Here is a 215,516-nt window from a genome sequence, read left to right as displayed (position 1 = left end):
ATTTTGTTGTTTTGCTTTCCTTCTGATTAAAGAGGACAACCTCAGGGCCTTCTTTTAAGGAAAGCTGCCCGGCCAGGGGTCCACCACCATTTTTCGGGGGAAAATGTCAGTATAGGGTGGGGGAGATTGAATCTGAAAGACCTGGGTTCGCATCTTGACTCTGCTGTGTGCCAGCTTTGTGAGATGGACCAAGTCACTTAATCTCTCTGGAAACTCATCTTTAAAGCCAGAACAAAATTAGCACCTCACAGGATTCTTGTGTGGATTAAATGAGGTAACGCATGTGAAAAGTGCTCTATACACTGTAAAACACTAAAAGAAATTCATAGAGTTTAGTGAAACCTAAGCTTCCCTCTTCCACCTGTTATGTCTTCTATAAATATATTAGAATAGAAAAACGGTCAACGCACAACATTCATCTTCCATGATATAAGAAACTTTCACTAACTGAATCCTTTTGAAAAATATCCTGATTTATGCTAGTGCCTGAAAAAAAAATTGACACCAACGTCTAGGTCATATGACCATGTATATAATGAAATTTGAGGCAAACTGTTAGATCTCTTACTTAAAGGTATGCAGTGAGTTAGAACTGGCTATTTAATTAACACTGGTTTCCATAACACAGAATTTAATTCCCAGAAGTGCTGAAGGTCTATTATTTTCATTCTCTTAATGGGAAAGATTCTTATTTCCTGTTTTATCTTCACAAACAGGGGCCGCTTCTAAGAAGGAATTGAAGAGTAGCCTACTGAGACAGTGTTTACATGGACTGTATCTAAAGATTTTATTTATTTATTTTTGCCCCCAAAGCCCCAGTAGATAGTTGTATGTCATAGCTGCACATCCTTCTAGTTGCTGTACGTGGGACGCGGCCCCAGCATGGCGGGAGAAGCGGTGCGTCGGTGCACGCCCAGGATCCGAACCCGGGCCGCCAGCAGCGGAGGGCGCGCACTCAACCGCTAAGCCACGGGGCCGGCCCTGGACTGTATCTAAATAGAGCATTTGCTTTGCAAATATATGTTTCATATCATAGCATCAAAGGCTGTTATAGCTGGAGGGATCCAGTGAGGGCATCTAGTGCTTTTTCCCTTCAAGCTTACATCCACCGTGTGCAAGATGGAATTCTGTTTTCTTCCTCCCTTTCTCTATCTCTTGCTTTCTCCTGTTTTCAAAGAAGCTTCCATTAGCACAGGAGTTTCTTCTGCCATCTTCAAAACTTCTTGCTGTGTATATTGCCTTAATGTTCAGAAAACTAAATTTTCTGACAACCTGTTTGCCGCTATTAAGGTTTTTGAGCAACTTGATGGATAGAGTTGCATTTTCTAAGATGGGAAAGATATGGGAATAATAGATTTAGAGGGAAATTGAGATTTTGGTTTTGGACATATTAGTTTGAGATACTGTCTTATGAGGATGTTATAAGGCCATTAGACACATGGCTTTGGAATTTAGGAGAGAGGTCAGGGATAGACCTATAAACCTGGGAATCTTGACTCTATCAATGGTTTAAAGCCAAGTTTGTGAATAGAGCAATTTATGCTACAAAAACAGAGCCTGATTTTGTAGTAGTTGTATCTCTATTCAATAGTGAGTATTGGATGAATTTATTTCTGTGTAACATTTTGAGGCAATTAGAGGGCATACCTGGTATGAGTAGGCCTCTCTCGACATGAAATGCCTGTCTGCTGCCCAGAGTGCTCCTTCACGGTAGGTCTAACCCTCCACCCTCCATGAGTTAAGGATCCATGCATTAGTACTTTCTTTCCTCTTTTCCCACCTCAAAACTGTGATATGTTAGCATATTGTTCAGCACATTTCACTCACCACTTCCATCCACTTGGAGTAGGGTATATTTCCCCTGTGACACTGACTTTGGGCTTGGCCATACGTCTGCTTTGGCCAATGGCATATGAGTGGCTTGATGTGCAGGGAGGCTTCAAATGTGCTTGCACAAGTTTGGAGTGATTCCTTTTATTTTAACATAATGATTCAACATTTGTATATACTGTGAAATGATCACCACAATAAGTCTAGTTAACATCCATCACCATAGATGCAGAATTTTTTTCTTGTGACGAGAACTTTTAAGATCTACTCTCTTAGTGACTTTCAAATATGCAATAAATATTATTAATTATAGTCACCATGCAGTACATTACATCCTCATGACTTATTTATTTTATAACTGGAAGTTTGTACCTTTTGACTCCCTTCACCTACTTGCCCACCCCTCACCCCCCCACCCCTGGCAACCACCAGTCTTTTTTCTCTATATCTATGAGCTGGGTTTTTTTCAGATTCCACATATAAGTGAGATCATACAGTATTTGTCTTTCTCTAACTTATTTCACTTAGCATAATGCCCTCAAGATCTATCCATGTTGTTGCAAATGTCAAGATTTCATTGTTTTTTTATGGCTAAATAATATTCCAGTGTGTGTGTGTGTATCACATTTTCTTTATACATTCATCCATCAGTGGACCCTTAGGTTGTTTCCATATCTTAGCTATTGTAAATAATGCTACAATGAACATGGGGGTGCATATATCTTTTTGATTTATTTTTTACATTTTCTTCGGATAAATACCCAGAAGTGGAATTGCTGGATCATATGGTAGATTTATTTTTAATTTTTTGAGGACCCTCCATACAGTTTTCCATAGTGGCTGTACCAATTTACATTCCCACCAACAGTACACAAGGGTTCCTTTTTCTCCACATCCTCGCTAATACTTATCTCTTGTCTTTTTGGTAACAGCCATTCTGACAGGTGTGAGGTGGTACCTCATTGTGTCTTTAATTTGCATTTCCCTGATGATTAGTGATGTTGAGCATCTTTTCATGTACCTGTTGGCCATCTGTATTTCTTCTTTGGAAAAATGTCTATTCAGATTCTCTGCCCATTTTTTAATCAGATTGTTTGACTTTTTGCTATTGAGTTGTATGAGTTCTTTATATATTTTGAATATTAACCCCTTATCAGATATATGATTTGCAAACATTTTATCCCATTCAGTAGGTTGCCTTTTCATTTTGTTGATGGTTTCCTTTGCTGTGCAGAAGATTTTTAGTTTAATATAGTTTTATTTGTTTATTTTTGCTTTTGTTGCCTTTGCTTTTGTTGCCAAATCGAAAAAATCATTGTCAAGACTGATGTCAAGAAGCTTATTGCCTATGTTTTCTTCTAGAAGTTTTATGATTTCAGGTCTCACATTCAAGTCTTTAATCCATTTTGAGTTAATTTCTGTGTATGGTGTAAGATTGTGGTCCAGTTTTATTCTTTTACGTGTGGCTGTCCAGTTTTCCCAAAACCATTTGTTGAAGAGACTGTTCTTTCCCCACTGTATATTCTTGGATACTTTGTGGTAAATTAATTGACCATATATTCATGAATTTATTTCTGGGCACTCTGTTCTCTTCCGTTGATCTATATGTCTGTTTTTATGCCAATCTCATACTGTTTTGATTACTATAGCTTTGTAATATAGTTTGAAATCAGGGATCATGATAACTCCAGATTCATTCTTCTTTCTTAAGATTTCTTTGGCTATTTGGGGTCTTTTGTGGTTCCATACAAATTTTAGGATTGTTTGTTGTACAGTCATGTGCCACATAGTGAAGTTTCAGTCAACAATGGACCACATGCACAAAGGTGGTCCCATGACATTAGTACCATATAGCCTAGGTGTGTAGTAGGCTATACCATCTAGGTTTGTGTAAGTACACTCTATGTGTACTTCACACAATGATGAAATCGCCTAATGACACATTTCTCAGAGTGTATCCTGGTCATTAAGCAATGCATGACTGTATTTCTGTGAAAAATGCCATTAGAATTTTGATAGGGATTGCATTAAATCTGTAGATTGTTTTGGGTAGTATGGACATTTTAAAAATATTAATTCTTGTAATCTATGAGCACGGAATATCTTTCCATTTATTTGTGTCTTCAATTTCTTTCATCAATGTCTTATAGTTTTCAGTGTACAGGTCTTTCACCTCCTTGGTTAAATTTATTCCTAGGTATTTTATTCTTTATGATGCAATTATAAATGGGCTTGCTTTCTTAATTTCTCTTTCTGATAGTTTGTTATTAGTGTATAGAAACATGACAGATTTCTGTATATTGATTTCGTATCCTGCAAGTTTACTGAATTCTACCATTTATTACTTCTAGCAGTTTTTTGGAGTAGTCTTTAGGGTTTTCTATATATAATATCATGTCTTCTGCAAATAGTGATAGTTTTACTGCTTCCTTTCCAATTCAGGTGACTTTTATTTATTTTTCTTGCCTAATTGCTCTGGCTAGGACTTATAATACTACATTGAATAAAGGTGGCAAAAGTGGGCATCCTTGTCGTGTTACTCATCTTAGAGGAAAAGCTTTCGGCTTTTCACCATCGAGTATGATGTTAGCTGTGGGCTTATCATATATAGCCTTTATTATGTTGATGTGCATTCCCTCTATACCCACTTTCTTGAGAGTTTTTATCATAAATATCCACTTGAATCTTGTCAAATGCTTTTTCTGCCTCTATTGAGATGATCATGTGATTTTAATTCTTTATTTTGTTAATTCTGTATTTTGTGACATATCACATTGATTGATTTTCAGATATTGAACCATCCTTGCATCCCTGGAATAAATCTCACTTGATCATGGTGCATGATCCTTTTAATGTATTGTTGAATTCAATTTGCTAATATTTCATTGATGATTTTTGCATCTATGTTCATCAGGGATATTGGCCTGTAATTTTCTTTTCTTCTGGTGTCCTTGTCTGGTTTTGATATCAGGGTAATGCTGGCCTCATAAATAAGTTTGAAAGTGTTCCCTCCTCCTCTATTTTTTTTGGAAGAGTTTGAGAAAGACTAGTATTCATTTTTCTTTGAATGCTTGGTAGAATTCACCAGTGAAGCCATATGGTCCTGGACTTTTATTTGTTGGGTGGTTTTGATTACTGATTTAATCTCCTTACTAATAATTGATCTGTTCAGTTTTTCTATTTCTTCATGATTCCGTCTTAGAAGGTTGTATGTTTATAGGAATTTATCTATTTCTTCTAGATTGCCCAATTTTTTGGCATATAATTGTTCATGGTAGTCTCTTATGATTTTTAGTATTTTTGTGGCATCTATTGTAACATCTCCTCTTTCATTTCTGATGTTATTTATTTGAGTCCTCTCTCTTTTTTTCTAGGTGAGTCTAGCTAAAGGTTTGTCAATTTTGTTTATCTTTTCAAAGAACCAGCTCTTGATTTCATTGATCTTTTCTGTTGTCTTTTTAGTCTCTATTTCATTTATTTCTGCTCTGATCTTTGTTATTTCCTTCCTTATACTAACTTTGGGCTTCATTTGTTCTTCTTTTTCTAGTTCCTTGAAATGTAAAGTTAGGTTGTTTATTTGAGATTTTACTTATTTCTTGAGGTAGGCATTTATTGTTATGAACTTCCCTCTTAGAACTGCTTTTGTTGCATCCCATAAGTTTTGGTGTTGTATTTTCATTTGTCTCATGTTTTTCTTTATTTCTCTTTTGATTTCTTTGTTGACTCATTGGTTCTTCAGTAGCATGTTGTTTAATATCCATATATTTTTGAATTTTTCAGTTTTCTTCTTGTAACTGATTTCTAGCTTCATACAATTGTGGCTGGACAAGATACTTGATATGATTTCAATCTTAACTTTGTTAAAACTTGTTTTGTGACATATGATTTATCCTGGAGAATGTTCCACGTCCACTTGAGAAGAATGTATATTCTGTTGCTTTTGATGGAATGTTCTGTATAGATTTGCTAAGTCTATCTGCTCTAATGTGTCATTTAAGGTCGATGTTTCCTTATTGATTTTTTTCTCTGAATGACCCTCCCATTGATGTAAGTGGGGGCTATTAAAGTCCCCTACTATTATTGTATTGCTGTCTATTGCTCCCTTTAGGTCTGTTAATATTTGCTTTATAAATTTAGGTACTCCTATGTTGGGTGCATAAATATTTACAAATGTTATATCCTCTCATTTGTTTGACCCCTCTATCATTATGTAATGCCCTTCTTTGTCTCTTACTACAGTCTCTGTTTTAAAGTCAATTTTGTCTAAGTATAGCTATCCTACCTTTCTTTTGGTTTCCATTTGAATGGAGTATCTTTTCTCATTCCATCATTTTCAGTCTATGTGTGTCCTTACATCTGAAGTGAGTCTCTTATAGGCAGCATATAGGTGGGTTTTGTTTTTTTATCCATTCAGCCACTCTGTGCCTTTTGATTAAAGAATTTAATCCATATTCCTTTAAAGTAATTATTGATAGCTATTTACTTATTGCCATTTTGTTAATTGTTTTCTGGCTGTTTTGTATTTCCTCTGTTCCTTGCTTCTTCTCTTGCTCTCTTCCTTTGTGGTTTGATGACTTTCTTTAGTGGTATGCTTAGATTCCTTACTCATTATCTTTTATGTAAGATTTTGTTCTGTGGTAACCATGAGGCTTATGTATAACACCTTATATTTGTAATAGTGTAGTTTAAGTTGATAACAATTTAAATTCAAATGCATTCTAAAGCTCTACATTTTTACTCCCCTTCCCATGTTTTATGTTTTTAATGTCACATTTTACATCTTTTTATTTTGTGTATTCCTTAACTAATTATTGTAGTTTCAGTTATTTTTACTACTTTTGTCTTTAACCTTCATACTAGTTTTATAAATGATTAATCCACTACCTTTACTATATATTTACCTTTATCAGTGAGATTTATACTTTCATACATTTTCTTGTTACTAATTAATACCCTTTTTTTCACCTTAAAGAAGTCCCTTTAACATTTCTTGTAAGGCTAGTTTAGTGGTTAGGGGCTTATTTAGCGTTACTTGTCTAGAAAACTCTGTATCTCTCCTTCAATTCTGAATGATAATTTTGCTGGGTAGAGTATGCTTGGTTGGAAGTTTTTCTTTCTTTCAGCTCTTTGAATATATCATGCCACTCCCTTCTGGGCTTCAAAATTTCTGATGAAAAATCTGCTGATAGTCATATGGGGGATTCCTATTACATAACAAGTTGTTTTTCTCTTGCTGCTTTTAAGCAAGTGTGAGTGATTCTTATGCTTAGTTGACCTACCATGAGAAGAGAATCCCTCTCTCAGAAATGGACAGACCCAACAGACAGAAAATCAGTAAGGACATAACAGAACTCAACAACACCATCAATCAACTGGATATAATTGACATCTATAGACTGCTTCATCCAACCACAGCAGAACACACATTCTTCTCAAGCTCACATGGAACATTCACCAAGATAGACCACATTTTGGTCCATAAAACATACCTTAAAACATTTGAAAGAATATAAATCATACAATTTCTGTACTTTGACCACAATGAAATTAGATTAGAAATCAACAACAGACAGAAAACTTGAAAATCCCCAAATATGTGAAAATTAAACAACACACTTCTAAAACACATGGATCAAAGAAGAAATCTCAAGAGATATTTAAAAATATTTTTGAACTAAATGAAAATAAAAACATGACATCAAAATTTGTGGGAAGCAGCAAAAGCAGTACTTAGGGGGAAAATATAGCATTGAATGCATATAGTAGAAAAGAAGAAAGATTTAAAACCAGTAATCTAAGTTTCCATCTTAAGAAACTAGAAAAATATCAGTAAATTGAATCCAAAGTAAGCAGAAGAAAAACAAATAAAAATTAGAGCAGAAATCAATGATACTGAAAACAGGAAATAAATAGAGAAAATAAACAAAACTAATAGGTGGTTTTTTAAAAAGATCAATAAAATTGATGAGCCTCCAGCCAGGCTAAGAAAAAAGGGAGGACACAAATTACTAATATCAGAAATAAAAGAGGGGACAGCACTTCCATTTAAGATCCTATGGAAATGAAAAAGATAATAAAGGAATACTATGAACAACTCTATGCCCACAAATTCAATAACCTAGATGAAATGGACCAATTCCTTGAAAGACACAATCTGCCGAAACTCACACAAGAAGAAATAGACAATCTTAATATGCCTATACCTATCAAAGAAATTGAATCAATAAATAATAACCTTCCAAAACAGAATGAGTACCAGATGGGTTCTCTAGTGAATTCTACCAAAAATTTAAGAAAGAAATGATACCAATTCTCTACAATCTCTTTCAGAGGATAGAGGCAGAGGGAATACTTCCTAACTCATTCTATGAGGTCAACATTACTCTAATGTCAAAACCAGATAAAGATATTACAAGTAAAGGAAACTACAGACCAATATCTCTCATGAACATAAATGCAAAAATTCTCAACCAAATATTAGCAAATTGAATCCAACAATGTATAAAAATAATTATACACCATGACCAAGTAGGATTTATCCCAGGTACACAAGGCTGGTTCAACATTCAAAAACCAATTAATGTAATCCATCACAACATCCTTAAAAAAAAGAAAAATCATATGATCATATCAATAGAAGTGGAAAAAGCATTTACAAAATCCAACACCCATTCATGTTAAAAAATACTCAGTAAACTACAAATAGTGGGGAACTTTCTCAATTTGATAAAGGCTACCTACAAAAACCATACAGCTAACATCACATTTAATGGTGAGAAACTCGAAGCTTTGACACTAAGATCAGGTACAAGGCAAGGATGTCCCCTCTACTCCTTTTCAACATTGCACTGGAAGTCCTTGCTAATGCAGTAACACAAGAAAAGGAAATAAAAGGTGTACAGATTGGGAAAGAAGACATAAAACTGTCTTTGTTTGCAGATGACATGATTGTCTATGTAGAAAATACAAAAAAATCAACAACAAAAAAAACCTCCTGGAACTAGTAAGTAATTATAGCAAGGTTGCAGGACACAAGGTTAATATACAAAAATCAATTGCTTTCCTATATACCAGCAATGAACAAGTGCAATTTGAAATTAAAAATGCAATACCGTTTACATTAGCATCCCTCAAAAATGAAATATTTGGTATAAATCTAACAAAATAGGGACAAATATCTATATGAGGAAAACTATAAAACTCAGATGAATAAAATAAAAGAAGAATCAAGTAAATGGAGATATATTCCATGTTCGCAAATAGAAAGACAATATTTTCAAGACGTCAGTTCTTTCTAACTTGATCTATAGATTCAATCTAATTGCAATAAAACCCCCAGCAAGTTGTGTTATGGATATTGACAAACTGATTCTAAAGTTTATATGGTGAGGCAAAAGACCCAGAACAGCCAACACAATATTGAAAGAGAAGAACAAAGTTGGAGGACTGACACTGCTCAACTTCAAGACTTGCTATAAAGCTACAGTAATCAAAACAGTGTGGCATTGGTGGAAGTACAGACAAATAGATCAATGGAACAGAATAGAGAGGCCAGAAATATATTTATTTATAGAAATAAATATAGTCAACTGATCTTTGACAAAGGACCAAAGGCAAGACAATGGAGCAAAGGTAGTCTCTTCAACAAATGGTGTAGGAACAACTGGACATCCATATGCCAAAAAATGAATCTAGACATGGACCTCACACTCTTCACAAAAATTAACTCAAAATAGATCATAGATCTAAATGCAAAATGCAAAAATATAAAACTCCTAGAAGACAACACCTAGGAGAAAACCTAGGTGACCTTGGGTATGATAATGACTTTTTTAGATATAACACCAAAAGAATGATCTATAAAAGAAATAATTGATAATCTGGATTCATTAAAATCAAAGGCTTCTTTGTGAAAGGCAATATCAGAGAATCAGAAGACACGCCACAGACTGGGAGAAAATATTTCCAAAAGACACATTTGATAAAGGATTGTTATCCAAAATATACAAAGAACTCTTAAAACTCAATACGAAAACAAACAAATCAATTAAAAAATGGGCTGAAGATCTTCACCGACACCTCACCCAAGAAGATATACAGTGGCAAATAGGTATATGAAAAGATGCTCCACATCATATCTCATCAAGGAAATGCAAATTAAAACAACAAGATACCACTACACACCTATTAGAATGCCCAAAATCTGGAACACTGATAATATCAAATGTTGGTGAGGATGTGGAGCAATGGGAACTCGCATTCATTGCAAAATGGTATAGCTGCTCTGCAACGTAGTTTGGCAGTTTCTTACAAAGCTACACATAGTCTTACCATAAGATCCAGCAATTGCACTCTTTGGTATTTCCCCAAAGAAGTTGAAAACTTATGTCCACACGAAAACCTGCACATGGATGTTTATAGCACCTTTATTCATAATTGTAAAAGCTTGGAAGCAACCAAGATGTCCTTCAGTAGGTGAATAGATAAATAAACTGTGTTACATCCAGACAGTGGAAGATTATTCAACACTAAAAACAAATATCAAGCTATCAAGCTATGAAAAAACATGGAGGAAACTTAAATGCATATTACTAAGTGAAAGAAGCAAATATGAAAAGGCTACATACTGTATGATTCCAACTATATGACATTCCAGAAAAGGCAAAACTATGGAGGCAGTAAAAAGATCAGTAGTTGCCAGGGGTTGGGGGAGGGGGAGGAATGAATAGGTGAAGCACAGAAGATTGTCGGGGCAGTGAAAATACTCTGTATGTTACTATCATGATGGATACATGTCATACATTTGTCCAAACCCATAGAATGTACAACATCAAGAGTGAACCCTAAGGTAAACTATGGACATTGAGTGATGTATCAATGTAGGTTCATCAATTGTAACAAAGGTACCACCCTAGTTAGTGATGTTGATAATGGCGGAGGCTATGCATGTGTGGAGGCAGGGGACATATGGAAAATCTCTGTACCTTCCTTTCAATTTTGCTGTGAACCTAAAACTGCTCTAAAAATTGTCTTTTTTATAAAAAAAAATGGAGGGAAAAAAATGTAAGGAAAGAGATTAGATTGAGATGGCAGATGAAGTACATACTCCCTCTCCCACCCCAATTCCTGAAAATGGAAGATCAAGAATATTGAGGAATTCTTGAGGATAGAAAGGAGATGGATTTTACTTATGGAAAGAAAACTAAGCAAATAAAACTGCAATTTAAAACATACACAGGAGAAAGTGTCATCAAGAGTAGGAGCCATTTACCCCTACGTAGCTCCAGAGAAACCCCATGCTAAAATGAAAACATAAAGGGGGCGGTACTGGCAATGCTCACTAATACAAACAGCCAGGCCAGAGGAAGGCAGGCAGTTGTGGTATGTGCCCCTAGGATTAAATCCTAGAATGCTTGCTAACCAAGGGATTAACCTGCCTGCGAAGAGCTATATCTGTTCGAGATGGTGAGGGGAGCAGAACTACGATGAGATAACTCTGGGCCGCCTCGACCCAGTAGAGTTGAAGAAGAAAAAGGAATGATGCAGGTGATTCTAGCACACGTTGATTATTCCCTGAAGGGGAAGTCTTGACACAGGAGACCCACCCTCCAAGTGGGCCAGGGAGGGACCCCACACACAGAAGGCAATCTGTCCACACATCCCACTTACCTATAATTCTCCTCAATCAAGAGTCAGGATACTGACGAAAACATAAATTAGCAATGATGAATACTAAGAAATAGACTACAAGATTCACCAAACATTTAAGCAAAACCAACACTATGAAAGAAGCTATTAAACCCCAAAGTCAGAAGTACTACCATCTTTGGAAAAAGAGTAAATTGAATGAACATAAAGCTTTAAAATAAGATATGATTAATATTTTCAGAGGATTGTATAAAACAAGAACAGGTTACTCAGTCACTGGATCCAGCCTTCAGCTCTGGGACTCAACTCTAAATATCAACTCTCATGACTGGGTCTAGGTCCTTGAAACAGAAGATGACTGCATCCAAATATCATGAAAGTTTTGTGTCACTGATGTCAGCATGTAGATGCTTTGGTGTACAGGGAAGATTTGCATGGCAGAAGTGCTTAGGTAAGAGAAAAAATAAACTTGTCAAATCCTTCTTCTCAGTTACCATGAATGCAATCAATTCTTGTATTACAAAATATCTTTTTCCCAGGAGTGGCAAGCATCCATTTGTGTTCCAATTCATGGTTCTGAAGGTACTCACAAATTAGTGTGATATTCATAACAGTTGCACTTGGTGACTGAAGAACATTTTCAGTGTTAAGCAATTCTTAATATTCAAAGGTGTATGCGTAGTGGTCTAGATTTAACATGAATGAAATGAGGTACCAAGTTGTTACACTGGCAACGAGATAAACTTTGTATGTTAAACGTGCAAATAGCTATATTTTTAATAAAAATATTTAATAAATATTTAAATTTTCATAAAATTAGATAAAAATTCAACTATATTTTAATAATGATGATTTATTGTTTCATAGCCATTGATTATCATTTGTTTTGCCTTTTAAATTTTAATAGATAAGTTTGAATATTTTAGAATAATCATACTGTGAATGCATGTAAAAACAATTTTAATTTTTCAATTCTTTACATTGACTTCAATTTACATTTTTATGAATATTTAAATTTTGTGTACTTTGAATACAGTTACATTTGCTTTTTAATTCTTTTAGATCTGTATACAAATTATGTGAAAATATTTAGCAACATAATTTTGCTGAAATGAAGTCAGAAAAAATGCATTTTGTAGAATAAATATATACTTTTGTATAAATTATTTAGTTAAATATCGCTGACCCATTGCTATGATATGACCGTGTCCCCCCCAAATTGATATGTTGAAATCCTAACCCCTAAGGTGAGCCCTTAGGTGAAATTCTAACCCCTAAGGAGGTGGGGCCTTTGGGAGGTGATTCGGTTCTGAGGGTGGAACCCTCATGAATGGGATTAGTTGGTGCCCTTATAAAAGAGATCCCACGGACCTCCCTAGCCTCTTCTACCATGTGGGAATACAAGGAGAAGTCTATGACCTGGAAGGGAACCCTCATCTGACCATACTGGCACCCTGATCTTGGACCTCCAGCCTCCACAACTGTGAGAAAAAATTTCTATAGTTTATAAGCTACCCAGTCTGTGGTATTTTGTTATAGCAGCCCGTACAGACTAAGACACCCATCGGTATAACTCCCGGTATATGTAATAATTTAATTCAGCCATCTTTGACATTTTGGCAACTTGTAGTCATATAAAAATCATACTTTTAAACATATTTTTGAATGTTGCCATTATGAAGGTATATTTGTCAAGGTAAAGGATAGAACATATTTTATTTTTAGCTTGATTCATAACTTTTAAATACCAGGCATATGGAACATGGGCTCCCATTTGCTCCAAATTACTAGAAACAGGCCTAGATAGGCTGGGATGATTTCAAACATATTTGTAATCCTTGTAAATGAAATTAGGTTACAATCACCCATTTAAAAACAGATTCTCAGATAAGATTTTTAAAATGTCACTATATGCTGTGCATAATAGGTAAAACCAAAATAAAGTGACAGAAAAAAGGGTTGAAAATAAAAGACTGAAAAAAGATATACCAAGGAAATGCTACAAAAAAAGAAAGTAGCAGGGCTGGCCCGATGGCGTAGTGGTTAAGTTCTCACGCTCCACTTCAGCGACCCGGGGTTTGCAGGTTTGGATCCCAGTCGTGGACCTACTCACCGCTCATCAAGCCATGCTGTAGTGACATCCACATACAAAAGGGAGGAAGACTGCCACAGATGTTAGCTCAGCGACGATCCTTCTCAAGCAAAAAGAGGATTGGCAATGGATGTTAGCTCTGGGCCAATCTTCCTCAGAAAAAAAAAGAAAGAAAGTAGATGAGATAATACCAGGTAATATAATAAAATTCAAAGTCAGAAATATTAAATGAGTAAATAGGGACTTTATATTGATGGAATATATAATTCTATACCACTAACAAGATAGCGGTAAGCTATTATAACTGTTAGAAATATGAAAAGAGAAATAGACATATAATTATAGTGGCATATTTTAATACACCTCTCAGTAACCAACAAATAACAACAACAACAACAACAAACATGTATGGGTTTTGAGTGAATAACAAGACAAGCTTAGCTGTATAGATGGATGGATGGATATGAATAGATAGATACATAGATATATAAATAGATACATAGATTCATAAATAGATACATAAATTCATATATCGTAGATTGATTAATTTACACAGCAGAGACTATAACTATTACAAACATCCATGGGTGAATTTGACATCTTAAGTTGATGGGGAAAGAATGGAATATTCAAAAGTGGTATTGAGATAATTAAAGGAGGTAGGAGCAGGTTTCCATTTAAATAGGGACATTTGGGTAGAACTAGGTGAGCAATGTCTTGGAGGAAAAGGGGTGGTTGGGAGAAAATGTTCCAGGCAGTGGGACCCCAAGGACCAGCCGATACAAAGGCTCTACAGTGGGGAAGTGCTTAGTTTGAAGAACAGTAAGTCCCTGCGATGGTTCCAGACCTTTGTACACAAGGGTCTCTCTGATTGAAATGCCTCCTTTCCCCTTCATATTTGGGAAATGTCCACTCATTTTTTAACATGAGCTCAAAGTTCACTTCCTCAGTGAAGGCCCCTGGTTCCCCGAGGAAGAGTGTGTTACTCTGTGTGACACTGTGCTCACAGCACTTGGCCCATAGCTTGCTGTTAGTATATATTACATTGTGGCTTTTGGTTCTCATGTCTGATCCTCCCCCCAGACTATCCACAAATCAAAGGCAAGGACTGGGTTTCATTTAGCTCTGCTTCTCAATATATCAGGCTTGGTACCTAAGACACTCTGTAAGCATTTGTGGATCAAATGAGAGATATTCTGTATTAACCAATGCAATTCCTCTTTCACCACGTGTTTCCTGTTTGCCTTGTGCAGTTACAAGTTATTCTGTACTAATAATCCAGAAATTTTCAACCCCCTGTCCTACATAGAGTTGAGGGGACCAAACGTACAGATGTGAAATAAACGGCCAGGGTTAAGTACAAGCATATCGTACTGCCTACAAATACAAAAGGTGTTAGGACAAAATGAGCGTGGTCTCCTGTAACGGAGGGCTTCTGGAAGAATATTGGTGGGCTAAGTCTGGCAGAATGTACGAGCTTGGCTGCTCAGCAGGGAGAAGGGCATTAAGGTGACAGCAGAGGTAAGAACTAGTATAGATGTGAGAATGAGTGGGTGGGTGCATGGGCCATGTGGGGGTCTGACTGAAGGAGCAGGAAGGAATCAGCATGGTCAGAAGGCTGGAGTCCGATGATGCAGACCCCAGAAGGTGAGACTGAGTAATCGAATACCTGTTCGTTGTTTGTTCTGGAGGAATGGAGCAACGTGATGAAAGCAGCACTTGTGAAGGCTTCATCTGGCAGCATAGGGCAGGATGGATGGGAGGGAAAGAGTCTGGAACTTAGACTACACAGAATCCATTATACAAGGCCTAAGATAGTGAGGGGCTTGGAAGCAACTTGAGGCCAGAACTGTGTCTGGATCATCATAGTGGCCCCATACTGGTGGTAGGGATGAATAGATGTCTATTGAATACGTGAATGATGTGAATGAAAGGGTCAGAATTTAAAGGAAAAGATTTGAGAGCTGTTTTCAATTAAGGAACAGTAGGCTCTAGTGATAGAGAGGCCCACTGTCCCCTCTGCACCAGACCCCCAATCCCATATCCTATGTTTTAGCCATATTAAGTCATTTACAGTTAATAAGAGACCTGCTCTGCCCCAACTCTGGACATTTGTGTCGCTCTGCCTAGAAGGTTCTTCCCTGCCGTAGGATATAGGTTAGACAGCATAACCTTTTGTCAACATCTGACTTGGAGTTTCCACTCTGCCCTGTAAGTAATGTGCGTCTTAGACAATTTAAACCCCTTAAATCTGTCTTTTATAACTGTGCAGTCTAATATGGTAGCTGTTAGCCACATGTGGCTATTGACCACTTGAAATGTGACTAGTCCAAACTAAGATGTGTTTTAAGTTAAAAGATACACTGGATTTAGAAGACTTAGTATGGAAAAAAAGGAAAATATCTTAATATTTTAGGTGCATTACAGGATGAAATGATATTTTAAATATATTGGGTTAAAGGAAATACATTATTACAATTAATTTCACCTGTTTCTATTTTACTTTTTTAAATGTATCCACTAGAAAATTTAAAATTACATATGTGGCTCGCCTTGTATTTCTATTGGATGATGCAGCTCTACAAAATGGGAATAGTAGGCTGCCTACCTCAATGGGTTGTTATAAAGAGTATGTGAGGGACCGGCCCCGTGGCATAAGTGGTTAAGTGCGCGCGCTCCCGCTGCGGTGGCCCGGGGTTTGCCAGTTCAGATCCCGGGCGTGCACCGACGCACCGCTTGTTAAGCCATGCTGTGACAGCATCCCATATAAAGTAGAGGAGGATGGGCACGGATGTTAGCCCAGGGCCAGTCTTCCTCAGCAAAAAAGAGGATTGGCATCGGATGTTAGCTCAGGGCTGGTCGTCTTCATAAAAAAAAAAAAAAAAAAGTAAATGAGATCGTAATTATAAAAAATTTAGCCCAGTGCCTGACAAAGAGCAAATACTCAGAAAAAGGAAAATAGCCTAGTTATTACTGCAGTATTTCATTGACTCGAACATCTCCATTTTTGTTTCGCATTTTCACATGTTGGACACTAGGGCGCATCCTACAGTTGATGGTGTCTAACAGTCGTGTTGCCCAGATCCTAGTCACAACTGGTTATCATACTGCCTGTGTGTGCATACACATCAAAAGCACTAGCATCCAAACTTGCAGAGTGAGTGTCAGTGGCCTAGAAGAAAATCTAGGAGATCGAAGGGGGCACTCTTTTTTTTAACAGGTTTTTTTTGTGTGTGTGTGCGGAAGATCAGCCCTGAGCTAAGATCCGTGCCAATCCTCCTCTTTTTGCTGAGGAAGACTGGCTCTGAGCTAACATCTATTGCCAATCTTCCTCCTTTTTATCACGAAGGGGGCACTCTTAACCTCTCAGAATCAAAGTGTTAAGGGAAGGGCTGGAGGAGAGGAGAGGGGAACCCTGATGTATTTAGCAACATTCTCGCAATAGGAATGCTGTACCTAATTGCAAAGTTGGCCGAATTGCTCAGCATCAATGGCTTTTAGCTCTTTTGTGGATTCTAAAAGACAAGACAAGAGGAGGGGTGGAGAGGAGAAGACTTGCTTAATGGCATAGATGATAAGATTGGTGGAAAAACATAGACATTGGTGATTGAATCCTAGGACTAGAACTCCAAATGTAAAGAAGTTTTAGGAATACCTTAATCAATTTCTGCTTTTATTTTCCTTCTTATGTATGTATAAGTGTCACACGATTAAAAATAACTCATGCCTAAATATGTCTAAAAAAGGTCTTAATAAATTTAAGAATCCTAGGTAATAAAAAAGCATTGTGTTATAGTTTAATTGGCAGTGCTACTTCCTTTCTTACTGGTATATAAAATAATGGTGCAAATTATAATTACTGCATCTTAGATTTGATGAAACATAGTATTATTCTCTTTAAAGAACTTCTCTTCCTTTAAGTCCAAGATCAAGTGACTTCTAAAATATAGTAATATTAATAACTAGCATTTATCTACTCTTTTTCCTATAACACTTATCTAACATACTATATACAGACTTCATTTTGTTATGTTTATTGTCTCCCTGCTAGAATGCATGTTCCATGAGGGCAGGAATGTTCATCTACATACATTGTTCTCTGATGTCTCCCAAGCCCCTGAAACAGTGCCTGGCACATAGTAAGTTCTCAATAAATATCTGTTGAATGACTGAAATCTTTTTACGTGCTAGGCACTGTTCTAAGTGCTTCGCATGGATTATTTCATTTAACTTTCACAAGAAATCTGAAGTAGATATTACTCTCATCCACATTCTCAGTTGAGGAAACCAATGCATACAAAGGTTCAGTAACCTGCCAAGGTCACAGAGCTTGACCCTGGGGGAGGTGGGATTCCAGCCCAGTCTGGTTTCAGAACCTATGCTCTGCTGTCTCTAATGCTGCCTGTTTCTCTTCTTGATTTCTCTGGCAAATGCCTACTCTGAGCTCCCACTGCACTTGGTGCATGCCTCTGTCATGCTCTTACCAGCCTTTATTAGAGGATGATATGGCCTGCATCCCCCACTAGACTGAGCCTCTCAAGGGCTGAGTCCTATCCCTATTTGTCTTCATATCCTGAAGGCCTAGCACAGGGCCTGGCTCTGAGGTGCATAACGTCTGTGAAGTAAACTGGCTATGTAACTACAGAGCACGAAGCACGAAAGAGGATTCAAGGGTTCCTAACTGGCAGACAAAGGACTTGCAGAACCAATGACAAGGAACAGCTTAGAAAGAGAAGCTGTTCTGAACAGAGAATGCTATGAGTCCAGTTTTGAACTTATTGGAGTGATGGAAGGACAGACAAGTGGAGATGTCCATTAGGGAGTTGCAAAGAGAAAACTGGCACAAAGGTTCTTTTAGGACTAAAACACAGACTTGCAAGTCTTTCAGATGGAAGTGATAACCGAAGCTATGAAAGTGAATCACCTCACCAAGGAAAATGGAATGCAGAGAAAAGGAAAAAAAAAGAAAAGGACAGCATCTTGGAGCATACGTATGTGTAAATAGGAGGAAAAAGACAGGAGCCAGTGCAGAGCTCGAAAAGAAGTTCAGAAAGATCTCTGCAGCAACACTGAAGTCACAGGAATCTTTCTCCTGTTTGTGTCCCTGAGTAGGTGTCTATGAGAACTGCTTTGTAAAACAGTACAGATTATAAATAAAAGTCTGTGGGCAGCAACAGAAAAACAACACATATGTTTTCAGTGCTAGTGGGTCTGTCTGGCCCTGCCCACCAGTGGTTTTGGGATCAACTTAGTTCAGACTAGAGAACACCCACATGAAATTTTCTCTGGATGGCAACAGCCAGCACAACACGTCTTCCACCTCTTCACACTGACTTCTCTTCGCCTCCTCTCTCCTCCAAACATAGGCTGGGAGATTACACTCCCTTTGTGTCAAAACAGCACATCTGAAATCATCTTATGTCACCTACATTCTTTTATTTGTCCATAGTCTTCATATTTTATAAGGTGAATTTGGCTTTTGAAATTCTTACCCTGCATTAATTTTTTTCTTTTTTCTTTTTTTTTGCCTTAGCAACATCTCAAAATTTCTCTTTTCTAATTATTTTTGCTGTTGGCTAAACCAGTGTTTCTACACACCTCCTTGGGGGTAAGGGTGGGGGACCATTATTGCAGTTCATTGAACCTCTTTGGTAATACTTTGTGCCTTAGGCCTACCACTGATAGTTGTTTAAAAATTGGGACATATATCATTCATACAGAAGAGTGAATAAGACATACTTGTACAGTTTATTTAAAGAATAAGTATAAAACAAACACCCAGGTCCAGAAATAGAACATTGTCAGCACCTCAGAGGCCCCCTATGTACCCCCTGGTCACTTCCCATTTCTTTTCTTATTGGTTTTACTACTTAATGTATGTATCCTAAAGTGTAGTTGAATTTTGCCGGTTTTTGAACATTATTTAAGTGGAAACACGTGGTGTCTGTTCTTTGGTTGACTTGCTTCTTTCACTCAATATTGAGATTCATCATGTTATTATAAATGGCTGGCTGTAGTTTGCTCTTTTTCATTGCTGCGTCATATTTCACAGATTGACTATACCATAATTTATTCATTCTGTTCATCTAAGTTTGGGTCATATGCTGTTTTTAGCTATTACAAAGATGCACATGTACAAGAGATTCTGTAGAATAGAACTGTTGAGTCATAGTGAATGTGTATCTTCAACTTTAGCAGATAATGCCACACTGTTTTCAAAGTGATTGTATCAATTTATGCTACATAGTCTATGAGGATTCTCTTTGCTTCATCCTTGTTAAAATTTGTTAATGTCAGACTTTTTAATTATTCTTTGGTCTGGTGGGTGTCTAATAGTATTGCATTGTGATTTTCATGTTCATGTCTGTGGTTACTAATACGGAAGTGCACATTTTCTTACACTGGTCATTTGTATTTCCTCTTTGGTGCTATGCCTATTTAAGCCTTTTGCCTATTTTTAAATTAGGTTGTCTATTGATTTGTAGTTGTTCTTTATATATTCTGGGTACTAATTCTTTGTTATATGTCTTGCAAACTTCTCCCACATTGCAGTTTTGTCTTTTCCACTCCCTTTATAGTGTTGTTTGGTAAATAAAAGTCTTTAATTTTAATGTAGTTGAATTTATTGATCTTTTCCTTTATGGCTAAAAAAAATTCTTCTTGACCCTAACATCATAAAAACATTCCTCCATACAGGTCCATGTAATTTATCTGAAATCTTGGAGCCAGATATGTTTTGAAATACAGACTTTTTCGGATATTGGAAAGTACTATGGAACATACAACATATATTCTGTAATACTCTCAACAAGAATTTAGACAGCACCTATAATCAAACATATTGGTATTTTTTCAGCAAAACATACATAGTCACCTAAGTGCTATATAAATAACTATAAAGAGCCTCATTTTTCATTTTTCATCATCATTTTTCATCAAATGAGTTCCAAAGAGTCCAGTGTTTCAGAGGTTTGGGGATGTTCTAATTAGCACAAAAGTTATGGCAGCCTTATACAATAAAAACAGAATTATTTCAAAGTTTGGAGAAACTTACTGGTGGAGCCACGGACCTGGAATTTGTATGTGAAGACTCCTGACTACTGACTCAAATTATTTAATGGTTTAGGACTATTCATATTTTCTACTTTTGTGTGAAGACTCTTTACTACTGATTCAAATTACGTAATGGTTTAGGATTATTCATATTTTCTACTCTTGAGTCAGCCAGTTGTGTTTTTCTTGAAATTTGTACATTCATCTAAATTTTATTTGCATTGTTTATAAGGTGTTCTAACTTTGATGTCTAAAGTATAATTTACTGATATTGGTTGTGTACATTTCTCCTTTTATTGCTCAATACTATCATATATTTGTCAGTTTTATTAGTCTTTTCCAAAAAAATCAACTTTTGGATTTTTTTGAATCTCTTATATGCAGTGGTGTGCTAGCAAATAGGCTCTGAACATAACAAAATACTAGCTTATTTGCTGATTTCCATAGTGTGAATACTCCTATCATGGGCAATTTCAAGCTACCAATTTGATGTTATTGACCATGGAGCTGGAAAGAGGTGTGCACAGTTGGCTCTCCTGAACCAGTACAGGTTGTCTCTGGCACACCACTACTTTTGTTTCCCATTTCATTCATTTCTGCTCTTAACATTATTTCTCTCTTTCTACTGTCTTTAATTTTGCTCTCCTTTTTCTAACTTCTGGAAAAGGAATGTTTAGCTAAAGACTTTTCAGCCTCTTTTCTAATATACTTAAGGCTATCAATTTCCTTCTAAGTATTGCTTTAGCTTCATTCCACAGGTGTTGCTATTGTATTTTATTCAGCTCAAAATATTTTCTCATTACCATCATGACTCTTTGACTATGAGTTATATGGTCTTGTTTTTATAGTTCTTTATTGATTTCTAGCTTAATTGCATTTTGCTAAAAAACGTGCTGAGTGATTTCAATCTTTAAAATTTGTTGAGAGTTGCTTTACAGCTAAGGATGTGGTCGATTTTGGTAACGAGTCACGTTTGCTTTCAAAAAATGTACATTCTGGGGCCAGCCCGGTGTCGTAGTGGTTAAGTTCGCCCGCTCTGCTTTGGCGGCCCAGAGTTTGTGGGTTTGGATCCTACACACCACTCATCAAGCGATGCTGCCGTGGTGTCCCACATATACAGTAGAGGAAGATTGGCACTGATGTTAGCTCAGGGCCAATCTTCCTTACCAAAAAAACAAAAAACAAAGTACATTCTGATTTTGGTTGTGTTGTTCTGTGTACATTCATTAGATCAAGTTTGTAAATCATGTTATTCAAATTTTCTATATCCTTACTGATTTTTCTTTTGTTCGTCTTGACAATCACTGAGAAAGGCTTGTTCAAATCATCCAACATGACCATGTATTTTTTTCTTTGTAATTCTGTCAGGTTACACTTTATATATTTTATATATATTTATCATTAAATACATATAAACAAATTTAAAAAGTATTTCTTTTTTTGACTCTGAAGTCATCCAAGACTCTTTCCTTTCATCCTTTTTATATCTCATCAGTCATATTTAAAAGATATTATCTTTATATAAACTGCCCTTGATAGACAGTGTAAAAGAAATGAGTGGCTCTGGTAAAACTAAAGCAATGCACTATTACAGTCCAGTTAATATTACAGAAATACTTCCCATATTGTAGAACATAAGTTTGGTGGTAGTTAGCTTTACATAGCCACCCTGAAAATCTGCATACGTTGAATTTGGAAAGGATCAAACACCAGCACTGAGTGCAGAGCTGTAAACTTCTTATGAGTTTTATAAGCACTTAGAACTTCAATAGGACTAAATGATGGAGCAGATGGAATCCGTTAAGAGAACCCGATGCCAGACAACTGACAACTTTATCCACAAACGTGCTCTTTTAAATATTCTGAGAGATATTAACTCATTTATGTAATAAAAATAGCATCCTTTCGAAATATCTGGAGCAGCTATTTTCATCCTTTTTAAAATACCTTGGCATTTGGGGAGTAAAAAAGCCACAAGTGAGATTAAGACAATAATACAAATATTTATTTTCCCCACTCTCCTGACCAATTTGTACTACCTTCTGCAAATTTCAGTTCCAAGTCCACGGATCCCAGCTGTAAACTCTTTATCAGGCTCATATTTTAATTCCGCCAACTATCACCTCTCAGCCGACTGGAACTCTGCTTTCATATTCTCTTTCATTAGATGTCTCCAAATACGGACTAAAAGCACCTTTTCCACCCACAGAAGAATCTCAACTAGACTGGGGGCTCGCTGCCCTGGGTTCTCAGCTCGGTCCCTCACTTGCCATGTCCTGGGGTGTCACCCGCCTCTTTCTGGGGCCGTTTCGTTTTTTTTTTCTTTTAATCTAAGAAGCGAAGAAGTTAAGCCTTCACGGCTCTCTAACGCTTCGTCCAGCTCTCATTCCTCAGGTGCAAACTTCCACACACAGCCTCCTTGTCGGGCAAGGCTCGCACATTAAGCCTTCCGGGCGGCGCTGGGCGAGACACATGTAGGAATTTGGATTCTCGAAAGGGACACAGTTCGCCAAAGTTGTGAAAAACACGGGGAGACAGGCGTCAGAACGCTAGCAATGTCAAGGCTGCCCTGATCTCACTCACTCCTCACCTCCACAGACCCAGGCACCACCTCCTTCTCCAAGCAGGTCCGGAAGTTACCTCGACCAGTGAGAGCGCGAAACAGGAAGTCCCGCCCTCCTTGAACAGTCAACGGTAGCCTGTAAGGATCATTACGACTCCGGTGAATTCGCCGGGTGAGTTGCTTTCTTCGGGTAGAACTCAACACCTGGAGTTCCACGCCGCTTGAACGCAAGCCGGCGAGGCGACCTGGGGGCGCCAGGACTCTCGCTGCGCCCTCCTCCCCTAGCTGTTGGTCTGCGTGACCTTTTCCTGTCATTGGCGCCCAAGGGAGCCCGGTTCTGGGCGCGCAGCGAGGTCGGCTTGCTGGTGGGTCCTGGCGGGGCCCGTGTGGAGCGTGGAACCGGGAGGTCACAGACTCTCCGCAAACCTGGTTCCTCTTCTACAAAACGGGGAGCACTTCTCGTCCTGCTTGGTAGTTTTGCTCCCGTGCGTTTATTTGTACAGCAGTTTGGTTCGAACAGCAACCTTGTAAAATGGCACTGCTGCCGCCGTTTTACCGATGGGGAAACAGGCTCTAGAGAATAAGTGAGCTACCCTGAGGGACAGACGGTGTGGGAAAGCCGCAATTCTGACGCGGGCTTCCTGAGACTAAGCTGCCGCCCCAGAGGCGGATCAGATTACATAGTGTGGGATGAGCTTCAAATGCGAGTGCTCACACGGTATCGTTAATTTAGAACTGATTAGTTTCAGTTGCATTACTAACATTAAAAAGGGGGTTGAAGGGAAAGTATTTTTTCCTTGGTTTACTTTCTCTAAAGTTACAAGTTCTTTGTTAACGTCAAATGTTATTTTGGCCAACAGCTTGAGCCCACTAGGAATGGCAGCCCCATCTATGAAGGAAAGGCAGGCTTGCTGGGGAGCCCGGGATGAGTACTGGAAGTGTTTAGATGAGAACACAGAGGACGCTTCTAAATGCAAAAAGTTACGAAGCTCATTTGAATCAAGTTGTCCCCAACAGTGGGTAAGTCACACTTGGACGTGTTTCTATTTACTGTTAAAATACATAGAGCTTACAGTGTGAGTAGGAAGCTGTGAAATGAAGACCTGTCTAAGGCATGTCAAATTAACAGTTTCTGTGAGCAGCACAGGAAACCTTGCCTAGTAATCCAGGCTTGTTTTATGTACTTTTATCAGGCAGACCTTTGGAAAATGACACCTGACACTTTAAAAGATCATCAAAAATCAAACCAAACGTATGAACAATAACCAAAAAGTTCCAGCTTACTAAATTGGTAGACTTCTCTGGGATCTTCTGAAAGGATAGATTTAACCTTGGGTAAGAGTTGGCAAATTCATTGGCCTAGAGCTACTTACAGAAATAAAGCATTCCCAGTTGCCTACCCAAAATCATATAGTCATATACCCAAAATATAAAGAAAGGAGTTTAGAAAGTAGAGGAAAGAAAATGTTCATATGGTGGATTCTGCCACCAGCTGCCCCAAATGCCCCCGACAGTTCATGCTCTGTTGCCTGTCCTTAGTATGGGAGGGGATTGGAAAAGGGAGCTCACATCATTGAGCTTAGTAAGCGGTCCTGTGTAAGTGCCTGACACTCCTTCATCAGTACCCTTTAAGATGGGGGGTGGTGCTCTCAATTTCCAGAAGAGGCAACTGAAGCTAAGTATTAGAATAACTTGCTTAGTACTGGTAAGTGGCAGAACCGTAATTCTAAGTTCAGGCCCAGCTGGCAGATGGGAGATTTCAACCTGGATTTTTCTTTGCTTTTTCAGTGTATCATGCTGCTCCAAAGTATAACAAGTAGTTTGAGAACAGATCATTTTAGAGATGAAGTGGATTTAGGGTCTTCATCCTCTCACTCCTCAAATTTTAGATGAGCCTGAAACTTGAAGGAGATCACAAGAAGGGTGTGATTGAGGGTGGGGGTCATATTGAAGGAGTGAGCTGGGAATAAATGCAGTGAATAGAATGAACTCTTCATCTGTAAAACCAGCATGACGCAACCCATCTCATGGGATTACTATGAAGATCAAATGTCTAACGACATATAAACTGAAAACTGATAAATGTGGGGCTTTAAGATTGGATTAGATAATGATTTAGGCAAAAAATGTTATACATCCCTAGTTTTCCCATTAGATAGATGCATTGAGAGTAACTCCTGGTTTAAGAAGTAGATGGAAAAATGTGGGAGTTTGGGCTGACATCAGACCTGATTCCCTTAAGGCCTTGATACCACTGCTGCCTCTGCTGTCCCCTTCTCACCCTCTGCTCTCTGGGCCTGTGGTCACCGAGAGCAAAGTGGGGCTGAGAACAGGGAACGACTTGGGACTCGGGGTCGTTGTGGGGGATGGGGGGTGAAGAGTGATGAAGATAAGAGCCAGACCTTTGAGGTAAGTCAGGACCAGAGTGTTGGTGAGTTCCACCCCCACATTTTCCCAGGAGAACCTTGGCACTATGAGACCTGTCTTTTGACAGCCTAGCCATGATTTTCTACTCAGGCTGCACATCAAAATCACATGGAGAGTATTTTAAAAATAGCTATGTCCTAGATCTCACCTCAGATCTACTGAATTTCTGGAAATAGAACCCAAGCTTCTTGTAAAAGGGCTTTGGCTCTACAGGATATTCTGGGGGATAACCACAGTTGGGAATCACTGTCTTAGCACCTTTGGTAAGTCACACTTCAGTCCTATTTTTTGCTCTCTCTCTCCCAAAACTGGCTGCTGTTTCTCCAACCTAGTGGCTGATAGACCCTCCTACTCCCCTACTTTCAGGACTTCTGTTCTCTACATCGTAAAGGGTTTTTTACAGCCAGCAAGTTGCTTCTTTATCGTATTCATACAGAGGCTGAACACCATGCCATGAGGCCTGCCCTCTTTCCAGGTCACTGCATCCTAATCACAGCTAACATTTATTGAGTACATGCTCTAAGCACTTCAGATATGTCACCTATCCCATTTATTCCTCACAATAAAACTCCAGTTTTACAGACAAGGATGCAGGCACATTGAAATGAAGTCACCTGTGAGTGCAGAGCCTGGATTTGAGCTCAGGAGTCAGTTCAGACCCCATGCTCTTCCCTGCTCCACATACTTCTTCCTGTGTGTGTCATGCAAGAAAAGGATCCATGAAAATAGCTTGCACACATTTCATGTTCTAGAAGCTTAGTCATAATTCAAGTCTATTTAAATACAAAAGCCCTATCTCCTTGAGTCCCTTTACAGTTCACTCCCCTAGTTTTCCTCCTTCATCTCAGTAGCCACTGCTTTTTTGGAATGCTTTCCTGTGTGTCTGTTAAATGCCAGTGTTCTATAGAGTTCCCTTCTATGCTACTCACTCTCCCAAGGCAATCTTGTCTACAGCCATGGCTTGAAGTATCACTTATGTATTGATGCCCAAATCTGCATCTCCAGCCTGGCCCTTTCTCCAGCTCTAGAAGCACCTGTTGAGATTTCCTGTTCAATGTTTACAGGGACCAACTTGGACCTCTGCATATGCAAGACTGAACTCTTCCCCATCCTGTACTCAACAGGCCTCTTCTCCATGCTCCCAACCTCAGTGAGAGACACCAACATCAACACAGTCCCAGAGACCAGGGCATTAACCTTCACTGTGGGAATTATTGAAGGAGTATTGTCAGGAGGGAAGCAGGATAACACATACAACAGCCTTGCAGTGGGGACCCGTCCAGTGTGTTTAAGGAACAGCATGGAGAGAATAGCAGAAGTTAGGGTCAGAGACGTGATGGGTGGCCAGGGATGGTGGCTTTTACTCAGAGGGGTACAGGAAGCCATTGGAGAGCTTTGAGTTCAAGAGTAAGGAGACAAATAAGGATAGGAGAGGGATGACAGTCAGTTAAAAGGTGGTGGGATCAATGGGTTGTTGGCATCAGTGTCCTACAGGGAAGGTGAAGACGTGGTGGTTGGAGAATGGGATCCTTAGAATTGGGATTATGGAAGGGCTGTATTTGTTGGTAAGAACAAGGTCTAGGCTTTCATCCTGGCAGTAAGATAGGTTGGAGGAGAAGATCATTGAAGAGGTCAAGGAACTGAGAGGCCAAGGTATGGGAGGGTCAGCCACATGGATACTAAAATCACCCAAGAGTTACGGTACTGTTGGAGAAAATGAGAGCAACCTGCAGTTATAGATGACTCCAACAAAGAAGGGAAGTGGGTAGTATAGCAAATTATTCTAATTGACTTCTGCAGCATTTGGCAATGATAGCTACTTTCCCAGGTAGAACTTTTCTTCTGCAGTACTATTCTTTCTAAATCTGTAATTGAGTTGTTTCTCAGCCTGCTCCCTCAGTCCTTTGCTCCCTTTTCACCTGTGCTCTCTACTCAAGTATTACCTCTTTGAAGTCTTACCCAAAAGCCATAGACTAAAAAGTTAAAGATTTTTGCAGAGATGTGTGTGAGAAGGTGGGGAGGCAGAGGGGAGGGAGAAGAATGTAAGTATCATTTGAATGCATTCTGTGTGAGATGTTTTGTTCATTAATTTCCATTCAGTCTTGTGAGATACTGTTGTATCTGTTTTACAAAATAGGAACTAAGGCTCACAAAGGTGAAATAATTTGTTTGAGATCAGCTAACCAGTAAAGTAGTAGAGAGGGGATTTGAATGTAGGTCTCTGTGATCCCACAGTTTGTGTTCTTTTACTTAGCTGAAGTCACAGCCAAAGAACTGAAGTCACAGCCAAAGAATAAAGATAAAAATGAAACCATCAAATGGAGATTTACAATGAATACTTCTATCATAAAACATTAAAAACACAAATTTGTTACATAATAAATATGCCATACAGCTAATATGCTGGCTGTCACAAAAATGAATTACTCTTCTCTACCACTGTGCTTATCTTTTATAGTACTCATCAGTCTAACTTGTATAACGGTCCTATTTAAAGTCTCCTATCGGTTCATAACTTAGGAAGACGCCGGGATCAGGTCTATCATTCTAGCAGCATCCGGGAGAGTCTTCCACAAATAGAGCAACCAGATATCTAAGATATTTGATCCCAATATCGATTTCAGATAATTGTCTTTTCTTATAACCTTTGAAATGTTTCAGAAATTCCAGTATTCCAGAAATTCCAGTGTGAAATTCCATTCACACTACTATCTTGAATCTCATTTAATGGTTTAGAGGACACTAGCATTTTCTGTACACAATGATTCTCAATAAATGCTTGATTCATTAGCCTTTTAGACATTCAGTAGACTTGTAGAGAGAGTGCCACGTGTTGAGGGTCTTCTTCTGTTAATTAAATGAGGAGGTGAAGGCTGGGGAGGGGAGCTTTTCAGGCAGAGAGCATGGTATATGCAGAGGCATGGACGCAAGATACACATGAAATAAGCACATTCAGGAAATGGAGCAGCTCTGTATAGCTAGCATTTCAGAGACTGGTGATAAATTCAGAGAGGACAGACAGATGGGCAGAGATTAACCCATGAATGGCCTTGTTTTTTATTGAGGAGTTTAGATGTTGACCTTGAAGTTAATAGTGATACCTTGAAAGATCTTTAAACAAGCAAGTGACATGATCAGATTTGGGTTTCAAAAAGATGATACTTGGCTGCAGTGTGACAAATGGATTAAGGAGGGTAGAGAAACCAGTTAAAGAGCTATTACAACAATCCAAATGAGAAATGAGGGCCTGTACTGTAGCGATGAAGAGTGGGAAGGAGATCTAAGTGTTTAGGTGGATAGTGATGCATTCACTGAAATGGGTACTAGAGGAGGAGAAACAAGTTTGGAGAAGAGCTAAGTTCTGGACAAGTTGGGGCTGAAATGTCAAGAGGACCTCTAAATGGAATTGTCCATTAGGCAGTTGGAGACGTGACAGGAGATGCAAAGATCTATTAATTTGCCACAAAAATGTTAAAGACATTGTCTATTTCTTCATCTGATAGCCTTTATACATAACACCCATCCCAGCTCAGTCAGCCTGTCATGACCAGGGGTAAGTCTGTAGTCTTACAGTCAGATTTACTAATGTGCTATAACTAGGGAGACCACACACCAGAGAGGAACTCTGGGCATCTCACCAACCAAAGGAAAGGAGTTATCGGAGGATTTGGCGGAAGAGTGGAGTTAAGGTAAAATTTAAGTGAAGTGGTGCCTTGATAGGCTGAGCAAAGCAGGGCTGCATATAAACAGGTCATCATCATCTCTGGACTGAGAAGTGGACCCAGGGTCCTATTCTCTACAAAGATAAATGCTCAATGTCATGTTCAGAAATCCCTCATTTGAAGTCCTACACCTGGTGGGAAATCAAGGCTGCTTCTCTGTGTCAAAGTGCCATAGATCCTCCAGGCAAAAGGGGGGTGTTTCATTCTTACTGATATGACTTCAAAGAGCAAATTTCTGATAGTCTTTGATTTTAGAGAACAAGGTTTCTTGGTGAGTAAGCAAGCAATAGTCATTCAGAGGGGTCTGTTAGGAAACTCCATGACTGTAGTCTGTCCCTGGGAGAAATGTTAACTTTGCAGCTGGCCTTATCTGTGTCTCACTCCAGCTTGAGACAGGGCAGGGCAGATTGTTACATTCTCCGTCTAAGCTAATTTTCACTTACTCAGGCTCCACTGAATAATTTAGGAATTAAATCCTAAGAAAAGCTTTTAACAAGAGAACTAGTGTTTTCTGACAACGAACATGTGTGGTATTCTGCCTTTGCGTTGTCTGCACAGCATCTCAGATAACACACATTGTCACAGTTTTGTGTTGACCTTGATTTTCTGCTGTGATGTTAACTGTTTCAGGATTTGGAGCTTTAAGATACTTCAAATTCCCTATGGTAAGAGGAGGACATAAATAGAAATAATAAAACGAAGTCTTTAATTTACTGAAGTTTAACCATCAATTTACTTATTCATAGTTCAAAAATGTAATTTCTAACTATGTGTCTGTCTCCTTAAATGTATGTTTCTGGATGAGATAAACTTGATAAAAATATCATGGCTGATTAATTACAAAATTTAATGAACTTTCAGTTGATAAGAAAGACTTGTAAAATGAATCACTTAAATCATGAAGTCTTATGACCTGGGAGCTCTAGAACTCTCTGAATTTGCATGGCAAGTTTCACATGTCTAATAAGCTCATGTATATTTCTTGAGGAGACGATTCATGGGTTACTCAAATTCTCAACAGGATCTGTTGAGTATTAGGACTTACTGGAGTACACCCTCTTTAGAGATTCTTATACATTAAATGCACTGATTCAAAGTGGTTCTAGAATATAAATCACTTATGCCACTTATACAACTTATATTGAATAATTTGTTACATTTAAGTCTCTGCTTTTGTTTATATAAGCTGCATAACTTATGCAGCCCTTATTTCAAACCTTTTTTTCTCAACAGATAAAATATTTTGATAAAAGAAGAGACTACTTAAAATTCAAAGAAAAATTTGAAGCAGGAGAATTCCAGCCTTCAAAAACAACTGCAGAGTCCTAAGGTGTTCCTGAACTTTTCAGAAAGGTTGAAACTGTTCTTTCTGGACATTCAAAAATGCTCCATTGACTATGGAACAATAGTAGTTTGAATCATAGTAAACATCAATACTTATTCCATATATACAACTCTCAATAATTAAAATGATCAAGTAACAGAAGATTCCATCAAACTATGAAGAATTGAAATAAAATGGTATGAAATATGCTTAGTTTTAATTTCATAAGAATTCTATATTTTAAGAAAATAATTAAAGCCTATTATAAAAACATATGTACTTTTTTTTTTTGGGTGGAGGATGGGTAGTAGGCAAATATTATCCATCTAGATACTGAAAACAGTATTGTCATTGTGTGTCCTGGGAGTTAGCTTTTTTTTTTTTTTTTAAAGATTTTTATTTATTTATGTTCCCCCCCAAAGCCCCAGTAGATAGTTGTATGTCATAGCTGCACATCCTTCTAGTTGCTGTATGTGGGACGCAGCCTCAGCATGGCCAGAGAAGCGGTGCAGCGGTGCACGCCCGGGATCCGAACCCAGGCCGCCAGCAGCGGAGCGCGCGCACTCAACCGCTAAGCCACGGGGCCGGCCCCGGGAGTTAGCATTTTTATACAGGCACAAAAAAATGAGGATTGGCAGAAGCGTGAACTTAAAATATATAGGTAAAATAATCAAGACCATCTACAAAAAATCTACAGCTAATATCAGACTTAATAATGAGACAATGAATGCTTTTTTCCTAAAATCAGTAACAAGGTAAAGATGTCCTCTCTCATTTCTCCTATTCAACATTGTACTGGATTCCTAGCTACTTCACTAAGACAAAAAAGAAATAAAAAGCATACAGATTGGGAAGGAAGAAACAAAACTAGCTCTAGTCACAGATGATATTATTATTCTCTATAGAAAATCCCAAAAAATTGACCAAAAAAACTCCTAGAACCAATAAGTGAATCTTAGGTGGCAGGAAACAAGGTCAATATACAAAAAAAAAATCATATTCCTGTATACCAGCAATGAATAATTGGAATTTAAAATAAAAAATATACCATTTACAATAGCACTAAAAAAAAAAATAAAAGGAATACTTAGGTATAAATCTAACAATATGTGCAGTTACCTATATGCTGAGAACTACAAAACACTTGAAATTAGAGAAGATCTAATTAATTGGAGAGAGATGCTGTATTCATGGATTGGACAACTCAATATTGTTAAGCTATTGTTAAATTCTCCCCAGCTTGTTCTATGGGTTCAACATAACCCTAATCAAAATCCCAACAAGCTTTTTGTAGATACTGACAAGCTGATTCTGAAATCTGTAGGGAAAGGCAAAGGACCTAAAATAGCCAAAACAATTCTGAAAAGAACAAAGTTGGATGATTCATATTACGTGATTTCAAGGCTTACTATAAAGCTACAGTAATCAAAACAGTATGGTATTGGCAAAAGGATGGACACACAGTTCAGTGGAACAGAATAGAGTCCAGAAATATACCCATACATATAGAGTCAACTGCGTTTAGACAAAGGTGCAAAGGCAATTCAATGGAGAAAGAATAATCTTTTCAACAAATGGTGCTGCAAAAATTGTGCGTTCACCACATGAAATGAACATTGACATATATGTCACACCTTATTAAAAACAAACTCAAAATGGATCATAGACCTAAATGTAAAATATAAAACGTCTAGAAGAAAATGAAGAATTCTGCATGATTTTGGGTTTGGAAATGAATTTTTAGATAACATCAAAAGCACAATCCATAAAAGGAAAAAAAAACGCTAAGTTTGGACGTTATCAAAATTAATTTTTGCTCTGTGAAAGCTACTATTAAGAGACTGAAAAGATAAATTATAGATTGGGAGACAATATTTGCAAATCACATATCTCATAAAGAACTTGTATCCAGAATATTACAACTCTTAAAAAAATAAATCACCCAAGTTTAAAAAATGGGCAAATTATGTGAATAGATATTTTCACATATCTACTCATAGTGTTATGAATAATAACTAATATTATAAAAAGATGCTCCATATTAGAATAATGCAAATTAAAACCATGATGATCTATCACTACATATCTATTAGAAGGGCTTAAAAAAAGTTGACAGTACCAAGTGCTAATGAGGATGCTGAGCAACAGAAACTCATATTCACTGCTGGTGGGAATGCAAAACAGTAAAACCCCTTTGGAAAACACTTTGGAGTTTCTTTATAAATATATACTTACCTTACGACCCAACAATCCCACTCCTAGGTATTTCACCAAATGAACTGAAAACAAAACCTGTATATGAATGTTTATAGCAGCTTCATTCATAATGGCCAAAACCTAGAAAAAACCCAGATGCCTACAAGAGAGAAATGCATAAACTGTGGTCTGTGTATACGATGGAATAATACTCAGCAAAAAGAAAAAATGAATCTCTGAGTCACACAACATGGATGAACCTTACATGCATTTTGCTACGTGAAAGAAGCCAGGCCCAAAAGGCTATATATTATATACTTCCATTTATATGATTCTGGAAAAGGCAAAATTAGTATAGAGAACAGATCAGTGGTTGCCAGTGGTTGGGAATGGGGAAGGGGTTGACTGAAGGAGTTACACAAAGGAATTTTTAGGCGTTGAAACTGTTTGCTATGGTACTGCAGGGGTGGATCCATGAAAATGCACTTGTCAAAACCCATAGAACTGTACCCTGTGAAGAGTGACTTTGACTGGAAACACATTAAATTAAGATCAGCCAGGATTTTGGAGGGATTCCAGTTTGGAATGCAGATTGTGATAAATGAGTATAAAGATATTATAAATATATGACATAAACTCACTTTTCAATGGGGTTGGTAAGAAAGGGGCTAACCTAAATAACTGAAAAATGCTGTTCTGACTGGATACTCTAAGGCTAAACACAAAAAAAATTGCTGAATTTCACAGGGGTATGGTATAGCAATTTTGAAATCACAATAATGAGAACCAGGTTTATGTCAGAAAAAGCAGGTAAAAATAAGCAAGAAGTGAATATTAGAATGAATCCTATGGTGTTGGACTGGTGTCAGAGATACTGTTAAGAATTCATGTTTACGTTAACATCTAGACATTGTATTTATATACATATGGGTTGGAAGACCCCTAGATTCCCTGGCTCCAACCACTGAGGGCCTACAGTGATCCCCCAGTAGCAAGAAGCACATCCAGCACCCAGACCTTGGCTTCTGATACTATTCTCAGTAAGTGGAACCAATGCTCCTTGGAGAATGTCTGACTCTAGAACTGGGGTACAGAAAATGAAAGAGCCTGGAGCATTGTGTAGTGCCAGAAAGTAAGGAAGTGCTAAAAAAAAAAAAAAAAAAAGAATGGGAGCATGTCAAAAGGACACAAGAGCCAACCATCCACACTGATATAAACAGATAACTGAATAAGGGACAAGTCTTCCTTACAGAAGAATTCCAAGTAATAAATGTAGAAGAAACGAGAGAAATATAGAATATCACCATTAGAACGATACAGTAATTGCTCCGGTCAGTATCCATTAATGAATGCTAAAATTAGTGGGCAAAACGTTCAGGAGAAACAGTATATTGGCATAGCCTCCAAGTATCTCTTCCAAAATATTTCTTAATTACTGTGGTAGTTTTAACAGTTGTCCCCAAATTCTTTGACACTCCTCCCTCCAAGAAGTCAAGCTTATTTTCCCACCCTTGAGTGTAGGCTGGGCTTAGTGACTTGCTCCTGTCACACAGACTGTGGAAAGTGAAAAATAGCAACTTTACAGAGAAGAACATGGCAAATGCTGCCTTCAACAAATGACAGAGGTAGTAAGTCATGCTGAGATGTGATGACAAGGGCACTTCACTGCAGTATCCTTCCTTAAATCCCATGACCTCAGTCTGATCAGTGGAAAACACCAGACAAACCACAACTATGAGACATTTATAGAACGCCTGACCAGTACTCTTCAAAACTGTCAAGGTCAGAAAAGACAAGGAAGGACTGAGAATCTGTCAGGGATTGGAGGAGACTAAGGAGACCAACAACTAAATGCAATGTAGTGTCCTGGACTGGCTCCTAGAACAGAGAAGATATTAGGAAAATGGGAAATCTGAATATAGATTGGATTTATAGTCTGTAGGTCAGTGAACAGCACCATTATCAATGTTGGTTTCTTAGTTTTGATAAATGTCCATGGTTATGTAAGATCCTATTAGAGGCATCTGGGTGAAGGGCACATGGAAACTATGTACTATCTTTGCAACTCTTCTGCAAAACAAAAGTTATTTTAATAAAGCTATAGAAGAAAAAAATGCAGGTAAAGGACTGTGAAATTTAAACATTATTAAAAAGGACTCAGACATAACTGAAGTTCATTGCTGGACTTAAATGGTTACCATTAAATAATGAAGTAGCCCAGTATCAAACAAACAAACAAAAACTCAGAAGAACAGAAACAGCAAATCAACCCTTGTGGGTTCCATTTTCACATCTGGTAATGATGTGCAAGAGTAATTCACCTCCTTTGGTCCATGTTGACATTTATCAGAATATAGACTATTTCTAATCACTATCTGAACTCTGAGCAAAGGTAGTATATGAAAAATTTCCTAAAAACTTCACATGAATGATTATGGCCTAGTTCATGGCTTTAAAAATAAATTATAACTATTGCCTCAGCATTATGAACTTTATAGGGAAACTGGCTCAGCATCTTGCCAACCATGTTTCCTCTTCGGGAATAAGTAGATACAAAGCATAAAAAGAGGCTAATGGCTCCTCTTCATGCAGAATCGTTGCTTCCACCCCACGTAGTTCCTTATGACTTAGGGGTGTGGTATTCATAGATAATAGCTGCCTTCATTCTGCCTAACTCCAATCATAGTCCACATTTCTGACAATATTAATTTTTAGGAAAGAAATTATCTTTTTTAAATACATTGTTTTATTTCCACAATTGCTTAATATATTTTATTAAAAGGGCAATATAATTTAGCTAAAAGTATTTATTAAAGGGGACAACACATAGAAATATACTTAAGGCACATGAAAAATTTTGGCATTAAATTGCGAGAAAAAAGAAATACAAATTATCCCAGTAAATTTCAGAATCCATTTCATTAGTCCAAATAGTTTTTAAAAAATGTTTCAATAGCACTGATAATTCATCTCAGATAAGGCTCAAACGTCCTGACTCGGTGTCCCCGTGCTTAAGTAGCTGCTGTCTGGTATATTCCCAAATCAGCAGAGCCCCACTCACGTGGACATTGAGTGAGCGGATGATACCCTGTTGAGGAATTTCCACGCAAACATCCAATTGCTGGATCAGATTTGCTGGAATTCCTTCACGTTCATTTCTGATGAAGAAAAATGGGAGAAGAAACATTAGTTTTCTTGTAACAATTTTTTTCTCTGAACGTTACTGAAAGACAAAGAATAACAAAATGAAATAAGTTGCTGGTACCAGGAAAATTATAAGAACGTAACAAAAAGATTTATGGGTCAATTCTGTGTTCACCTGACTATCCCAAACAGGTGAAATAAAACTAAAACTAGGAGGGCTTTCCATAAACATTACAAGTCAGAAGTCGAGTGCGGATGTAATATCAGGGGTCTAGATAAACTGTAAAATTTCTGAAACATTTTCTAGACTGAGACTCAAGAGAATTTTCTTACCCCAACAAGAGTAGAGATTTCTCAGGAAAGCAGTATTGGGTTAGGTCTAAACTTTTGGCAGTTTGTTCCACACCAATGATGGTATAACCTTCTGCTTTTTTCTGTTGGAGATAATCGACTAGCTGAGGTGGTTTGACCTTAATATGAGTTTAAAAAGAGCAGAATATTAAATCATTCATTTATAGCCCTGTTTGGAGTAAAATGAGAGTTTTAAAAAAACTTTTATGAAACTAAACTTGTTAAAAGTCTTTTTAAAAGCAAAAGGACACAATTATATGCTATAAAAAAGAACTCCCCCAACATCGTATAAATTTATAAAAAGTATTCCTAAATCAAGAGAGAGTTGCAATAGGACACATTTTACTGAAAAGAATTCTACATTATTGATGATTTCTAAAAAGACAACAATGTGCAAGATAAAAGGAACGGGAGAACAGAAGTGGGCTGTATTTTACTTTAAGTATTATTTTAAACTATTAAAGGCTGGACTACTATAAATTCCTGTGAAGGACTGATATAGGAAATAGAGTACTACAAAGGATTTCAGCAAATATAAACTTTAACAATAAATGACTTTCCACCCACCTCCACCAGTGGCAGCCACTGTTCTGCTGAAACGCTGAGGTGTTGAAACTGTTTGTCTTGGACACACTGAAGACTGCCAACAATGAGCACCGAGGCCCCAAATACCTCACAGGTCCGGCACAGTCCTACACAGAACAAGCTGCAATTACTGTTTCCAGCAGAATGCTAAGCTCTTTATGTCCCATACTTTCCTCGGAAGCTCCCCAAGGGGTTACATGTGGAAAAGACAGCCAAAAATGGTATTGGATTGATTAAACATTTTCAGGATCAAAAGATTTTAAGCAAGTCCCTAGAAAACTGCACTATTACCTCCTAAATTGGTTGGTTTATCAATAAGTGAAGCCACTACAATCAGTCTACTAATTGACTTTCCAAGTTTGGCAGCACGATCTTGAAACACTAGCTCCAGGTCTAAATCTGGAACATTATTTTTCCATGGAATGATCTTCTTTTGAACATCAGTCCACTCTGACTGGTTGTCTGCTTCACCTGAGTTAGAACCTGGGAAGGAAAAAGAAAATATTACCACATATATAAATCTTTCTCTATTTATTTAATACACACATATATATTTTTAAGAGTTTAAAATGATAGTTTAGAATGATATTCATTAAAGAACTTTACTTTGATTCAGACATAATTGCCATTTTCAATAGTAATTTTAAATTTTCAAATTCAACTCTTGTAACCAATATACCACAACATTTCATGAAAATATAAGATGCATATTTTTTCACATCCAAAATTGGGAAGCATCTTAGAATCCATAGGGTATCATAGTTTGGTAGCATTTTTTCTTAAAGATACATAAAATAATGGTGTATCTTACAAATAATAGAGTATGATTGGAATTATCTGTTGAAACATTATATTCCTGAAAACAATATAAATAGTCTTTATCTTAAATTATTTTATAAGTACTTGGGAGAACTTTTCTAAAATGAAGGCTATTCTCTGAAGCAATTATCTTTTAAGTAACCTGATGGGTACAGAGAATGTTATTGACCTGTCTAACTGCAGTGTTTGATCTCTAGTACAGGCCTGAGACTCTCCTTCCAGGCTCTTCCTCAGCTGTGTCCCACTCCAAACTGCTGACTGAACAATCAAGGAGCACTGAGCTTAGTGGGGATGGAAGAGACATGCAAATAACTCTAATGCAGCACTGTAGTGAGGGTATGCTCCCACAGAAAGGAGTTATTAATTGTCTGGAGGAGGGAGGAGCAAAGAGTAAGACCCAGGAAGGCTCAAGGGAAGGGAAGTAACAGTTTGCAAAGGGAGAGTATGGGAAGGGCAGTGCAGACTGTAGACACAGCACGTGTACACGCACAGAACGTGGAAGGAAATGGCTCGGGCAGCAGCAGGACTTTGGTGTCGCTCACAGCATGCAATGGATGGAGGGAGATGGCTCAGACCAGATCATAAGGGCTTTGTATATAATGATAAAGAATTTATTCTACAAATGGGAGCCATTAAAGGGTTTCAAGAAGGGGGATAACAGTACTGGTTTTGTGTTTTAGAAAAATCCCTCCTAAAAGCGACATGGGGATAAGCTGGGGCTGGAAAAGCATTAAGAGGCTTTCATACTAGCCCAGGCAAAGACAAAGACAGTCTAAATTAAGTCAGTGCAAGAGGGGCTAAAGAGGAGGCAAAGCCAGATTTGGGAGGCAGAATCACCAAGATCTGGTATTGGATGGATGTGTGAAGAGAGAAAACAGAAGAAGAACGACTTCTGTGATGACTTAGTGACACCACTAATAGAAACGTACATAGAAGAGGCTAGTTTGGGCAGAAAGGTAAATTCGATTTGGATATGTTATGTTGAGTTTAAAGAGCTTATGGAATATCTGGGTGCGAATGTACAGGAGGCTCAGGAAAGAGGCTAGGCAGAGATAAAGATGTGCAAGTTAGAGTTATATAGGTGGTTGTCTCAAGTTGTGGAAATTAATAAAAACGTTCAGGGAGAGCTTGCAGAACAGAAAACCAGGCCAATGAAAACATTCAGGGGATACTAACATTTAAGTCTCAGCATAAAAACCCTATTGCAATATCCCTCTCTTTACCAAAAATAAACAAAACTAAACAGACCTCTTTAAGTGTGGTCCCCATCCAAGTAACACCTCATTTCTCTGCTCCACTCTATGGCAGAGCTCAAATCAGTTGTCTACATGTCTGTCCCTCTTTCCTCTCCTCCCAGTCTCTGTTCAGCTCACCCCAGTCAGGCTGACCCCACCACACTGACGAAATGGCTCTGTCACCATCTTTTGCCCCCAAATCTTCACTTTTGCTATTCTCTGTTTTGGGAAGGCTCTTCCCCCAGGTCATTGCTTGACTTGCTCTCACTTCATTTAGCTCTTTGCTCAATGTCAATTCCTTAGAAAGGTCTTTTTAACCCTCCATCACTCTCTTTACCCTGCTTTATTTTTTTTCATAGTACTTTTTACTACCTGACATTATGTTACATATTTGTTTAAGGCTGTCTCTCCTGTAGAAATGTAAGCTCCATGAGGACAGGGACTTTGTCTTATGTCTAGTGCATAGGAAGCAGTCATTAAATCTTTTGTTGAATGAATAAGTCAATTTAAGGTGATATGTCTTAAAATGCATTAGTGAACCATCTAGAGTGTTTGGTAAAAAATGTCCTTTCTCAGAACTCTCCTCCAGACATACTGAACTAAAAATCTAAGGATTGAACCCGAGAATCTGCACTTTTAAAAAGCTGTCCAAGGGATCCTTGAAAACATTAAAATTTTGGAGAACTACAAATATAATGAACAAGTAGGGGACCTCATAAAGGAGAGTGAGGAGTCAGACTGAGGAGGAAAATCAGGACAGCAAGTAACTAGCAAATAAACGCTACATGAAGGTCAGGTATGATGGGAGAAGAGCGTCTATTTAGGTTTTGTAAAGAAGGAGACAGAAAATTTCTGATTTTCTAAAAGAAGTCTCAATGGTAGTTATGGGTTAGGGAGAGTCAGAACGAGGACAAAATGTGAGTGACAGAAATGATGAGAATGTAGACTACTACTACACAACTATTAAGATTAGTTGTGATTTCTGAAACGGGTGAGGGACTTGATCCTTGTTTTTTTTTAGGGCAGCTAAGGGAAGGGAAGAAGGAGGAGGAGGTGAGCAATAGAGGGAGATGTGGCTCCTATCAAAAGCTGAAGGGAATGAGCAGGTGTTAAAGGAAGGTTGAAGACACTGGAGAAAGACGAGTAACAGAGGACGTGATGTCCAGCCAGACCAAGGGACCAGAATCAAGAGCTCTGCTTTATTTCTAATGGGACAAGGGATTTCAAAATTTAGCCCTGTTTAAAATCTATATTTTTACAGAAATATATCATAGAAGAGCAAAGAATATTAACAATAATATTTCAAAGAAAAGAGAAGCCACTAGCTTTATATAATAAAGTACATCAGGCTCTTTGGCTTTTTATAGCCAAGCTAACTTTCAACTGAAAGTACTAGTCAAAGTCATACCACATTTTTTCACTGTCTTTTCTCTAAGCGCAGGAGCAGAGTTCACCACATCATTAAAAATCAACTACCTGTTCTAAGGAATCAATAAGTCTAACCAAGTCAACAAAGGGGAAAACATAAAACAATTCTTTTTACCTATGTCCTGCTGAGCCCAGTCACCTGGTTTTAGTTCACAAAGTTGAGTTGGAGAAAGGTACCACTGAAATCCGGCATCTAAAGGAATGTCGGTGAAGCTGGTAAATTTACCAATGGCAATCCACTCATCTTCAACAAGGCCTGAAAGGCGTGGAAGGATGTAAAATATGGTCTGAAAAGAAAATTGTAAAATTTAAAATTTTTCCCTTAAAATAACAAAGAAATACATAACATGTTTAAAGTACAACTTATTATTACTAATGTAGTCTCCCAAACTATCATATCTGATCAAATTACATCTAATCTATTTCTCATCTTCTCTAAGAAATCAGGGGATTAATTTAGGAAATCCTTGAGAGCTGGTAGATCTTCTACTCTGGTATTCCTAACTGTATGTAATAAACCTCCGTGCTCTTAACAAAAGCAACAAGTATTTTGAAATTAATCAGTATTAATGTTGGACAACATCTGGATAAATGCTATTTATTGATAACCACTACCTCCATAAGCGATCAAGTTCAAGCTCTTTTGATGCCCAATCTTTACTCTCACTACCATTAGACAAATTTAGAATCGAAATTTTGCCTTGACTGTATCTTAGTTCTGCGATGTTAGACAAGCCATTTAGCTTTTCTTGGTTTCAACTTCCTCATGCGTAAAATGTGGATAAAATCAGGTTAAAACAGCACATGAAAGTGTTTTGTAAACTGGACAGTGTGACATAACTGTAAACTGTAATTATCTGGTCATTACATCAACAATCCTCCTCTCCTTTTCTTAGCTATTAAAAGAAAACTGGAAACCAGAAAATCATCAAACGTGAAAAGGCACATAAGAAGCAGAAGCACAAGTAACAGGCAATTTAAAAATGAAATAATAAATGTATAACAATGTGCAAGTCTTCATAAAAGTTTTTAGAATGAATATAGTTTTCTTCATGCTAGCAATTTAAACTGGCATAATGATTGCAACTAAATGTTTATTAAGTAGGTACTAAGTACAGCTCCAAATGCATAAAGAGACAGGGTTCTTGTGAGCCATTATTTTACTTACACAGATAGTTATGACATATCATTAATGGCAAATAAGATATATGAAATACATGAGAGTGAGGCAGTCAAAGGCAGGACGAGAGAAAGAGGGAAGCAAGGGACTTACTCCTGCTGGAGACTGAATAGAAAAGGCTGATTAACACTAGAGAGTTATTAAAAGGGTCCTTCAGAAAGATGTCAGACAAAGCATTCTGGGCACTAAAGAACACAGAACAGAGCATGTTAAAATCCTAAATAATTTTTGCAATGAAGCAACAGAAAGTATACATTAATGTTCTATGATGAATATCTCACAATATGTAGATCTATATTTTTTTAAAAGGTTAGCTTATTAGTAATCAAGAAACCAAAAAAAAATTGCTTATGCACAGTAGCTAAATTTACTGATACTTCCAAGTTCCCTAGAGGAAAAGTCCTAGGTCAAAGGTTTTAAATTCAAAGGCAAAACATGATAATTATAGTTGAAAAAGGGAGAAAGTAATACAATTTATACAAATTTTAATAATTTATATATTAAGTTAATTAACTTACATGCTAATCGTAATAAACATGTTTAAGGTTCTTAAAATTATATACACACATTATGTTACAATCTATGAGCTAGTGTATCATTTGCTATACAATTTTAGTCACCCAGGACCTAACAAATGCAATTAACGAAAGAGATCTTTTTGTTTTTTCATTAACAATGGGCTTCATTACGACAAAATCTCACCTGCACAAATGTTCTCACTCATTTCCTTTTACTGTCAGAACAGATTTCTGTTTAGAGTTAAATACTCCCCCTTCCAGTGTTTACAAGCAGACACTGCCTGAGAAACAGAAAGTGAAAATGACTAGCCAATTTTCACTGCCTAAGAGGGAAACGCAAGCAAGTCATCTGCATAATGGGACAACATTAAACACAGAACTTTACAAGTTAAGGTGAAGTTTGCAAGCAAGGGGGAAAAATTAACCTAATCATAACCCTTCCACAACTATGGCAGAAAGGAAGCATCAGGATGAAAGATACAGTAGAGAATTTACAAATGATGTTCTCTGCTCACCTCCAGACAATAATCCTTTAGTGGGTGAAATGTTGCAAAAAAGAAATGCTCTTGGATGCGTTGCCAATTCTTCTTGGCATTCCTAAGGATTAAAGATATGGTATGAGGTACAGACAAGTGAAACAACTCTGGTAAGGGGGAAAAAATCAATTAGATATCTTAAAGAGGTACTGCAGAATTTAGAATGAATAGAAATTTTGTGAATTTTATCCTAAGATTTATATACCCTCATCTCCAAGATCAACATACTTTAAACACTGGCTCTAAATTTGACTTTTTGAAATGAAAGTCAAAGACAGACACAGAAATTAAATAACTCTCTCAAAGTCATACAACAAACAACAATTTAACAAGAATGAAACCTAGGTCTCTGCACTCAGTACGGGATCAATCTAGTCAAGTGTGCAGAGGCCTGAGCTCCATCAAACGTGATGGGAAGCAGAGATGGTCATCAACTGACAATGACAGGAAAACCTCACAGGAACAGCCTGCCAGGTGTACAATTTAAATACTTGGGGAAAAAAGAATTCTAAAAGAGGACTACATAAGAAATCTGGGTTGGAATCCTTAAGTCTCTGGCAGTAAATGCCTTTTTTTTCTAGGAGAGAAAACCATTACGTTAGTCCCATTTTCTACTCTCAAGATTCACAACACATAGCCAAACTATACCAACTTTCATAAACCAAACAAATTTAATATGAGCAGGCTTTAAGTTCTTAACATCTGTCAAGTTTTAAAAGACAAAAGAGGTAGGGATAAAAATTATACAACATGACCAGCAGGTTTCAGTTTAAACTCATGAGGCACAACCCAAAAAGCTAAGTAGCAATTTCAAGACATTTTCTTGGCAAGATTATTCTCCTGCTATGGCCAATCTATCTTCTTCACACCCCAAGCCTCTCACCCTTCTTCTCACCTCTCACCATCAGCAGATGGCTGTGCCTCACATATCACTGGGGTGAGAAACAGAAGACCTTAGATGAGAGATCTTCGATCTCCTGCCACCTCCTTACATCCCTGTCCTCTTTCCCTTCGCTTCCAAGGATCTCTCTTTCAAAGACAATACCCCACTACGTGCTCCAGATCCCATTCCCTTGGACTTGGCTCTACCTTCCCCTCTTCTAAATCTTTCCCTCTTCTCTCTTCTAGCCTTTCCTTCAGCCTATTCAAATGGGCTTTATGTTTAATCTTAAAAAACAAAACAAAAACCTTATTAAAGTGTCACCAGTAGGGGACTCAGCCACACAATGGAACAGAAGGTAGTTGTTAAAAGATCACCCATTTAGGGGATAACACCTTTGGTGCAGAAGAGGGGAAGGGAGAGAGGGAAGGAGACTGTCTTGTTTTTATTTGATACCTTTCTGCACTGTTCAGTTTCCTAACCACAAATTCCTATTTAAAAACAATTAATGTTACCAAAAATACAGTAAAAGCCCTCCTTTGACAGCACATCCACCACTAACTATCCTTCCTACTACACTTTAGAGAATTAGCTGTACAACTTGGCTGTGTTTTACTTTCCTCATCACCCGTTTTTTAAAAATTAAAGACATGAAGTATTTCAAATATTCAACTAAAGAAAATAACATAACAGGCACCAATGGACCTATCACCTGGATTTAACAAACATTAATATATCGTCCCATCCACTCTTCAACCCATTTTAATTTGGTTTCCACCCCATCAATTATGCTACTGAAATTACTCTTGCTAAATCCAGTGGGTGCTTTTAGGCTCTTACTTTACCTTACCTCAAACCTGTGCATTTCTCTATCCCTCTACTAATCTCATACAAATCTAACTCACAATCTTCCTCCCATTCTCTCTTACCAGCCTCTGATCTGCTCTTCACACTTTTAAAAATGCAAAAGCAAACTGGATGATGTCATTCTGGAGTTTAAACTCTGCTCTGGCTTCCCAATTCAGGAAACAAAAACCCACCTCCACCTGGTCTCCACGTCTTACCCACTGCTCTGCCCCTTCCCTCATTCACTGCTCCTCTGTCGGACTAGCTTTTTTCAAGTGCTCTGAGCATATCAGCACATTTCTGCCTCTGGGCTTTTCCAAACACTGTCTCTTTTGCCCAGAAATCATTTTCCTCCATTCTTCATTTGCCTAATTCCTATTCATTTTTTAGATTGTACCTTAGATATTATGTTACTTAGAAAAGCCTTCCCTAAACCACTCAGACGAAGTAATCTGTATTTTCTCATCACCATCTTTACTCTTCCATTAGAGTACTTACCATGATTTAAATGTTTTTATTTGTATGAGTATTTATTTGATGTCCCTCTGCACCTGACTGTGAGTTCCATGAAGATGGAAACTTCCTCTCTCTGGCCTGCAGCTGGTCCGCCAGCGCTAGCCCTGCCTGCCACAAAGCCAACTCTAAGTAGCTGTGCATTCAAAGTGTAAAGACGGCTTACCGCCCAGGGTTCCTTATTTATTATTATTTTTTTTGGTGAGGAAGATTGCCAATCTTCCTCTTTTTGCTCGAGGAAGATTAGCCCTGAGCTAACATCTGTGCCAGCCTTCCTTTATTTTGTATGTGGGACACTGCCACAGCACGGCTTAATGAGTGACGTAGGTCCGTGTGCGGGATCCAAACCTGTGAACCCCAGGCCACCGAAGTGGAGCGGGCCGAACTTAATCACTGCGCCACCGGGCCAGCCCCCAGGGTTCCTTATTTTTGTTGGTTATATCTCCTACCTGCTGCTAGGATTTTAAAAAGAATAAGTTATTTCTTAAATGGGTGTTTTATTGCTTAATAAAAAATATGAGCTGAGCCAGTTGTTTTCAGAAATCAAAATACAGCTACCAAGAAACTTGAATAGGATCAACAACCAACTAAAACATCTCAACACTAAACAATAAATCATGATTTTATCATAAAGAAAATTGTAAACTGACAAACAAATGCCTATCTGCCTTTAAAAATTAGGTCAATTTCCTCGGACTTCCTTCCACTAAGGAAAGGCTAAAGTCCATGGATTCACTGTAACCTATGTCCCCAGTTACTTATCTCTGTGAAACACAAGTAGCACGCTGTACAGAGGCAGGAGTGTGTTCTTATTAAAATATTAATATGATTTCATTAACTTGTATATTAACAAATGATTAGGAACAACTTCTGCAGTTTGAGTTTGGCTTACTACATGATAATACAAATGCTATCCTGAAAAATAATAATGTCCATATCTGCTCATGTAAATACACTCAGCCAAGTAGCCACCAAATAGGAGAAATGATAAATATGTGGATACCCACACACCAAGAAATGAGACTTTCAAGTTCACTTGAAAAAGATCAAGAATTCTAGTTGCCAGGATACACCTGGAAAGCTAGGAATTCTAGGCAACGCTGTGGTGAATTACTAATTTTAGTGAACAGTCTGTTAGCACCAGTATTTGAGGCAGTCTTCCAGCACACTGCACTGTGTACCACACACCAGAGGTGTCCACCCCTTCCTTTGCTCCCTTGTCCCTCATCTATAACCCATCCTATCTCCCCACCTAACTCTCATCTCCTTCTATTCTCTCTTCCCTTTTCTATCTCATGTAACTATATTTTAGTATTTACATTTGCTGAATTAAATATCTTTCTCCCGAGCCCCCAAAACCTCCTTTACCCACTTAATCACACAAGTGCCTCTTTCTAACAAATGTATCAAAAGTTATGGTAGACAGCAGGGTTATAAGGTAGTTTTTGGCCATGGAAGTACCTCAGCCCTGGTGCCACGTGAACCTTCGTAACAACTTATAAACAGTCTTATTTGTACCATGTGCTAACTTGATGGTCAAGGCAAAGAGCCCTATGTGTTACTGGTTTTCCAAACACTACTTCATATGCCTAATATGCTGCTTCCAACCTTTATCTGTTTGTTTATATAAATTAGTGAGTGCTTTTGAGCTTCTAAAGAAAAACTTTTCATGTTGATTGATATTGCCTGGGTCTCTAAAATTTATAAAAATCCCAGCATTCTTGGACGGTGATAATCAATGATAATAATGAAAAAGTAAAACAACACCGCTACCACCTTAGAGACGAGGAAATAAGTTCAGAGACCAGGAGGTGCTTAGGATACTTCTGCTGCTTTTGTGGGTGACTTTCAACCACAGGTGGGTGTGGGAGAAAGGGGGTCTCACAAATCTGGGCCATGCCCCCCTCCCCCACTCCACCCAGAGCAGCAGCGTTTTATGTTTGATACTGAGCTTCTGTATAGGATTTTGTTTGGGGAATAGAGAAGTTCTCTCAGAAAAGACAGAGAAAAAAGCTTCCAGCTTTAACTAGTACAACTGAGAGGTTAAGACCATGTCTTTAAAGTCAGATCATGCTGCTTCTCAGCAGTTCTTTGACAACAAGCGTGATGGCATTGGCTATGTTGAAGACAAACAGCTAAAGGTATGTAAAAGATTATAAAACAAAGGCTCAAGGAGAAAAAAGCAATGAAAGGTCAAGATGGAGCTGACAACAATGAGAAGTGCATTAAACTGTACATCAAACAGTGAACTGCTTGAACTGCCTTATCCGGGCTCTGTGGGCTCCAGCATGATGGAATATGAGATGCTAAAAAGACTGGGGCATCCTGGATGTCTTCTCTGTGAGCTCTACTGGAAGTAGAGTGAAGGGTACAAGGTGTACTTACCCTGCTCCGTGCATGTTCTCCACTTGATTAAGACTGGATTCAATAACAGAAGTCAGAGCACCAAATTCTTCAACATGCATCGTTTTACACATGCCCCAGATTTTCTTAAGAGCAAGTAATGCATACAGTCGAATACTAAAATTGTGATTGAAGCACCACTGTAGTACAATAATAAGGGCTTGCTTCAGAATTAGTTTCTGAAAAGAAATGGGAAAAATTCTTCAAATGTAAACATGGACCAATTTACCCTTGATTGTATAAGTAAAACCAAGGTATACAAATGATAAAAATGCTACATAGTAAATCTTATTTCACTGGTTTTGCATTAGCCGGGCTTCTCATTCTTCCTTCTCAGATAAATTAGATGCACTGGCGTTAGCAATTTCCTCAAGAAAGAAAATATCCTCCCAGCTCTTTGGTTTCATTTCTAATGCTGCAGTCCATTTTTTCCCATGCTCCAGTACCTAGGTTAACTTGGACACAGTGCTTTCATGCTCTCCATTATATAACCACAATGTTTTGAAAACAGCCTCCATCACTTATTACCTTACCTTGGGCTGAAAAAGTTAGAAACATTCTTTAAGAGCCCCACTTTTGGGGAACTTGAAAGTGCTTCTGAAGAAAAGTATCTCATAAAGTGCTGTTTTCCTCGTCTTTGATTCTGAACTACTGTTTTCCCTAATGGTGATTTGGGACCCACACAGCACTGAGTGGTGGCAGGAAAATTAAAAAGTGGGAAGAAAAGTAATAAAATAGTTCAAACTTCCCTGTAGTCTTCTCCTGTGAACTCACAGACTGTTCCCTCTTCACAGCCTGGAGATTTCATGCAATGAGAGTCCCTGATTTCTAAAACCACACAGTCCAACAGCTATTTTGAAAGGCAAAGGAAGTGACATACATTAACATGGAAACCAGATGGACTCAAACTTTTAATAAACTATCAGGAGCTACCTGGATGCTCCTACCAAATGGGTCATCTGTATATAAATGTTCACTGGGCTGCACCAGCCAAGAGTCTTACAGTTAGTTTCTCCTGACTGATTAAAAACAACCGTATTCACAGAAGAGTTTACCAATACAATAGCATGGTTAACAGCCCACTTCAATTTCCCAAAGTTTCTCGACGAAGGACAAAATACTGATATAAATAACCCTCTTTATTTCATTCCTTTATTCACCATGTCATCAACATTTATCAAAGGTCACTGTATTCAAGTGTTCAAGGTCATAGTGTTCAAGGACACTATTGGGAGATATATAAATATATATACACACACACATAACTATAACATACATACTACGATCCTATGTGATAAACAACTTTAACAAATATTGTCTGGAACTGGGGCAGGGTAAAGTGGAGTGTCTACTCAGATAGGGCCCATCTAAAAAGTTGACATGGGGAAGAACAATTTTTAAGAAGGACAAAGAAGGCTGAGGGACATACTAGATGCATACCTAAGAAAACCAGTAAATGAAGTATAGAGAAGAGAAAATATATTTACTTGGCTAGAAGGAAGACCAAAGAAAAATGTCAGGGGTAGAACAGAAAAATGGCAACTTCTGAATGATAAATGATTAAGTATTTAGTTCTAATCTAGAAGTTGAAAACCAAGGCAGGTTAACCAAGGCAACCAAAATATCATTAGAAGGTAATTTAAAAGTTAAAAAAGAGGGGCCAGTCCAGTGGTGTAGTGGTTAAGCTTGGCGCGCTCTGCTTCAGTGGCCCAGGGTTTACAGGTTTGGATCCTGGGCTTGGACTTATACCATTTGTCAAGCCATGCCGTGGCAGCGACCCACATACAAAAAAGAGGATGATTGGCACAGATGTTAGCTCAGGGCCAATCTTCCTCACCAAAATAAATAAATAAATAAATAAATAGAAATTTAAAAAGAGAAAAAAGGGAATGTGACTAATTACTAATATTATATAATCCTTTACAATTTTATGAAACACATGTGATAATATCTAAACATATATTATACTACTTATACAATTATGTACCACAGTGCTATGCACAGCATTTTATGTACATTGTTTTTAATATGCAAACTTAACAAGGTAGGTTTTATCATCCCTGATTCACATATTAGATAACTAACATGAAGATGTAAACATGAATAGTGTTAGTGAAAGGCTAGTCATCCCAAACATGACCTGCCCAAAAAAGGACTCTTGATTTCTCCCCACAACCTATGTGGGGCCTCACTTCCCATGTGCCCCGTCCCTTATTCTGTGCCAATCACTCTGACTTCCTTTGACCCGACAAGGCCATTCTCACCTAGGGCCTGCACTGCTGCTCCCTGGGGCTGGAAGGTCCCCCGGACCCTCGAGTGGCTTCCTCACCCACTTCTTTCAGGTACTTGTTCAAAACCACTTCCTTGGAAAAGTCTCCCCTGAACCCACTTTCTGAAATAGCAGTCCTGCCCCCGGCACCCAATCTGTAGCCCCTTATTCTGTTTTCCTTTTCTTCAAAGCCTGTATCAACAATGTTAATTTCTCTTTCTCCCCTACCAGAATGAAGGCAGAGACTTTGTTTTGTTCACTGCAGAATCCATAGGGCCTAGAATAACATACAAAGACACATAAGATGCACAGGATAAATATTAGAGTGAGGGGGAAGAAGGGAGGGAGGCAAAAAATCGAAATGACTTCTTCCAAAGTACCTCATCTGACAGGTGGCCAACTAAATTCACTACACATCCCATCTCCGTGGTCTTTGGTTATTATCCGAACATAAACTCCACTGGTTCTCTCTGTTCTCTTTTACCCTTCTCCCAAAAGAATATATGCTTCCTCTCCTCTGGCCCGAGATCACACTGCTCTCCCCTCCCTTCTAACCTTTCCACTGTACCTTTCAGAGCTCTCATCCCATGACAAGTTCTTTAATATCTCTGTAACCTTTCTTTCCCATCCTCCTATAAGAGGGTCTGCACCCTTTCCAATCTTCAATGTGACTTCTAGACCATTACTTCTCCACCATCATGTAAAAAACCACGACCTGCCATTCTAATGCCCATGCCATTTTATGACATTGTCATAAAACCTGTAACGTTTTTTTTCTAAAATCTTAAAATCAAGTATTCCAATTTCTGACCCAAAGTATTTATCTACAGTCTATCTCCTGGTGACCCCACCTCTTTCTCTCATGTACTCCTCATGTATCACTGCAGTGGAATTCATCAAAGTCACAACCTCCTTGTTGCTAAACACTATGGATTAACCCTTTATCTTTCTTGACCTCACCAGGGTACTCGACTCTCTCGGCCTTTCTCTCCTTGAAAAGGTCTCTTCCTGTGACATCAGAACACCACATAAGGTTGTCCTCCCAGCCCTCTTGCTGTTCCTTCTCGATCTGTTCCTCTCCTATCCTTTAACTGCTGGTGTTCCCCTGGGTTCTGTCCCTGGCTTCCTTATTTTCTTAGGCTGCACTCTGTGGGTGACCTCATCCATTTCCATGGCTTCCGTCCATTCAAGGTTCCCAAACTTGTGGGCCACAGGTACTTTTCTTCTTTTAACTGAAATTGTTATTGGGATAACTGTAGACTCACATGCAGCTGTGAGAAAAAAGACAGGGATCCCTGTGCCCCTTGTACACTTTGTCCAATTTCCCTAATGGTAACATTTGGCAAATTATAGCACAATATCCCAACCAGGACGTTGACACTGTTCAATCCACTGATATAATCCCTATTTCCCCACTTTTACTCATTTGTGTATTTGTGTGTGGAGGGGATGTTTGTATTAAGTCCTATACAATTTTATCACATATGTAGGTTCGTCAGGACACCACCACAGTCAGGACATGGAACAGTAACAACACCCAAGGTCCTTTTATAACCACACACACCTCCTTCCCACGCTCCTCTCCCCCATAGCCACTTTTTGTATGACTGGCACAGTGTTTTGAAAAATATTTGAATTTTAATCTGTCAGAGTTTAGCTGCAGAAACACAACCTGGCTAGTTAGGCAGAAATGGATCTTTATTGCAGAATCATTGGAAACACTAAAGGAACAGGCTCTCAGCTCTCAGTTGAGCTGTCAGGAGCTACACCACTGAACCAGGCCCCCACCCTTCTCCTTCTATGATCAAGAAATCTCAACCAGGAAGCTGCAGCTGGTGCCGCCAGATCCCACACCATGCTGTGCCTACCATAATTCACACAAGCAAAGCAATGAGCTGCACCCTGCTTCTGAGTGTTCACAAAGCTAAGACACTAGGACCTCAGCCAACAAATAGGACCTCAGCCTCAGAAAAAACAAATACCTCCATGACTCGGCTTGTCAGCAGAGGCTCACTTCTGCCTTCCAAGTCCTGTGCAAATGCATATTACCTGAAGCCCTAGCTGCAAGAATGTTTTAAAAATAGAAGTTTTAGTTTTCCGGGCTCTGCAGCCCCAGGCTCACCAGAGAGGGTGTGATGAAAGCTGAACCACGGCTCCGGTATATCTTCAGCAGTACCAGAGCTCCCTGTCATTTGCAGTCCCTCCATGCCCTCCTAGGTACACTAACTGGCAGCACTCATTGATGCCACGTGCCTGGCCCTTTAAGACATCCGAGTTGTGATCCCTAAAATGAGGACAACACCCAAGTTGTACTTCCTATCAGGCATCCTTCTTGAGCTCCAGACCCCCATATCCAACTGCTCCCTCACAAGTCCATGTGGACATCACACAGGTAACAAATTCAAAATTCTATCCTTATTCATCACCATATCCCCCAGTCTGTTCCTCCTCCTATGTTCTCCAATTCATCAAAGGCACCCCAACCCTGGTGGCCCAAGTCACCTCCCCGTTTTGCATCTGTCCCATCTAATCCATCACCAAGTTCTGGTGTTCTCTCTACCACATACCTGTCATATCTCTCTGCTTGCCATCTCCCTCCCACCACCGCAGGGCAGTTCACCGTGAAAGCACTCGCAGATCACCACTACAGCTTCCTAACTGGTCTGCCCATTTCCAGTTTTGCCCCCACACGACCAGTTCTACACACTGCATTCACAATACGCAGATCTGATCATGTCATGTTTCTGCTTAAAACTCTGCAGCATTGTCCCAATGCCCTTTGGATAAAGTCCAAATTCCTCATACACAGAGCATACACTTACTATGTCACATGCCATGGTTGAGCTGTTGAAAGTGGAGTTTTAAAAATATTAATTCACTTGACCAAGTTTATAAACCAAGTAGGAGGTAAAGCTAAGATTTGAACCCAGGTCTGTCTGGCTCTAAGGCTCATTCTCCCAAGCACTGTGCTAACCTCCTTGACGTGCTTTACAAAAGCCCTTCATGAGCTAGACCCCACTCACTCTCCAGCCTCACACTCTATTCTCCACCTCTAACCAAACTAACGTCTTCCACATCCTTGACTGTGCCAAGTATCCTTCCACCTAGCCTGCTAACTCTTCCCTGTTCTGTAGGTCTTTGTACTGAACTGGAAGGCTTCCCTGTGGACCCAACACTGAGAGGTCTCTGCTAGGTGCTCCCACAGCATTCTTTACTTCCCCCACTAGAGCACACATGTTGGTCTGCACCACCCTCTGGAAAGATCTGTCTTGCTTTCCCCCTGTATCTCCACAGTTTAGCCTAGTGCTTAGTAACAGTAAGCACTAAAAAATATTTGGAATGAATGAATGAATGAAATGGAAACCTTGATCCCAAACTCTGACAGGCATAAAGAAGGACCAAAGATGATTCAGAGAGGGCAGAAACTAGCATTCCTTGAGTACATGGCACTTGCATGTTATTTAATCTTTACAATAATCTTTTGAAGTAGGCAGTCTTTTTGTTTTTTTTGTGAGGAAGACCAGCTCCGAGCCAACATCCATTGCCAATCCTTTTCCCCTTTTCTCCCCCAAAGCCCCAGCAGACAGCTGCATGCCACAGTTGCACATCCTTCCAGCTGCTGTACGTGGGATGCGGCCTCAGCATGACCGGAGAAGTGGTGCGTCGGTGCGCGCCCGGGATCCGAACCCAGGCCGCCAGTAGGAGAGCGCGTGCACCCAACGGCTAAGCCATGGGGCTGGCCCTGAAGTAGGCAGTCTTATGTCCACTTCATGTAACAGGAAAACTGAAGGAATAAAGTCCAGTGTCCTGCCCTGGGCTACAGGGCCCAGCCTTCTCCTTCAAATTTCTCACCACTCTTCTACAACCTTAACCCTCAGTCCACGCTCTCTTTAGATTTCCTTAGTTTTTGCTAACGCCCTTTTCCTGTTCGGGGATCCTATCCAGGATGCCACATTACATTTAGGTGTTGGTCCCCTCAGCCTCCTCTGGGCTGGGGCAGTTTCTCAAACTTTGTTTTTAATGACCTGGACAGTTTTGAAGAGCAGTGGTCAGGTATTTTGTAAAATGTCCCTCGAGTGGGATTTGGGTGATGTTTTTCTCATGATTTGACTGGGCTTATGGTGTTTTGGGAGGGGCAGAGGTAAAGAGTTATTTTCATCACATAATGTCAAGGGTACATACTATCAATATGTCTTATCACTGTCACAGCTTTCTCCATGGTAACATTACTCTTTTCCCCCTTTCCACAGTCTCCTGTTTGGAAGGATGTCACTAGCGCAGCCTGCACTTAAGGAGTGGGGGTTATGCTCCCCTGCTTGAGGGTGAAGTGTCTACACAAATCATCTGGAATTCTGCACAGGAGATTTGTCATCTCTCCCATTTACTTATTTATTCAATCATTTATTTATATCAGTATGGACTCATGGATATTTATTTTATACTTTGGGTTGTAATTCAGTATTACTTTATTTTGTGGCTCAAATTGTTTCAGCTTTAGCTGCTGGGAGCTCTTTCAGTCATCTCCTGTGTCCCTTTGCATACCCATCGCACATCAGTATGTGTGTGTGTGTGTGTGTGTGGGTTGGTGGGTAGGTGGGTGGGTGTGTGTGTGTGTGTGTAAAGCATTTTCTTACTTTCTGATACTACAAGATGCTCCACACTTACCTTGTATATTTTCTGCTCCAGTTCTAAAATCATCCATTTCTCCAAAGAGCCCTGGCTCCTTGTATTAGAGAATATTAGAGATCTGGGAGCTAGGTATATATTACTTGTAAGTGAGAAAAACCCCACTATAATTCTCAGTAGGGAATACAATTCTTCTGAGAATCCTACACTCAAACCTGTTGGTATTGCCTGTAATCGTCTGCCTGGCCAAGGCTGGGATACACCACCTTTTAGTTCTTAAACAACGCTTCTACTTACATCAGTGTAAAAACTTCTGCTGCTGAATAATAGGAAAGCTACCTCACTGTATTTGCTGACAAGGTTTGCATACACTGAACAAGCTGACAGCATAATACATGACTATGAGCACAGTTAAGAAAGGGTTTTTCTCTCTTTTCTTTTAATTTCCATGGAACATTTAGTGCTCTCACCTCTGTCCTGTTTGACAATAGTTTTGAATCTGATCTATTCAACACATCTCATATACAGGTTAAGTAACAAAGTACAGTAATCCTCACTTAATCCAGGGTTTCACTTTCCGCAATTCAAAAATATTAAATGGAAAATTCCAGAAATAAACCATTCATAAGTTTTAAATTGCACGCCATTCTGAGTAGTTTGATAAAATCTTGCTCCGTCCCGCCCAGGACATAAATCATTCCTTTGTCCAGCAGATCCACACTATATATGCCACCCGCCCATTAGTCACTTAATAGCCGTCTCAGTGATCAGATTGACTGTGGTGGTATTGCAGTGCCTGTGTTCAAGTAACCCGTATTTTACTTAATAATGGCCCCAAAGCGTAAGAATAGTGATACTGGCAATTCAGATATGCCAAAGAGAAACCGTCAAGTGATTCCTTTAAGTGAAAAGGTGCAAGTTCTCAGCTTAATAAGAAAAGAAAAAAAATCGTATGCTGAGGTTGCTAAGATTTACGGTAACTTTTATTATAGTATATTGTTATAATTGTTCTATTTTATTATTAGTTATTGTTGTTAATCTCTTACTGTGCCTAATTTATAAATGAAACTTTATCATGGGTATGTATAGGAAAAAACATAGTATGTACATAGGGTTTGGTACTATCCCCAGTTTCAGGAATCCACTGGGGGACTTGGAATGTATCCCCTAAGGGGAGATAAGGAGGGACTACTGTAACACACTCTGATGAAAAATGAGAAGTCTTAAATGACTGTTTCCAAGAAGGCTTTGAACAAAAACTCATTTATCAAGTAACAATGGACTTGACAAATTGGAAATGAAGAGATTAACAAAGTAAACTAGTTTGGTCTTTACTTAGGTATCTCAATTTAGATTTTTTTTTTTTAGCAGATGTTGAAATTGTGATTATTCTATTCCACTAATCAGCATTCCTTTCTTTGGATGTTTTGAAAATAAAAAATAAACCTAAATTGTATAATATACAGCAAGTACAATAAGGGATTAATGGAAAAATAACATGTTATTTATACCAGATCTAACATGGACTTCTAAGATGAATGCATTTTCAGAACTTGTCTAAACTGTTGAGCCATTTCATCCACCCTGCAATAGTAGAGTTTCTGGTCTATCTTACCTTTCTCAATAGATTGTAAGCAAATCTCTTTGCTGTACATGTTTAAAATAGAAAGATCTAACATTTGATTTGTCTGATGTTAGAGCTTTCTTGATCTCACCAGAAGGCGTTAACACAAGTTTTCACATAACTTTAACTAACACACTGCCTTCTGGCTAACAGACACTGAAAGACATCATCAATTTTAATATATTATGATTTTAGAGGTTAAAATGTGGTGGGGAGAAAGGTCTAAGGATTGATGAAATAGGTTAACTAATAAATTTGATTGTTATCACTATTTAAAGACAAGAACACTCTGAAAAATTCTAGGAATGCTTTTTTCCTCCTATATTTTTATTTCACTCTCAACACTGAACAACACTTCTTATTTCATATATTAGGTGTTCTCCTAGAGTTTACAACATATCAGTACTTTCTTCTCTGTAGATTCAATAACACAGAATCTTGCTCTACATCCTACTGGCAGGTTTTCCTAAAATTCTTCACAGTTGCCATAGTGATTAACCAGAATTAGCTAAGATGTCTACTTATCTGTGTGGTAAACCACCACTGAAATTGCTCTAAACCCAAGAAAAAACTGGCCTTCACACTCCAGATGATGACAGTCATTTCATATCAACCTTCAATTACCCACAGTTTTTAAAACCCCAACTATAAGTTCCTTTACACAAGCATTTGTTTAATAATTACGTCAGTCGAGGAACAGTTAAATGCAATTAGGGAAGCCCTATTTTAAAAAATCTTATATAAATACTTGTATAAAATTAAGAATCATATCATTAAAAATTGCCCATTGATTAGTGTACAGATTTAGTATGTACTCAGGCATACCCCAGTGTGTATGTGTGCAAGTGGGTAATACCCTACTGTGTATTTGTGTCTGAGTATATGTGCACATTAGGGAGTAGTTGAAGGGAAGGGGAGAAATTGCAAAAAACACAAGGAATACTCTACATTTAAAAAAATTAGTATAAATATATTAAATTCTATTTTGATAGTCAAGTTTAAACTCTTCTTACAGACGATTTAAACTCACCTTTTCTGGAATATTTTGAGTAATAATGTCCAAATGTGACAAAACTGATAAAAATGTACAAATGCTTGTTTTCAAGTTTTCTTCACCCTGAAAAAAGATCAGATAAACAAAATAGTCACTCAAGGCTTATTGTGAGCCTGTGTGCATGCAGGTACAGTGCTGGACACTGGGGACCAGGATGTGGGGCAGTCTCTTCCCCAGTGCAGCCACAGCCTGGGTGGGGATATGGGACTAAAAGCAAAGAAAGGGAAGTTAACTTCCTAGAGCCAAATGTCAGCACGCACTACAATCAGCAGACACTACAAGGCACTAATTTACCTGTGAAGTAAGTGGTGGAGCCAAGGGCACACTCACTCCAGAAGAGGCGAGGCCTTTAGGATGAGGAGGCCAGGAGAAGAGAAGGGGAAGGCACAGGGGAGCAGGTATGAGAGAGAAAAGGGGAAGAATGAATAAGATGAACAAAGACACAGAGGCAAAGGCAGCGAGACTGAAGAGACCAGTGTGGCAGGGGAGTGGCTGAGACAAGGCTCAAAAATTCAACGGGATCTCGTAGATGACTTTAAAAAGCCATGATAAATAGCTACATAAGAGTGTTAAACTGAAATTTAGAAACCTTCCCAATAACAGCAATTTGGAATAACACGTTATTTTTGTGATAATAAACTGACGGACACCAGAGAGATTGGAAAGACTACAGACACTACAGTTCAGTAACTGCTCCAAAAGGCAAATCAGATGATTATTCCTTCCTATATCTAGTAGTTACTGAATGTCTCCTCTGTGACAGGTACTGTGCCAGAAACAGGGGAAACAAAAATAGATAAGGTCCCTGCTTCATGGAGCTTAGAGTCTAGTGGGGAGCAAAGACATAAATCAGACAATAAATTAAAATTCCAATTATAAAAGTACTATTTATATGCTACAAAAACCCATAAGGGAATAGAAACTACTCAAGGAGGTAACTTCCTTTAAGAAATGACACAAATGACATATGAACTGGAATCTGGAGGAAGAGAAGCAGTTATGTAGATAAAGAGGAGAAAGCAGACCATTTCAGGTAGAGGGCACGGCCTGTGCAATGGCCTGGGAGCAAAAGGACCTGTGATGAGTATGAAAGATAAGAAAAGGTCAGGTGGTACACAGTCACGTCAGCAGTCCCCAGTGAACTGTGTGTCCTGGGATCCATGCCCTAATGCAGGCCCCTCCCACATCGGGAGGCTTGGTCGTGCCATCTGCTTTGGCCAGTGGGTAAGAGATGCTGGGTAAGCACATGCACATCGACACGTGTCCTCCTGGAATGCTCAGTCTTGGAACTCTGAGCCACCACAGAAAGATGTCCGGCTACCCTGCTGGAGACATGCATAGAGGGTGACGCTCGGCCACCATAGCTGTTCCCACTGCTGCAGGTGAGGTGACAAACATGTGAGTGAAGAAGCCATTTGGAGGTCCCAGCCCCAGTGGACCCACATAGAGCAGAACTGCCCAGCCAGGCCCAGTCAACCAAGAATCATGAAAAATACTAAAACGTTGTTTACACCACTGGGTTCTGGAGTGTTCTAGCAATAGAACACTGAGACAATCAGTATGACTAAAGTGTAGAAGTGGGAGCGTGGTATACAAGGGACTGGAGAAGGAGGAAGGCATAAGATCACATAAGACCCGCAGGCCATTTTGAAGACTCTTGGTCTTTATTCGGAGAACAGTGTTTTACCTAAATGGATAACCTGATCAAATTTTCATTTTGAAAGACCTGCTCTGGTTTCAGTGTGGGGAACAGATTGAAATGGAGGTAAGAGTGGATGTAGGTGGCCCAGTGAGGGAAGCACTGCAATGGATGACAGTAGCTTGGACCAAGATATAATGGTAGGGATGAAAGACAGATAACTGAGAAATATTAAAGAGGTAAGATCAACAGGATCTGGTCATGAATCAGATATGAAACATGAAAAGTGTCAAGGTTTCTGGTGTGTGCAACTCTATAGATAGATGGTGGTGCTGTTCACAATCGTAGGAAGAAGACTGGGGAAAAAATAAGGCACTTGACGTTAGACATCCAAGTTTTAGATGACTTATCAATACTCAAGGAGAATATCTAGAGCAGGGGTCAGCAAACTCTTTCTGTAAAGGACCAAACAATAAAGAAAAATATGGCGTTGCGGGCCATATAGTCTCTGTTGCACCTGCAACTCTTTTATTTCAGTGCAAACATAGCGATAGACAGACAATATGCAGATGAATGGGCATGGCTGTGTTCCAATAAAACTTTGCCAGGATGAATTTGGCTGTAGTTTATTTAGCACTTAGGGGAAGATGTCTAGAATAGAAATATAAATTAGTGAGTTATTCACATCAGATAATAAGTGAATCCATGAGTTAGAAAAAATTGACTATAAAACAAAGGGAAATTAATGAAAGAAGAAGGCCTAGGCTTGAGAAGCAATAACATTTAATAGCTAGAGAGGTAGAGAGGGAAAAGCCTGGAAAGGACAAGAGGGAACAGAGGGGCAGGAAGACCAGGAAAGTGTGTCACTGAACCAAGAACAAAGAAGTCGTCAGCAGCGTGGATGGGGCTGGGAGAAGTAAGAGGAGGCTGACAACTGACTCTGGAATTAGTATCTTCTGAGAAGTGACTGAGCCGGAAGAGTGGATTGAAGGGTAGGTGGGGATGTGGAAAAAAATGGAACAAGGAACACGGATACCTCTTTCAGGAAGTCTGACTATTACGTGGTAGCAAGATAGGGTGATTATAGGAGGGGGATGAGAAGTTCAGTGTAAATATCCATAAACGGTGGATGAGACTTGAGCATATTTAAAAGCCAATGGAAACCATTTGGTTAGGAAGGAGAGACTGAGTACAGAAGAAAGATTGATAGCAAAGGGTTCCTAAGAAGGCAGAAAGGAGGAGCCAAAGAACACGCAGAAGAATTATCTTGAACAGAAGGTTCAGGTCCTTTACGGTAAAAGGAGGGAAGAAGTCTCAAAGGGATAGGGACATAGGCAGATTTGTATGACTGCTGGTGAGAAGATAAAGGTATTCCTATGTGATGACTTTTGTTTTCCCTAAAAAATAAAAGTTAAGGTCATCTGCTTCCAATAAAGGAGAAAAAAGGTGTAATGGATATTTGCCCTTTTTTGGGTATCTATCCTGAATCCCCTCCCAAGTTTAGGGAATTCTCCCACTTTATAGGTCTTGTGGGAAGCTGAAAATGTCCAATATTCATCTTTCCTTCCTCCTTGCAGCTAAAGAAAAGGCACCCGACCTGGACCCAGAGACACCTACTCTGAATGCTGAATTGAGAACTCGTATCCTACAGAGGTAGAGCCCACCTCCCTGCAGGTGGCAGAGGCAGCGGGTGGACAGTTGGCTATGGCCGCAGCACTGCTGTGATGGCACCACATGTCCAGTGGGGTAAAGCAATGTCCCCCGTGGGCTATGCCTGTGGCTGCAGTTCTGGAAGCTGTTGAGCCCTCCTTATTCCTGCCTCCTTTCCAAGCCTGATTCTGCAGCTTCCTGAGCATTCTTTAAGCTACCTGACTCCCTCCTCTCCACCGCCTGTTTTAAGTCCCTTTTTGATTCAATTAGCAAAAGTTGTTTTATTTGCTTAAAATAAAAAACCTTGACTGGTGTCCATAAGAAAAGATTTGAGAGAATATACCAGGTCTGAAAGCTCTTTATGAAAAGTGAGAGACTGAGCTAAGTAGAAAAACTTAACAGAACTGCTGGCATGACTGGGGATACATGAGAGTCAGGAAGTCTCAGAAGACACCAGAGCCAACCTGCCTTTTGTGAGAATCTCTGAGGCAGTCCTTACCCACTAGAGAGCAGGCAAAACAAACTAGGTTAATAAAGCAACAGATCCGAGAAGCAATCCAAGGAAAAATGACGGAATATTTTTCTTAATTACATGGATGTGAAGAGGAGAAGGAAGAGACAGAAGAGGAACCTTGGAATAGTGAAAAAGAATGTGGCTTTTGAAATTAAACAGACATTTGAATTACAGGTTTGTCATTTCTTAGTGGTGTGATGAATTCCCTAATCTCTCTGAACTTCAGTTTCTTCAGAAGTAAAATTTAAAAACTCCAAGCTATCTTTTAGGATTATCGTCAGAATGATGTTGCCACTGCCTATTGTGACACCAGGTTTCCAGCTAGGAGACTGGAGAATGAAGGACAACAGAAAGGGAAGTCAATTTTAGGGGAAAGACACTATCATCGATTTGGTTCCATATGGAATGAAGTTTGAAGTGATCATGTGAGCATGCCTAGTAGATGGCTGGAGATGCAGTGAACCAGCAGAGACGAGGTTTACAGAGCCAAGGGAGCACAGCAAGAGAAGCAGAAGGGCTAAACAATGATTCTTAAGATAAAACCAAACGTAAGGGTTGGGAGAAAGAAAGGAAAACATGAAAGAAATAGAGAAGTAATCACATTAACAGGAAGGGAACTATAAAGTACACAGCAGTGCACAATCAGCTGTGGAGAAAGCAACTGCCAACGTGAAAGGAAGGAAGATGAAGAACCAGAAAAGAAAAACGGCTGTCTGTAGCCACGTATGAAGTCCTCAATGTATGATTTCTGAAAATCACAGTGGTTTAAGTGGAGCAAGAGAAGAAGGCAAAGATCACTCATTCTCAAAGTTTAATAGTAAAGAAAGGAGACACTAGGACGATGGCCGGGCAGAGGAAAAGTCAATAGAGTAAGAGTGAAGAATTCAGAGTAAAGTCCCAAAAGGAAATACAAATAAGAACATCCAGATAGATGTGAAAAAGAGAACAGCAATTTCTTCCCCTGAAATAGAAAGGAAAAACAGAAAAAACAGATACTTTGAGGAAGGTGTCTCCATTTTCACACAAAGTAGAAGGCAAGGTCATTTATTAAGAAAGAGCAGGGAGAATCTGGGAATCAACAGAACTGATGTTTAGAAACAATTCCTTATTTGTCAGGAGGCCTGCAACTGTAAACTCTATCACTAATCTTAGTATCAATGCCTTAAAAATGATTTTCAAGATGTATAAAACATTGAGGATGGGCAGTTAGAGGTATGGACGAGGGTACAGCTCAAAGAACAGAAATGAATTGATATTTGTTTTCAGCTGGGTAATAAGGGGTACCTTCTAGTCTCTCTACTTTGGTTATGTTTGAAATTTTCCCACTAAAACATTCTTTACAATGTGAGGAATGCATTTAATTCCTCATCCTTCTGATTTCTAAGATCAAACAAAGACATTACTTGGTAAATAAGAAAATAGAAGGCACCTATTTCCCTTACTTCTTAATAACAAAAGCCTTTTCCATCTTTTTTTGTTGGAATAGAAGAGCTCTCAAATAAAAACTATGATGTATTCAAGATAAATGCCAGAGATTTCTGTCTCCTAAATTAATTTGAATCTTGCAAAACGCAACTTAGGATGTGAATACACTGGAGACAGGGCAATCGACACTCAAAAAACAACTATTAAAGTGCAACAAATCTCCCAGCATAGCCAAAATCTCTTCTTAATTTAACAAAATATAAAAAAAAAATCTTCTTTACTTACATAAGAAAAACAATCCCAGAACTTCGGAAGAAATTGAGGGAATTTATGAAGAATCAATATAATAATCCATTCTATAAAATATTTTATGGATGCTTGATTATTGATGAAACCAGCCTGGAAAATCTTGTCAATAATTCTATTCAAGAAATTCTGAGAAAAATAAAGTTCACAAATTAAACTGTTATGTTATGGTTATTAATTTTTTTAAATTTATTTTTATTGAGATATAATTAACATATAACATTGTATAAATTTAAGGTGTACAACATGTTGATTTGATACATTTACATATCACAATATGATGACCACCGCAGCATTAGCCTCTATCTAGCATGTCACATAGTTATCATTTCTGTTTTTTGTGGGAACAATTAATATCTAGTCTCTTAGCAACTTTGAAAATTGTAATTAATTTTAATTTAAAAAAGTCACCATTAAAAAAACCAGCTTAAGGTTTTATTGGAATTATTGAATCAAAACTCTCCAAGCAATGACCCTAAAACCTGTTGATTGAAATATAATGATGAGGTACTTTTACCGAGTACTGTACATTTTACTTGCACATCAATTCTATGAGGAAGGTTATTAGTCTCTGCATTTTTACAGGGAAAGGAAAAGATTTAGAAAAGTTAAATAACTTTCTCAAAGCCACATATCTAGTAAGTGGCAGAATTCAGATTCAAATCAAGATCTGCCAGGACTCCATGGGCTTAAACTTGGACCGAGGATGACAGATGCCAGTCAGCAGAGGCAAACAAAACCAGGAGAGCAGGCCTGGGGCCTCTCGCGTTCTCTTCTTGGACTGCTCATCCTCTGTCTGTAGAGCCTCCTCAGTTCTTCTCACCAAGACCCTGAACTCCAAAATCATCCTCCCTCGCCCTACCCTTCTCTTCAAAATTGTACTTCTGTCTGGGTAACTGAGCATATCTAAGCAGCAGTTAAAAACAACATCTCCTCATATAAGCATATAAAAAAATAATATTTATTATGTATATTTCTTTATTTTAAAGAAGATCTATCTTAAGAGAATTTCTAATTGGTAGAAGAGGGGCAGAAAAGCTCATTTTAAGCCCCCAAGAGAGTGTTGTAAAGTGGAGCATGAACTTAGGTTGGACTTGGTTTTGAATTCCATCTCCACCTTCTCCAGCTGTGTTACCTTACAGGCAGGTCAGCCACTCTGAACTGCAGTGCCCCTATGTAAAATGGGAATATTTATGGCCTGCCTTCAAAGACTGTTATCAAGGTTAAATTAAACCGTAAGATATAACAAGTTGACATTCTTAGCAGTGACTGTTCCATAACAGATATGCTAGTTTTCTTCTTCCTCACAGGCCCTGCCTACTCTGACACTCCCCTCACGCCCTCCAATATTATCCCTCTCTCCGGGGGGCCTTTGATCCTAAAAAAAAATTCATCTTTATGCTTAATGAAATATAATATATCCAATATTTTAAAAATCAAATACTATTAAAAGGCCTGTGATGAAAATCAGCAGCCCCCACCACACATCCACCACCACTACTCCCCAGAAGGAACTCTTTTAGCTATTTCCTCTTCCATTTCTTCACACAGTTTGTTTGGATAACTTATATACTTAGAGTTACTGAAATATTTATCTCTCACAGATATAAGGCTTCATAAAATGGTATTTAAAAAGAGTTTTGATATGTTTTAAAAATTATCTCGAACATTTAAAAGAAGGTGAGGAGGACAGTAGGAATTTTGCATTCAAAAATGCTTTTAAAAAATCCATGAGATATGCCATCACTTTCTCATAATGATGACCCATTTTCTTAACAGGAATATTAAGCAAAGATGATTACAGAAATCAGATGGAAAGTCCACTCACCTGCTCCTTGTCTCTTCAGGGAAGAGAAAAGGTAACTTTGGATAAAGAGACTCTGTTGTAACAGAGAGATCTTCGCCTTTGCTTAGCTGGTTTATATGGCCATGTTATTCATGAAATTAAGGGTAAGAAAATCAACCCTGGGAAATGACAATCCCATCCTAAATGATGCAATTTGCATGGTTTCTAGAGTACATAGATAATCCAAAACCATAACACTCCAAAACAGCTGTAGAAAATTAGGAGTTAACCTATTTACATTTTCTAATCAAATGGCGTATAAAACTTGAACCAGTTAAAATATTACATTAGTATATAGATGGAAAAACTATTCAATAAGGCCATGTAAACCAGCTTCCAATTTATTTCTACAATACCTAATTGCCTTAATATTCTTTCTGTTAAAAAAAATTTCTGAACTAACTTCAATTTTAAGAACTGAAGTATAAATTTTGAGCAGATTACTTTCTCAATTTTAAAATAGCACATGACAGTTTCTACTAAATAGCTTATTCATATGAAAACATTATGCTTAAAGGTACAAATATAATATATATCATACCTGATCAAATCTGGGGAAAAGTACAAGCAGAGTCTGCCATATTCGGTTTTTCACTCTGTGTTGTTGAGAATTCACATAGTATCGAGTTCTAGACTTGGACACCAATTCATCCTGCAGAGTGGGGGGATCAATATTAAATTACCTACTGAATTTTTCATTAATGAAAACAAAATCAATGACAATTTCAAATATAAAAGTTTTAAACTGGGCACAGGAGCCTATTATCCTCCAAAAGGCAGAAAGGAGGATACAAAAGACACTTTCTTATTATGATACTTTTTTTAGTTTCCTTTCAAAACAATGAGTTCAGTTGCTTTTGTTTAACTTATTCACTTTTAAAATTAGAAAAGGAACCATAAAACTGTATGCAGTACAAAACGTATTTGGAAATACACTTCTATTTCTTTGTGGCCAATTAAGGGGGAGATAGGGAGTCACAGGGGTGAGAAGAGACTGAGGTATGTGACATATACATAATGCACTAACATAGGCACTTCTCATTTCATGCCCCTTTGTCTTGTGTAAGTTTGGAATAATGGTATCTTCGATTTGATATAAACACCTAAGACAGGAGCACCACAGTAAACGGACAGTGCAATGCCATCACTAGACACAGGAAAATGGGAGCGCCAAGCCTTTCTACATTAGCAGAGCTCTACAATGGTCGTGCTGTCTAAATTCAGCCAATTGCCAGGATGACTTCTGTTACGTAACTACTAGGGCTTCAGCTGCTAAGTTAAGATCGCACTAAAGAGTGTATTAACATGTTCAGATGTCTTAAAGATGAAAACGTTATCCACCATCTCCAAAACCATTTTTTCATCTAAGTAGACCATCCTCATCTACTTTGTAAATTCTGTGATCTTGCTTCTTCCAAATCCCTTTCTATGTGTTTGAATGTGTATAAAATTTTATGACAATAGCTAAGTTAATATAGATTTTAATGACGCCTAACAATGATTAATATCTCATAACCTCCTCTATTATCATTATTTCTTTTGGGAAATTTTCTTTTGATATAGGCGTTTTAGGTTTCATGTAGTGCTCAGCCTCAATGCAGCTAAAAACGGAACCATCACTAAGGTAGATCACACATGTGTTCACACATGCTTCAGGAGAAGCACCTTCACTCCAATAAACGTGCCATCAGGGCCTCACGTGAGTCACTGTCCTCACTTGGAAGTGCTAAAATGCCCTTTTCAGCTCAAAATTTCCTGTCCTTTTACTTATTAAACTCAATGTACTCTTTATTCAGAAAGATCTTTCTTTCTCTGCTAGTCTATCAACCTCTCTAGTTTCATGTACCTCCTGACCCAACCTGGACCCCAAGAATAATCTCTACAGTAGTATCTTCAAGAACTCATTCATTTCTTTTCACTCAAACCCATTTGCAAATTCCCTACTTCTGAATCAACCCAGTGGTCTTAAATTCTCTGATCCTGCTTTCAAGTTGCCAGGCACTGCTGAAGAAAAGAAAAATCACCTGCCCCAACTGACTTCATTAAAAATATATATTATAGCTTCAGCTGGGCCCCCACTGCTGCTAGACCAGTGGTTCTCAAACAGTGTTACAGAGCCACCTTGAGGGCTCGTTAAAACACAGGTTGCTGGGCCCCACCCCAGAGTTTCTGATTCAGTAGACTGGGGATGGGACTAGGAATTTGCATTTCTAACAAGTTCCCTGGTGATGCTGATGCTGCTGCTGGGTGAGAGACGACACTTTAAGAATTAGTGTGATGGATAATCATTTTGCTTTTTTCAAGTTTCTTCCTATTCCTATTTCCACAAGAATTAAAAATCTTTACTAGTTTCCTCAAGGCTTTAACCCAATCCATTTTCTTACTTCGACCATATGATCTTTCGTCCTATTTCAACAATCTTCCTGATTCAACTTTCTCTACCTTCAACCTTCTCTCTTCCATGTATCAGAGGAAGAAAGGTCCTTATATTCCTTTAAGAGATTTATCAAACCTATATTTAAAAAGTACAATTCCTGCCTTTATTTGCAGATTTGCTCAACCTTCAATCTACTGTAAACTGGCCCTACCCCAACATGCTTCTGAAAACACTCAGAAATTCCCAACAGCTTTTTCTCTGTTGGCTCCCTAGCTGCTCTCCTTGGACACCCTTGATAAGTCTCTCTGCCAATGGCCACCTGAAAGGCAGCTTAGGGTGGAAAAGAATAGGCTCTGAGTTTGAATTCATGTTCTGAGATTCAAATTTATAATCGTGAACAAATTAATAGAGGTCTGGATGACAATTTTCTATAGACAAGATCATTCAATGAAACAAATTAAGGCAACTAGCAACACCAGACATTTCTTCCCTACCCTTATCCAATTCTGGTTTTTTTCCTACTTCCCTGACCTCTCTATTTCATGACCTTTTTCTGGTTCTTTTTCCTACCAATATACTTCAAACACTGGTGCTTCCTAAATTCCCATTCTTGGCCGCCTCCTATGGTCTTGTCCACATTCATGGTTTCAACCATCACTGGGTATGGTGGCTTCTGTTTCTTTCCTAAATACCATATTCCTAACTGCCTATTACTGGTAATTTCACATGGAAGCCCAAAAGCAACTCAAATTTAATATATCCAAAACTAAATTATGCTCTCAAATTTTCTCTTTCACGTGGCCAAAATTGGGGCAATTTGAGCATTAACAATAATAACTACACTGGATTGAAACACGTCAATTATACTTAAACTAAAAAATGAAAAACAAAAAAATTCACTGACCACCTTTTGAAGACACTCGGAAGCCAATGAATTATTTTGAAAACTGATAAATAATAGGAAAAAAGCTAGCATTCGTCCTGCCTTTCCTATACGAAATATACCTCAGGATATCCAAATATTTTATATTTGGATATAGAAGTATTTCAGCTAATAAATGAAAAAGGAATAATAGGATTAGGGTATCACCATTTTGCAACACCTAAAAAATTAATCCAGCTAGAAAATCATCAATTATTAACATCACAAAAGGAGAGACAACCAAACATTACAGACCTCCTGATGGATGTACACTCTTCCCTCACCCTCCCCAACCCCATCCCCCCGCCAAAAATCAAGCCTAAATCTGATCAAGGCTCTAGATCTAAATATCATCTTACAGAAAATAAGGGGTCAGAAGAACACATTCAAGGACACCATGAAAATTCGAACAGCAAAATCCAGACTGTGGAAGTCTCTATAAGATAAAAACAATCTGCTTTCTTCAAAAATACATTTCAAGTTAAAAAAACAAAAAAAACAGGTGGGGAATCTATAGATTAAGAGCCATTAGAGACATCTCAACAACTGCAGTATATGGACTTTATTTGGGTCATATTTCAAACAAAGAAACAGTGAAAAAAATGTAAAACAATCAGGTAAATTTAAACGTTGATTGTATATTTGGTAATACTAAGGAATCATGGATTTAGGTGTGAAATGGTATTGTAGTTATGGCTAAAAAAAAAAAAGAATTCTTATCTTTTTGAAATACATACTGAAATAGTTACAGATGAAATCGATGTCTAGGATTTGCTTCAAAATAATGTGTGTTGGGGGGAATGTCAGGGATAGATAACAAGCCTGTCCATAAGTTGATAACTGTGGAGACTGGGCCATGAATTGATAACTCTTTTTTTTGTGTGTGTGAGGAAGATCAGCCCTGAGCTAACATCCAATGCCAATCCTCTTTTTTTTTTGCTGAGGAAGATCGGCCCTGGGCTAACATCCGTGCCCGTCTTCCTCTACTTTATATGGGACGCCGGCACAGCGTGGCTTGACAAACGGTGTGTTGGTGTGCGCCCGGGATCTGAACCTGCGAATCCCGGGCTGCCGAAACAGAGCGCGCGCACTTAACCACTGCGCCACCAGGTCGGCTCCTGAACTGATAACTTTTTTAAAAAGCTACTTTTATAAAATGTTTGAAACTTTTCAATAAAAAGTAAACAAAACAACTACCTGCATTTACCTCAACAAAGCCTAAAGAATTGGAAGAATGAAAAGAAGAAAGCAAAGGCCAGATGCTCAGGTAGTTGCTCACCTACTATGTGACCAGGTCACCACCAACCCTAAGCCAAGCAGTGGTGGCACCACACATTCATACTATTGCTTTCCAAAGCAGAACTTCCACAGTGCCAAGCAATCCTTTAATATCTCCCCAATCAGGAACCTCTTCATTTCCTCCAAGTTCATTGTACATTCAGCCATGCATTCAAAACTGAGTATCTAACGTAGGTACTGATGACATAGCAGGGAATAACTCCTACCCTCTGTAGTTTCTGCACTTTAGTGGGAAAGACCAACTTGTAAACATTACCATATATTAATTCTAACTGAGGTAACTGCTCTAACTTTAACCTTCACTTCATTTTTCAAACTCCAACCGCATTTCTGCCTCTTTAGAAATGACCCTGCTTCCTGGCTCAGAAAAAAATACAGTGTCTCAGGCAAGAACTCCTTCAGGCATGCCCTTCCTTTATACAAACTTACCACCACCCTCCCTTCTTCTTTTCTCCATATCAGAAGATGAGGCGTCATTCCTAACGTTAACTTACCCACTCTGCTCTGGATACAATCCTTTTCCACTTTCTCTAGGATTATTCTTTTATTTTTCTTTATTTTCAAATTCCCTTTTTTAATTTATTACTTGCCCTGCTCAAATTTTCCTCATCTTCAAAAAACAAATCCTTGGCCTAAGCAAGTTTCTAATATAGAACTTTTCTGTCTTTGCTTTTTCATTTCTTAAATAAAGCTTATCCTTCTATTAGACATTAGAGCCAATCTAGCCTATTCAAGGATTTTTTTAAAAATATAATTCAAGTATCATAAAAATCACCATTTTAAACTGTCCAATTCAGTGTGTTTTGGTATATTCACAGAGTTGTGCAATCATCACCATTATGTAATTCCAGAACATTTTCATAATCCCAAAAAGAAATCCTGTGCCCATTAGCAATCGCTTTCCAATCTCTCCTATCCTCAACCCCTGGCAACCACTAATCTATTTCTGTCTCTATAGATTTGCCTATTCTGGACATTTCATATAAATGGAATCACACAATATGTGGTCCTTTATGATTGGCTTCTTTCACTTAGCATGTTTTCAAGGTTCAGCAATACTTGTTATTTTCAGTTTGTTTATTTGTTTTTAATAGCTATTCTCATGGACGTGAGGTGGCTATTCAAGGATTTTGCCTATGTGACTACTGCTGGCCTCTCCACTGTTATCATTTTCTCCTCTCTATTGGATCACTTCCTTCAACATACAACAAGCTCTGATTATCTCCTATCTTTAAAAAGCTTCTAGCCCATGCCCCCTCCAGGCACCATCCATGTACTCCTTCTCTTTCAGAGCAAACTCCTCAATAGTGCTTATACTCCCTGTCTCCACTTGCTCAATAACTATTTTCTCCTCAACTCCTTCTATGTAGGTTCTAATTCTCACCATTCCACTAAAAGGTCTTTTGTAGAGGTGAGTAATGACAGCCTTCTTGCTGAATCTAAGGGCCAATGGGCAGCCTCCTTTTCCTCCATACCTGCAGGCAGCACTTTCCTCATTTGGCCTCTGGACACCATCCTCTCCTGGTATTCTCCCCTCTTACTGACAATTTACCCAGAGTTCAGCCCAATGTCACCTTTGGAGAGGCCCTCTCTGACCTTCTATCTAAATAGCTACCACTCCTCCTTATTCTGCTTTACTTTTCTTCAAAACACCCTTATATTTATACATCAATATACATGATAATACATATTTGTGTTCTATCTGGAGTATCCTGCTACTTTAAATTCTACTCATCCTTCAGGAAACCAGTAAAACACTATTTCCTCTGACATATCTCCCCTGACTCCAACAGTGCAAAGGATGGAGTTTTTGCATAAAAAATACTTCCTAGGTTTTACATAACTAAAGCTGATCTGCTACCTTCAGAAAACAAACGTATGGTGAACACTGCTATTTCAATACAGGTGACTTGGTCTGTGGTCATCGGTTACATCCCAGGGTCCAAACCAGAGGGTGGAAAGCAGACCAAGCACTCCATCTATCTCAGCTTCAAATTCAGAAGTGAGCATTATGTTTGACTTTACCCCTTTCTATCTTCTCCCCATATTTGTTAATCCATTCTGCAGTCAGTGTGATGTTCATTTACAAATGATTTTGCAGACTCAAAAAAATCAATTCTTCACATTATGCCACTTTCTAAATTTTGAGCTTTTTATTCCATTTCTTACATAAAACAATATATGGATATATCACTCTAAACATAACTGGTTTTGACTGGTACTGGAAAATACAGAGTGAAGTTTAGATAGTACAGGGAAAGTACTATTGTTCCCTAAAACCAAATTTGAGTTGGACAGTTACTAACCAAGATTTAACTAAAAATATGGAACATAAAACCTCATGTTTTTTTCTTGATAAAAAATATTTAGAAATACATATTCTGTCAACATAAAGAGCATATGTTGGATTTTGACTTGTTAATATACAAAAACAAAGATACTTTAAAGTAAAATAAAACATATTTACTTTATCTAATAACTTGATTGCAAGATCTTCCATAAACAGCTTATGAGACATATTCGAGCCGTCTAATAAACACAGGAATTTGACAGCACAAATTCTCACATAATGGTCCTCTCTTTTAGTACTAAAAAATATAAAATGATAGACTATGTTAATACATTTTCAAAATAGAAAAATATGTCAAAATTAGTTTCAAAATATAACAAATATCAAAACTTTCCAAATTTTTCTAAAATTAAGTATGTTCATACCTAAGGACAATGCTTTTTAATTCAGGATAGACAGAAGATAACAAATGAATATATCAAAAGGCGAGCCTGTACAGAAAGTCTGAACCAGCACAAATTCACCCAGACTTCTGTGATGTGTGTTGAAAAACAATGCACACACTACTGAGGCTAGGTTAATACTATCATATCTGTGGACAAAACAGCTCATAGCTCATGAAACTATTCCCGAAAGAGGGCCATAGACCTCTCTGTTTACTCAGGGGCAAGAACACGCATCAAACATCTCAGCGCCTCATCTTTGCCACATTCTATAAGAGCACGCTTTCTAAGTGACGGGCAAACTCAGGAAGCACCATGTGCTCTAAGCATTCCAGCATTTTCAGTACCCAAATGTGGAAAGATAAATTAAGTGAAATTGTTACTAAATATTTCCAAAGTTCATTATAACTGTTATAATGTGAATAAAAGTCATTTTAATTTAACAAGACATTTGTCTAGCAGAAATTATTTTAGAACCATCAACTAAAAAATTTCACTTTTATTGCTACACTAAACCAGCCAAGAAAACAAAAAGATCAATGAAAATAATTAACAATGAAAAATGTATATACTTAATGAAGAGTGGCAGATGATTTAAAACACAGCTATGACTCTCAGAATAATAAACACTGTGTGATAACTACACAATTATCATTTGTTGTCCTAAACTCTAAAATCAAAGTGAACAACACAATACTATTTAGTATCTTCTTTATAAACACACACACCCACATTTTTAAAAACTATGTGAAAAAATAAAACTTTAAAAAAAACTATTTGACATGCTTCAAAAAAAACTAATTCAGTGGTTAGATAAAAACAGTCTTATCCCAGATATCAAAACTTTAGGGCCTGTTCCAAGAGTGATTATATTTTTGTGTGTGGCATATTGACTTGTTAAATGGTGAATTTTAGTCAAAAAGAGAATAAAATGTGTGTGCTGATAATCACCCCTTCACCGAAAAAAAGAAGAGGGATAGGGATTTTATGTTCCCTATGGTCATTTCCTTATTTATGCTGCACTCTGCACTAAAATTTTTTTTAAAGTTTATCAAATTTTAGTAAATAGGGACAGACCTGAAGAAAATATATTAGCAAGGGAATATAATTTCTAACATACTTTTGAAGACTCATTCAACATCTTATAATAGGTTAGATATCACTAGTAAACATTTACTAAATTTAACTAATACAGAATGACTCCCATATGATGTTACATTTTGAATATTTGAATTATGTCAAGACATGGAAAATCCACCATACTTACTTCTCAATAACAACGTTTGCCGCACAATCATGTCCAAGATTTTCTATGAAGGTCTGTACATCCTGAATAAGTCTTTCCATAAAAACATGTGACAAAAAACAACAGATTTTAGACAGAAAAAAAATTAAAGCCCCAAATTTAAAGTTAACTAATACTTTATATTCTTCCAATTGAAAGCCTCAAAACAAAGACATAATTCTACCTGACAGGTACTTAATACTGTAATTTATGACAGGTTGAAATAATGGCATCTTTTACCTTTGATCACGCCTAAACACAGTTCCAAATATACAAGCCTCAAGGACAAGTTCACTATAATTTTTAGCACTTGATAAAGATTCTTGGGACACATTTGAAGCAGAAACTATCCAAGATCGGCAGCAATAACTTATCAGCATATTGAAGACTCCAGTTTTTATAGCTGACATTTCAATGATCTTGTACATAATCTGAAATGAAATACAATGGTCATTTAATCTTTGACCAATTTAATTAAAAAAAATTAATGTTGTTAAAAACTGTTACTTGAATGGCTTCAAATGATAGTTTCAACATAACCATGAATAGAGTCTAAAAAATTAAAAATTCTTTATTGTTAGAATTTTGCATGATGATCAATAATCACAGAATGCTAATTTTTCATTTCTTAATAATAAAAATAAATACAATTTTACTGCTGGTGATATTCACCCAGAACTCTCCAAGAGAAACAACTGCCCAAAGTAATGGAATGAAAGGGAAGAAAGCACCTCGCCCTTTACATTTTCACTTTCCTTCCACCAGTGGCCTCCCTTTCCCTGAGGCAGCAAAGACCACTGTCTCTAAGCCTGTGCTGTGGGCAGAAAAGGACTGAGAGGCAGTGCAGGACAGCAGGGTAATAAAGGATTATACGTCCACTTCCCCCTCTGGATACGGAGGCACACATGAATTCCTAGGCATGATGTCATTCCATCATGTCATGTTCCCTACTGTGCATCAGTGGTTGTAAACACAATGCCTCCAGACACCAGAGAGACCTTGGGATAGGTTATATTCAGGGAAATATTTCCCACACAAGAAAAGCAACAGTATAAGTGCAAGGACAAATGACCCCTGATGTTTGCCTGCAGTATCCAGGAAAAATCGAGGAATGGTTGTGGAGGGGAGAAGGGGACAGGGCATGCCCTATCTAGACGGGCCAGGTGACTGTTGTCCTGTAGGAATGACGAGTGTTGCCAGATCATCCAGTTTCCCAAGATTACAAGAGAAGGGGAAATACAGATTTTCATGCAAATTTCCCAATTCTTAAAAGCTGGCAACTAATTCAAAATTTTAAACACTATATGAACCAAATCAAATATGTATGTGAGGCAGATGTGGTTCATGGACTACGGTTTTGCACCTACTCTTTTTTTTTTTTGTGAGGAAGATCAGCCCTGAGCTAACATCCATGCTAATCCTTCTCTTTTTGCTGAGGAAGACCGGCTCTGAGCTAACATCTATTGCCAATCCTCCTCCTTTTTCTCCCCAAAGCCCCAGTAGATAGTTGTATGTCATAGTTGCACATCCTTCTAGTTGCTGTATGTGGGACGCGGCCTCAGCATGGCCGGAGAAGCGGTGCGTCGGTGCGCGCCCGGGATCCGAACCCGGGCCGCCAGTAGCGGAGCGTGTGCACTTAACCGCTAAGCCACGGGGCTGGCCCTGCACCTACTCTTTTACACCTAACAGATTTTCTTGTTCTTAATTGAAGAAGGTTCAAAATACTTATTGACTGAATGAATAAATAACAAATCTAATACATAGTTACAAATAGAAATCTCTTCTTTCTCGTGTTACAGGTCACACAAATTAAAAAGAAAACAAAAAGTTATCCCATTTTATCTAAAGGAGTCAAATTCATAGAAACAGAAAGTAGAATGGTGGTTACCTGGGGCTGGGAGAGGGAGAAAAGGGGAGTTGTTTCGTGGGTATAGAGTTTCAGTTCCACAAGATAAAAAAAAGTTCTGGAGATCTGTTACAACAATGTGAATATACTTAACACCACTGAGCTGTATACTCAAAAATGGTTAAGATAGTAAATTTTATGTTATGTGTGTTTTACCTCAATTAAAAAAAAGTTACCTCTTTTATTTTGAAATATGCCTGGCCCTTGATTTTTGCAGCAATGGTAAGAACTTTGGTATCAAAAACGAACTGAACAAAAGCTTTCAAATTAGACCAGAATATCAACTGAGTGTTGCTTAAAGAAGATATAACTTTCCAAGCCATGTCAAAAGACTCTATGCAGAGTGATTCAGAGGAGGTCAGAAGCTGGTAGAAAAAAAAAGAAAGAAACAGGTAATTATTTAATTTCAGAAACTGATTTACATTCCTGTATTCTTCAATTCATGTCTCACCATATCTTACCTTGGGAACCAAAATTTTCATGCAATGGAACACGGGTAAAACTTGATCAGAAGGAAGAACTGCGAGGGCGTCTAGTGCAGACTGCAAAGTTCTTATTGGCATTTGAACAGCAGGGAGAATGGGTTCCCGTACTTCACCCTCTGAGGCTGGTATAAGGGTATGATACTTTTTCAACAGGAAAGAGAGGCAGACCCACTGATCGTGAATATATTGTGCAACTATTTTCCCCCATCCTTGGGAAGATGATGGTTCTTCAAAAAAACTGCAACAGAAAATAAAGTCACTATCCCATCCTTCCTTAAGTCTGTCTCAATCTCTTTTATATGTAGTACACTATCCTTCTGAAGAGAGAAAGTAAATTCATCATTAAATATCCTGCCTACCAAAAAAACAAGGAAACCACATAAACCTCAATTTTCTAACTACCCTGAAAGTAAATATTTTCACTCACTCTAAATGATTCGCTGAAAAGTAAATGCAGAAAAGTTAATGGGTTTCCAGTAAGAGAAACGAATAATGTGATAATACATTATCATCCTGAATGATAAGTAATCTTTCCAAAACCCTATAAGTAATGTTGAGCAATCACTAATTATCTCAGTTGTTCCAGTCTCTGAAACAAAAGCGGATTTTTAAACATTAGCAATAAAGATGCCTTTCATGCACATGCTGCACTCTGAGGGGTGAACACACCTGCTTTGCTCTTCTGTGTGGGGCTTCTGTAGCGTCTGATTGAGCTGAAGAGAGGAAAGGAACCTCTCCATGGGTCCAGCATCCAGAGAGTCCAGCTGTAGTTCTGGCTTCTGGTCAATGGCCTCACAGACCATGGCCAAGGCAGCCATACTAACGACTCTCTGAATCTGTCTACCAAGTGTCGGCTCCTAAGGAGAAAATGGAACAATCTATTATTTAACATAAGCAAGTCTTAACCAGTAAGGACCTGAGTGGCCAGTGTATGGAAATCTCATGGCTCCTTTCCCTCTTCCTGTCTGCTACTGAACATAAGAGGGAATCAAAGGAAATCCAATACATGTCATTCAGTTTCACTACTTTTGTACAGATTGGTGGCGAACAAATTTAAAGTGGAAATAAAAATTCAGCAATTCAGACTAAGACATTTGATCTCTTTATTTGGCAGGTGGGTTCCTAGAAGTAGTACATGACAGACTAGATATGTACAGAACCCAAAACTGCATGTGAATTAGTACTTCTCAACCTTTTTCCTACTTGAATATACATTTGGATACAACACTCCTATGGGTGAGTCCTATGTTAACTGTTTGGCTGAAGTATATTAAAAAGAAAAAAAAGGTTCCAGGCATATATATAAATAACTTCTTCAATCAGCTGTATGCTGCTTTTGGAAAGGTGACACAGCAGCATAGCAGTTAAGAGCTGGACTCATGAACCACATCACATGGCCTAGGTCTGAATCCTGGCTGTGCACTCCACAGTCTGACTGTGGACATAGTGAACTTTAGTTTTCTCATCTATAAAACAGGGAAAGAAATAAAATCTACTTCACAGGGTTATTGTGAACATTAAATAAACGGGTTATTTCATGTAAAGCACTTGGAACTCTACACGTAGGAGCCCAAAGGAAGGAAACTAAGACAGCCTGGCTTCATACTTAGAGAAAATAAACAATCTCTAACCAAGAAGCCAGGAGCGCAGGCGAGAACCTAGACATAAAAAATAGCTGCAGGGAGAGACCAAAGCAGTTCTCTCTACTGCTGCCAACCAGTAAACTCTCCACCAGGAAGGAACCTTCTACTTATTCCATACCTTCCTTCACCTCCCAAAATAAGTCAAATATCTCTACAGATAAATTTTACACAGCAGCACTGCCAACATATGAAATAAAATGTAGTGTTACTTTTGAGCCAGTACAATCCCTGTTAACCTTAATGTAATTCAGCAAATTATTAAAGAAAGCAAGCAAATCTTTAAGAATTACTGTGGCATGGTTCATGATTTTGTCTACATTCAAAACTCACAATGTCCTTTCATAACACCAACATACTAATATGCACTGGACATGATGCTAGAACATTAATCAGTCCTTTTATCGTTTTCTTTTAGGACAGTTCTTGAAAACTACTTAAAAATTAGATTATTAAAGCAGTCAAGTAGTTTGTTTTAATTAACAGCCTGGCCTAGACTATGATTCAGCTCAGATTTATTATAGCTAACATTTATTGAGGACCTTCTATGGGCCAGGGACTGTTCTAAAGTTTTAAGATGTATGAGCTTACTTTCATTCTCACATCAATCCTATAGCCCTCATTTTGCAGGTGCAATAAATGAGGCACAGAGAGGTTAAGTGATTTTTCCAAGGTCACATGGCTAGTAAGGATTAAGCCAGGATTCACAGCCAGGAAGTCTAACTCCAAAGCCTGTGTTCTTAACCACTACACTTTATTGCATCATGTTTAAAAAACACCTCCAGGTGCTACAATCTAGTGGAGAAGGCATGAATTACTCCAAAACCAAGTAAGATGAAAATAAACACTGTAATGGAGGCACAAAGAGCAATAGGAAAACAAAGGAAAGCATGAGACACTGATCCAAGAAGGTCTCTAAGAGAAAATGTGGTTTGAGCTGGGCCATGAAGGACAGACCAGATACTGACAAGCGCATATAGGAGGGGAGGGCATTCTTAGCGGAAGGATCAGACAGAATGAAAGCCTAGATGAGGAAGGATGTGACATGTGCTCATGATCTGTGAAACTCTACGTGACAGCCTCGAGTGACTGCAGCATCGGGAGCATTGTGGGAAGGAAGAGAAAAAGCAGTGGACGACCAGGCTAGAAAATGAGATAGAAATGATGAAACTGGACACATTAAAGTGTCCCTTTCTAGTACAAGGGCAAAAGGGCTAGTCCACCATCTGTAGCTAAACAATGTGAAGATTGAAGTCAGCACACCTTTGTTATATATCTAATATTATGATAGGGGCATGATGAGGAGTGACGTCAGCATCATGGCGGAGTGAGCTTTCCCGTGAATTCTTCCCCCACAAAATACAACAAAAGTAACAGCCACAGACCAACAACGGAATCCCAGACAGTGAAAAGCTGGAGCGGAGGGATCCACACTGCCGCACATCTGAGAGCGGAACGTGCTGGGCCCCCGGAGGAAGTGGGGAGAGGTAAGGAGAACTCCGCTCCCTCCCCATCAGATCAGCGATCCGGTCCGCGCGGCTCCCAGAGAGGGGGGAGGGGCGGCCCTCGGCGGGAAACTGTAGCTCTTCGGGCTCTCTCAGCCAGTGGGAAACTCCCGCACAGAGGGCTCAGAGGAGCCACAGGGCTACCATCAACATCTGAGCAACCCAGAGAGCGGATAAAGAGGGGCAAACGAGAAGCCTCCCACGTCAGGGACCCAGAGGGCAAAAGAGAGAGCTCCCCCCTCCCCGCAACCCGGAGTCTGCAGCTCGACCAGATCTAGCGGTCCGAGGCAGACCTGAATAAACTGGACTGGACCCGTGGATCGCAGTGGGGAAAAGAAACAAAACAAAACAAAACAAAACTGCGGATCGCAGCAGAAAAACTGGGGCAGAGCGCAGGGGGCTTAGACTACACAGCCCTTTACCACCAGACAGTGGCGGCAGGTGGAAATTGCAACCAGAGACTTCCAGGATGAGGAAAATCAAAACCAACACAGGAACCACAATGCAAAAATATATGAAATCACCAGACCAGAAACAAAATGACAAGCACCCAGAAATCAACCCCGAAGACACAGAAATCCATAAACTAAATGACAGAGATTTCAAAATAGCTATCATAAAAACACTCAATGAAATACGAGACAACACAGACAAACAATTAAATGAGATTAGGAGTTTCTTCACAAAAGAGATTGAAATCATAAAGAAAAACCTATCAGGGCTGATGGAGATGAAGAACACAATGGAGGAGATAAAGGAGAATCTGGAATCTTTAAAGAACAGAGCTGACAATATGGAGGAAAGAATTAGTACTTTAGAGGATAGGAATACAGATATACTCCAGATGGAAGAAGAGAGAGAACTAAGACTAAAAAGAAATGAAGAAAGACTCCGAGAAATATCGGACTCTATTAGAAAATGTAACATAAGAATTATAGGTATTCCTGAGGGAGAGGAGAGGGAAAGAGGAACAGAGAGCCTATTCAAGGAAATAATAGCTGAAAATTTCCCAAATCTGGGGAAGGAGCAGGAAATACCAGTAAGCGAAGCCAACAGGACTCCTTATATATTAACAGACAAAGGCCTTCACCACGACACCTAGTGGTAAGGCTAGCCAGGGTCAACGACAAAGAAACAATATTAAGGGCAGCTAGACAAAAACAAAAAATAACGTACAAAGGAACTCCCATCAGGCTCTCAGCGGATTTCTCAACAGAAACTTTTCAGGCTAGAAGAGACTGGAATGATATATTCAAAATACTAAAAGACAAAAACTTTCAGCCAAGAATACTCTATCCAGCAAAAATATCCTTCAAATATGATGGAGAAATAGTAACTCTCCCAGATAAACAAAAGCTAAGGGAGTTCATGGCCACGAGACCGCCACTACAAGAAATACTCAAGAAGGCCCTCAGGCCTGAAAACAAGAAGAGAAAGGGAACACAAAGCTTGGAGTAAGGAGAAAAGTAGGTAGACAAAATCAGAGAAATAGTAGATCTTTACCGGAATAGGTTAGCAACCACTTAAATACTAAACTCAAAGATCAAAGGAAGAAATTCACCAAAAATAAATTTAACCTCATCACTGTAAACACACAGCCACAACACAAGATAGAATAAGGTATAACAAGAGCAACTTAGAAGGGGAAGAGGAAAGTGACTGAATTGACTTAGTATAAGGAAATAGGAGGCTATCAGATAATGGACTATCTCATACAGAAGATTTTTCGCCCAAACCTCAAGGTAACCACTAAACAAATAATCAAATTAAAACCACATATGATAAACAAAGAGAAAACTAGAAGAATCATAAGACAGAACAACCAAACTGAATTGGCAGTCCAAAACAAATGGGACAAGAAACAAAGGAAATGCAAAAGAACCAGAAAATAAGTGACAAAACAGCAACATTCAACCCTCATATTTCAATAATTACCCTAAATGTAAATGGATTGAACTCTCCAATCAAAAGATACAGAGTGGCAGGATGGATTAAAAAGCAAGACCCAACAATATGCTGCCTCCAGGAAACACATCTTAGCACTAAAGACAAGCACAGGCTCAGAGTGAAAGGATGGAAGACAATACTCCAAGCTAATGGCAAACAAAAGAAAGCAGGTGTGGCCATACTCATATCACACAAAGTAGACTTCAAGATAAAACAGGTTAAGAAAGACAAAGAAGGGAAATATATAATGATAAAAGGGACACTCCATCAAGAAGACATATCACTTATAAATATATATGCACCCAACATAGGAGCACCAATGTACATAAAACAACTATTAACAAACCTAAAAGGAGAAATCAACAACAACACAATAATAGTAGGGGATCTTAACACCCCACTTACAGCAATGGATAGATCATCCAGACAAAAAGTTAATAAAGAAATATTAGACTTAAATGAAAAACTGGACGAGATGGACCTAGTAGACATATACAGAGCACTCCACCCAAAAACAGCTGACTACACATTCTTCTCAAGCACGCATGGAACATTCTCTAGGATAGACCATATGTTGGGAAACAAAGCAAGCCTCAATAAATTTAATATTATGATAGGAATCCCAATCTTCATCAGATATTATGAACAAAGAATACTATCTTAAAACTTAAATTTCAGCAGATGCTTTTTATGAAATCAAAATATTGTATAATAATCAAATATGTATTCCATGTATGCCTTACTCAGCATAACTACAAACCTTACATCAAAGAGGATTACCTGGCCACTGTCCATCTCTTGGAGATGCCGAATGGATGCATTTTTCAAAGGAGAAATAACCCTCCAAATGCGGTTACCTCTTTTCCACCCAACCTTCACATGGATATTTATAAGCTCAGTTAATACCATCAGGTATAAATGACAGCGATCCAGATCTGAAATCTAAGACAAACAATAAAACATTTAGGCAGGGTCCATGATTTTCACAGAACTACGAGAGTTCAGACAGGAAATAAATTAAGTTTATTTAGAAGTACTAAAACAAGACATTGATGCGGGAAAAAATCATTTCCTCCAAGAAGCCTTCCATGATCTCCCCATGCAGAGCTAAGCACTCCCTTCTCTGTGCTGACACAGTGACTCTGCCCTCAGCACAATTATACCACAAACCACAATTTACGCATCTGACTCCCCACCTTAACAATGAGACCCTGGAAGGCAGAAACTATGTTCTACCAATTCTTGCATCCCAGGGCTAATAATATATCATAAATAATAACAATAACAATTACCACTTCCTTTGTTTCAGGCAGTTTACAATACTCCATTCTTACAAGGAAGATTATGTTCCACTTTCCTAAGACTAAGTTTCAGAGAGGTTAAACAACTTACCCAGCATCTCAGAGCTAGTAAGTGGGAGGGACTGAATTAAACGCAGGTCTTTTTGACTGGGTTCAGTCCCGTTCTACCACTCACCAGCTCTGTGACCTATAGCAAGTGACCTAACCTCTTTAGGCCTCAGATTCCTTATCCATAAAACGGGGAGGGTAATATCTATCTATCACAGAGTCTGTGAAAGAATTAAGTGAGAGAAAGCACGCTAAATGGACTAGCACTGAGTGGTGGCCTTAATTATTATTACTATACCAATTACTACACCTCGGAGGCCTTCAATGGTACACAGGAAGCACACACTTCATTAATTTAATCAGCTTTCACTGAGCAGCCACTATATCCAGGCACTCTGCCAAGCGCTAGGATACAATGCAGACAGAAGGTAACGACTGCAGGACCTGGTGCTAGACTGACCGTATGGGGTGAGAGTGAGGGACAAAGGTGCCAGGGAGGATTCCTAAGTTTGGGGTTTGAGAAACTGGTTAGATGGTGGTACATTCACTGAGAAGGGACCCTGGAGGGGAATCCGGAGAACCTCCTGTAGGAATGATAAGGGGTTCAGTTTTGAATAGCATAAGTGTGAGAAATTCAACTCAAGTTGTAAATAGCAGTTGGCTAAATGGGGGTTAAGCTCAGAAGAGCAATCTGAGGTGGAGACAGATGTGAGGGTCCCTGGCATAAGTGAAGCTGGGGTTGCAGATGAGATCACCAAGACAGAGGAAAGAGGGGGCCAGGGCCAAGCTTTAGAAAGCTCCAAGTTTCAAGGCTACATAGTAGAGAATGGACATTCAAAGGAAAATTAATGGGGGTAATGGCCAGAGAGATGGGGGAAAACCAGGAGAGGATGATGTCACAGAAGCTTAGGAGGGCTAGTGTTTCAAGGGGAAAGTGGTCAACAGTGCTCAATGGAGTAGAGTCAAGAGAAATGTGGTTTGAAAAGTGTCCATTAGGTTTATGACACAGGAGTCACTGACAGCTTCACAGAGCCATTTCTGCGTCATGATAGAGGTAGAATGAAGTAGAGCAATCTGTTTACGTAATAACTTACAAAGAGAAGGAAATAGGGTGCTAGAGGGAACATGGAATTGAGAGAGAGTTCTTTTAAGAGGAGGGACTCTTAAAGCTGTTTCATAGCTCAGGAAAACAATCCAGGAGAAAAGAAGAGGTTGAAAATACAAGAAGGAGAGAGGATAATCAATAGTGTCAAGTCCCTGAGAAAAGGGAAGCAGATGAAATCCAGCTGCCTTACTCCATTGGAGCAGAGGAAGGCAAGGAGGACGGATTCAGGTGTGGGGGGCGTAGAGACATCTGACAGACAGAAATTGAGGTGATTCTGTCTGGTGGCTACTGTTTCCTCTGTGAAGCAAAGGTGAGGCAGCTGTGTGCTGGAGCCAGCCCGCACTGCAAGGATGACCATTCATCTCTCTCTGATTCAGCAGCTTGAAATCAGCCATGGAAATTGATAAATACTACAAATCAGGGCTTTTTCCCCTGAGAGCTGGTTGTTAAACACTGACCATCACACCGCCGAGGTGAGGGAAAGTGGGGGAAGAGATTTTTATTAAACTCTAAGCTACCAAACAAATGTACTTAATTGGGAATTCTAATACCTAATTTATTAAAGAGTGAATTTTTCCCAGTAATTGTAAACTATCATAAACTGAGTTTACTTTTTTATTTTGTTAGGAATATTAGCCCTGAGCTAACATCCATTGCCAATCCTGTCTTTTTGCTGAGAAAGACTGGCCCTGGGCTAATATCCGTGCTCATCTTCCTCTACTTTATATGGGACACGGCCACAGCATGGTTTGATAAGCAGTGCGTCGGTCTGCGTCCGGGATCCAAACCTGTGAACCCTGGGCCTCTGAAGTGGAGCATGAGAATTTAACCATTACGCCACCAGGTTGGCCCCCTGAATTTACTTTTTAAAATCTCTGCATCTAAAAGATAAAATCACATTAACTTTTCCCTTTTTAAAGTTATTTTTAGTTTCAAATTCCAAACAAACAAAAATATTTATGTCATAAAATGGGTACAAGGAGGTTCATTATATATCTTTTGTGTGTGTCTGAAAATTTCCATAATAAAAAGGTAAAATAATACTCATGATAATAAAGTGATGTTGGAGCAAATCAAACAAAAAAAGTTACTTCTTTATTAAATGCCTTCTTGGAAATTTAGGTGTAGCAAAACTACTATTAACAACTTCTTAATAAGAAGAAAGCTAAAGATAAACCCTCCCCTTTTTTCTTCTTATATTTTTATAGAGTTTTTTATTTATATTTTTGCCTTCCTATCATAACATCTCAGGTCTTTCCGTATAAAATTTGTCTTTTTACATTTTTACACCTGCTTACCAGCTATCAAACAAAACAAACTTAATTAGGTATTGTTACGATCAGTATATGTTCTCATTTTATTGATAATCTAATGATTCTAATTGCTTCCACATTTTCCCTAGAGATTTCAACCAAAAAAAAATTAAGACTAATAGGCATTTTTGTAAGAATTGGTATTTTTAAAATATTCTTGAAGAAAGGAGGAAAAAAACTTCATTAATTTTTTTCGAATGTCCTAGTAAGAACAAATATGTGGAGAGTAGAGACAGAGAAGATAGCTACATTCACAGAGCATCCTCTTTACCTCAGACGTATTGTTCCCAACTCTAATTGCATTTCAGAATCACTTACAGAGCTTTAAAAATACACATGTACTGATACCCGGTCCCATCCCAAACCTGCCAAATCTCTGGATTCCGGGACCAAATATGCATTGAATATGCTAAGCACTTCAAATACATTATACTGTTTGAAACTCTCTAAGCCCTGGGAAGCAGATGTATTTTCTCCATTTTGCAGATGAGGAAACTGAAGCTGAGAAGCTACATAACCTTCTCAAGGTCACAGGCATTACACAGATAGAACTGGAACTAGGAGACTCCAAATCTTAAATTGTTTCTGCTTCCTAAGGTCGCTTCTCAAGAAACTATCACATTAAAGTAATTTTCTTTTCAATTTAATACTGTGCCTGCCAGTCAGTAATCACTCAAATATTAACAAAAAGAATGAAAAGTTACTCCAATGAGTACTTACACTGCTTAGTTCATTCATAGTAAGTCTTCTGAGAATAAATTCAGAAATGCTCTCTGTAGTAGACATGACAAAGTTCTGAAGAAGAGTAAATACCTCATCTGTATGGGAAAAAAAGAGTGCAACTAAAATAAAAGAAATAAGTTATTTGGTACAAAATACACCAGATATTCTAGTAAAAGTACAACTATGTTAATCATACGGGTGAATCACCAAAAATGAATTCCAATAAGACAATATTCATCAATACACGGAGAAAGCTATCAAACCTGGACGGAATTTTTGAAGCAGCTACTTGAAGACTCCAAAAGGTAAAAAGTAGCAGACGGATTCAGGAAGAAGTCACATTGAACAGCAGTGGGTTTACTCTGGTCTTCCTACAGACTGGAACCAGAGGCAGGAGCAGTCAAAAAAGCGGGCAGCAGAATGGGCCCCAACTTTCTGGTCAAAGAAGGAAAAAGGGAAACCCCAGGGAAGCAGCCAGTGAGTCCATACGAGATTCCACAGAGGGAGGCGCTCAGGAAAAAGGGCCCCAGAAAGTGGTTTATGAACTCCTGGGCTCCCCCGAGCTACTACACCTGGATCTGATACCACTCAGTAGACCACAGACTAACGGAGCAACAACTGCCCAGGCCCCAGACTGGCACTAATAGATAGAACACAGGGGCAGAGGTCAAGAGAGCACTGCAAAGTATTTGAAACAAAACTGACAGTGGAAGCAATACCCAGAAAAGCTGGTCTGAGTTGAAGCCTGAACCTAATCAGGCTGACTGACTGCTCAACAAAATAACAACATTCTCCACAGGATTTAAACAAGATCCAGAGTCTCATAATATAATATTCAAAATATCTAGGGTACAATCCAAAATAACTGGGCCATAAAGCATCAGGAAATTCCTAGGAAAAGACAATCTACAAACGACAATACTGAGATGATGTTGATGTTAGAATAATGTGACAAAGACTTTACAGCAGCTACTATAAAAATGCTTCAACAATCAAGCAAGAACACTCTTGAAACAAATAAAAAAATAGAAAGTCTCAGCAAAGAAAGAGAAGATATACACAAAAGTCAAACAGAAATTTTATAACTGAAAAGGATAAGAATTGAAATAAAAAAACCCTCACTGGATGGGATCAATAACAGAAAGGAGATGCAAGAGAAAAGAGTCAGTGAACTTGAAAACAGATCAATAAAATATGCAATCTGAACAAGAGAGGGAAAAAAGTGATTAAAAAAATAAACAGAGCCTCAGAGACCTGTGGGATAATAATAAAGATCTAATATTCATATCATTAGAGTCCCATAAGGAGAAAGGCTGGTGCTGAAAAAAATATTTGAATAAAAAAATGGCGGAAACTTTCCAAATTTGGTAAGGAGTATAAACCTACAGATTCAAGAAGTTCAGGGAACCCAAAAGCGAATAAGCCCAAAGAAATTCATGCCCAGAAACAGTATAACCAAACTGCTGAAAACTAACACAAAGAAACAATCCTGAAGGCAGAGAAAAACAATATATTACCTAGGGGAAGAGGAATTTTAATTATTTCAGAGTTCTAATGAGAAACCATGGAGGCCAGAAGCAAATGGAACATTTTTAAATTGCTGAAAGAAAAGATCTATCAAACCATCCAGCAAAAATATTCTTCAGAAGGTGAAATAAAGACATTCTCAGATGAAGGAAAACTAAGAGAATTCATTGCCAACAAGCCTGTTCCAAAAGAAATGCTAAAAGAATTTTTTTCAAGCAAAAGGGATAGGATGCCATAAGGAAATATGGGAACATCAAGAATGAAAAAAGCAAAAGAAACTGTAAATGGCTGAGTAAATATAATAGGCTATTCTTTTGCTGAGTTCTTTAAAATTTGTGTGATGGCTGAAAGCAAAAATTCTGACATTGTCTGGTAGGATTTTCAACAAATGCAGATATAAGACAACTATAACAGATGGAGGAGGAGGGTAAAGGGACCTACAAGGTGGTAAAGTTTCTACATTCACTTCAAGTGGTAAAATATTAATTCTAAATAAACTGTGAAAAGTTAAGTATGCATATTATAATCCCTAGAGAAATCATAAAAAAATCTTTTGGATATCTTTGGACAAAAAAATCTTTGGACATCTAGTAAAAAATGCAATAGATAAATTAACATGGAATAAGAAATAATGTTCAAACTGCCCAAAAGAAGCCAAAAAAGGGGAAAGAGAGAGATGAAAAACAGAAGGAATAAATAAAATACAAAAAATAAAATGACAGACCTAAATCCAAACATATGTTAAGTAGTTACATTAAATGAAAATGGTCTAACCAATTAAAAGACAGAGACTGTTAGAATGGATAAAAAATCAAGAACCAACTATATGCTGTCTATAAGAAATTAACTTCAAATATAATGATCTACATAGAATAAAAGGCCAGAAAAAAATACACTATGCAAATTATAATCAAAAGAAAGTATGAGTGCTTATACTACTATCAGAGAAACTAGACTTCAGAGTAAAGAAAATAAGCAGGAATAAAAAGGGACAATACATAATGATAAAAGAGTCAACTCACAAAAAAAACCTCACAATCCTAAATGCAAATGCACCTAACAAGAGAACTTCAAAATACATGAAGCAAAACTGACAGAACTAAAAGGAGAGAAAGACAAATTCAAAATTATAGTTGATGTCAACATTCCTCTCTCAGCAATAGAAAGAGTAAACAGAAAATCAGCAAGGATATAAAACTGAAAAACACTATGAAACTCTTAGATATAAATGACATTTATAGAACACTCAACAATAGTAGAATACACATTCTTTCAAATTTATATGGAACACTCACCAAGACAGACCATATCTTAGATCATAAACCAAACCTTAACAAATTTTAAAAACTGAAATTGTACAAACTATACTCTCTGACCGTAATGGGATTAAATTAAAAAGCAATAACAGAAAGATAACTGGAAAATCTCCAGATACATTTCTAAATAATTCATGAGTCAAAGAGAAAGTAAGTCTCAAGAAAAGTTAGAAAATATTTTGAACAGAAAATACAACATACCAAAAAGTGTGGGATGCAGTTAAGGCAAAACTTAAGAGGAAAATTTATAGCATTAGATGTCATTTTAAAAAAGAAGATCTAAAATCAATAATCTAGGCTTCCATTATTAAAAAAGGCAAAATAAACCAAAGCAAGCAGAAAAATGCAAACGAGAAACAGAAATAATGAAATTGAACACAGAAAAATCAATAGAGAAAATCAATGAAACCAAAAGCTGGTTCTTTCAAAAGGTCAATAAAATTGATAAACCACTTAGAGAGACAGAGAGAAGGAGGACACAAATTACCACCATCAGGAATAGAAAAGGATATTACTACAGACCCCAGACCCTGCAGGCATTAAAAGGATAAGGGAATACTATGAACAACTCTAGAAATATACCTGTCCCCATTCACAAATGACATGATTGTCTACAAAGGAAATTCCAAGGAATCTATTTAAAAAACTCCAACTAATAAATGCTTCAGCAAGGTCACAGGATACAAGGTCAACACACAAAAATCAATCATTTTTCTGTATACTAGTAATGTACAAGTGAAAACCAAAAATTTAAAAAATGTATCAATTTACAATAGTTTCCCCTCAAAAGAAATACTTAGGTATAAATCTAACAAAACCTGTACAAGATATATATGCTGAAAACCGTAAAACTCGGATGAAAGAAATCAAAAACAACCTAAATAAGTCAAGAGACATACTATATTCATGGATTAAAAGTCAATATAATAAAGAAGGCAATTGTCCACAAATTGATCTGTAGATTTAATGCAATTCCAATCAAAATTCTAGCAGGATTTTTTTTGTAAATACAGACAAGCTGATTATAAAGTTTATAACGAAAGGCAAAGGAACTAGAATAGCTAGAAATATTTTTGACAAAGAAGAAGAAATTTGAGAGAATCACACTATCTATTTTAAGACTTATTGTAAATCTACAGTAACCAAAACAGTGTGGTATTGGCAAAGAATAAACATATAGATCAATAGAACAGAATAGTCCAGAAACAGATTCTCACAAATATAGCCAATTAATTATTTTTAAACCACTGTATTGAAACATGGTTTGCATAACATACACCCATTAAAAGTGTATAATTCAACGGTATCTAGTACAGTCACAGAAATGTGAAACCATCACTATAGTCAATTTTAGAACATTTTCATCCCCACAAAGAGAAACTTCATATCCTTTAGCCAGCAATCCCATAACCCCCATCCCCTCCCAGGACTAAGCAACCACTGATCTACTTTCTGTCTCTATAGATTTACCTATTCTAGACATTTCATATAAATGGAATCACATAATATGTGGTTTTCTGTGACTGGTTTCTTTCCCTTAACATAATGTTTTCAAAGTTCATCCATGTTGTAGCATATATTAGTACTTCATTCCTTTTTACGGTGGAATATAGATGTACCACATATTGTTTATCCATTCATCCAACCATCTACTTTGGATTGTTTCCACCATGGTCAATTAATTTTTGACAAAAAGTACAAAACAACTCAACAGAGAAAGGACAGTCCTGTCAACAAATGGCGCTGGAGCAACTGGGTATCCATGGGCAAAAAAATGAACCTCAACCTAAACCTTACACCTTAAAAAATCAACTCAAAATGTATCATAGATCTAAAAATAAAAACCGATAAAATATTTATAGGAAAAAGAGAAAATCCGATGTGACCTGGGGTTAAGGCAAATATTTCTGAAACATGATATCTAATGCACAATCCATAAAACAAAACAAAAAAATAAAATGCACTTCATCAAAATTGAAACTTGTGCTCTACAAAACACACTGCTAAGGGAATGAAAAGACAAGCTGGAAGAGAGGGAGAAAATATTCATAAATCACATATCCAACAAAGGACGTGTATCCAGAATATATAATAAACTCTCATTATATACATTTCATACAAGAGTATGAAAACAACCCAATTCAAAAATAGGCAAAAGATCTGAACAAGTGTCTGTCACAAAATGCTGTATCTATCACTCTTAGAAATGTTCACTTTTTAAAAGATTACCTACTGCATTAAAAATTACGGCATTAACTTTAAATTTTTGTGTTACCTATTATAAACGAGAGTATTATATGGCCTCTGAAGTATCTCATGAGTCACTTGCCAGGTCAAGAAGCCACCAGCAAATGACTGGAAAGTAAAGCTTTTTACTAAAAAAGTAAGAACCATAACCAGTGAATATGGTAACAACTGAATACTCTGGTAAGAACAGAATACTCCTCTCTTCTATATTCTCTGCCTTTTCTTTCTCCTATATATACTAAACTCCTTAAATCTCAAACTTATATTAATAGCATAAAGAAAATTTACTTTCCTCAGATACATTCAAACCCATTAGATTAAAATAAATTTAATTTACCCGATTACAAGGGAAAGCTTAGAGCGTGAAGAACAGAGAACAAAGTGATGTGAAAAGAAGTAGCTGCTGTTAATGTTTCCAATATTATCATCACCACCATGGTGGTTCCTATGAATTACCACAATACAGAAGAACCTCTCTTTCACTCTCAAGTCAAACCCTCAGTCACTGCCATATCTCTAAATTAACACCCCACCACAGCAACATATAAACTGCATGCAAAGATGCAACCAGGATGGTGTTTATAGTTTTGTTTCCTACTCTGTGCCTCATATAATTGACAGTGGTCAACTGAATCCCAAAAGAAGTGGTCCCAGAATTGGTCAAAAAGCTATCTCAGTCAAAATCATGAGATACCACATCATAGCCATTAGGATGGTCATTATGAAAAAAAAAAACAAAAGCAAGTGTTGGTGAGGATATGGAGAAATTGGAACCCTTGTGCGTTGCTGATTGGAATGTAAAATGGTGCAGCCACTATGAAAAACAGAATGGCAGTTCCTCAAAAACTAAACATAGAATTAGCATACGATCTAGCAATTCCACTTCTGGGTATATACCCCAAAAAAGTGAAACCAGGGACTTGAACAGATGTTTGTACACCAATGTTCACAGTAGCATTATTTGCATAGCCAAAAGGTGGAAACAACCCACATTTCCATCAACAGATGAATAAACAAAATATAGCATATACGTACACTGGAGTATCATTCAGACTTAAAAATAAATGAAATTCTGACACATGCTACAACATGGATGAACCTTGAAGACATTATGCTAAGTGAAATAAGCCCAACACAAAAGCACAAATACTGTATGATTCCACTTATATGAGGTACCTAGAGGAGTCAAATTCATAGAGACAGAAAGTAGAACAGTGGTTACCAGGGGCTGGCAAGGGGGCAAGAATGGGGAGTTATTGTCTACTAGGTACAGAGATTCAGTTTGTCATGATGAAAAAGTTCTGGAGATGGATGGTGGTGATGGCTGTACAACAGTGTGAACGTACTTCATGTCACTGAACTGTACACTTAAAAATAGTTAAAGTGAGGGCCGGCCCCGTGGTGCAGTGGTTAAGTACGTGCGTTCCGCTGCTGACGGCCTGGGTTCGGATCCCGGGCGTGAACTGGCACACCGCTTGTCAGGCCATGCTGTGGCAGCGACCCATATAAAGTGGAGGAAGATGGGCACGGATGTTAGCCCAGGGCCAGTCTTCCTCAGCAAAAAAAGAGGAGGATTGGCAGATGTTAGCACAGGGTTGATCTTCCTCATTAAAAAAAAAAAAAGGTTAAAGTGTAAATTTTATGTTATATATATATTTTACCACAATTTAAAAAAATAAAAGCTATCTCAGGAAGAAAAGTACAAATAGACACAAGAGATTAATCAAGGCCAGAAAACAGAAGCACAAGGAAAAAAGTGAGACTCCGCAAAAAGCATCAAATACACTATCGAGACAAATTCAGCAAGCAGTTAGGACAGAAGTGTGTTTGTTTAAGGCCAGTTACTTTGGCCCGTATAATCCAATGTAACTAAAGGGAGAGTTATAACTAAAAATCTATTTCCTCAAATATAAAAATAAACATTTTATAGTTATTCTGAATTTTAAAAAAATAACCACTGGAACATCATTTTACAAAAATTCTTCATTTATGTACATATGGGTGCATGATCCATGAATCTGATCTCATTAGATATAGTCTGAGATGGCGTTATATAACACAGACTGCGTTCTATTTACACAGCCACACTGATGTTTTCACTTTAAATTCACGATCACTCGCTGAGTGCATCCCTAGTGCTTCCCAGCAAGCCTACAACATTTCCCTAGTCCATTTACTAACCTCTTTCCCAAATATTCACACTTCCTCAAACTTCCAACACTTCCTTCTCCATCCTCACTGTTTCCTCTTTCACTAAGAAAACAGAATAAATCAGAAGAGAATTTCTACAACGTCCTACATCCACCTGCCGAACTGCACCTGCCTTCCTATCAGTGCTCCCGTCTAAGACCAGCCTCTCCGCCTGTGCCCTGCATCCCGTGCACTTCCACTGCCTCTTGGACACCAACAAGCAAATGTCGCCCTCCTCGCAACTTCAAAATTTCCCTCTACTGAATCATTTCAATCAGCACATAAACATTACTTTCTCCCTCTGAAGAAAATAAAACTTCTCTTATCCGACCAGCAACTGCCCCATTTCTGTGTTCCACTATACACAAAACCCCTTGAAAGAGCTCTCTATACTCAGTATCCGTTCCTCTCCATGAGCTGTCCCTTCCCCACCACCTCAAAATTGCTTCTGTCAAGGTCACCACTGATTTCCATGTTACTAAAACCAATGGTCAATTCTCGGTCCTTATTTTAGTTGTTCAGCAGCATTCGATGCAGTTATCACTCCTTCCTCCTGGAATCACTTTCTTCACTGGCTTCCAGGATATCACATTCTCCTGGCTTTTCTCTTCTCTTGCTGTAGTAAATTCCTCCCACATATCCTTTGCTGGTTCCTCTTCATCTCCCCAACCTCTAGACATTGGTGTTCCCATGGACTTGGACCTCTTCTTCATCTACACTTGCTCTTTTGATGTTCTCATCCCGTCTCATGGCTTTCAAGACCACCTATATGCTAATGACACCCGTTTCTCTCTCTAACTATACTTCTCCTTGAACTCCAGACTCATAAGGTCAATGCCAACTCAACACCTCCCCTAGGATAGCTAAAAGGTATCTCACACTTAAACTATCCAAAACAGAACGTGTCATCTTTACTCCAAAACCTTCTCTAACTCCAGTCTTTCTAACCTCAGTCAAAAGCAACTCCATCTGTCCAACTTCTCCAAGAATCAAGTAACATTTGAGTTCTGCTTTTTCTTACAGCACACATCCAACCTACCAGCAAATCCCGTTGGAAGAACCATCAAAACACATCCATATAAAGAAGATGTGGTACATATACACAATGGAATACTACTCAGCCATAAGAAACGATGAAATCCAGCCATTTGTGACAACATGGATGGACATTGAGGGTATTATGCAAAGTGAAATAAGTCAGAGGGAGAAGGTCAAATACCATACACTCATTAAGTGCTAGATAATAACAACAGCAAACAAACACATAAAGACAGAGATTGGATTGGTGGTTACCAGAGGGGAAGGGGGGAAGGGAGGAGGGCGAAAGGGATAATTAGGCACATGTGTGTGGTGATGGGTTGTAATTAGTATTTGGGTGGTGAACGTGATGTAATCTATGCAGAAATAGAAGTATAATGCTGTACATCTGAAATTTATGCAATGTTATAAACCAATGTTACTGCAATAAACAAAAAATTAAAAAAAAAAATACATCCATAATCTTAACACACTCACTGCACCCATGGCTATGCCTGGGACAAGCTTAGTGCTTGTCTTCCGCCTCTTGCCCCCGCTGCTCTGTAGTTTACTCTTGACACTACAGCCAGAGTGAGCTTGTTAAAACTTACATCAGATCTCATCACTCCTCAGCTCAGAACCCTCTAAGAAAAGCCATACCCTTAAAATGGCCCACAACGTCCTACACAACAGTTGCCACTCCCCCTTGACCTCTCAAAATTCATCTCCTATTACTCTTCACCTCAGTGTCTCCTCAAACAGCCAGCTCTCACCCTGGGGCCTCTTCACTTGCCAGTCCCTCTTCCTGAAAGACCTCTCCTACACATGTGCATGGCTCCTCCCTCGACTCTAAAGTCTCTGCTTAATCATTACCTTCACAGTTAGGCCTTCCCAGCCAACCTAACTAAATCTGTAACCCTCGACCTCTATCCCCCAGCACGCCCTGTCCTACTTGCTCTGTCTTGTTTTTCACCTATCAAACTTCCATACATTTTATATACTTATTGCTTACTATCTCTCTTTCCACCCCACTCTAGTGCCCCACAACAAAGTCTCAACAAGGGCAAGGATATTTGTCTCTTTTTTCATGGCTATACCCTAGTGCTCAAAACAGTGCTCGGCATATAGTAGATAATCAATACACATTTGCTGAATGAATGAATGCCCCAACACCAAATCAAAGGTGTTCCCCAGTCTCCCTCCATTAGACTTAAACATCTTCAAAACTTGACTATCAGCACAGTAACTGCTACAGGTTAAACGGAGCAAGGTGGGATAAAAGCATCTAACCATACACTCTCCACACTGATTTCCTTCATCTCACTTCTTTTCTCCCCATGTGTCATTCCAAGCTTTGATAGGGTTTTTTTTTAAAAAAAAAAAAAAGGAAAATGAAAAAATGGAGGGCAAAGAGGGAAACCACAGTAGTTTGTACTCTCTCAAAAAGAAAAGAATGACAGAATGTTGAAGCTAGGTGATAGGTACATGGGGATTTATTATGGTATCTCTATTTTTTTTGTATATTTAAAGATTTCCATAGTAAAACATTGAAAATTAAATTTAAAAAATTTTAAAACACAGTAAGTCAAAGTTGCCCCAAACAACAGCATACTGCAAGACCTCAATCTCACCCATTGATAATAAGTATACCTAGATATTTCTGACTTTACCATTATTTGTTCACTGACCTTGGTACTGGTAATTAATTCCTAGACTATTTACTCATTTATAAAATGGAAATAACTATTTTCCTCTTCCCTAATCAAAGAAATCCTTTCAGAATTAAGATCTGTTTACAGTTAACTAAACTTGATATGGTTTACCAGTTATATTGGAATTCAACTACTATCCAAATTAAACAGGTATTTCTTTGGCTCTCAATTGGTTATATAAAAAGAGATGCATGAGGAGCAATGGGAACTCTTACACTCTGCAGGTAAGAACATAAAATGTGTACACAACTACTTGGAAAAACAATTTTCATCCTCTTATAAAGCTGAAGATGCACAGACCCTAAGAACCAGTACATACCCTGGAGAGACTCACACACAGGCCCAGAAGACATGGAGACAGTGTTCACGGCAGCACTGTACGTAATAGTAATCAATTAAATACAATCCAATGTCCAGCAACAGGAAAATGCATAAACTGTGGTGTCATCAAACAATGGAAAATTATACAATAGGCAAAATAGTGAGGTATAAGAAAGGACATGGATGAATCCTAGAAACATGTTAAATAAAGTTACAGAAGACTTCTTACAGTAAAGTAACATTTCTATAAAGCTCAAAAGCAAGAAAACTAGACAATATATTGTTGAGGAATATCTATACCTATATATGTGGTAAAACCATTTTTTAAAGTGCATGAAAGTGATAAAGATAAAAGTCAAAATAAGGAGGCAAAAGGAGAGGACTGAGGAGTAACAGGTAAACGTGTTTTTAGGTTGGGTGGTGAGTTCACGGGTGTTTAATTATTTTGCATCATAACTTATATAACCACCACACACTCTATGCTTGTATCAAATATCACGACAACTTTCCAAAAGGCATCCATGACCCAGTCCTGCACTTGAAAGCACTGAGCCTAGTAAAAACAGTCAAGACATGTCCAATGAACCCGAATTTATGCCCTTAAGGAGTCGAAAATGTTATAAATTTACTATTATGTGTATAGCATTTGGTTCTGCTACCATTATCAAAAATATCAGAACTTGGAAACTAGCTTCAATATGTCATAAGCATATACTAAAATCTAACTTTATTGATATTATCCTCAGGTTTAACCTAATACCCGTGCTTCTCTAGACCTTTTAAATAGCATATTCCTAAAATTCCAAATGAAATGGGTCAGAAAGGATTGGGAATCAAGGCTTACCCATCAATATTCTCATCTCTAATGTCCATGGGTTTTCAACTAATATTTTCCATATATCTTAGTTCAAGGAGAGAAGACAGTGCTCAATGCTTCTATCTACTACCACTCTACTTCCTGTGTAAGTATTTTCTACTTAAAAGGTGCTCAGAGATGAACATGTTTAAACACAAGTAATTATAAAACTACTGCCATTCTCATGCTTTAGCTTATTTTCTGCAACATCTAGCACACTGGCAATTAGAAATGAATCCTGCTTAAACATACAAGAAATAGTGATAATTTCTGATGGTCTGGAAATCAATGATCAAACATAAATTTAAAAAAAAAGCAAATGAAATCACCCTCTAAAATCAATAGTAACCAAGAATGTAAACACGAGGATGTCAGCTCCCTGAGGGCAGACACTCACTGCTGCTCCTTCACTGCTGTATCTCCGGCACCACCAGGAGACCCTCAGTAAACATCTGCTGAATGCATGAGGTAATCTTTTTGTTTTAAAAGGTCAGGCATCTCCTCTCATTCTAAATACCAACGACAGACCAAGCAAGACACCAACAGAAACTAGTTTCCTCACCATCTTGGGTACTGGAACCTTTCAACAAGCAAGTGTGCAACAACTTCACCAGCAACTGGAGGCATCTGTCAGTTTTCAGCAAGGGCATGTAGGCATTTGTACCAAACTTCATAAGGGCATCCAGAAGAGGATCTAAGAATATCCTTAATACATTCTGTGTTCTCCGCTTTTCACTAGATATTAAAAGACATGCCCAAATCAAGCATTTCAAAAGCATGAAGAAATTATTTTCCATCTATAATTTGCAGCGTTGGTTAGCTCATGGATTCAATTAGAATTACTTATGGATGATCCAAACACCTAGGCCCCATGAGGACTGCTCTTTCACTCCAGTCTCCCCGCTGACCTTTCTGTCTGTGCCTTCTCAGTGAGTGCAGTGATTCACCAGAGAAGAAAGCACAGGGAAGAACATACTGCACCAACTCTAGGCACAAGTATGAAGGAAATCCTATCTCTAATTGATTTCCAAATTAAAATGTTGAGACCCTGCTTCAATCACTCAAAAAAAAAAACAAAAAACAAAAATAAAAACAGATGCTAGTCAAGGAAACAAAGCACGTTAAAAAAAAATACAAAGAATTAAGGATTTATGAACAACTATTATAATCAACTTTAGTACTAAAACTTTGTCTAGAAAGGAGACTTGATGTTAATCAAATTAACTGCATATCGTGTAAATACACTACCTAATGAAGCTGCTTTTGCAACAATTATAATCTGGTGAGAACTGATCTCCTCACATTCTCAAACTATAAATGAGACTGTTTTATCTTTATTATCTTCTTTTTAACTACACATTTTACAAAGAGGTCAAATCCAGTAAATTACCTAATCTTATGGGAGGATCTTACAACCCATTCTTCTAATATTCTTATATAAAACCAGTGATTATTGTATACAGTTTTTTTGACCTTCTCTAACAGTTTAACTTACTAACTAAAAGGACTAATAAGCCCCTATTCATATTAATATTTCTTTAGTATATTGCCAACGTTCTAGTTCCTTTATTTAATACATGTAATCAATTCTATACTAATCAGAGAAGAATCTGAATAGGCACCATATATCTGATTAGCCTTTTTTTTTAAGCTTTCTTTTCAAGTTTAGAAACACTTACCTATATTGAATCTTCATTCCTTCCACATCTACAGCCAGCAAGACCATCATAGCAACAAGCCTGGCTTCAAACCAATCAGGCATAAAGCAGTTTTCTCCTGCTTAAATAACAATAGTTAAGGTTTACAAAGCATTAACAAAATCCTTCAAAGATAATATTTCAAAAACAAAACAGCTAAGTGATTATACCTTATCAATATTAAGTTATTAGAGAAATACAGCTGAGATGAAATACAACAGAACACCCTACATGGCTCCTTGTTATACACAATTAAATATGAATTAAAAACACATCTTTGCATGCCTACTACATGCCATTCACTGACTTAGGTGCTGCAGACACAATAGTTCTTGTGCTCATGGAATTTACAGGGCAGTAGAGGAGAAAAGCATTCATCAAAGAATATACAAAGAAATGTAAAATGATAACTGAAGTCAGGGCTTTAAATGGTGCTAGCAGAGTGTACACAGGATAGGCCCTCGTCTGGAGAGTAAGAGAAAGTCACCCTGAAGAAACGACAGTTGGGCTGAGTATGAAGGCTGAGAAAGAAGGAGATGGGTGAAGGGAGACAAGACCTTTCCAGACAGAAGGAAGAGCACCTCAAAGGTGCTCTGGCAGGAGAGAGCGTGCCATATTCCAGGATACGGAAGGATGCCCGTGTGGCTGGGGTACATAAGCGGGAGGGAGTACCAAACACGGGGTTACAGAAACAGGTAGGGGAGAGACCGTGGACTCTATAGGCCATGTAAAGGATTTCTGCCTTTATCCGAAAAGCAAGAGGAAGCCACTGAAGGTTAAAACAAATATATACAAGGAAGAGGAAAAATCTGTAGATCAAAATTTGTATTTTAAAAAGATTTCTCTAGGTACAATATGGAAAAGAGATTGTGAGGGAAGCAAGAGTAGATGCAAGGTGACCAGGTAAGAGGCAATTCTAGTATTTCAGCTGAGAGAAGAGAGTTCCCTAAAATGTAACCGGAAGGTGGATGGAATGGATACAGACACAAAGGCTTTGGGGTCTCAAAGACCTGTATTTGAATCCCAGTCCTACGGCTTGTTAGCTGAGGGACCTTGGGACAGTGGTTACCCTCTCAGAGAGTTTAGGTCATTTTCTATGAAATCAAACTAATAAAACCTATGACTTTACTTAGGTTTATTATAAAAATTAAATAATATATACAAATTTCCTAGAACAAGTTTGAAAGAGAGAACTTGGTTAACAGATAAAATTAATATTTTCCTATCTCTGAAAGCCAGTTAAATTAAAATAAATCATGGATAAAAGATTTCTTTTTTATTCATGGTATATTACTATAGTAAGATTACACTTTTCACCTCAACTCCCAAGAAAAATTTAGGTAAGAGATCTAATTTTCCAGCCCAATGGTTCAAATACTTAAAACATTTTTTTAAACATTCTAATATATTTTGGAGGTAATTTAATATATTTTGATACAAATTTATTGGAATAGTACAGAAGACAGACAATACTAAAAACATATACTTGCATGTAGGACAACTCAGTTTAAAAATACAACAAAAGAATAAACTTTATTATATGTTATTTTTAAAAATGCTATCAGTGCCATTAGGTTGCCATCAATAAAAAATCTGCTTGTATTTTTAAAAAAATCTAAAGATTGGTGCTATCTAGAAAAATTTAGTAGGTTCAATTTACAAGTGTTATAGAGGCAAATTATTGAAACTTTTTCTCTGAACCATTTTTACTCACACTAATACTTTATATCCCACATTTACATTAAAAATTCATTCATAAATGAAAACTGAAATGAAATCAAGTGCCAACACCCTATGCAGTTCCCTGTATTTTCACTAGCAATCATATAATCAGATACCTTTTGACCTCATGGGAGGTGGGGGGTTGGGGATGGTGGAGGTGCTTTGTAAGAATGAAATATCACAGTGGCACTTAAGCATCTTCTCCACTTAAATAGCACGTGAGCTGGAAGCCTCTGCGTGTAAATACTACACATTTTGGTATGGATAGCACACATGTTGGGGGTCTTCAAAGTGGTTAACCAGATAGTTCTCACTTGCCTCCAGCAAAATACCAATAGCAGAGTTCTAGAAACACAAATCCTTTTTGAAATCCTAAGCAATTTTTCACCTTGGATACTGAAAGGGAAGGTTAAAAATCAGAAATTTAGTAGACTTTTAATGATTTCTGATTTCAACGAGTGCCGCAGTTCCAGGCCAACAACAATAAAGTGCCTCATCCTCCAGGGGAGGACACGCTCTTGCAGGCTGCTTCCTAAGTACTTGACCACCACACCAAGTAAATCCATGCTACAGAGCAGTGGGTCTCAAACTGCACATGTGTTAGAATCACCTGGAGGGCTTGTTAAAACACAGAGGGTGAGCCCCACACCAAGAGTTTCTGATTCAATAGGTTTGGGATAGAGCTTGAGAATTTGCATTTCTCAAAAGTTTCCAAGTGACACTGATGTTGCTGGTTTGGAAACCATACTCTGAATCACTGGCAGAGAATTCCTTATTTACTCTCCCTTTTCTCTCTCTGAAGCTAGAAAAGTGGAGGCAACAATGGTTTTAAAGAAACAAAAGAATTACTGGCTAACATTAATCATCTTAATGCAATTTAACACTCAGTCAAATCTTGCTACCACAAATTTTAAAAACTGAATCTAATTCTAGAAAATGCAAACTAGTCTATAGTGTCAGAAAGCATATCAGGGCTTGCCTGAGGATGGAGGAGGGACCGGTAGAAGTGGCAGACAGGGATTTCGAAGAGGCACAAAAACACTTTTGCGGGTGATGTATATGTTCATTTTCTTGTTATGCTGATGGTTTCATGAGCGTATACATAGGTCAAAAGCCATCACTCTGTACAGTTTAAATATGTGCAGTTTAACGAATGTCATTATACCTCAATAAAGCTGTTTTTAAAATCTGTTGTACAGCTGCAATATACTACTTTGGGATCATTCCATATCTTCAGATTTCTTGGTTACACTTTAAGTAGGCACATCATTTAACCACAAAATATTTATACAAAACATCCTTTCTGATGTACTGCCTGATTTAAGTATAAATTTCTCTAAATATATTTTACTCTGTGGTTGATCTTAGCACGTCCAAGCTCTGACAAGCCTTTCTGCTGTTCCCAAACTATGTTTCACTTTCTCTATTTCAGAAAGCCTGCTCTGAAAGCTCTTCAACATTTTTGTTTGTTGATGATGTTGGTTTTGTGTATTTGTTGTTGCTTTGTTTTGTTGTTTTATATACCATATATATATAATATGGTGTATATATATATATGATATGCTGTGTGTATACACACACTCACACACACCCCTACCTCATATCCATCCTGGGCTCCATGCCATAGATAAATAGACAGACAGACAGATGGATGCCTACCTACTTTTAGCTTCTTGGATGCAAGGTCATCCAAGCCTTGTGGGATACTCTTTCCCACTTTTCACCTTAATTTCTATTCCCTCATCAGGTGTTGCCCCATCTGGTGTCCTCCCCCTACCCCCACAGGCCCACCTGTTCTGGATAAGTACTGCTCACACAAGGTCCCCACTCCAGTGCTTACGTCTTTCAAGGCATTGTGCCAGGATTATCTGCCTACTCATCAACTCCCTTGCTACATTATGCTCTCTCTAAGGGCAGGGGGTACATCTTTTATCTCTGTAACTCCAATACCTGGCACTTAGAAAATATTTGATAATGTTTGCTGAATAAATAGTGTAAAACCTATCTGTTCTATGTCAAAACCCAAAGAAAAAGCCACTTTAGATGCAGAATCTGACTGAAAACAGTGTTTTGGCTGATGAGTCATTATATAAAAACAAATTTGAATATTATATGTATTTTATGCCCAAAAACTCAAGTTAAATGTTTGCTTTGGAATTTATTAACTTGTTCTGAAAACTGCCCAGTAATTGATAACTAAACTAAAATTTTATAAAGGCACTTAGCCAAGGGCATTAAAAGTCAAACAAAAATCTTAAGTGTACACACACAAATGTCTCCTTTGCTCTTGAAATCAGTTTTTTAAAAACTTAAAATAGCATATTATATTAAATCGTATATTTTAAGTACTAGAAATGTTAAGGGAGAAACTCTTAAAAATCTTCTTTCAACCAATTTTGAGTATTTAATCAGATGTCATGCTGTTATATACTTTGAATTAGGAGACTAGTTCTATAGATATTTTAGGGAGTTTAATCTATGTTTACTCTAGTAGGGACTAAATTTTATTTACTTTTATAGGGCTAACAAAAGAATCTTCCAAGTAACAGCACATAAAATTTACTAGACAAAAGAGAGAATAAAACACAAAAGAGAAACATTCTAAGAAGGAAGAACAGATAAACTCAAGTATTCCGGAAGGATAATTATCTGTTCATTTAAGACCTATTCCATGATCAGACTAGAGAAATCAGTAGATGGAAATGACTTGGTCTGAGACAAAGCCAGGAAATTTAAGACACGTTAAATTCAAAGATGCAATTTACCCAAATTATCGCTAATGACTTTAATGAAAGAGGAAGCATTAGAAATGTAAAAAGAATCCTAATTAATGAATCTGCTAATAGTTCTTCCCTCACACAGTCTTACACATTTCCCCAAAGAAGTTGCAAAATTGATCTTTACTAAGTATCTGGTAAAAAGAAAAAACTAACAAAACTATCCTTTCAAATATAATTTTTCTCTAAAATTCCTTTTCATAATCAGTTCACACTAAATGTAATGCTTTCAAAACAAACACAAGATAAACACATTTATCTGCAAATATTTCCACTACAGAGGCTTCAAAAACACATCTGCAATATCTAGCTCACAAAGATTCAGTAATTGTAGGATAAGCTAATTAATTTATGTGTGTCTAATTCCTACTCTGGCAACTTATGAGTTTCTTAAAACATATAAAATAGTTTAAAATCTCAAGTCCTAGCACAGATAAAGTAAAAGTTAGGAAAGAGTATTTTTACACTGTTATTCACATTTTTCACATTCACAGTAAATAGGCATATATTTGGTTAAGCCTATATCTTGATCTGAAAAACTAGTTAAAAGTTCTTTGAAAATATTTTGGTTATATCAATCCATACGTATGATTTCAGACTTACTTTCCCAAGCAGGTGACTTAATATACTCTTGAACTAGGTTCTTGACATAAGCATTTAAAGAGGATGTCTCATGAAGTCCAATGGAGCTACAAGTTGAGGGTTGCCTAAAACAGCTTTCATTAACATGCAACCAATCACAGAGCTGGAAAAGAAAATAGTCATTACTTTATTTTAAAAACCTAACTGAACAAAGGGTTTCCAATTTCCCTAACCCAATATTCTTTCTTCCACAATAACTGAATTTAAATGATTGAACACAACAAAGTAATAAAACATTTATTGTCATGACTGAGTTCCACAGATAGTGCAGACGGGAAAAAGTACATGTACATAGACATATACGTATGTATGTGTGCATATGTACGGATGTATATATACATATGTCTGTGTGTATGTGTTTTCTAATCTCCCTCAAAGAATTTGTAAACTTCATTTACAGGCAAGAATTTTTAAAGTATCTAATTTTTAAAGTACCTAAAATGCATATTTTGATAAAGTATTCTAAAGACCATCTCTATAAAAAATAACACATCATGCAAAACAAATTATAATCTTAAATTAAAATTCATTCCATCTTCATATATTAAAACAAGGATATATTTATTTTTGAGAGGATGTAGAATTTGAAATATAAATTATAATTAAAGTTCCTATCCTCCTCACAAGTTTATTTCCTATCATATAGGCATTTTAAAATATATTAATTTAAAAGAGAAATACCGTCCTCATCCTTCTTCATTACGTCTTTTAGAAGATTTACAAAACTAAAAGTCACAGACTTTCACAGAATTAATCTTTGATCACATATAATTGTAAATTTTGTTTTGAAACCTAATTATGTTCTCAATTTTCTTTTTATAATATATCTCTTAATGTGCAAATACATAAATTTAATTATGAAGTAAATAATTATGAAATGAGTCTTTCTAAAAAGTAAGAATTTTTTAAAAAATATTTTTTGCATCTATTAAGGTCATCCAAAATTACATATAAGGAGACAAAATAATAATACATCACTTGACCAAAGACAAAATTGATGAATGGATGAATGAATGAATGAGTCAAGACTAAAACTGACCTCTCATAGGTACCAATGAAGGAGCAGTTCAGTAACACTAAAGGAAGTTGTTTTGTGTAGGTCTTTATCAAGTCAGATAATCTTAAAATACACAATTTGTCTAACAGTGAGGTTGGCCAGCATTTATCTTTCAACAGTACATACTTTTTCTTTAGATTCCTCTCAAACTGGCCAGACTAAATTTCTTAATTATTGCTATAAAATATGTGACGTTTCCTAATCTTGTATTTCCATAAGCACAATCCTATTATACCAAATTATTGACAAGTAAACTCCAGTTCATATTTGATTTTTTCCCTCTATCAAATCTGTCACAAAATTCAGAATATTTTCCCTTCAAAGACTTTTCATGTCAGACTTATGATTTAAAATGGCATCTAACTAGCAGTCTCTGGTAGACAGGTTCCCTCAATTTCCCATTAAAATTCAAGTCTCAAAAGTCTATTTGGACACTGTCAAGAGAATGAAAAGACAAGCCACACACTGGGAGAAAATATTTGCAAAAGACATCTAATAAAGGACTCGTATTCCAACAAAGAGTCTTAAAACTTAGCAGTAAGAAAACAAACAACTCAACTTAAAAATGGACAAAAGATCTTTAAGACACCTCACCCAAGAAGATATACAGATGGCAAATATGCACATGAAAAGATGCTCCACATCATATGTCATCAAGGAAATGCAAATTAAAACAACAATGAGATACCACTACACACCTATTAGAATGGCCAAAATCTGGAACACTGACAACACCAAATTCTGGAGAAGATGTGGAGCAACACAAACTCCATTCATTGCTAGTGGGAGTGCAAAATGGTACAACCACTTTGGAAGACAATTTGGCAGTTTTTTGAAAAACTAAACATACTCTTACCATGCAACCCAGCAACTGTGCTCCTTGGTATTTAATCAAATGAGCTGAAGAGTTATGTCCACATAAAAACCTGTACGTGAATGTTTATAGCAGCTTTATTTATAATTGTCAGAACTTAAAAGCAACCAAGATGTCCTTCAGTAGGTGAACGGATAAACAATGGTACATCCAGACAGTGGAATATTACTCAGTGATAAAAAGAAATGAGCTATCAAGCCATGAAAGACATGGAGAAACCTTAAATGCATATTACAACGTGAAAGAAGCCAATCTGAAAAGGCTACATACTGTATGATGCCAACTATATGACATTTTGGAAGAGGCAAAACTATGGAGGCAGTGAAAATATCAGTGGTTGCCAGGAGTTTGGGAGGAGCAAGAGAAGAGATGAATAGGTGGAACACAGGAGATTTATATACATATAGTGAAACTATTATATATAGTGAAACTATTCTGTATAATATTGTAATGGTGGATATATGTCATTATACATTTGTCAAAGCCCAGAGAACGTACAACACAAAGAGTGGACCCTAATGTAAACTATGGACATCGGTTAATAATAATACATCAATATTGGCTCATCAATTGTAACCAATGTACCACCCTTAATGAAAGATGTTAATAACAGAGGCAACTGTGGGGAGAAGAGGGGACTGGTGAGGGGTATATGGGAACTCTGTAGTTTCTGTTCAATTTTTCTATAAACCTAAAATTGCTCTAAAACATGAAGTCTATTAATTTAAAAAATTATTTAGGTTGAACTGTATGAAATTGCATTTCTATAGGTTAAAAATGACTGAATATTAACAATTTTATATGATTCAAAATAATACAAAAGAGATTTACACAATAAAGAGAACACTACTGCATAGCAAAAGTTACAGAATATAGCCAAATCTATAGTAAGATACATATACATATATATAAGTGCTTTTATTATTAAACAAACAAAAAGAATTAAAATTCTGGTTCAGCTCTAAACCACCAGACCATAAGCATCCTAAGGACAGTGGCCATGTTTATTTTGATGACTATTTTGCTGCCAACACTTAGCACAGAGTCTGGTGTATGGAAGGTGTGCAATAAATAATTTTCAATACATGAATTTAAGACATTAAGAGATAAGCGGGCCAGCCCTGTGGCTTAGCGGTTAAGTGCTTGTGCTCCGCTACTGGTGGCCCGGGGTTCGGATCCCGGGCGCACACCGACACACCGCTTGTCCAGCCATGCTGAGGCCGCGTCCCACATACAGCAACTAGAAGGATGTGCAACTATGACATACAACTATCTACTGGGGCTTTGGGGAAAAAAAAAAGAGGATTGGCAATAGATGTTAGCTCAGAGCCGGTCTTCCTCAGCAAAAAGAGGAGGATTAGCATGGATGTTAGCTCAGGGATGATCTTCCTCACAAACAAAACAAAACAAAAAAGAGATAAGCAAAACAGACTAAAAGAAAGTAAAATAAAAAAGATGAAAACAGATATTAATGAATTAGAGAACTGAAAAATAAAGAAAAATTCTTTATTCTTAACAAATAAAGAAATCTAAGGGCTGGCTCCTTAAAAACAAGTAAACAATAAAACAAACATACATCTGGCTCAGTAAACCAAGGGGAAAAGAGAAGAGTAGGAGTACATAGTTAGACTTAATATGGGCTAAGCATAGTCTGAAACATTTTTACATGCATGTTCTCATTTAAACCTCACAGCTCATACCATATACTCAAATAAATTCCAGATGGATTAACCACAATTTACAAACTATATATATCAATGCAATGAATAGACCTTATTTGGATACTTGAACAAAACTGAATATTTGAACAAATAAAATGCAAAAAACAAACAGGAAAACACTTACTGGACTTCTGGAGAAATTTAAACACAGGGTATTTGAAATCAAGAAATTATTGTTAACATTTTTAGGTGTGATAAGGTCGTATTTTTTAAGCTCTTTAAAGTCCTTATCTTTTAGCAGTACACATTTATAGATGAAATAAGATTTGAAACAAAAGTCCAACAAAATGAATTGATTAAACAAATTCTAAAATATTTAATCAATGGAATTTTTAAATATCACATATTGGAGAATTATTTAGCAACATGCTAAAATGCTCAGATGTATGTGAAAATGAAAAATAAAATTCAAAACAGTATGATCTTTATTTTGTTTAGAAATATCATATGTATTAATGTATCATTTTAAATATACACATTAGTGAGAAAGCAAGAGTGAGAATACATATATTCAAAAAATTAAGAATTAAACCAAAAAGTACAGATTTGACGGCAGACATTACAGGTGATTTTCATTTTCTTTATATGGGTCTGTATTTTTCAGATTCCACATAATCAGATGCCTTATGATCAAGAAAATAAAATGAAATTCTAATTTTTAAAGGCCCCAATTTGCCCCTTCTTCATTCCTTCTGCCTTTACTCTACTTTAAGCCCTCATTATTTTATGCCTGAATTATTTTAACACAGTCCAAGCTGATTTCTCTCTATGCATACATAGCCAGAATCGCCTTCTAAAAGAAATAATCACATCCCTAGCCACAGTGATCTCTTAGGCACTGGAGAAATACAAAATAAAAGAAAAATGATTCCCGTCTTCAAAAAATATATAACCTATAGAGGATACAGATTAGAATTCAACCAAGTATATAATGGATAAGAGTGAAAATCAGTAGAATGAATTGAGTCACATGGTTTGAAACAAAACCCAAAGGAGGAGAAGTGGACCACTGAAGAGCCCCATGGAGAAGGGCGGCATCGTTAGACCATAATTGGAGTTTAAGGCTCTGACACGGCGGGTGAGGCTGAGGCAGCAAGGTCAGAGACAGTTATCAACAAGAAAGAAGTCATCACAATGGAGGAGCACTAGTGGAGGGTCTCTACTAGAGCAATGGCTGGAGAAAAGGCATTTAGGATTTTATGATGAATCAGATGCATAAAGTCAGGAAGAATTATGAATTACTGAAACATCAAGCATGGGCAACTGGGTAGATGAAAGGGCCATTAACCGACAGAAAAAAGACAAAGAGGAGGATTGTGTTCCTGTTTTTGAGTCTAACGTCATCATTATTCCTAATACATCTCATCCAGAATCAAGATCTACCCACTAGCACTATCTTCTCTTCTAAATAGGTCTGTCTCTATTCCACACGTTTTCCTGTCTCCCCTTTCTCCATAAGAATCTTAGCAGCATCATTAGTTAGGTCCACTCAAAGCAAATATACAATTTTAAAAAATCTCTGTGAAGGGCCAGCCCAGTGGTTAAGTTCACACACTCCGCTTCAGCGGCCCGGGATTCATAGGTTAGGATCCTGGGCATGGACCTACACACTGCTCATGCTCAACAAGCCATGTGGCATCCCACACACAAAATAGAGGAAGATTGGCACAGATGTTAGCTCAGGGCCCATCTTCCTCACCAAAAAAAAAATATATATATATATACACTAAAAAGTCTCTGTTGATAGATAATAAAGCAATCATTATATTTTACATAAATGGCTGGTAATGAATTCAATTAGAAAACAATTTTTTATAAAGTTTTCAAAGACTTTATTCTTAAATTATTTTAATTCTCACCTCAGTCCACAATGAAGTTCCTCGTCCTAAGGACTCCTCTTGTCTCAGAGACATGAGAAAAGTTGAGATGTCAGAAAGTGACACTTTCTCCTAGGGGCAAGGGGGCAGGGCAGTTTCAAAAAATTATTCATTTTAAAAATTTTAACTGAATAAAATAAAATCACTGCAAAATCAATCTAGTATATTATTTAAAGTAGCATATTAAAAAAAAGTTACTTTTTAAAAAGAAAATATTATTCAACTTTTAAAATGAAGCTATAGATTACAAACAGCCAACATATTGTATAAAATGATGATGATTTTATAAATCTGTTTTCCTTAAAATCAGGGTTACTATCTTAGAGACAAGCTGGTCACAATCTAAAAGCAAGAATAAAAACATTCTATAAGCAATTACTTATTACTTAAATCAGAAGTGATTCTTTCTTTCAAGGCCACAAAAATGACCCCTGCCTTAAGAAAACCATCTGAATCTTTTCATCCCCTTAAGTTGTACATCCTCAATTAAGTTATCTTGCTCTAGGCCAGGGGCTGGCTAAAGCACTCATAGCTTGTTGTGTAAATAAAGTTTTATTAGAACACAGCCATGCCCATTTATTTATAAACTGTCTATGGCTGCTTTTGAGTAGTTGTGACAGAGACTATATGACTTGAAAAGCCTAAAGTATATAGTAATCCGGCACCTCACGGAAAAAGTTTGCTGACCCGTTCTCAGCAATAGTATTATTGGGGCTCTGGAAAAAACACAGAATAAAGATAGTGTATATTTCTTGAAAGTCAATCTACTGGAGACATGTGGAAAAAGTAAAGGAAACCAGGTGAAAGCTCCTGAGAGTCCTCTCCCAGTGGAGTCACCCAGGAGGTACTCAGTTCCCCCAGCAGCACGTAAAGTGGTGTGTACCAGGGGAAGCTCATTAGACACTTAGTGCCCAGGATTTTTTTTTTACTGGGAGCTGGTCACATAGACACATAGACACCTACCAAAACTCTGGACTCCCAGAAGGAAAGCAGGTGTTCAGTATAAACCACCCTGTCTGTATAAACACCTCAGGCACAGTGAGCCACTCTCATTACTTAGGACAGTGGGAACCCTCCCAAAATCCAAGTTCCTGGATGACAGCCAAGCACCTACCTTATAAGCAGGGCTTTCTAATGACAGCATCACAAACCTGCTATGTTAACTCTTTTTTGTACACCCACTCACAAAGACAGACTTGTAACTTGAACTACCTCCAGTAAAAAAGATAAACTTACCACATCTACCAAATTCATAGCTGTCTGAAGAAGGTAGCACTGAGCCGCCCCTCTCAATAGAATCTGGTGTGTGATCATAGTACACTGAAGAACGTCCCTGACATCGAAAAACGAAAAATGCATTTCCATGTTCCCAAAGACAATGCTGATAATTTATAATTATTGACAAGCTGATTTATATCTACAATTTTTAATGCAGAAAGTCACTGTGACTAGAATTTCTAAGCTATTCTTTTCCATTAAGGCCTCTAGTAGAGCTCAATTTTAATATGAAACAAATCTCTTTTAAAAATAACAAGACTATAAATGAAGATACTTTTAAAGTAACAATTTTACATTTTTGGAAATACTCTATAATCAATATTACTGTTTGATATTTTATCTCTAGTTTTCTACATATCAATGTAATAAAAAAAACTTACCAGACTATTTTAAAGTGGTCAAAATCCAATAGTGTGTATTATGACACATTTAAATTACTAATTCATAAAAGAAAATAAGTTCAATATATGAATAATACATTTTTTAAAATTTACTTTTTTTATATAAAATTAAGAGCTCAAAAATCCCAATGCTACTATTAATAAAAATCACTCACTTATACATTAAAGCAGAGGGGAAAACAAAATTTACTGATGGAAAGTTACAGCAAATAACCACATGTGAACATACAGAGAGTAAATTACCTGAGAGCAAGAAGCCCTTCTATTCCCAGGGCTTTACATCTTGGGACATTTGCCAAAGCCTTAGACAGAAATAAAATGGGAACAGCACACCAATGTCTACTTGTCATCTTCTGAATAAACTTTAATAGGAAACTACCTAAAAGTAAACGTTTTAAAATATCATTGTTGCCAATAAGCACATGAAAAGATGCTCAACATCATTAGTCATTAGGTAGTGAAATGCAAAAAAATCAAAATCATCATGAGACAGAACTTCACACCCACTAAGATGGCTGTAATCAAAAGGACAGACAATAAGAAGTGTTGGCAAGGATGTGAAGAAACTGGAACCCTCATACATTGATGGCAGGAATGTAAGTGGTGTGGCTAGCGTGGAAAACAGTTTGGTAGCTCCTCTAAAAGTTAAACAGAGAGTTACCATATGACCAAACAATTCCACTCCTGGGTATGTACTCAAGAAAACTGAAAGCGTATGTTCACACAAAAACTTGTACACGAATATTCATAGCAGCGTTATTCGTAATGGTCAAAAGTGGAAATAATCCAAATGTCTACAACTGATGAATGGATAAATAAAATGTGTTATACAGTAAATATTATTCAGCCACAAAATGGACTGAAATAGCGATACATGCCACAACATGAATGAATCTTAAAAACATTATGCTAAGTGAAAAAAGCCAGACACAAAATAAAAGGCCACATAGTATAAGATTTCATTTATATTAAATGTCTAGAATAAGCAAATCTATATACACAGAAAGCAGATTAGTGGCTGACAGGAGCTAGTGAAAAGGGAAAACGAGAAGTGATTGCTAATAGGCATGGAGTTTCTTTTTGGGAGTGAGGAAAATATTCTGGAATTAGATAGTGGTGATGATTGTACAACTTTATGAACATACTAAAAACCACTGAATTGAACACTTTAAAAGGGTGAATTTTATAGTATGTGAATTATATCTCAACAAAGCTGTTGAAAAAAATCAATGGTATTTCAACTTCATTTCTATTTAGTAAGATAAGTATTCTACTATACTGTAGAGATTCTGATAACCATGAAGGATATTAAAAACAAAAAAGTTAAGGCAAAAGATAAATTTTTTTACTGTTAGAAGCCATTCTTCTGTTGCAGATGTTAAAGAAAAACAGGATAAGAAATACTGATGGTAACTGGCCTCTGGTATCTGCAGAAATTAACATTAGATCTTTCTTATAGGCTATTTCTTACCTATCCTGGATGTAATCACTGTAATTTACTTTTCTATCTTGAGATACCAAAGGATGGTCTCTGTTCTGCCTTCTCTGCTAATGTGTGATTTCTTAAGGACCCTCAAGTCATGCAGTTAGTGAAAATGTCTGTTTCCTCAGATCATAACTGTAGAATGACTTTTTTTTTTTTTTTTAATTTTTATTTATTTATTTATTTTTTCCCCCAAAGCCCCAGTAGATAGTTGTATGTCATAGCTGCACATCCTTCTAGTTGCTGTATGTGGGACGCGGCCCCAGCATGGCCGGAGAAGCGGTGCGTCGGTGGCACGCCCGGGATCCGAACCCCAGACGCCAGCAGCGGAGCACAAGCACTTAACCACTAAGCCACGGGGTCGGCCCTGTAGAATGACTTTTAAGAAATCCTTGCAAGCTCTTGAAAGGGTATTACATGTATTTATATCTTCCAAAGCACCTAGCACAAAACTAGATATACTAAAAATATTCATTGTAAATAGTTGACTGAAGAAACCACTAAATAAAAACTGTGAGTAAACATTTTACTTGATGTCTCTTCTGTTGGACTAATTAAGTTTCCATCATTCTTCTAACACCTCACTCATGACACAAGGAAGATGGCATCAGCCAGGCTTCCATTTCACATTCATTCAGCACATTTACAAGTGTTCACTAGGTGCCTGGTCCCAGGCCACAAACACCAGGCACTCACCTCTAGGGGGCGCTGTCCACTATCACCTCACTCACACTGTGCCAGGCCAACCCTCTGGGATGGGCCAACATGGTCGGCAAATTAATCCCCTTCCAAATTCCAGCAAACTGAAGAATGGCTCTGACAGTTATCTCCTCCATTAACTAATTTTTTAAAGTAATCAAAACAATCAATTTTCTACAAATCTAAAGTCACAATATACAGACCATCTTTTTCCTTTCTTTCCTGACTTTTGAATAAATATTGCCATTGGTCATCATTTCACCCTATTTGCAGATTAAACACAAAAGAAAAAAATATATATTTTATACCCAGGGTCACTTTATAAGTCACAAAGCCAGGAGTGAAAAAAGGACTTAGAAAGTAGAGTAATTCCTTCTGCTGCTCAGCAAACCAAACAACACTGGTTTTGTGCTTTGCTTACCAACTTAAGACAAAAAAAATAAAAACCCAATCTGAAGAAGTAGGATATTTCTAGGACACAAGGTCTTACATAAAGCAAGTGTATTTTTCTTTTTTATCTTTCTAAGTCAATATCTATAAAGGTACAACTTTGCCACAATGGATATTCTGTTTATAACTTTTTCCTAACCCGGGTTTTCTTCTTTTTTACCTATTTTTACTAATTTTTGAAAGTGAATAGAGACAATTAGAAAAGACGGCAAACTGCAACACACATTCTAAAATTGCTTCCATGCTACTCATGCCAATACTGGTAATGTGTCATGTACAAAGGCAAAAGTGTGTACTCAAATACAATGGACACTTGTAGAATTCTGATAAAATCTGCATATCCTGGAAAAAAGAAACTATTTTGATAATACTGATTATAACAATCATAGGATGGTGCTTATAACCAATATACTAAAAATAAAAAAAAAATTTAAGCAAATAAAATTTTTAAATAAACTCTTTACTGACACATACTCTTTATTTCCTCTGGAAGAAGAGAAATATACGTGACTAAAAACTTCTGTAATTTCAATCCCAATGGAGAACCACTTCCTATCGGCTGGCCTGGGGACCTACAGACAAAGAGGGGGAAAAATAAATGTTTAAAATCTACTTACAAATAAGTATACTGAAACTAAATGGACTATGGCCCAAAAGTCTTTCAACAACAAAACAATAAGACCATCATGTTTTTCTGAACCTGCATTTTCTTTTTCAGTAATATTTTGAGGATGCTTCCGATTACAAAAACATCAGGATCTTCTAAAAAAAGGACATGAGTGAGTAACATACTGTACTAAGTAGGCACAGATTTCCTTTTTATGATACTTTCCCTGACACACATATATGAATCTTGCTAAACAGTATCATTAAAAAAGTCTAAAAATGATCATTTTAAATTATATTTAATTGTTTCCAACATATACTCCAATGGTTTTAAATCTTTAGGTATTAAATAAAAGAAATAACATTCATAGGAAGACATATATTTGTAATAAACTACTTTTACAAGATCATTTAATTGTTAACATCTACTAAAGTCACTTTTTTTCCTGCTATATGCTTCTGGCAGGAACACTATCTGTTAATTGAACACATTAGAGTGCTAGAGAACTGAAGGCATTTCATAATAAATGTGTTTGTCAACTCTTTTAGAAAGCACCAAGTTGGTTTTACTGCTCTCCAGCTGTCTAATTGCTTCAGAAAACTATTCAGTAGTAATGAGTTATTTGAAAAAGTAATTGGCAAATCAAGCACTGCTATGCTTTCGATATTAAATAGAACTAAATATTAATAAAACTTAGCACAGACTAATTTAAAAATTTTAAAGAAATTGGTGGTGGGAGGTTTTTTCCTGCTTAGAGATATACCAAACAGAAGACTTACAAGCATAAATTTAGTTAATCAATATTAGAAAGATAACAATTTCAAAAGCAGGGGAAATTTTTGACGATATAATTCAAGAGTACAGATAATGCTCAAAAACAATTAGGCTAAGGCCCAATACTGACAAACTCTTCTCACTGTCAACCTTTTCAAAAGTTAAAGGCAGCAAGTAAGTAACATGTTATGGAGAATGGCTGCTCTGTCAGATATGGAAAGTGGAAAAGTTAGAATGAACCCTGTGGGCCTGGACTGGAGCTGGATGTACTGGTGTGAACTCACAGTTTTAATTGGATGGATAGATGGATGGACACTGAAACAGATACAGATGGGTAAGTCCGCTCATCAGATAGAGCTAAGAAACAGATGTACACACACAGGGAAGGAGACAACAATTAAGCAAATGTGGTAAAACATTAACATCTGGGGAATGTGGGCGAAAGGTAAGTAGGAATTCTTTGTATTATTCTCACAACTTTTCTGTAAGTCAAAATTAACAGTTAAAAGAAAAAGGAAAACAAAGTTGCAAGTGTTGGTTAGCCAAAGTCACTAAAGTTTCCAACAGAGCAGAAATCAGGAGTAAGGGGAAGAAAGTAAACTATACAAGATATATTCTCCAAAGCCCAAGAATGGAAGGGTTCAAGGGAGGAAGGAAAACAAGAAAAGAAAGGAAGAAGGAACACTTGATACAACTAATAGAAGAAAGGCAAGAAGAATCCAAACATAAAAGGGACTACGTGATAAGAAGTTAAATGTCTATTAGGCAGCATATATTATGTACCAAATGCATTAAACAACCTGGTCATATTTCATAAACATGTTAAATCTATACACCAAATACATATTACTGCACTGCTGCTAAATAACATCACATTTGTTTACCTGCTATATAGAGAGCTCTCTGAAAGTGCATCCATTAATGGTCCAATAATAAACTAAAAGAAAAAAGTATTTGATGTTAAGTTGTAAATGTAGTTTTGAAAAGTCAGCTTGCCCTAACTGCACATCTTACACAGGGCTGCAGAAGAGCTATTATAAGCAAAGCCCATCTCTTAACACCGTAGCTTAGTTTAGGATAGTCTTGGAGGGTGCCTTAATTCCAGCAGAATGACAAAATAAGCAGAGAATCTTCCCACCTGATAAAAACTTGTGGAATACTAAGAGAGTTCATGTTGGGTCAAGAAGGAAGAAAGGAACCCGAAGGAGGAGCACATAGTGAAAAATAAAGGTAGTAACAAAGGAAAAACAAAACTACACTCAAGAGAAAATTTAAGTCCCTATGCCTGGAAGATAAAGGGGGTAAAATTCTATCTTCAAAAATATTACTAGGGGCCGGCCTGGTGGCACTGTGGTTAAGTCCGTGTGTTCCGCTTAGGCAGCCTGGGGTTCGCAGGTTCGGATCCCAGGTGCAGACCTACAGACCACTCATCAAGCCATGCTGTGGCGGCGTCCCACACACAAAATAGAGGAAGACTGGCACAGATGTTAGCTCAGGGACAATCTTCTTCACCAAAATAAATACATACATTACTAGATATTGGTCAAAAAAACAAGCTCACAGGAAGTGCAGGAAGGATAGGAGAATGTAGAAAAACGATGCATATCAAAACATATAGCATGTAGTCAGACAATTAGGGAAGTTTACTTAGACTACCTCTAACTAAGAGGTAAATTACTACACCTAAGTGATCATGTAATTCATATGGCACTACAATATAAAACTTAAAATCACTGCTATAATTCTCAGTCTCTTTGCTTTGTGTGATTTCTGATGAATGGAAGTACAGATGATAATAAATATAGCTCAAAAGGCAATCTGTGCTTAATATAGTAAATGACAATAATTCATTGACTCAAACCAGGGGAGGAGCATCACTAAACAAATAGCAATAGTTCAGGGATTCACAGCTGTGGACATAGCATCACTAACAAGCTTCTACACCAGTTTCCATACTCTTGACTTACATTATTTAGAATACTGATACCAAAGAACTACTTTTTCATAATGGTAATGATGTAGGAAGCTTGTTGACTATATTATAGTAAGCTTTTCCAAATATGATGGCTAGGTTTAGAGAAATAGAATCTGAGGCAAATCTATAAAATGTTACATGCCATTATGATGGAGTCTCAGTATATTTTTTTTGAAGATCACATATGATACAACAAATGCCTTTACCTCTCATCTTTTGACAAAGGGAGTGAGGGAAAGGAAAGTCTGTCCTTACCTCAGAAAGTTCCAGTGAAAATGGAAGAACCTTTGCTTCATACAGCTCCAAAAAATGGATAACACCTTCTTTGGTGAGGATTTTATTTTCACTTTCAAACATTCTTTTATAAATACATATATGCCAGGATGGGTGAAAGAGCCAATGTCCTATGGAAATAAACATGTAATGTTGACATTTGGTTCTCACATTATGTTCCTCCACATAGACTATATCGTCATAAATAAACACACATACAGACAGACACATTAACTTCATTATAACATTACAAAAGTGAGTTTGTGGGTTTTTTTTGTGTGTGTGTGTGTGTGTGTGTGTGTGTGTGAGGAAGATTTGCCCTAAGCTAACATCCGTTGCCAATCTTCCTCTTTTTGCTGAAGGAGATTAGCCTTGAGCTAACATCTGTGCCCATCTTCCTCCATTCTGTATATGGGATGCTGCCACAGGGCGGCGTAATGAGCGGTGCGTGGGTCTGTGCCTGATGGAACCAGCCAACCCCCAGATGCCACAGAAGCGGAGCTCGAGAACTTAACCACCACGCCACCAGGCCGGTCCCGGAAAAGTGAGTTTGTTTTTAATCACACCCAAGGGTATTTAATAACTGAACAACCAAAATAACTTCGGTATTCAGTATTCCATATTCAGAGAGTTTCACTTAGAAAGACTGCAAGCAAATGTTATAGCTGCTACAGTGTACAAAAATTAAATACTATCCCATGCATGTAGATTGGAACTTTAAATTTGGGGTGATTTCAACCAATTCTTTCTTCATCCTACTTCAATTCATTTTTCATACAGACATCTGAAACTGTCCCCCCTCTGCTTAAAACCCTTGAATGGCTTCTCATACCTCTTAGAATAAAATCCAAACAAGGTATGCGCTGACTCTGACAACTGCTCCAATCTCACCCACCCTCCCACGCCCACCACGCTGCGCCACATTGGTCCTCTGGTCTTCCACCCCACTGAGCGTTCCCACCTCAGGGTGTCTGCACACGGTGCTGACTCCTCAACCCTGAGCTTCAACGTCATTCCTGAGGCACGCCTTCCCTGACTATCCTCTCTAAGGTACGGCCCCACTCACTGTCGACTCCATTTCAGCCCCTTCTTTGTTGCCTTCATAGAATTTGTAATCAGAACTATTTTTTCATGGAAAACAGACAAAAGTCAAGTGAAAAATAGTACACCTGTCTCACCACTTCATCCCCAGCGCTTAGAAATATTGGACACTATGCATCTATTAAGTAAAAATATAAATGAGTGAAAAAACAATAAATGAAATAAATATGTACCTTAGAGATTAAAATCTTTTGAAATATCCTTTAATTCTATTAGAAAAAAATATATTCAGCATTGTTAATTCATGGCATTCTATAAATAAATTGGTCCATTATTTGTAATTTACACCAAGATGCTTGCTCAGTTCTTTGGCAATAGTAATTTCTCAAAATCTGTCACTGCTATTTGATTTGGTTTGTCAAGAGCTGTGGGCAAAATGTGGTAATCACAGAATCATTTTAATAGTAAATGCATAAGTGAAGTCACAATAGGATTCAATTAAATTCTAGCCCCAGGTGGGACTATAGATTCTTATGGTGTTTGAAAAATCCCAAGTGTATCAGAAAACTATAGCAATCAGCTGAATAAAGCTCAATTCCTAACAGATCAGACTATTAAAGTTGTAATTATCTAGAGTAAGCACTAAAACCCATTTACCTAGGTTAATTCTCATGTGTAAACACAACAACATAGCATTTTATCATTCATATGAATTACAAAACACTGCTAGCCTGTGTTTAGCTGTTTTATTGATCTAAACTTAATTTCATAAAATAACTTTAGGAAGCTCCAGCTTCATTTTATTTCTCTTAAAAAGCTCTCATATGCTCTGCTTAAGGGCTGAAAAACTATATTTAAAATTATATCTTGGAATTTTCTCTTCCAAGATACAGAACAATAACCGAAACCAAAAAAAAGTAACTCTAACAAACAGTGAAACAGATGTATTAAGAGAATAAAAGTGGAAAGCAGTTAAAATATATATTCAAACCAAGCTGCTATTATTAAAAATGTAGAATGTACCATTATTAAAACATTACCAAAGAGTGCTTATCTTTTAAGGATCTATACTGAAATAATTACAGATGAAATGATATGCTGTCTAGGCACGTGCTTCTAAATCTTTTGGTGGGAAGGCAGGAGGAGAGGGTGCATATGATATAAGAAACAGGCTGGCCACGAGCTGATCACTGTGGAAGTCGAGTGATGGGGTTTGTCATACATACTCTTCTCCTTCTGTCAATGTTTGGAATGTTCCATAAAGAAAAGTTTAGAAAATTAACCCTACCTCTAAACTATAGAACACTCTGTAGCCATTTAAAATTATGTTCTCAAAGATGTTTTAAGGCTATAGGTAAATGCATTTGGATATACCGCTAAGTGAGAAAAAACACTATGAACAATAAATCCGGAAGTTATGGATCTGGAATGTTAGCAGCTGTTCTCTTGCTGGCAGCAGATTCATATTTTCTTCTTTATACTTTTATGGTTTTTCCAAATTTTCTACAATGAACAAGAGTTAGTTATAAATCAAGGGGATAAAACTATAAATGTTATATCAAAATAAAAGTAACCATTACCATTTTCCTCTGACACTGCATATTCAAACAGACTGTTTAGCTTTGGTAAAACTGGCTTTATAACATGTATCTGAAAACAAAAGCAAAAACCATATGAAATTAAAATTCACCTTTAAAAACTTAAAGGAACTTTCATCTATTTATATAACAGTGGCCTTTCTGTTCCCCACTCATATAGAAAACATGCAGAAGGTGCCTGATTCTTTCAGTTTTTAAATCATATAAATTCAGGTATCATATAAATTCAGGTATGTAAGACTGAGTGTGGCAAAGCTAATGAATATAACCTAGACTACAGTCATAGTAATGTTACATTTATATAGTAAATATAATAAATTATGTCATATAATTCTCAACCATCCTGGGAAATAGGTAGGGCTAATAATACTAATATATTACAAAGAGGAAAAAATACTGAAATATTTTCTCTAGTTACTCAAGTTGTGCAAGGCCACACATTTAGAAGTAGAGCCAGTTCAGAGTTCAACGTTCTTCATACTACTTAGACTATGTTGCAGACACCTCTGCTACAGAGTCTAATTTATATATCCTTCAAAATTTAGGCAAATCACCGTTTCTAAATAAATACTGGGAGTCTTATGGATCTATTGATTAAGGAAAATCATTAAAGTTTATTTGAATTTAGAAATGCTTTTTCTTTATTCCTCATCCTTGCATCATATATATTTAGCACATATGACTAGCTCTTTATTTCAGTCTACAAACAATGCTTGGTGCACATTTGGATTGACACCTCACAATGACTCCACAGACAGCCTGCTTCTCAGTGGTCTGCAGCTTACAGACTGGGACCTCCTTCACCAGGGGTTCTCCAAGCACGGTCCCAGAACAGCAGCTTAGGCATCACCTGGGAATTCGTAAAATATCTGAATTCTCAGGTCCCACCCCAGACCTACTGAAGAAGGAACTCTGGGGACCAGACCCAGAAATTTCTCTTTTAACAAGCCATCTGGGCAATTCTAATGAACGTTCAAGTTTGAGAACTACTGAACAAGATTAGGTAATCTTAAGAGATTCCTCTCAATTTAAAAATTCCATGATTCTACAAAAACAAATTCCAAGTCAACTGAAAATGATTTTTCAAGTTTCCATTCTCAGGACCAGGTTTGCACAGATATAAAAACTAAAAGGAGAAAAGAAAACCTACAAAATTAAAGGGCAATTATTTACTTAATAATAATTTACCTCAGAATTGCTTTAAGTAAAATTCTCCTAAAAGTGTGTATTTCTTTGGAGATTATTCATAACATGGAGAAACTAAAAACTTAACACTTTAGAAGTGAATGGGGAAGGGAAATCAAATAAGACTAAATTCTTTGAATGATAATTTAAGTCAAGTGAAGGTATTCTTTAATTTCCTGAGTTTATATTCAATTTTATTTTTTTATTTTTTATTTTTATTTATTTTTTTTTTGGTGAGGAAGATCAGCCCTGAGCTAACATCCATGTTAATGCTCCTCTTTTTTGCTGAGGAAGACCAGCTCTGAGCTAACATCTATTGCCAATCCTCCTCCTCTTTTTTTTTTCCCCCCAAAGCCCCAGTAGATAGTTGCATGTCATAGCTGCACATCCTTCTAGTTGCTGTATGTGGGACGCGGCCTCAGCATGGCCGGAGAAGCAGTGTGTCGGTGTGCGCCCAGGATCCGAACCCGGGCCGCCAGTAGTGGAACGCACGCACTTAACTACTAAGCCATGGGGCCGGCCCAACATTCAATTTTAAACTGCATTTATGCCAGAACACAAAGTACACCTGTGTTCCATTATGCTATATCCAAGTTGGTCTTGTTGCACTGCTTTCACAGAACGTTTAGAAAAAAACTGCATCTATGTAGGATTTGTTAAAATATGAAAACACTCACCTGATTTCCTTCTAGAGTTTCCATAATTAAAATATAATTTTCCCAGAACTTTAGAAGCTCATCTTTTCTCTTCTCTGACCACCAAAACAGACTTGGGCCTGATACGGTTTAAAAAAGAAAATTAGTTCTTCCTTTTGCAAATTTCATAAGTTTCTTAACAATAGTAGTTCTTAAAATTACACCGCTATTACCAAATGTTGTAATCTCTAATAATGGAGGGTGCCCCTGCATCAAAGCCTAGACAGGAGGCTTGGGCTAACAAAAATCTCAAAAGGGGATTTTTTTCTAAAAAATTAAGATTATTGTTTTGGAGTTCTGGGTAAAAATGACCAATTTGACAAATAGACTCTACTTTCTCTCCCTAAGAACCTCACTCTATCAATAAAGGATTTTTTAAAAGGCAAAACCCCAGAAGAATGGTGAAAACAGGGGAGCAGACAACAGCAATGAAATTTAGAATCTGAAAATCAGATGAAAACGAAGCAGACTCAAGAAAAGTGAATATTATTACTTGGCACAGGGAAAGCCAAGAAAAAATTTGATTTACACTGCAAAATCCCCCCAAACCTAAGGAATCGGCAGCAAAAGTTACTTCTGTAAGTGGAGGTGAAAAGTGAGGCTAAAAAGAATTTGTTCAGTGTGTTTAAGAAACAGTCAGATCCCCAGATGCCCTTTCCTGTGCTCCGAACAGGAAAGACTGGAACTTATTCTCTGGAGAAGGTAAAATAGTGGGTTTCTGGATTGAGACCCACTGAACCCAGCTGAGGTCAGGGGTGAGTGCCATATGAAAACGGGGATTAAGTGAACACGTATGCACCCTGGGTGCTGAGAGCCCCTTCTACCTGCCCCCACCACTATCTTGGCCCCTCAGGTCCCAGAATGCTAACCAGGCCTTCACTATCCAGCAGAAGACTGGAAGATCTCCATGGAATCTGGCCAGCCCAAAAGGCAAGACCTGAAAATACTTACATCAGAGATTACCAATAAATGGCTTGGCCAGATCACCTTACAGTGAAGTTCACAGTCAACAAGCACCATTCATGCGCTCAGAGCTTTAAACCTGATTTTTGGTTCCATATCCTTAAATATAAACAGGTATCTAATTGATCACCAGACACGTGGGAAAACCTCTACATCAAAGATCAAGACAACAACAACAACAAGAGGAAATTTGGAGAAAACACAACTAGACAGGAAGAAAGTTTTTTCTTTTTTAGAATATCTTAAAGGGAGATAAGAAAAGATAATGCAGTTATAACAAGATACTATTAAAAAGGAGACATTCCAAGAACAAAAAAGATCTCATGAGAATAAAAATTTGATAGCAAAAACAAGAAACTCAAAGAAAGGACTGGAAATAAAGTTGAGGAAATCACTCAGGAAGTAGAGCAAAAAGACAAAATCATAGAAAATAGGAGACAAAAGATGCTTTGATGACCAGTCTAGGAGGTTCAATATCCAAAAAGAGAACAGAAGGCAAAAAGGAAGGGAGGAAATCAAAGTAATTCAAGAAAAGTTCCTAGAACCGAAGAACATGATATCCAGATTGAATAGGTCCACCAAGTGCCCAGCACAAGGATGAAAACAGACCCGTGCCAAAACTGTGAACTTCCAGAATGCTCAGGACACAGACCCTACAAATTTGCACGGAGAAGAAACAGATCACATATAAATAAACATGATTTAGAATGGTTTCAGACTTCTCAACAGCAACAATGGAAGCTCTAGCTTTTAAGACAACAGTTCGATGCCTTCAAAATTTTGAACGGAAGTGTTTTCCAAGCTAGAATTCTACCCCCAGTCAAACCATCCATCAAATGTGAGGGCAAAATAAAGGCATTTAGACCTGCTTGGTCTCAGCTTCCTCTGGGGGTGTAGAAAGCCACAAGAGAACATTACTGCCATACTAACAAAGAGAAAAAGCTGGATAATCTACAAAATCCTAAACTTTTTAGAGCTAAGGTCACAATGCAACTGGGTGATCTGAATTCCAAGGGCAGAAAGCCTCTCTAAGAATAGAGGGGAAACACAAACTGTTCCAGCTCTGACAAAGCACAGAAGGAAGAAGTGGTCACCAAAAAAGCAGTTAAAAAAAACAATGAAATTTTGACAAGTTTTTAAAGGCCAAGTGCGGGTTTGCTTGACAGCTTAGAAACCCAGGGAACCCCAAAGGAGTCCACACCCACTCACCAGCTTTTCTCCTCAGGCCTCCCCCAGGTGCTCTCAAGAAAGACTGTGGGCAGGGCAGAGATCACCTAGGTTTGAGGGCCCGCCTAGGTTTGAGAGGGCAGCAGAACTAACTGGAGAAGCCCATGCCCGCCCTACAAGAGGACAGAGTGCTGATCAACTGCCAAGCCTGCCTACACCCTGGACCCTTCTCTGACAGGTGGCCAAAGCTGTCTGCCCCCAACTGGAGGAAACCCTCCCACACCCCCACCCTTGTCCCTGCCTTGATACCAGCAAGAGTTGGCTGCCTCTTGGGGATGGATAGAAAACCTGCTCCCCTCCATCCTGCACTGACGTGAGGAAACCCTCTCATGCCCAGTGTCCTGCACTGATAGAAAGCAGGTCTGCAGCTACTGGCGGAGGGCAGGAAACTAGCACCCAAGACCTACCACAGATACGAGTAGAATGCAGCCACCACAGGAGAGGGCAAGAAAATTCTAATCCTTCACTGAGTAGGAAGCAGAGGTTATGTACCACAGAAGAGAGAGAAGAGATGGCAAAAAAGCTTGAACCCTGAGGTTTAGGCACACAGGGCCCAAAGAGGAAGGTGGAGTAGAAGAAATGAAAAATGCCCCCTCCTCCCTCCACCCCTATCTCAAGCCTCGCACCAAGTAACAAACATCAGCAGTCTACCCCTGAGGGAAGGACAAAGGCATGGAGGAAGAACCTCATCTGGGGCACTGGCATCAAGGGCTTGAGAAAAATTGTAACACTGAGAAAAACCTTTAGGTACGCCAGGCTTCACACTAAACATAAGGTAGCAATGATCCACAACTACAGCAACAACAAAATCCAAATCCAGCTCAACTACAGAGTGACTCAACCCCCAACACTAATAGCCTAACAGAAGAGGAATGCCTATCTCCAGGCACAAATATTTACTTTAGACTCTACTGAAAAAAATGACCACATTGTCAAGAGGAAAAACAGAAGACAAAAACAAACAGAGATGGTCCAGGTATAGACTTGTGCATAACTGTGATTAATATGTTAAAGGATCTAGTGCAAAAGGTAGACAATATGCATGAACAGATGGGGATTTTCAGGAGATGGAAACTTAAAGTCAGATGGAAATGATAGAAATAAAATATATCAGACATAAAGGATCCTTTGATGGAATCATCAGACATGCAAGGTCTTAAAAAATTTTATCTCAGGAAACTCTTGGAAAATGCACTATACCAAAACAAGTCAGTAACGAAAAAAGAGGAAGATAGAAACACTAGGAAACAACAGCTCCAACACAAGACTCAGGTGAAGGGAACTCCCAGGGTGATGGTGAAGGCAGATAGATCTAAGAATGCTAGTTGTGCACCAGGCTGAGCTCGTAAAAGGGCTCTAGGAGAGACTTCTTCAGGAAAATTTATAAAATACCTGATGATCTGACTCTGTACAGTAAATATTTAGGCAACTAGCTAAGAATTTGAGGCTGAATCAGGGATAAGTATACAGAGAACCAAACATTTTAAAATGACATAATTCTAGGAAAAACTTGCAGGAAGGAAAAAATAATCATAGTTTACTACATAGATCACCTGTGAACAGTATTCTCAGTCTTAATTTTGTAAATGCTGAACTCACCTTTAACCAAAATTATAATCATGACAAAGGATTTTGCATAATAACTAGATTATTTCAAGATAGAGGGGTAAATGCCAAAATAATCAGCTAAAAGTAAAAGTGTTTGTTCTCTGAAATGGAGGAAATCGGGGAGGGGAGGACTATCGCTTATCTTTAAAACTCTGCAGAATGACTGACTCTTTAAAATAAATGAGTTTAACTTTGATAATTTTTTAAACGTTTTCCAGGGATAACTCTCATTGGATGATTATCCATTTGTGGACTGTTAAAATATTTACTATCTAATGTTTTAAAGTTATATGAAAATCTATAATCTACTCACAACTTCAGCCAAACAAAACTCCTTTACCAGTAATGAATAGGCAGATAGGGTTGAAAAAGTAAAAATTTTCTATCTATTAATTTTGAATCAGTCCATTTTGGACTTGGATAGCTCAAAAATGAATTTAAGATGACTGAAGTGTACTTTCACCAATCAATAGTAACACACCAACTTGAATGAAGGCCTTCCTATTTCATCTATTCTTGTTCTGTAGTAGGAAGCACAGGCTCAAAATGTAAAAAAAAAAAAAAAAAAAAAAAAAAAATTTAAAATCTGACTCTATTAAATCAATGGCAAAAGCACTCTCAAAAGTTTAACTTAAGGACTATGTGTTTACCAAATATTAGTAAATCCTGCTCCTAAGAGAACTACCAAGAGAAATTTCAAAAGAATGTGATGGCTTCTATGACAGAATTCTAACACTCAAGACTCAATTCATTGGTCAGTACAGGTAAGTAATTTTTTCTTCTAATTTGAGAGAAGCTAATCCTTCTTTTCTATTAGAATAGACCTACCACGATAAAGTGAAAATTTGGTCTGTAAAGTCCTGCGTGGGCTCAGTATATTCCTAAATTATTCCACGCACGCAGTATTTCATCCTGCTCTGGGTCAAAAAAGTTAGGAAATGCAGACTGTTCTCAGCTATAGTGATTTGTGTCACTTCGAAGAACACCCTTGAGATGAGGTTCCCAAGGTTTTCAGGCTCTATAGGACCATGGGAATAACCAAATTCTGTATGGATCGCGGAGACGACCCCGAGGAGCTGGTTTTCAGAACGAGGAGGCCTCCCTCCCAGAAAGCCAAAGTAGGGTGGGCCGGGGGACAAAGCAGCAAGTACCGTTTCTTTCCTGCGGGGCGCAGGTGCAGTCGGCCCCCAGCTCCGCCGACACCTCCACCGCCCTCTGCAGCAGGTAGCGCGCTCGCTTGCGCGTCAGAGCATCCTCGGCGCGGGCCAGCCCCGCCTGCACCGTCCTCCAGAACTGCCAGCAACGCCGCGCGTCCGGGCCCGCCTCGCGCGCGCGGGGGGCGCAGTCGGCGCCGGGCTCCGGCAGCAGCTTCTCGGCCAGGGCGCTCAGCACCAGCAGTCTCCGCCCAACGCGGCCCGGCCCCGAGGGCGTCCCGGGCTCCACCAGCCTGCCCCACACGGCCCGCAGCGCCGCCCCCCCGGACTGGCCCAGCGCCGGCAGCAGCCGCCCGGCCACCAGCGCCGCCGCGTCCTCGGCGGGCCCGGCCTCGTCCCCGTCCAGCGCCACAGCGAGGGCGGCCTGCGCCACCCGCTCCAGCAGCGGCCCGTCCTCACACGGCCGCAGGCAGGGCCCGACGGCCGCCAGCACCTCCACGGCCGCCTCGGCGCCCGACGCCGGCCACACGGCGAGCAGGTCGCCCAGCGCCTCCTCCGCCAGGGCGGCAGCCAGCTGCGGGCCCCCAGCGAGGCGGGCGCAACAGCGCAGGGCCGCGCCCGCCGCCCTCAGCACGCGCCGGCGGTGGCGGGCCGGCGGGCGGGGGTCCGAGCCGCCCGCGGGGCACCCGCGCAGGCCCCGCAGCAGCGGCACCAGGTACCCGGCGGCGACCTCGCGCGCCGCCTCCCGGAGCGCGCTCGCGCCCCCGCCGCGCGCCCCCTCGTCCTCGAGTCGCTGCAGAAGAAAGCGCAGCGTCTCCACGCGCTCCGCGGACGCCTCGCCGCGGCACAGCGTCCCAAGCAGGACCCGGGGGTCCCGGCTCTGCGAGAGCAACGCTTCCGCGAGCACCCACTCCATTTGCCGCGCGCGCCGCCGACACCAAGCGCCCGCAGGAAGGCGCCGGCGTGCGCGAGTGCGTGCGCGTGCGCGGCCGGCCCGGGCGCGCGCCTGCAGGGATGAGGGTTTTCCACCGGCCCTAATCCGGCTCTGTGCGCTTTGGCCACGTTCCACCAGCTCTGCCAGGAATCTGATCCGCCTCGCCCCTGTCCCTTACTATTTTTCAAAAGAAAAGAGGCCCTCACTAAATGTTAATGTAGTACCTACATCAACTCCATCTATTCCTAATTGGAGATCGGTCTGCCCCGGGGCCCTAAATCAGTCAGGAGTGCCTGTGAGCGTGGGCCAGAGGTACACGTAGAAGGTGACTTCACAATCACCTAGAAGCTTATTTTCGAAAAAGCGCAGGCTGGCACCACTCTCAAAGAGACTGACACAACGGGTCTGAAGTGGGTTCCGGACATCTGCATAGAAAATAAATAAGGAAAACACAAGAGAGTTAGGGATGAAAACAAAATGCCCACACCAGCGCTTGCAGACAAATGCCCAAGCTGATTCTAGCATGCGGATCTTTCTACATGATGCTTGTGCTCCCACATGCAATCTCAAAAATAGTCTGTGTCTGTATATTCTGTTTCTGTATTTAGCACCTACTGCTGAATACAGAAACAGAAAACCTCAGGTTAGCATACACCATACTGGGCTGGTTCCGGGCTCAATCCCAGGCAAACTGAATCAGTGACATGAGTTTCTTTTGCCTCGTTATAACCATAAAGATCTCTCCCTTAGTGAATGGAGAAGACACAATCCCACCCTCAAAGAGCATGACGTGTAATGAACATAATAGATAAGGTGTAATTTAAAATTATTTAAATTTAAGGTTATTTTTATATAATCTAAAATTAATTTTTATATTTTTGGGTTTATATGATTTAAAGTTATCTGATATCATATATGCAAGATTTTTTTCTGTATTTCGGTCATTTTTCCATTGACAGAATGCATAAATAATTCTATTGTAAGTCCATTTAGAATGTGTCAGTAAATATCAGTTGCCTTCGACATATAATGTGCCATTAAATATCAATTTTTCTCAACATATATTCTTCATGTATCTATCAGACAAAAATGGGCAGAAGTCTTGAGCAGACACTTAACAAATGGAAGTATGCAAACGTAAGCATCTGAAAAGGTTCAATGTCATTAGTCATTAGAGAAATGCAAATTAAACCTTCAAAGACACACTGCTTCACATTCATTAGAATGGCTAAAATTACAAAGACTGAAAAAACCAAATGACAAGGCCCAAGGATGTGGAAAAATTGGAACTCCCATACCTTACTAGTGGCTGTGTAAATGGTACAATCACTTTGGAAAACTGTTTCTCATAATGTTAAACTATACCTACTTTATGATTTGACAGTTCCACACCTAGATATTTGCCTAAAATAAATGAAAATTTATTCAAACAAAAATGCTTGGACAGGAATGTTTTTGTCAACATTGGGCATTATAATCAAAAGCTCATAACAACCCAAATGCCCATCAGTAGAAGAATGGATAAACCAATTGTGATCTATTGTGATCTAACTAATTGTAATCTATGCAACGATGTGCGTAAATCTCAGCAACACTATGTTGAACAAAAGAAGCCAGAGACACAAAGTTTACATACTGCATCATTCCATTTATATGAAATTCAAGAACAGACAAAAGTAATGTGTTGTATAAAAATAGGAACAGTAGTTGCCTATAGGGAGTGAAGATTGACTAAAAGAGGGCACAAGGGAACTTTCTGAGGTGAGGAAAATATTTGATCTTGATTAGGGTGATGGTTACACAGGTTTCACATTTGTCACAACTCCTTGAATTGAACCCTTAAGATCTATACATTTCACTGTGTGTAGGCTTTACCTCAATTTTAAAAAGACTTATTAAGAAAATAATAATGAGTTGGCCTGTATATTTATTCCCTGTTCCCTACAGAATAAAGACTAATGGTAGAGCAGGCACTGAAGGCTTCCTAGGATCTGGTGAAAGCCAACCAGCCTTGTAACCTAATTCCCCTACTCTGCCCTGCGTTTTAGCACCATGGAACTCTTCTCTTTTCCCACAACATTTGCACTAGTTATTTTCTCTGCCTGAATATTTCCCATAACTACCACTTTCCTGACTCACTAAAGTGGGCAGTGGTCTCCTAATTGCAAAACTGCCCTTTTTCGTCCTTATCCTATTTGACTCTGATGAGAGTTTCCTCTTCATGAAACACTATCTTCCTCTGTTTTCATCATATAGCTTCTTCCCGTTTTTTCTTTTCCCTACTTCCCCAGCTGTTTCTTCTTATCTCTTTGGAGAAAGACTCTTCTTCCTCTTCCTGACCTGTTCATATTGATGTTTCCAGACTTGTCTCTTCAGACCTCTGTTCTTCTCACTTTATAAATTTCCCCTGAATAACTTCATTAAAACTATAGATTCGACTACAATTTACACAGTAATGATGAAAAAAATCCCCAGCCCAGATCTCTCTCCAGCTCCAAACCCATCCATCCAACTGCCTACCAGATGTCTCCATTTGAGTATCACTCAGGGCATCATTCTCAATCTCCACTTTTACAAGTTTAACTTCATTATCCTCCTTCCCTGTCCTTTTTCCCTGTTGTCACTCCCCACCCATGTACTTCTTCCCAGGTATTTCCTATTTAGGAGAATGGCTGTCAATCACTCAGTTGCCCAAGTCAAAAAAGCTAGGAGCAAATAGACTTCCTACCCTCTTCTTTGATTCCCACATACAATCACTCCTCAAATCTATCCATGAAACTTTCTAAATCTCTTGGTGTCCCCTTCTCTCTTTCTCCCACTAATACCTTAGTTTTAGACTTTTCTCATTTCTTACTAAGGCAGCAGCAGTAACCTCCTGCCTGATTCGGTCTCCATTCCAATACACACTCCATATTGCTACCAGGATGGTCTTCCTAAAATTAATCTATCGGCTACCCACAGCCCTCAGAATAGTGTTTGAATTTCTTAGCATGACATCCAAGGTGTCTCGTGAGGTGACTGTGTCCACTTCTCCAGCCCCATCCTCCTCATACCCCGTAGACCCCTGGATTTTGAAGTCCCTAAGACATGCCATGTGTTCTCGCTTTGTTTTTTCAAAAGCCCTTCCATCTTCTTGCAAGCCCTTACCTCTACTCCACCTCACTAGTTCTTTTCCTTTCAAGACACAGTTCAAATGTCATCTTTCCAGAAAGCCGTTTCTTAATACCTCACTCCCACCACCACTAACACTCACCCTCCCTAAGTTAGGTGACCCTCTTCCAAATTCCCAAACCATCCCAGCATATCACTAACACAGCATTTGTCATACTGTGTTATAACTACAGGTTCACTTCTCTACCCACTCCCTCCTCCCGTGAGCAATTTGAGGGCTGGGCACCGGTGTGGAGCTCTGTCTTTTATCACACTAATCCCAGTACCTGCACCACTAGCTATATCACGCTCAAGAAATGCTTATTAGGGGCGCAGGCGGTTGTGTGCGCGCTCCGCTGCGGCGGCCCGGGGTTCGCTGGTTCGGATCCCGGGCGCGCGCCAACGCACCGCTTGGCAAGCCAAGCTGTGACAGCGTCCCATATAAAGTGGAGGAAGATGGGCACGAATGTTAGCCCGGGGCCAGTCTTCCTCAGCAAAAGAAAAAAAAGAGGAGGATTGGCAGATGTTAGCTCAGGGCTGATCTTCCTCATAAAAAAAAAAAAAAGAAAGAAAGAAATGCTTATTAGGGGCCGACCCTGGGGTGTTGCGATTAAGTGTGCACGCTCCACTGCTGGCAGCCTGGGTTCAGATCCTGGGCGCGCACCGAGGCACCACTTGTCAGGCCATGCTGTGGCAGCATCCCATATAAAGTAGAGGAAGATAGGCACAGATGTTATCCCGGAGCCAGTCTTCCTCAGCAAAAAGAGGAGGATTGGCATGGATGTTAGCTCAGGGCTGATCTTCCTCACAAAAAAAAAAAAAAAAAGGAAATGCTTATTGAGTGACTAGCCATCTCCAACTCCTCAGTGAAGACCCAAATTACAGGGTATCTCTGAGAAGCCATTCCCAAAGCCCCTAATCGTACTTCTGTATTCTCCAGACTTTGAATTTTAGTAGTAATAATGGCTAACATTACTTATCATACTTACTATAAACAAAACATGGTAATATCTGTATATATATTATTGGATTTAATCTTCAAAACAACTCCATATAAATGAAGTGCTATTATTTTTTTCATTTTATGGATGAGGAGATGGAGAGTAGGAGAAGTTAAGTAACTTGCCCCAGTGTCACACAATAGAAGAGCAGCAGAGCTGACTCAAAGCTGTGCACTCTGCTACACTACCTCCAAAACGGCAAGAGTTTATTTTATATCCTACACGCCAAACATAATGCCAGAAACATGATAGCTACTCAATAAGTACATGAAACTGAATGAATAAGAATTCAGTATTTTATGTGATAGTATTACAAATTGATCAGTCAGAAAATTTCCAGTGACATAATTACTCTTGAAACATGAGCATTTGAAAGCTGAAGTCCTTGTCGCTTATCTCGACATGTAACAACATGCTTCTTTGATAGACAGAGTAGACCCAGTGTGAGAACAACCAGCTACCCCTCCTCATCCTCGTGAAGACAAATGGTTACATTGGAAGTGATATATGAATAGAATTTAGGATAGTTTGCTTCCTCTACTCCTTGCAATTTTCCTGCTTCATCCATAAATGAATTAGGATTTATGACTAGCTGTTATTTTAACATCAATAGCAGGTATCAGGGGGCCGGCCCGGTGGCATAGTGGTTAAGTTCGCTCGCTCTGCTTCGGCGGCCCAGGGTTCGCAGGTTCAGATCCGGGGCGCGGACCTATGCACTGCTTATCAAGCCATGCTGTGGCAGCGTCCCATATAAAGTGGAGGAAGATGGGCACGAATGTTAGCCCAGGGCCAGTCTTCCTCAGCAAAAAGAGGAGGATTGGCAACAGACGTTAGCCCAAGGCTAATCTTCCACACACACACGCACGCATGCACGCACGCATGCACACACACACAAAAACAGGTGCCAGGATGGACGAGTGTTAGAATCTTCCCTACTCCTGTTTAGCTACTTAACTATAGCTTATGTATTCATGTATTCAACACTCTGTCTTGCCTTCCTTATACCCAAAGCCTGCCACGTGCTGTTTCCTTGGGTGACAGATATGTCTGGTTCTGAGAAAGAAAGTCTGCCCATGCTTTGTCCTGTGGATGTGAGTGTCCAGCAGTGGCCTCTGAGGAGCCTTTTCCTGAGCTGTGCTCCCTCCTCCACCTCTGGCTCACAGCTGAACGACCATCGTGCTTGAGCTCTCATGACACTGGTTCCAACATCCAAATAATTCGAATTTATGGGCGTTAGTTGTCTGTACCATATATTTAAAATCTTTCCATGAGATCTCTAAAGATGGATATCCTCGATTCCTTTCTAACCTAAAATAGTGCATCTATAAATATGATTGCATGGCAGCACCTCTGAATTTTAATCCTGATTTTTCTTACTTCCCCAACTTGAAATGGTTACTGTTTCCCTCTTAGTAAGGGTAATGGAGAGAGGAGCAGGAGAGAATGAGAAAGAGGAAGTCTAAGTTAGGGAAAGTGATCCAGGTAAATGTTCTCTCAAATGTCTCCTTCCTATGGGAGTGTTTGCAGGAACTCACTGTTTGCTGTTCTTGAGCCACCCTGCAGGTGCTTAAGTTGGTATTTCACGATGCTGCCAGGGAAGCAGTGGGCAGGAGGAACACCACAACACTTTAGGAGTGCTAAAGACCTAATGGATACTCACAGAAAATAATGAATGGTGGACATGCTGCCCTGAGATAGGGACGCAGGGCTCAAAAGCCACTGAAAAAGTTCTTCTTAAATGCGTGCACCTTATATGCACTCATGCTCGGGAATGAATGGACAGTTGCATAACCAAAAACTCTAACCTGTTTAGAAGCTGACATTTCTCTGGACAGAAGATGGTGCTATTGTCAATGCAGTACGCTTTTTCCATCCTTTCAACTTAATGTTCACAGTTGCAAAGTGGAAGACGTATATGGAAAGAAAATAGCAATTACATAGCAAGATTTCACCCGGAGTCTTGGAGTCTTCGGCTGTTTACCTCTGAGGATCTAAGAATGGGAGGGAGCTGCTTGATAGGCTCTATCTGAGATTTCTACCATGTGATGTCTCCCACGAAAGCCCTCCCAATCTCCATGGAGAAAATTGCTGTGGTCGTATCAGTAATAGGTTTATGTGAAAGGTGACATCTAGAAAACTCAAATTCCCTGTGGGGATCTGTGGCGGGCACCATTAGTTATTAACCCAATATCTCCTTGCTCACAAAACCCTGATTTTGTTCAGGAGAGCAATATGTGAAGCCCTGGGGCAATGGCTCATGCTTAGGCAGCCAACAGGACAATCCTGGTTTCTACTTTCTCAACCTCCCTGAAAGTTTGAAATTGCAGGCTGCCTATGTGTTCCAGTGCTAGACAAAGAGACTTAAACAGAAGTCTGCCGGGGATATATCTGGGAAACTTTGCTTTCTGATAAAAGGAGAGAGACTGTTCCTTCTCTAGTCCTACAGCCCTACCTGAACACAGTGTGCTCTCAGGACCTGCAGCAGCCTTCTCGAACCCATGACAGAACAAGCACGAGATGACAAAGTCTGCATTAAATGTGACAGGGAAGAAAACGTAGAAAGAATCTCTGTTCCTTGGAGCTGCTCAATCAATGCTAGCAAGTATCTATTTCTGGACTTACTGTTATATAAGAAAAATAATCCCCTCTTTGCTTAAGCTTCTCTTGTTGAGTTTCCTGTACTTGCCGTCACATATTCCTACCTAATACAGACAGAACTCCTGCCTAGTTGCATATTATTTAGTGTCATTAGCTCAATTAGTTCTGAAGATATCACTCTTTCCAGGCTGAGGAGCCTCTTGATGACCAATTGCCACCATCATTTTTACCCTGAAACCCAGATGCACTGTTGCCAAGCCCCGCTGCTCATGGCTGGCCCAGCACAAGAGGAGGAGACCACGCAATTGATCCTCAGCCTCCGTTTCTCCTTCCCCTTTTCCTCAACTCATACTCAAGTGGCCCATCAAGGTGACATGTGTTAGGGACTGCCATTAGCATCTGATGAATATGTACATTTTAGCTCTGCCTTTCTAGGAAGTGAGATCTTCACTTGTGTTGGCCTAACCTAGTGGTCCTCAACTTAGTACCAAGTCGAATCACCAGCAATCTTTACTCCCTGGGAGCAGCATGTTCATACAGAATGCATAAGCCTCACTCCAGACCAATTAAACCAGAAACTTCCGAGCGCAGGGCACAAGCATCTGTATTTTTTTAAAAGCTCCACAAGTAGGTGAAGAACTGCTGGCCTTACTCATGCATTCCCCGTCCTCATGGTAGATATTCACGGTAAATTAGGGGAGGAAGGGAGGAAAAATAAACTTAAATATTTAGGGACAAGCTATCCTTTCGCTACTCAGTAAATCACCCTATTATAGGTAGATACCATGTCGCCTCTCCTCTAGGGGACTGCTTTACTCCTTTGAAGATGCATAGAAAGCAGAGGGTACAGAGAGATTCACTGGCCTAAGTAAGAGGAGGGATGGAGGTGTGATAGCGCTCACGGTGGTCCCTAGGAGGGACATGCTCATTCTCAGTGCACGGTTTGCGTGTCTCTCCTGAGATCCCAATGAAATTGCTATGAAAGCCACCAAATTTTCCATCAGTTTATCTTTTAAACACAATCTAAGAGCTTTTGAAAAGGAAAAAAAAATCCCCCACTAGCTCCTTTCCTATATTTTTGGTTTTTCTGTAAACAAAAATGGTCCTGTGTAAGTGTGCTTCACTGTTCCGGTGAGTGGGCCCGGTTTCTCTGGCTTCGAGTCAGATCCCTGAGAGTTTGGCAGGCAGAGAGTGCAGGATCAAGCCTGCTCATCCAGTCTGTTTCTGAGGCAAAATCAGAATTCTCAGGCTTTCCGTCGCTGTCAGAGTCTCTCACTCTGCTGCTTCTGGCCCAGGGAGGAGATGGCAGTATATTCAGTCACACGAGGATTCCTGTTAAAGGATGAGTTGTGATTCCCTAGCAGGCAGCCCATCACTGCAGGGAGAAGTTGAAGCGGAGAGAGTTCTTGCCAGTGTGAGAGCGCTGGAGGGGACTTTAACGGCTGCATATGCAATGAAGAAGGAGGTGAAATCCATTACTGGCTGTCTTTATTTTGCTAGCCCACTGACAAGCAATTGAACTGCTTCGTTTAGCCAGACTTGGACGTAGGCAAATCAAACTCTCACCAAGAATAGCAGCTACCCAAGTAGCTTTTCCTGGAATACTGGGAATTTCCTATCCCCACTAGGTAAGTAGGCGTCCTTCGAGAGGGTTTGGCTTATGGATTTAAATTTTTGTACCTGGGCTCAGAGCCAGAGGGCATTAAGTAGATTTGCTGATTCCTCATTGGTGGGGTGTGACAAGGTTCCTAAGGTGAGCTATTGAGACAGTTTTCAAGGTTTTGTGTAGAAATATTGTGTGGTTTATTTTTTCCTGCTCAGTTAGGACAGAAGTGGTTTATACCCCACAAAGCAAATGCCACTGGTGTCGCTCACCTCTGTAAGGAAGTTCTCAGGCTTGGTCCTAGTTCTTGTGCAGTGTAGCAACTACATTTTTTTCCTCACTTAAATGTGTTCTCTACTGAGTTCTTTTTCTTTGTAAATGTGTACACACAAGATGTGTTGGTTAATTTTATGTGCCAGCTTGGAAGGTGTTTTTTGGTCAATTTTAATATTATGTTGGCGAACTTTGTGTAAAGCAGATTGTCCTCCATAATGCAGGTGGGCCTCATCCAATCAGTTGACAACCTGAATAGAACAAATAACCTGGCCTCCCTCAGTGAGAGGAAACAGTGTCGCAGATGGCCTTCAGACTTCGTCTGCGCTGTCAGCTGTCTTGGGTCTCCAGCCTGCTGGCCCACACTGCAGACTTGGACTTGCCAGCCTCCATAATCGCATGAACCAATTCCTTATAATAAATCTCTCTCTCTACACACACACACACAGACACACACACACACACACACACACACACACACAGACACACACACATCTTATTGGTGCTGTTTCTCTGAGGAACCCTGACTAATACACAAGAGTTCCCAAACACTTAAGTACTTCTGAAAACATTGTTTACTAAATGCAATGTTAAAGTAAACAGGAAAATACATATTTGCTGAATCTTTCAAGAAGTTCATTTTAAAGATTATTGTATTTTTAGGTTGGTAATCTCATATCTTTCTGATGACAGTAATTTTCTTTTTTAAGTTCAGTATTGCTCTCATTGGCTAATAAATACTTCAGTATTTCTGCGTCTATAGGAAATAGGTGTTATTTAACTATTTAACTTTTCTCAACCAAGTACTCAATCAATCAAGATGGATTTACTCAGCATCCATCTGCTATATTCTCCCTATAGAGTTTATAAAAATCCGTATGACAGGGCAGATTTATCTCCCTCTCTCTGTGCCAGCACCTACCCGGGCTAAGATAAAAGAAGTGTGCATTTGTGATGTCAGCACAGGTGGAAGGAGACAGAGAGCCATTTAGCACGAGAACATGCAGGAGATATGCTAGCAGGAGGTTGATATTTTCAGCGTGAAAGGTTGAACTGTTTTTTAGATACTCTACCCAGAGATCCGACTTTGGGCAAGACCTCTTCCTGCTCCCTTTTCCATCCTCAAAATTGAAGATCACCCCACCCCTTCACACACACACACACACACACACACATACACACAGCATTCTACGCCTTATCCAGCAGCAGATGGTGAGAACAGAAAATGACTGAACATTCTATCCTCAGGAGGCCTGATTCAAGAGGAAGAAGACTTTGGAGCAGGTGGAATGGGTGGTGGAGGGGGAGAGGTGGGAGCCAAAGTGTTAAAAAGGACAAAGAAACAGTGGAAAAATGACAACAGTGAATTGTTGCAAAATGTACCCTCCCCCCACCTACGCCCAGTTCTTCTTGTAAGGGGGAGCAAAGTGCAGGGGTCGCCCGTAGAGGAGGTAAAAGATACAGTCCTTGATCTCGTTGGTGTTCCATCTGAAAATCTAGGTATCAGTAAACTAACATTAAATCTAGTATTTGGGCAATTTCTTTCTATATCTAAGGCTGACATTACGGAAAATATTAACCTCTGTGTGAATGAGCAGGGCCGTGAGGTTAGCACCTGACCACAGTTCTCTGTCAATATTGATTCCCATTGCTTAGGCACTATGGCAGAGATTGTTATTGCTTGCAACTTTGCCCTTTTTTATGTTAGGGACAATTGACGGCTATACACACAATGAATTTACTTTGCCTGGGTCTTAGCACTTGCTGTGCTCCTGCAGATGGGACTGGCAGAGAGAGCCCAGATCAGTGAGGACAACAGGAAATCAGGCTTGTTCATCCAGCAGATATTTGAGTGTCTGCGATGTGCCAGGCACTGTGTCGGGGCAGCCAGTGGTGCTTACAGTCCAAATAATTTTATGAATAATTAATAACTGTTATGATAACTACTATGCAGGAGAAGCAAAGAACACTCTGAGAGCTTACAATCAGAGGCCCCAACCTGGTCTGGGTGGTAGGACTGGCTTCCAGGATAAACGGTGTGTCAGCTGATATCTAAAGAATGAGAGGAATTAACCAGACAAGAGCTTTGTGAAAAGCTTACCCCAGGGGAAACTAGGTGGGATCCCTGGGACAGGAGGAAGCAGGAAGAAGCCTAGTGTGGAAGGGCAAAAGAATGAGGGGGTGGGGCAGGCCAGGCAGACAAGGCCAAGTTAAGAATTTCAGACTTGATTCTAGGTGGGAAGCCACTATAGGGTTTTTTTAGGGGGAGGAGAGAATGTTGAATGATGTGATTTGCATGTTTTAAAAGCATAACCGTTATGTTGAAAGAGTGGGACTGCAGAGGCACAGCAGAAATCATTCACAAGCTCCTTAATTCAACAGTTAACATTCAAAGACTATTTCTTTTTTTTTAATTGTGATAAAATACACATAACACAAAATTTACCATCTTAACTATTTCTCAGTGTACAGTTCAGTGGCATTAAATACATTCACATTGTTGTGCAACCATCTTGCAAAACTGAAACCCTGTACCCATTAAACAATAACTCCCCCTTCCTCTCTACCCCAGCCCCTAGAAACCACCAATATACTTTCTGTCTCTATGAATTTGACTATCCTAGGTACCCCATATAAGTGGAATCATACAGTGTTTGTCCTTTTGTGACTGGCTTATTTAATTTAGCACAGTGTTCTCAAGGTTCATCCATGTTGTAGCATTTGTCAGAATTTCCTTCCTTTTTAAGGCTGAATAACAGTCCACTGTAGGGACACGCCACAGTTTGTATATCCATTCATTGATTGATGGATACTTGGGTTGCTTCTACCCGTTGGTTACTATGAATAGTGCTGCTATGAACACGGATGTACAAATATGTCTTTGAGTCCCTGCTTTCAATTCTTTTGAGTATATACCCTCAAAGGCTATTTCTTGAACCCCCTTTACAGGAATGACACTACACTAAACACTATGGGGGTTTAGAAAAATGAATATGATACTGTCTGTGCCATCCCAGTGTAGGCAGGAAAATGCCTCCTCTCTCTCTGCAGCTTTTGGAGGAGTAGATGAATAAGAGGTCGCTGATAGAGTTAGAAAGACAGGACTGGTTAAGGAGCTTGGGTTAATTCAATAAAAGGTAGAGAACCATTGAAAGATTTTTTTTTTTTTTTCCGCTTGCTTGCTTGGTTAATTGGTTGTTTGATTTGTTGAAAGTCAAATTAAATTAAAAATAGGCAGAACGACCTGAACTGAATTGGGCTACAGTAAAAGGATTTTGGAGTCCATAAGTAGAATGAATTGGAGTGGGCAAAACTGGAGACAGAGGGCCCAGATTGGAGGCTATGGCGATAGCCCAGGTCAGAACAAAATCAGGGTCTTAACTGGTGTGATATCAGCGGGGATGGAAAGAAAGGCATCTTTTTTTAGAGGTAGTGTTCATCGTGGCCAAAGCCTATTGGTTATTGGTCGGTTTCAGGATGGTCTGGTTTCCGCCCACATCGTGCCTCTACCTTGGGAACCATCAGCCTCTGTCAGAGGTAGAAAGTCTCTTCCTCCAGGGTCTCCTTCGATTAAGGAACATCTCCGTCCACTCTGGCCCCTGATGAAGGGCAGCCGTGGTGAGCGCTGCGGCACACACCAACACTCAGGGCTGTTTGAAGGACAGACTCTCTGAGCAGGAACTCCCACCGGGCAACTCAAGAAGCCTCTGGGGGCAGCTCAGTCCCTTTAGCTATTTTTAGTATGCCTTTTAGATTTAGAAACAGCAGCATTCTGTAAAAACTCATTTTTTCTGCTTCCCTCAGGCAGAAAATTTCAATCCCAAACCTTCACACTAAATGACACAGCGTTTGCGAATTTAGCTTACTTTCTTCCTTCATTGTTACCTCGACATTCATACCTCTAAGTATGCTAAAAGCTCCAAATCTTACAGTCCCAACTCAAGCAGCAGACAAATTGCAATTAATGGGGTCCCTAACTATATTAAGACCAGGATGTCAAGGTGGGGGGGAGGGAGTGCAATAATCACACAGTAATTGAGAAATACAAACCTCAATGTCCCTTCCTCCAAAGTGGTACTCTAAGAGTGAACGTGAACATCCTCTAAGTGTCCTCAGGTTCTGCATTTATCTTAAAACATTCATTTCTTTAAAAGCATTCTTTGAGAATATGAGAAATCTAGTTCAAAAAAACTCTACCTTAACATCTTGCTCATTTGGTAGATTAAGAACTCTAAAAGAAATCAAGCTGCATGACTATAGAAACATCAATGTTTCATTTACTTATTCTGATTTGTGGTACCCAATGCAAAGAGTCAGATGGCTAAAAATCTTTGTAACTGGCTGCTCTCTAGAGAAACATCCAGAAGTATAAGATATGGGGCTGGCTACACTCTTAGCTGGAAATATAACATAACCTTATCCCTCTAATTTTTTATTTTGAAAATTGTCAAACCTACGGAAAAGTTGAATGAGTAGTACACCATTCAAGGACATCATATGGCTTCCACCAAGATTCACTGTGTTAATATCTTACTATATCTGCTTTCTCCCTCTCTCTCTCTTCCCCTAAATATATATTATATATGTGTGAGTATGTACACACACATGCATACACACACGTGTATGTGTGTATATATGTATACATACACACGCAGAACCATTTGAAAGTTAATTGTAGGCATCATGACCCTCCACCCTAAATGCTTCAGTATGTGTTTTCTAAGAACAAAAACATTATCATTCGTAATCCCAATGCTATTATCACATCCAAGAATAATAACATTGATATGTTAGAGGAAAATTTGCAAAAAGGTAAAATTATGTCTCTTGTCTAGATATAAAATGAACATGTGTTAAAGATTTTGTTTAACTTATGATTAATGAGGGAACTGTAAGATGTCACAACTGGTTCAAAAGAGAATCCAAAGAACAGACACATTTATGGATGAGGAATGTTGAAAGGAATGAGCAAATGGAGGCAAAACTGGCTTCTTCACGTCTACAGGCAAGGATTATTTTGCATTGCTATCTATTATCTACAACTTAATGAGTTGTAAAATAGCTCAAAAGCAATGAAAGGTGCACAGCCCCTAAAGAATCAGAATTAGATAACCCTGAGGGCTGTGCTCTAGACCAGGAGTTGGCAAACTTTTTCTATAAAGGGCCAGATAGTAGATATTTTAGGTTTTGCAAACCATATGGTATTTGTTACAACTACTCAACTCCGCTGCTGAACATGAAAGTAACTATAGACAATCTGTGAAGGAATGAGTGTAGCTTTGTGCCAATAAAACTTTATTTATAAACACAGGAGGCAGGCCATATCTAGCCCACTGGCTGTAGTTTGCTGACTCTGCTCTAAAGAATGCATACTTCTCCACTGAAGCACAAATTTTCTCCAACAGATGCAAAAATAACATGCTATAATGAATTGAATTGTGTCCCCTCTCAAAATTCATGTGTTCAAGTCCGAACCCTCAGTACTTCAGAATGTGACTGTATTTGGAGATAGGGTTTTGAAAGATGTAATTAAGTTAAAATGAGGTCATCAGGGTGAGCTGTAATCCAATATGACTGGTATCCTCATAAGAAGAGGAGATTTGGGCACAGACGCACACAGAGGGAAGACTGTGAAGACACAGACAGAAGACAGCCATCAGCAAGGCAAGGCCTCAAGAAGTTGTGAGACAATAAATTTCTGTTGTTTAAGCCACCCAGTGTGCAGCACTTTGTTATGGCAGCCAAGTAGACTAACATAAGTGTCTTTCATTTTTGAAAAGGTAGCTATCTAATCATGAGTCAAGTGAGTAGGATAGATCAATTTCTCTCTAACATCACTTTGTCAGATTCAGTATCTTCAAGAAGCACTTGAAGGTGGAGACGGCGGAAAGGTTTCATGTCAAAGAAGTTTAGAAACTATTGCAAACCATAGTTCCTTCTTAAAAATCCACTACCATCTGACTATGTCAAAGGTCTTGAGATGTCCTGCAATAGTATCTGTTTTAACTTGTTGTAACCCAGAGTTTCCCAAACTTGGAATGCCTTTTTTAATTTCAAAGATACAATTATGAATAATAAAACCAGTATTCTTGGAACCTTCTTGGAAACACTAGTGTGAACAAAAAATGAGGCAGATATTCTGAGAACATAAAGATGCCTGTGGACCAAGCCTTGGGAAGTGCAGGATTCAGAGGGTTGGAGGAGAGAATATAAGTGTGAAGAGAGGAACTCCTGTGCCCAGATCTCTGTGATCATGACATGGAAAGGAGGACATGAGGGGCCAGACTGCTCAGCGCTGAGTGCTCCTGGTGCTGCGTCAGATGAAGTCCTAAAGGAAAGATCATTATCTCTGTTTGGAGGAGAACCCGAGGCCTTGAGTACCTCGTCGTACTATAAGAAATGCAATTCAGAACACCTGGCCCTCGGAGTCTTCCTATGGGGCCCCAGTGATCACCTCCAACAGAACTTGAAAGACCACAATGCGCTCCTTCCATGAATTTTACAGCAAAGGGGTAAAAGCCCCGATGGTGCCCGCGATGGCAGCCCCGAGCCACCAGATGGCGCGCGGAATCCACAGTGCACGTGCCCGGCCTCAGGTTTGTCCCAGTGCTGGCCCAGGGCCCATAGGAAATGTGTTACTGTGTCTCCTCTTGCCGAGTGCCCTGCGACATTTCTACACTTTGGAAAACTCATCTATAGAGGAGCATGTGACACACCATACTGCACAGCTGTGCTGTTCGTGTCCTTTCCCTCCTGGGGACACGTCAACAGCATTTCCCCTTGTCTGAAGAGTTTCAGAGGCCAGTCTCTTCTTGCATGTCTGTGCTCACTGGAACTAGGAGTGGGGAGCGTTTAGCTTCCATTTTGAAACCCACAATCCTGATGAAATATAATCGTTAGGAAAAAAATATCTCAAGGATTGTTTATTAGGGCAACCGCATTGCTGGCATGAAAACAGACTCTTGCAAACACTTTGTTACTCTGGTCTTCTGACTGCTAACACCGTGGGGTGTAAGATTTTTACGTAATCCCAAACCTCAGCCCTGAAGAGTTAATGATGTTACTCATACCACTGGGGCATGAAAGAAAGGCCTGCATTTTTGGGTGGTTATGGCTTGCCCAGAGTGGTGGAATGCGCCATAAGGCGGAAGGCCAAGGGACTTGGGCCACCCATGCAGTGAAATAATCCCGCAGAAATGCACAGCCTGGAGTGGAAATGAAAGTAAAGTGAACAGTCATCCCAGGGCATTTACTAAATATTACTGACGGTCTTTCAGTCTAAAGTTTGCTTGACCCCCAACACTGCAAATCTCAGATTCGGAATATATTACATAGATACCAGAAATGGTCGAGATCAAACAATTGGAACACTCTTCTTGTCAAGCTCTGGGTTGTAAGCAGTGAGCTCTATTCTAATTTTGAGTTCCAATAGCAATGAATAATTAATAACCTAGTTTTTGAATGGAAAGTACATTTCAATGGATGAGTGATGCTTTCAGAAGGGCCTCTGAGAATTACTGTTTATTTCCTTCTTTCTTTCTCTTTCTGAAGTAGGATCCTGGAAGTGAAGACAGAAGCAATATTCAAATATGTTATGGCCTATGTTTTTGACCCATCAGAGACTTATATGAATAAAGAAAAGCAGACTCTAATGTCTACCTTGGCACCTAGTATATGCCAGGCACTCTGTTCCATGTCTTATAAGTACTTTATTATTTAATCTTCATGGCATCAATTTGGTAGTTGGCATTGGCCTACATTTTCAGATGTGGAACCCAGGCTCAGAGAGGTTAAGTAGCTTGCCCAAAGTCACACAGCTAGTACATGTGAGAGCTAGGAGTTGGAACCAGGTTTATCTCACTTCAAAGCCTGGGTTTGTTCTCCTTCACCAAGGCATTTCACAGACTCACAGAATTTCCAAGTTGGGAAGGATCTGGGAGGTCATTTGGATGAACCCTCTAGATAATGCAGGAGTCCCTTTTCTAGCATTCTCCATAAGTTGAGAGTCAAACAAATGTAAATGTGCCTGAAATCAACAGCTGAAGCCTAAAAAGAAGTAAGAGGAAGACTTCAGAATGCAGACAGAGGGCCTAAAATAAATGTAACAGATTTTGTTTCAATTTTCTTTAAAAATGGAATATATATATATATATATATGTTGGTATGGGTGGGATGGCTGTAATATTCTGAAGTGTGTGTGCTGTAATTAAAAAAGACTCAAAGGAATGCTACTATTCCCCTTCATACCCCCACAGCTCCCAGGAAGGTAGGTTGTGGTAAAAAGCACCCTCCCAGTACTGGAGAAAGTTAACTACGTGGAGCAAGGGTAGGTGACCCGCCTCAGGCCACATGACAAGTTGGCCGTAGAGCTAGAAATAGAACTAAGTGCTGTGTGTCTCAGGGTGCCTCAGTGCTGCTCGTCCTTGCTACCTCACAAGTCTCTCGTCATGACTAGCTCTGTGTGAATTTGGTAGGGAAACCCAAAACCAGGTTTCAGTTTTCATTACACACCGGAAACTTGGCCTCAGATCACTAAAAAGTTCACTGTGGTTTGTGAACCTTTCAAGCAGATGGAGCCAGGTTTCTGCCACGCGCCTGCCCCACCGATGCCAGGAGGGATTTATGCGGCTGAGCGGGAACCAGGTACAATTCCATTGCCTGGGCATTGCCATCTTCCAGGTGCCCACTGGCCTAGAGCAACACCGGGAGACCAGGAGCCTCCCTCCGCACGCCACAGCTGCTGCGGAGCTCCTCTCAGCTCCAGTCAGGGAATAACCTGTGGGAGACAGAGAAAAGGAGGGAGTGATTTAGGAGGTGTGCATATTCATTTGCAAATGAAGTTATGGAAGTTGCTAGTGAGATTTATATTGGTAATTATGTGATAATGGCTGTGTAAAGCTGCTTGAGTTGGGATTCTTATAAAATGCTGAAGGGACTGAGGCCCTTTTGAGAAATGTCTTATCGTTTAGCATTTTCAGAAACAATTTAGGTTTCTATAGTACTTTGTATCTACTAACTCGTAACTCCTCAAAGCGCTTTTGTAAGGCAGGCTGCTGGGCCAGCCCATTCGTGCACCCCCCAGAGGCTGTCGGCTCTGTGCAAGGCATTGATTGTATGAGCCCCTCTCCTGCCCCGGGTGGCAGAAGAAGGACAAGAAAATGTCCTGCAAATGGCATGGCCAAGTAGAGAATGTTTTGTTTTGTTTTAAATCATTGAGATACTCTGTACAACGAGCTTGAAATGATCCAGTTTAATTAAGGGAACTGGGGGAGTTATGAAGAAATCAGTTGCAAAGACCATCCAAAGATCTTGCAAGATTTTAAGTTCAAACTGCTATGTGAAAAAGAAGTAATGGCTCTTTTCCCGCCGGCTGGTGATGGTGCCTGAATATCCACGAGGGGAAAAGGAATGAAGGAGAAAAGCGAGAACCTGGGTCGAATGCAAACTGGATCATCAGTCTTTGATTAATTAATAGCTGCCTCCTCTCTCAATATCATATTTTATATTTAAAGAAAGAGACTCACTTATCTACACATGTGCACTGTAATGAGGTACATCTCTTAAAAAATAACTGGCTGTGGTTTTCTTATTTTCTCTTTTCCCTTAATGGCGGAAATCTAAATAAATATTCAGCCCGAGGACTACGAGTGTAGGAAACACATCTTAATGCCAGAATTTACTATTCTGAACATTCAAAGTGCAACTTGCTTATGGGAAGTACTGAAAAGCTCGGCTTCTTTTCATGTTTGTCCGCTTTCAGAGTTTAAAATACTCTTTCAATTCTTTCGGTTCTATGAGAAAGAGCTTGAGGGTGTGTATGTCTGGACACTGAGAGATGAGGACTACACAGGGCTGGTTTTTAAAATTATGATGTAAGTGATTCAGTGCAAGAGGGTAAGTGCTGACGACTCCCTTCCCATCTTTGGGATTGGTGTCTGCAGCCAACATCTGTAAACAAAGCTTGTAGTGCAGGGGATTCAGTGAGGCACAAAAGCACGGCGGTGGTCCAGATCAGGCGCTCGATGTCTGTCTGGTTGGGAGAGAAAAGAAAGCACCAAACAAGAGGCACCATCAGGGGCTCAGAGGGGACCTCTTCTGGATGCTGTGCAAGTTGAGGAAAGTTCAGAAAGAAGAGGAGGTGGTCTTGCTGGGTCCTGAAGCAACCCTATGACTACAGTCACAGGGGAGAGAAGGTGGGAATCCAGGAATCAAAGCTCAGAAAGGCATACTGATGCCCGGTTAATCAATACGGAGAGGTTAGTGGGGAGAAGTAAATCAGAGGGACGATTGCCAACCTAAGGAGTTCCAAATGTACTCATTTACTCAAGAGGATGCTTTCCCATCCTCAATGTATGAAAAGAAAATAAATTAATAAATGTTTAATCACAAGTGGGACTTTATCAGATTAAAGAGCTTCTATAAGACAAACGAAACCAGAATCAAGATGAACAGACAACCCACCAGCTGGGAGAGAATATTTGCAAAACATACATCTGACAAGGGGTTGATCTCCATAATATATAAAGAACTCACACAACTGAACAACAAAAAAACAAACAACCTGATCAAAAAATGGGCAGAGGAAATGAACAGACACTTCTCCAAAGAAAATATACAGATGGCCAATAGGCACATGAAAAGATGTTCAACATCATTAATCATCAGGGAAATGCAAATCAAAACAACACTAAGATATCACCTCACGCCCGTTAGAATGGCTATAATCACCAAGACAAAAAACAACAAATGTTGGAGAGGATGTGGAGAAACAGGAACCCTCATACACAGCTGGTGGGAATGCAAACTGGTGTCTCTATGGAAAACGGTATGGAGATTCCTCAAAGAATTAAAAATAAAGATGCCCTATGATCCAGCCATCCCACTACTGGGAATCTATCCAATGAACCCGAAATCAACAATCCAAAGAGGCTTATGCACCCCTATGTTCATTGCAGCATTATTCACCATAGCCAAGAAGTGGAAGCAACCTAAGTGTCCCTCGACTGATGACTGGATCAAGAAAATGTGGTATATATATATACAGTGGAATACTACTCTATACAATGGACTACTACTCAGCCATAAAAAAGACAAAATCGTCCCATTTGCAACAACATGGATGGGCCTGGAGGGTATTATGTTAAGTGAAATAAGCCAGAAGGAGAAAGACAAACACTGTATGATCTTACTCATATGTGGAATATAAACCAACACATGGACAGAGAAAACTGTATTGTGGTTACCAGGGGCAATGGGGGTGGGGGGTGGGCACAAGGGGTGAAGGGAGTCATATATATGGTGATGGACAAACAAAAATGCGCAACCCAAAATTTCACAATGTTAAAAGCTATTAAAACATCAATAAAAAAATTAAATAAATGTTTAATCAAATCTCTAAAAATGTAACATGTGAACACACCGACTGTGACTGAACTCAGCTCTTCTATAGTTATCTATTAATGTGGAAGGTGGGGGCATTTGAACATGCTCGATATAATGGGGGAGAAGAGTACCTCCAAAAGGAAGAGTGTCTGGGGTCCAGGAAGGGCGTAATGCAGCCCTGGGCTATGAGGGAGGACAACGAGGAGAAGGACGGCATTAGTGTCAGAAACTTAAAGGGAGAGAAAATTTAGGAACAGGGAAGACATTTCATTTTATGCACCTAATTGCTGAAGACTTGTGTTTAATCCAGAATGTTTCAACACACACCTTGTCTTTCTGGGGGTCCCTAGATTATGTCCCTTGTAAATATCTTAGATCACCTAAGCCCAGATGATTTAACAGTCCACATTCTTGTGGACTTTCCTCTGCCATTTCCTGGTTGTCATATTGTTTTCTTGAGACTAAAGTGATTTTGGAGATCTTGAAGGTGATGGCTATTTAACTAAGGCCTGTGAATTAGAATATGAAGTCGATTTTGGAGGTGACTGCTTGCTAGGAGTTTCCAGAGATGAACAAAATTGTTATATTATGTTTAGTATAATTAGTTACATTTTTCCTGTATATTTTTCCTTCCCTTGCTTGACTTATTCTGGTTCTTCCCAAAGGATGTTAATTTAAAAAGTTTACTACAGATGTCCAAAACGAAGGAGCAGGCCCAAATCTTGGTTCTTCAAAGACTGTAAAGTGAAGTTATCTTCCAGAATTATCCAAATACATATAACAGAAGACAGAAGAAAAAGATGTCAAGTGGACATTGGAACATACGTTTATAATGATGACCACCCACTGAAGACTTACTAGGTGACTGACACCTCACTGCACACTTTGCACACGTGCATTTGTTTGATAATGGAATAAATGAGCAACCGATCAGATGGATTGCTGGCTCCTCTTTTTCCCTCACCCCTGGCTCCCACTGACCTTTTCGCTTCTTTAAGTTCTATTTTAGCAAACTCGTCGAAGATTTAAATATCTGCTTTTTGCTAAGCCCTCCCAGATTTACATTCTTTGCTGTGCCCTTTGTCCTGTGCCTATAAGATAGCTTTACCTGTCCCATCCTAACATGAAAGAGGTGAGAGAGAGAGAGCTCTGAGCACCAGCCCCCTGGCGCAGCAGCCTGGGTAAATCACTGAATCTCTTGGCCTCAGTTTCCTCATCAATTAGATTTCATTCTCTGGAGGAGTGTTATGGATTGACTTGTGTCCCCCAGGAAGATATGCTGAAGTCCTAACCCCAGTACCTGTGAATATGACCTTATTTGGAAATAGGGTCTTTGCAGATGTAATCAAGTTAAGATCAGGTCATGCTGGAGTAAGGTGTGGCCTTAATCCAATACGACCCCACCCCAATCAGCTGTGCCCAGCGAACAGGGTCATATCTTCCTAAACATATCAGGAAGGGGATGAGTCCTGGTGAAAATCACAGGAGACAATATGTAAAATTCCTTTGAGACCTGTGGCACATGTCAAGTAGCATTGTTTTGCTTTTTAATTGCTCACGTCCTAACGGGGACTTTCCATCTTTCTGCCTCTTTCACTCCCTCAGCTCTCCCCCAACCCTCCCCAATGCCCTTCTTCTCATCTTCCCACTTGCCACCCAAATCCATTCCAGATTTCAAGTCCTTATTCAAATCTGTCCTCCTCCAGAAGCTCCCTCTGACTGCTCGCATCCACACAAGTCTCTTCTTTTTTTAATTCCTATTACTTTAGAATTCTTTTCACGTCATTTAGCCCTTAATTGTCTTCTGATTGGTCCCTGGCCTGGACTCCAAGCAACCTGAGGGCAAGAAGCATACCTTACCGGGCTCTCAGATCCCCCATGCTGTTCAGCTTGTTTCCAGGCATTAGGAGGTGCTGGCAGTGACCCTGGCCCTGTCACAGCCTCGTCAGCTCTTGGAAGGTTGGGGTCCTGCCTGCAGGCTGCCTCCCCGCTCACCTGGAGCTCCAGAGAGGCCCATGGTGAACAAAAGCCCTGATACCCACAAACAGTAAGATTTAGACAGAGTTGCTAGTTTTCTAGGTCTGAGAGCTATCTCCCTGCAAATATCTTGTGAAGTAACCAATTCACCTCTTGCACCCCATTTCAACTCCAGGCTACTGGAGTTTCTGTCTCCCCAAGGTACCAGATCCAGGAAAGGTAGCCACCCCCCACCTCGACCTAAGCTGTCTGGGGGCTGTCTGCAGCCTGACTTCTCCCTTCTCCCTGTTTGGTGTCCCGGGAAGCCTGGGCAGGCCGACGGGTGCTCCCCTGGGCTGATACTGACATTGAGTCAAACAGGGAGATGTGACAGAGGAGCTTCATTACAAGGGCAGCAAATTAGGACTGTTACCAACAGGAGACAAGTCTTGCCTGGGAAGAAAAGAGCACATCTCACAGGGAAGAGGTCAGGACAAAGCTTAGCAGGTGGAGCTGTCAGAGACCTTCAACAGGACAGGATGATGGGGCCGCTCTCCTCATGCAGCTCAAGGTAAGAGCAACGCTAAACATAAAATCCAAGATGTTCAAATACGCCGAAATTAAAATAGCTTGTTTCTAGATTTTCCTGTCAATGAAATTCTAAATATGTTCATTGAGGCCAGACTTTTGTTTTCTCTCTTCCTCTCTTCTTCCTTCCCTCCCTTCTTCTTTCTTTGTGTCCTTGGTTGCTATTTCCCTAAGCAAGGGCATAAGCAACCTATTCGGGCTATCAACTTATGGAAAATGCTAGAAAAGGGATTCCTGCATTATTCAGAGTGTTCATCTAAATGGCCTCCCAGATCTCTCCCAACTTGGGTTCTGTGAGTCTGTGAAATGCTTTGGGGAAGGAGACCAAATTCAGGCTTTGAAATCAGACATAACCTGGTTCCAATTCCTAGCTCTCACGTTTACTTCCTGTGTGACTTCAGGGAGGCTACCTAATCTCTCTGAGCCTAGGTTCCTCATCTGAAAACCAACGCCAGCCACCAAATCACTGCTGTGAGGATTAAAAATGAGAAATTATTTCTAAAACATACAGCAAGGATGGAAATGGAAGATAGGTCAGAAAATATCTTTCTAGGGAAGCTGGGAGGCGCCTGCCTGAAGAGAGAAGACTGGGCTTCAGGGTGTGTCATGGATGAGGACTGGGAGAAGTGAACTGCAAGTTCTTTGGTGAGTGCCCGAGGATTCAGCACTGTTGCCCAGAGGAGCTCCTTGGGCCGGCTCACTTCCCAGGGCCTGGCCCCGCTTCTGTTCTCCCTGCCCTTTTGTGCCCCTGCGTTCTTGTGAACAACCCAGGTCTGTGCCTGGGCCTTCTGCCACCATTGTGCTGTCCCTCTAAAGCCACACACCCTGCCACACAGTGATTTCTGGGCTCTGCTGCCTCCGGCTTGACTGGAGTTATCCCACCCACATTTGGACTTTCTGACTGTTGTTCCTCTTTCTCCTCTTACTCATTCATTCCACAAACATTTTGGCGTCTACAGGGTGCCAGGCCCTGTGCTAGGGCTCTGTGAATCCCTAGCACTTTGTCCATCTGCCCTGGGATCCTGCTGCTCCCTGCCAGCTTCGGAGTAAACCCCCCTCAGAACTGTTCCTCCCTCCCCTAGGGGGCTTCGTGGCGGGGTGCCTTAACCCCCTGCCAGGAGCAAATCCTGACACTCAGTCGATATTTGTTGATTAAATGAACACATAGAAAAGGATTTTTTTTTTTTAATTACCACCCTTTCCAGATCCCCAACCCCCTTTCAGACTGATGTAATCCAAATTACTTGGCACAGTGATGAGTTAAATGCTGGCAGCTCGGTGATTGTGCATAAGCAAGTTTCCCAGCTCTCAGGCAGCCATTATCAGCACCTCTGTGAGTTTCTGATTTTCAAGTATCCCTAGGGCTTAAAAATGCTAATGGTGGCTCTCTTCCTATTACTATAATATTACTTAGCACTTGTGTCTTGCTACATAAAATCAGTTCAAGTGTGCCCACACCCCCGGTGCGGTAGGTCCCTTATCGGCACCGAGTTGTAAATGAGCAGCTAACGGGTGATGGGGTTTAGCTAAGGCACACTTGGCTTTGAGCTGAAATAGTCACTTCGACTCCTGCCCAGAGGTAGATGCTCTCCCCTTGGAGTGCAAACCCTCAGCCTCCCCATGATCCCAGCCCACGAGAGGCCGGGAAGAAGGGTGGCTGCTCTCCTTACTTCTCAGAGGCAAAAACAAACAAAATCCTGTCAGAGATGAGATAGAACAATCATATGTACAGGAAATTAGCCGTGTAAATTGTGAAACATTAAGTTACAGTTCCATTGACTGTCAAATAGCAAATTTTCCAACAACGTTGAAAAAGTTAATGAGCACTGGGAGAGGATGAACAGGATACCCCCATTGTCCCAGGTTAGGGGAAGCACCCTGTCCCGTGCAGGGATTGGTCCAAATCACCTAGAGCAGTCTTCAGCACCTTCAAAGCTGGCAACCTCTCACTTGGCGTGCCCTGGGAGAAAAATGAGAAACCCCACGTGCCCCAAAGCATGCCCCCACAGTGTTCCCCTCCCTACCACAGGGGCTGAGAGACATAAAAAATTCTTTCCAGGGAAATAATTCACTAAAATACACATGCGTTGCTAATGAACATGAAATGCACGTGCACGAGAAAGTAGGGAGGGCTCTACGGGTCTCCAGAAATGCAAGCCCTAGTCCTTTTTTCAGCTGTACAAATGGTTCATTGAATTCGCTCCACACTTCTCAAACATTTTTCTGGAGCCTTAGTCTTACTTATAGGTTAGTTTTCCTATGTTACGTAAAACAGTATTTTTATAATGAAAGAAATTGATATATTATGGAGTGGAATGAAAAATTTCCATGAACTTTGAAGATAAAACAAGTTTTCAAAGAAAGTGTGTACTTCTGGCCTGAGAGATGTATTTACATCTTCTGGTCTCAGGGATTCCTGGGTGACAAAGTTTGAAGACCAATGGATTAGTTTCCATCTTGGAAGGCAGCGTACCATCTTGCTGGAATGAGGCTCCCTGTTGGGGGTGGGAGTTGGGGGGCAGAGAGAAGAGGTCAGGGTCAAGCACCGATGGCTCAGTGGCAGCCCAGAGCTCCTCACCAGGAGCGTGGGCTGCACTCCACGAAGCCTCCTCCGTGTGGCCTGTGGGTCTGAGCTCTTGGGCTGGGGCAGGAGACCCCCGAAAGGCTGAGAGGAGAGCTCCTAGGGAGAGTTGGAGGAGAGAATGGAGAGAGGAGAGAGAAGGAGGCGTGGAAGAGGAGAGGCAGAATCCCCAGAGGGGTAGCAAGGGAGCCCTGGGTTACCTCACAATCGAACTCTAAACAGTTCTGCCCCAAGCTAACCCAGGCACACTTCAGAACTGTAGACTGTTGACGCTGAAAGGAACTAGAAATATTCTAGTTCAGTCCCCTCCTTTTACAGTTGGGGTAGCTGAAGTTCAAAGCATTTAAATGAGTTGCAGGAGGCCATACACCTAATTAGTGCCAGAGTTATATTTTTAATATTAATAATATTATCAAGATTATTAATAAAGTTGCAACACATGTCAGCATGACAGTTGAATCAGAAGACATTATTCCACTAAAGTAAAACAGATATGGAAGTATAATTGCAAGAAGGAACAAAATTAGTTTAAAAGCAAAAACATGACAACCACAGTAAGGAAAGAGGAGTTACAGTCAAGTCAGCATTTTGACCCAAAAAGCAAATGAGTTATTGTCCCCACATTAGTTTACAGAATTTGAGGCAATCAGATGTAGTGTGAGATCTAAGTGCTTTTTGAACAAACAGGACTTAGAATTCCCCGTATATAGTCCCTGAAAAGTTTTTGCACCATCTTATGTAAAAACAGAAACAAGGCATATGCCATTTGAATTTGCACTGCCTGACTTATTTGCCTAGAAACTGGAAACTTCATCTCATTATAAAGATGGGAGTCTGAGCCATGAAATGCCAAAACCAGTGTGCAGACCAGGCGATGCTGGGGAGGCCGCCTTAAGAATCGGGCAGGGCCTCTTCCCCGAGGCCTCAGGCGGATTTCTGTGGTGTCTTAATGGTGAGGAGGCCTGGGGGTTTGCTGCTCCGGAATCCACAGGCTGGGTTCTCACCAAAATCAGCTGGCAGTCGCTCTGGGCTGCCTCCCTCTCTACCAAAAATCCTCAAATGGCAAAAACTAAGTGCTCAGTTTGACTGAACAAAGAGAAAAATAAAAGTTCCAATTCTGAAACTGCCTGTTAATTATTCCAAGGACATTCTTCCTGTCAATCTTTTATTAATTATCCAGGGGAAGTGATTCTGTAAAGCAACACACAGTGAAATGATTCATCTGACATAACTTCCTTTGTTTTTCATCCAACTGAAACAATTCCAAAAGCCTCAACGAGCAATAAAGTTGGGAGAAAACTAAACTGAATGTCCTCCAAACACACAGCCATGTCCTGAGCTGAATTCCCCAGCAGAAGCTCTGGCTAAAGCACAGGCTCTGGATAAGGTCTACGTACCTTCCCTTCTCCAGATGTTTATAATGAATAATGGATTCCATGAATAAATTCTAATAAACGACTGAATGCATTTTAATAACTAATGACTAAAATTGTGAGTAAGAACACTGCAGAGTATTAAACATATATTTGAAATATTTAAAATGCTATAAATTATAGATGTTTAAATTATAAACCTTAAAATATTATATAGGAAGCTTTTAAAAATAAGCACAAATTTGCTATCATGTTATTACACAATTATTGTCAATTCATGTCATCTTACTATAATCTATGCTTACTATATATTACATGTTATCTTCACTATATGTACAGGTTACCTTACTGTTTCTAATACTTCAGTGTTTTTTTTCTCCTTCTCTGTTTCACTTTCTTTCCTTAAGGATACATATACATCCACCCATCCATATGTATCTCTTTTTCTAATTGACTTCCATCAGATGAGCAACTGTGAGGCAGAGACAGAAAGTAACAAAAGTTTTTTTTTTTTTGGCTTTATTGAGGTATAACTGACAAATAAAATTATAATATATTTAAAGTGTACAACACGATGATTTGATATACATATACACTGTGAAAAGATTCCCACAGTTGAGTTAATTAACACATCCATCACCTCACATATTTACTTTTTTTTTTAGTGAGAACACTTAAGCTCTACTCTCATGGCCAATTTCAATTATACAATACAGCATTATCAACTATAGTCACCACGCTGTACAGGAGATCCGCAGACCTTATTCATCTCATATCAACTGAAAGGTTATACCCACCTTTTTTTTTTCAGATTTCACATATAAGTGATCCTCTGCAGTATTTGTCTTTCTCTGTCTGGCTTATTTCACTTAGCACAATGCCCTCCAAGTTCACCCATGTTGTCACAAATGGCAGGATTTCCTTCTTTTTTAAGGCTGAATAATACACCATTGTGTGTGTGTGTGTATATATATATGTGTATACATATATATACACACCACATTTTCTTTATCCATTCATCCGTCGATGGACACTTAGGTTTTTTCATACCTTGGCTATTGTGAGTAATGCTGCAATGAACGTGGGGGTACAGATATCTCTTTGAGATAATGATTGTATTTCCTTTGGATATATACCCAGAAGTGAGATTGCTGGATGACATGGTAGTTCTATTTTTAATTTCCTGAGGAAGCTCCACACTGTTTCCATAGTGGCTGTACCAGTTTACATTCTCACCAACAGTAGACAGGATTCTCTCCTCTACATCCTCACCAGCATTTGATATCTCTTGTCTTTTTGAGAACAGACATCTTAACAGGTGTGAGGTGATATCTCATTGTGGTTTTTGCATTTCCCTGATAATTAGTGATATTGGGCACCTTTTCGTGTACCTGTTGGCCATTTGTATATCTTCTTTAAAAAAACGTCTATTCAGGTCCTTTGTCCATTTTTTAAACTGGGTTATTTGGTTTTTTGCTATTGAGTTGCATGAGTTTCTTGTATATTTTGGATCTTAACCCCTATTTGATATGTGGTTTGCAAATATTTTCTCCCATTCCTTAGATGCCTTTTCATTTTGTTGATGGTTTCCTTTGCTGTGCAGAAGCTTTTTAGTTTGATGTAGTCCCACTTGTTTATATCTGCTTTTGTTGCCTTTACTTTTGTTGTCAAATCCAAAAAGTCATTATCAAGACCAATGTCAAAGAGCCTTTTTCCTATGTTTTCTTCTAGGAGTTTTATGGTTTTGGGTCTTATATGCAAGTCCTTAATTAATTTTGAGTTGATTTTTGTGTATGGTGTAAGATACTGGTACAGTTTCATTCTTTTGCATGTCATCCAGCAATCTCACTTCTGGGTATATATCCAAAGGAAATACAATCATTATCTCAAAGAGATATCTGTACCTCCACGTTCATTGCAGCATTATTCACAATAGCCAAGGTATGAAAAAACCTAAGTGTCCATCGACGGATGAATGGATAAAGAAAATGTGGTGTGTATATATATATGTATATACATATATATATACACACACACACACAATGGTGTATTATTCAGCCTTAAAAAAGAAGGAAATCCTGCCATTTGTGACAACCATTTATTGAAGAGATTGTCTTTTCTTTGTTGTATATTCTTGGCTCCTCTGTCAAAAATTAATTGACCATATATGTGTGGGTTTATTTCTGGGCTGTCTATTCTGTTCCATTGAACTATGTATCTGTTTTTATGCCAATATCATACTGTTTTGATTATCATAGTTTTGTAATGCAGTTCAAAATCAGGGAGTGTGGTGCCTCCAGATTTGTTCTTCTTTCTTGCTTTGGCTGTTTGGGGTCTTTTGTGGTTCCATACAAATTTTAGGATTGTTTTTCCCATTTCTGTGAAAAATGCCATTGGAATTTTGATAGGGATTGCACTGAATCTGTAGATCGCTTTGGGTAGTATGGAAATTTTTTTTGCTGAGGAAGATTCGCCCTGAGCTAACATCTGTTGCCAATCTTCCTCTACTTTGTATGCAGGCTGCTGCCACAGCGTGGCCGCTGACGAGTGGCGTAGGTCCGTGCCCTGTAAATGAAGAACCCGAGCCGCTGAAGCGGACCGCGCAGAACTTCACCACTAGGCCACCGGGGCTGGCCCTAGTATGGACATTTTAACAGTATTATTCTTCCAGTCCATTTCTTTCTTTCTTTTTCAATTTCTTTCATCAATGTCTTACAGTTTTCAGTGTACAGATTTTTCACCTCGGTTAAATTTATCCCTAAGTATTTTACCTTTTTGATGCTATTGTAAATGGGATTGTTTTCTTAATTTTTCTTTCTGGTAGATTGTTGTTAGTGTATAGAAGTGGAACTGGTTTTCATAAATTGATTTTGTATCCTGCAACTTGACTGAATTCGTTTGTTAGTTCTAACAGTTTTTTGGTGGAGTCTTTAGGGCTTTCTATATATAATATCATGTCATCTGCAAACAGAGTTTTACTTCTTCCTTTCCAACAAAAGTATTCTTTTAAATGCACAGACTGAATTCAAGGAAAGGACAAGGGTGAAAAAGCATGAAGCTGTGCCCACACTTTGAGACTAAAAATATACTGCCCCTTAACCAAAGTCGGTTGCTGGGTGCACTGAGTTTCAGGAGCATTTTAAAGAGAAGATTTCATCAGTCATTCAAAGGCATGGATTTTAAGTGCAATTACTGTATATAATTAGCTGTTTCATCTTCAGTGCCAGTGAATTTGGAATCTAATCTGTGATTGCACAAAATAGAATACTGAGCATCTTACTCCATAAAGGCTGGTGTAATTGTTTATTGGTGACTGGATAATGTGGCCAAATTCCTCATAGCCACCACAGACAAATGTTAGAGAGAAAAGGATGGAGACAAGGGACCAGCTCTTATGAGATATTTAGGTATCTTTAAACTCATATCGAAGACACAGTTTAAATGTCCTCTTTTGAAAGACTTCCCCCACCCCCTTGCCCATGCTAGGTGTAGCCCATCACCCTCACCTCAAGTGCAGCACCCACCACAGCTACCTGATCGTCTCCACCTCCACATCTGCTTTTCTTACAGGATTATGAGCTCCTTGAGGGTGGGGACTGTGTGTTATTAAACTTTGTGCTTCACTTATAGAGCACAATGCCTGGCCCACCGCAGCATTCAACAGATGAATGAGTGAGCAAGCCGCCAATTAGAATCAGCAAGGGCCAGATTTACAAAAATAAGCAGTTTATTTAAATAGTTGTTTTCCACGTCCCTAAAGAAAAATGAACCATTTAACTTATATTTGCTTATTCTTCTTTTTCCAAGACAAGTCTTCAGCAAAACCTAATTTTTTTATAGGTTGGGTGGTGCCCTTTCAGACCTATAGCCAAACTCCTGTAATTGCCATAGGAGAATTCAGAGAGTCCTAGATTTTCTGGGACATAGCCTTCATCTGTGGGCTGCCTGGTGGACATCTGTGTATAGCAAAGACTGGTGAAGTCAGGAGATGAGCTTGGGTTTCTGAAAAGAAATGCAGCCCCAATCCTCAAATTCAGATCACCAGGAAGTGACTTGATAACAATATTTTAAAATATATAAATAAAGATAGGCCATAAAGTTCAAGTGAGGCGTCACGTATTGGCTTTAATTCTAGTTTTGGTTTATAACGTATCTATGAAGTTTTTTTAGGCATTGCGGGAATACAAGCTTCCTAAGGACAAGATGTGTGTCTGTGTTGTTCACTGCCACATCCGTAGCTGCCTGAACAGTGCCTCGACTGTAGAAAGTGCTCAAAAAATACTTCCAGAGTGACTGAATTCATATGTGTGGTAGCAAATAGAAGTTTGCTATTAAAAAATTGTGAGCTACTTTCTTCTTTCCCGGAAAAATTTTTCAATGAGCCAACCATGAAAAAAGCATAGATATCATAGACATAAAAAAAATTTACGGATTTATTGTAATGATTTTTATCCTCAAACGAGTAAAAGAAACCCCTAAAATCTACAGAAAACAAAAGCAAGAAAAGTCTCCCTCAAAACATGTTCCAAGTATTGCCAGATAAAGTCTTTGCCTTGGTGCCACGGGAAATGCAGAGGAGCCTCTCAGAGCTTCGGGGCAGACCCTCGTTCCCTCTGGGAGGTCACTGGCCAAATCTGCTTTAGTCCCACAGAGGCCTGAGAGGCAAAGCTGCAGCTGATTGGAGAGAAACTGGGAGAGCAAATGGAGAGAGCAAATCCCAGGGCCCCGCAGGCTGAGCCTAACGTATAGGTACATATGTGGAATGGATCTGTGCAGCACGTGTGCAGTAAGTGATTCCCCACATGATCACCACTGTGGAAGTGAGGAGAACTGCAAAAACAAGACAGAAATAAACAAAAACCCCACGTGGTTTCTAAAGATGAGGGTTCCATAGGTGACATGAAATGTTTGTAATTTCCACATGAAGCTAGTTGCCAAATGACTCATTCCAAAGCTTGAGAGGGAAAGGTTGGTTCCCAAATCAGCCCACTCTCAGTTGTCATGATGGTAAAAAAAGACATTGGGGAACAAAAAAGGGGCCATTCCAGGTTTTCCTGTGCAGTCTGTCAGCCCTAGTCCCTTGTGGGGGAATGAAAGCCCTGGTTACCGGATCCGTTTATCTGATTCTCAATGCAGTGGGCCCAGACCTCGGCCTCTGCAGTCATGTCCCCATGCGCTCAAGACTCCCGGGGAAGTGGAGCCAGCAAGCACGGACCGGTGCCAGTCAGCACGAATGCTGAGTCTTCCTGGCATACATCATGCCCACGTGTCACTTACCTTTTGTGTGTGTGTGAGTGTGTGTGCACATGTGTGCACGCATGTGCATGTGTGTGTGTTAAGGGAAGGACATTTTAAGGAAGGAGAGGAAAGTCGAGGCCTAACTCTCAATGATTATTCACTCTTCAATTTGAGACGAGTCCTTTAGCCTAAGAATTTGTCTTTTCATCTGTAAGAAGGTAATAGAATAAAACGCCACATCATCTACTCTACAGAGCTCAGTCAATCTCTCTCTAAACCGTTACACGCCGTGAACATCTAACCGTTATTACTTCTGTGCTTCTCTTATCTCTTTCCTGCAGCCATGTCCGATGGTTAGACTGCATGGTAGAACCAGGTGCCTACAGCCCTAGCAGTTAAAAGTCAAGTTTGGGTTCCCGAGATAGGACAAGCTGCGCTAACCTTTATATGGGATTTATGTTGATATGCAGCTCTGTCAGGGTCTAGGTAGTTTGCGTTGTTTCCACCACCCTGTCTCCTTGTCTCCAGCTGCCCTTCCTGTTCACCAAGCCGATGCGTTGATTACCCGTGCACTCCCCTGATAACTGAAAAGATTTGTGTTTATCAATTGCCTTGAGAAGTCTCTCCAAAGATTCTATAAGTGATGATAACAGCAGTAACTGGGGGTACTGATCACTTTGTGTCAGGCACTTTGCCGAGCATTCTACAGACTTTATCTTATTTAGTCCTTATGACATTCATTAAACTAACTAGTGTTAGCTCCATTTTCCAGATGAGGAAACTGAGGCTTAGAGAGGATAAAATCTGGCCCAAGATCACACAACTATTGAGGGACAGAGCCTGGATCAAAACTCAGTGGGTCGGATCCCAAAGTCCTTGCTCTGCACCATAGTCACCAAGCTCAGATGGCCACGCACTGTCCCGGCCCACAGGGGATGCATGGCGTTTGGGGAAAGGGAAGAAGTGAAGGATGAGGAAAACTTATTCTGGATATGCAAGTCCTATGTGAGGGTTAAAAGGCCCCTTCCCACTTCCTTATCTGCGTCTATGTTACTTTTTCCCCTTGGCTCCCCAGGGAAAGGCATAGAGAGTCTAGTTAAATGCTGCCCCCAGTACCGTTCAGGTTCTCTGCCTCTGGCCCCGTACCAACCGCCGGGCTGTCCCTTGCTGCTGCTCAAGTCCTGCCAGGGGACAAATGCAGTGTGATGGGGGGGGTGCCCTGGTCAGTCTAAGTGGAGTGCAGACAGGAAAGCTCTCCTGTGGGCACCCTGCTAACCGAAAAAACCGAAATGTGTTCAGGTGACACCCCCTGGAGTTGAACCCCATTCTTACTGCTCACTTCCATGCTGCACGTGGCCTTAACGGTCCTGAGCCTCTCCCTCCACTGGACAGGGCACCGAACTGCGGCAAAGAGGACCCCGGTCTGCTAAAGCCCAGCCCTGCCCTGGCTGCAAGCAGGCTGTTGTCCTGAGAAGGACGAGTGCCAGTGCAGAGAGATGGGTTCTGGTCCCAGGTCTGACACCAACTTGGCCGCACCTGCAAACTCATTTAACTTCTCTGGTCTTCGGATTTCTCATTCTTAAAATGAATGAGGAGCTTGGATTTCACTAAATCTCTAAAAATTCCTTACAATTCTAAAATCCAGTGATTCAAAATCTGTCCCCTTCTGGGCAGCTCTGTTTCCATTCTCCTCCGGTGAACCAGTGGGGACCTTCTTCAGTGGGATGATCGAGGAACTCCCAGGAGGCCGGGCGCTGAGAACACAAGAATTGTGGAACAGAAACGGGATTGTTACATCAGCTGGCCGAAGGAGGAAGCGGCTCTCAGAGGCCTAGCCCAGAGGCAGATTCTGTGGCCACAAAACTCTCAGGGCTCTTAGCGTGTTTCCAAAGGACAAGACCCACACCCTCCTGCAGCTGGTGGTGAAAGGTGCCCCTCAGACGGTAGAGTTTGATGCTCACACAGGGAAAAGTGGCTTTTCCCTCAATTACTCCATCATGGTCACTCATGATTACATGAATTTAATAACACCGCCTACCCTAACTCCCCAAAAACCAAAGGACTCCTCTCCAAATTTAAGCTGCTCCAACTGTTGACTGTAATTAACTGCTATAGCAACTGCATGACAATCTGGAGGGTTACTGCGCAGGGGAGAATAACCCAACTTGGATGAGTATGTTTACTTGCAGTGAGAGAGAAGGAAGGCATGTTGGCTTGAGGCTTCCTGCACCCTCTGGGATACGGTACTTTTCAATGTAAAATATTCCAAGATGAAAGTGAAGATCAAGTTACCAGGACAGCAAGTAAAGACGTCGGGGAAAATGAGGAAATAGATTTCACGTGGGCAATGGTTGACAAAGCTTTCTCATTTGTGGCCCTCGGTAAGCAGGGGATGCTCGAGGTCACTGCCCACACATTCTTCTGTCTCGCCGACTTTCTTAGAGCAAGGTCAGAGAGCAAATCATAAATGGGGGCAAATTCCAGCCGGGTCTTTCAACCAGCCATTTTGTTCCATGAAATGTCACACTGTAACAGGATAATTGGAGGGTTTGGATAAGCTGGTGAGGGAATAAGGGCTTTTCCTAAGGAAGATAAAAGCTGAGAAGCAGCTCTTGGCACTAAGCTGGCTGCCCTGTTTCTTCAAAAATAGGTCCTCTAACATGGAGAAACAGAAATCTAAACCTTCTTAAATCCCCTAGAATGTTTTGAATAGAACAAACACCTTTTTCATGAAAGAAAGACATTTTAAATGATCATAGCAACAGGATGCACCAGATGCTTGGTCACCTAAGTGTTTTTGGAAAAGGAAAAGAGCTATTCAGCATTAAAGATTCAGGAATGTCTGTTGACATATTAAGGAAACAACCTCAGGGGACAGCTGACAAGGCTCCAAGAAGCATCACCAAGGGAACAGTGACGCAAATGCATTCCGTTTTTTTCAGGCTGGCATGCTGCCAGCCTCCCTCGCCTGACGGCTGATGTAATGCTAATCCCTATCTGGGTTAGCGTTGCTTAGATATCAACTCAAGCGGCTCAGTCAGCTGCAATCAATAGCAGGCTCCTTTTATAGAAGATAGTAAAGGAAAAAAATATATATATATGTATATATACACATACATAGAGAGAGAGTGAGAGAGAACTCCAGATGCTGGTGTGCTGAAAACCTATATGTTGTGCCAAAAATGGGAAAGGAAAAGAAAGAAGGGTCTAATACAAACCTAAGAAACATTTTAACACACTCAGGGGTCTTCCTGTGTAGTAAGGCCAGTTGTCTACAAAAGATATTGCTATTTCATAGTACTAGTTATTTTTTTTAAAGCATAACTAAGGAATATGCCTAATTCCCAGCTGAGCTAAATGATGATGGAGGAAAACAGAAGACATTAGATGGGAATGTGAAAATAATGATTTTTTTCATTACTGAATAAATGAGCTGATTTCTTTTAAACCTATGAGTAAAATAGCGTTTTTTAAAAGCTTCTTTCTTCAAGACCACTGCTTTTCAATAATTTTAGAATAAATAATAAGAATAATAAGTATGCAAATTTTAATCAGTCTTGGATTGAATGCTTATGTCAAGTGTCCTCTATAATGTGCTGAGGGGCCGCTTTTCATTTTCTCTCTCAGGTATAGCAATTTTAACTATCCAAGTGTGATAAAGAAGAACGCATTTTAAAAACTCACTTCAATTATGCATATTCTTATTTATTAGATTATACTTAGATGGAAGGAACCTATGTTGTCTTACAGAAGACCAACAGCAAAAGCATCCTTGGTTCCAAGTCTTAAGAGTGTAAATAATCAAATCCAAAAAAGAAAAAAAAAATTAAGGGGTAGACGTGGGGGGAAGGAGGAACACCAATAGAGACAGCAGAGTTATTTTTAATAATAATGAAATGAGGATAATGATGATGACATAGCACATTAGATGCATGAATAAAGTCCACAAGGGTCGCAGTGACATGATAAAAATGATACATTATTAATCTTTCACATGTTTTTAACACTTCTAAGGTAGGTTGTTGTTTTTTTCCCAACCTAAAGGAAGTTTATAAGCTTCAGAGAGTCTATAAACCATGTGAATTTATATGAAAAGTTGATGTGTATGAACATATTTTTCTGGGAGGAGGGCTCCTAGCTTTCATTAGATTTCTCAAAGAGATCCAAGAGCTCCCCAAAGGTTAAAACTGATGAATTCTTAGAAGCTAAAAATCCTTCAGAAATTTGATCTCAATTATTCTGCACCACCCAGTGAGATAATTTATTTACAGGTAGAGAAAGTGGGAAATTGAGAGGCTAAGCTGCTTACCCAAGGCCAAGGAAGCAGCCCAGTCTATTATTATCTACGACACTAGACCAGATGGCCTCCTTGCATGAGTTTCTGTGGCATGTCCATTAGTCAGGAAGGTCCCATTAGGGTAATGCTCACACGGGAAGAGCCAGAGGAAGCTCTGAATGCCCGCTGATGAGTTCCACGTCAATTCAGCCGATGCACCCCTTGATCTTCACTCTTCATGGTCTCCCATGCCCTCCCACCTTTTCCTCCCCACACTCCTGCTGCCCAAGTCTCCCTGCAATAAGGCCAAGGCTAAGCAGAAGACTCGATGGCAGTACTTCAACATTTTAACAGTCCCCCATAAGAGTGTAATTTTAGTATCACCTTTCTGTGATAAGGCGATGTTTGCTTCAGAATCTTGAAAGTTCATATCTGGCAGAAAGGATACAGAACAGAAAACTAGAGTGCACAGATATGAAGGAACTGCCCAGCATTGTAGAAAATAGGATGCAAATTCAGTTCTCCAGACTCACAGCCTAGTCTGTTCTACATTGACTTACACCAGCTCAGCCTATGAATAGAGTTGTGCATTCTCTGAGTCCAGTTCCTCCTGACTATGGGCAAAGGCCAGTAATGCACAGCATAGGAAAGTCCATTGCAGCTTCAAGTAGGGAGTTGAGAAGAGAGAGTGGACTAGAAGGCATGAGAGTGGGGATTTTGTTCCTTCTTTGAAGCAATCATATTTAATGTCATTTTTGTAGTTATAAAATAATACTTGTTCATTGTAGAAAACTTGGAAAAAACAAAAGTAAAAAGAAGAAGAAGGAAAAAAAGATCTGTAACCCCATCTCTCCCAAATATCATCCTAAACAAACAAATATCCCAGTTGTTGGGACCGGCCCCTCCCCTTTCTAACTGTGACCCTGAAGTCACAAACTCTTGGTTTCTTTGTGAGGAAAATGGTAATGGTAAGACCTTTCTCGCCTGCCTTCCAGAGTTGTTACATAGCTCAAATAAGATTATGGGTTTGAAAATGAGAACATGCATTTGTAAGTCACAAACATCTGTGTTACAAATATAAGGGATTCATGTTATCCTTGGAGGTTGCTTTGCCACCACGTACTCACAGCTGCTAAAACTATCCTCTTAAAAACTCTGCTTCTCATGCTAATTCCCTGCTTTAGAACCTACCAAGGATCCCTATGGCCTATTATTCAATTCCAAGTGTCCCTGGTAAGACCTTTCTCAATTCAGACAGAACCCAGTCTTGTCTTTGATGCCACAGGCTATGATCTTTGACACCAATTCTATTTCATCCAAGTAAATCTTAACATCATTGGTACGCATATTGCTTGTTTTATATTCTGAAATTTTCGACATGCTCTCCCTCATATATGACATTTTAGCCCACCTTAAAATGCAGATCACTCCTAATGCTTCATTTAATATCATTTCCATCAAAAGGCGGCATGCTGGGAAAAATGGGGTAACCTATTCAGAGCTAGCTTTATACATGATAATTACATGACATGTCACTTAAATTTAAATCCATCTTGTGGTTCTTCTTTTGCAAACTTTTATTTTCATTCTCTACATCCTTTCCTAAAATGCTTAAAAAATAGATTTTGCAAAACATGGGACATGAATGTCATTTGTTGTGTATGAATTTGCTAAGAAATAGGGTGTACCACAGCTGTTATTTTTTCCACATATCCTTCTCAATCTGTCATGCATTTACTGTGTTTTATAAATATGTGACATATTTGGAAATATATTGTTCACATATCTTGCATATTTTCCATTCAAGGCATGCTAAAAATATAGTATCAGTTTGTCAACATGGCTTTCAAAAACAACAATATCCCCTCATTTGAAAATTCCAAGAAAACCCATAGTCCAGACCAGGCAGTTATGACAATATATTTAACTTCCTGTTTCTTAATTTGCTGTGTTCGTGTATGTCCCTGTGTCATGTGTAAGCTGTGCTTTAAGCATCTCAGGTATGAAAATATCTTAGGTGTGTGACTCAAAAGCAAGGTGGTTTATTCAAATTGCTTCATGTCCTAGAATGCATGTTTCACTTGATACAGGAATACAAGAGAAATAACATTCTGGCTTCTCTCGTCACTCGAATGTTCTTTGTGACAAGTTGGCAACATCACATGGAGATAGTGCTGTTGAGACTTTTCCATCAATTGAAAGCTCTGAGGTGTGCAAATCATAAACTGAGCTGGCTTCCAGATCATTAAAAATGCTTGTTTTCTCTCCATGTAAATGACCACAGCCCTGGATGGAGGTTTAAACATGTAGCTTCTTGGAGAATTTAGAACCCAGGCATAGCCTTGTGTCTGTAATAGGAGGCTCGGGGGAACTGAGGAAAGGGTGGGAGACGTGGAGGGTAGAATCTTTAAAAGACAAAATAAACTTACTTGTCCTATCTCAGTCAAAAGAATAAGACAATAGTTAAACAAGGAAAAGGAGTTGGTGTTCTTCAATTCTTTCCTTTTTAAATTATCTTCAGTTTTATAAAGTACATCTGTCAGTTTCTTTTAAATAAGTGCAAAATTAGCCTAAGAAAGCCATACTCTAGATCTCATATTTTCAACAGATATAACCATTGCAATGACAACCACTATTATTACACTATTATTATTTATTACATGTTTATTTCCGACATTAATCTGATCTTAACACATTATCAGCCAACTCTTTCCTTGCAGGAGGGAAGCTTGCTCAGTGGGCGGTCGCTCTGCAAAGCTATCTCCCCAGCCTGGACTGTATCTGCGTTTGTTCCATGCAGCTGCACTGCTCTGGCTAACTGCGAGGAAATTCTCACATGACCGAGAATTGCCCCAGACTTCCCACTATCTCACTTCCTTTGTGTGCCTCGTAGAGATGCGCAGGGGACCATGGAAGCCAGTTGTGGAGGCTGCACAGAGATTTTTGACCTATAACTCAACTTCAGGGTAAAACTTGAAAGGAAGTTTGGAAGGGGCTCTTTCTCCCTACTGTGCGCACAGAAAATGCCTTCACCAGTTTATGGGAGAGACTTGGGCTGTCTCTCAAGAATGTTGGATTGGTTATCATTGGAAAAAAACCCTCTTGGTGATGTGATCACACATCCACATTTTGAGATACAGCATATTATTAACCACCAGCTCCTTAGCAATCTGTGTCAGGACAATAAGACCTTTGTACCCACAGTTTGTTCTCTCAAAGCCCTCTCAGCCCATCATCTCATTTTGCCTGTTCAGCAGCCCTGCAAGGGAAGGCGGGTACTATTTCCCCCCTTTCCAGATGGGGAAAGCTCCCACAACTTTTAGAGGAGGAACTAGAATAGGAATCCAAATTTCCCAGCTCGTTTTTCCTTCTTTCCACGAGGGCGTTTTTTTGATTGTTACCTATCCACCCCAACCCATTAAGACCTATTGGGGGAAAAATGACCTTTTTCAGAGTGTGCTCTGGAAGAAACTTTGTGTCTTAAAAATATTAATTTATTTCCAATCACTAAATTCTCAGTGTCCATAAGTTATTTTTCTATTGTGTGCCTATTGCTCTGCTAAGCACAATGACAGATCAAAAAATATATGACAACCTTCCTGTCCACAAGCAGCTATGGTGGTCGGCAGATTCTAAGAGGAGCCCAATCCCCCAAGCCCGTGAATGACCTCCTCCCCTTGAGTGAGCAGGGCCTTAATTTGCTTCTAACCAATAGAAGACGACAAAGGTGACAGGATATCGCTCCTGTGACATCATTATGTTACGTGGCAAAGGTGAAGGGATTTTGCAGATGTAATTAAGATCTCTAATCAGTTGCCTTTAAGTTAATCAAAAGAGAGATTATCCTGGGTGGATCTGACCTAATCAGATGAGCCCTTTAAAAGAAGGTCTAGAGGTCAGAGACTCAAAGCAGCAGATTCTCTCTCTTGCTTGCTGGCCTTGAGGAAGCAAACTGTCAGGAGATCTATAGCTTTAAGCAAATGAATTCTGCCCTGTGAGCTTGAGAGAGGGCCGTGAGCCTGGATGGGACCCTGCTCCAGCTGACACTCTGTTTGCAGTCTTGTGAAATCCTGGGCAGAGGACCCAGCTAACTAGCACCCAGACTCCTGACCCACGGAAGCTATGAGATACTAAATGTGTTGTTTTTAGCCTGCTCAGTTTGGGGAAATTTGTTACACAGCAATAAAAAATGAACACACTTATGATCTCAGAAGGAGCTACTACTCAACCTAATTTAGTAAGTGTCTGTAAAATCTACGATTTGTAAAAAAAAAAAAAAAATCTTTTTTTAGCTTTTTAGGTTATTACGTAAATAAGATGTGAAGGTGATATGTAGCACTAATAATTATACCATGGTAATAAAACCAGTCTTGTCATTTAGAAACAGTAGTGACAGCCGTATTTTCTCCCTCTTTCTCTCCTTGTCTCATTGACACAGTTACTCAACCAATTGCTAATAGAAAGGACTGATTGCTAACGTTAGCAATCACATTTAGAAGCATCAGATAACTATTCCAAGAAGGCATTTTTAGTTTCTCTCACAGCTAGAGCTGTCACCTTGGAGAGGAAGAGTTGGGTTCTGTGCACAATCACAGGAAGAGCTTTCTCGAGAACACTAGGATTTTAAGAGGTACCCACACCCTCTCTAAGCATGTAGACTCTTCAAAGCAGAGCCTAAAACAGTGCCTGAATTAGTAGGACCGTAGCAAGCACATAGTAGGTACTCAGGAAATATCGAATACACAAAAGTAGCATCAGCTCTGGAAAAGAATCTTCCCTTTAAAATGTCAGATGAAATGGTTGGTCTATTAAACATTTATCAGTGGGTTTGACCTGAAAGCTTAAATTTTGGTGATCTTTTCTAATATTAACTCTGTTAGTAAAAGTATGGAATTTTCTTGTAGTCGTGATGGCTAGTGAGTAGAACGAGGTGGGAGGAGTGACAAGGGAGAGCTGGGAGGAGTGACACAGAAGCCCTGGGTAGGTGGAGGGTGTCTCTGGCCCCTCTGAGAAGTCACAATACACCTGGGCAGACAAAGCTGGTGATGTAATGGAACACCCCACTGAGCTCACAGGTAGGAGGAACAGAGACTATGCATTTCTGCATATATGATGTGGGGAGCCCATTTTGACATCAACTGCAGGAATAATGTTATTGAAACAGAATGGGGGTGAGAAGTCAACAGTCCAAAGTCTCGGACAGTGGCTGAGTGGTAACTTTACAGGAAGCCAAATATGGGCCCCACTACTTACTCCCAGCTGTGTGAACTTGGTCAGGTCACTTCACTCACCCAAGCGTTGAGAAATAGGGATACTTACAGTACCTACCTCACAGGGAAACTGGGATAGGGCTACTGTGAGAGCGAAGTAAGATAATTCACACTGACTTGCCAAGAGACAAAGGGTGCTCAATGAATATTTATGATTATTATTCACAGAGGTAAAACTAAAAGGTAAATGACAAGAGTGACTGGTTGGATGTTACAGTGTCTGGGGAAAACTTCACAGTCTGACTCTTACTCCAGAAAATTCCACGCGCATCCTCATGACCCCACTGACATCAGTGGCGACTGGTTTAACAGGGAGAGCACGCAGACTCTGGAGTGCTGGGCAGGCAAAGCCACCCCTTGTGCTGTGTGTGAGCTGCTTGCCTATTGTCACTGTCCTTGCCTGGGAGGCAGTGGCGGTGGCCAGGCCGTCTTTCCCGTCATTCCCTTCTTCCTCCTTGTCACCCCACCCCCAGGCTCCGTTCTCTCCCTCTGCAGCGGCCCAACAGTGGCCTTCTGTGCTCCTTTTTGTTCTCGCTTCTGCTGCGGCTGGACTCACCCTCATTCATAAGCTCCAGGTCTGTCCTCGGAGCACAGAAGTCAGAGCGGGGCTAGGCTCACTTGCTCATAGGGCGCTGTGCTCACTGTGGAGTCGTGTGGCTTTCTTCAAACTGAGAAAGGAAAAAGCCTCTTGAATAATCTGAATTTAAAGTCTCAAAATTATGGCCATCGTGAAGAAAACAACAATAATGATGTGGAAGAGGAGGCCGGCTGCGTGGGAATGCAGGCGGCTGCGCACACACACACGTGGTGTCCAAGATGGGACCCGAGACCTTCCTGGGAAGGGGAGAAATCCTTTTTGGCTGACTCCTCTGACTCTGCGTTTCCTACAATTCTACAACAAAGATCCAGAAACATGAGAAAAGGAAACTGAGAAAATGTGTCCTGTGATCCAAATTTAAGCCAAGAACAGGACAGACAATGTGAGCCAAATAGAAATGAGGCCAAGAGAGCTTTCTTGGGGCCCCAGCATTTTTTTCAAATGCCCAAACCTGTTTAACTGCTTAGTGTGAGCTATAGTTCTGGGATACAGTTCACAATGGGAAAGGAAATTTAATTAGTACTGGCTTCACCTCACCTTCAATCTTAGGTCAGTACAGTCAAATGGCACATTAACAGTGATTGCTACCGATTGATTCCTGAAAGAAAGAAGAGAGAGAAGGAGGAAGGGAGAGAGACAGAGAGGAAGCAGGTGACATACTTTAATTAAGAGTTATGGTGAGAGAGGGTGTCCTACATCAGCTGCAGAGAGCAGCATCACTTCTCCGAGCCACCCTCAGTACCCTCCCGGATCACATTGTGTGTGTGCACGGACCTCTGTGACCCACACTCTATATCACGTTCACAGTAATTTAAGTGATCAAATTTCTACAATAAGGCCTTGAAAGTTACCAATAACAACCCACATTTGTATACTGCTTTACGGTTTGCAAAGCAGTTACATAATGACGATTCCATTTGGTTCTTCACACCCGTGCTGTGAGGAAGACGTTACTGTCCCCATTTGACAAGTGAGGACACTATGCTGAGACTTACAAGATTGCCACCTGAAGGAGGTCACAAAGTTACAAGGGTCCAAGCCAGAACCTGACGCCATACCTTATGACCTATCCCATAGCCTGGGAGAATGGTGATGAGCAGACCCAGAGACGGAAACTGAGGCACAGGCTGGAGTAGCGACTCAACAGAATGACACAGTTGAGACCATTAGCTCTTAGTTAGGACACCTCAGAGTTTCCGCTCACTAAAATTGACACAATTATCTAAGACAAAAAAGACCTCCAGATGATAAAGGAGTGAGGGTGTGACCTTAAAAAAAGGTTCTCATGAACCTTTCACGTACTCCTGAAAAAGCTGTGTAACAAGAAAGCATTACACTTAGTGGGAACTGGAAGGACTTAGCTGTACTTACTGTCTCATGATGTGCTAATATGATTATATCATATTAGCTATTATATGTGTCCTGTGAATAGTGTCCTTCCAGTGCTTCCGGAGAATAGGAGTGGAGCTCCAGGCCCTTAAAAACAATCCTGGGCAGAGTCTGAGTAATCTAGTACATCTGAATCACAAGAAAAAAGCAAGTCTCAATTTGGATTCAGAAAATAAATGATGCAAACATTTCTAAGCTCTGGAAGGGAGGGAGACCTGGGCAGAACGAGGATCTGACTAGAAGGATTGGCTGCTTCCCTCCTGCTCGCTCTCCCTTTGACCCGCTGTGGCGTGCCCTGTGCCCTTCAAGAAGCGCCTGTGTGGTTGACAGGCGAGCAGAGCTGCAAGATGGAACCCGACCTCATGGAGGGCGCATCTCCGAGCAGAGCTGCAATCTCAGGCACTGGGGAGGCACTTTCTGCTCACAGGTTTGCTTTCCAGTCTGATTAAAATCCTCGGCAAGGCCCCAAGCCCAGTTACTGGACATGCCGAGTGTGGGATGTATATGTTTTTCCCCTTCCAAGTCCTTTTTTTTTGCACTTTATTGTTTTTCCTACCTAGATATTAGGCTGTCTCCATGATGTGAGACATCCTTCCTTTCTAGAATTTCCAGGAAGCACAAGTGCCTCCCACGTATTAGATTTAATGTAATTCAAACCAAAGTTTGAGGCTATTTCTCCTAATTCAGGAAAACTTGTGAATTTGGCAACCCAAATGGAAAGAGACAAAAAAAAATTGTAGTGGATTTTGGGGTGTTTTTCTCGTTTTGGTTGTGTGTGTATGTTTCACAAAGTGCATAGGAGAATTAAGCTTAAAAGCAACTGCTTGGAGAGATAGAAACTCTTGTAATTCATGTTGTGCATAATGGATTTGGCAGGCCCAAGCACAGAAATTTCCAGAAGTGTTTGCGTGGCAGCAGTTCTTAGCCAATTCACATTTTTTTAGCTGTCCTGGCCAGCTGCCCAGCCTACAGAAAAAGTCTTGTATCTCCGCAAGTTTGGCTGGCCTCTCTGACGAGTTTCCAAACTGCATGGCAACATTGGATGAGCTTATTTTCAAGTGCCAAAAAAACTCCTGCTACTTATATTGTTACTAAATACCAGATGTGCTTAATAAAGAGCATGCAGAGCCAAACCTAGGGTAATCAAATAACCTATCATTAACATTTTCTAAAAACAAAAAATGCAATTGGAACACCAGATTACTGTTTTTCTTTGTTTGCTTTACGCCCTATTACTGGAACCCCTAGGGTGATGGGAACAGGACTCGGGTGGAGAGGCCAGCTCTGGCAGCGAGGAAGATGCTGTTTACAATCACACCCCTGCACATCTGAAACATGTGTGAGAAAGTCAAGGCCCCAGCAGATTTCCTCCAGCCCCGCTGCTCACAAGGACCCCCCTCCCCGCCCCTCGGGAGAGACTCTGCAGGCTGAGGCTCTCACCACACTGGAAAGCACTGAAAAGCTGAGGTGCACTGGGATTTGACCTTGAAGGAGAGAAATGTAGAGGGAGATGGGAGGGTAGAGTTAGGACTTGGCAAATTAGAGGATATGCAAGAGTTGGAAGCTGCTGTTGCTGCTGGAAAAATGCAGAGAAATTCTGAAAGACTTGAGAAGACAAGAGGTTCTGTGTGGCTTTGTCAGAGGCCCTGGCTGGGCTTCAACTGGTAGACCTTAGAGTAGTTCTTTTTTTTTGTGAGGAAGATTAGCCCTGAGCTAACGTCTGTTGCCAATCCTCCTCTTTTTGCTGAGGAAGATTGGCCCTGAGCTAACAGCTGTGCCCACCTTCCTCTACTTTACATGGGACACGGCCACAGCATGACTTGATAAGCGGTGCATATGTCCGAGCCTGGGTTCCAAACCTGCGAACCCTGGGCCACGGAAATGGAGCACGCGAACTCAACTGCTATGCAGTCGGGCCGGCCCCTTAAAGTAGTTCTTAATACAAAAATCTCCAATTCTATTTCCCCCGTCTCATTGCTATAGTCTTTCTTTCTCTTTCTTCTGTCCTTTCTTTCTTTTTCTTTCTCCCCCAAGCATCTGGAGACGTCTTTCTTTCTATTTTTCTTTCCTTCCTTCTTTCTTTCTTTCTCTCTCTGTCTCTCTCTCTTCTTTCCTTTCTTTCTCTCCTGTAGTTTTTTGGGAATCCAGTGTGAACAGAAATGTGGCTGGCAGAGTTTCTCCTCTTGCTCTATTCAAGGTCATTACTGCTCTCTGGCTGCCTCCTCCCCACCCTCACACTCTAGGGGCTTGATTCTCCAAACCTCTATGCCTTCCACCTTTCTAGTCCTGCCTCCCCAAACTCACAGTTCCGAAGAAATGAAAAGAACATCTTTCTCACCCTGAGGTTGGTGATCCCTGTAGAAGGCAAGCCTGAGTGTTAGGGGTGGTTAGAGAGAGAGAGACGGAGTATTGCAAAATGAAATTTTATAGACGGAGATGGAATCTTGCCATAAGAAATTTGAGAGTTAATCACTATTCTGAAAATATTTGTTATCTGCATTAAGACAACTGTATAAATAAAGGAATAAGTGACTCAACCCTTGGAGAGCTGTTTTAAGAAAGCTGTTACTAAAAACGCATTGTAATCCAACAGTGCCTTGAAGGCCATTGTGCCAAACCAAACTCAGAGAGAAGATGTGCAGTGTTTCTCCATTGCATGGAGTCATTAGGGGATAAACCTTGAGCTTGCTCTCATTAGCAATGACATGCTTTGAAAATATTTGATTTAAGTGGATGTGAATAGTAAAATAATGTAGAGCTGATGTCTACAATACTTTTTGAACTTTCCTTCTAACTATAGTCACATGTGTTTTACACATCAGATGTGTTCCTGAAAAGTCGGGTGTGAATCCATATGCTAAGTGAACTTATGTTTTAAATGTTCTAGGGATATTCCTGACTTGGAGGAACCATACATCAGTAAAGACACTACAGAGAAAGTCAGTACCCACAGCTGATTTGTCTCTGCTCGGTTTGGGTGCCCCCTCTGCCTGGCCCTTGCCGAGCCTCTGGGGAAACTGTTAGCATCAGCAACGTTTCACTTTCATTGCTCGTCCTGGAGAGGAAAGGGCTGGTCCTAGAGAAGGGTCAAGGGCAGGCTGTTTTGTTCTGCAGCAAAACAGAAGGCTAGAGGAAACCACTCAAGCAACAAGCTCTGCCGAGGGCAAGTGAAGTCTGAGTCTAAAAACAAGAGTGGAGGAGCCCATCTCCCTGGAGCTGTTTATATTGCATAACTCAAATAAACACAGCAGAGCAAGAACGGTTCCCTTGGCAAGGGCCCGGACCACAGGGCTGAGAGGCAGACAAAGGGCGTCTCCTCCAGCCTCTGGTCAGAAATGGCTTCTTTAAAACAATAATAATAATAATACACGAGGACACACCACTATGGTTCAGCAGGATATCCTGAATAAATTAAATCAAGAGGAGTCATTCTAATTAGGACTTGTAAAGTGCCTTTCTTTTCTCTAGCTAAGGAAATAAATCCTAATCAGAGCACGGAGAAGAAGCAAAACTGACTCCGGGAATGGCTGTTTTCATTTGCAGAGGAGGGAAGTGAGGCCCTGCCAGTGGATCTCTCAGCACTTGAGCGGCTGTGAAATCCAGCAGGAGCATTGCAGCAGCTTTCTCAGGCACTGGGGAGGCAGCTGACTTTCTCCGACTCCAGCCCCTTCTCAGCTCCTGGCGATGCAGGGGGACCCCAGCCTCCTGGAAAGCATCGGGCAGTTTACTTGGTGTCTGCGTGAAGAATTAAAAAACACAAGTTACCAACTTGGTAAATGAGCACAGGCCCAAAGTCTGAACGAGATCAGCGAGTCTTGAAATTGAGAGCAGGCGAGAACCTCCTGAAACCTTATTTTTCATCAGTAGCCTGCAGTCTCCTGGGACAGCAGCCCCTATCGTATGCCAGGGGACGAGAATAGAAATAAAAATTGAGAACACAGCCCTTACCACGGGCTGATGATACTGGTTGCCAACAGTTGCCCCATTACTGGGCTATGGGGACATGCTAGGGAACATTTTCTCTATGAGGCTTGTGTTTAAAAATATATCTTGCTTCAAAGCTGGCCCGGGAGTGGCTGGGGAGTAGGAGCCTTCTTTCTCTGTGCCGAGCAGGTGCTCGTCACTGTGATTTACTGCAGAGACTTACCAGTCTGAGCCTGCCCCTCACGCGCCACGTGACAGTGGGCGAGACCTCAACTTGGCTCCTAGCAGCTAATGTTTTAGATAATTCCTGGATGAAAGCCACGTTCCAGAATCGCCCTCCCCAGTGTCCCTGCTAGATGTGCATGGGGCCAGGGCTGAAAGAGGACGGTGGCCGAGGGAAACGCTTCCCCACTAAGGGCTCTGGCCCTTCTCACTCCATGGATGTCCCTGGAGGTAGTTCTCTCTCCATTTCCTTATTCTCAAAAGCAGGACAACAGTTCCTACCTACCTCCTGAGGATGTTTAGGAGTAATAGCTAACGGAAATTACTTAAAGCTCTTGGCAAACATAGAGTTCAGGATCAAGTGCTGAATGATGGCCTCCCTCACCTTCCCTGGGTAATAATGCATTACCCTTGTGCACCCGCCCCCAAAGGCTTTGCTGACAGAATTCCCTGTGGGGTGCAAAGCTGGTCTGTATAGAAGTCTCGGGTTCCTCCAGAGAGGTTTGCCTTTGCAGGAACCACTGAAATCCTTACATGTCCAAACACATGTTCTGGGTACAAAACAACAGGTGATGAGCTGTATAGGCTGACAGGCTGCCAGGACCCACCCGTGGGCACCCTGGGTTGGGCCCCCCTTTCCCAAGGGGAGATGAAAGTGAACAAATCAACATGGTGGGGTCAAGTTCAAGTCTGCCTCGATGAAACCCGGGGGACCTCCTTCTTGAAAAACAACTGGGGCAGTGTGACAGCTGTTTAAGGATGCCAAAGAAAAGGGTCCCTGGAGAAACCTCCCCAGGGAACGCTCTGCTTGCAGGAGGCTGTTATGAGTGACACAAAAGACAGACAGCAGGAGTGGGGACAGCCAGGCCCAGTTGAGCCCTCTAATTTCCAATGATCAGGAGCACCATACGGATGTGAAATCTAGCAATAATGATGATGATGGCAAGGATGACAATAACTACTACTGTTGTCGTTGGGGCCTGTTAAACAATAGATTGCCCTGAAGCTGTGGCCCCTAAGAGAACCCTTCCTGTGAACTGTTTACCACATTAGAATCCTCACAGCTCCTTCAGTTGTTTAGTTTGGGGTCTTTATAAACACAACACATATCAGGTTTTACAGTTGCTGGTATTTGCGGGAACCAGATTTTGGTTCCTCACGGCAAATGGGTGGTGGGACATAAAGATGAGAAAGATGGGAACAGAATGTCCGTCTGGAGATGCTGGGCACTGGAGGTGAAAGTGGACCACACGACACTCCCCATTTGCACAGAGCTGCCGCCTCTGAAGTGGGCTGGGTGGATTCCTCTTATGGAAGCCACCGGACTTAGATCCCAAAGACCTGGATTTGACTCCTGACTCAACCACTTCCTAGCAGTGTGGACTGGGGCACGTTAGTTAACCTTTCTGAGACTCAATGGCCTCACCTATGAACTGGACTAACGATGTCTACCTGTCAGGGCGGTTAGGGGATTACAAGAAGCACCCAATTCCCAGTAGCAGGATACACGTTAGCTGAAACAGCAAAATCTGAATCAGTACACGAGCGCAACCTCTTACCTCCAAGGGCGTTAAACCTCACGGTAACCTGGCAGGTGGGGTGTCTGGAGGCCTCCTGTCTCACCCCCGGGAGCAACCGCACAGAGCCTGGAAGTCAGCCTGCCACCGCCCCCTGAGAGCTGGTGACAGAGCCTGAACAGGCTTTGCATCCCTGTAACCTAGGCGCTTGTTCCCAGGCTGTTGTGGGCTCTTCGACTGCTAACCAGCTGACAGATTTGCCTCAGTTTTCTCCTGGGCCTACATGACTCTGTGGCTACAGAGGGGGCCCTCCCTCTTTCAGGCCCCTAGGGTACCAGCCGGGCACTCGAAGGCCCAGAAAGACTACAAATAGGGAGTAACATGGGCACCAGGGAGAAGGAGGCTCGTTATATTCTTTCTAGATGACTCTCTGAGCTGCAGCAGCCCTGGGCGAGTCCCAGGCCTGCAGCAAACCTGTCTACTGTGGGGCTGTCTCAACACGCTGTTCGGAAAGTCAAGATTTTCAGTGTAAACTTTGTTCTCCCTTCCCTCTCTCTGCGGATTCACAGACGCAGCTCCTCGCAGCCGTTCCTCGCCACATCTGTTTGGTGTTGAAATCTGAGGGCCCACAACATCTCCGTCAGAACAAGTCCACGATGCCAGTGTCCTATTGGAGAGGGCAGAGCTAGGGTGGCGCTGGCTGCTGAGTTTGCCCCGGTGTAGGTTTCTCAGTGGCACTATTTTTGGCAGATTTTTTATCCTTGCTCTTTATCACAAGCCCGTTGGGCAAATGACAGCGGAATTGCAAGCTTGAATGGGCTTGTCTGACAGGCCAACTTTCATCCTGGGCACTGCTGCCTGACTTTTACAAAGGAACACTGAGCAGAGGACAGTAATTTCACACTGATTCCTTGCTGTAATCTGCTTTTGGGTTTAAACTGTCGCGTTTCAATCACCCTAGCTGCGTGCTGTAAGGGAGAAGACGGGCCATGCGTGTGGTTACTGTATTTCTAATAGACACACACAGAGGCACAGCTTTGCTCTGAAGCAACAGCACTGGAAACACTGACCAGCACACCAAGGAACTCCCTACCAGGTGCAAACAAGTGCTTTCAAAGGAATCCATAATAGATTACCAGCTCCGGCAGAAACAGAGAGCCACTTGTAACATGAAGCCTCGCATTGGAAATCTCCGTCATTCAAACATTTATTAAAATATCTTTAAGCAGAGGAGTTGGGGTGGTTTTAGGCAAACCTCAAAAGTAGGAGGGTCTGAAACCCTGGATGGACATAAACGCACTGAGGATCAGATGAGGTCCAGCTGAGGATGCAAAATTCAGCTTGGATAGGGGTAAGCTAATAGGTACAGGCAGAAAGGAAAAAAATAGCTTCCCCACAGATGAGAGCTGGTAAGGCTCTGCTTAGAGAATCCTCCAAGGAAAATGACAGAGGCTCGTGGAAAGGGCAGTGGACATGGCTGTGCCCAGTTTGGCAGCAGGAAGTGATGACTGCTCCTGATTTATAAATCTGCCTGGGGAAGCGCCCTAATCCTGTCCCTTCACCACCTCTCACTGCACTTACTGTGGAGACCACACTGCCTGACATTTAATTACTCTTCTTGCGGATGGCCTCTGGTATGTCATGGCTCCTCACCTGGCTTACAAACTCCTTGAGGTCGGGAACCAATGTCTAGCCTTCTCTGGATGCCCTGAGGCTCCTTCCCAGGACTCAAGACAAACCAAGACTCAGTAACTGCCTGGAGTGCATCAGAGACCTTCACACATCGCTCTCGAAGCTTCAGAAGTACTGATGAAATTGCACAAGTGCCAGGCAGGATATTTCCAGGTAAACAGATCCAAGGTTGTTCTTGGTAGGACATCAGGCTATTCACAATCTATCCCACTGGCCTTTCATGCCTTCCTGGCCATGGCACCATATGCTGTATACTCCAGCTGAGCAGAACCGAACACTCTTGGGTCTCTGTGCCTTTGCATGTGCTGTTCCCTCTGCCAGGCTGCCCTTCCTTCATTCTTCCATCTATGGACTTGTCCTTTCAGCTCCAGGTCAACCCTCCCCTCCCCATGGAGCTGCCAGTATCCCTGGGGCAGAGCTGGTGACATCTCACTCTGTGGGTGCAGGGTGCTTTCTGGAGGCCTGATGGGGAGGCTGGGCCAGCTGCATTGCCATCAGGTTGATACTGCCTGGTTGGCAGGTCTGCCTCTTCTGTCAGGCTGTGAGTGCCTCGAGGGCAGGACCCACCTTCCACCTCACCTCTCAGCTCTTGGCCCTCAGTGCAGACCTGGAACTCAGTAAAGGCTTATTGAATGAATGTGCTTCCCACATTTGGCAGATCCTGGGCAAGGCAGTACCAGGGTATATAAAGCGGGGACAGAGCAAAAGGGGACCCCGCTGTGAGACGAGATGAATGCTTCAGAGAGAAGCAAGGCCCTGGGGCCCCTCCTGATAAGCTGCAGCACCCAGGCCAATCCTAGATGTGATGTTTTGGGAGGCGATGCTTGCTTCCTGGAGGCCCAGCCTCATTTTGAGAACTTGTTCCACTTTGGGAGTTTCTCTGTTTTTCATTTCCAAATCTTTCTGCAACCTCCTTGTCACAGCCTTCAGTTACACTGCTCAGCAAGGTAATTATTACAGTCTCCAGAGAGAGACTGTGGGACGTGGGTGTCCAGCAGTGTGTTGAGGTGAGGGACCAGGAGGAGAGGGTGGCATTAGTCCTGGATGTGGGGGAGGCAGGAGAGAGGGTGATAAAGAGCACAGACTCTAGTCTGGCTTCAGATCCCAGCCCACCCTACATGATGTGGTGAGAATACCTCAGCTTCCCTGCCTGCTAGATAGGGACAACAGTAATGGCTCCCTCATCAAGTTGTTCAGAAAATTAAGCAAATTAATGCATGCAAGCATCCAGAGTGGTGGCTGGCACATAGTAATTGCTCGTTGAAAGCCAGCTTCTGTCATTTGGAATCAGAAGATGGAGTCAAGTCTGGCTTTCTCCACTTGCAAGTTGTCTGACCTGAGTGGGTCAAGTCACCTTACCTCTCCACCCACATTCTCTATTTTCTGATATGAGGACAGAAACGCTCAGCTGTCGGCCATTGTGAGAACCAAGGAAATGATGGGAGTAAAAGTGTTTTGCAAGCTGTGAGGTGTGTTCCTGGAGTAGCTGTGAAGTTGAGCAAAGGTATTGGGAGGGGAGGACACCTCAGAGATCCTGCCACATGAAAGTTACCCTTTTATGGAGTCAATGACTGTGTATTAACTATACTTTTAATTTCTGTAAAGCAATGCTTCAACAGCCACCTAAGTGCCTATTAGCTATCCCTAAGCAAATTGTGACTCTCCCGTTGTGAATGTCAATTCCAAATGTCGACTTGGCTGGGCTATAGTGCCCAAATATGTGGTCAAACATTATTGTGGATGTTTCTGTGAGGGTGCTTTTGGAGGAGATTAACATCTAAATCATTGGACTTTGAATAAAGCAGATTGCCCTCCACAGTGTGGGTGGGCGTCATCCAATTAGTTGAAGGCCTAATAGAACAAAAGACTGACCTCCCCCAAGCAAGAGGGAATTATGCCAGCAGACTGCCTACAGATTTGAATTGCAGTGTCAGCTCTTCCCTGGGTCTCTAGCCTGCAGGCCTACCCTACAGATTTTGGAATTGCCAGCCTCCATAATTGCATGATCGCATAATTGCGTAATCACATTCCTTAAAATCAATCTCTCTCTCTCTCAGTATACACACACATGCACGTTCTTTTGTTTCTGTTTCTCTCGAGAACCCTGACTAATACTACCCATACACATTTGGAGTCCTCAGATAGCTTTAAACATATAGTCTAACAATCACAGTGAACATGAATTTCACAGGGGGCCACTTTCAAACATAGCTAGCCAATCCTAAGGCTGATTGTCCTGCCTCACCCATCCCTTCCTGTGGAAACAACATAAAGATTCTTGCCCACAGTTTCCCCCTCTCTTCCTCTGCCTGCTGACTGACCCTGGTGCTTCTCCTGGTGGCCTTGTGTGATGTGCTGTGTTCTCCCAAAGGAGCTGTGAGGATAATAAAATCTTTAAACTTTCTCAGTCTCTATCTCTTGACTTGCATTTGGTCTTACCATACCTTACCCAAGGTAATACGATAAAACAGATTGCAACTGCAGCCCAGCACTAGGAAAACCCTGGGCCAGTCTCCAGAGATGGGCAAGTGGGTTATTTGCCTCTGTCACATGGCACACTGCTAGAGGCCACAGTACTATTCTGGGTCAGATCTAGGGCTGACAGAAACAGTAGTCAGCTTGTCAAGCAGCTTGGGCCAGAAGAACTGTTCCTTGCACAAAATAGAAATCATCGTTATCATCATTATAAACACGATCTGGCCCTACGGAGAGCCCAAGTGAGCAGTGTTCTCAGTGAGAGCAAACGTTCATCCAGAGGAAGGGTATTTATTGGCTCTTTCAGGGCCCAGAGAAGTCTTAGTTCTCCATGGAGAGAGTATTCCAGAAGCATCTGTGTCTGTGACAGAGCTCATTCACCTCACCTGGGGGAGAGGAGGGCAGTTACCTCTCAGAAAAGAGTTAATTCACCCTGAGTGACTCATACAGTCACAGAATCACACAGTTACAGAACCTGAGACTTTCAGAGCCTGGAAGGGAGCTAACAGGTCATCTGGGTTCAACATCCCTCATTTTAGGAATGAAAAAATAATCTTAATTAAAACAAAGACTTTCACTCATCTGCAGTTCCTACCATGGAGCTCCAAAGAACCTACAACCAGTGTTCCTCTTGTGGGATTTCTTACCGATGGAGTAATTGATGTATGGGTTCACCCGTCTATACCTCACCCCAATAAGAAATTGAGGCAGCTGCACAAAGAGCACAGGTTTGGTTTGCTCTCACTCCCTCTTCCTTCCTTTTTGCTCTTCTCCCCCACCCAGGATGAAGACGAGTGTTACAGCGGGCTCGGAGCATGTGTGGGTGTGGGAGAAAGGCCAGTCTCGGTCAGTCTCAGCCAGTGTCACTGTGGTGCTTTTGAGACTCTCCAAGTCCCTCACACGTCTGTGGCTGGTATCACCCAACCAGGACAGCTTGACAGAGCATATGATAGAAGGGAACTTAATGAAGGTATCCAAGATGATGAACAGCTGACCACTAGCCCTTCTCTCGTCTTCATAATATCTTTCAATGTCAGAACAGGGGGCCACTGGATGGAGCTGAGGACAAAGAAATGTAAATAAACCACTCTTGGCTGCTGCTGCTCCCCCATTTCCCGTGGCCAGGAAGTCTATGCACCTGGCTTCTGCTGGGGGTCATTGAGTTAAATGTTACAGCTGGTCTTGAAAGGGACTGGGTGAAACCACGATCAATAACGACGTTGGTTTTTACAGGAGCTAAGATAAGGGTAATTAAATCTTGTGCTTCGGGCCATATAAACTGATCTCCACAGGAGGGCAAGAATTAATTTAATTCCACACGCACAACCCCGCCCAACCCCTCCAACAGCTTTGTATAATGGAGCAAGTGCGTGACAGGGAAGACAGAGGGAAAGCAGAAGGATTTGTTCCAAGCACCCGGTATTAACCACCACACAAATCAGGAGCTTGAACTTGATGGGCCTCAAGGCTGATCCATGGTGGCAAATCCAGAGCCTCTTATAGCTTCTCTCTGTACTTGGTTTATTACACACAATCTGTACAGGGGCTGTTTTCACACTTAATGGCAATCCTGAATCACTATCTATTTCTCATCTTCGCCTGCAAAACAGCAACCCAGAGCTAGTGCTGTGCCATAAATACTGGGCCCCATAAAGCCGCTGCTGTATAGATTTGCCTTTTTGTGCGTGTGTGTCTGATTCACTAGCGCTTTGGCAGCCTTCCAGGCTCTAGGAGAGGAAGAAACCATCCTGAGCATCCCAACAGCCTCATTTTGATCTGTGATACTGAGCAACTCATCTCCACTTCACAGGCTCTGCTGAGCTGTGCCACAGAAAGACAAATCCCAGACGTGGAAGGGGCGGGAGGAGGTGAGGGGAGAGGGACTGGCTGGGAGGAAGGATGGTGGAGGAGAGGGAGGGAGGCAAGAGGAAAGCAGAAAACGGCCGAATTTATTAAGCTGTTTTTCTCTTGGTGAAAAGAAGCGTTTATCAGTGATTTCATATATCATGTGAGAGGTGGCTTCCTGCCAATTGCCAAGAATCCAAACAACCCGCTGACATCATCTGCTAAACATAGCTCAGCCTTTGCTTTAGGTGAATAAATAATGCCGCTGGAAGGGAATAGGTTCTCTTCAGTTACATGTTTATTATGGTCAGGCTGTCAGGCTTCTGTAACCAAAAGAATCACGTCCAGTTCCAAGGAGGAATGGCGAGCAAAGAACTCTTCAAACAATTTCGGGAGATGACTAATGAGGCCCCATTCCTCTTGCCTTCCCAGAGGGCCAGCTGAGCCCTGGCCCTGAGAGGGGAGGTGGGAGATTCAGTTGTCGCAGGTCTTCAAAGCCCTGATAAGTATGTGTGTTGTATTTCTATGTCTGTCCGGCCTTCCAAACCAGTAAGAGACCAGTGGCTGATCTCGCCAAGGGAAATGCTCAGAATGAAGACACTCAAATGCACAGATGTGGTCCTGAGCTTTTCGTGAGGCTGGGGTAGAGGTGAGTGGAGACTGGAGAGAAAGTGGGGTGGGGTTTGTGCTGAAGATGGCCCAGGCGTCTCTGTTTATTCTGCAGGCCTCAGGTAAGAGCGCTTGCTTGTCTGATGGTGATTGCAGAGCCTAACCCCCTGCTCTCGGGCCTTGGGGCCTTTGATTCCACCCCCAGAGCTTTTGTTTTTAGCATATTGTGTCGAAGCCACCTGAAGAATTAAGATTGATAACAAGACCTAGAGATTTCTGCCTCCTCTCCAGCACTATCCTTCTCCCTCCGCACACCCAGGCTCACAGTGAGGACAGGGGGAGTCATTCGAAAGGGCTTGCAGGCACTTGGAGGAAGGGGCAGCTGTAGAGAGAAGAAAGGACAGGAAAACTAGTGCAGGGAGATAAGGAGACTGAGTCAGAATAGCTCCTGGAGGGTGTTGGATCCCTCCTAACATCTGCAAGACTTCTCTTCACAGTCAGGGATACAATAGAGGTTGTTACTATGGAAACTGGTGTAAAAGCAGCACAGAGAAAGGAGAGGGCTGGATATAAAGAGAAAAGAGGAAAAGGCACATAACACTTTTAAATCATCAAAGAGGAATACTACAGCATTTTCCATCTCCGATAGGAGAAAAAAGGTTATCGAGCCCAGAGAATGTTGAATACTATGATCCTGGGAGGGGTCAGGGCCTATCAGACACTATAATCCCCTTCCCCCATAAGCCTGGGTATTCAACCTTCTTCCCTGCAGTTAAGATCATTGACCGGAAAAGCATCTCCAGGCTGCCCAGGGTGGGAAACTCCGAGGTAGACTGCATGCTCTGCTTGGTCTGGCCATGGCCTTCGGGAACGACTTTGGAGAGATCAGGTCATTTTTCTGTGTCGTGGTTTCATCACTACCTTCCTCCCAGAAAGGAATGACAAAGCACTGTGCTCCAGAAAGAAATGATAGTGCTGTTTAAGACAGAAAGATTCTGGAGTGTCAAGAGCTCTGTGTGCAGCCGCATGAGATGTGAGCTACCTCAGCCAGTGCCCTGAGCGTGTTCCGGTGGGGCCCGGAGGGAGGCAGAGGCCCAAGCCATGTTTATACCTAACCAACTTCACTTGTTTCAGTGTGAGTATTAATGGGAGGGGAGTGTTTTCTCAGGCTGAGGAGAGTTTTAACAAGTCATTTATCTTTTATCCAGGACTCATGGATGCAGTCTGTAGAAATAGAAACGTGATGTGAGCTGTATATGAAACAAAATTTTCTAGTAGCCACATTAAAAAAAGTAAAAAGAAACAAATAAGACACACTTTAATATAATTTATTTAACCCCAATATATCCAAAATATGATCATTTCAATATAATCAATATAGAAATTATCAACGAGATATTTTATATTCTTTTTTCATACTAAATCTTTAAAATCTGGTCTGTGTTTTACACTTACAATATATCTCAATGAGCCACATTTTAAGGGCTCAGTAGCCACATGTGGCTAATGGCTACTGTATTGGACAGCACAGTTCTAGAATTTTCCATTCTAGATAAGAGGAATACAGAGAAATAAGAATAGAAAATAGGTCTTTTGGCTCAGGCACTGGTTCTAACCACTTGCCTTGTATCACTATGGGAACAATAATTACACACACACACACGCTTTGAACAGATGGTCAATCTCTAATACTCTTTGCCATTGAACAGTGACCATCCTGTGTTCAAGGTAAAGGAGAATTTCCATCTAACAACTTCAATCCATGGGCCTGAAATCAGGCAAACCCAGTTCAAGCCATATCTGTGTCACTTTCTGAGTGCTTCTTTCTGAGACAGTTTCTTAAACTTTCTGAGTTTTCTTCAATTTTAAGATGGCAATACTCTTTGTTAGGTCACACAATTGCTACTAGGATTAAATAAGATAATGCCCAACACCAGGTCTAGCATATAATAGGTGTTAATAAGGGCAGCTCACTTTCCATCCCTCCCCTCAGCTCTAGTTTTCCAGTCTGCTTGAATATCTAATCTTCCTGAGGCCTCTGTGAATAAAGAAACTAGAATTGTACATTTTTTCACGTGGGAGGAAACCACTAGAGTAGGAATAAGGCTTTAAGGCCTGAGATCAGCCTTATTTCAATGATTCAGTTCAAGCTAACAGCTGGGTGTTTTCCAAACACAGAAAGATACTAAGACTCAGCCCTGCAGAAAGAATCCTTCTTTTGGTGGATGTGGACTACGTGGTAAGATAGTTAGAAAAGAAAACTAACACATGTGCTTTATCTTCTGGAGCTGTGCTGTACAATAAGTAGCCACTAGCCACATGTGGCTATTTAAATTTACGTTAATTAAAATTTAAAAATTTATTTTCTCAGTCACTGGCCACATTTCAGGTGCTCAATAGCTGCATGTGGCTATTGAGCTATTGATCGGACTATGCGGATAGAGGACATTTCATCATCACAGAAAGTTCTACTGGATAGTGCTGCTCTAGATCTTTTAGTCATTCATTCAACATGCAACCAATATCAAACTCGGAGGGAGTAGGACATCACAAATAAGCAGGTCTAAGGTCAGACTGGATGGGTTTGATCCTGACTTCACCACTTTTGAGATATGTCAACTTTAGTAAATTTCCTAACCTCTCTGTACCTCAGTTTCATCATCTGGAAAGTGGGGATGATATTAATAGAACAGAATTCAGTGGGTTATTGTGAGAATTAAGGAAGGGAATGCTCGTGAAGTGTCCACTACAGTGCCTGGCATGTTGTAAGTGCTTAATAAATATTAGATATTATTATTAATCATGCCACATTAACTATTCCAAAAATAAGAGAGGATTGGGATCATACTGAAGGTGAAGGTGCCCTTAGTTAACCCAAAAAAGCTTCCTGGGAGAGGTAATCCCTTGAGCTGTGATTCAAAGGAAAATAGGGAGTCCTCCATTCATTCAAAGCACTCAGTAGGCATTGATGGAGCATTTATTGTGTACTAAGCACTATCACAAACACAAAGACGATGAGACAAGGTCCCTTTCATCTACAAGCCCCATGTCTAGAGGAGGAGAAAGATAGACTGTACTGATGTGAGTGGGGGTGATGAAAGATTCATGCACAGAGTCCTAGGTGAGCCTAGAGAAGGAGGTCCTAACTCAGCGGGGGAGGCCAAGGAGGGCATTGTCAGGGGGGTGGTCCCTGAGCAGACCCTTAAAGGATGGGAAATGGTAGGCAGGAGGAGGAAAGCAAAGCAGGTGAGTGATCAGGCCTTGAGCAGTGGCTGAAGTCTCACATCGCAGCCTCTGAATCCCCAGCGACAGCTAATCAGCCTCTTGCTGATTGAGAAGACAGGCTTCCTCCTGTGCATTAGGACCCCCTGTGTAGGCAGGACCCCTCAGGAGTAAGGATCACCACCCAACACCACCATTAAACCAGCAGCCGTGGGGCCTGCCTGAATCCCTACCTCACGGCAGAGGTGGGAAAACCGAGAGATCACGAAAAGTGGCTCCATTCTAAGACAAGTTGAAGCGTGATGAGTCAGGGAGACTCGCCCCATTATCATTCTGGTCGCCCCATTATCATTCTGGTCATTGTTCATTCTTTTATTTTTATTTATTATTTTTTTTGTGAGGAAGATCAGCCCTGTGCTAACATCTGCCAATCCTCCTCTTTTTTGTTTGCTGAGGAAGACCAGCCCTGGGCTAACATCCATGCCTGTCTTCCTCCACTTTATATGGGTCGCTGCCACAGCATGGCTTGCCAAGCGGTGCCTTGGTGCACGCCTGGGATCCGAACCAGCGGACCCCGGGCTGCCGCAGTGGATGGCGTGCACCCAACCGCTTGCGCCACCGGGCCTGCCCCTGTTCATTCTTTTAAAGTTGAAAGTTTAGCATATACTCCAACATCTCATCTAAGAAGGGCCAGCGTGTCCTTGTGAAGGAAGCGCAGGCCGAGGCTGCCTGGGGGTCAGGTTGGGCATGTCTGTCTAGTGTCGATAGGCGGATACTCCAGCCTGCTGCCCACGAGGCTGGATCAGTACGCAAGTCAGGCACCACCAGCCAAGTTAGAAAGGAAAACCCAAAAGAGCATGTTTCCGGTGGCTGGGAAACTTTGAGACGACTTACAGCTCTGGAATAGCAATGAGCCTGCGCAGGCCTGGCAGCCAAGAAGGAGGAGGCTGCACCAGCATTCCCGCAGGCCTCCACCAGTGTCTGGGGGCTCACGCCTTCCAAAAGTCCCGGAGATCAGGTAATTGAGCTCCTAAATGGAAGAAAGACTGAGCTCCAGACGCCTCATTTATGCCCAAGGACGGAAACATTGTATTTCTCTTTGAGATTCTGGTTTCTTCACTGCCTTTTCCTATTCTTTCCAGCTGTTGCCAGAGGAGGAAGAGGCCTTTCCAAATAGACATCTCTGCCTTCCAGTTGATCTGTCTCTCCAGATCTTATCTAGTACTCCTCTGAGCCTCACAGAGAATAATGACAGGAGACGCCCTGAGGGTGACTAACTGTCCAGGGTTGTCCGGGACGATTCTTAGTTTTAGTACTGAATGTCTCTATATCCTGGGAAAGCCCTCAGTTGTGGGTCGACTGGGACAGTTGGTCACTTGCCCCTTGTCCAGCATCTTTCTTCAGAGCCCATGTTGAGAGGCTGCCTGAGCAGCAACCACATTAGGAGACATGCATGAGAGGAGGGGCCTTCCTCTCCCAACAAGGAGCTCTTTATGTTCTAGTCAGCAAAGCAACAGATGAGAGTGGGCATTTGCCCCACAGCCTCAGCTGCCTGACTGGGAATAGGAGCAGGTCAGGAGACACAAACGCAAGGGGAAGAAAGCTTTGCCTATCCGGCTGCACAAAGTTGCTTGAAGCCAAGTTGGGCCCTTGGCACCCTGGCCTGCTGGTGACTACAGAGTGTTTGTACTCCTCTCACTGAACTTCGGGTCATCAGAGACTCAGGTAGTGAAGAGGCACAGGGGAGATGGTGTAAGACAAGTGGGGCATCATGCCTGATGCCTGCACGTATACTCAGTGGTGTGCTGGTAAATGCTTAATAACTGGCTCTCTGGGGAGGGATAGAGCCCTGATTCGTATCATTTGCCAATTTCTTTGGTGTAAATGCTTTGTGGCTGATTTCCAGCTACCAGTCACACCGAATGAGGAGTGGGGACTGATGCACACAATTGGCTCTTGTGAACAGTACAAGCTGTGTCCTTGCACTGTATGGGTGTCTGGCTGTGCCCACTGAGTGAGTCAGCCCGGCCCTGCACTGGGCACTTGAGATGAGGCTCTCGCTGAGTGCTAAGGTGAGGTTGAGAGTTTTGAATGCCATTCGGCAGTTCTGGGAACCTAACTTACTCTCTGTAATCTTAAACACTCGAAATGAGACTTATCCAGAAACAGGAGTTATAAGTGATGGGATCAACTCTGAGGAAATGAATGGATTGAATTGTCAATGGCGTAGAACCTATTCTATAGCAAGCTGAGGCAGAATCAGATCTATGTTCTCCTATGCAAACAGAAGAGAATGTGGGAAATTATGATACTCACTGGGAAAAAATGTAAGAAGAAAGCAATTATTTTTCTTCACCATTTGAAAACATTATTTTTGTGGGTATAACCCAGAATCAATTATTAAACTCCCCTTTTGGATAAAGCATAACTTGTAGTAAACTGCAAGGAGGGTTGTTCATTTCTCTTAATGATAAATAAAATGGTGTTTGACCAATTTGATGAGGACAGTAAGTCAAACTTAAATGCTCTGGCATTTGATGTTGCTGAAACTACAAATCTTATTAAGAAGCTTTTTATATTTAAAATATGCAAAATGCAAAAAAAATTTAGTAGTGAAAGTAAAATTAAATATTTAAAGACATAATTAAGTCTTATTAATGGTATGTTCTTTATTTTGCGGATTAAATATTCACAGTGATTATCATCTCTTTCATCTTTATTACTTAAGCAATGTGTTTTTCATAATTATTTGTTAGGTATTTTCATTAACATTTGATGAATATTAATAGTTAAAATAAAAAACAGTTTTTATTTGTGTAGTAATGACTTTACGGTGATAATAATATATAACTGTTTATAATGTGTTCTACTTGTTAATATTTAGATCCCTGATTTTGTTGCCACAGAGTGGAAACGCGGATCTTTACGGGTGATAAATGACAATCGTCACATTCTTCCATTATTCTTTCTTTATTTATTTAATCTACTACTCTTAATGTAGCTTCCCTGTGGGAGAAATATGAATTGCAAACTTACAACTGAAACTAATAAGTAGTGTTTTTGGTTTAATCCTATTCTTGTGTTTTGTAACAGCTTGCCTATCTTTTTAGACGTCTTAATTTGTTTCCCATTTTTACCTCATTTACCACATCGTTTTGGTCCATCAGAGTTTATACGACTCTGATATACTATCTCTCCATGACATTTAAGGCTTAACATCTGATGGCCTCACAGATATTTTTCTTCTGGGACAAAGGATGAGAGTTTTCCATCCTGGACAATATGAAGCAAATGCATATGAATCTCCTAATTTTCCGTTCAGACAGTGATGGCAGAGGGCGAACAGGAATGGGGCCAATCAACAGGAGGGCATGAAATGCATACGGTGACTATTCCTCCCTGTGCCAAGTGTGGTGGCCACATTGCCTTCAGCAACACTGGAAAGCTTGTTGCTTCCAGGGCAGCCCAGGAGCAGCATCTTCTCCACCCCCTACCTCTGACTCCCATTGCGCTCTGCTGACCACCACAAGGCTTTTTCTGAAACCTTAAGTGCATTTTCCCTGAGGATGACCGTCAAGAAAAAGACACTGATGTATTCTAGTCTCATGATCAGGCCTGCAGTCGCATTTCAAAGCAGTTCTGATCCAGATCCTGCTCAGCATTCTGTGACCAGCAGGGCAGGCATTAGAGTGCAGACGGAGTCTGCTAATCAGAACAGGGTGCCCTTTGGCTTTCCTCAGAAAGCTTTGCATTTTTAAAGCCACAGCCTGTTCAAAAGAGCTCTGAATCACAAAAATGTACAGCGAAGTGAGGAGAGTTTCTAGCCGTCAACATCCTACAGGTAGTTTATCACTTAAGTTTAGAAGAACCCATCTTCATTTCAACAACTACAATTTATTGAGAACCTACCACGTTGGACCCTTTTGGAGCGCTATTTCTGACTCTCATGAAAACCCTGCAAACTGGGGGAGATTACCCAGTTTTACGGACAAAAGGAAGCTCAGTGAGCTGGTTGGGCACCCTCAAGTCTCACAGCTGGTGGTGGGCACAGCTGGGATTCAAAGCCAGGTCTTTCTGACTCAAAATCCTGGGCTCTTCTCACCACAACTTGGTACTACCTCCCTCATCAGCTATTCTTCTATGTGGTTATGTAGGACACGAGCTCCAGATAAATCTCATTGCTAAGAAAAGCCGAACAGACACAGGCACATAAAAGGAATAGATCCCACCTTGTTCATGAAGCCAATGCACAAACTTGGTGTGCAGGAAGACGCCACTGGACGTGTCCTCGGCCCTGCTGTTCTTACGTGCACACCAACAGTTTGGCCCCAGAAGGGAAAATATCTTGCACCTCTCCCAGATTTTTATATGGGAGCGCTTGTCTCTCCAGCCACACTGCTGTCAAATGCTGTGAGAAGGGGTCAGCCTTAGGTATCTGTGTGTCCCCAGCTCCCCTACAAACAGCTTTCCTGGAATATCTAAAGCTAAAATCTTAATAATATGTGCTTAAACCATTCACACTAAAAAACCTTAATAGTTCTAGCTATTTCCAGTAATGACATCTGCTCTCATTGTCACTGAGAACCTGGCTGTGTGTGAACGATGCTGCCAAAAGCAAGTTAAGACCACGAGACAGGAGCTCGCTCAATCCATACCACGCCCTTGGAAAGCCTACTGGCCCAGGGGGTGGTGCCAAGAACACATCTTCAAAATGATGCGCGGGTCTCGGTTTACCTGTTCTTGCTTTAAGCACATACATCCAGAAGAAAGCACATGTGGGCTCAACAAGGACAAATATGGAATTCCTGCCCCCTGGGGTGAGCCAGCCTGCTCTGCCAGGCGGTGCGGTGCGGACTGCACACGGTGACGTCAGGCCTGCCCCTCACTCTCATCTGTAATGTCTCTCCTCGTCGAGCCTGCAATGTGACCATTGTTTATTACTGATTGAGCCCCAGCACCATATTTGGCTCTGCACACAAGATTGATAGATTCTTCCTGTCACCAGCCTGGCTCCGGTGGCAGCTCTCCAGGCCTCCTCCTCACCCCTTCTCCACCTCCCTCCACCTCCCAACAACCCCAGAGGCTCTGAACAGGCCTCCCCACCCCGCTGCAGACCCTTTTGAAGAAGCCGTTTCCGGGAGAGGAGGGAGCTGATGACAGATACCCAGTTGGCCTCCATGATCAGCAACCGGTTGGGCCCCAGTGAATCATCTCTGCCATGGAAGCCGCTGACAGCAGTGGGGCCTTTCTGGAATCATCTCTCTCTCTACCTGCCCTTAGCTCTCTTGTCTTCAGAGGAGTGAGGCTTTGAGACAGATAGGCCTGTGATTCACAACATTCGGTGGGTGGGGAAAAGCCAAGCTGCTAGGGTCAATCATACTGCCCTACAGAAAAAAGTCCAACTTGGAGTGCAGAATGGGGGTGACACAGAGCTGGAAACTATTTTCATTGTGTGTGCTGCAGTGAGTCACCAAAGCTTCATGGTGACTCAATTTTGTGTTGGTCCTGTAGAATTGTCGTGGCATCAAATAAGGAAGGACGGTTTGGAAGGAGGTTGAGACCCTGAAGTTGCAGATTAAGAGGTGAAATGTGCTGAGCACCTGCAGCCTGCCAGGCACTATGCTGGCCCCAGATGTCCTTGAACCTGGGACTCCAGGCCCTCCCCAGACCTACGAAGTTCACAGTTCAGTGGGGTGGTGGTGTGGTTTTTCCAACAACAACTAGCCAGTTCTCCAATTATCTGACACCAACCGGGTGTCCTACAACTCAATCCAGTTCTGACACCTAACTGCCCACAGTTAATGCAGACTCCATTGATGAAGGGCTTAGTCCTGCAGGACTCCCCCCATCTCAGACGCCAACTGCAAACAGGCTCCCCAGACTACCTGCACTTCTGCTAACTACAAATTCAGTGGTTCCCACTACCTGCCCTCAGCTTCAATAATTCACTACAAGGACTTACAGAGCTCAGGAAAGTGGTATACTTACTTTTACAGTTTATTGTAAAGGATAGGAATGAACAGCCAGATGAAGAGGTACATAGGGCGAGGTCCAGAAGGGTCCCCAGCACAGAAGCCTCTGTCCCCAAGGAGTTAGGATGCACCACCTTCCTGGCACACGGATGTGTTCACCAACTCAGAAGCTCCCCAACCCCCATAGTTTAGCTTTTTTTATGGAGGTTTCATTAAGTAGGCATGACTGATTAAATCATTGGAGATTGGTGATTGAACTTAATCCCCAGCTCCTCTCCCCTCTCTGGAGGTGAGGGCAAGGTGGGGTGGGGCTGAAAGTTCCAACCCTCTAATTACATGTTTGGTTCCTCTGGGAACCCCCATGAGTCATCTTATTAGCATAAACTCAGGTACGGTCAAAGGGGCTCCTTATGAACAACACTCCTATCAGGAAATTCCAAGGAGCTGAGGACAAAGGCCAAGCACATATATTTTTCATTATATCACAAGTAGACAGAAATGTAAATGCCTGTGGCGATTGCCACAGAAAGCTAAGGAAAGATGACAGGAAGGCAGAGATCAGAGTGCCCCTGTCTGCCAACTGGGACCTGTGAACTGGGTTCCACTGAGAGGGAACCGCATATGCAGAGGTTCACTATGGCTACAGCATGGTGTCCAGCTTGAATCCTAATATCTGTATGACCTTGGACAGGTTACCCCAACCTCCAAGCCTCAATTGCCCCATCCGTAAATGAGGTTAATAAGGGCAACACTCAGGGTTATTATGAGATATAATGAGACTCTTTAAGTATCATGCCTTGCACATATTAAGCACTCAATAAATTTAAGCTTTTACCACTGGGTGACACTGATGATTAAGGAAAATTTCATGGGAAGAGAGAGGAATGCACGTGGCTGACGAACTAGATATATAAGTGGCCCCGATTACCTTGTGATCCATGAGACATCTGCTGGTTCAGGCAACCATACACAGACCACCAGACAACTGGCTCCCAGTCAATTGCTTAACGGTCCGTGGGGTGACCTGTCCTTCACGCTGCAGGAACCACAGGGCTCCCCGCTCTATAATAGCTTCCTTGAGGCCAAGAAATTTTGCCTAGTCTGGCTGGCATGGGATCCCAATTTGACTAATTAGAAAGAGCTAATTTTTGAAACCATAGCCATAAAATAAACCAAAATATTTTTTAAACAAAGCAAAAGCAATTTTGTATCTAATCAAAACAGGAGGGAGACGGCCAGGTTTTTATGAGCCTTTCTTGTTGCTCCTGGTAGATAAGCCTCAAAATAGGGCCCAGAGAGGCTGGTGCCTGGAGTCCCCCAGACACCTTGAGGGAGGGCGATGGGGAGACCATAGAGCCAGATGTGGCCTTCCTGTTGGGAGGATCGTTGATCTCGGGGGACCCTGGGGTGGTCTTGGGACTGTGGCCAGCTGAGACCTCTAGACTTAGCCAAGGGTGAGCCCAGCATGGAGGACACATAGGCAGCAGAATGAGTCTCTGTTCATTGAGCTGCACCGGCCACTCCCTTTATCCAACCAGTGGAAGATTTCAGGCTGATTGTTCTTCCTTTGCACACCCACCACCCCCACCCCTGAGTGGCCTCTTCCCTTCACTGCAAAGAAACGCCCAGCACCCTGCTGTGGGCCTCAGGGCTGGAGTGGGCCCATCATCCACATCTTTACAGGATCGAGGGTGTGTTCTGCCAGCCAGGGCTAGAGGTGCAGGGACAGGAGCTCTGTCAGGCCTTGGGCACAGCTCCCTAGATGTCCGTGACCAACACTCCCAGCACCTGGGGCCAGGACTGGGGTAAACACAGCCATGGCCAAGCTCGCTGCTGCCTTTTGCTCTGGACCTGATGCAAGTCAGTGCCAGCCTCCTGAATTTTTAGCTCATTTCCTGATGTCACCCCTGTGCTAGAGGAGAAGGAGGAGACAGCTAAGGAAATGCTGGCAGTTTGGGGCCTCGTGGCGCCGTTTGCAGTCTCCTTGGCCTGCGGCCTGCCTGGAGACTCACATGAAGGCTCTCAACCTCAGAAAATGAGATTCTCTCTCACGCGCACATCTGTGGAGAGAGTGTCTTCCCTCTGTCCTCCTTCTAGAGCTCCTTAGGAAGCCAAGGCACACACTTAGGGTCTCCCTTTGGGGTTCAGAATAATGGAAGCCAAGGATCCACCACATACCAGCTGGCAGCTCCATCCAGGAAGTGCCAACCCCACAGGCCACGCTTGGGGGCCCAGGGCCTGCATGGGCTGTGCCCAACCAGCAGGAGCTGCGTTAACTCAGTGAGAAATGGGAAGGAGTGTGTGAGGACTCAGGAGGCAGTGAGAAGCACAGGCAAGAAGAAGGCAGATCTAAAGTTGCAATAGGTTCGCTCCACCTAATAAAGAATCATCAACATCTACGAAGTGCCAGGCATTGTGCTAGGTGTTAAGGAAACAGAGGAACGGAACACAAACGCTGACAAGGCGCCTGGGCGAGAGGCGTTAGTTCTCAAACCTCAGTGTGCTCGCACAGATCTATTCGTGAGCTTTGCAGATTCCTAGGCCCCGCCGCCTGAGATTCACGTTCATTTTAAGAACTGCCCCAGGTGCTTGTACAGTAGATGCTTGGTGGCTCATCCTTTGGGAATCACTAGTCTAAAAGGAGCTCAGAGGAGGAATACCCACCCTAGCTTGGGGACACAGGGTCAAGGGAAGGGAAGTTTGGGGAGATTTCTTGGCACAGACAGCTGAGCCGAGTGAGTCTTAAAGATTTACTCTTTAAGGGGAGGGAGGGTAGCAGAAGCAGAGAATGGACAGGATATTCCAGGCCAAGCACCACAGGGGCAAGGAAACTGAGGTGAAAACACGTGCGGTTCAGGGCTGCTTCCTGGGCATGTCACCTAAGCAGTCACATAGCCCCTGTGCTGGGAGTTCAATGCCCTATGGTCACCATTTTGAAATTCTTAATTTTACTGTTGAATTTGTGTTTTGAACAAGGGCCCCTGCCATTCCGTTTTACAGTGAGCCCTACCACTCATGGGCACAGCCCTGCTGGGGTCCAGGGAGCAACAGGAAGTTCAGGTTTGAGGTGGCTAAAGAAAGAAGCGGAGGCTCAATTGTTGAGGTCCCCAAATGCCACATCAAGGAGATCAGGAAAGGAGATCTTTTTGTCCCAGAAAGGAGAGGATTTTAAGAGGGAATGAGGTAGTTAGGTTTGTATCCCACAAAGACCACTCTGGGACCTGGGCAGAAGTGGGTCTGCACATGGAGACAGGAGGCTGGCAGGAGGCTATGAGGACCAGGCTAGGACCAGGCAGCTGGAGAAGGGATGGTCAAGAGAAACATGTGGTGGGCGTTGGGAACTGGAGGTGGGGGTGAAGGGGAGAGAGGAGTCAAGGATGACTCCCACATTTCTGGCCTAAGCCGCTGAGTAGCCTGTGGTGCCACTATCTGAAAGAAGTGTGTTGATTTTTTGTTTGTTTGTTTTTCGTTTTCCTATCTGCTATGGTGTTTATTATAAAAACATCAGCATTGTTCACAATTGTCAATAAGAGCTGTTTTTCAATATAAAAATAACTCTTTAAGAGAAAAAACGGTGGGAAAAAAAAGTAATCTGGTCCCAAATGCATTTACCTCTGTGTGTCCAGGATAAGATCTAATTTGTTGGTGAGAGGGTGGGGTGTGCATTGAAGAGGAGCCCGAGAGAGGCCCCCCTAAAATTGTTTGCTGTACAGAGAGCTTCAACAATAGACCTACAATTTTATTTGCTTTTTTCTATCCTGAATATCAATTTTTTTTTCTTTTGCTAGAAACCCAGCATTGACCTTGAAAATATCATTCATGTTGGTAAACACATTCTGGTTGTTTTACCAGACATGAAAATCTGGGCTTTCAGTGTGACCTCAAGACACCCTTGCTCCAAAAACAGACACCTACAGGTCTCGGTCCAGATGGACAAGTGTCCAGTGGATCTGAGGCCTGGGGAGGAGAAGCAAAGTTAATGCATTTATCCGAGCCCCTTTGATCTAGAATCAGGCTGACAATCCTGTGAGGCCAGGCTCTCCCGGAAAATCTTCAGGCTTTCCTCAGATTCAGCAGGCTGTGCTTGAGAGCTCTCTTCCCTCCGGCATCTTAGGATTTACGCGTTGAATAACTTGATATTACACGTGAAAATCACCCTGAAATATGAATGAAAGATTTTAAAAAGAAAAGAAATAAAATTTTGTTCAAATTAGACATCATGAAACTGAGACACAGGGGATTCCTCTGAGCCAGTTTATTTACTTGCAAGATAAACTAAATTCAGCTAAGAAAAAAGCCCAGATTAACCAGCTCTCATGGAAGGCGTTAAGCAAATGTTACTCTTATAGATATGGAGATCAGATTGGTGGTTACCAGAAGGGAAGGGGGCAGGGGGAAGGCGAAAGGAGTAAAGGGGCACATGTGTATGATGAGGGATAAAAACCAGACTTGTGGTGGTGAACACAATGTAGTCTACACGGAAGTAGAAATAGAATGATGTACACTTGAAATTTATATAATGTTATAAACCAATATGACCTTAATAAAAAAATTAAAATTATAAAAAAGAAAATATTACTCAATAAATAATAATTATTCAATAGATATTTTAATAGCATTTTCCTGTTTATAGAAGTAATACACGTAGATTGTACAAATTTTGAAAATACAGAAAAGTATAAGATAAAAAATAAAATCGTCTATCAACTACTACACAGAGATAATATTGTTAAGATTTCGAGGTATTTCCTCCAGCCTTGTTTCTATGCACACATTTATAAATTCTTTTATAAGTAGTTTTAAAGCATTTTAAAGATAGAGATCATGGATTAAACTGTAATGCTCATTTGAAAACCAGATTCGTTTAGTAGCCGTATTTAAAACCATTGTTTTCTAATTAAAGAAATAAAGTATACTCAGTAAAGAAAACTTGTAAAACACAGAAAAGAACAAAGGAAGACAATAAAAATCACTTGGATTCCAACCAAAGAAAACGATGATTAATGTTTTGGTGTGTATTTTCCAGTATTTTTTTCATGCGTGTATGTACCTTTCTTGTTTATTAAAAATAACAAACAGTGTACCCAATTTTTCTGTTTGCATTTTTCACTTAGTGATATAGAAAGAACATTTCCCATAAGAATACATGTCCTTCTACAGCACGGTTTTTAATGGCTGCATAGATGGTAGTCCTCTGTATAGATGTGTAGTAATTTCCCTAACCAGTTTCCTCCGGTGGGATTTATAGGTTATTTATAATTTTTCACATTATAAACAATGTCATGATTAACATACCTATGAATAACTTCTGATTATTTTCTTATAACAAATTCCTAGAAGTAGAAGTGTATTAAAGGATATATATATTTTTTGATAGATAATACTAAATTGCCTCCAGAAAAGTTGTACTAATTTATACTTTCACTAGTTCAAGGTTTTGAAAACATGATTTAGTGGCAAATATAATTATCTCTGTTTTGCCACTTGGGACAATTAAGGCAGAAACCAGTATCGTGGTGAGGGCTACACAGAAAGTCCGTGGGAAGAGTGACCTTCATATAGATCAGGAATGTATTTTCTCACTTGCTTTACATACACTGTCATTTATTCTCACAACAACACGAAAGAGTTATTTTTTATCCCCATTTTCAATAAGGAAAGTGAGGCTCAGAAACCTCGACTCCCTGCCTTTTCCATTCACTATACCGTGCTGTCTCCACAACCACAGACTTCCACATTGACAATCCAGCTGTGATGCAATCATAGAATCCTAACGTGTAACCCAGTACTACAAGCACCAGACACATCAAACCTCACAGAAACAAATATTCAATTTTAAATGTCAATGACACATTCTCTTTTTTGATAAATGCAACGTCAAAGATCTTGCCCTTGTATTTGTTTTTCAGGTAAAAATAGCTCCATGGGGCCAGCCTCGTGGCTTAGCGGTTAAGTGTGTGCTCCGCTACTGGCGGCCCGGGTTCGGATCCTGGGCGCACACCGACGCACCACTTCTCCGGCCATGCTAAGGCCGCATCCCACAGACAGCAACTAGAAGGATGTGCTACTATCACATACAACTATCTACTGGGACTTTGGGGGAAAAAAAAGAGGAGGATTGGCAATAGATGTTAGCTCAGAGCTGGTCTTCCTCAGCAAAAAGAGGAGGATTAGCATGGATGTTAGCTCAGGGCTGATCTTCCTCACAAAAAAATAAATAAATAAAATAAAACTGTTTAAAAAAAAATAGCTCCATGGTTATGCCCTCTTTTCTTGGCAACTAGGAGTGAGGGAAGGAATAGAGTTTAAGAAGAGAAAAAACAACTTCCTCAGAGGACTGAGAAAGGTGTAAGAGCGTGTATTCTAGGTCTAGATTGGCAGACCTCTTGCTTTGACTCAGAAGTGGGGAATTTGCTTTGGTTCCTGACTGGGTTGCCTTGTTTATCAGCCAAAGGGCAAGAGACATGCCACAGCAATGAAATAAAGTTGACATGTCATACTGGTGAAAAGGGAGTTATCCAACAGGCTGAGTCACTGCTCTGCTGCAGGTACAGAATGAGACACCCTACAGAAATTCAGAGCAGACTGCCAGGCTGGGGTTGAGTAACAAACAGAAACAGGTCTACAGATGACCTAACACTCGCTAAGTATTTTGAAATTCCTGGGTTGTAAAAAATGAGAATGAAAAAGTTCCGAGTAGATCTACGTTCACTCTTCCTTTGTAACCAAAATCAATCCCAAAGTTGCCTAAAAGTGTGGCATTTAATTAACAACAATGGCAGCAGTGACAGTCATTATCCGGGGGAGCTGATCTACATAACTTCAAATTCACCTACGTTTTGGTGGAATCTGAGTTCTACGTTTTTCTCTTTTCTGCTCCACCAACTGTCATTGTTGACATCCATTTGTTCTTTGAGAAGACAGAGTGCCAACTGTGAGTCCGACAGCCTACCAGGCAAGTGTGATGACAAGGGAAGACAGGAGCTCATCCTTTCTAGCCAGAGAGGCAAGAAAACCTGCTTCTCCCGTCAATACACCAGCAAGGCCCCTAAAGGAGCTGCTCCACCACGTGCTAGCTGTGTGACCTAGCTAGCAAGTCAGTCCCTTCAGGCCTCAGTTTCCTCTTCTGTAAAATAGGGGTAAAAGTAGCTGAAATAAAGAAGTCATTGGCCATTGGCCTGAGACAAGGATCCAGAATGCTAGCACCTCAATCCTGCTTACTCAACTCTACTGCTGCTTTACTTGCCACCTTCCAATGTTCAGCTGCCTTTCATCCATGGGGTGGGGGACGAGCTCTAGGTCAGGCAGCAGAGGGCATTGTTTCGGTTCAGAGTCTATCATTTACTATATACCTGTTGTATGATCTTAATACTAGTAGCAGGAGCAGTAGTAATAGTAGTAGTAATGGCCAGCCTTACTTTGTGCTCGGAATTGTATATCAACTTAATCCTCACAGTAACTTGTTGACAGGGGTAATATTGTTCTCCTCATTTTACAGATGAAATAAGTGAGGCTTAAAGAGGATATACAATTTGCTCAAGGTCCTACAGCTTATAAGTGTGAAGCTGGAGTTCACCCAGAAAAGCTGTTTCCGGAGCCCATGATCTTAACTATTCCAAGTCAGCTTTTCTGCCCACGAGTACCTTATTATTTGATCAGTGGGTGTAAGGGACATTGTTGTTCTTTGTGTGTGTCTGTTCAGCATATTTTTGGGGGGAGAACTGCCCTTCTCCTATTCCATGAGATTCTATTGGGGCTGCAGATTAAAGGGCCCTTGGCCAGAATCATCCAATCCCCCAACAATAGAGACTGGTCCACTTGGAGGATGGTCAGTCAGAGTCCTTCCCTTGGATTGATGTACACACAATGTGAGAAAGAATTTTTCTACTAGAGTTGCTTACCTAGGGCTGCCAGGGACCATATTTCCCATAGTTTGGGCAGGGCCTTTCTTCAGTAGAAGAGAATAAGATCTACAGATAAAGAGAAACAGATAATCAGAAATAAAATATGGATGGAGAATGATATATGGCCACTTAGAATCCCTAGTTCCAGTTCAGAGGCCCAGGTTCTAATAGTAACTGCTTCAACTCTGTGATTAACCCAGTACTTCGACTATGTAAACCAACACAGTCTCATGTCTGTGTGAGTTTAAGTTGTGTTTTTATCTCTTGCAATCAAAGAAGCATAACCAATAGAGCAAGGAAGGGCCATGAGAGTTAGCTGTAAATGAAAGGTGCACAAACGTGAAGTAAATTACCCATCAGTGAATAAAATAGTATTAAGTGAGACAATACTTTGAAAAATCAATTTAGTGGGAAATCCTATCAGAACCAGACCACACTTTAGAAAGCATTTAGTCCAAACCTCTCATTTTACAGGTGGGTAAACTGATTTGCAAATAGATGATGTACTTGCTTGATGTCAGGCAACTGGTTGGAGATGAACTTGGGATCCCAGCTGAATTCAGGGAGCCTCAAATCTTTCCCAATGCTCTTCTCATCATCCACTCTACCTACCCAAGTAGGTAGGTGGCTAGTCAGATGAATGAATAGATAGATGAATGTTTAGACAATAATTGGACAGATAAATTGGTAGATGGATGGATAAAGACTGATTGATAGGTGGAGAGATAGAAACAGATTTAGTGAAAGATTTAATTGTATAATAAAAGCCATTAGAAAAGTAAACTAAGAGATAACATAATTGGAAAAAACACTAGACTAAGAGAAAAATTTAGATTCTCCTTCTGGCCCTCCGCTCACTAGCTGTGTTACCTTCGGCAAGTCCCTGAGCCTCTGCGAATCGCAGTTAGACATATGAAAGGGGGTCATGAATACCTACTGAAAAAGCATACATGAAAGTACTTTGTTAACTGTGAAGATTTGATGAATGTAAGGTGTTCCCATCCATTTATGAAACCACACTGCAATCATGTGTTTTTCTTCAGTGAGCTCCTTGAGGACAGGGATTACCCTTATTCCTTTTTGTATAGCAGTACCAGATGCTCAATAGATATTTTTAAGGTAAATGAACTAATTAATAGCATGATTATTATATAAGTACTCTTCCTCACCACTATGACCCAACCTAGCTCATGGATTCATCTAATCAATAACAGACACTGAATTAAATGAAAAATGACATGTGCCAAGAGGGATGGGGAGCAGGGGGATGCCCATGCTCACCCCTTGGCCTGAAGAGCTTCATCTTCGTAAACTCTGGAGACTGATCTTTTCTTCTTAACCTCCTGCAACCTCTAACCCAGTTCCGTTTGTTTATTTTTTCTTTCTCTCAACATATTCACGTTTCCTATCATCTTGGAAGCGTCTTCTACTTTTAAAAAATATACGTATGGAGAAAAAAGACATTAGATCCCTGCTTCACACAATACATAGAAGTCAATTCTAGTTATATTTCAGGTTTAAATGTCAAAAGAAAACCTGTCAAACTTTCTGACCATAAAGTACGTGGAGACTTTTTAAAACTAGACCAAAAAAAAAAAAATATTACTCATTAAATAAAGATTGATAGAGGCTGGCCCGGTGGCATAGTGGTTAAGTTCGCATGCTCTGCTTCACTGGCCTGGGGTTTGCGGGTTCGGATCCCAGGCGTGGACCTACGCACCGCTTATCAAGCCATGCTGTGGCAGCGTCCCATGTAAAGTAGAGGAAGATAGGCACGGATGTTAGCCAAGGGCCAGTCTTCCTCAGCAAAAAGAGGAGGATTGGCAACAGATGTTAGCTCAGGGCTAATCTTCCTTACAAAAAAAAAAAAACATTGATAAACTAAAATTCATTAAACGTTCAAATTTCTGTTTACCAGAAGACCCCACTCCCCAGCTCCAATTTAATTAAGAAGTTAAACATGTATGTGTGTGTGTCACATTTGGGTATCACCACCCCAGAGGTGAAGTGTTTGGCCAAAGGTTGCTGCCACACCCAGCATGGCAATAATTCAGGATGACATATACCTGGCAGGATCTTAATGTTCCCATGAGGGCTTTATGTAAACGATTTAGGGTCCGGAAGATGGAGTGTGCATGAACACATGCAAATCTTTTGCTACCTATGGAACATGAATTTAATACACGTGACCAAACAGATGTCATGAACGCCTTGAAGGAATGGAGGATATCTTATATCTCCCTAGATCTTAGGGGCCTTGGACAGGGCCTGGCACAAATTGGCCCTTAATACAAGAAGGAACAAAAGATAGTATCATCCTCACTCAGATAGGAAAGCTATTACTTAGACCATTCTCACCAGGGATTTCTCACTCTCTCATTTTCATTAACCTGAGGCTGTCTTCTCCAGCCTCTATTGGTTATAACCATCATATAAGAAAAAAAAAGCAATCAGCGGAACAGTTCCAATAATCAGCAGACATCTACGTGGTGTTTTATAGTTTGCAAACTACTTCCAAATATAGCATCTTGTCTGACTCTCACAACAACCAAATGAGATCAAGTATTATTCATCTGATTTTGTAGATGAAGAAACTGAAGTTCAGAGAAGTTATGTGACATGTGCAAGGCCATACAGGTGGTAGGTGGCAAAGCCGGGACTTGGAATTCAAGACAAAGAAACTCAGCGGGAAGGATTAATTTGCCATTAAATGTAACTAAGGGAATAGGGTAAAATGAAGAAGACAGGAACTTTCTCACCAGAAATGTGTTCTATTTTACTCTCGGGTTTTTAATAGGGCAGGTTCTGTCATATGTCATATAATCAAGACCACATAAGTCAAAGAGCAACAGCCCTCTCTTGGGTATTTGTTGAGACTCTCTGCCCTGCACAAGCACATACCTCTTGCTTCTGTGTTTGATCTGATTTGCCTAACTCTTAGGCCTCTTGGATTAGGATTCTGGCTCCCAACATTTGTCTAAGGCCTTTCTCCGGGTTTGGTGAAATTATTAACAACAGTAATGATATTAGCAGCCACCCTCTATAGAGCCCTACTTATTATGGGCCAGCACTAAGCGCTTTGTATGCATTATCTCATTTAGTCTCACAACAACTCTATGAGGTAAGTACTATTTTTGTCCCTTTTCGACAAATGAAGAAACTGAGGGACAAAGAGATGAAGTAATGTGCCCAAGGTCACACTGCCGGGAAAGTGGCAGACTGAAGACCAAGCTGCCTGACTCCAGACCCCTCACCCTTACTGCTCCCCTCAACTGTCTCTTAATAGGCTGCCCCCTTTGTTTGTCCCTCCTGGATTCACTGGCCTTGTCATCCTGTACTCCTTCAACTGCTGGCTTTGCATCACCTCTCAGCTTTGACGAGGTCAGAGCTCTAGGTGACAACATTCCCTCTGCCAGCCTCTATCCCAACAGTCTCAAAACAGACAAGCAAATCCTCAGAAAGCAGGAAGGGTTAGCTGCTGAGGGCTCACAGCTGAGACTTTATCCAGAAATACATCTGCTTGATGGGAGTCACTGAGGTCCCCCCGCCCTTCCTGGGAGCAGCCATATCCAGTGATTGGTGGATGCGGGATACAAAGAGCCAGCCTTCTCTTCAGCCAACTCTGAAGGGCCATCTTAACTCCAGAGCTCCCTGTGGGATTAGGTGAGGCCTCTGTTGCAACTGCTTCACAGTTTAATTCCTCTTTTTCCCCAATTCTGCTTCCTTCACTCCCCAACAGGTGTTGGTCCGAAGAGCACTCCCCAATAAATGCCCTGCATGCACATTGAAGACTTGGATTCCTAGGAATCTCACCCAGAGCAGGAGTTAACCAAACATCTCCCTGCACGGCCTCATCCCCTGAGTGCCTGAGTGAGGCGTCACGCAGATTGTGGTCTCAAACCTGCCCGGTGTTTCAGTTTTCCTGCCCACCCAGTCTTTGGTACTACTGACTCTTTTTCTTTCATTCTTTCACTAGAATGTCCACTAGAATGTTCTGGTGTTCGTTACTATGTTTATGGGATTCACCTCTACCTTCAGCGAACAACAAGCCTGTGTTCTTCCTGCAACACTTCTACTACTTCTGACAATGCCTCGGAGTGTTGTAACCTGGGACCCAAGTCCCGCCAATTGTGTGCTTGACATAGCCCACACCTTCAGGCAATAGACATGCTTGAAATTTAGGTACATAAAACATAAAATAAACAGACATGGGCAGGAGTATAAGTATCATCGGTCTTGAAGACAGCCTGTATCTCTACAAGTAAATCCAGGAGTCCTTGGCTAGTGTCCTATTTTTCTCTTAGCTCAAATCCTCATTTCTTTCATGCCAAGATGCCATCATAAATTCTGACAGGCTTCTTTATCTCCTACCTCTTCGACTTTGATCTGTCGTACACACTGCTGCCAGATTTATCTTCCTAAATGAAGCTCTCATCTTATCCCCTCCCTGCTTAAAAACCTTCATGTTCCCCACTGCCCACGAGTCCCACCTGGCATCCCAAACCCCACCTGACATGGCTGGGATGCTCCCAGGGCAGTCAGACTTTCCTGGCCTTTGTGATGTTGCTCATTCTCTTTTCTTCAAAACTTACCAGGAAACTTTTCCTGATCCATGCAAAGAGTTGCCATCAGTCTGGACTGTACTTCTCTAATAACTCACCTTAGCCTTCCTTAATTTACAGTCATTTATGTACTGGTTTCTCTTCCCTCCTAGATTATAAGCAGCTTGAGAGAAGATATAGTACCAATCCCAGCGCCAGAACAGTGTCAGACACACAGTGGGCTCTTGAGAGAGATTTGTTGAAGTGACATATTGTCTTCCAGGGGGACCAGAGATTTATTCTCTTCCCTTCTCTCTGCCTTCCCACCAGTCTTTATAGTCCTGAAATACACATATATTGATGTTATAGGATATAATTATTTAGTCATAATAAACGTAAAGAAACACACAGCATATTGAGATACAGCCCTAAAACACGCCTTGGGAGAAGGATGATTTAAAACCTAAGGTGGAGCAGAGAGAAAATGAGGTCACTGCTCTAACCTAACAAGACAACAATTACAATTTTGAAATGATATTCAACAGTGGACCAAACCAAGGGTAGAGCGGGGCCCTATAAAAATACAGTGTAGGCTATCTAGAAATCAAAGATAGGCAGGTGGCATAAACAACTTCTAGAGAAAAAGGTGAATATTTTACTGAAAGAACTCAAGCCAGTTTAGGTTGCTGTCCTGCCCCGCCCCAGGGCCCAGCATCCCGGCTCCACAGACAGCGGTAGCATTACATCACAGCACAGGCTGCAGAAATAACTACCTCACATTCAGACACACTTCCCCTTTATTTCCTTGGAGTCTTGTTCCCCTGACAAATGACTGGAAGCTTCTGGTAGGGTAAAGCTCAGCTGAGCTTCAGAGATCTTTGAAGAAAGAGTGAGATTCAAAGAGTTTCTCAATGAATACAGCGGTGGCTCTGAGTTGCATTTGGACTAGAGACCTATTCCTCCTCCTCCCAGCTTTTGTCCCTCCACTCTATATCATGGGGACTTCTCTCCAGTAGGGGAGCCCTGTTTCAGGCCTGGTTGTCAAATTCTGGAATTGGCGCTGGTGGTGAGAAAGAAGAGGCCTTCTCTCCTTTTCTTGCTCTAACGAATTAAAGTCAAAACTGTCACAGGCCCAATGTTTAAAAGTCAAGCCATTCGGATAGATAAGGTACTGAGAAATGCTCTAGAATAGATTCAAAGTCGATGACAGAACAATTGTGGGTAATGGTATTTGTAAGAAGGATTTGCATACTGTAGAAAATTTATCCCGATAAATATTTCTCCATAACGTCACTTGTTTCTTTCTTGCAGAGTTGCCTTTATGGATGGTCAAGAGAGGCCCTGATCCAGGCATCACACCTAAAAAGGCCCCACAGACACATACACACACACACACACAAAAACAAACATGGGTAACCCGTCACTTGAAGTCCAGTGCTCAGTGCAGGCACAGCAACCTGTAATCCTAAACATCCACTCTTGTGATCAACACTGCTCAGGCCCCAGGGACACCTCTTCACACCTCTTGTCCTTAATATAAAAGGCTCTGCATCCGAGTACTGAGAACATGTGGGACCACTACTGACTCAGAGATGATCACTTCACTGGAGTGTAGAGAGGTTTGGAGCAGCAGAAGTGCTGAGATACAAAAGACATTCATTATCTTGTTAAATTCTTCCCCTCGTATAGCAAGGATGTAATAAATTCTTGCATAACAAATAATTATTTCCCTTGGGGGGAGGGCGAAAGGGATAAAGGGGCACATATGTATGGTGACAGATAAAAAATAGTCTATTGGTGGTGAACACCATGCAGTCTAAACAAAAAGTGAAATATAATAAGGTACACTTGAAATTTACACAATATTATAAGCCAATATGACTGCAATAAAAAAAAAATTATTTCCCACTATGTAGTGCCAAAAGTCCATTTTCTTGTTTCTCTTCACATTCCAATTCAGGGTTCTGGGGGTACTAAAAAATTACACAGTATGTGCAACAGTTGCGCATACATTTTGGTTAACATTTTGCAATATTACATAACTCATATTTCTCTTACTTTCGTATATAAATATAGTTCTAGGTACAACATATCTGATGTATAAAACCAGTTCTTGACATTAGCAACTAACTGGACTTTGCAAAACTTGCAAATAGTTTTATTTTTAGAAAAATATGCAATAAGATGTAATTAAGTCTCTCGAAAATGTAAAACCTTCAGATATATTTAAATAATTTTATTTTAACTTTTGATATTTACTAAGTAATTTGTATTTTGCATTTTGTTTATAATGGATAATTTTGAGTATTTTGGAAGGAAAATAACATTTTTCAAAACATATCTAAAATAAGTGAATTTTTAGCTTCTTATATTAACATTAATTTACATATTGATAAAATATATTCAAATTTGTATATTTTAATATAATTACATTTATTTTTAATCTGTTAGATTATTGCTATCAATAAAACACAGATTATGTGAAAATCTTGATTATAAAAATATAATTAATGATTTTGGTGAAATGAAGGCAAGAAAATAATTTTATTAAGTGTATAATAATTTGTGAATTTATATGTGTTTATTCTTATTACTCATCCAAACATTGCTAGCCAAACAACATCCCAGACAGGCTTATAAATGATCAGATTCCTCCCCCTTTGATACTTTACTAATCTTACTTATAGGAAAACCACAGCTCTACACATATTTTTCTATTTTGTGTTGTGAAGGTGTACCAAAGTGGAAGGACAGAATATATATATTTTTAACAGTCTGTTAGCTTGACAGATAACTTTTAAATAACTACACATATGGCATCTGAGCCCCAGGCCAGGTGAATGATAGGAGTGGCCAGTTCCCTGATCTCTCTGATTGCTGACACCGTGATGTTTTCTAACTTTTGTTGAGTGTCACACAGGGACAAGCACCCTCCTAAGTGCTTTTGTGTATTTCATTCGCCCTCGCCACAATCCTTTGAGGTAGGCGTGGTTCCCGACTTGGACAAGAAGGCTAGGACACAGGGAGGGAAGTCACTCGCCATGGAGATAGTGTTGTGACTGGGCGAGTGGTCCCTCATCCTGGCCTCTGGGACTCCAAATCCCTCTGCAACCATCCCCTGCTTCTTCCCCCTGTCCCCTCCCGGTGGCAGAGGATGACGGGCCATATCTGTTCCCTGTTTGCTTCCTAGAGACACTTTGTGGAATGCTTTAATTGTGTCATCTGTTATATACCTCTTTAAAAATATCTGGATCAATACATTTGCTATGGATTTCAAGCTCAGTAGATAATCTAGACACACTCTATGCCATGTGAAAATAGACACTTGCTAAATTACATTTTTAGCACGATTATATTTGTAAAACCTTCGAAACAACTTAAATGCCTAATGCATTTAACTGCTTTAATAACTGAGTTAATAACTGTTAGTGTAGCCATTCAATGGAATACTATGCAGAAGTGAAATGAAGGTGATGAAGGCTCTAATGACATGAAAAATACTTATGACAGATGCGATGCTAAGTGAAAGAGGTCGCACATAAAATTACACATATCACACGTCAGAATTATGTAAAAATTAGTATATACATGAAAACAGATACACTCACAGAAAAAAAAAGATAGAAAATACGGCTAAATGCTGATAATAGTTGTGTTTAACAGTGAGTATTAATGTATTCAAGTGATTTTTCCTTTTTATTTATTTTTGTATTTTTAAAATGGTTTGGGATTAGGTTAGTTTCCTACTGCAAAAATATTATTTATTTAGAATGCATTTTTTCTGAAAACAATAATGACGAATTTTGGCACAATTTCGTATGATATGTGAACAGGCATACCACCTAATCATTTGCATGACATGCCATCTCCCCAGCATTGTTTGACTTGCCTCTCTGTGCATTCTTTAAGACGAAAGCTACCCTGGTGAGGAGGCTCTCCAAGAGTCCACTTGCTGTTGGCAAGATGCATTTTAGAAATCATACACTTTAGAATTTGTCTTATAAATTAAGAGGAGCAGAGATGAAAAGAATTGAGAGTCTTGAGGCTTTAATACACGCTCTGCAAACAGAAAAGTTTCCAGTAAAGGGGATGCTGTCCATCAAATGCTCCCCAGGGAGATGTAGCCATATCACTTGGTCAGTGAGACTGAGATAAAAGCAGCATGTGACCAGAACATCTCCTTTCTTCAGTGACCAGTGCCTCTGGGTACGTCATAGCTCCTAAGCCTTTGAGAGAACTGTGGCATTCTTACTGAGATGTGCCAAATTGGAAGCAAGCCTTGAGGAGCATAAGAACATCTGTGAATAGCTAGGAAGAAACCCTCTTTAAAAAACTCACCACTAGCCTGTTACACATCTGCTTCATCCGTGCTTGTCTTGGTTTTTAGTATCAAGAACACGGAAGACTTACCCAATGTAAGTGTCAAGAACAGGAAAGACTTACCCAATGGAAAATTCATAATCTCCTCTCTCTCTTCTCATCTCCCTTCCTTCCTTCCTTCCATCTGAAAACCTACCGTGTGCCAGCTCTGGTGCTAAACACTGAGGACACGATGTCAAATTAGACATGCCATGGCCCTCCAGGAGTTTGAGGTCTATACCTACCCCTGAAAAGGGGGTCCTTGGATAGCCAGGAGCTTGTGGGAAATGCAGACTCTCAGGCCCCACCTTAGACCTACTGACTCAGAATCTGGATTAAAATCCAAGTTCCCCAGGTGATCCGTCAGCACATTGGAGGTTGAGAAGCACTGGCCTATAGGACTCTACAAGGGCAAGCCTAATTTCTTATGAGTGCAGTTATAATAAGAGTAAAAGTTGGCATTATTATTTAGCTTTCACGAACTATTTTTGCTTATTTTACAAATATCACCTGGAAGTATATGTGACTGTCGCAGGATCCACAGGCTCAGTCACAAGGACAGTGACTGTGGGAGTGGAAAGTCCCTTCTGGGTGGCTTCATGGAGGGGACGGACGGGGACGAGGAGGGGAAAGAAGAGGAAGTGGATGTGAGCTTCTGCGGAGGAGCAGTCAGGAGATCAGGAGCGTGGGCTGAGCATGTCCACGTGATGGTGGGTGATGTCCTGGGCCTAGCAAACAAGTTTTCGTGGGATGCCTTTCTGGTGGCTGCATCTGAGCGGGATATACCCTCCCCTCAGGCTCAGAAAACCAGATTGCTTCCTGTGCTTTGTCTCCTCAACCTGCAGATGGTTGGTGCAGCCGCTCAGCAGAGGAAGGCCTTTAAGGCCACTGGAACATGCCAGGGGCACGAGGGGCAGGAGATCCAGTGGCCTCCACCTCTCCCCTCTAATGCTGCTGAAAGAAGGGTTCTTAGGGATTGCAGAGAGTTGTTTTTTGGTTTTTGGAGAGGGAAGTTTTATTTTTGCTGGGATGCGCCTTCCCTCTACCTAAATAAATTAAATTTGAGACAATACATATGTTTCAGAAAGGATGCTTCAGGAGTAAAAAGGATTTTGGAGTTTTGACGGAGGTTATACACTTCTTGAGTGTGGCTCCAGACCTTATGGCATCAGGAAGTGGCAGGAGTGTTGAAATTAGGAATTAGAGGCTAAGGTGTATGATCTCACCTGAGGCTCCAGAATCCCCAGACACAGCCCTGAGCACATCTCCTCATCATCCAGGTATTATAGAGAGTACCTGTGATCTTTCCTTCCTTCCAGATCTCTGACTTTCTGTTGCACTGAGTGGAAACCAACTCTTGGCATTAGAAATCATTAGGTGGGAGAGGCATAGTTGAAGATTTATAAGTCTTCCTTCCATAGGAAATTGCACATACCGACAACGTATTTTATTTGTTATAACATACTTTATATTTTTTTGGCATGTGCAGAAAGAGTTCAAGTACATTTATTCTAGACGGGAATAAAAACAGGGAGTTTCTTTTTCCTATAGTCTATGAAGAAACAATTCATAAAGTACCAATCTCTTATATCTAAGAGTTGTACTCTCCAAACTGTATACAGACCATCAAGAGCCAAGTCCAAGACAAAATTCCTAAGAAAACTGAACAATCTGGCATGGGAGAGAAAATATCCGGGGCAGAGAGAGAAAATATCCGGGGCAGAGAGATAAAATCCCCTGAAAATTTCGTGGACATATAATTGCAGGACACCTAGCACCACCATAAAGACAAACGAGGTTGTTCTCTGGAAGAATATGGCCATTGGTCAACCTGCTCTACACTGGTGACCCCCCTTGATGGTAAGTCCAAACCCATGCTTCACATTAGGAAGGCAGAAGAGCATATTACTCTCTGCAAATTGTTGTGGATTAAATTCACATTAATTCATCTTAAGGCCATAACATCTTTTCTAGGATGTATTGAAAAATGTTTGATTATTCTGCACCAGAGATTGTAGATTCATGCCTCTACTGCAAATTCTGGGAGGCTGATAAGAAGAGCCTAAACTATCTGTTAAAGAGAGATGAGAATGATCCCCTTCAAGAGAATGAGCAACACTCAGGTCTTCAGGTCCATGTCCACTCATACTAGGCCTATTTTGATGGGAAATTAAGTTCTTGACAGAAAATTAACTCTTATTTATATTAACCCATTTGGATGGCTTATGTATTAGTCTGCTTGGGCTGCTATAACAAAATACCACAGAGTGGCTTAAACAACAGACATTTATTTCTCACAGTTCTGGAGGCTGGAAGTAAAAGATCAAGGTGCCAGCAGATTTTTTTTCCTGATGTGAGCCTAATTCTTGGCTTGTAGATGGCTGCCTTCTCACTGTGTCCTCACATGGCCATGGTAGGGGGGTGAGGGTTGGGGGGTGGGGAGAGAGAGAGAGAGACCTCTGGTCTCTCTCCTTCTTATTAGGACACCAATCCCATCACTGGGGCCTCACCCTCATGACCTCTTCTAAACCTAATCACCTCCAAAGGCCCCACCTCCAAATACCATCACATTGGGGGTTAGGGCTTCAACATATGAATTTTGGGGGTACACAAACATTCAGTCAACAACAACTCCCAAATAGAAAAATAAAAATATTACATGAGCTAACACTGTAGCAGAAGTTGTCAGAGCACTCCGCAACAGTGATCTGATGGTAAATATTTATTTATGCATTTACAAACACTTATGGGTCACAATGTTAGTTATATTACCTTGGACACAAGCAACCTAGACTCACCTTTCTACTTAAAATCACAGTTTCCCCTTGTCCTTAAATTAAAGTGAACTCTTAATTTGGCTTACAAGAACACCCGGAATTTAGGTTTGTTACTCTTCCAACCCATCTCTCACCACTTTCCTTTATTTCCTCTCATCCAATCTAGCACGTTTTTCCCCTTTCTAGAATGTGCAACACTGTCTCTAGCTTGTAACAAGTGTTGCCTCTGCCTGCACACTTCCACCAACCATCTTGTTGACCGGCTAACCCCTACTCACCCATCCAGTATCGGCTCAAACACTGAATGTTCAGAGACGGGACAGGGCCATCTTTACGGCAGGGCCCATGGAAAGTCGGATGAAGAAGTTGGTATTTGAGCTAGACTAAAAGACAAGTGGAATTTCTATGAGATGAGCCGGTGGGCACACAGAGGCCTGGATGGATCACGTAGAAGCAGTCTTGGAGGCACGAAAACCTGACACTTGTGTCAAGAACAGACAATTTTGATATTTTACAGGGTTCACAGGCAGTTAAACACTGATTTTCTTACAAACAGGAATCAAGTCTAAATATTTTAAAGATCTTTTCATCTCAGGTAACTCTGAGGGCACGTGAATAATGCAAGAATCGAATTTGGGCTTCCTGCCTCTCACTCCAGTGTACGCTCAGGAAAGTTTAATATCTTTCTTAGTTATTTTCACAGAGGAGTATCACACACATCTCCCTCATGTTCCCCCAGAATAATTTTCAAATATGTACAAAAAGTCGATGACAGCAGATAACCATCCCTCCTCTGAGCCAGGTGTGTGTGTGCTTGCATGTGTGTGCGTAAGTGTGCACGTGCGTGTGTTTGCGTGCGTGTGCGTGTGCTGGGACAGACTGAGTTGGAAGGAAGACTGATGGGACAGGGCGAGAGAGTTGTTCCCAAACATGGGCAGTGGCTTGGTTCTGACGGTGACACTCTACTGTGGGGCTGGAGGAGCACGTTACCAGTGATATCTTAAGCCAGGATTCCCTTTCACCCACTGCAAACAGAGCATAAAAATATCTCCAACAAGCATCTTTCCCAAAATGGGGAGGCGGTTCACTTTCACAGGAAATACTGCCTATTTAAATAAAAATAAGTCCCCTGGAGGAGGAGGGGTTTTAAACTTAACTGAGGTTCATTTCCAGGGTATTTGCGAGGAAAAGAGTGCCAAGTTGCCGTTGGGAAACCTCGAGGGAAATGTTGACATGTCTCATCCCTTTGCAGGGGAGGGAGGCTGACCGAGGGAAGGTGAAGCTCTCCTCTGGCCAAGTGGCCAATTCCTCTTGTGAGGCCTGGGGCCAGCCCAGCAGCCGGCTGCCCCAGGCCCATCACCAGGACCTTCTCCTGACAAAGCCCCCATCCCCCACTCCTGCTTCCTGCCACCGCCACTCGGGCACCTTGTCCACTCCTCAACCAGCCTTATTTTCAAGTCACCCAAAAATAACAACATTTGATACAAGGCCTCTGAAGGCTTTGGCTGGGGTCATGTTTCCAAATTCTTGACTCAAGTATTGTAAATGAGAACTCCTTTTTTTTTTTTCCAGTCAGGCTATTTTTTTCCCTCTTTTTTTTTTTTCTCGAGATGTTGGGAGAACCCCAACCAAGGAATCAGTGCTTAATGGGTCACAGGGTATAAATAGTAGTGTTGAGACCATAACACAAGGCTCTTTGTACTATCATGCAACTGAACCTAAAAAAAAAAAAAAAAAAAAAGCTTCCAAACAGACCGGTTAACATACCAGCATGGGGCTCAGTGGGGGAGAGCAGCATTGCTGAGCACAAGTTACGTTCTATATTTGTCCACTCCAACATTCCACTACTGACATCTATTTACAGCCTTGCCATGTACACAGGATACCCTATTCATTAAATATGTGCTCCAAAAAATCCCCGTATATATTTTCGTGCTGCCGATAGTTCATAGACATAAATTAAGCCAGTAAAGTCAACATCGAAGTGGGAATGCCCAGCTCTGGGTTCACATCCCCTAACCCTGTCATAGTCCCTTTACTCGTCTGTTGACAGCAAGCTCTTCTCATCCGTAAAATGGGGACAAGCATACCTGTTCGCTGCAAGGCGGTTCTAAGTGACATGTGGTGCTGCTTTGAAAATTAAGAGATGAAATCTGTGTGCTTCTCTGCTTTGAGGCTTTCTTTAAAAATGAGATATTATCCAAATTAAACTAAATTTTCATCATGGGGTCAGTTCTTTGATGAAGTTAAATGGGATGATCCCAAGTATCTATTAGTTTGCTATCAGTCATTGTATTTGGAGACCCCGAGGGACCCTGAAAATTGACTAATTATGACAGGCCTGACGGTATATTTCTGGGTGATTATGGCAAGCCTTGGGTGGTATTATAAGAGATGCCAATTTTCGTGTGACAGTGAAATTCATAGGGTCTAACAGAAGTACTGTTACACCAGTAGAAGGAACCAGGCTGAAGGGCATGTGACTGAGCAGCTGACAAGTGCAATAATTCTCAGAATTTTGTGGCTCAGAATGTGTGCTGGCTACTAAGAACTGGCATTTTAGAAATAGAAAGTTCAGGTTACAAGCCTACTGGGCAGAAACTCGAACTCCTGGTGCTGGCAGCATGCCCCGGGTGCTCAGGGGTGGGCCAAGGTTCTGGCCATTCAGTGTCCTATGTTTAAATTCTGAGCCTGTAAGCAAAAAAAATTGTTGGAAGGGTTCCCTTACCTTTTGGAAACTGCAAAATAAAATCTCCTTTGGCAAACAGCCTCTTTCTTTTGTGGGCTGTCCTACAGGGCTTCTTGGGCAAGATTTACCTCTGGGCTGCCATGACCCTACCTTCCCAGCTGCCTGCATGTCCATCTTCCAGTGGGGAGTATGGGGGGGGTGGGGAGGGCACGTGGATAACACTCTTGTTCAAGTTGTTAGAGTAACCAGAAAATTAGCAGGAAAACAAAATAGTAGGGGTCAAATTAAGGTCCACTCTATGCTGTGGAGGTGCCCCAGAGATGATTCTACCTATTAATGAGGTTTAGCATTTCAGTAGCTAGTATTTGAGGTGGGTTGCTAGGGGAGAGAAGCAAAGAAGGGTACGGGCAGCACTGTTTAGTCCTGGCGCTCCCATGGAACAGGGGTATCGCCACATTCTGATACCAAAGACTGTGCATTGAGCACGTACTAGGTAGCAGACTCAGTACTGAGCACTTTACATAGGGTGTCTCATTCAATATGCATGAACTCCCTAAGAGACTGGTGCCCTTCTTATGCCCAGGCTACGTAAGGGAACAAAACCTTAGACAATAACTTGCCCAAGATTGTACAGCTAATTACATCGTGGAGGCTGAATTTGAACCCAGAATTTTTGATGTCAAAACCTAGGCTATTACTGAACTTTGCTAAACTTCCTTCTTTTCCTACACCTCTCACCCTAAGCCTAGCATCAGGCATCTAGGACTCAGGAATATCTCTGGGGAGTGAAGTCGGAGAGGCTTCAGGGATGAAAAGTCACAGTGTCATACAGACCTAAGAACTGGGCCTGGAGGAGAGGGCTGCAGGCTCCTGGCTCCTCTCCATGCTGTAAGTGCCAGGAACATCTGAAGGGCCAATTCAAGCCCACCTCCACCACAGGGAAACGGTTTCCACGCGCCGGGCCTTCCCTGCCTTCTCCTCACGTGCACCAGCCTGCCGTCAGCAGGAAGCGAATTTGCTGCAAGAGCTTGCCTTTACTCCATGTGTGGTGCATGAAAGAAAGCTGCATGGGCCTGGGGCTCGTGACCTTTGAGGTGAGATGTGAGCTTACTCTTTATCTCTGCCATAAATTGATGAAAAGAAAATCTGCATTTCATGACATTTGTGCACACCCGTGAAATAGTATTTAAAAGTATCCTAATTGGTAAAGATAAAAATAAGCCTGTTTTCTTTTGTTTAATTTTGTCCTCCAATTTAAAAAGCATGTCCTCTGCATCGTGGCCTCCCGGGGGCTATACCGGTTAACTTCCTCAAGCTGCTGTGACTACAGCCCTAGACTCTTATACGTTGAACTTTGAGACACAAACGTCTAACCGTAAATCATGCCACCCTCTGCTCCTGCCAAGAATTCCTGAAGAAGATAAAGAGCTCTGAAATCTTTACCCTCTTCAGTCCCGATTCAACACAGCATCCTTGGGTAAATACCCGAAGTGGCTCTTTCAGATGCTTTCCCCGGATTTCTTGCTCCTGTTTCAGTTCTGAAAATCTGTTTATCTACGCCTCCTCTGGTAGACTGAGAGCTCCCTGAGGGCCTGGACCACGTCTCACACACTTTTTGCCATGGTACCTGGCCCAGTGCCCAGTACACGTGATCAAGTCACGCCCGTTGAATGAGAGTCAGTGGAGGAATGAATGAACAGTGGTGCCTGTGCAGCACAAACACCAAACAGGGTCCTCAGGGTGAACGACCGAGCACCTC

At 40.4% G+C, this 215,516-nt stretch overlaps 2 protein-coding genes across 7 annotated transcripts; one reads left to right on the top strand and one right to left on the bottom strand.

The window, feature by feature from the left end:
* The first annotated feature begins 23,280 nt into the window (after positions 1-23,280).
* Positions 23,281-30,950, top strand: LOC131407019 (cytochrome c oxidase assembly factor 6 homolog). Of its 3 annotated transcripts, none has more exons than XM_058543007.1 (3): positions 23,281-23,358; positions 24,047-24,206; positions 30,569-30,949. In XM_058543007.1, the coding sequence occupies exons 2-3, from the start codon at positions 24,063-24,065 to the stop codon at positions 30,662-30,664; spliced, it is 240 nt and encodes a 79-aa protein (XP_058398990.1). In that variant the 5' UTR covers positions 23,281-23,358; positions 24,047-24,062; the 3' UTR covers positions 30,665-30,949. The 3 variants fall into 3 exon arrangements, with proteins under 3 accessions (XP_058398990.1, XP_058398989.1, XP_058398991.1); XM_058543006.1 differs by lacking the exon at positions 23,281-23,358 and adding an exon at positions 23,387-23,551; XM_058543008.1 differs by lacking the exon at positions 23,281-23,358 and adding an exon at positions 23,637-23,657 and having other exon boundaries at positions 30,569-30,950.
* A 4,662-nt stretch (positions 30,951-35,612) lies between these two features.
* TARBP1 (TAR (HIV-1) RNA binding protein 1) lies at positions 35,613-126,716 on the bottom strand. 4 transcript variants are annotated; one of them, XM_058542999.1, is made up of 30 exons: positions 125,797-126,716; positions 120,830-120,927; positions 118,950-119,019; positions 116,311-116,459; positions 114,965-115,017; positions 113,174-113,271; positions 110,311-110,446; positions 109,625-109,721; positions 108,371-108,460; positions 102,821-102,962; positions 97,701-97,800; positions 96,584-96,756; positions 84,833-84,930; positions 81,126-81,287; positions 75,923-76,110; positions 75,230-75,491; positions 74,945-75,133; positions 73,103-73,293; positions 72,845-72,916; positions 71,312-71,432; positions 64,788-64,898; positions 62,380-62,529; positions 56,843-56,929; positions 47,276-47,472; positions 42,631-42,712; positions 40,533-40,704; positions 37,227-37,418; positions 36,918-37,042; positions 36,333-36,469; positions 35,613-36,013 (listed from the first exon to the last, which is right to left on the bottom strand). In XM_058542999.1, the coding sequence occupies exons 1-30, from the start codon at positions 126,713-126,715 to the stop codon at positions 35,827-35,829; spliced, it is 4,848 nt and encodes a 1,615-aa protein (XP_058398982.1). In that variant the 5' UTR covers position 126,716; the 3' UTR covers positions 35,613-35,826. The 4 variants fall into 4 exon arrangements, with proteins under 4 accessions (XP_058398982.1, XP_058398984.1, XP_058398983.1 ...); XM_058543001.1 differs by having other exon boundaries at positions 36,333-36,433; XM_058543000.1 differs by having other exon boundaries at positions 97,701-97,797.
* Between the last annotated feature and the right edge of the window lie 88,800 nt (positions 126,717-215,516).

Source organism: Diceros bicornis, chromosome 6 (genome assembly GCF_020826845.1).
Source record: "Diceros bicornis minor isolate mBicDic1 chromosome 6, mDicBic1.mat.cur, whole genome shotgun sequence".
Taxonomy (NCBI): domain Eukaryota; kingdom Metazoa; phylum Chordata; class Mammalia; order Perissodactyla; family Rhinocerotidae; genus Diceros; species Diceros bicornis.
Note: the sequence above shows the minus strand (reverse complement) of the source record. Positions and strands in the feature narration are given on the sequence as shown.

Excerpts from the sequence above, each read along its gene's own strand:
- TARBP1 (XM_058542999.1), bottom strand. The coding sequence starts at position 126,715 with ATGGAGTGGGTGCTCGCGGAAGCGTTGCTCTCGCAGAGCCGGGACCCC. Across the intron at positions 81,288-84,832 it reads CTATGAATGAACTAAGCAGT|ATTTCAGATCTGGATCGCTG; the intron begins GTAAGTACTCAT and ends TGTTTGTCTTAG. Across the intron at positions 75,492-75,922 it reads CACACAGAAGAGCAAAGCAG|TTTTTTTGAAGAACCATCAT; the intron begins GTGTGTTCACCC and ends TTTCTGTTGCAG.
- LOC131407019 (XM_058543008.1), top strand. The coding sequence starts at position 24,063 with ATGGCAGCCCCATCTATGAAGGAAAGGCAGGCTTGCTGGGGAGCCCGG. Across the intron at positions 24,207-30,568 it reads CAAGTTGTCCCCAACAGTGG|ATAAAATATTTTGATAAAAG; the intron begins GTAAGTCACACT and ends TTTTCTCAACAG.